The sequence below is a fragment of the Cupressus sempervirens genome, chromosome 2 (genome assembly GCF_028749045.1).
Source record: "Cupressus sempervirens isolate cs-2001-9-10 chromosome 2, ASM2874904v1, whole genome shotgun sequence".
Classification (NCBI taxonomy): domain Eukaryota; kingdom Viridiplantae; phylum Streptophyta; class Pinopsida; order Cupressales; family Cupressaceae; genus Cupressus; species Cupressus sempervirens.
Window position 1 is genome coordinate 586,012,759 of NC_143119.1, and position 288,358 is coordinate 586,301,116.

The following is a 288,358-nucleotide window of genomic DNA, read 5'->3' on the forward strand; positions in this document are numbered from 1 at the left end:
TTCTAAATATCGTTCAAATTCCTTATCTTCCAAGTCTTATCATGATTCTTCTAAATATCCTTCATATTCTTCATCTTCTAAGTCTTACGATAATTCTTCTAAATATCATTCACATACTTCATCTTCTAAATCTTACCATGACTCTTCTAGATATCATCCATCTAGGTCTTCACCTACCTCTTTTTCACGATATCATTCTTCTTCTACTTCTACCAAGAGTCTTATTCCTCTTATTAAGACATATGATAATGAACAACATGAAAAGTCTTGTGATATGCCTACCTATAATTCTTCTAGTGACCATGATTAATGATGGTGATGATTATTACATTCCAACAGTTCCTAAAAGTCCTCCTAGTCCTATGCTTGTGCTTAAAGGGGATGAGTCACGAAAATATATTGATGGTAATTCACATGAATCAAATCTTGAAAACAACATTGATAAATTTTGTGAACAATACCTAAATGGTAAATCTGCATTTTTTGACGAAGAGAAAGCATTTTTTTGTGCTGAAATACAACATCAATGGGATAAGAGTTCCTCTTCTAAGAACCCTTATGCTGAAAATAAAGATTACACTCTTGAGCAAGATCATGTTAATGTTGAACCTTTGTCTTCTAATGCTCCCCTTCCATCTTCTACTTCCTCCACTATCCATACATCTCTTAAAGATTCAGAATCTTTCAAATCTCCTACCAATCCTTCATCCAACAAAGATCCTAATGCTTTTCATGCAGTTCCCTATAGTTATCCTCAAGGGCTACCTCTTAAAGAAACTTAAGCTAACCTTCACCTGGCTGCAAATACTTTTGATAATGCTAAATCTAAAGATCCTAAGCCTTCATGTGCTATAATGCCTACTTCAGCTAGTCCTTCATCATCTATTCCAAAGTCTTCCATATAATTCCAACATGCTTCCTTCTCCTTAGCACTGGCTTCATGTCAAGAGGACTCTAAAAATGATAAAAAAAATAATATAAAAAAAGATCAAGATCAAGAACCTTCTATGTCATCCAATCCTTTTCACAATGTTTCTGATACATTTCATGGTTCTTTTGATCCCTTACACCCTTTCTCATTCATTCCACCATGTCTTAAATCTTCTCCTAAGCAAGATCAAGATATTGTTTGCACCACTGAGCTTATTGACAATAAAAATGGCCTTAGTACACTTTCTCCTTCCAAAGATGATACTTCCATTAAGGTTATTAAAAATGATGCTATTACTTCCAATGTTGAGCCTATTGAAAATCAAGAGAACAATTCTATGCTTATGTTATCCAAAGATCCTTGTCAAGATCAAAGTCTTCCATCTTCTTATTCTACCACTCCATGTTCCCTTCCACTTTCTACTCTTCCTAAGTCTTGTCAAGCTTTAAGTAATCCTATCAAAGAAGTTGCTCCTATCCAAGATGTTTATGTTCCTATTGAAAATCCTAATGCTCACTCTAAAGATGCTGATGTCCTTGATTGTCATATAGATGTTAATGAACTTATTGATTATCCTTTTGCATCTTCTGCATCCATCCTTGGACCTCACCCACCAATACTAAATCCTTCACATTTTTCTTCCATCTTGGGTCCTTATGTCCCTTCACTTTCCCCTTCCAATTCTCCTAGTTCTTCATCCATTTTGGGTCCTTATGTCCCTCCCTCTCCTATCTTTCCTCAAGATCAACATAGATGCATATCCTTGAATCCTTTTCATCCACCCACTCACCTAAACCAGTCATATCATCCTTCTTCTTCCACAAGTCCCAAGTCTTTTGGAAGTAACTTGAATGTTCAATACAAGAAAAAGAAGCAATTCAAGAATCCATATAAAAAAGAAGACCACCATGTCTCCTCTAATCGACATGGGGGCATTAAGTCAAAAGAGATATCTAAGAAACAAGTTACAAGACAAGTATGGTTTCCAAAATCCATCATTGAAGATATTATCTCTAAATCATCAAAAAGAAATGAAAAGAAGCCTAAGGCTATATGGATTCCAAAATCTCTCTTGAGAGAGTCTAATGTTGAACAACAATTAAATTTGACATTCAAGCTTCCAAAGAATTCCGCTTCATCTTCTTCCAAAAGCATTCTTCCATTCCATATTCTATCCACTCACCATATTCCTTCACATATTCCTTCATTCACATTTTCTCCATCCTTTCGCCACCCTTCAAGGTGTGTGTTGACGTTGATCTTGCCTTCATTTCTATCTTCCAATCTCACTTGCTTTGCATAAAGCCATATCCTCCATTTTTTTGTCTTCCATCTTCCTTTCCCTATCGGCATCTTTGAGCATATCATTTCAACTCCTTTGCATCTCATGGTTTAAAATTTCAAGGAGCATTATCTATAAAGCTTGACTTCTTCCAAAAAAAAAAAATTGAAAAAAAAAAGAAAAAAAGAAAAAATTTGAAAATGTGCCTTGGTGAAAACCTGGTAATCAGGCACCTTGGTAGCAAAAGTAAAGAGAAATAAATTCATCCTATGGTGAAAACCACTCCCTTGTGGTGCCTTGGATAAGTACCATGATGAAAACCTAACAATTAGGCATCATGCGTAGTTCTTCTACATCTTTCATTCATTATGTCTTCTCTCTTTGATCTTGACAATGTTAACCTATAGAAAATCATTTGGCTATCTTGTGAGATATCTTATGATGATCTTATTTTTCATTCCTTTCATGTTTAGCCTTCATATCTATTTTCTTCCATTCATTCTAGTCTTTCGCTACCCTTTTCCCATTTACCCCTTTGGTCTTGATCTAATAAAATAGAGTAAAATATGATGCTATAAAGTCTCTTGACATGTCTACTCCTTTGGATTGCATCTTTCCCACCTTTACATTATGCTTTCATGAATTATCATATGCTGGCCTTTCATTTCTTGTCCAAATGTGCTTTGCATGACAGCTTGGGTACTCTTGAGGATTCGGTCCTTGAAGATCACTTTCACTTGCTTCATACACTCCTTACTTATCCATCATATCCACTAGCTTGTTGTTCCATCATGTCCTCTATCTTGCTAAACATTGGGACTGCATGATGTGATCTTGCTTGAGAGTTTGATGCCCATTCTATCTAGGGGCATCTTTGTACATATTTATTGATCCTAAAAAAAAATCCAAAAAAATTGATATATTTAAAAAAATTCAAAAAAATGATATATTGTAAAAATTCTAAAAATTGAAAAATGTCCTGAAAAAATGATCATCTTAGTGACAACCTAGCAAAAGGCACTTTCATGTATCTTCAAAAAAATTATATATTCCAAAAAAAATATTAAAAAAAAAAAAAAAAAAAAAAAAAAAATCCAAGTGGTGAAAACCTGGAAACGGGCGCTACTTGAGGCCTTTGCACCCTTGTTTCTTAGCACATGTCCTCGACACTTAGCCTTTCTCCACCATGCCTTGTCCTTGTTACCTTGGTTTGGAATTGGTCTTTGTCTAGGGGGCATAACTATGTTAGCTTTGGTTTCTTAGATGTGTGAGTCTTTAGGACACCTCGCAAATGGTGTTTTTCAACACCCATTGACATTGAGTGTTTTTCAACACTTATTGGTTTGGTCTTACCCAGTATCATCATTTGATCTTACCTTCCTGCAAGCATTTGATCCTTGTCCTCAGAACTCAGTATCAGTTAACACACTTAAATTTTTAAACGCAACACTTAATGCTTGACTTATGTCATGATTTTTTTTCTTTGTGTACTAATTGTTATTGATTTTTGTTGAGTGTCTTTGTCTGATAAGTCTCTCCATGATGCATCGCTAGAAGACTTGGGGCATGAGACATGTTTTTTTTTAAAATATTTTTTTTTGCTTGTGGGTGTGGTCTTGAATTCTAGAGTGTCTTTTGTTGTCCCCTTGAAACACTTAGGAGATTTGAGACATCATCCTTGATTGTTTTTGCACAACCATTCTTATAGTCATCTTGGCATCTATGCCTTGATGCGAGCATAGTTTTTCTATATTAAATTGGGTAAGCTAACATCGAAGTCATCTTGACCTTTTTGTCTTTGATGCTTATGTTAGAATCTTTCCACATTTCAATCCAATATAAATCGCATTCATAGCTTCATAGTTGCATTTGTAACTAGTGATGATTGTGTGATTTTTTGATGTCTGTTAATAATGGCCCAATGATGAAAATAAGTTCTTTTACATTCTCTAATGAATGATGAACACAAAATCCTATGTTACAGTTGCTCTTTTGCAAGTACACCATTGCATTTCATGTAGCTTGCATTATTAGACTTCATGTTAGTTTGCATTTTTAGGCTACATTATGAGTTTGAGAGGGTTCTCCTTTCATCTTTATTGTGGACATTTTATCGACTGTGGTCACATTTTGATCTTCATTTCCTTATTTTCTTTCGTGATCTCAATCGAAATTTCTATCTTAAACAGTTGATTGATTTTTGGAGCATTTTCTTTTCTTATTTCTATTTCTTTCCATATCTTTCAAACTTCTATCTTCCATTTTCTTTTTTCCCACTTCTTTTCTTCTAAATCACCTTTGGGGCATAATATTTCATGCTTGATGATCTACCTTGGTTCTATGGTTCTTATATCTTTCATCTTACATCAAGAACCTTATCTTTTGTTCGATTTGATCAAATTTATCAATTTGTTGTTTCTCCTCTATCTCATTTCGATTTCGATCATGAGGGGGCAGTAATTATCAATTTCAATCCTTGATTCAGTTTTATCAATTTTATCCTCAACTTTTTCAAGTTAAAATTTATTTGTATTCTTTGTCCTGATGTGTTCCCGAGTCGACCACACATCTGGGTTGTTTTGTGATCCCAAATTGACCTCACACTTCAATTTCTTTCTTTGACTACATGTGTTCCCGAATCAATCACACATTAGTCAAAGAGGGGCAAATGTATGCACCCAAAAATGGTCGCCTAGACTATGGGCCCCCATTATTCAATTTATCAATTTATCAAATTTTCTGAATCAATGGTTTGTAATATTTTATTAAATCAATTCAAATCAATTTCCTTGATCAAATTCGATTTATTTCATTTCTAAGATTGATCAGTTTATTCCAAGTCTTATTTAATTAAAAGAAAATCTTCTCTTTTAATTAAATAAAATAAAATCCCCATTTAATTAAAAGAAAACCTCTCTTTTAATTAAACAGTTCATCCACATTTAATTAATTAAGAGAAAAACCTCTCTTTTAATTTAATTAAATATCTTCTATTTAATTAAAAAGAACTTGCTCCCTTTTAATTAAATAAAAATCCTACTTAAATATCTCTTTTGATGAAAAAAGGAAATAAAATAAATTATTTTTATTTAATTTCTCTACACTTAAAAATGTGATCTAAGTGGGATTTATCTTTCCACTTTCTCCTCAACCACTCCTCTTTTCTAATTGGTGGAATCTTGTCTCACATGGATCACCACTTTCTTCTCAACCACTCTTCTTTTCTCATTGGTGGAATTTTGTCTCACATGGATCAAGCTCTATTATCCCATATTGGTTGTGAGAAGCCTCTCACCTCCATAATTTCCTTTATAAGGGAGAGCCCTCTCCTCATGTTAGACACCCATGATTATGCTATCGTTATGCTGCAAGTTTGAAGACCAATTTTTGAAGGAGTTTGAATACAAACACTTTTTGTGGAGAACTTCTATTTTCTTGTCTTTTTCTCTCTTGCACCCATCATGGGCTTTTAGCTTAGATCTTGCATTTATAGATTAGATCTTGCATTCATAGATTAGATCTTATTTTCATGCATATTTGAAGATCATGGAGACTAGCATTCTTGCTTTTCCTCTTTGAATCTCTCATCTCATGGCGTACTTGCATGGGCACAAAAATAGGTCAAACTGAGGGCCTCCATTGCAAACCCTTGCACTCTATGAGTAGAGAGCTATGGATCGATTTGTGAGGGCTCATTCTTGAGTTTTCTTACATGTAATGATTCATAGAAGTGTGACAACATTTTAGCACACAAATACTAGTTAGTATTAAGTAACAACTTCCTTACAAAAGGACATCAATCATACCATTGAGATTGTGAAATAATTTCCCTAGTTTTATAACTTCTGGTGTATTAACAATACATAAGTACACAACAATCTGAAATAATAATAAAATTTCTACAATCAAACCACAAGAAATAGATATTATTCCAGAACTGAGTAGAACATCATTGTAATTACTTCCGAATGGACATATTTCCATCATGAGCTATGAATCCATAGACACGATATCAACAACTCATACATTATAAATTACTTAATTACAAGAGTTCATATGATCATCATTACCGATAGTTATTTGAATGATTGTTTGTACATAATGCACAATGACACACTCAGATGTTATGGAATGTTATAGCACAGTAAAATATTGCAAATAAAGCACATCTCATCTTTACTTATGACTACAGTTTTCTCAATTTTAATCTGAAGAAGAAAATGTCACTTTTTAATCCAAAAGATGTTTTCAAAACTTAACATAATTCCAATAAAATGTTCTCACAAGTAAAACTTACACATCACCAAGATTTCACAGCAATAAGATGGAAAATTCTATCAAACTCTAGGTGTCAATGTATTGAGTAAGTTCCAGCAACAAAACCTATTTTAGGTAAGTTGAATCATTTTAGTTTATAATTGATACACTCAAGCTTATTTAAGTCTCTAATTTTATATCAACTCATATAATAGGTTGGTCACACTTCTTTAAATAACAACACCCAAACAACAACTAAGTTCTCACACAGTAAAGGAAGAGGGACGATGTCCAAGATTTACTAACAAAACCCATTAGTCAAGTTAAATTCAAAGTATTCAATAAAATTTTATTTGATTTTGTCAACTCTATCTTGATCTAAACTCTTCACCCTTGCTAAGTCCAAGTTTTCCTACAATTCCATTAAGACTGTAGAAATCTATGCCAAAAACTATTGCCATTTATGAAACATAAAAGATGACAACAATCTGTTGAAACGTATTGCTAGCATTGAACCTAATAATGTAAACATTTTTTCACTCTGATGAAGTTTATTCAAGTTAATATTTTCTTTTTAGGTTTCAAGACTGTTAGAATAAATAATTGTACCCAATGTTTGCAAAGTTTTACAATGATTAGGGGGTTTAAATCATGTGTTATAAGGGTTTAAAAGACATGTTTCACTAGTTTCAAGTTTTGATGCTCTGTCGCATACTCACAGACTAACAACTTTTCAAAGTTATCATGTTAAACAAGGCGTGTAATGAAATCAAATCGACAAGAATATAACATTCCAAGCCTTACTTTTTCGCCCTCTAAATTTTGATTTGTAGACTGACTCAAACCCTAGATAGGCCTTTATCAAAGTTATTCTCTGTATATCATGTGAAAAGATTTGTTGCTCTCTATTGTGCCCCACAAAGGGTTGAAGGCATGAATATCTCTATCATTTTAAAGCCCTAGCTTGGTGAATGCTTTGAATATGTATCTCAATGACTTGCTAAAAAAGAAAACACAATTTGGGTGAGGGGGCAAGGTAGAGGAAGGATGAATGGGGCCTCTATAGGTCCCTTATGCAATCGAGACATAACTAGGCAATGCTTAAGTCAAGAAATTGGGTGGCACAATATTTCCTTTTATAGGTATGAAAGTGAAAATTTATTTGTGGTGTTTATTCATTTTCTTTTTTCTAGTGCTTGATTACTATGAAAATTTAATTCTTCAAGTAGTGAAGAGGATTTAGAAGTTGGTTTACAGGTTTTTTGAATTCCACCCTTGGTTACAAGGAGTGTGTTTTGTTTTTATTTCAATCAAAAAGTATTAATCTGTGTGTCACTGTCTATACCATATTTATATTTGTTGCACTGAACTATTGTTCCATTTCAAGGACGTGTTTCTAGATGTGTTATCTTTCTGACATACATATTTCTTGGATAAGTTCTTGTTGTGGCTAACCCTTTGTGAAAATGATTTTTGGTAGTTTTGGTATTAAGGTGAAAGAAGATAGTAGAAACCTAAACTTAGATTATTTGGACAAATTTTTCACATCAAAAAATCCTTGAAATATGACAGACTTTAACAAACTCAAAAATTACAGCATTGGTAGTTCATACAGAATATCAAGATTCGAACTAGGCTTGGACTAGATACACCCATTAGGAGTTTACTTTGTAGTCTTCAGCTTTAAAATAGACTTGAATAGGGAAAATGCATCATGGGTTCAGACCCAATCAAATAATTTTGATTGTCATTTTAAATCTAGCAAAAGCCATTCACCCAGAAATTGAGTAAAATTTGTCAATTTACAATCTTAGACGATGCAAATTTTGTTTCTTCTCTTTTGTGGCTCTGTGAGACACACTGGGATGTTATAATGGATGAGGGAGAGAGGAAGGGAGTCATGACACCTATATTTGAAGGAGAGATGTCATTGTAAGATAGCAGTTAGGATGTTGTAATGGAGGGAGGGAGATAGATTATTTTGTATCCAATAATATTGTAGGATTCAAATAAAACATTTCATGGAACTTTATTCTTCTCACTTTTACATAACTCTAATTTTTTTTTAAAAAGCAAAACAAAAAGCGATAGTATATCCTCTCTCTTCACAAGGGTAGTCCTCTTCCAAAGATGTTTGTTTTAAAGTATTTATTCTTTTGGCTTGGAAATATTGTTGTGCCAAATAAACCTAATTATTATTCAATAATAACAATATCTTCTCAGTTAGAGAGGGAGTTCGTTACTCATTTTGGGGACTTTGGTCCAGTTAGCTATAAAGAGGGCATAATGGAAGAATAATAATAATACGTTGGGGGAAATTTATAATTTATATATCTCTTTGGTGATTGTTTTAATAACCCAATCATGACTGCTTTGTTCTTCGACTAGGCATTAAGACTGGGAGCCAAGAATAGCCGTTTGCGTGCACAGTTAACCCAATCGGTCTGGAACTCGACTCCCCTCAACTATGGGGGGCGGTAATGATCAAAATAATGAGTTGCACCAGCTACTACTTTTGGTCATGGCCGATGCATCACCCTTGCATCATTTGCAGTCAGTGACAAATTCAAAGAAGGAAGGCGTCTAGTTTTGAGTATTTGGAATTTCGGCAGAAGTTTCAATGTGCTCAGTGCACAATGACTGGAAGGAAGGCGGGGAGGCAAACAAGAAGCCAGATGCGGCAGCAAGAAACACCCAGGTTCCTGTCATTGCTATGAATTTCAGTGTTGTTCTTTAATTTAATATGTTTTCTATTGATTGATCTATACAATTATGGTTCTAGTAGGGCAATAAGCCTGGTGAATTTTGAGATCTGATGTTAAGATCATGTTGACTATTAGGTCTTTAAACAAATTCCCATCTTGATCTATTTCTTTCTAGTAACGTGACAAGATTTTGAACATATTAACTGAATGACTCACCTTAAAGACTTCATGTTTCTTACACTATGAATGGGTGTAAGTTTTAATTATATGGGTGCTTAATTTCGCCACTGGAGCCTAGAAAATTGAAGTCCTTTGGAAATGTGTGGACTTGTGTACACAAACCATCTACAATCACTGTTATAATGAAATGTTGGGGATTGTCAGGTATTGAGAGTTTGGGGATTGTCAAGTTGAACTATTGTATGTCTAAAATATTCATTTGAAGGCTTTGAATGTTAATATTCTTGTCGATTTGATTTCATTACACGCCTTGTTTAACATGATAAACTTTGAAAAGCTGTTAGCTTGTGAGTATCTGACAGAGCATCAAAACCCAGAACTAGTGAAACATGTCTTTTAAACCCTTATAACACATGCTTTAAACCCCCTAATCATTGTAAAACTTTGCGAACATTGGGTAAAATTGTTTATTTTAACAATCTTGAAACATAAAAAGAAAATACTAACTTGAATCAAACTTCGTCAGAGTGAACAAATGTTTACATTATTGGGTTCAATGCTAGCAATACGTTTCAATAGCTTGTTGCCGTCTTTTCTATTTCATAAACGACAGTAGTTTTTGGCATAGATTTCTACAGTCTTTATGGCATTTCTCCTCTACTGAATAAAGTGGATATTGTTGTGCCACATAAGCCTAATTATTGTTCAATAATAATATCGCATCACCTAGATCCAATGAGTGCTAAGTGTTCCATTTATTCTCATGAGAGATGGATTCATGTTGAATCACTACTCATGAAACATGGGTCAATGAGTTTGACTCAAAATCACACAGTTAAATCCTGATAGCAATATCACAATTTGACTTATTGTGAAAATTATCTCCTACTTATCAATATCTTATCAGTTAGAAAGAGAGTTTGTTACACATTTTTTTTGGGAATTTTGAGTCAGTTAACTATTAAGAGGGCATTATGGAAGAATAATAAGAATACGATGGGGAAATTTATATGGAAAAAGATCTTTGTACAAAAACGGAAACTCCCCAGTTCAAACCACTAAGACCGGATGGATGTATTTATACTGGTTGGAGATTTCATGCTTATAATATGAGAGTTCAGGCATACTAGAAACTTATTTTTATGTTTATTTTTCATAATTCCTCTGTTCTGGTCAGAACTGGTTTGAAATAGATAGGACGAATTGTTTTGAGTTAAACTATCGTATGTCTAAAATATTCATTTGAAGGCTTGGAATGTTAATATTCTTGTTGATTTGAATTCATTACATACCTTGTTTGACACGATAACTTTGAAAAGTTGCTAGACTGTGAGTATTTGACAGAGCATCAAAACCCGAAACTAGTGAAACACGACTTCTAAACCCTTATAGCACATGCTTTAAACCCCCTAATCATTTTAAAACTCTGCAACATTGGGTAAAGTTGTTTATTCTAACAGCCTCAAAACCTTAAAAGAAAATATTAACTTGAATCAAACTTCATTAGAGTGAACAAATGTTTACATTATTAGGTTCAATGCTAGCAATATGTTTCAGTAGATTGCTGTCATCTTTTCTATTTCATAAATGGCAGTAGTTTTTGGCATAGAAATCTACAGTCTTTATGGCATTGTACGGAAACTTGGACTCAGCAAGGGGGAAGAGTTCAGATCAAGATAGAGCTGACAGACTCAAATAAAATTTTATTGAATAGTTTGAATTTAACTTGACCAATGGGTCTTGTTAGTAAATCTTGGACAACGTCCCTCTTCCTTTACTGTGTGAGAACTTAGTTGCTGTTTGGGTGTTGTCATAAAGAAGTGTGACCAACCTATTATATGGGTTGATATAAAATTTGAGATTAAATAAGCCTCAGTGTATCAAATATGAACTAAAATGCTACAACTTACCTAAGATAGGTTTTGCTGCTCGAACTTACTCAATACATTGACATCTAGAGTTTGGTAGAATTTTCCATCTTGGTGATGTGTAAAGTTTTACTTGTGAGAACATTTTATAGGAATTATGTTAATTTTTGAAAACATCTCTTGGATTGAAAAGTGACATTACTTCTTTATAGTATAATTGAGAAAAGTGTAGTCATAAGCAAAGATGAGATGTGCTTTATTATCAATATTTTACTGTGCTATAACATTCCATAGTGAGTGTGTCATTGTGCATTGTATACAAACAAGCATTTAAATAACTACTGGTAATGATGATCATATGCACTCTTGCAATTAGGAAATTTTTAAATGCATGAGTTGATGTTATCGTGTCTATAGTTTCATAGTTCATGATGGTAATATATACATTCGGAAGTAATTACAATGATATTCTTCTCGGTTCTGGGATAATATCTATTTCTTGTGATTTGATTGAAGAAATATTATTATTATTTCAGATTGTTGTGTAATTATGTATTGATAGTACACCAGAAGTTATAAAATTAGGGAAATTATTTCACAATCTCAATGGTATGATTTATGTTTCCTTTTTAAGGAAGTTGTTACTTAATACTAATCAGTATTGCTTAGGGATATCCATGTAAATATAGTACAATTTTCAGAGAGATCAAATGTGTTAAAATCTTGCTTGACTAGTAAAAGAATGAACACCATGCTTAATGGCATAGACTAAATGTAAGCATTAAGGGTTTGTGCTTCTTAACAATGTTGTTTTAATTGTATGCCTATATGTTGGTTGTACATAGTGGAAGTTTGAATGTGACAGAAAGAGATTTGTAGGTGTTTTTCGAGTAATGTTGATGATTTAGTGAATGGCTATAGACAATAATCTCATTAGGTCACATAGTTCCATTACTCCTCTAAGTTTTACTTGTTTAGACTATCTCATTGTCAGGCTAGGTATCTTTCATGTCAGGAAAGATTTTGGGGAATCTTAATAGCTTTTTGGTAGGGTGGTAAAGCACTCCTACAAAATTCTTACCCTTGTGTTCTTAGACAAGTTCTAGAGCTTCTATCAAAATGGTCGACATAATCAGTACATCATGGTATTCTAGTAACGAAATTATAGTTTTTTTATTTTTTGAGCATATATGTCTATGTATTATATTTGTTAAAGTTAATGATAGTTAATCAACTACTGTTGACTAGTCAATATTCTTAAACTTTGACTCTTGTTGATTTTTTTGCATTTTATGGAGATGGTTGATGTGGTATTGGTTTTGTAGGATAGACCTTACATATGGTATCAAAGCTTTTGGTTCCACACTTGGGCCTTGAGTTCACTATGCTAGACACACAAATGTAAGTTGACTAGTTTACTTTATGTTGTATGAGTTGATGACATGGGTTGCATGTTGTGTCTCTTAGTTAGGATTACTTTTGACATAGAAGGATATGATGCTCCTTATGCATGTCATGATTTTGAGTTGAAACTGCTTTTAAAGATTGTCAAAAATGGAAATTTTATGGAATGATTGGTAATTATCCTATCTCTTATGGTTATGATTATATTTTGATTTAAATTATGTGGTGGTATAATATGCATATTTCATTATTATACCTGAAGTATTTGTTTCTTGCAAGTGTGATGCAAGAAGAGTGTAAAATTTTGTTAACTGTGAGATAGTCAAATGATGGTTAACTTTTGCACTAGGTTGTGAGTGCCTACCAAATGAAGACGTGGCTTGTGATAGAAAAGAAAAATGCCTTTAATTGTGTAAATAGCATGTGATGCACATGTGGAGCAATAATTATGTTTATGCCATATTTATGCAGTTCCTTGAGTAACCTAGTATGATAAATAGGAAGAACATGGATTTCATTTGAAAAAGTATTGCATGTTTAATTATGCATTTAGAAATATTTGATTATCAAGATAAATTGCATGTGACACATGTGAAGTTTCGCTATGTTCTTAGTGGCCTTTGACACAAGGTGTCGTTGAACATCTACTCCCTCTTGGTGACTCGTGAGAATCATTGTGATTTATGTGAATTGGGTTTTTATTTGAATATATTTAGTTTTCATGAACTTTGATGTGATGAGGGGCTAGCTTGAAAATTTTCCTTGTGAAAACCCAGCCACTAATTTCTTATGTGACCTATTTGTCGTGACTCTTGTTCACTTTTATTTTATTGGTTTTGTACCTCCTTTTGGACATTGACTTGAGAATTATGAATCTTGTTTTCAAGATTTCTTTGATCTGGAGGTGGCTAGGGTGTGTTTGTATTTTTTTTAATGATGTTGGTCCTTTGATTTCAAAGCAATGTCATCTATGATGTTCATTGTGGAGCAATGATAGGATGTATAAGGGAGTAGATTGTGAAGAACATGCCATTCTTCCTTTTGTATTTTTTATTTATTTTGAAAAGCTTACCTTCAGGTGTGGATGCCAAATGTGGACAAATAGGGAAGGATAAAAGTGATGCTTTCATTTTCCACTCTACCTGCCAGTGCAATACTGGCACTAAAAAAATGCTTTGGCCAAAGCTATGTGCACATGTTTATTTGATATGCTTTCCTATGTTTCATCTCCCTGCCACATCCATGATTATGGCTACTTGGACATATGTGGGAAGTAGTGTGTTTCATGGCTGCACCAGATACCTCTTATCTTTGGTATTGTATGCACATTCCATAATTGGGGATTCTATGTGTTAGGTGGGATCCCAAGAAAGTACCTTTCATATTACTGGGTCATTTTCAGGTTGGGTAATTCTATGAGTTAGGTAGGATCCCAAGGAAATGCTTATTGGTAATAATTGGGCATTACAGGGTTGGGTATTCTAAGAGTTAGGTAGGATCCCAAGAAAGTGTAATGCTTGATGGTTGGGCATGAATTAACCTCAACCATATATTATGTGATGATTGAATGGCATAAAGGCCATACATCACAACTTGCGCTTATATGTTGGTTAAGAACACTATGGTGATGAGATGGGCTTGAGGGCCTAGGGTCATTGAATTGCTAAAAAATTGGATTTACTGATCCTTCCAGGTGTGGTGAGCATACCTATATGGTTTACTTAATGGTGCTAATCGTTTGGTAGATGGTATTGCACTTATATGATGTGCTTGTTGTTCCATGTCTGATGTGTAGGTCGACATTTTCTATGATGCACATTGAGGTATGATGCTTTAAATTATACTTCATATATTTATTAAATCATGCATTTTGATGGATGGATGATGTGTAGATCAACATCCTTGGATAATTTCATGTGCCATATTCTTAAATGAATAATTATTTTTTAACCCTTGATTATGGTAATGAAATAGTTGTTGATTGTACAAACTAAGGTTTTTCTTGATTATTTTCGTCTTCTTCTAATTGATGATGTGGAAATTGTTTAGTAAGACATGGTTCTTATGTACAATGAAATAAAGTTTGACATGTTGGTCAACTTCTTGAGTATATTCATTCATAGCATATTCATGTGATGATATGTTGTGTTCGACAATTTGGTCGATAATCAACTTATGAAATATTATTATCAATGTATCTATCATTTCAACATGTAAGTCGAAAACTAGAATGAAGTTGCATAATTAATTGGAAGATATTGTATCCACTTGTGCATTTAACTATGTGTAGTCAATTTTTGACTAACCTGACTTGACTTTTTGGCCTATGTGGCAAGTGTATGAAAATGTGGTCTTCTTATGAGAATGCAAAAGTGTATGTATATATCCCTCTTTAATCTACTTTTGATAATATTTTTGCATTATGATGTAAATACATTTGGATGTCAATTTTTGCAAGCATTTAAATGCATGGTGATGATTAAAAGCTAATGATTGCATTGGCAATGTTATATGTGCATGTCATTATATTTAATGATGAATCAAATGATGATGAATTAGATGTAATGGGATTACATTACTTGATTATGTTTCATGGATATTGGCCTATTGATGTCGATGATTACTCACTTAGCAAGCACCACATGTTAGATGGTACATATGGCACACATGGTATGTATGGTTGATTATTTATGTTACTCATTATCAAGATGTGATTAAAAATAAGTTAAGAAATCATTACATAATTTTGACTCCTAATATTTGAAATGATCTCCTTGAGATACTGGTATTATGAATGAGCTAAAGGTATTGTGAGTGTATATGTATAAGTATGGTAGGATGTGGATATGAAATACCTACCAGCAAGGCAAAATCTACATGTGATGCCAAGGTATGGTAAGTAAGCATAGGTATAGATGTGATATCATGTGATTTTAAGGGAATATGTTACTTAATTTTGAGACTTCTTGAAATGAGGAAGTATTTGATTTTATATTTCATTGGAAAATTGATTTGATTTATGATATATGATGGACTAACATTTGGTGTTGTTCCTGCAATGCAACATAGGGGACAACACATTATAAGAAAGGGGGAATGTTGTCGAAGAGAGGTAGCCTAACCTTGTAAAACTATAGAATGGTAATGGAATTCACACACATACATAGAAAATGTTGTCAACATTAGTATTTATACACGTACTTATAGAAAATTAGTGTTTGTCACTTTAAATATGCACTTATATTGTTTTTAAAAGATTATTTCCATGAGACCGTACATAGATTTTATCAGGATGCATTCAAATGAAATGTAGATTTCATATAAGGAAGAGAAAAGTTGACTTTATTATAGTAGCTGAAAATCAATATTTTTCTATAAAACTAAATGCAGATGCATGTATTATTGTGTAAATGGAAGGTAGATCTTGATCTTGTAGATACATTTCCTTGTATATATTATTGGGTATGATTTTGAATTCTTATATATATCTGCATCAGGACGATGCATTCTCTAAGTGGGCAAGGATGTCATAACCCATTTCTCCTCTACTGAATAAAGTGGATATTGTTGTGCCACATAAGCCTAATTATTATTCAATAATAATATTTTGTTAGTTAGAGAAGGAGTTCGTTACACATTTTTTGGGGATTTTGGGTCAATTAACTATTAAGAGGGCATTATGGAAGAATAATAAGAATACGATGGGGAAATTTATATGGAAAAAAAAAAAAAAAACTCTGTACAAAAATGGAAACTCCCCCCTTCAAGCCACTCAGAGCGGATGGACATATTTCTACTAGTTGGAGATTTCATGCTTATAATATGAGAGTTCAAGGGTATTGGGCTTACTACTAACCTCTAGTGTAGAGGAATACTTTTTTTTTTCCTTATTCCTTTTACAGTGTTTGGAAATTCTTATATTTCATTGTTGCTTGCATGCTTTCTAGGATCTCATAGGTTTGCTTCATTTCAATAAGGAGTCCATAGCTCTGAGGCCAATGGAGATAATTTGGAAGTTGTGTGATTCGATCCTGAGATGATAAAAAAAAATATAGTGTGTGTACCTTCTTCAAAGAGGACAAATAATGCCTCTTGTAGGCATGGCTTCCATGGGTTTTTAGGTAGTAGATGTTTGCGTGAACAAATGTTGCCTACCTCAAAAGTAGTTTGATTGAAGATAACCAACTCAATGGGAGCAATATGTTTCCTACAATGCTTTGAAACTTGAATTCCACCTTTGCCTTTTTCATGTGCACAATTATCAACACAACCTTGGGATTCAATCCTAAATGAATGGCCCATTGATTTATTGTCAATGTCAGATTTGATTCTAGTAGGGCTTGATGGATCTTTCTATCAATTTCAAAATATTGCATGGCCTAAAAGATGGAAGATAGGCATCCTCTCCAACCTTATTACATGCAAGTGAACATACATCTACCTCACTATCCATAATACTACCATTAGAGGTTGTTGAAGATCCATCATCAACGAAGTCTCTTTCTAGGGTAAATGGAATGTAGTCACAAGTGTGGTCATTTAATGGAGAGACAACATTGATGCCCCTATTAACAATGGCAATGTCTTTCCTTTTGACAACATTGCGCACTGTTCTAGAGGGACTCCTTTCACCAAGAAACACCCAGGTTCCCTTCATTTCTATGAATTTTAGTGTTTTTCTTTATTTTAATATGTTTTCTATTGATTGATACTAGAAACTTATTTTTATGTTTATTTTTCATACTTCCTCTATTTTGGTCAAAACTAGTTCCAAATAGATAGGAAGAATTGTTTTGAGTTGAACTGACATATGTTTAAAATATTCATTTGAAGGCTTGGAATGTTAATATTCTTGTCAATTTGAATTCATTACATGCCTTGTTTGACATGATAACTTTGAAAAGCTATTAGTTTGTGAGTATTTGACAGAGTATCAAACCTAGAACTAGTGAAACATGACATCTAAACCTTTATAGCACATGCTTTAAACCCCCTAATTGTTGTAAAACTCTACAAACATTGGGTAAAGCTGTTTATTCTAATAGTTTTGAAACTTAAAAAGAAAATATTAACTTGAATCAAACTTTGTAAAAGTGAAAAAAATGTTTCCATTATTGGGTTCAATGCTATCAATACATTTCAGCAGATTGTTGCCATCTTTTTTGTTTCATAAATGATAGTAGTTTTTGGCATAGAATTCTACAGTCTTTATGGCATTGTAGGAAAACTTGGACTCAGCAAGGGTGAAGAGTTGAGATGAAGATAGAGCTGACAGACTCAAATAAAATTTTATTGAATACTTTGAATTTAACTTGACCAATGGGTCTTGTTAGTAAATCTTGGACAACGTCCCTCTTCCTTTACTATGTGAGAATTTAGTTGTTATTTGGGTGTTGTCATAAAGAAGTGTGACCAACCTATTATATGGGTTGATATAAAATTTGAGACTAAATAAGCTTTAGTGTATCAGATATAAACTAAAATACTACAACTTACCTAAGATAGGTTTTGTTGCTGGAACTTAATACATTGACATCTAGAGTTTGATAGAATTTTCCATCTTGTTGTTTGGAATCTTGGTGATGTGTACATTTTTACTTGTGAGAACATTTTATAGAAATTATGTTAAGTTTTGAAAACATCTCTTGGATTAGAAAATGGCATTACTTCTTTAGATTATAATTGAGAAAAGTGTAGTCATAAATAAAGATGAGATGTGCTTTATTAGCAATATTTTACTGTACTATAACATTCCATAGTGAGTGTGTCATTGTACATTTGTCATGCCCAAAATACGAGGGCAAAAACACACGATTTTTTTTTTTTTAAAAGGTTAATCACACTACTAAGTTTGATATGTTTAATACAATAATGACAAAGGTACATTACTAGATGACAACAAGGTTCCCCTAACAGTACCCTGACATTTCCATTTAAGTTTATAATCTATGAGTAAGAATAATTCATTAAATCTGAACATTCATTATTATATTGATTTTGACATTTGTTTCATTATCACGTAGTTTTTGAAACAATATAATTAACATTATTCAAATAATGATTTAATGATAAAGATAAATCGATCTCCTTCAAAAAATTGAAAACCCAAAGGACTAACTAAATAATGTGGTCATCTAACATTAAAATAACTAAACTTTATTAAATCTAACATAAGCAAAACATCTCTTCGATCAAAACTATAATTAACTAATCAATATAGTTAACTAAAACATAAACTACAATTTTTTTAGCATTACTTTAAACCAAATTTATTATCTTTGTACTTACCGCATAAATAAATCACAAACAAATAATAACATAAAACAATAATATATTAAACTTAAGTTATCTAATTAATAAATGATACATTCAACTAAAAACTAATAATTAGCTCACTCTATTAACTTAATTTATTAAATTTTATAATTTAAGTAAAACACTTGATTATACTATTATAAAATATTTAAAATTAAACTAGCTAAACAACATATATCAAGAGAGGAGATGGAAGAAGTTGTATAAGGAGGACTATCTGCGAGAGATAGTTATTCTCATCGAGGAACTGGAAGAACTAATAAAGGAACTGAGACTCCCATTATTGCCACAGGAGGATATCATGGCTTGGGATTTAAATCCAAATGGGAACTTTACTGTCAAATCTGCTTATACCTTAATGTTCAATAAGGAACTATGCCCAACTATGTGGAGCAAGGTATGGATTAGTAACCTTATACCTAAGATTAATTTCTTTTGGTGGACGGTTCAACATGGAATTTTTTTAGCAATTGATAGTTTGAAAAAAAGGGGATTCTACATAACAAACCGTTGCTGCCTTTGTGAACAAAAGGAAGAAAGTATTTACCACCTTTTCATTGAATGTCAGTTTGTAGTTGACATCTAGACTAAGGTTTGGGAAAGATTGGGGGTGGCTTGGGTCATGAAAGATAACTCGAGACAATTTGTAGACAATTGGGATTGCCCATTCCATCATCCAAGACTAATCCTTTTATGGAAGATTATCCCACCATATGTATGCTAGCACATATGGAAAGAAAGGAATAACATGATATTCAGGGAGGAAAATAGGATGATTGAAGTGGTTTTTGGAGTGATGAACAAACTGTTGAAGGAAAATCTAAGTGTAGCTAAATACAAGATGCCAAAGGAGGAACCCAGAAGACTTGAAGGCATTGTGGCTAAGAATTGGGGTTGTCAAGAGGATTTCTTCCTATTTGATAACTTCGCTAGGAGGAGGAGACAACAGAAAATATGGAGACCACCCACCATCACACAGTATAAACTGAATTTTGACGGAGCTGCAAAAGGAAGACAGGGAGTAGCTGGAGGTGTGCTGAGAGACATGAATGGTGATGTGCTATTGGTTTATGCAGGCCAGGTGGGGATTGGTAGCAATATTGTGGCAAAAGCTACGGTGTTATTAGGGGGTCTTCAACTCTCTAGGGAAAGAAACATTTTAGAGTTAACTATAGAAGGGGACTCCAAACTAGAGATCGATTGGGTAAAGGGGGAGGCAAAATTGGGATGGAAGATTAGAAATATCATCTTGGATATTAAAAATATATTGGAGGAAATGAGAATGGTCCACCTGTAGCATACCTACTGGGAGGGTAATCAAGTGGAAGACATTGTGGCTGCCATGGGGTTTAACGTTAGGGCAATCACGTGCTGGGAAAATTTATTTGATATCAACGAAAATATAAGGATGTTGATATCCAAGGGAAAAGGCAGCAAAATTCAAAATGGTGATCACTAAATTTAAAAGTAAGGCCAAATTTGGTAAGATGGAGAACTTTGTCGCTAAATTAAACTTTAGCATTTTAGAAATAAGAGACAGACGTGGCCATACAAATGACAAGTGGAGTAATTATGAATTAAGGAAATTGTCTTTTCTTAATTATGGAAACTCATTGCAAGCTTTGAATCACTCTCCAAAAGGAAGTACAATAGATATTATGGATTGGGATATCAAAAATCGACAGGGAGAGAAAATTAGGTTTTTTAATACCCATGAATCTCATAATAAGATGTTATGGGATTCTGGAGCACATCATACATGAGTCTGTAATTTTGATCCCTATTTCCTCAAAGGATTTAAGCAAGAGAGTAGCCACAGAGAGTTTGAAAGTGATAAAGTTCTGATGCATATTTATGAGGAAGAGAAGCCAAATAGTGGAGGAATTGAAATGGGAGGTGATCTGAATCGATTGGAACCAATGAGATTAGAGAACTTCAAGGACAAGATGGCGACTTGGTATCTTCTAAAAGAAGGGGGTTTTTTTCCTTATATGATGTCCATGACTGGATACAATGAAAATTGTGCATTATAATTTGTGAAAAATTGGAATGATAGGAAGGTTACAATCAACAACATTACATTTCAAGTCACGGAGGAGGTAATTGCCATGGCAATAGAACTCATAGTGAAGGGAAAAAAATGGAAGAAAGTCACTAAAGTCTCGGATGAGGCTAGCATGAATAACTTCTTTGCAAAGAATGAGGAGTCGATTCGCTACAGAGGAGGGTTTAAAAGGGATAAGTTACCTGAGCCCTGGGATGATGTATGTCTGGTCCTAATGAAGTATCTCACACTGGAAGGAAGGTTTGGAGTGTGCTATTATTATCATTTTCCTTTGTTGAATCACTTTAGAAATAGGGATTTCATTTCCGTTTTGTTTTTCCTTCTACATTCTCTTGAGGATATGATTAATGATATTAGGGAAAAAAAGAGTAAAGGCTTAAACTTCACCATTATTCATCAGGGGTTAATTTTTCGTCTGTATCAGTTCCACTTAGCTTTGTGTCCCCCTAGAGAGGTTGTAGTGGAAAACCCACGCCATAGTTCGATTTCCCCCCCGAGCTCCAATACAGGGACGAAAATCTATACTCCTAGGCCATCTCCTAGCAAGGATACTAAGAAAAAGAAAAAACTTGACATAGCCCTAGAAAAAAAGGGAAACAAGAAAATTAAAGTTGATAAGGTGGTTGAGGTTGTTGGAGAGGATTCTGGTGAGGATATTGGGGGAAAATAAAGAAGAAGGTTTGGTAGGTTAGCTCAGTCCTAGGGTAGGGTTAAGCAGAAGTCCATCAGATACCCTATTGAGGAAGTTGAAGAAGATAGCTCAGGCAATAACAGTGACAGAAGGTAGGAGGAAAATATTTCCAACTCCAAAAAGGATGAAGATAATGAGGAGGGGGGAAAAAGTTTCAATTCTGAGAACATTTTGATGGATGATACTCAAACTCAAGTGTCGGACGACAAAGAAAGGAATATTGAGACAACCCATGTTTCAACCAGCTTCTCACTTAAACCTATTACTTTTTGTGATGAGATGAGCAAAAAGGATAATTCTCCAATTACCATTTCTTCCCCTGTTAAGGAAAATTCGAAGATCTCCTCTAACCCATGAGTGCTGTAGGATAAACCACAGGGACAGAAAATGAAGGAGGTTGCTGCAAAGAAGTTTGAGGAGCATAAAGAAGAGGCTAAGGCTGTGGAGGAGCATTACATGAACCTAGAGGAAAGGGTCAAAGCTTTGGAGGAGGGGTTTTTCACCTTCTCCAAGTTTGGACTTAAAGTTACTCGTGCTGCTGCTACTACCCTCCAATTGCTGGCACAGGAGAAGGAGGAAGCTGGCTTGGACATGGAGGACAACAAATTACTCTTCAAGTTTCTTGCTGATGACTGGGCCTAGATTTTACTTCATGCAAGGGGAAAAGGGAAAAAAGAAATCTAAGTCTTTTTTAGTTATGTTCAGTTATGGGGATCTAAGGATCCAAAGACTTTGTATACTTTTATGGCAGTTATGGTTTTGCTAGTAATCAGCTGTATTTAAGATTTTATTAGGCCTGGGTGCCTTTATGGACTATGTGGTTAGTAGCTAGGTTGTTTCCTTTCTAGTTCTAGCTTTCTGGTTTATGGTATAAGTCTCTGCCTGTTGGTACTCCTGTTCTATTTGTCTGTTTTTGTTATTGGTTGGTAATGTGCTAATTACTAGCCTTTTGACTATTAAGGACCGACCCCCTTGTTTTTGGTCACTTTTAATTTCAAAAAAATATATACCAAACTATACTAACTAAATGAAATAATAAATAACAAACTACCATCTAACATTAATTAGGAAAATTTTGAAATTTCTAACATGAAATAATAATAATTTAACTTAAACCACAAATATCTTACTAATATCTAAAAACATGAATAAGTTAAAATACTAATATAAATCTTAAACTAAAACTTAAAACTTTTTTTTAAAAAGTTTACTAACCATCCACAACCCTTCCCCACTACCCACCCCCATCCTAACCCAAGCGCTTTACAAAGCGCTTCCCAAGGACATACATGTTGCCCAAGAACTGTCTCGACATACCCTTGGCAGGTCTGTCCCCCCCTCTTGTGCATGGCAGAGCCTATCATAGTCTAGGCACTAAAGGAATAAGGGGAAAGTTTATTCAAACAGATTCTTCCAAAACCCATCAACCAAAATCCCATCCTAAATATATTTGATGCCATGCGCCCATTTTAGCAAGGGTAAAAAGGTGGGGTGATGTCAGCTATGACATTGATGGCAATATCTCATTCAATGCCTAAGTTAAGACAAGATACAAGTGGGGGCAACATAGATAAGACTTTAGGGCGAATGGGTAATAAAGCTAAAAAGTTTGTTCGGTGAAAACTTAGGATAGACTTAGGATAGATAAGATATTTCAATTTATACATTTATTTATTTATTTGAAAATCCTTTCCATATTAATTAAATTCAGCAAATCAATTTTCTAAGAGAATTTGATTAGAATATTCTCTGTTTTCAGCAAGGGATTAATTCATTTTTCCATACAAAATCTAGAGAGCATATTTGCTCTAGGAGATGGATTTTTTTTTTAAGTGTCATTTTGCCTAAGTGATGATTTTTCAAACAATGTGTTTTTCTAGCAACGGAGTAATATATATATATATATATATATATATATATATATATATATATATATATATATATATATATATATATATATATATATATATATATATATATATATATATATATATATATATATATATATATATATATATATATATATATATATATATATATATACACTATTGAATTTTGCTAAAACATAGTTAAGCCAAGAAATTGAATAATTTTTTTAAACAACATTGCAAGATTGATCTGTTTTCCTATTACTACGAAATTGAATCAACATTTCCATACATAACATAATATCGTTTATTTACTTATTTGTTAATTTGCCTTAACATATTTGCACTTGAAATTTGCAAAATTGAACATCATCATTCTATCTTATCTTGATATTCATTCCTATAACTGAAAAGAAAATATGAACACCTCATGAGAACAATATCACTCCAACACTATTTTATTGACAACCTGATTCAAAGGCTCCACCTGGAAAGAACTAGGAAGAAAACTTGACATTGTTGCCACTACAAAAAGAGTTTAAAATACATTTCTATACAGGATTTTAATCCCGAACATAATTGGTTTTCAATAATCAAATTAAATTTCCATCATGGCCTTTAACAAGGGATCCATTTCATTTTCTATAATACATCGCTGAGGTCATGGAGGGAACGAAAACTAACCAGGTGACAAAAAAACATAACAAGGAACAAAATCAAACATTCATTTCCATACTGGGTTTTCACAACAGGATTCAACATTAAATCAAAACTAGGGGGAAGGTGGATTTTTCCAATAGGAGATGTCAGACACAACACCAAAATAGGTGCCCAATCGAGGCTATAATTCAAGAACTTTTGTTCTTCCATACTTTTATGCCAAAATTCGTACATGGTTTGTGCTGATAGGTAGGGGCCCATAACACCCTACCCTCTCTCCCTCTTCTCATCCTAAGAAGAGACTCAACACTGTTGGAGTCCAACTAAAGACCTTTCCCCAAAAATGGCCACTTCTACCGAATCCGAGGGTGAGTAATGCCAAACACCCATGAAAGAAAACTTCAAAATTCAAAACAAACACAAAGGAAAAACTTTGAAGAAAATTGGTTCCAATCCCACCCAACATACTCAACACACATACAAACATACATAAGTAATAAAACTGAAACATGAAGCACTACATAAAACCAAAATGAGGTGAAGCATTCCTACCTTCAAGAAAACAGGTTATGGCAATGAACAAGTTTGAGAAGAGCTAGCTTTCCTCTCCTTCCCTTCAATTCTGAAAATCCCTCCAAAACTAGAGGTTGAGTGAACAACCCAAACCTCCTCAAAAATGCCTCTAAATAAGATCAAAACTCAACTACCTCTAAAATGCAATAACTCCCCCCCCCCCCCCACTTGCCTTAAGATCTAAAGGTTTCTAACTCAACTAAACCTAAGGCTAACCTCAAAGTGGGGTTAGGGTCATTCAACCCATGGTGAGATCATTCTATTTTCGCACTAAAGCAAAAATGGACTTTTTGAGTGACCATAAAATTCAACAAAAGGGGCTAGGGGGGTGGAAAATGCTCCCAACCCAACCCATACCCCTTGGGTGCTTAGATTTCATGATTTTAGGACATTAGGGATTGATTTGGGACCAAACAAAAGCTAGGAATTTTTAGGACTATCTAACAACTCCAAAATGCAGATTAAGTACTAATCTGGATTAGAGGTAACTAAACTCGATTAAAAACATATTAGCGAAAAGGGCACTAACTTAGCCGACTTAGGTCCATAGGTTACATAGTTAAACCAAACCAACATGTTGAGATGCATATTCAATTCATGAGTGTCAAGCGACACTATAAAAACACTGTTACGAAACATTAACATTTACTGAATATAGAACGATACATTCATACATCTCACGATATGAATAAAATATGAACAACGAAGTTTCCACAAATGGCACATAGGGTTTGGTTTCATTTCTCCATTAGGTTTTCTTGGCTAAAATACCCTACACACTCATTGGACACATCAGTAGCTCTAGAAAATCACATGCATATATGTATATAGCATATCAGGGAAAACTCATAAATTAAAACATTCATCTTTTAGGTAATTCAATTGTTTTATCATGTTCTACTCACATTCTCAATCATTACAATTTCATAATCAAAGTGTTAATCTTGCATTTACTTACTTCATCAACATACATGTTCATAAAGCATTAAATGGCAAACTCAAATATATGAAAGTAAACATCACACAACATGAAAAAAATATAATATGTTCAAAGTATTTGATAGTGTCTTGACATATCGAGTCACGAGTATCAAAATAATAATATATCATTATGCTATGATGGGTCGGGGCGAGGCCTCACAACATTGTATAAAAACACATATTCAAATAACTATTGGCAATGATGATCATATGAACTCTTTCAATTAAGAAATTTTTTAATGCATGGGTTGCTATTATTGTGTCTATGGATTCATAGTTTATGATGGTAATATGTCCATTCAGAAGTAATTACAATAATGTTCTGCTCAGTTTTGGGATAATATCTATTTCTTGTGGTTTGATTGTAGAAATTTTATTATTATTTCAGATTGTTGTGTACTTATGTATTGGTAGTACACTAGAAGTTATAAAAATAGGGAAATTATTTCACAATCTCAATGGTATGATTTATGTTTCCTTTGTAAGGAATTTGTTACTTAATACTAATTGGTATTGCTTATGGATATCCATGTAAATAGAGTACACTTTTCAAAGAGATCAAATCTGTTTAAAATATTGCTTGACTAGTCAAAGAATGAACACCATGCTTAATGGCATAAACTGAATGTAAGCATTAAGGGTGTGTGCTTCTTAACAATGTTGTTTTAATTGTATGCCTATATTTTGGTGTGTTGTATAGATAGGCCAAGAGCTTGCATTTCTACTACGACATAGTGCACTCAAGAAGTCATTTATAAAAGACTGGTGCCACAAATTATGCCGCTCAAATTTGAAAAGGGTGTGGCATAATTGATAGTGTTTCTCACATGTCAAGGGGTACACATACTATTTAGCTGCAAAGATAAGTCATTGGAAAATTAATCGTTGGTGCTTTAATTGGCAAACCTGTAAAATATGAATTAGGCACATCTTGTTTTACAAGCTTAGAATCCATTTACGAAAAAGACTAGAAAAGACTAGAACAAAGCATGAGCTTGGAATGTTTTAGAAAATGTACCTAAAAGAGTCATAATCATTAATAAAATACCTCATATAGCACACTTGATAATCTTCATAAGCCAAGAAAATTGAAAAAAAAATCAATTTTTAACTCAATTTGCTTCAATGCAAGAGCTTGGAATTGTTAAATTACCTACAAATTTGTAACAAAGACATGGCGGTGAACTAGAAAATTTTGATGAAAGACACATAAGGACCAATCCAGATGAAAGGAAATGATAGGTGTCACATTTAATGCAAAAGTACATGGGTGCAGAAGATTTTTTAATTTCTTTCTAATTTTTGCTTAAGAATTCAAATTTTCTCCCTTCCTTTATTAGTAGGAGCCAAATAAATAGGATTTTTTAAATTAAAAAAATATAACCAAATAGAAAACTATGAGAAAAATTATAGATATATATTAATTCTTGAATTCTGTTGGCTAAAACTAATTAATTTTGAGTGTTCAATGAAAGGTGGGGACTAAAAATTGGGTTATTTTTATCGAGGAAGATTAGGGCTTCCCACCTTGTGATCATGAAAACAACTCATTTCTTTTAGAAATCTTCTTGTAAATTTAATGTTTATTTCCTTTTTAGGTCTCTCAAAATTATCCTTTCACTTTTGCATTCCTTGTCAAATCAAGCATTAATCTTAAAGTATCTTGTTTCAAATTTTATTACCTTTTATTTTATTTTGTAATCTATAATTGCCCCATAAATTAATTTTTTTTTAAAGTATTGGAACTGAATATTCTCCTTCTCAAAATTTCTCTCTAGCATTACCTTGAATATGTTACAATTTTTTTGAGTTAGAATGAATTCGTCCCTTTGTATAGGATTGTTGAAGATGTCAATTTTTCATCCCCTATGTTTTTTTCCAATAGAAAGTCTTAAATAAATCAATCTTTGATCTTATTTTAAATCTCATAGTTGATCACAAATGAAAACTTCCTCAATTTTTCCAAACATGTTATTTGAGGAAATAGCATAAACCACAATGTTTGCCTATTATAGGTATTACAAGTGAAAGTAATTAACTTGTCCCATCTAACTGAATCGTACAAATGAGTAAATCAAGCTGAGCATATAATGTAAGAAAATCCTCCTCAAAATGATTACAACCTTTTTTGTCTTCTTTTCTGATTGATCTTCTCTCATCTATGAATGAAATGAGATTGTAATTTTTTTTGCAACAAAATATGCTAACCTATTCAATTCTAGTCATTGTGGTCTAGCCCACTACTTTTGTAAATTTTTGAGACTTGCTAAGAAATATAGCACTTTGCAATTCCAATGAGACTCCATATTCTACAATTTTGAATCATACAAACTATTATATCTAATTTCAAATTGAATTAAATGATCATTTTCTATGTCAAAGACTATTACACCTCCATATCCTTTGTTATTTCCTATTGCCTTGCTCCACACCACCATTTTGAGTCTTCATGGTTATGCATCTCTACAAGTTCAATGATGTGTCTGCCTTTTTCAATAGGCCTTACTTGGGTCTTTAACTCTAAGGATGACCTCTAAAGTTTCAAAAATAAATGTAAGAAACACTGGGTAGAATTGGTCACAAATTCTTTTGGCACACGAGAATCAATGTTCAATCTTTGTCCTTATTTTACCATATTGACCTTGTTGCTTTGCTCCCCACTAAAGAATCTGATGTCGCTTCTTTGGTATTTTCTTGTAACTTTGTTTTAGAATGAGGATAAAAAACAACAAAGGTGACTATGTTTGTACAACCATGCCCATTTTCCCTCTTTGTGCTCTAATCTTTGTCACTTCCTCCCTTCTCTCCTTTGTTGCTAGGTAGTTAAATATTCATCTAAGAAGAAAAAGAACCCCTCAATAATTACTTATTACTTAACACTTTTACTCTTCATGAACACTTGACATGATAAATTTTGATAAGTAGGAGATATTTTTCCACAATATGTCAAATTATGATATGGCTATTAGGATTTCAATGTGTAGATTTTGAGTCAAATGCGCTGACTCATGTTTCATGAGTAGTGAATCACTGCTCATGAAACATGATTCAATGAGTTTGACTCAAAAACAACATAGTTAAATCTTGATAGCAATACCATAATGAAAATTTTTGTGTGCCTACCTCTCTCCTTGCATAGCTTACCCACCCTCATTGCTTGGAAAATTTGGCATTCCCAAAGCAATGTCTCTTAGTAAGTTACTTACAAGATTAAGAGTACACTCATTTTTCCCATAACCTTTCAATTCCTTCAAAAAAAAAAATTTGTTTCTCTATCTTTGCATTCATTGAACTTACTACATTGAATTTAGTCAATGCAAAATTTTCCTTCTTCCCCACTATTAGCTACTATTAATAGGATCTAAGTTTTGAAGACTTTTGGGAACCTTTATTTTCTTTCACTCCATGATTTAAGTTTTCTTAGTGAAAATTTTTTCCCTCAACCTAAGATGCTTTATAATTTATCACATTTTTATTTGTTTCTATTGGTTCTTTCATCATTTTCCAAGTACTTCCATCTATTACCACACAATCTTTCCTACTAAAACATCTTGCAACAATACCACTAGTACTAAGTAGATTTTATGGTCTATTTCTTTCTTTCTAACTTCCAAGACCTCCAACTTCTTCTTTTCACTTTTAACAAACTTGACACATAAAAATTAGAGGATAAGGTGAGAGTTACACAAGTGGTGCTATAGAGTTTTGTTAAAACATGATAGCATCAGTCAGAATTCAAGGATAAACTTGCAAACTGTATGTGTGTGTGTGTGCACATGCGCCAGTTTATCATACACACACTTATACAATAAATTATCTTGCCATAAAATTCATTAGGATCATCCTTGCATTAACTAATCAATATAAGAATGAAAATCTGAGCAATTAGATTATCGTTATCTCTTGAATTTAATTGTACATCCCTGATCTATATTGATCATATGTGCATAAGAATGGAAGTGTGAAATAATCCACTATGATTAATCAGATTAGAGGATATGAATGAATTTTTTAGCATGTAATCATGCCAGATAACCATTAGGTGCATTTGCAAAAGGTACAATGGTTAATCCAAAAATTATCAAGTTTGTTTATTAATTGGAAAAAAATTTCGTGTCTCTTCAGAGAGACATTTTTGTAAATAGTCATATCCAGTCCTCCTTATGCATTTTGATGGCAATATATATATTGATTGATCACAAAGAAGAGATCATCGAAAATAAATAAATGAACTCTCTCTCTTAGTTACAAAGAAGAAGAAATTTTACTATATATATATATATATATATATAAACTCCAAGCTCTCACAATTTTCATCTTCAAGACAACACAAACACATAGTTTGATCATAAATTTAATTTTCATTTACATGGTATTAGAGACAATTTAAAGAAAATCCAAAAAATAAAACTTGAGGAATCAAATTATTAACCTGATATTGCATATACATTAAATTATTCAAAATGGCAACAATAATCAAATTTGAGGACTGCCTTGAAGAAGTGAACACCTACACATTTAACCTTACCAATAAGTAGGTTAAATGGTCTGTGTGAATTGTTCAAGCATTGTGGCTTCATCAACCAAGTGGCCAAACAAAGTCTCTACAACAATGAGGCTCCACTATGGATTTAGAAAAGTGACTTTTTGTTTCAAGCATCTTAATTTATATATGGTGGGTATTGATCTCTACTAGCACTTGATCTTTATAGTGCACACTAAAAAGTGTGACATACATCGAGTAGCCTGCAAAGTGCTACATGTATAAAGATTCAATCCATGATGGTGTCACAATCCACCTTGCTTTACCTAAAATGGAAAATATGTGTTGGTTGTCACATGGAATGTTAACCACATTATTTATTTATGTTTTAATTATAATTGATGAGTAAAATATAAATTAAACTAAATACAATGTGCGATTGTTACAAATGGAATTAGAATGTGATGAATACCAACAAAATTTTCTTTAATAAATAAAATAATAACGAACTCAACCAAAAATAAATGTGGGAACCAAAAAAGGCATGATCTCATCAAAATGATGTGAAAAAAAATATTTTAAACCTTGGAGAAACTGAATCTTGAGGAGGGGGTGGGAAAAAGAGAAGGAGATATGGGAGGCAACTGGAAGGAAGCGGGGAAAAGTTGAATTGGAATAATAAAGCTATTATACATCTAGGTTCTTTCTACATTTTGTAGCCTTGCATAACCAAGTGTATATATTTTTATGATTGTGAACTCTGTGAATTTGTAGAAGTAATCTAGGAAACTTGCCTTATGGATCTCAACTATGCCATTGCTTGTATATGGTAAAGAAATCTTGAAATTGTTCTATTCATTGAAATTAGCTCTTAAATAGATGATACAAAGACAGAATGTTTTAGTCTGAGATTTGGAAATCTACATGCTCACTTGGAAGTGCATGCAAACATCATCCTTACAACGAGTTTCATCACTTCTTTGTTGCTTGGCTATGTTAGTTTAGAGGAGGTTTTACCGTAACAAGTTAGCCCTTGTTTACAAATTTAAAGTCAATTATGTTGTCTTTATGAACCACACCTAAATGAATGGTAGATCCTCTATGCATCATGCCTCAAATAGATCGCTTGTAACCATTACACAAATTGGAAGTTGTGTTGTGAACTGCTAGGCACAGAAGCTCTATTTTTTAACTAAGGATTGAAACCTTAACCACCATGTATTCTACTATCATCCTACCATGTGGACTGAGTCCAGAACTGGGTTGCTCATGTTGTTGATCTTCTTTCTTGTCACAACCTTCCTTAGCCATAACTCATGTCACATCTTCACTCAAAGCTACATCTCTTCAGGGAATTTGTGTTCCATCATTTCAACCATGCAATGTATTCTATACTCTCTTGCTAAATTTGTTTGCTCAAACCGGAGCATTCTAGACCTTGATTGTTTTATCGGTCCTTTGCTTAAGTTCTATCTTAAACCAAACCATGTTGTAGGAGAAATGAACATAATGCACACAATTTATGAAATACTTTTCTTTAAGAGTGTATTGGTATTTTTATTTGATCATGTGTACCTTGTGTGCCACGTAAGTTGGGTAACATGTGAACACCAATGACATCATTTTAGTGCTAACTTTTTCCCATTTTCTTTATAGGTGTGCTATTAAATGACACTACATGCTGAAATTATTATTTGGGTAAATGAAGTTGCTCCCTTTTCATATGCATTTTTGTAGTAATTACCCACAAGTTTAATGAGAAGAATTGATGTAGGTGCTTGAGATAACAATTTGCTAGTCTTATTGGATCCTTGGCAAGTATCAACACTATAAACTGAGTAGAAATTTACTTCTAATTTAATACCATAAAAAAAGGTAGGAGATAAAAAGTTTACCTATATCTTGAACAAATCAGAACCTTGCTGCATTATTAGCCAAACAAAATAATCATTGTAAACTATTAAATTATTTTGAAGATCCTCTACTTTTTTGGTCCAAAATTAGCTTAGGCCAAAGGAGCTCCTTATCTCATTAAGAGTCTTGTTACATCTTGTGTTGTGAGTTCATTTTTGTTATGTACAAACTTCATTTTTTTATACTACTATACTTTAGGAAGTTGTGAAGTTGAGTGTGCTAGTCATGTATAATCTATGATTATGACTCATTACACTCCCAATTGTTTGTTTTTGAGAAATATCTACTTCCAATGATTCTCTTCTTACACTCTTTTACTATAAACTTGGTGATATTTTGATCTTACTATGTACAAATTTTAAATTTTAAATAGAATCAATAATTCAATTAGTATTGTGAATCATTTTACTAGACGCATATCTATAGTGTAATGTTTTATTGTGTCTACATGAAAAAAATTGTCAAGCATCATGTTTAATTTTTAATTGATTACTTTTATTTTTTAAATGGTTGATAATAACCAATCATTAATATCCCACTGTGGAAATCTATGCTTGAATAAGGTGTCATGTGCAAAAGTGTTATGTAGTTACACTCAGTATATTTTATCTATATAGAATTGTAATGGTAGTAACTATTGATTACATAAACCATTAGCTTATGTGATAATGGAATGCTGAATTACGAAGTTACTTCTTGCTTTAGAAATGTGTCTTTTGATTGGTTATCTCTGGATACAAAGGTTGAGATTTGTATGCATATTAGAAAAATATATAAGCATGGCAAAGATGAAACAATACAATTGTTCTTAGCAACCAAGTCATAATGTGAATGTCCATGTGTAAGTTTGGATGCAATAATACCTATTGTTTGAATACATTCATTTGTATCTAATAAATGTTCATGATTTTAGTAAGCATGTAATACATTGTATGAATATGTGTAGATAGTCCATAAAAATTCATGTTCAATTTTTGATATATGAAGAATGCAAATTTGGATCATGATGAGTGAAGCATCAAGTGAAAATCCTTGCATAAAATTTTCTATGTATGAAAGAACCTTAGATTTACAAGACATGTTATTGAAGATGTCAATATGTTATATTGATGATAGAATGTAAATTTATCATGTAGCATATACTCCATTACTCTCCTCCTATTTTTTCTTGTTTAGAGTTCCTTGATGTCGGGCTGGGTATCTTTCATGTCAAGAAAGATTTTGGGAAAACTTAATAGCTTCATAGTAGGGTGGTAAAACACTCTTGCAATATTCTTGCCCTTGTGTTCTTAGATAGGTTCTAGAGCTTCTATCCAAATGGTCAGCATAATTGGTACATCATGGTATTTTGGTAACGAAATTGTAGTTTCTTTTAGATTGGAGCATATATGTATATGTATCATTTTTGTTAAGTTAATTATAGTTAATCAACTATAGTTGACTAGTCAATATTCCTTAACTTTGACTCACATTGAATTTTCCATATTTTATGGAGATTTCTAAATTGCCATTGGTTTTGCAGGGGCAATCATTATAGATGGTCGTATGTAGTCAATGCTTCCAAAAATTGTTGGAACTATTTCAATGGATATTTTGTAAGTGAAATAGATTTGGTTCTTGCGGTCATTGACATGAGATCGTCATTCATTAGATATTTGTAAGGATTTGGCATGGATTTATCAGACAGTGCAATGTACCTAAAATATGAATCCAGAAGGAGGGTTGTGATAGTTGCATAAGAGATCAAAGAACATAGAGCTTTGAAGTTGTACCTTTGTGTATTATAGAGGATTTGTGTGAGAACTTGTCTATGATATTAGTCACCATCACAACATCCAAAAATACATATCTTTGGAGTTGATAAAAGATCATATTCTTGCAGGCACCAAGAATAAGCTTGAATATATATGAGTATTTTGCCACTAAGATCTATTGTATAGGGAGTCGTGATCTACAACGTGGAGCAACATGTGGGAGAGCTTGGCTCCTCTTCAATATCTAGAGACCACTATCTAATAAGGGACTAGTTAATCTCCAGACAAAATGCACCAGAGACAACAAAAAAAGTTAAACATGATTCTTTTCATATTCATGAAAAAAAAAGAAAAAATTTCTCAAAAAGTTTGTTGTTTTCAATCACAAAATATGAAGATCATGAAGATCAAATGCTGAAAATTTCAAAAGATTTCATTGTGTTTTCATTTTTTTTTGAAATTTAGTCAATGGTGCAATTTGTAGGGAGGATAGCTGCATCCAATTAATTAATTACTATCAACATACTCTCTTGATAAAAGATGAAGATTACTAAATATTTATATGGGAATCATATCTTATTAGTTTCTGCCCTCCTAGGACTAGGACATAATTGGTGATTTGTCTACTATTGCACAACCAATCAGGGTATTTCATTTTCTTTCTACAAAAGTTAATTTTCAAACTTTCTTATTTTTCCCAAAGAAAAGATGCTCAGTTGTTATCAGTGGGCTTCCCAATATGCACGTTGGCACATTCCTTCTAGCCAAGTTAAGGTTTTTCCAGGTTCCTATGCAAGAGAAGGAGATATAATTGAAGTGATGATGTTTGACATTTACAAATTTATGAAGATGGTCTATTCAAGGTTTCCATCTCTACAAATGACATCAATAGTTGGCGTGTTGCATGTTTTTTAAATCCCTATACATGCAAGCTAGCCACATAGTGTTATGTGGCTTACATTTATCTTGATTTTGGAAGACATGACATAATGAAAGGAAAGAAAGGGGACAAGCTAATCTCTAGAAAAATTGCACTAAAGACAAAATAAAGTCAATTTTTTTTCCAAAGTTACAAAAATGTAGCAATTTTTTTCTGAATTTTTTGTTGTTTTTGACTACAAACTATGCAGATCATGATGATCAAATGCTGAAATTTTTAGAAAAATCCATGGTGTTTTCTATTTTTTGAAAATTGGTCAACTATATAGTTTGTAAGGAGGATAGCCACGTCCAAAAGAAAGTGGTAAAAACTATTTGTTCATAGCTCTCTTTAGCAATTTAAGGAGATCATGAAAATCCTTGTTCTGCTCCTAAGCTTCTGGTATCCTTTTCTAGATTCTATATGAAGTAAGGATTTGAAGGCTTTTATGCCATGCACCATGTATTTATTTTCAAATAATGCACACATTCTACAGGGTGTGGGTAAGGAATGCTTATATATAATTTTGGCTTGTTTTGGCTTCTCAAAGATTTTTCTGTGGGAAGCAGGGGGCACTTCCATTAAATCTATCAACTAGAGTGCTTGGCAGAAATTGAAAGAAAACCTTGCATCTCTTTACCATCCCCTCAATCAATATATTGTGCATGTGGGCCTCAAATCTTTACCATAGGAAATAGTGGGAATGATAAGGGAATGGCTCATGTCTCATTGAACACAACTTATAGACCCATTGGAGACTAATGATTTCTCTGTTTCAATCTCTAAGAAAATAAGCAAGTGCCACACTATATACAGTATATTTTTTGAGACTTTATTTCTTTCAGTGGAAGTCTTTGTGACTCTAATTTTTAGATATTTAATCAAGGCATTTGGAGAATTCCAAGTTGTTTTACAATTTAATTCCTCTCATGTGTTATAGCCTCATGTGATGTTGCATAGACATTTTCTTTATATGTTATGTGGCTCTTATTTTTTATTAATTCTATACATAAACTTTTCTTTGGAGAGTTACTTCTTAAAACTTTTTAATTCTTATTTGATATGATTGAATATGGTTATTAATTGCTCTCTCAGAAAGTTAAAATCATAATAGAATTCATTTACATGTTTATGTGGGATTATTTAGAATTCAATGCAATTTTATTTTCTAAAGGTAATTATTTCATTAATCTTATATATATTTTGGTTTGCTATGGTGTTTTTTCCTAATTGAGTAGAGCTCCTATTTTTGTCAGTGTTATTTCCTCTTTCCAATTAATAAATTTGGTGGATTATCATATGATTTGTAGGTGGTATTCATAAAATAGTTTAGCCATAAAATAGTTTAGCCATCTTTTCTATGCTTTCAATATTTCACATACATGCAAGGTCATGTGGGAGATATTCTACATCTAGCTCATGGAATGTAGTGGCTAATTGCAAGGATCTTAGCCTGATTAACAATGCATAGAAAAGGTGGCATTTCCAAATCTAAGTTTGAGAGGATTCAAGATAATTGATGATGGAAGAAGATGATATTGATTCTATTGTAGATGAATTTCTTGATAATTTAAGAGATGTTGTGTATCTGAAAGTTGTAAAGAAATGTCGTGTACACTGGTGGGATGGCTAGAAAAGTAAGCAAGATTCACATGAAGGAGAAGAAGATTCATGTGAAGAAGAAGAGGACAGTATGTGTTGGTGTTTTCAAACACTACAGGTTTCAAATTACCCTAATGAGAACAAAATACATCTAGGGGTAGCTAACTCATGTCTTCAACATATCTTTTCAGACAGTAGGCCAACTATAAGGCTAGACCCTTCTTCTACTTTAGGCTTTGCAAAACCTAGGTGGGTGGATCTCATATTCAATTATATGGTACCAGTGCTAAAACATATTCCTGAATCTAACAAAGTAGATAAAAACCCTTAATCTCCTATACCTATGCAATAACAAAGATGTGTAGTAGCAAATTGAAAATCTATGAAATTCACAAGCTGAGCGAGGGCATCCTTTTTAGCTCTTCAACATGAAAGGAAAAATAGTTGATTAATGATGTTGATTTCAAAAAGACCTCAAATATGCAGTAGTAAGAACCAGTAATCCTGTAGCTGATCAATGCCTTATCTATTGGGCAATTCTGTAAATATCTGTAGACTCAAATGACAAGAATTCTAAGATTAAAGATCAAAACTAGGTGAAAACCAACCCTGATCCAAATACTAATTTGCAGGTCTAAGTATGTTGAATTCTGAGAAGACTGTATTGCTGAGATTATCTTAAACTGGAGTGTGAAGTTGATACAAGGAACCCAATAGGATATATATGATTTTAGTCCAGACTGTATATTTTCTATATGTCCTAAAACTACATATAATACCCATCTAAATATCCTTATTGAAGGGTATGTTCTTAAGAGACATGACCCTTGAAATGCATCCATTATTAAGAGTCTCTAATTCAGCGACTTTGGAATAGTAATAAGACTTAACTAATAATTACTTATAGGTCAAACTAACAAATCCCAACTTGATCACTGGCACCTCTATAGAGACTATAAATAATATGCAATGTCATTCTTTAGAGAATATTAGCAAGAAGAGCGAGGTACGATTCTGTACCCATAGACCTGTAGGTTATTCAGGCTACTTTCTTAACACTCCCTCTTAACCTGATACTCCTACAAAGAGATATTATATCGAGCAACATCAATACAGATATTAGACAACAATTAATACTCAATATCTGTCTATCTCTTCTTAATACATAGTATCATAAAATACATGATATTGAGTCATATTACTAAACCTGTAATATGAAAAATCATTGCTACTAGTGATAAGACACACATTGTGATTCATAGAAACTGGTATTTTTAAATCACAACTAGATCCTAAATTTAAGATCTACCAGAATATAGGATAAACCTTAAGAATTTCTAGAATTCTTTCTTTATCCAATTTGTGACCCATGAACATGTCAATGCCACAAGATGATCTAAAATTCACCTAGATCTTATAGTAAAATCTACTGTTAGAACATTATCTAAGAGATCATCACCTCTCATAATGTCTTTTACATAAGTACTCATTATTTCAAAGATCATCACCTCTAAATAATGATTACACATGGGGGAGCCCATAACAGTCAATAGCCTGACAAAAATAAAATTCATCATTTTATTAGTAATCAAATAATAAATTACAACTCAATCATACCAAGTCTCTTTTTGAAATGTTCTATCTTTACTCTAGATAGAGGTTTGGTGAGTATATCTGTTGTCTGATCTGTAGTACAAATGTATTCCAATTTAACAGAATTTCTGTCTACCATATCTCTTACATAATGGTAAGGAATTTCAATATGCTTGGATCTATCATGAAAAATTGGATTCACTAAGAGCTTGATAGAACTCTGATTATCACAATGAATGATCATTGGATTCATGGCTTGCCCAAATAATCCCACAAGAAACTTCTTCAGCCATACTGCTTCTCAAGAGGCCATTGCTGCTGTAATGTATTCAACTTCTATGGAGCCCTGAGCTACAGAAGACTGCTTTTGGCATATCCATGAAATCATTGTTGATCCTAAACAAAACCAACATCCTAAAGTGCTTCTCCTATCTTTAACACTTCCACCCCAATCTGAATAGGTGAATCCATGAAAATCTAAAGCCACTCTCTCATATTTGAGCCCATAGTTAAGAGTACCTTGAAGGTATCTCATAATGTGTTTAACAACAACTAAGTGAATTTCCTTAGGTTCACACATAAACTGACTTAAGGCATGAACCACATAGAAAATATTAGGTCTTGTATTTACTAGGTACATCAGAGATCCAATTATCTGCTTGTAGAGAGTAGAATCTATTGGAGGTGATTTTGTAGCTGCTTCTTTAAGTTTATGCAAATTGGTTTCCATTGTAGAAGACATCAACTTCCAGTTCCACATTTCAAATTTCTTCAAGATATCTAAAGTGTACTTCCTTTGATTCAGTATGATACTGTCAACATTCTTTCGCACTTCCAATCCTAGGAAGTAATGAAGAAGACCCAAGTCTTTCATCTTGAATTCTCTGATAAGTTCTTTCTTGCATTGATCGATAAGATGATCATCACCTATGATTAATAAATCATCAACATACAATATCAAGATTACCATACCATCTTTATCTCTTTTATAATAGAAGTTCGGATCAACTTCATTTTTGGAGAATCCTAAGCTAGTGAGATATTTATCAATCCTTTCATACCAGGCCCTAGGAGCCTGTTTAAGCCCATAAAGAGCTTTCTTGAGTCGGCAAACAAAGGCATTTGGATCATGTGTTTCAAATCCTTCTGGTTGCTCTATATAGACTTCTTCATAAATCTTCCCATTGAGAAATGTTGTCTTTACATCCATCTGATGTACCTTCCATCCCTTAGAGGTGGCAATTGCTAAGATAGCTCTAACGGTGGTATATCTAGCAACAAGAGCAAAGGTTTCTTCATAATCAATTCATTCTTTCTGAGAAAAGCCTCTGGCTACAAATTTGGCTTTACATTTCTCAATTCTTCCATCAGCGGCATGCTTTATTTTGAATAATCATTTTGAAGAAACAATGGATTTTCCTTTTGGCCTTGGAACTATTTCCCAAACATCATTTTTCATAATTGATTGATATTCTTCTATCATAGCTTCTTTCCAGGCGGGATGTTTAATAGCATCAGAAGGATTGGTTGGCTCTGTTTTGGATAAATCAATCATATATGTTGTATAACCAGAGAATCTTTTAAGTCTTTTACTTTCTCTGACTGATCCTGAAGCTGCATCAAAATCTTGAGCTACTTCAACTATTTTTATGGCCCAAAGAGGCCTTTTCTTTGAATTTTCTTCAAGGTTTACATCATCTTCGACCTCTTCTAAGTTCTCCTTCTGAGATTCAGACTCACTTATGCTTTCAGAATTTGATAAAGGAGAGGGTTCAAGAGAATTTATTGCCTTTTTAAATGCAAGATCTTCCTCAAAGACTACATCCTTGCTTAGTTCAATAGCTTTCTATCCAGGTATGAAGATTCTATATGCTTTAGAAGTTTCACTATACCCTACAAAGATACCCTTCCTCCCAGATGGTTCCAATTTGGTTCTCTTTTCTTTTGGCACATGAATGTATACATGACATCCAAAGATTCTAAGATGACTTATATTATGTTTTATTTTAGTAAATACTTCTTCAGGGGTCTTATCTTTAAGAAAGGAGTGAGGGCTATTTTGATGTATATAGCAGTACAAGAGGCTTCTGCCCAAAGATAGTATTCTAGATTTTGGTCAAAAATCATAGCCCTAGCAACTTATATAATTGTCCTATTTTTCCTTTCAACTACCCCATTTTGTTTAGCGTTATAAGGAATAGTATACTCCCTCTTGATCCCTGATTCTTTACAAAAAAATTTTAAAAAATCTGAGGTATATTCTCCTCCATTATCTATTCTAAGGGTTTTAATTTTATGTCCAAAAAAATTTTCAGTTAATGCTTTGAATTCATTAAATCTTTGTAAGATTTCTTTTGATTCTTTTCATTTTAAAAAATAAATCCATGTTTTTCTAGAGAAGTCATCTATGAACAAGACATAATATTAGAATCCTCCAAGGGAGGGAATAGACATGGGTCCACATAAATCTGAATTAATTAATTCTAGTACATTATTTGTTTTCCTAGAACTATCATGAAAAGGTCTTCTAGTATTTTTACCTAGGGCACACCCTTTGCAAATACTAGGGTGATCTTGTTTTAATTTTGGTAACCCGGTAACCATTTTTTTCATAGTAGATAGGGTTTTAAAGTTTAGGTGCCCTAATCTTCTATGCCATATTTCATTTGAATCTTCTGCTTTGTGAACAAGAGCTTGAATGGGTTCTATATTTAGTTCATACAAATATCCCTTTCTTTGACCAATTACTTTGGTTTTCTTGATGGAAGAATTCTTAGCCCAAGTTAGTACTTTTTCATCCATGAATGCAACATTGTGTCCATCATCTTCTAATGTTGTAATTGACATTAGGTTCCTTTTTATCCCTGGTACATATAGTACATCTTTCAAAAGGAGAGTATTTCCTATTTTTAGCTTCAAAGTGCAACTACCAATCCCTTTAACTGAATGTGCTGAGTTATCACCAATAGTAACTTCACCATTGACTTTCTCAGACAAGAAATCCAGAGTTTCTTTGTATCCCATTATATGCCTAGAGGATCCACTATCTATTACCCATTCCTTATTTGAGATTTCATTTGATAAGGAGGAATATAGAACACGATTCTCCATATCATAAGTTTCTTCTTCTCTAACAATATTTGTGTAGTTCGCTTGTTGTTTTGAGTTTTCTAGACAATTTGATATAAAGTGTCCAAAATTTTCACATTTGAAACATTTTATTTTTGATAGGTCTTTCTTGGACTTTCCGTTCATCTGATTTCCTTTATTTCTCTCGAAATGCTTTTTCTTGCCTTTATAAGAGTTAGCATTGAGAATGTGAAGTTCTTCAAATTCCATTTTAGGTTTTCCTCCTTTCTTTAGTTTTCTTGATTCTTCCTGAAGACAATCATTTTTAAGTTTGTTAAAATTTTGAAGCTTATCTCTAGCACTTATACCTTGTGCAAATGTTTCCCATGATTCTGGCAGTCCATCTAAGGCCATGACCCTTAATTCAGTGTCATTTATGATGGTTCCTATGCTTTCCAATTCATCTCTAATACCAGCAACTCTTAGAAAATAGGAGTTTATTGATTCCCCTTTCTTTATTTGGATGTGATTTAGTTGTCTCTTTAGTGCAAGGACCCTTGTTGCATTATTTACTTCAAATGCATTCATCATATCGTAGGCAATTAGGTGTTTTGTAAGCATAGGTACGATGTCATTCTTAACTCCATCCAAGATGATTTGAATGGATTTCCTGTTTCCATTGGACCATGTGGATTTGTGAGGTTCAACAGATGGTTGTTTGGATGCTCCATCAACAAACTATCTAACATTATTCTCTTTGAGAATCATCAAGATTCTAAATTTCCATGCTTCAAAATGTTCCTTTCCATCAAATCTATCCTCAAGCCTGATTGCATATGCCATTGGAGATGAAAAATAACTACTGAATATGAAAAGTTCTGATATGTAACAATCTGCAGAGCCCTAGATCTGATAACTAGTCTCTGATACCATGTAAATATTTGCAGATTCAGATGACAAGAATTCTGAGATTAAAGATCAAAACTAGGTGAAAATCAACCCTAGTTGAAATACTAATTTGCAGGTCTGAGTATGCTGAATTTTGAGAAGACTGTATTGCTGAGATTATCTTAAATTGGAGTGTGAAGTTGATACAAGGAACCCGATAGGATATATATGCTTTTAGTCCAGACTATATATTTTTTGTGTGTCCCAAAACTACATACAATACCCATCTAAATATCCTTATTGAAGGGTATGTTCTTAAGAGACATGACCCTTGAAATGCATCCATTATTAAGAGTCGCTAAGTCAATGACTTTGGAATAGTAATAAGACTTAACTAATAATTAGTTACAGGTCAAACTAAAAAATCTCAACCTGATCACTGGCACCTCTATAGAGACTATAAATAATATGCAATGTCATTCTTTAGAGAATATTAACAAGAAGAGTGAGGTACGATTCTATATCCATAGACGTATAGGTTATTCAGGTTACTTTCTTAACAAATTCCATGAATCAAATACATACATCTATGGTATTATTGACATATTTCATACACTAAGATATTAGATCTATCTGATCACTTTTTGAATTAGAGATCAGTGTTCATATATACCTCATTCTTATGAAGTATGCTTCTCAAAATAACCAACAATCCTATCAAACACATCAAGCATTTACTTGGCCCTTTGTTCCAACAACAAAACATATCTAACATACAACCTTAAAGAGATGCAAATGAGTCTCAATTCTTTATTCCTAGACCACATAAGACTACTAATTATAGAGATAGGAGATAAGAATTAGAATGAAACTAAAGAAATTCTTGCTCACTTGCATTCATTTCTTTGAAACTATACATTTAGATGCATGAAATTAAAACATAAAAAAACCTAATAGATATGAACTTTCTCTATTATCTTCATTATTCCTGCCATACAAAAGAAAATATGCTGAAGAATAATGGTGGAATCACAATTCTGGATCCAACAAAGTGGTCTCATACTGAAAATTGCCAACCACTTACAATGGATAAGAAAGAAGAAGATATAGAAGGAGAGAATTCTTGGATCTGATCTAAAGATGACATATGTCCACTTGAAATTCCATCCTTTTTAGTTGCAAAACCTCTTTCATCTTTCTACCCATTTGATCTAATTTAGCTTTCATCAATATTATATAACTAACTTGAAATATCTCTTGTTCAATGATGAAAAACATTCTATTTGCCAAAATATCTGAGCTGAATCATGAAATGCTGGTAAAAATCTAGGTTTAAAATGATTTGAGGGTGACCAAAATCAACCCCAACTACATTTTTACCAAGTTTTACCAAGCCTAAAACTGTGTTTTCAATTTTTACCAATTCCATTGAGAAGACCCAAATTTTACATTTCTACCTTTAACTTGAACCAGTGACTTCCTGTGCAAAAATGAACTCCAAATCAAAAATTTCATCTTCTCCTAGTTTCGATGATATATAATATGCCTATGTTTACTTATCGAGAAAGTTCAGATCTATTAGGTGTTCATGAACATCAATTAGATATATTTGATTGATGTTCATGAACTTTCTCTATGTTTGCCTATGACGATATATAATATGCCTATGTTTGCTATGAATCTCTGGTCCGCAACTTATTTTCCAAAAAAATTAAAATATCCTAAAGTTTACACTTTAGAAAATATCTTCTTTGAATTTTTAAAAATCTTTGCATGTACATCTTTTTAAAAAATGATTAAAAATATTTTTTGACATTTTGCATTTTTCCCCAGCCAATCATTTTGGGTCAAAGTTGGTTTGAATGGGCTGCCACATGGTAGCACCTGATTGGTCCAACCCCTACCTCTTCACTTTCCACTGAGTCCCACATGGCACCCTCTAAATGGTCCACCAGGCAATGCCACATGACAACTTCTCATTGGCTTCCTGACTGCCACTGGACTACCATGTCACCACAAACCAGGGCCTGCTGCCACGTGGCAGCTTGGCTCTTTATCACATTATCTATCTTCCTCGATTTCAATTCCATGCAATGCTTGTATGGAAAATACATGATGCCCTTGGGCTAACTCATTTTTGTAGTATGTTATATTGTTAAGGTCACATATTTTTTGTTTTTTATAGTGCTTATATATTATTTTTGTATGCTTAAGTTATGCATGATAATTTTATAAATGATCCAATTGTATATGATCTTTTACGTCTTTAGACAAAAAGAAAATTTGCATGTCCAGTTTGTGGTCCAAAGATGAAAACTCGTCATTCAATAAGTTTAGGAAAGAAGGTGTTCATTGAGTTCAGGCACTTTCTCCATGATAATCATAAGTATCGAGTTACTAAAAAGCATCTTTTTAATTGGAAATAAGAGACAACATCAAGGCCACAAAGAATGACACCTCATCTATGGAAGTTGGAATGCAATTGACTAAATTGTCGAGGTAATGTCCAGTTTGTGGTCCAAAGTTTGAAATTTATATTTTGATATTATCTTTTATTTAGTAATGATTTAATTGATGTTCATGAAGGTCATCAAGACATCAATGGTCAACTTCCTAGAGGAACAAAAAGTTATCCTATACAATTTAGTAGGTTACCGTACTACAAAGATCTCTCAATCATGCATTTGTTTAATGCTATGCATATTAGAAAGATGTAATAGAGACACTATGAAAAATATTAGATGGAAGGTGTGATAGAGAAAAAATTTCCAAAATTTTTAATGACATTCATGAATCCAATCATGCACTAAAAGATTTCATTGAATCAAATAACAACCACATAAATATGAGTTCCCTTCCTTGGTTATTAATAGAGCAAAAAAGTTATGAATTAAAAGATGTCATTAAAAAACATTTTTTCTCATATGATCTGTTGCAAATATAAGCAGTCATGTATCAAAGAAAGGTGATCTTGGGCCAGGGTTGAAAACACATGATTGACATACCTTCGTCAAGGTAAGTCAAGTTCTCTATTTACAATATTTTTGCAAAATTTCATGTACTACCTATTACATAATTTCATAATATATTGAAACGATTATTTTTTAATGATTGCAGTACGTCATACCTCTATCCCTTCCACATCAGTTTGACAACATTATTAAACAATATATATATGTTCTTGGAAAATACATGACGTTAGAAGTGTTATTTCTTAAATTTATTGTACTTATATTATATTTATGACTTGCTTTACCTTTTAAGTAATTTATTATATGTTTTTATATGAAATCATATTTAATTCTTGTATGTTGAACCTCTTTTAGGTGGTTATCATTTAAAGAAATTGATTAAAAATAAATAAAATATTGGAAGAGAAAAATTCCATAACTTATGTATGAAATGGAAAAGTGTCTACCTTCAACTTTTTCCAATCCTCAAGAACACTACCTTATACATGAAGTTGAGGAGATTAAATCATGTGGACCTATACAAACTAGGTCAATGTGGATGGCTGAGAGGCACTTGAAATTTATGAAGGGTTTGGTTTGAGAAAGAGCACATCCTGAGAGTTCTATTGTAGAGGGATATATGATATACCGGATCATGGTGTACATTAATGAATATCTTTTCAAAATTGCATTAAAGCTCTACGTAGATCACATTTGGGATCCCAACTCCATTAACAGATTTGAAGGGGAGTACTTGATGGGAAAAAGTAGATTGAGGAAAGTGAAAGCTAATATAAGATGTTATTGTAGTTAACTAATTCTTATCCATCATCAATATAAGTTGTTTCTAATTACTCTAGTTTTTTTCTTTATAGTTGTTCGTGAGTGGGATGCACTATATTTATATATTGCAAACAATCATTGATTGGATGATGATATGGATTCAACAGTCTAAAAAGAAGCTCATTGTAATGGAGATCCCTATGTTATGCCAATGGTTTTTGATCTACCATATGGCTTAAGAGATAGAAAGGTACATAGAAGATTACTAATCATGATCCATAAGTTTAATATCAACTCATAGATGAATGTAAATAATCTTGATATGTTTGAATAATTGTATATCAAACACCACAAAGCTATTTACTACCATGGTCATAAATTTCACATTAAAAAGTTAAATGGAATGAAGAAAACTTTTGATTTTGAAGTAAGTGCAATCTTTGAGGTCACCAATTTTTCATCTAGAAATGACATACATCCTTGACATTCTAAAAATTGATACCATGACATTTTGGATGATATACTTGAGTGCAACTTTAATTCATTCAAATTAGTTCTATTTGTCATCAAATGGTACAAGCTATGACTAAATCAAAATGATCCTGATAGGACTACTGTGAAACATGATAATAGATTTACAATGATTAATACAAGGTCATTTGAGTCAATTGAAGATGAGCCCTATGTTCTTTCAAGCCAATGTGAGAAAATGTTTACTTTGGTGTTCCACATAAATCAAGTTGGTCATTTTTTGTTAGACATGATCCAAGAGGAAGGGCAATAAAGTATAATTTGATGGAAGAAGAAGATACTAAAGAATTAGAAGATGGATTAAATGATGATCATGAACAAGTGTTATACAATGAAGAAGAAGAAGAAGAAGATTCTAGTGATGCTGATAATAATGGTGATGATGATAATGATGACAATCATCATCATGTTGATAAAGATGTTGATGATCAAGGTGATGATGGTCATGATAATGGTGATGATGATGATGATGATGGTGATGATGATGATATGGATCAAGATGATGATCAATGACATGATAAATGAAATTTCTGTCAATGTATGATCAATTTCAAGTATGATGGGTTCATGATTTATTTATATAATTTTGTTTAACTTGTATTTTTTTATAATTAATTTATTATGTGTTGAACTCTACTATCATGGAGTATATACAATGATATTTCATAGCTACCACAATAAAGTAGAGGTAAGGAATTAAAATATATATAATTGAATACATCATGTAATTTTTGTCTTCTATGTAATATCTACTATATAGAGAAAATTAAACGGACAATTATTCATTGATTATAATATGGGCGAATTTGAGCGAGGTGACCAAATTTCTCTTTCAAAACCATATGTGTAGATATAAACATTAAGTGCAACATTCCCAATATTTGTGTAGATATACACATTAATTAGACCACTTTTTTGGCTAACTTAAGATAAATGATTTACATATGCAAGCTATTTGATGCCTTTGACTAGGATCTTGCACAATCACATGGATCGATAGGTATAAGTCAATAAACCCTATAAATATAATTTTTTATTTGCATATCTTCTCTTTACCATCAACATCAACTTTTGTCCTAGTATGTATCTTATTTTATGGATTGCATGTATCACCAAATGGGTATTTGTCTTATTTGTCTTCCTCGGGTGAGGAAAATGCAGGAATAGAAGACAAAAGTGAGACATCTAGTAGGTCTAAAATACGGAGATCAGCTAGAGGTCAAAAGGTTAGAAGAAAATTCAATAAATGAATGCAATTTTTTCTTGTTGGGGGGGGGTCATGTTCTTATGATAATGAGAGTGAAGGTGATAGGAAGGTTCCCTTAAGGTACAAACATCTTTGGAAAGAATAGGTACCCAATGAACTACCTCGAGTTAACATTGATTTTTCTATTAACAAAAGGATATATTGCATAGCTCCATCTTCATTACATTGTTTGGCCCTATTTTCTATGGATGGCATAAAGTTTAGTTACAATAAAGTTGTTGAATTTATGGAGTATGTAAGACCTTGTTACAATTTGTACAATTGGATGCACTAGGTGCAAGAGGTCATTTTGGGTTAGGCCCCTTAGGATATGACCAAATTTTTGACAACCATGGGTCTAAAATAAGTGTTTAACCATTTTGGCTAGGGAGAAGAGGGATTCCAAGTTTTGAGAAGGTAGACCAATATTTTATGGGAGTTTATAAAAGAGGTAGCAGGTACCATTGGCCCTGACTACCCTGAGATTTATTTATTAGCTACCCTTGGGAAATGAGCTCTAGCCCAAGAACTAAGTGATTATGTTTTGGATGCATGTAAGAGATGGCATCAAATTTTTGAAGAAAAAGAAGTAGACATAATATAGGAAAATATGCATCTATTAGCTATTAGACAGAAGAATGCAGAGAAGCTGACAATAGTGGTTAGCCAAGAGTTTTTGTTTAATGGGCAAGTTGTTCACCTAGACTAATGACCTAGAGGCATTGCAAATAATAAAAGGCCAGAGATACAAAATGATGTAGAATGTTTATACCAAGAAATAACTAGATAAATATTAGTATTGGAATTTAAATGAATCATGCCAAGAATAGGGTAACGTTAGATCTATACAAAGATATCTAGGAGATGCAAGCATGACTAAAGCCCAATTTTTGGAAGTAGATAAATATTACAATGTGACTAGCTTGAACATTTTTTATTATGACTCCAAAATGCACCTATGCTTGATGGAAATAGTTTTACAATAGTTCTAACCATCTTTTGAAGTAGTGTCTACTGAGGATGATGTTCAATGAATGTTAATAGCTAATGAGACACTGAAAGAGATAGACTCAAAATTGGATGATTTTGTAGAAGTGTGACACTGGTTCACAATTTTCAAAGGGAATTAAGGGGGAAATACCAAGATTTAGATTTACAAGAGCCTCAAGAGATCACTTTAGTAATACAAAATTTCAAGGTGGCCCATCCAGACATCATTTTGATTGAAAATCAACAAGTCTTAGATGCTGAAAAGTAATAATTTTGACTTAGAAAAAGCCTACCAGTTTTGATCCTAAGGTCATTGAATGTACACAAGTACATAGGTGTAGATATGCACATTTTGAAGTTTTTGTGGAGGAACAAATTTTTTCATCAAAGGTGCACAAGTACATAGGTGTGACAATTTTGAATACTTGTAGTGGCATGGACCGTTAGCTGTCAGTTCTAATTTTTAGGCATTTTCATGCACTGAGAATTTAGTTTTACAATTTTGACAAATATTAACTAGTAGAGACACACAAATAAGGTTCAACCTTTTGTTTAGAATCTCCAAAAGCTTGAGTTCCATCTAGAGACTTCTTTCTTCTTTTCTCTTTCTTCTATGTTAGTTTTGAAATCATGTAAAGGTCCATGCACTATGTAATTAGATCATTCTTCATAAACTCTTCACACTTCACCTTTGATGTTCATCTCTTCACAACTTCTCCTTAAGATCGCCAATTAATAATGAACCAACCTTATAATTCATTCTTCATGCCTCGTTAAATAGGTGATTTTGATCTTTTGCCGCTTAAACATCACCACTGATCTTAGGGTTAGGTTAGATTCATTTCTCAAATATCATCCAACATGAGTATCAATGTATCTCTGAAATCCAAAATATAGCAAGGTATAAAATGCAAACATGAGAGGCACTATATAAAGAGATCCACACAGTTAGTTGTCATGCAATTTGATAGAAAGCTTCTTCACTCTAGAGCTTTCTTGCTCTACCAAGGATACTCCTAGCCTACTTGGGGTTTCTATCCAAAACCCCAAACTAGAGGACTTCTTCCTAATCCCCTTTCACTAAGAAACTCTCCAATCAATTCAAGTCTCCATCCTCTAACTCCAAGTCACCAACTGTGCAACTTTTGGCTCAATATGCCAAATCTTCCCCAAGTTCCACCATCGAGTCAAAACCAAGTTTGGACTACCCTTATGAGGTTCTTGACACATTTCCTATCGTTCTCCATCATCCTATTAAGTTTCACACACCCACAAGCCTATCTTGCACTATTTGCCCTTGTAGCCCTAAAAGCCCCTATTAGCCCTCCTATAAACAAGGAACCCTCCTTAAGTCACAAAAAATCTTAGCAAGGTTAATTGGTATCTTCATGAATTTGATTCCTAATGACACAAGCTTGAATATTTTTTAGGACTTAGGCCCCCATGGTGTATGTACTGTACGATTCCAGTTTGCCCCTATTTTGAGGGTTTTATGGGCAATGCCAACCAAACTCTTACCAAATGCTCAAAACATTGTATCAGACCTTCTCCTCTAGTCTAAGGATACCTAAAATTCCACTCTACCACTACCTATTCAATATTGGCATGTACCAAACCTTTGTTCTCATTAGAATTCAAATACAAGCCTTCCTTTCTTACCTAGGGATCACTTGTAAAAATAGATTCTTAACTGCCACAGACCCCAAAATCATTATTTACATAGTATACAATGTTATGATTAAGCTCAAACAGAAATAATAGTTAAATGGAAATATAATAAATATCAAAAAATAATATATTGCACATAAGAGAACACAAGACACCAAGATTTAATGTGGTTCACCCAATCCCTGAGCTATGTCCACCAACAACAAGTCCAATATTATTATTATCTAGTGATTACAATCTGCAATCCCTTATTTATCAATATCATGGCAAGAAGCTATATTATCACTTTTACATTATGAAATCCCTAATCCGAAGCCTTTTATACAAGATTTTTTTACCGTTTACACAATTAGGGATAGAATAAGTCATCCACTAGGAAAATAACAACTGATGCCTTTTCAATATAAGGTCATTTTTGGCTTCAGGGCCACTACCCCTAAAAACCCCTATGGGGGTGTTAACCTTTGACCCCACCCTATATTATGACAAGGAGTGCACCTAGGGCACTACCCCTTGACCCCATCTTAGGGGTCCTACCCCTAAACCCCCCGTAGAAATAATATGGGGAGAAAACTACACCGAATAAACCTCCAAGTCTAATTAGGCTCCACATCACAGAAATCTTCACTTAGAGACTAATCAAGATCCACAATAATAACCTCCCACTTGGAGATTGATCATAGCACTGATAAATATGTAGCTCCCACGGGAATATCAAACCACCCTAGACTATGTTGTACTTTTATTCTATTTAGTCTAGAAGACCAACCAAAGCTAAAGAGGAGTTCAACTTCTCCCTTGTTACTACCTTGGTAAACATATTTGTTGGATTATCATATATATGTATCTTCTCTAGCTTTAACTATCCATCATCCAAAACTAATCAAATGAAATGGTACCATTATTGTATGTGCTTAGTCTTTGAATGTAGAGCTGAATTATTTGCAAGATGAATGACACTAGCTCTTTATGAACAAATAGTTATCCCTCTGTGTATGTCCCAAATCTTCCATGAAGAAATGAATCCATATCATCTTCTTGGCTGCCTCTATAGTAGAAACATACTCTACCTCTATAGTGGATAAAGCATTAACCTTCTGTCACCTAGAAACTCAACTCACAGCAGCCCCACCAACAATAAATACATAATCTATAGTACTTTTCCTAGTATCAATATCCCCTACCAAATCTAAGTCAAAATATCCCTGTAAATTAGTAGTAGAACCCCCAAAATGTAAACACTTACTAGATGTTCCTCTCAAATATTTGAGAATCCATTTAACTACATTTCAATGCTCAATTCCTGGAGGACTGAACAATTCCCATTGTATGTGCAATATTTGGCCTAGTACATACGACAACATATATCAAGCTTCCAATAGATGAAGCATAAGGTATCGTAGAGATCTTATCCTCCTCTTCTTATGTCCTAGAACACATCTCCTTAGTCAACTTCAAATGAACAAGTAAAGGTGTGTGGAAAACTTTAGCATTCTCCATAGAGAAACATTGCAACACCTTTGCAATATAATGAGCGTGAGATAATATCAATTTCATGTTCTTCCTATGTCTTCAAATCTTCATACCAATGCTTTTTTTTGTTGCCCCCAAATCTTTTATAGAAAATGAATGTGCTAACTATTCCTTTAACCCCTTAATGTGATCCTTGTTAGACTTAAATACAAGCATATCATCAACATATAAACATAAAATAATGTAGCTATCATCATCCAACCTCTCAAAATAAATAGAATGATTTTAATGACACCTACTATATCCATTCTCATGCATAAACCTATCAAATTTTAGATACCATTGCTAAGGTACTTGCTTCAATCCATATAAACTTGTCTTCAATCTACACATTAAGTTCTCCTTACCTTTGACCTCAAATGCCTATGGTTGTGCCATAGATATCTCTTCATCCAAATCACCATGAAGGAAGGTTTTTTTAACATTAAGCTACTCCAAATGCAAAGGTTTAGTAGCCACAATACTTAACATAGTGCAAATAGAAGTCATAATAACAACATGAGAGAATATCACATCAAAATCAATGCTTTTTTTCTGTGCAAATCCTTTTACAACTAACCTGGCTTTAAATCTTTTCTTATCTCCATCCTCTTCTTTTAACCTATAAACCCATTTATTCTATAAAGCCCTTTTACCTATAGGAGACTTGCATAAATCTCATGTCTTATTTTTTAGCAAAGAGTCCATTTCTTCTTTCATTGCTGACTCCCATTGAATCTTTGTATCCACCTACATAGCTTCATCATAACATTCAAGTTCATCGTCATCAATAAGTAAAATAGAATACAAGGAAGGAGAAAATCTTTCTGTAGATCTACTTAGCCTTGTTGACCATCTAACATTCACTAGGGTGTGTGGTATTTTTTGTAGCGGTTGTCGCAAATCATGAGAAATTGTTGGAACATCAGCTTTTGGAGTATCATTCAATACTACATAATCATCTTCTTTTTTCTCATGTTGCTACAATAGATCTTTGTACAACACTTTCTCATTGAATATGACATCCCTGCTTCTTATAATTTTATGATTTTCAAAATCCCAAAGCTTATAACCAAATTCATTAATGTCATATCCAAAAAAATACATATTTTTTTAACTTAGCTTCCAACTTGGTTCTATTTTCAGAATCTATATGAGCAAATGCTTCACAACCAAAGGTTTTGAGAAAAGAATAAATCACCTTTTTACCAGTCCATGCTTCCTCTGGAATACTACAACCCAAAGGAGTAGAGGGACCTCTATTAATAAAATATACAATATTATTGATAGGCTCCACCCACGTGTTTAAGGGTAACCATGTATGCAACCTCACACTTCTTGCATGCTCAATTATAGTCTTGTTCATGCATTCAGCCACTCCATTTTTCTGTGGAGTCCTTGGAATAGTTTTTTGTCTATGAATATCATTAGCAGAGCAATAATATTCAAATTCATGACTACAATAATCTCACCATTATCATTTCCCAGACATTTTAATTTTATTCCAGTCTCATTTTCAACCAAGCATTTCCATTTCTCAAAAGTTTGAAATACATCAGATTTCTATCTAAGGAAATAAATCCATATTTTTCTTGTTGCATCATTAATAAATGTAACATAATACTAAGAGCCACCAAGGGAAGATACTTGAGCCAATCCCCATACATCTATATCCATAATCTCTAATCTCTCACTTTTTTTTTCTTCCTAGTCTTCACAAAACTCACTCTTTTTTTTTTTTCCATAACAAAACTTTCATATAAATCCATATTGACACATTTTAGACCTAGTAAAACTTTCTTTGAATGAAGTACTTTCATACCTTTCTCACTCGTGTGACCAAGTCTGTTGTGCCACAACGCTATATTAGAATCTAAAACAACTATATGTTCTCCCTTCTCAACTACAACAACTATTTTTGAACATTCATTTTTCTCTGAAACAATCAAAGTAGAAAGAACAATATGACTTGTATAAAGATATAAAGTGCCTACTTTCACACCTTTTTTAACTAAAAGGGAACCTTTTGAAACCTTCCAATTTTTATCATTAAAAGTAACTACACAACCCTCATCACCAAGTTGTCTTGCTAAAATTAAATTCGTACTCAATCTTGGAACATGTCTTACCTCATATAGTAGCCAATGATTTCCATTCTGCAACTTAATCTTAACTTTTCCTTTTCCAACAATCTGATAGGGTTGAATATCCCCCAAATAAACAAGCCCAAAATCCCCTTGGACATAATCAATGAAATAACCTCTATGAGTTGTACGTAGCATGAAATGAAACACCAAAATCTAAAACCCATGAATCATTAATACTTTCTAAAGATAGAAGCAAAGCATCCTCTTCAGATTTGTTATTTACCACATTTGCCTCCTTGTTCCCTTTTTGTTTATCTCCTTCACTATTCTTTCAAGTCCAAAAATCTTTCTTCTTATGCCCTAGTTTCCCACAGTACCAACAATCTCTTGGTCCTTTAGATTGAGACCTCTTCCCCTTTGACTTTCCTCTTGATTTTCCATGATTTCCAAAATTATTTCCTCTCTCAATCTTTCTGCCTCTACTTTGTGCATTCAAAGCACTTCCTAATGTAGATCCACCTAAGGTTTTTCTATGAGTTTCCTCACTCAAAATTACATGATTACATCATCATATTTTAGGGTATTAGATCCAGAAATATAATTTCTCATCTATTACCAAGCCATTCCAACTTTTAAGCAAAGAACACAAAATCAAGATAGCCCTAATTTATTCATCAAAATTAATACCTATAGAAGATAAATGACTAGTAATAGTATTAAACTCATTTAAATGGTCCACAATAGATCCACTTTCTATCACCTTCATATTAAATAAATGCTTCCTGATAAATACCTTATTTGAAGCATAGGACTTTTCATACAATTGTGCTAGGGTTTCCATCAACTCTTTTGTCATCTTTACTTTTGTAATGTTAAATGTCATTGATGGTGCCAAGCATAACCAAATGCTTCCAAGTGCCTTTCTATCTAAATTATCTCATTTATCATTTGTCGTAGTTCCCTAGTTTTTAGTTTTTCCTTTCAACAATTTCCATAAATCTTTCTGATAGAGGTAGTCCTCCATTTTCATCTTCCATAACTAAAATTTCTACCCATAAAACTTGTCAACCCTTAGCTTACCCTCATCTACCATCAATCCCATTCAACCATGAGACTCCCACTCAATCATGAGTCCTTCTTACAGAGGATCACCAAAAAAAATGACAACGGTTTGGCTCTGATACCACTTGTTAGGATTAACCTCAGATAAAAATAAAAACTACATGCAAATATAACCAATATCAAAAAATAATAGATTTCACATAAGAGAACACAAGACACCAAGATTTAGCGTGGTTCACCCAATCCTTGGGCCATGTCTACTAACAACAAGTCCAATATTATTATTATTTAGTGATTACAATCCATAATCTATTACATCTCAATACCACTGCAAGAAGCTACAATATCAACATTACATTATGAATTCCCTAACCCTAAGCCTTTTTATACAATATTTCTATGCTTACAAAATTAGGGCTAGAATAAATCGTCCAATAGGAAAAATAGAAGTTGCCCCTTAACCCTGTCTTGGGGGTGCTACCCCCTAAAAACCCCTAAGAAATAATATGGGGATAAAACTACACTAAATAAACCTCCAAGTATGATTAGGCTCCACATAAAAACATATAGGGGCTATTACTTGATTTCCAAAGGTCATTTTTTTTGCCATGGAAGTTCAAGCCATGGCCATTTTAGGACTAGTTATCCAAAACTGGACAACAGGAACACAAAATTAATTTTATAAAGCCTCTCAAATGAATGCTCGAAACCAAAATAGCTACACATAGAGTTAAAAAATGAATATAAGATACTATTCCATTCAAAATAGTAAATTATTCAATCAAGTCTCCTTGTTCATTCTTCAAAACCCCATTTTATGTTAAAACAAAACTTTCCTTCAAAGTGTGTTGTCCATACAAATGAGTGTCCAACCCTGAAAGTGAGTTGGAAGGTGTTCTTATAGTTTATCCTAACCAAATTGTTCATACATTCAAACCATAACTTCCCATGTTACCTCTTTTCTAAAACTTTGCAAAAAATTGCTAATGCAATTTTGGAAAAAATTGCACAAAGTTGTCAATGAGAAACTTTTTGACAACTTTTGCAATTTTGCAATTCAAGCCTCCAAACTTGACCAATTTTTTTTCAAACCTCATAAAATGAACCTAAAACCCAAAATGACCTCTTTTTAACACGTCTTGCCCCTTTTAAGACATTTTTTCATGTTTTGCCTTGTTGAGAAATTTTGACCATTTATTGCCTATTAGGACCTAATTGGTCTTCACACACAACTCCTACTTAACCATACCTCCTAAACCTATCTTGGGACTTTATATTGATTCCTATTCACTCAATGGTTGGTTTGAACATTTAAAAACAAAAACTTGAGTTAGGGTTTGACCTTACCCTAGGTGCTCCTGTACCATTCTCCTCCTACAAGAAGAAACTTAAGGTACTACTAGAGAGAGGAATTCCTTACTGATGCCATGCTTCTTGAAATAACTCTTAGCAATCCAAGTTTCCCTAGCTTTAGGTATATCCAACCACTTCACTAGATGTTCTTGATAAACCTTGTTCCTTGTACTCTTTTTCACCCTAGAATCCAATATCCTCTCCACCTGTGGTTGCTTCCTTTTAGGTACCTCCATGTCTGAGGTATCCTTTCTTAGATCTTCCTGATACTCTACTTCATCCACATTTGGACCCTTATGAGGTATTAGGTCTTTGACATTAAAGATGGGAGAGATAGCTTTGTCCTTGGGTAAACCATACTTCTCAAGTACCTTGCATGGCCTATAATGCCCTGCTCAGGAACCCAAAAGAAATAACCTAATATGTTTTAAAGTTTATTGAACTATTTTTTTTTAAAGTAACAATAATGTGGAAGCAATATATGCATACCCATCAAGAACATGTAATCAATTACAAATACAATTTCAATTCCTGAAGTGATCCTTCACATTGAGTCACATTTAAGAAATTTTTATTAATAAGTTTAAGTCTCAATCACAATGTCCATAATCAGAAAATGAATAAACACATACACAATCATATAATAAAATGCATAAGTACAACTAATAATATGAAAGCACATCTAATTAATAACATCCATGCACATCTCACAAGGTATGTGAAAATAGATACAATTAAGTACATCAATATACAATACAATATCATGTAGGATCTCAAAACACATGATACATAGATACATAAAATGAATTGAAGTCTTCAAGATAAGAGGAAGAATGATAATGGTACCATTGGATCAACGAGCATCCAATAATTAGCAATGTCAGGGGGACCCAAATGGTAAGAATATACTACCTCCTGACCATGTGGTCACTTAATTAGGCTCCCACTTCGACCGTGTAGGAGAGATAATTTATGATCCACACACAAATAATTAGATCATAAAACAATCCTAGGCAAGGAATCTTGATAGCTAAAACTACCTCAAGAGTAACACAAGCTACTCAGGAAGAAGAGATAATCAAAATCGAAAGGCAACTCATCCAATACCAACTCCACATACTACGTCAACATATAAATACTAAGACCAAAAATATAAAACCACCTCAAAATCAAGGTCAAGTGTCACAAGCACAATGACCAATAGATAACAACTTTCGTTAATAAAAGTAAACCACCAAACACTAACTTCAACAATAAAAAAACCACTAATGAATATCTAATCATGCATTAATAAAAGTCAATTGTCAACAATAAATGACATCCAATCGATGAGTAACAACTCATAATAAAAACACCATAAAAAAAAGTCCAACAAGTACAACACTAGAGGAAAATATTAAAAAATCATGTAGACTCAAGTTAGATTCTATGGAACATCATCACATGAGTCAACTCTAAGGTTACATCTCTCAAGACCTCAGTCCTCTAGTGACTCTATGAGGAACCAAAATACACTCTCATGATGATGAAGAAATTAGTCATTCCTCTCAAGGTATCATCTCCATCTCATCCTTAGTCTATACAAGCACTCAAGGCATCGCGAGGAAAAATCTACAACTTATCTTTTTAATGTATCTAAAGGAAAAGGGCTAAGAAAGATATTTTAATTACTATATTATCATTTGTTATACAACTTACAATGAGTTACTCTAGCAGCCACTTTGGGCCCCGGCCCCCATTGCAAGCCACTCCTGTAAACATTCACCTAGACTAAGTTTCCAAAAATCACAAACCATAATAGTGTCACATACCATAAAAAATAATATTGATCGAATTCGATTCCTTAATAGACAACCCAAAAATAATATTGATTCTCAAAACTCAAGTTCTCATAAATGCTCAATAATATAAAGCTCATAAAATATAAATCTCAATTCAAATCATAAAGTTCATCATGACATCTAGTCAAATAATCATAAACGAAATCTTAAAACACACCTCTAGTGCACATCATAATTTGGCCAACTAAACAACCCGCAAATAAAACTATCAAGAAAATAAACATCAGAAGACTATAAATAGAATATTAGAGAATACATAGTTTTCAACCACATGACTTAATTCTACCAATTTCTCTTGTTTAGTTTGGGTCCTAAGGATGTGTTTAGAAATAAAGTAAGAATATACATGTCAATATAAATTGTTATGCTAATATACTTATTTAAAACAATAAGTATTTAAATATCTAGTCTTTTTGTGCATATAAAATATCATGCAATATTATCATGTTATTAATTTAAATAATCTTAAGTCATAAATGATTTAATTAATAATATAAATGTATATTATTAGATTAAATACTAATATCAATTTCATTTCTAAAATATTAATTTGACTTCTATTTAAGTCCAATATTAATATTTAATTTTTTTAAAATTCATAATGCAACTAGAGATAAAATTATTAATTTAATTTAATTATTTATAATTTCTCTCATAAAGTCAAATAGTTATTAACTAAATGATTACATAGTGAACTCCACCACAACTTCCCTTAAAATATAATAAACTTATAAATATTTATTTATTAAGTTCCCTCTTGCATTAATAAATATAAAATCATTTACATGCAACTAAGAGTCTGGCTAGACTTAAAGAATCACTAATATTACTAACATTCACTCTAACTAAATGAATAATATTAATTTAATTTTTGAAATTAATTAATTATTATTATTTTTTAATTTTTTTTCTAAATAAATAATTTTGAAAATTAAATTAAATTTTTATAAAATAAAAATAAACATGCAATTAGTATTTTTGCATGTCTTTGATTTCTCAAATCATTCAACCATACTATACTTAGTTTTCTATTTTTAGCATATTTGTTTTCACATGCAATCCTACTATACTTAGCTTTCTATTTTTAAGCATATTTATTTTCACATGCATGTAACCATACTATACTTAGATTTTTACTTTTAGCATATTTATTTTCACATGCAACCTTACTATACTTAGTTGTCTATTTTTAGCATATTTGTTTTCACATGCATGTAACCATACTATACTTAGTTTTCTATTTTTAGCATTTTTTTTTCACATGTATGAAACCTTATTATACTTAGCTTTCTATTTTTAGCTCATTTATTTTCACATGCATGTAATCATAATATACTTAGTTTTCTATTTTTAGCATATTTATTTTCACATGCATGCATAAGTTCAGTTACAACATGCGTTCCTCTCAATTAATCTTTTTTTCTTTTTTCAATAAATTTTGCAATTAAATTATTTTAGCTATAATAATAATATTTATCTATATTTAGAAAATTCATGATAATCACATAGTTCTAATAACAAATTTAAAGTTGAAACCCTAACTATTATATTTATTATTTTCTTCCAATTTTCAATAATCAAAATTTTCGTTATATTTAGAAAGGGGTTTATAAGAATACAACCACAATAATTTTCTACAATTTTTTTATAATTTTTCTAAGTCAAGTTTTCTTGATTAATAAATTTTCTTTTTTCAAAATCTACAACATAATGCTTTATTCAACAATCAATACAGTAAATTAATAAGCAATATCCAAACACCCAGGAAGACACAAAGTAGATAGATCTTTAAATAAAATTCTACAATGGGTTTTCAAATCCTACCTCGAAACCATAGCTAAAATCTGAGACAAACTGTGAATGCATGCAAATCTAAACCCTTTAAAACTTTCAATAATTCTTTTGATTCAATTCTGAATTTTCCTCCCCAAAACTCATGTAATTTTAAAACGAGCTCTAGATCTTTGATAAATAATTATCTCCTAAATTGAGGCTCTAATTGTGCAATCACGAGAGGGAACTTACTGATCAATTATTGTTGATTACTTTATTACCTTTTTACCTTTTCATGCACAACTCTTTTAGATATTTATTTACAAAATATCTTAATTTAAATTCATTTTCTTTCTTTAGTTAATTTTCAAAGTGGCTTTAATAGTATATTTATTAATTTAATTGATAACATTATTTAGAATTTATTATTAAAATAAAAATCTTAAATAATTCTCATTAAATTAAATAAATAAAACTACGCCACAATTAGAACTATAACTTTATCTTTAAATTTCATTATTTTATATTTTATTTTCCTTTAGTTTATTAATTAGTACAAGCACTACTTAAAACATAATTTATCATTTAAATTAATGCTAATAAGAAAAGCTCATTGTTTGAATGCAACTCCAATTTAATTATTATTAAATAAATAATTATAATAAAGCAATATTTAATCTTTAATATTTTAATATTCTAATTCTTTTTTCATCCAACTTCTTAAATTAGACTTTTAAATTAAATATTTTTAAAGTACATATTTAATTAATTAATAATTAATTAAATATCATCATATTCTAATTTTTCTTTAACCAATTTTCTAAATTTAGTCTTCTAAATTAAGACTTGTAAACTAAAGCACATATTTAATTAGTTTTTAATCAATTAAATACTCTCATACTTTAATATTTTTTTAATCAAATAATATTTAATAATTTTCAATATTATATGATTAATTGAAATATTATAATTAAATCGTTTACCAGATAAATCACATAGCAAAATCCACATAAAAGTAACATTACCAAAATAGACCAAAGCTAAAAATCAAACAACACAGACAAAGATAAACTTAAAGGTTTTAAAAAAGGTGAAAAGTCAGTTACGAGTCCTCCTTGCAAGACAAGTATTTAGGCTATGGTTGGGATTGGACCTAAACATTATCTCCTCATTCTTACCATTGAGTTATTGTGATAGGGCATGCTTATCATAGCAATATAGGGAATTCAATGCATGCTACTTACATTTTGCATAAAAGACAAGCATGTACATGTATATAAATATATCTAAACTAAATAAGCATGATATGCAACGGTACATAGTGTAGATCCTAACTAGTAGGTGACTATGATTCCCTCCCTTAACCACATCAAACATGATAGACATAAAGATAAAATAGACACACACACCATACACATGCAAGTATGGCGTAAGTACAATAATAATTTTAAGTCAAACATCAAATGATCAAATAAAATTATGCATCATTATGAATATGAAGTAATCATCATTAAAGTATCATCTAACTTTGCTATGAAAGAAATCACATTTATTATCTATGAATCATTAAAGCATCATCAATGCATCAGTAACCATAATCATTAAACAACACATGAAATATAGTCAATTAAGTAATCATCACTGGTATATCTCTAGTCCAAGTTATGCAATAATATCCTTGGAATAGTCATAAAAGAGTTTGGTAAATATAATGGAAAAATAAACTATGGGTGGGCACTACATGGCCCAATCCTCTTCATCTACAACTTACTAGGGATGCCCTTTTGTAACCTAGCTTTGTTCAAGTATACCATCACCCATTCTCCCACTTTAAATTGTCATTCTCTTCTCCCCTCATCCTTCTTCTCCTTCAATTTCTGATTTTCCTTGATCAAGGTTTACTTAACTTGATCATGCACCTCCTTCATAGACTGAACAAAGTCATCAACATGTCCACTAATGTTGTCATGTGCTAGTAATTCTCTTAACTCCATTATGCCCCTTGGGTGAGTGCCATACACTACTTGAAAAGGACTTAAGCTTGTAGTCCTATTCTTACTATCATTATAGGAAAATTCTACCTAAGGGATGACTTGCTCCCAAGTTTTCCCATACTCCTTGGTAATAAACCTTAAGAGGTTTCCTAGAACTATGAGCTAGGTTTGTTCCCAAACTCTTCCATAGGGTCTTCCAAAAGTGCCCCATAAATTTGACATCTCTATCAACCACTATGTTCCTAGGTAAACCATGTATTTTGACCACCTCCTTGAAGAATAGGTTGGTTATATTAATTGCATCATGTGTGGCTTTGCATGGGATAAAATGTATCATCTTATTGAACCTATCTACCACCAAAAACACACTATCTAACCTTGTCCTAGTCCTTGGCAATCCCACTATGAAATCCATGTTGATGCATTCCCAAGGCCTATTAGGAATGGGTAGTGGTTGATAAAGTCCTACATTGGATGAAGTTCCTTTTGCCTTTTGACTTATTCCACACTGCTCTACATACCTTCTTACATCTCTTTGCATCTTGGGCCAATGGTAGAACCTTTACACTAGGTCTAATGTCTTGTTAAGGCTAAAGTTCCCACTCATGCTTCCATTGTGCTTCTCTTGTATGAGATTTTCCCTCATAGATCCCCTTGGGATGCACAACTGTTGACCCTTGAACAAAAACCCATTTTCCAATGTATATTCAAAAAAGTCACTATGGAAATGATTTTCAAAATTAGTACATACCTTGTAGGCCTCTTAGAAATCAATGTCCTCCTCATATAGGTCTTTGAATCCATCAAATCCTATGCTCTACAACTTGACCTCCTATACTGTCAGTAACCTCCTACTCAAAGCATTTGCCACCTTATTGTGTGTGCCCATTTTGTGTTTGATGGTGAAAGTGTAGGACTACAAGAACTCCATCCATTTTATGTGCCTCAAACTTAGTTTCTCTTGTGAATTGATAAAATTTAGGTCTTGGTTGTCTGTGAATACAAAAAAATTATTAGGCAATAGGTAATGCATCCACTTCTTGAGGGCTTGAATAAGTGCATAGAACTCCAAGTCATATGTTGAATATCTTGTCTTAGCTTCATTAAGCCTTTCCCTAAAAAATTATATTGGCCTGCCCTCTTGGCTCAAAACTACCCCAACTACTATATTAATAACATCACACTCCACCACAAATGGCTTCTCAAAACTAGGCAACACCAATATTGGTTGAGTTGCCACTTCCTTCTTCAACCTCTCAAAACTTTCATCTACTATCTTGGTCCATGTCAACTTTGGCTTCATACCTCCTTTGATGGTGTCATTCATGGGTGCAAAAATCTCACTAAACCTCCTAACCAACTTCCTATAGAACTGTGCTAGGCCTTGGAAACTTATGATGTTAGTAGCAGATCTAGGAGTAGGCCAAATCAAAATTTCCTCCACCTTGTCCTTGTCCATTTTTAGATTCCCTTGGGATACTATGAAACCCAAATACACTAACTCCTCCTTCATGAACTCACTCTTCTCAAGGTTTACTGTCAACTTTTCCTCTTGAAGCATCCTCAACACCATTTCTAGGTGCTTCATATGCTCCTCCTTTTTCTTACTGAAAATGAGCACGTCAACCAAATATGCAATAACAACTCCTCGTATGTAGTCTTTCAAGACCTCATTCATGACTCTCATGAAAGTAGTTGATGCATTGATAAGGCCAAATGGCATTTCCAACTACTCATAGAGATCCTTAGTAGTATTAAATGCTAACTTCCATTCATCATCCTCCTTTATCCTAATCTGATAATAGCCACTCTTTAGATCAATTTTGGAAAAGTACCTAGGCCCACCTAGACAGTCCATTAGATCTTCTATCCTAAGAATAGGAAATCTATATCTAATTGTGATCCTATTGATTTCCCTAGAATCAATGCACATTCTCCACTTACCTCCCTTTTTAGGTGTTAGGACAACTAGTACTACAAATAGACTGATGATCTTCCTAATCGACCCCTGATCAAGTAACTCTTGGACTTGTCTTGTAATTTCTTTGTTCTGCTTTGGAGTCATCTTGTATGCAACTTTGTATGGTAGGGATGCTCCTAGTATGGCGTTAATTTGATGACTTATGTCTCTCTTCGGAGGTAATGTCGGTAGTGCTCCATCAAAAATTATATCCTTGAACTAATCTAATAGGTTTTTCATCTCTATAGGTATATGTGCTTGTGTAGATGTCTTCTCCTCCTTGGCTTTACCATGATGGCATATCCTACTCCTTACCTTCCTTCAAGTCCTTGAGGAACTCTTTCCTTCTCATCAATAATGTCTTGGTAGTACCCTTCTCTACCTTATCCTCTTCCACTATGGATTATATCCTATAGGTGACTCCATCCTTGTTGAAAGAATACTTTTTTCTCTTCCCATGACACACTGCCTCCCTGTCATATTTCCAAGGCCTTCCTAACAACAGATGGAAAGCATCCATGGGAAGCACATCACATAGGATCTTATCTTGATACTTACAAATGGTGATGTTTTCCCATACTTTTTCATTTACTATTATATTATGCCATTTTTTTAACCAAGTCACCCTATAAGGACATACATGAGGAATATTTGTTAAACCAAGTTTTTGTACTGCCTCCTCTAACAATGCATTATTAGTAAACCCTAAGTCTATGATTACCTTGCATACCTTACCTAGTATCTTTCAAGTAGTTCTAATTTTCACTCTTCTCTACTTGGGTTCCTCATTTACTGGCTCCTTAAGCAAGACTCTCCTCAACATGAGGTTTGCACCCTACTTTATGTCAAGGTCCACTTCACCTATTTTGGGATTGGCTTCCTCTTAGAAATATGTGATCTTATTCTCCCTATAAGATGATGATGCCTTCTCTAGAAATTTTTAGGTAGGATACCCAAATTTCCATATTTGTAACACTTCATGTTGCTGAAGTGTGAGCCTCTGCTATTGTTCCCATATCTACCTTCGTCACCATTATTGGCTCCTCTACCCCTACTAGAGCCTCCCTTTTGACTAGTTTTACTGGCCCAATCCCTCCATTTCGAATATCCATAGCCTCTCTTATCATTGGTCCTTCCACTAGAATCCCCTCTTAATCCACCTCTAAAGTCTTTACCTTTTCCTCTTCCCTTGGAACTTGATACCCCTTTCTTTCTTAATTTATCTTCCACTTTCATAGCCATTTGAAAATAACTCTATAATATGGTAAGACTAAACAATCTCAAATCATCTTGAATAGACCACTTAAGGTCATTTAGATACCTTTTCACCTTGATGTCTCTTCATCTTGTACCCTTGATCTTAAAGCCAACTTTTGGAACTCCTCAGTGTAGGTAGCCACATCAAGATCTTTCTGCTTGAGATTCAGCCTTTACTTGTGGATCTAAATCTCACAATCTTCTAGAAAATATGTCTCCTTTATCTTTTCTATCATACCCTTCCAATTGGCTATTTATTTCTTTTCTTCACTCTCTCTTTCCTCTTGCACAAATTTCCACCAAGTCACTACTTATCCTTTCAACTTGGATTTTTCAAATCTCACCTTTTGAGCCTCTATTGTCCCTTCACATTCAGAGTATTTTTCAGTGCTCTCAATCCATTCTAGGACCACCTCTACATCCATCTTACCATGGAATAGTGAGACATTTTCAAGGCTCTTTCCTCCAAATTCCTTGAGGACTTTGAGGAATGGTTCTTGTTCACCAAGTGGAGGATTTGGTTTAGGTATTTCATCCTCTAAATTCACCTTCTCTTTAACCTTGCTAAAGTCTTCATCTTCTTTTTCTTGGGTTGCATCTTTTATATCTTTTAACTTATCTTTCATATCCTCTACAACTTCATCAAGAAGCCTGGTCTTCTCTTCCATTAGGTTCTTTTTCTCATCTACCTACTTTTCCAATTTTACATTGGTAACCATCCTTGAAGATCCACTTGACTCAATGGAATACAACATACCACCAAAAGCCACAATCTTATGGCTCTGATACCACTTTGATGGGGAGCTTCTTCATTCTAGAGCTTTCTTGCTCTACCAAGGATACTCCTACCCTACCTAGGGTTTCTATCCCAAAACCCAACCTAGAGGACTTCTTCCCAATCCCCTTTCACCAAGAAGCTCTCCAATAAATTCAAGTTTCCATCCTCTAACTCCAAGACACAAATTGTGCAACTTTTGGCTCACTATTGCAAATCTTCCACAAGTGCCACCAGTGGGTCAAAACCAATTTTTGATTACTCTTATGAGGTTCTTGACACATTTCCTACCATTATGCTTCATCCTATGAAGTTTCACACACCCACAAGCCTATGTTGCACTATTTTCCCTTGTAGCCCTAAGAGCCTGTATTAGCCCTCCTAGAAATAAGGAACCCTCCTTAACTCACAAATTTTTTTAACAAGGCCAGTTGGTGTCTTTAGAACTTTGATTCCTAGTGACCTAAGCGTGGAGATTTTTTATGTCTTAGGCCCTCATCGTGTTCAAATTGTACAATTCCAATTTGCCCCTATTTTGAGGATTTTATGGGCAATGTCAACCAAACTCTTACCAAATGCTCAAAACTTTGTGTTAGACCTTCTCCTCTAGTCTAAGGACACCTAACACTCCCATCTACCACTTCCCATTCAAGATTGGCATGTGTCAATCCTCTATTCTCATTACAGTTCAATTACAAGCCTTCATTGCACCTTGCCAAGCCTTCCTTGCTTGCCTAGGGATTTCTTGTAAAAATATCTTCTTGACTACCAAAAACCCCAAAATAACTATTTACATAGTATACAGCGGCTATTGCTTGATTTCAAAAATCCATGGTGTTTTGACTGGTTATCCAAAACTAGACAATAGGAACACAAATCTTAACTAATTTTATAAACCCTACCAAATGAATACTCAAAACAAAAAAAAAATACACACAGAGTTAACACATGAATCCAAGATACTACTCCATTCAAAACAATAAATTATTCAATCAAGTCTCCTTGCTCATTCTTCAAAACCTCATTTTCTCCCAAAACAAAACTTTCCTTCAAAGTGTATTGTACATACAAATGAGTGTCCAACCCCTAAAAGTGAGTTGGAAGGTGTTATTATAGTGTCTCCTAACCACCTTGTCCCTAGGTTTGAACCATAACTTCCCATGTTACCTCTTTTTCAAAACTTTGCAAAAATTGATAATGTAATTTTGCAAAAATTACAAAGTTGTCAATGAGCAACTTTTTGATAACTTTTGTAACTTTGCAATTCAAGCCTCCAAACTTGACCAATTTGTTTTCAAATATCATAAAATGAACCTAAAACACCTAAGGACCTCTTGTGCACACTTCTTGCCCCTTTTTAGGCATTTTTCCATGTTTTGCCTTATTGAGCAATTTTGAGTAATTTTTGCCTATGAGGACCTAATTGGTCTTCACACTCAACTCCAACTTAACCACACCTCCTAAATATATCTTGGGACTTTATATTGAGTCCTTATTCACTCAATTGTTGGTTAGACCATTTACAAACCAAAATTTGAGTTAGGGTTTGACCTTACCCTAGGTGCTCTTGCACCACAATAACAGATTAATGTTGAGCTTCCCTTGGTTTCGAGAATAGTTTAATATTCTCTACTAATCATGGCCAATCACATGAAGGTGGAGGCTCATTTGGTCCCAACCCATCCCCCCCTTCAAACATCTAAATTCTTTGTTAACATCTAAAATTCACCCGTTCTATTAATAAAATGTAACATTTATGAATTATCACATGATAACATTCATTAATACATAAGTTTCATTAGAATATTCACATTAACATTAAATCATAAAATTAATTATAACATTGACATGAACATTCAATAGAACATAAATAAAACATCTAGACATAAACATCAGTCATTATCAAATAAGTTACATAAGTTCACATGAATCTTTTTTCTTTGTCCTTCCCTCTATTGTTGTAGAGGTAGTCATCGATATTTCTTCACACCCCTAGACATGATCTCAATTTCCTTTGCAAAGGTGGGTCCTCTACAATAAAAAATCAAAGGATTAACTTTTAAAATTTTGAGACTTCAAAGATTTTAAAGAACATTGTAGCGTTCTTTACCTTGTCCAACCACATCATCTTGCCTGCTATCTTGAACCTCAACATGCTTATTAGGAATAACCATTGCATCCCTTGCAACTGTAATACAAGATGTTTTCTTAGTCCCAAAACTTATAGTTAAGTTTGTATTACTACATCAAATTCAATTTAAAATGTTTACTTGTATTAATAATTCATAAATACAAAATTGAATAGAAAATGCATACCTTCAGTACTACAATCCACATTCAAATCGATGCCTCCATGGTGCTCAACTAATATATCAGGATTGGCAGGCTACACTCCAATGTAAATAATTAGTGTATTTATCAACAATATATGCATATAAATACAAGAAAAATACTGAGAAGTGTTAATCATTCATTTTAATACATATAAATATATTCACTTTAAATTTTTTTAAAAATATATAATCATTCATTTTAATACATGTAAATATATTCACTTTAAAGTTTTAAACAAATATATAATCATTGTTTCCTTGCTTAAAATGAATATAATGACTTATGTTTTTGGAACATAATATCAAATATAGTAATTGCTAAAGTATTCAATTTGAAATCAAAATTAATTGACTTATTTAGCTCATCAATAGATCCAACAGAAGAACCTTGTGCACTCATTTCTTAGAGTCATTCAACCGCGATTGTATAGCTTTTTCTGTAGGCTAATTTCTTGTCCTCTTGAGAAGTTGTTTTTTTGACTTCATGGCCTACATTTTTGCTTGGTACCATGAATTTTTTTTGTAGTCATTTTCATAAAGTCCAATTTTTTTACAATTTATAAATACTTTCATTAATTTTTCATTTTCTTATACTTACAATTTATGTAATGAGTTTTGAATATCCACCTGAGCTAAGCTTCTGCTACATGTACTTCTATTTTCTTGCTTCTATTGCCTTTGATGTGCTAGGAAACCTATGTGAAGGTTTAAATATGTAGATTACATAAGTATTAAGATTAATTAGTACATAATTTCATTCTTAATATTATTCCATACCTTCTTTCCTCGGGTGGTACTATTTCTCCACCATGTATTGTTTTTTTCTCAGTGGCATCCTTTTTAAAATTCTCCCACTCAATAATAGGAATATAGGGGGTATTCATAACAAGGGTTGCTTTTTATTTGAGTTTGTAGTTGTACCTAATATACTTCAAAGCTTGATCCACTTTCTCAAGGAGCCGAAGTCTTTGAAAGACGTTGGTCCAAAAAGTGTTGTCATGACATCAATGAGTTTATCATTTAACTCTTTTGTTTGAAAATTCCACATTTTAAGAAAAAGAAAAAACTGTTGGATTCATAAATGAATTGAAGCTACCTTTTACTTTACTTGAAGAAATTGATCAAAGGAAACATGATCTAGAAATGAAATCAAAATATGATATCCTGTGTGTATGGTCAACCCAAATATACACACACATTCATCATTTTTTTCATAAAGTAGATTATTCCCTACAAAATAATAATGGGATAAGTAGTAATTGCAAGGGATTGCATGGGAGGTTAGTGCACTTGATTATGAGTATAAGATTATATAGTAAAAGAAAGGACCAATCTTTAAAGTACCTAGAATTTGGGCTACTCTTAGGGGAAGACCATTTTCATTGCTCATGAGAAACTAATCACAATTCTTCAGTGTTCTTGTACATCTAATACAGGTATACCCAAGAATCTCTTCATTGCCTCCTAGATAAAATGAATCCAATATTACAAAATTCCCCCTAAGAAATAATAGTTCAAGTGAAATAAATTTTGGAATACTTTAGAATAACTGAGGGGGGAGGGGGGGAGATGAATCAGTTATCCAAGGTCCAGATATATAAATAAAAACTTTACACAGCTTAGTGAACCCATAATACATTATTCATCATGCATGCATCCATAAGATTATGCAATCACTTAAAACTTTTAGGTTGCTATCAAATCAACTCGCAAAAATGTAAACATGAAACATAATAGATTCATCAACACACTCGACACAATGATTTACGTGGAAACCCAATTTGGAAAAAACCACCAGTAACATGCTACTCCTTTTTCACTCTTATGAAGTGATGCCATGTGAAAGGTCAACCCTTTTAAAAGTTACAATACACATTGTTAAATGTGACCCTGTTAAAGGATTTCAATCATCCTATTAGGAGTGAGCCTTGTTAGAGGACTTTAGACCATTCACTTGGAATGTCACCTGATTAAAGGATTTATAAATGACTATTAGGTCAACCTTAATCCAAAGGATTTATCCTAGACTGATACAATTGTTAGAGAGTAATAGGTCATTTGGTGAAGCAGAGCCCTTGACTCCTTGTCTTCCTTAGGTTCTTGCACCTAACTCTCTTTGCTTCATGACCAGTTATTCCTATAACTATGAAATTAATATATTTTGTTGCTCATTCTCCATTGTCCAAATTAGGGTTAGAATAGATTAGTTAGGATACAATAAATCTATCCCACATTCCATCTCTCTTCTAGAAACTTCTCCTAGAATCCTCTTTGAATTTTCCTAAAAATGATTTATCTTGAATTCTGTGCCACTAGCTCATTATCCTTATCTTCCACCTGGTTCACAAATCCCAAGAAAACAAAATTGTCAGCTCAAATTCATCAAATTAATGATCTTTTAAATAATGTTGCAGCTTGGTATTATCTTGCTTCTAATGCTCGACACATATTGCATTGCTCGATATCCATTGTAAAATTACTCAGCATGAACTAAAGTTTATTGGTGCTCAACATCAACTAAAATTTACTCAACATCCACTGTTCTACTTAGAATATACAAGAATGAAATTTTACTGGCTTCAACTAATTTTTTGCTCAGTTTGCATTGACTTTTCTCGGCACCTACTAGCCACTCGGTCAAGCTTGGTAGAAAACTTTGTGTAACTTGTTCTTCTAAACTTTCTTAGTGTAACCAACCTTTGTAACCTTAAGTATATTATCAATACATCATGTCATCAATGTCTTAACTAATTCTTATACTTCATTACATAATCATAACTCAACCTTTCCTCTAGGTGCTATTGTTACATTTTTTATCAAATCATCTTCATCAATCAACTAAGTGATAGTACTTAAATCATATAAGCAGTTATCTTACCAGCAAATAGCAGGTTTGAAATTAGTGAAAAAATAATGATTGAAGCATACTTTTATGTTCTCAACAATATCCCTCTTTGATTAGCTTCTTCAATCCATTCTCAACAATAAACACATGAAAAATGAGAGAGAAAAAGAGGAATCTACTTACCAATAGGCGATGCCATGGCATCTATGAAAATGCTACATATTGTTGAATTTGTAGTCAACATTACCTCTTCGGTTATGTTCCTTGTTGCAAGTGATGTAGTGAACATAGGATCAATGATAAGAGCTTAAAAATGAGATTGTTAGAGCACAATAAAACATGATTATTAAAGCTATTAAAAAAATATTGTTCGAGCAAAATATAAGTGTAGAATAGAACATGCGATGTACTTGAACCACCTGAAGTATCATCCTCTAGGGTATCCCCCTTGAACCTCTTCAACATCCTCTATAAAAATAACACATATGCATTTTATTTAATGACATAAATAAAAGAGTACACTATAAAAACCATTATTGAACTTTTTTTATAATTAAAAAGTACAACAATACTTACTGTGTATGTCTCAACTAGGTGCATCAACTCCTCGTCTCTCTATTATATTTTAGGATTCTGAGGTTGGGTTGATGCCAATTTATTTAACCTTCTTGCTAAATCATGGAGCACCTTTTGCACTACAGCCACATGATCAACGACTGACACAAAATCAATCATGAATTCATCCTACTCATCATGTGGCTCCTTGTGGACTACTTTTTCCTTTCCCTTTTTCTAATCAACACTCATTTGTGAGAATAATATTATTAGCACTATATTTAAAATCGATCCAAAATAGTAGTGAATAATAAAACATAATAAAAAATATGCATTAACATATTTCTTGTATCTAATTTGTACAAAAAAAAAGAGTTTTACCTATTGGGAAGAAGAATTCCTATGAGAACCATCATCGTAATGTGTATCCTAAGGCTATTGATCCATACTATAGCCATGTATTTCAAAAAAAATAAAAAATGAGACATTTTAAAACACGTGTGATATTATTCTAAGTTAGCAAAAAATATATAATAATTTAATGGCATGTTGGATTCATCGATTGGAGTTGATTTTAAATGTGCATAGTACGTACCACCTCACCAATGATAGTAGCTTTGTTTTTATCTATGAGATTCAAATTGTAATCAATAAGAAGCTCTTCACCTCCATGTATTGATTTTATTGAACATAAAAATACATGATTTCTCTCACGCGCCTCAAATATGCAATTGGGTTGCTTCTTAGTTGACGTAGGTTGTGTAATATTTATAAGACATGAAATATTCCCTAATGCTTTTGGCCTTCCATCAATGTATATAGCTACTATTTTACTTTTCTCACCAACTTTTTTTTGTATATAATTTGACACGAGTGCATACCTACACATACTTCTTTTATATCTAACAATATGCATCGAACTATTGTAATCATAGCAAGGTCTGACATAATCCATCAATTCAACAACCTTTTTGTAAGATACCTTTATGGCATCCATGTAAAATATGCCCAAACCATGTAATGAGGATGGTGTTATGCGATATATCCTCTCTCCAACACAAAACTCAATGTTTATTGGAGGAAGTTCATTGGGGACACATTATTTCTATAGATGTATGTACCTAAAGGGCACATTAGAGTTGTCTTCACTCTCATCATCATAAGAACATACCCCTTGAGCAAAGAAAAATTTAATGCACTTATTGAATTTCTTTCTGATATTTTGACCTCAAGCCGATCTCCTTGATTTAGACATACTAAATGTCTCACTTTCTTCTTCCATTCCTACATTTTTCTCACTTAAGGAAGACAAATCTGAAAAATACCTATTTGTTGGTACCTTCACTCCATGAAATAAGAGAGATAGGTGACAATAAGAGAGATATTTTACATATCGTGAAAAACATTAATCTCTATGGGGTATGCTGAATTATACCTAATGATCCATGAGACTATGTGAGATTCTCATGAAATGGCTTCAGGTTTTTGTATATGCAAATCAATTGTCTTATGTTAACTTAAAAAATTAATGATACATATACTCAAAATTACATTTAATATGAGCATCACATATGAATTATAAATAGTAAAAGGTACATGACAAATTAATCAATGATCTATCAAGAACTGAATATTGAATAGCATAGGCATTGATCACATAACTGTAGATTTCATTCTTGTCATTGATAGTCAAACCCCCTTCCAATGTTGGCTAATCAAACCCCTCCATCACTGATACTATTCTTCATCCATCTCATCATCAGGATCGTCATTGTTGTTGACATCATCATCACCACTATCATGGTCATCATTGTCATCATCATCATCATCATTGTCATCATCATCATCATCATCATCATTGTCATTATCACGATGATCAGTAGCAGCATCATTTGCATCAGGAGCATCATCGATTAAATCTTGATTGTGATCCACTTCTTCCTCTTCCTCTGTATCATCTTCTTCCATCACATTATATGTTATTGGCCTTCCTCTTGGATCATGTTTTAAAAAAATACCAACCCAATTTAGGAGGAACCTCTGAGTAAAATACCTACTCACATTGGCTTCAAAGAACATAGGGCTATCCCCATTTGGCTCAAACAACCTTGTATTAATCATTGGAAATCCATTCTCATGCTGAATAATAATTCTATCAAGATCATTTTGATTGAGATGTAGTTAGTATCATTTGATTACAAAGAGAACTAATTTGAAGGAATTAAATTCATAGTCAAGTATATCAACCAAAATTCCATAGTATTGATTTTGAGATTCTCGAGGATGTAAGTTATTTCTAGATGAAATATTGGTCACCTAGAAGATTGCACTTATCCCAGAATCACAAGTTCTCTTTTTGTCATCAAAATATTTGATACAAAATTCATAACCATTGCATAACATAGCCTTGTGGTGTTTCACCTACAATAATTTCAAATAGGTATAAATTATTGCATCACAAGTTCAAAAACATACAGTTGATTAACAAACTTATAAGAACTTGGAGATCTCATAAACCATATGTTAAATCTACTTCCTTTTGTGTAAAATTTCGATCTCTATTACAATGAGCTTGTATAACCCATGAAGACATATATTCCCATTTTAATATATGACCAGAATGTTGACATTGTTCAATCCATACCATCATCCAATGTTGATTGTTTGTAATAGATGTATTGCATACCACTCTTTAGCAACTATACAAAAGTAATAGATGACTTATAATAGATTTAGTTTGAAGATTAAGAATTAATCAACTACAATAGCATCTCATAATTAATTACTTTTCACTTTCCTAAATTTATTGTTCCCCACCAAGTACTCCCTTCAAATTTTTTAATGGATTTGAGATCTCAAATGCAATCTGTATGGGTCTTTGTTACAAGATTAGGAAGATATTGAGTAATATACACCATCATTTGGTATACAATACATCCCTAAACCATAGAACCCTATGGATGTGCTCTTTGTTGAACCAAACCCTTCAAAAAAATTATGTGACTCTCAACCATCTACATTAACCTAGGTTGTACAGGTCCACACAATTAAATCTCCTCAACTTGGTGTATGAGGTAGTGTTCTTGTGTATTGAAAAAAGTTGAAGGCAAACACTTTTGCATTTCACACATCTGTAGGAAATTTTTTTTCTTCCAATATTTTTATATCTTCTTTATGGATTTCTTTAGATGACAACCACCCACAAGCGATTCAATTCACAAAAAACATATAAATAGGAGACTTTACAATATATTACTTGTTTGATATATTGAAAAAATATCACTACTTATCTCATGTATTTTCCAAGATCATATATCACTTGTTTGATATTATTGTCAAAATTGTTTGGGAGTGATAGGGGTAGCACATATTGCAACAATTGTCAACTAATTATTTCATTCTTTTCTAATCTAATACAATGAAAATTGAATGCAGTTTCACAAATATATTGTAAATACAAAAGATTGTGACTTAACTTGATGAAGGTATACCAATCATGCATTTTTAGTCCTGGCCTAAATTCACTTTTATTTGATATGAGATTGCATATATTCACAAAAAATAATGTAGGAAATTAATTTTTTCATAAGACTTCTTTTATGGTATTACTCTTCTACTCTATTAATAATCAAGGAAGGGCACTTGCATTAATCCAGTTTCCATTGCTATTTGATTCAATGATATTTTGTATTGCATGATTGGAATCATAAATGACAATACAATTTTTGGCAATTTTTTCTTTGTCACGCCTTCCATCCAAATTTTTTATAGTGTTTTTGTTACATTATTTCCAATATGCATAGTATCAAACAAATGCACAATTTGTAGCTGCTCATAGTAGGGTAGCCTACTAAATTCTTTGGGATAACATTTTAGTCCCTTTGGAAGGTGGTCAGTGATGCCATGATGACCTTCACAATCATCAATTACATAATTAGCCAATAAAATACAATCACAATATATAATTTCCAACCATAAACCATTAGGTGGAGCAATACTACCTCAAATTCTATTATATTCCAACTACCATAGGTGAGGTGTCATTCTTTGTGGCTTTGATGTAGTTTCTTCTTTCTCATTGAAAAGATGTTTTTACACACTTTCATAATTATCATTTCTATGGAGGAAGTGTCTATTCTCATCAAACACCTACTTTCTTAAACTTTTGGAATGATAAGATTTCATCTTTGGACCACATATTAGACATGCAATTTTTACCTTTGTTTGAAGACCTACAAGATAATGATGCAATTGGAGTAAATATGTTCATTTTTGGAATTATTATTATCGTGTACAACTATATTTCAACATAACATACCACATAAATGTGTTAATCCTGGGGCATCATGAATTGTCCACACAAGCATTGCATGGAATTGAAATTATTTTTGTCCAATTGTTCTAGAGATATCAAATATAGTGAAACCATTCCATAACACCAACAACTCATTGATAAGAGGCACAGTATTTACATTCATATCTTTCACTTAGTACTTACTTAGTTGAATGAAAAACATAAAATAATTAATGTGGTTATTAAACTCCAAGACTTATAATTACATGTAGATAACAATAAAATAGTAAAATACCTAGAACAATCATTGCCAACATAATGTGCTCCCTCTTTATTGACATCCATGGAGGAAGGTTATTGTTGATAACAAAAATAGGCCACACCAAGTAAACAGATCTCATCTCTCTAAATGGATTGACATCATGAGTTGCTAGAGAAAGCTTGAGATTTCAAGGTTCTTCTTTAAAGTGTGGTCACTTTTCTTCTATGTCCATAAATATTGAACCATCCATAGGCATTCAAATAATGTCATCTTGACTTCTATTATGTGCATGGTAATCCATAAATTGTGTCAAGCTATTGCACCTAAATAATTGTTCAAAATATGGGGATGTAATGAAGAAACTTGGAAGGCACCTTTTTTGGGACTTGATCATCTTGGTATCTTCTTGTATGTCATTCGGGGCATTCTATTGTATTTATGTGTTCTTTATGATAAATGGAACGATCTTCAAGAAAATCATCTATTGCTTGATGCTTCCTTCTAATATGTTTCATAGTGGCACATAATTCTTGATACACACGAGAGAGAACATTCGATGGTAGTAACAAATAGTCACCTATCAATCTAAATAAAAAATATAATTTATTAGTATAAACAATCTTAATGGTACATATTTTACCTTTTATAGACTATAATGATGTATTTGACAAACCTTAGCATATGTGACATTGTTATTTGGATAAACCATTCATAACCTTCAAGTTCACTGACAACAATACAACATGGAGAAGATTTGATTGGGATCATTTGTAAAGGGCCATGTTTTCCTTCTAAAGTAGAGGTATATCATGGACAACCTCAATGGCATCCTCATCATAATCATTATCATCATCAACAACACTAGTACCAAATATGTCATGGATCAATGCATTTAAACTATCATCTTCAAATTTATTTTTTGACGCATGATTGTCATCTTCCATGGGATCATGATCTTCTCCTTCAATACTCACACCCCCATGTTCCTCCATATTCACACCTCCATGTTGCTTCAAGATGTGGTGATTCATATCACATACTACCTTGGGAAGATCAACCTATATAAAAATGATAGTAATAAAACCCTCATTCTATGGTTCGTATGTATATTAATTGTGAAAACAATATAGCAAACAACTTACAATGGATGATAATCAAACCCCCTTCAATGTGACCATTCTCCCTACAATGTCTCTTAGTTATTCTAATTTTGATTCTTTTCTTTAAGCCATTACAACTCTTGCAAGGACAATAATATTTGTCATTTCCTTCTCTTTGAAAGTTAGACAATAATCTAGTGATTGTCTCCCTATTTTGATCCAATTCTCTTGTATTATCTGACATGATCATTCTTCATAGGAATAACTTATTCTTGTACCCTTTTTGAGTTGGTTGTACTTAATGTTTATATCTGCACATAGTGTTTTGAAAGAAAAATTTGGTGTAATTAATGTTTATATCTGAAAAAATATTGGACATGTTGTACTTAATGTTTATATCTGCACATATGATTTTTAAATAAAAATTTAGTGTAGTTAATGTGTATATCTACAAAAATATTAGACATGTTATGCTTAATGTTTATATCTACACCTATGGTTTTGAAATAAAAAGTTGGTATAATTAATGTGTGTATCTACAAAAATATTGGACATGTTGTACTTAATGTTTATATCTAGACATATGGTTTTGAAAGAAAAAATTGGTGTAATTAATGTGTATATTTACAAAAATATTGGACATGTTGTACTTAATGTTTATATCTGCATATATGGTTTTGAAAAAAAAAATTGATGTTATTAACATGTATGTCTACAAAAATATTGGACATGTTGTACTTGCACATATGGTTTTGAAAGAAAAAATTGGTGTAATTAACATATATATCTACAAAAATATTGGACATCTTGTACTTAATGTTTATATCTACACATATGGTTTTGAAAGAATATTTGGTGTAACTAATGTGTATATCTGCAAAAATATTGGACATGTTGTACTTAATGTTTATATTTGCACATATGGTTTTGAAAGAAAATTTTGGTGTTAATGTGTATATCTACAAAAATATTGGTCATCTTGTACTTAATGTTTATATTTGCACATATGATTTTGAAGGAAAAATTTGGTGTAATTAATGTTTAAATCAGCCAAAATATTGGACATTTTGTACTTAATGTCTATATCTGCACATATGGTTTTGAAAGAAAAATTTGGTCACCTTTTTCAAATTCACCATTATTCTTTTCAAAATCCTACCTTTGCATTTCATCCCTATTCATCACATTTCTCACCCAATGATCAACCCATCTCATCCCTATAAATATGCTCCATTTATATCTCTATCAACACAACTCCCATTTCATATTGATTACTTATTTGGACTATCTTTCTCTCATTGATAAGTTTTGATAGTAGAAGAGAACTAATTATCTTAGTTGTTTATGAGAACCAATAGAAATTATTGTCTAGCTTAGGGACATAATGAGAAGATATGGGTGAAATGAAGGAAATGTCATAATTTGTGTTTCATTTATGCTTCTTCATTTTGATTTTATTCAAGGGAAGTTTGTCAATGCTAATAAAAATAAAAATGCATTTTATAAGAGTTTACAATTGTTCAACAAAATAAATGTTTTACAAGAAAATACACCTGAAGAGCTATTAGCTCAGAAGCAAGAACATGGTGTTGAAACAATACAAAAAGTGCTTGACATGAGAGGTCTGCAAGTGAGGGTGTTGACCAATCTTGAAAACTTGAATTTTGATATAAATGCCATCAAGGATCCAATACCATGTAAGAGTTACAACACAATGTGAAGTTGATTTTAGATATGGTAGAGGTAGATATTCAAAAGTTTGATCAAAATTTAAGGCATGAGAGAGAGTTTGTGGCAATATACTTTTAGAAAGAGATTACATGGTAGAAACAATAGCTAGACAACATAGATGATATTATGGGAGAATTGAATATAATCTGGGAAAGTGTTGCAGTAGGTACTATGACATCAGAATCACTTGCAAGTGTCTTTGAGAATTCATAGTCCAAGTATTGGGAGGACTACAAGTTGTGCAATTTGTCATGTATTGCATCTGCATTTGCTTTGCCATTGCTTAAAAGAGTGTTTCAAGGTTGGGAACCATTTGAACATCCTTTACATGGTTTAGAGGTAATGTTATTGTAGTAGAGACTTCTACAAGGGAATGAGCCTCGTGATTATGGAGTTTAAACAGAAGTAGAACTTGCTTCTTTAACTCCTTACACTCAACTCCTCGCCAAAGTTATTCTTCTAACAGTGAGAATAGCTTCTACAAATTCTTGGGAGCCTGCTGGTTAACAGTTTGTTCTCCTATTAGATTTTATAATCTTGAATCTTTGATACCCAATTCTTGGAGAGACAAAAGGATGTTTACAAAAAAATGGGTCAATATATGTGTTCTGTCACTACCCTCTGGATTGATTAGGTAAAAATCCCTATGATTTGCAATGATATGCAATGAATATGTTTTTATGAGATCAAAAGTCTCAATCTTATAAGCTCTTAATTTGAGATTAGTAAAGGATAACCAAATTGTTTGTAGGCACAAATTTTTTTAGAAAAATAGATTTGGATGACCTATCACACCTAATGGAATGACTGTAATAGATTATCTTGATATGTACGACTCTTACTTCTATTCTAAATGCAGTGTCAACCATCTAAATGCAAAGAGGAATGAAAGAAGAAATGTACATAAGGAAAAATAGAATTTCTTTGACTACCAGACTTGAATGAAATGGAATTCAATAAATTATCAATAGATTCATACACATTTATTCTTCAATTCCCAATGAACTATCTAACATGATATGAAATGAACAAGAGAGGAAGAAAAATCATATATGAAGGAAGTAAATGAAATCACCTCTATTGAAAATATCAAAATGAAATGGAATACATCTGATAATCACAGGATCACATATAATTGTCCTTTAACTCTTAATGCAGAACTAATTTATGCATGGGCAAAAAAACATGACAAGAAAATAGGATAAATGGAATTACAAACCCCTTCCCTATCAAGTTTTCTAACCTTTTTATTATAAAAAGAAGTTACATTTATAGTTCTCTATCATCCCTCCATTCTAGTAGAGCCATAGTCACATAACAGAAAAGAAAATAAGAATAAAATATAAAATTATCCAATCCACATCATGATATGAGCATGTGGTATTTGACAATTCTAAATCCATGGTATTCCTAAAAATTCCCAATGATTGTTTGTCTTCATGTAATTTTGTGAAATCTTGTAGAAAATCATTTATTCTTCATCTTGTGTTGTTTTGCACCAAACCCATGCATTTCATATTCCAACAATTACTATATTTTTAAATTCTTGCCATTGATCTTAAATCAACAATCATGATTGAAACATTATAACCTTCCTTCCTCTGTGGGTCCCTTTATATACACATGGCTTCCTATTGCTACGTTGCTATGACATGTCTTCTAACAACTTTGCATAGCAAGATAGTGACAAATGTAGATCCATCTCCAATCTAGTAGTATTCATTTAAAGCTTTTAACTCATTAATTTCCCTTTGCATCATGGGTCTATCCGTTCCACGTGTACAATCATCATTATGTTGCTATGAAATTTCTTCTAATAAATTTTCATAGTGACATAATGACAATCATAGATCTTGTAAGATCTAACATTCAATGAGATGCATCGTTAGATAACTTATAATTCCATCTTTAAATTGTATTTGTCAATCTGATCTTCATCTGACGGTCATGACTTATTTTCAAGGTGACTTGACTATTTAACTTGATGATGTTGACATTCAAATGTGTTTTTATTTATTGATTTGATTTCAACTTTGGTCTTTGCCATCTTTGACTTAGTTCTTTCACCATTTTTGCATTTTTGAGTACTCACTTTGCATTGAATTCAACCAATCTCACTTGTAGCTCATTCTCATGATCTGGATATTATTGTTAAGCCTAGTCTTTGATATTCTCTATCATCTTTTCCTCTGAATATACTTGTGATCTCTCCATTCTACCTGTATTATTTCTTTAAGGGAACACTTGATCATATAGTTAGGGTTTTATATGAATAAAATTGATTCTCTCTCTCTCTCTCTCTCTCTCTCTCTCTCTCTCTCTCTCTCTCACACACACACACACACACACACACACACACACACACACACACACACACACACACACACACACACACACACACACACACACACATATCTAGGGTATGCAAAAACTTACCCTCCAAATCCTAGTCACCAAGCTTGATTGAATCTATTACATTATTCTTGTATTCCCACCTATGCAACTTAGAGATAAAGAAGAGACAGGAAACCCTAATGGAAACCTAGACAAGACATAGACATGAAACACTGACACAACCCTAATCCTATAATATTGAAAAATATAGTGCACTAAAATCATTACAATAGTTGGCTTTGACTGGGGAAATAGGGATGTTAGTGCCTAGGCAAGAACCTAGCAATCTCTACTTTCTACAAAAAGTTTGGAAAAAACATACACATCAACAAACAACTTACTTCCTTTATTATAGAAAAAACCAAATAGAAAATATCAGTGCCTAGTCCATTGGGTTGTAGAGTCTTAAATAGCATAAGGAGATGTTGTGCATTTGGGTGGTGATGAAACATGGTAGCCAACACAAAAGAAAAAAAAAAAAATAGAAAATAGGAAAGCAAGGAAAGACAACTACACTAAACACACACCAAACCTAACATATTTATAGAGGTGAGATGAATCTCACCTTGAGAACCAGTAGCAAAAGATACTAAAGTGAATCTACTTATTGATTGATTGAAGTAGGATCCCCTCCTCCACAATTGATTTTGATCTCTAAGTAGGATCCCAACTTGTAGCAGTATCAACAACATGACAATTTTACATGTTTCTTTGATTACATGCACTAGATGGTTGCACATCCTTTTAGGTCTAAATAACCATGCCTGGTCATATACTTCATTATCTCCCTTTGCATGTTTCATGTCATTCTCTTCATGGTTTACTATTGTGCTCAACATACACCTCTTTTAAGAAAATTAACTCATTCTTGTAGTGGTTTGAAATTCCTTCATGAGACTAAGAATAGGAAGATATCACCTCTACCATGGAATCCACTAGTTGATGATTAGTCACCTCATTACTTTGAAAAACTAAATCAATTTCATCCCTTCTTTCTTTTAGTGTGCTAGCACTACCCTCATAACTTGAATGCACAATAAGAGAATCATAAGCTAATGAACTTTCTTCAAGTTTTAAATCCATAGTTGGGTCATCTTGAGAGGATTAATCCATTTGGAAGGGTGACAAGAAACCACATAAAATCTCCTCTTCCTCACTATAAAGGGAAAGTTGTGTCTACTAATGGAATTGATTCTTCTATAAGTTGACAGTTGATTTTAGGACTCTTTTCTTCAAGCACATCTTTAAGGATAAGAGTCTTACCAATGGGTTCATGAAGTTCTTCAGTATGCTGACACAACCATTCTTTAGTTGAACTTCATTGCTTCTTTCTTCAACTAGAATCAGATTTGTAGCTCTTTACAGATCACAAGTAGAATAATCTAGTGTAGGAAAATGATCATTAGAAGATTTTTTTAAGAGGGCTCTGATGGAGTATTATCACTTTGATCTATAACATTAGGAATAGCTTCTTGTCTACCAAAGACTGTAATAATATGAGAACTATAATTAGGTGACATTAATATGGGAGCTTCATAATTAGGTGTAGATGTTATCTTCAGTTTTAGCTCTTTTTTCTTGTCCCTTGTCTAATCCTTCAACTAGTGAAATAGACTGCAAAGGTGGTCCATATCTTCTTTGCTTTGGGGTCATCTCCTTTATTGAGGCTCTCTACAAAATTTAACAAGATCTTCTAAAAGACCTTGTTCTTGATTGTATGGACCACCTTTGATTTGGTTCTTTCATCATTTCTACATTTTTGACTACTCATTTTGCATCGAATTCAATTGATCTCACTTGTAGCTCATTCTCATGATCTTTATATTGTTGTTAATCCTCAGTCCTTGATATTCTCTATCATCTTTTGCTCTGAATATGCCTATGATCTCTCCATTCTACCTATATTATGCCTTTAATGGAACACCTAATCATATAGTTAGGGTTTCATATGAATAGAACTAATTCTCTCTCTCTCTCTCTCTCTCTCTCTCTCTCTCTCTCTCATCTAGGGTGTGCAAAAATGTACCCTCCCAAATCCTATTCACTTATCTTGATTGAATCTATTACATTATTCTTGTATTCCCACCTAGGAAACTCAAAGATAAAGATGAGAAAGGAAACCCTAATGGAAACCTAGACCAAACACAGACATGAAACACTAACACAATCCTAATCCTATAGTCTTGAAAAATATAGGGGAATGAAATCATGGAAATAGAGCCAAGGGATCCTCAACCTATGCTACAATTTCTAGAGACATGGGAGAAGTTACTATAGGCTTCAATACTTCATAACATTTTGGATCAAAATTGTTACTTTTGATCCTTGTAAGGAAACTCTACCAATATATAGATGGTTACATCCTTGGCTTCCATTATTGGGCCAATGTATGGAGCCTTTATATCCAACCATTCATTATAAGTTAGGGAATGCAAGTGATGCATCTGCATATGCAATTTTATCAACTTGAGAAATTATATTTGATCCTACTAGCTGGGAGCAACTGATTGTTCATTTTATTGTACGTAATCTGATGACAGTTCTATAGGAATTTGTAGTCAACCTAGCTAATTGGAATCTAGACCAATTTAACTAGGTTATGACTTCTTTCTTTCTAAAAATATCTAGTATGATTTGTTTTTTCTAAAATTTCTTGTGAACTATGCTCGTTTTTCCTAGTCTACATTATTTTTGTGCAGGATCTTGAGCTAAGTCACTTAGCTCGAGTTTAGTGATTTTTATTTTTTTATTATTTAGATTCTATAATATTTATGTAGTTGGATCAATTTTGTTGTTGTGCTAATATGTAATAAGCACCTCAAAAAAGATCTCTCTTATATATAAAGAGATACATGTTTAGAAGGAAAAGAAAAGAACATTTACATAGGTGCCTCTTCTCCCCTTGAATAAAATTGTAGAGAAAGGGCACAAACATCACAAGGGCATGACAAGGAGATGAAATCATAGAGAAAGGGAACAACAATGAAATGCATAGGTCACAAGGGCGCGATAATGAAATGCATTGATTAGAAGGGTAAAAAAATGTTTAGAGCTCTCCACCCTCTTTCACGCATAGCTCTCCACAATCAAAACAAATGGGGAATGATTTATGCCATGTTTTCTTTTCCTTTTTTTTATAATCATGTGGGCATCACAATTATGATGCCAATGTTGGTATTGTGATGATGTTAAGGACAATTACAAAACAAAACATGAAAATCACCCACAAATTATACTGCCATCACAATTTGACCCCAAATATTGTAGTGAGAGTTACCCTTGTCTACCCCATAAAAATTAGCCTTACACCGATCTTTCAAAGGAAAAGACCATCTACTCTCTACTCCCCTCTTTTCAGAAAGAATCCCAAAATGCATATTATCAATAATTAACTTGAAACTAAGACCATTGACACCTTTGGCATTAAGATTTTCCACAATGGAATTTTCAATATTGGAGTACACCACCTTAGGAGGGGAAGCCTTGTCCCTAAAAAATATATTGTTCCTCTCTTTCCAAATACCCCAAAGCACATGAGGGAGAGAAATTGACCACAAATTTTGGAAATCATTGGAAGATTTAAGAGGGGACCATTGAGAAAAAAATTGTGTTACCAACTAGAAAAATCCAAGAAAGACTGATCCTGCCTGGAAAAAGAGACCAAGTTTCTCTAGAAAAAGAACAATGAATGAAGAGGTGATCCACAGATTTTTCTTCCAAACAATAGAGGATACCAATATTGGGTAAGAAAAAACCATGTTTACACACATTGTTAATAGTAAGAATTCTATTTTGAAGAAGAGTCTAGAAAAAAGTTCTTTTTGGGTATAAGGGTTAGATTCCAAACCTTCGCCCAACAAGGAGGATCACCTTGGTCACTTGAAATCACCTGATAAACTGAATCCACAAATTTTTTTTTGGAAGTGATAGCTTTCCAAACTAGAGAGTCCTGCTTATTATTAAGAATAATAGAGGAGAGTAGAGTCATAAAAGGTCAAGGATTAGGAGAGATTTCACCAAGATTAACCCATCCACCCTCCACCCAATAATTTTTCATTATAGTCCCAATCTAGTCACACATTGATCCTTCCAAAATCTAAAAGTCTCATTGATCTCCAAGACTTTAGATGACAAACAATTATCATTCCAAAAAGGAATTGAGTCTCTATTTCCTAACTTCCATTTAACTTTCAATTGAGGCTAAGTTCCTAGCCTTAAGGAAACCATTCCATATAAAGGAACACTTAGGAATGTCTCTAGCCACCAAAAACTTCTAGAAAGAAGGGTTGTTGAAAATATATTTAGGGCCCATTTGCCTACATAATAGGAATAGAGGAACATGGATTTTTTATATTGGGTTTATTATTTTGGAATAGAAAATAGGCATACATATTCCTATTCTCTGTTTGGTTAGACAAAATTGAAATTGGATTTTGAATAGGAAGTTGTGAAAAAATCATCACCAATGACCTTGATCTAACCATACATGACAACTTCAAACATATTAACCAGTGAACCTATTAGTGGTTTGTGCAACAATAATGCTTTTGATCTAAGAGAGGTTTTGGAAAAGCAACTCGAGGTCTGTTGGATGTTGAGATTGGATTTGTAATTATAATAAATAACTCCTTGAGATTTGATTAGTGTAGAAGGTGAGAGTACAATTGTACTAAGGTACAAGATGATTAGATGTACTTTTCCATAGTACATTACTATTTTGGTACTCCAAATTGAGCACGAAGGGTTTCATTATGCAACCTGACTGAGGAATAAATCTCTTGTATTTGTCATCGGGAAAGAGAAGAGAGTCCCTAAGGTGCATCTAATTGAAAGTAAGGGCAAAGTGGTGGGAGAGTAATATGGTGGGTTAGATGGCACAATATATTATGCTACTTCCCAAGCCTTCAAAAAGGATCTTGTAGGTTGGAGCATGAGCTAAACGTAGTGGAGGCTCCTCTCCATTGTATGGCTTCCTCACATAGTAACCATCCATTTTGTGTGCTTTGACAGAGCAACTCACTCATGGCCCTTTATCAAATAATTTGAACTATGATCCTTCAATGAAGAAGATTTGAAATTTTATTAAATTTTCAAAAGGAAAATCATAATAGGAATGGGAATTTTCTATTCTACCTATTTAGATGGAATAATAAATGTTCATTTTGGGGCCGAAATGGGAATACATATTCCTATTCCCAAATCTAGTTTGGCACACCCAAACTAAGTATTTTAAATTTTGGGCATTTACAAGTCAATATTCCAGTCTAATTCCCACTACCAAATGAGCCCTTAGAGTTTAAGATCATGCTTTAGGCCTCGAATGTGTACAAAATGTGAAGTATGCAAGTGCACATTTGAAAATGTTATGTATTTTACACCCATATAATTTAAATGTCAAACATATTTTCCAAGATCAATGACTCTTATTTATTGTTCTTGTATGATTAAATCTAAGGAGTGCCATATGTTAAATGCTCACGCAAGGGATGGAGAATATTGTGTAATATGCACTAGCGAAACTTTTCTTGTCTCTCTGATGTAAAAATGTTGTATGTTCTCACACCCTTGAATTTTTTACTAGTGACTGAGATGTGGCCTAATGATAGAGTAGTTCCAAAATATTTCATATTTTCACATCTTTGTCCCTCTTAGTGTGAAAATAATAAAAAATATTTTCAATCAAACTTCATGTGTATTATTTTGCAATATGATATATTGTTACAATAGATCTATATTATTTTCCAATATTATTAATGTCAATATGCATTCTAAAATGGCAGAAAGGGTGGAGTGGAATGGTGTGATCATGTTAATGTTAAAATTTATCTTGTTAGGTTAAATTTGACAACCATTTACATGTCAAGATCATAATATTTAGTATAAATAATGTATATTTTTAAATTAATTTCATAAAAACTACATAAAATATTTGCTATTTTTTTTTAAAATAACTCAGCAAAGTTGGGTTATCAAAGGTGACTATTTCTAATGGGTGGCCCCATAAGTTGTGCTGAAATAAATTATGTTTGCCCAAGGCTAGAGCATTTGGATGGTTAGCTTTGAAGGGCAAGATCCTTAAAGATGATAGGAGATATAAGTTTGGGTTTGTGGGCCCACCGCATTGTGCTCTATGTCTAAATGTGACTAAAATGGAAAATAATCTCTTGGTACAATGTGATTTTGCTCAACAATATTGGATGCATCTATGTTGGTTTGCCCCCCTACCGAATTCTTTTCAAGGTTTGTTTCAAGGTTGGACGATAGATTGCAAAAAATCTATTTAATCAAATATTTGGGTTATTAGTCCAACATTAGTCACTTGTGAGGTGTGGAAGGAGAGAAATAGGTGTATCTTTCAAGACAGATTAGAAAGTGTGGATAGGGTCTAGGAAAGAATTCACCAAGGTATTGAAGAGTGTATGAATGCCAATGGAATGCTACAACACCCAAGGAGAATTTTTAATTACTGGGACATCAGGGTGCAAAAATTATGGCCTAGGATCAAAATAAAATGGGAGAATGATGGAGGATTGGAAGGTAAGCTAAAAATTGATAGGAAGGGGATTAGATGGAACCCACCAAAATGGGATTGGATTAAAATTAATTTTGATGGCTCTTGAAAAGGGAATAAAGGCTTATCAGGTGTAGGGGCAGTAGCCAGAAATGGACAAGGGGATATTATTGGTTTTGTGGCTAAACGACCAGTAGATGGCACCAATAATGCTGCTGAGATAGAGGTTGTACTTTTAGCAGCATTATTAGCCAAAAAATTAGGTGTTAATTATCTTCACCTTGAAGGGGATTCAAAAATTGTGGTAGATGGTATTGTTAAAGGTTCTATGCAAGCATGGTTTTACCAGAATCCAATACAGAAGGTTAGAGAGGATCTGGAAACTTTTAATAATTTTATGGTGAGTCACATGTATAGAGAGGGTAATGTGGAGGTGGACAAGCTAGCAAATTGGGCAACAACATTCCCTCAAATTAATACAATTGCATTTGATGACTTTCAAATGGTATGATTGGATGGATGATTTGGTGGTGGCGATTGGTAGTTATACTAGTGTCAGTCATTTATTGTTGGCTGGTGAAGTTTTAATGGATTTGATGGGGTTGTGCATGAAAAGATGTTAAGAAAAAAGTTGCGCACTTGTTTTTTTTGGCTTTTAGATTTTTGTTATTTGTCAGTTGTGATTTGGCAGCAGTGTAATATGGGACTTGGTTTCAAACAGACGCTTGAAGCATGCGAAGCAAGTGTTTTTATGAGAGATGATGTTTGTTGTTTCATTCATGAAATGCAATAAGGAGGTTGTTTGTCTTTGGTTCTATTTGCATGGAGAGGATGACTACAATGGAGGCCTCTTTCATTATGGATTCAAACAAGAAGCTAAAATCATTTAAAGGGCCTATAAGCAAGGAGAGTTTGAAGGGCTTACTTGAGATAAAAATTGAGGGGATGATTGAGGCAGTTTTGGGTGTTATTGGTGCCCAATTTTAGGAGCGAATAGTGAAACATCACTCTAATCTTGATGTCATTGTGATGGTAGTGGTGTGGGGGCTAGAGTTAAACAAAACCATGAAGGAAGTCAGATATGTTGCCAAATCGTTGTTTGAGGAGGATATGTTGGGAGGCCTGGATTCTATCCTCATGTGGTCTGTCACAAGCATTGGGGTCAATTTTTCTAAGTGTTTCGAAGACAAGGATGAAGAAAGATAGTATGGTTACATCCCCTTTCTACAATGGAAGGAAAAGGCAAATAAGCCTTCTCTTTATAAGGAAGCCAAGGATGCTTGGGAGAAGCTACAAGAGGAGATAAGCTAAACGAAAGGTGGGGAGGATCAGCTAGAAAATGAGTGGGTAAATTTTCCATGTCGATAGTGCAGTCCACAAGGTGGGAGAGCTATCTTCGAAAGTCAGGGATAGGCAGCTATGGACTGTTGGTATGCCATGGGTGTTTTTTGTTGGGTTGGTATGTTGTGGTTAAATTTTATTTATTTATTTATCAGGTGACAGTTATGTATGTAATTATTGTTGCTTTCAAATAGTGTAGAGGGCTCGACCTAAGAGTGGGATGGTTAGGGGCGATTTTGGTCATGGCTATTATAATGTGTCAAAATTTTGGTAGGCAACTATAGGATGGTTTTTAAGGTGGACAACTATTTTTTAATGGTGGTTTGATGCTCTCTAAAGTACTTGTTTGTAACTACTCTATTTATTTTATGATATATATATATATATATATATATATATATATATATATATATATATATATATATATATATGTATATATATATGTATATATATATATATGTATATATATATGTATATATATATATATATGTATATATATATGTATATATATATATATATGTATATATATATGTATATATATATGTATATATATATGTATATATATATGTATATATATATGTATATATATATGTATATATATATATATATGTATGTATATATATATGTATATATATATATATGTATGTATATATATATGTATATATATATATATGTATGTATATATATATATATATATGTATGTATATATATATATATATGTATATATATATATATATGTATATATATATATATATATACATATATATATATATATATATATATATATATATATATATATATATATATATATATATATATAACCTTACCGATTAAAAAAAAAACAACTCAACAACTTAACCATCATAACATGCCACTATTGGCGAATATTTTCTACAATTATAAACATTGTAGGTATAAATTTAAAAAATTTATAAATTAAAAAAAAAAAACTTAAATGAGTGTAAAATAAATAAATGAAATTACAAAGAAATATAAATATTTTTAGATGCAATAAAATGATTTTTAATCATTTCATAATAGATATCTATCAACATTTCTTTAAATAGATTTTTTAAATATATCTATACCAATAACTATAATTTTTTACTATTTTTATATTCAAATAATTTATTTTTTATTAGCTTTAAAGAAAATTAAAATTTATTTTATTAAATTTATTTGATCGCACACACCCTTGCATCTTAACATTAGTATTAAATATTTCTAATTTATTGTTTCTTTTGAGACTTTGAGATATTCAATATTATTTTGAGATCAATATTATAATTTTTTTTCCCTTACTACATCATTGTTTATTATTACTTTAAATTATGTGTTGAAGTTCATCCATAAAGGATGGTATAATTTAAAACTTTTAATACAAATTTACATTTATATAACTTTAAACAAAATTATTGAATAATAAAATTTAATAAATTTTCTTGAAAATGTATTACTTTCATTAAAAATGTTATCAATAATTTGATAATTACTTTTTTATATTTTTAATCAATAATATTATTCCTTAAGATGGCTAAAATATTTAAGCTACATTATTAAATAAAATAATTTAACAATGTTAATTTTAAATTATTTAAATAACAATTTTTTTATTTTTCTTATTTTAAAATAAATTAACTTGCAGGAATTTTAAAATGAGTATTTTTTCTTCTATTTATCTATAATAAAGATATTTTATTAATATTGAGAAATAAAGTACATAACATAACATCATAATCTTTCATCACCATATGGATAACTCCATCTTATATCTACTGTACATCCTACTAACTACACATCCTACTAGTACCAAAAAAAAACACTATTGATCCCTCGTTGTTCTTCCACAAGTCTCACAATAACCTTGCTATGACTTCATGTTTCATTAGACGTTTAAAAAATCACCAAAAAAGGCATTCTACAAACCTTTTCCCCATTCCTTCTTCAAAGTCCTCTTTGCTAATTCTACACCTTTTTTTTAAATCTCATTCTTCTCATTTTCCAATCAGACGCATCATCTATCATTCAACACACTCTATATTACAACCATAAAATCACACTAATGATTATAAGGTTAGGTATTATTCTTATTAAATAATTACTTTGTTGTCCAAATTGCTTTACTTCAAGTTTATAATTAACAACTCGTTATTTTAAAAAAATCTACTTAATAATTAACTATTTGATTATGTTGTCCAAAGGTCTAATAGTCATTGGATTTAATAGATATTTATTAATGAATTAATAAATTTTAGCAAGTACTGACTATACCAATGTACTACGCTCATGTTTTAAATTAAATAATAGTCAAAAATTTAATACTATCAATTCATCAACTTATGAACTATATTATTTATTATTAATTGTTATATTTTTCATTTTATTTTTTGACGTGAATATAGTCCAAAATCTCAATATAGTCAGCATGAAGCCTATCCTTTCCTATAATATCCCAACCAACTCCTTTCTTCGACACCCATTTTTCCAAAACATCAACCACTCCATTCCTTTCTCTAGGAATATGAAAAAAAGAGATCCAATCCACATGGTCACTTAGATACAAAATCTCTCTAGTAATAGAGGCTAACAACTAGTTAACATCATCCACACTCTAGTTGTTTATCATATCCACAACATTTTGAGAATCTGACTCACATATAATACTCCTTCATCTCAAAGAACATCCCCGCTCAACAACTAATTTAATGGCAAAAACCTCCATTAGATTATTAGAATACTCTTCTTTGTAGATAGAGAAAAGAAAGATAACTTCACCATCCTTACCTCTACCTATGCCCCCAATACCTGCCTACCCAGGGTTCCCATGGGAGGAGCCATCCGTATTAATTTTTAGGATGCCAATCGCAAGCAGCCTCCACATCTCAACTCTACAAACCTTTCTCTTGAGCAACTAATATCTTTTACTGCTTGTGAATCCTAGTCCTTTGTCCACTAGTCCCACATTCCTTACTATACTATAATCTCTAGGGTCACATATTCAGTCATATCGCACTTGGCACTTATAGTTTCCTAGAGTCTGTTCAAAATCATTTTCCATAATTTAGTGACTCCCAAAATTGAGTTACAAAAAATCCAATGATTTTTCTCCAACAAAAGATTCCATATAATGAAAGTAGGTCCAATAATCCATGCCACCTAAAGGAAAGTGACTTTCACAAGGGGTCTACTAAGGCTTTCCCAAAATTCAATAAGAGACTCGACATGGATGTAACCATGACACCATGCCTCCCACCACTTTTGCTAGATTTCTCTAGAGAGAGGACATAGGAAAAATAAGTGGCATACACTCTCCCCATTCTACATACAAAGGGAAAAAAGAGAAGGCCCATGAAACCCTCTATTTTGAAGATTATACTAGGTAAGACATTTATTTTGAGCAACCAACCATAAGGAAAAATTAAACTTAGGCCAAAAAAATCTATTCCAAACCTTCTTCCACAAGGAAACTTCTACTAATCCATGCCATTATTTATCCAACAAAGAATAACCTTGAGCAACATTGAACTTTCCTTTAGGACTTAGACCCTAGGCAAGGATATCCTTATCTTTAGAAGAAATGCAAAGCCTACCCAAGAGGAGGTTAGCAAATTCAGCCTAAATCACAATGGAACCACCTAAAGGCCACTCCTGTGGGTCCTTCCAATAGGCCACATCCATTGAGCCACACCTTTTCATAGTATTGAAGTGTTCCACCTTAGTCCACCCTACATCCTTAAAGATATAGCAGAGAGGCTGAAAATGGTGATAACTGGATAGAATGGGAGGATGGCCATCCCACGAATCCTACTAGAATAAAGCACACAATATCCCTCATTACATATCCTAAAAAGGCCCTCCTTGATAAGATGTGCTCCCTTTTTAAGAGTATCTCGAATAAAATAACCTTTCCCAACTAGAGAAAGTCTTGGGATATCCTAACAATTCACTCCCAAAAAAAACTTTTGTGAAAGAATCTTGGCCCAATCTCGATCCTAATTATTGCTCTATCTCCAATATAACTTAGTAGCTAGAGCATCGACAACAAGAACCATACACCTGAGACCTAGACCCCCAATAAAATTTGGTAAGAAAATTGTGTCCCAATTGACTAAGCTCCACTTTAAAGAGAGAAGGTTACCTGACCAAAGAAACTATCAAGACAAAGCATAAAATTCTTTCATAACACCAACAGGGGGAGTTTGCAAAAAACACCTATAAATGGGAAGAGCCCAAATCATTGTCTTGAGGGGAATAACTCTCCTAGTGGAAGAGAGCCACCTATGAGTCTAGTGGCTCACCCTACTACATAATTTATCCAAAAGGTCCTGCCAATAATCCTTCAGTTGAGCTCCTAGAGCTAAGGGGACTACAAGGTACATAAGAAGAAGAGAGATGATTTGAAACCTAAGAATCCTAGCAATCCTGTGCTAGATAGGTTGTGGAGTATTAAAGAAATAAATGGAGGACTTACCTTCATTTATTTTCTATCCAGAAGTTTTTAGAAAGGTGCCTAAAATATTTCTAAAGTTTCTTGCCTCATTGATTGTAGCCAAGCCCATTAGTCCAGTTTCATTCACAAATTGGAGGTGAGAGTACGTTGGGAAATTATTATTCCATTTCCACCCATGGATGAGCCCTTGTTTAGTCTAAAATTTAATAAATCTTTCCAAGTCCTCAACCATAATGATAAAGAGATATGGAGATAGAGGATCCCCTTGGCCGGTCAACTTAATACGTTAGAAACAAAGGATTGAACATCCTTTCACAATGACTCCATGATTGGACAAAATCATGTGTTTTCCTTGAAAAAACATACTGACTTCATTTTATTTTATCAACTTGGGAGCGTAAGCTTGAAAGGGTGGTTGCAAATTATATGCTTTGATTCCTCTTTAAGTCATTAAAACTAAAACAAAGGGAATGTTGAAGGATACTTAAGCTAGAAACTAAAACATCTTAATTTAGAGCTTAGAGAAATGATGTAAACAAAAAATATATCTATGCACCTATGCTATAGGAACAGTTTACTGATTTTGTTATCAATGGCTACAGAATCAAAAAAAATCTACCTTGCAAAGAAACAAACAAGGAAATGAAATCTATTTTAATAGAGTAGTTCACTCACCAAGTGGGCTCCCTTGGATGAGTGAATAAGAAAGATAATCAAGACAGAAGATGTAAACTTGAAATTTTTATTATATTCATTCATGATAAGATATTACATCTAATTAAAAACAAGATCACACGTTGTTGTTATGAAAATCAATCTTTTATATCTTTCTCCTTCCATAGACTTCTTTCAAAGCTACAACATGTGTTATTTAATGGGAAACTACATGAACTTCCTAACTCTATGATCACTCCATCAATGAGGATCAATTATAGATTCATAAAGTTTACAATAGAAATATCAATAATTGTAATTAAATCATCCAAGAATATAGCAAGTTGAGGGAGCTATATTCGTGCACTGCCATAATAGAAAATATTCAATATCTTGCTCATTGGTGGAGGATCAACAATCTAGTTGGCTTTGACTTGGCATTGAGGTGACGACTTTGAATATGTGTGATAAGTACTTGCAAAACATTGAATGCATACAACTTCCACACACACACACACACATATATTCATTTTATCATTAATGTTAGAAAAAGGTGTAATGTTCAAACTATCACTCTTTTCAAATCCTATGGCTACAGGAAGGAACCTACCCAAACATAGCATGGATGATGAAACATTTATCAACATGTAACTTTCCTTCATTATACCATACAAGCCCATAGATTCAAGCAAAAATAGCATATCTAAACTATCTATTCTTCAACTTTATGTCTTAAGATACATATAACATATTCATAAAAACATAAGTTCATTTGCCTAAAACCATAGAGTCATAAATATTTTTGCAACATAACTGTCTAAAAATAAGATAAAAAGGATCTCAAAATAATGGCCTTTTAGAGGCTCATCACCCCTTGCCGAAGTCCTCAAGAAGCAAAAAATAGCTCAATAGGTTCTCCATTTATAATAATAAAAAAGGAGGGAGAAGTCACACAGTTGAGAATCCAATCAACTCATTCCACATCAAAACCAAAATCTAGAAGCATTCTACTCAAAAAATCCCAACTTACTCGGTTATATATTTTTGCCAAATCCAACTCGATGAACATGGCCTTTTTCTTGGAGGTGGCCATAGAGTGAATAGCCTCTAATGCAATTAAAACCCCATCAAGGATATGTCTACCACTAAAAAGCCTCCCTGCTCCTTAGAGATCAAAGTAGCCAAAAAATGCTTGAGCCTTTCAACAATTAATTTGGTGATAATTATGTAAGTAACATTACACAAACTAAAAGGCCTGAATTGATCTAAACTATTGGCCCCATAAATCTTGGGTATGAGAGCCAAGAAGGTAGCATTCAAGGACTTGAGCATTTTTTGTTCTTATGGGATTCTTGGACCACTTCAAGAAGTTTAAATATAATAATGTCCAAGAATTCTTTGAAAAATTCAATGGGAAAACCACCAGGCTCAGGGCTTTTCATTTTTGCATACCAAATACCACTTTCTCTAGCTCACCTAATGAAATAGGCCATAAGAGGTTCCTATTAATTTTATTAGAAATAAGATGGGGAATGCAATCTAAAAGAGTCCTTGCCTCCAACATTGGAATTGGTTCCTCCCTAGAGAAAAGTTGAAAAAAGTATTCGATGGCCTCTAGAGAAACATCCTCTTTGGAAGAGAGTTGTTCTCTAGTAACAGAGGTGAGAGAGGAGATAGAATTACCAAACCTATGGGATTTAACCATGTTATGGAAGAAAGTAGTGTTCATGTCCCCCTATCAAAGCCAATCCACCTAAGACTTTTGCTTCCAAAAGATTTGCTCCCGAAGCTCTCATTCCTCTAACATCCTCAATGCTGAGGACTCAATAGTAATTAAATCCATAGTCATTCCTTGGTCCCTAATCTGATGAATGACACTTTCCAACCTAGACTGAACCATCATCTTTTGGTCCTATAGATTCCTAAAACACTATTTGTTCCACATTTTAAGCCTACATTTCACATGTTAAAGCCTCTTCTCGAAAGAGAACATGGAAGGACCATGAGAAGGCCTACCCTCATGCCACCATACTGTCATAAGATCCTATAAATAATGGTTGGGGAGTGATAGAAAGCTTAATATGCTAATGATAAGAGATTTTCCAATAAAAAACTTTCGATCTAGTAGACCATGTGACATCCATCCAATAGAAACAAAATAAGCACCTAACCAACCTTTAAGAAATAGCCTCAGTCCCTGTCCTCCTATTATTCTAGGTGAAAGTACCATTGTCGGGTTTAATATAAATGAGATTGAAGAAAATCATATTATCTCTAAGCATATTTGAAGAGGGGCCCAACTAAACTACCCCACTTCTCTTTTCATCTAAACTGTTAATGACATTAAAATCCCTAGCCATAATCCAAGGAAGGAAACTTTCTAAGGAATGAACAAAGATGATGTGGGACTACATAAGAGATTTACCCACCAAATCATTAGGAGCATAAATATTAGAAAATATATACCTTTCTCCAATCTCAAAGTGGGAAGCAATCAAAGAGATAGAGGACCTACCAAAAATCTACCACAAAGGTGTCACCTTCCTTTGATTCTAGAGACATGCAATTCCACTAGAGCTACCCTTATCATCCACTCCCTACCAGCTACCATGGGGCCACAACTTTGGCCCACAACTGTCCAAACCATCAACTGTAAACTTGGTTTCTTGAATGAAAACAATATCTGGAGAATGAGACTCTATCAATCTATGGATAGCCTTTTGTTTAGGGATGTTGTTAAACCCCCTCACATTCCAAGAGAGAATAATCATTTGGGAGGTTGAGAGAAGTGGGAATCAATGCACTTCACAAACCCTGACTCAACTAATGTCTCCCCCATCATCTTAACCTTCTCATGGTTAGTCTTCCTTCCACTCTTGGATGACTTCTCTAAGGATCCTTTTTTATAAGGCTTGTATTGTAGTCCTAAATTGGATGTAGCTTTGGCACCTTTTGTGTTATCTAGTATCCCCTTCTGGGCAAGGAGAGTAGAATTGGATTTATTTAAATTGCCCCTAGTTGTGCCCCATTGAGGACACAACAATCCTTCTCCTAAGGTGGCTCATGAAAAAGAATTTTTTGACCTTGTTTATCCTCTAGTAATTGGGCTATATTCCTTACCTCCTCCTCCTAGGTCTCTTGTTGAGATCCACCTCCCAAGGTCAGATCAACTGGTATGCCTTCCTCCTACACTAATTAATCTAGAATGTTAAACCTATTAAAACTGTCATCATTATGTATATCCAACTAAGTTCTCTTCTTCTCTTTTCCTTTATTGTGAGACTTATCTAGGGAAAATCCCTCCTTGTCTATAGATCTCTCACACATAGGGGCCTTACCCTTATCATCCTTAGGGTTTGATGCAATAGAAATTAATGGTTGAGAAAATTTATTTCAAAGGCACTTACGTTGTAAGTGCCCATACTCATGACATATCCTTCATCTAAAAGGTAGGGTTTCATAGTCTAATTATTGAACCCATGAGGTAGGAGCCAATATCTACCTCAAAACAAATCCATGCATAAGAGATCACCTTACAATCTTGAGTCTATGTAGTTGAACCTACAGGTTTCCCAAGAAATAGCTAAATTGAGTGGAGAATATCCTCTCTCATAAATTCCAGAGGTAGCCTTGGTAGATGAACCCACACTGGTACTCGAGAGGGGATCTCCTCAACAGAGTTAAATTATATATGCTAGGGTTTGATAAAGTGACCCAACTAGTTAAAGAAATATGGACCATGTTCAAACACCTTATTCCTATCTGTCACATTCGAAAAAATTACCAAAAAATAATTGTTGGTAGCAAGAGAATCTCCATGTCCCCCTCAGGATTCCAAATCCAATGCACCAATGATTCCAACATAGGAAGAGAGAGACAGAGACCCAAAAGCTTACAAATGAGAGCATGCTTTCTCCAATATTCTATATCATCTGAAATCTGCTTAGATTGAATAACCAATACTGGTCAATCATTTGATCTCTCTAGACACCCATTGACCTTTTTTATTCAAAAAATACCCTTTGAAGAAGAAGTATCAACCCTAGTTGAGAGATTATTAGCCTTGCCCTTGGCCCCTATTTGCATCAATAGAGAGGATTCAACCATCTCCATATTAATGGATAAAGTTTGAGAAGAGGGGATCTCTGGGTGCCCCATGAAAAAAACCCAAAGAAGCCCTATAACCAAAACTTGAAAGTAGTTTACCTTTGGTCAATAGCTATCCACCATGAACAAACAAGTGAAAAGACCAAACACCCTAGGCCCAAGCCCAGCCATCACCAATCCCTAAGCTTCCACCAGTGACCCTAAAATAGCCCCAACAATCACACCTTACTCCCTCTCCACTCACCAACAACCAACCACAACTAGAAGAAAATGACATCACTCAGTCCCACAAGCTTATACAAATAAAGAATGTCGAAGAAGTATGGGCTAGAGCATGCTCACCCTAGCCACCCTAGTTGCAACACTCAACTTCATCCTCTCATCCTGTAACATACTTCATCGCACATATGTATGTTATGGAGATGTCACTTTTTCATTTCTTATATGATGTTGCTATGTTGATTCATGATATGATGTTCATGACTATGTTAATGGGTTTTTGATATATAATGTATGATTTTGTTGAGATTAGATTGAAAAAGATCATTGTTGAAGGAGATTGTTCTGATTAGATTACAAGAAGGAGATTGTTGAAGAAGATTGCATGTTTTAATCATTGTTTTGTCACTAATGTCAAACCTACTATTTACTGGTATGAAAACTACTTTTATGATTTAAGTACTATCACTTAGTTGATTAGTGAAGAGGATTTGATCAAAAGATGTAACAATAACACCTAAAGGAAAGGTTGAGTTATAATTATGTAAAGAAGTATAAGAATCGGTTAAGACAGTGATAACATGATGTATTGATAATCTACTTAAGGTTACAAAGGTTGGTTACACTAAGAATGTTTAGAAGAATAGGTTACACAAAGGTTGTTTGCCAAGCTTGACTAAATGGAGAGTAGGTGCCGAGAAAATTCAATACAAGCTAAGCAAAAAATTAGTTGGAGCTAAGTAAAAGTTCATTATAGTGTATGCAAAGTAGAACAATGGATGCCGAGTAAAGCTTAGTTGATGTTGAGCACCAATAAACTTTAGTTCATGCCAAGAAAATTCATAGAGGATGCTGAGCAACACAGTGTATGCTGAGCATCAAAAGATAGATAATGTCGAGTTTCTACATTATTTAAAAGATTGTGAATTTGATGGATTTAAGCTAACAAGTGTGTTTTCTTGGAATTTTTGAACCAAGTGGAAGATAAGATTGATGAGTTGGTGGTATAGAATTCAAGGTAAACCATTTTTAGGAAAATTCAAAGAGGATTCTAGGAGAACTTTCTAGAAGAGATATGGAATGTGGGATAGATTCATTGTATCCTACCTAATCCATCCTAACCCTAATTTGGACAATGAAGAATGAGCAAAAAAAGATCTTAATTTCCTATTTATAAAAATGGTTGATCAGAAGCAAATAGATTAAGTGTAAGAACTTAAGGAAGACAAGGAGTTAAGTTTGTTTCATCAAGTGACCTTAAACGAAGAGACTGCATTGGCATGTTAAGCAAGAAAGATTAAGGATATGAATGCTTGAAGGGTGAACAAGCTACCAGAGCTGCAAAGTATGAAGGCCAAGCAAAATTGAGGACTGAAACAATGATCTGTAATATTTTGCAAATAAAGTTGTAAGTTGTTATCAAATCAAGCCTTACTATTACTCTCTAACAATTGTATTAGTCTAGGATAAATCCTTTGGATTAAGGTTGACCTAACAGTCATTTGTAAATCCTTTAACTGGGTGACATTCCAAGTGAATGATCTAAAGTCCTCTAACAAGGCTTACTCCTAACATGGTGATTGAAATCTTTTAACATGGTCACATTTAATAGTGTGTATTGTAACCTTTAACAAGCATGGCCTTTCACATGGCATCACTTCATAAGAGTGAAAAAGAGTAGCATGTTACTGGTGGTTTTTCCCAAATTGGTTTTCCACATTAATCATTTTGTCAAGTGTGTTGTTGAATTTGTTATGTTTCACATTTACATTTCTACAACTTGATTTGATAGTAACCTACAAGTTTTAAGTGATTGCATAATCTTACAGATACATGCATGATGAAGATAAATCCTTTATGGGTTCACTAAGTTGTGGAAAGTTTTGTTTACACATCTGGACCTTGGATAACTAATTCACCCCCCAGTTACTCTAAAGTATTTCAATAGATTTATGATGGGTATTGACTTGTTTGTTGTTGCGAGTGTCTGAGTGGATCCAAGAATTCAAGACAAGAGTGTGGTCAAGGCAGAGAGGGTTAGCCTCTCAAAAGGGGATGGTTAGATCATCCCAAGAAATCAAACACACACACACACACACACACACACACACACACACAACACCTAAGAACTCTAACAAATTGATTTCATGACGATAATGTTTTGTTCCTTACCTATACTCTTAATGATAAAATGGAATGATAAGATGTAAATCTTCTTGTGATAAATTAAATTCTTTCAAACCTTTCTTTTTATCTTGTGATCTAAAGTACAAAAGAAGGAATGGAAATACTTAGAAAATTTAATCTTATTTTATTATAAATATTGTATATGAACAACTATGTATTTTACATATGAGTTCTTTTAATTGTATTAAGTTCAAAAAGGAAGAAACTCTAGGATATAACGAAAAAAAATGAAGACCAAACCATGCATCAACCTCTTCCACCCTTAAAATTTGGGGAAGGGTAAAAAGTAAAGGGGGGAAAGAGGAAAAAATATTGGGTCAATCATATTTCAAGAACAAAATATAATGACCTAGTTGCGCATCTGGTAAGGAAGGGATGACAACTGCTATTTTGAGAAGACTCTCATAATTTGAACCAGGTTCCTCTCTTACGATTCATTTCTAATTTGTAAGCACAAAAGGAATGTGTTATGAGATTGTTTGCTTGTCCGTCGCTGCCAGATTAAGTTTCTTTGATTGCTGACATTTATTTTAAGTAGGGTAAAATAGCAAGAAACATTGCACATAGATGTTTATACGTAGGATCTGTAGTTGTGCTTGCTGTCACATTTATTTATATTTGGGAAAATTTAGATATATCGACTGCTTCTTTAAGTTCCTTTGTTTGTACATGGAAGTAAGGATTTGAAGGCTGAACAAATCTTGGTAAATGTGCGAAAACCCTAAATGTGAGTAGGTTTTAAAGAAATCTGAATCGATAAACCCACAAAACTGTAAAAGCATATCATTGCGCGTCACTATTGAGCAGTAGGTATTGTTCAAAGCCTTTCAGTGCTGTGATGTGGTTCATCTGAATATTTTCTCCTTGATTCTGTTGGAACGATGTAAGGGTTTGTTTGTTTATAAATTCTCCATTCCATGAGAAATGACCATGCCTTAACTGAAACACACCCAACCAAAACTTTACTTTGAATAAGTGTAAGACATGAACTGAACAACGTGAATTGATGGGGGTCTGACAGGGTATCATCCATGCATTTTGATAATAGGGAGAGATTACAGTATTAGCAAAACCATGTCTTAAATACTGAACCCACAAGATTGTCGACTGTGAAAAACATCATAACAATGATACAGTAACAAGGATGTTACCTTCCTCAATCTAACAAGAGATCTGGTTGGATAATGTGAAGTTTAAAAGAATGGTAAATTAAATCCATGGACTCGTAGGGATAAGATGAATCCATAGTTTTTAGAGGTAGTGGATGAAGCAAGTAGGAAATGCAATGGTTGATTTTAAATGTGCTGATAGGTGTCATAGTACAACTTAAATTGGATCTGGTTACATGAATGTATTGTTACTAGACTCGGAGACCAACACAAGGGCTAAATTTACTGATTTCATGTCTACTCTTCTAAACTTGGGTATGTGCCTATGTAGAATAGTAAGATCTGCACTATAATACTTCTCTGAACCATTACAAATCTTTTTGTTTGGAATTGGTTTAACAGTATGCTTGGTAGAACTTAGTGTAAGCGTATAATCTAATGCACTTCATTTATTGTTATGTTTGGTAAGAGTTTGTAATATGCTTGATTTAGAGTTATGTTGAGTCTATGTACTTAATGAGTAACTAGATTAGTTTTGCTAAAGGTGAAATCGTTGTATGAAATGTTATATCAGAGAGTAATTATTGTTGAGGAATCCTTATATTCCTTGTTATACTAGATATGTGCTTCCAATGGATCATTAAAAATGTTGGGATTTCATATACAATGTTTGACTGTATAAGTATAAATTGTTGAACCATGATATATGTTGAAACTTCATATTGATGGGTATACTGAACTAGTACATCGACCGTTCCATAATGTGTGTTGAGTATGGACAAACCCCTTTCTTAAATTGCCTGTCTATATTACTATCTTTGAAATGTTGTAGCATTTGGTTTGATGTCGGGATAAATGAGTTAATGTGTAGATGTTCTTTCTTGTGTGATAAAGGTCTAAACTCATAACAAAGTATGTTGTATATCACAGTAGGAATGCAATATTCATAAAACAATCAGACTTCCATGAACTCTTTCATGACATGGTCCTTGATTCTTATAAAAAACAACAGCGAACCTTTTTGCGCAAAAACCTTGGTGATCAATTTGATTATGAAAGATTGATGCCAATAGTTCAGAACTTGTAATCAGATTGCTTGTTCTGTTTAGATGTCACAACAAGCTGAAACTTTGATTTACTTTGGTATTGCCTAAATAGATTTATCTAAAAAGAAATAAGGTATGAAATTTTTCTTATGGAACATCCTCTGAGCTATAAGTACTTTTACTTGATATTGTGTCGTGTGTGTTGTGGTTTGTCTTCTTTATGGGATGGGTGTTTTGTGGCAAAAAGGGAGGGTTAAAGATGGATTCATGACATTTTGTTTCTCTACCCGCCAATACTGATGGACGGATAGTGAATGTTTAGTTTCTTCTTACTACATTTAATTATGTTGTTTATATTTGTAATGTGTATGTGTGGATATGCATACTTTCTTTTGCATATGAGTAGATATGCTTAGATATTAGATATGAGCATATGAGTAGATGTGTAGTATTATTTTCTTTTCCATGCCACATTCCATGATTAGACTATTAGGCACATGTGCATGCATTGGATCCATCTAAGACATCTTGTTCTAGGAAGCTAGGCTTCTTGTGCCAAGGTCAAGGCGTTTTTCATGTCAAGAAGAACTCTGGAGGAGTAAACACTTTATGGTTGATGTGGTAAAAGTGCCCGGGCCACACTCTCATCTCAGATGGTAGATGGTTTGATGGCTTTGGAGACCGGGTCACATAGAAGGATGAGCTTCTACTTAAGCTACTTTGATGGATTGTACAATCATCTTTAGATGATCATTATGATGTAATTATACAATGGATAATGTATCCAAATGATCTCATGTAATGGTTTAATGTATATTGTGATTGATGTATGATGTGTGGATCGACATCTAAGAAAGTGTAATTATGTACTTGTTTTGATTAATGAATTGTTAATCTTGATTATGATTATTACAAATAAAATTTGACCTTTCAACTAGGGTTTTAATTATATTCCTGTATGCTTATGTTGATTAGGACATGGTCCTTACAAGATGAACAATAGCAACGTTAATTTTTTAGTATTTTGATGTGGATAAGTATTCCACTATAGTGGTCAAGGTGAAGTGCAATGTTATTTTTATTTAAATAAATATAAATGTACATTTTTTTATGATAGATAATGGGCCGAAGCCTAGATTAATTATTATTTTGTTGTTATTAATTATTATTATGTGTACAAATTACTGTTTTGTTGTAGCCTCTTGCATTATAAATGTACAAAATTCAAATAAAATTTAGAATGGTAAAAAAATAAATTATTTTAATAATAAAAAATTGGAAAATATTTCTAAAAATATAATTCTTAGATTAATCTTTATTTTTTGAAAATGTCTTGAGAAGAATAACATAACTTAAATGATAAAAAATTAAATAATTTTTAATAATCTTAGCATAACATTTTTTGCCATAATTTTGAATTTGTCAAACAATAGTAAATTAGATTTTTTTAAAAAATGAAATGACTATTCAATAATGTACAAAATAAAAGCAAATTTTTTTTATAGATGATTATTCAAATATTTATTTTCAAGATACAATTTGTTAGAGATTTGTAAAAGATAGAAATTTATTAGAGATTTGTAAAATTGAAAAAAAAAAAAAAAAACTTGATAATTTAATTTATAAGGCTCACAAATTATTGTTTTGTTGTAGCCTCTTGCATAATAAATGTACAAAATTTAAATAAAATTTAGAATAGTGAAAAAATAAATTACTTTAATAATAAAAAATTTGAAAATGTTTTTAAAAATATAATTCTTAGATTAATCTTTATTTTTTGAAAAAGTCTTGAGAAGAATAACATAACTTAAATGATAAAAAATTAAATAATTTTTAATAATCTTAGCACGACATTTTTTACCATAATTTTGAATTTGTCAAACAATAGTAAATTAGATTTTTTTAAGTGGAATGACTATTCAATAATGTACAAAATAAAAACAAAAAAAACTATAGATGATTATTCAAATATTTATTTTCAAGATACAATTTGTTAGAGATTTGTAAAAGATAGACATTTATTAGAGATTTGTAAAATTGAAAAAAAAAACTTGATAATTTTATTTATAAGGTTCACAAATTACTGTTTTGTTGTAAACTCTTGCATTGTAAATGTACAAAATCTAAATAAAATTTAGAATGCTGATTTTTTATTTATTTTTAATAATAAAAATTGGAAAATATTTCTAAAAACAAAATTCTTAGAGTAATCTTTATTTTTTGAAAAAGTCTCGAGAAGAATAACATAACTTAAATGATAAAAAATTCAATAATTTTTAATAATCTTAGCACAACATTTTTTACCATAATTTTGAATTTGTCAAACAATAGTAAATTAGATTTTTTAAAAAGTGAAATGACTATTCAATAATATACAAAATAAAAACAAGAAAAATTATAGATGATTATTCAAATATTTATTTCCAAGATACAATTTGTTAGAAATTTTTAAAAGATAGAAATTTATTAGAGATTTGTAAAATTGAAAAAAAAAAACCTTGACAATTTGATTTATTTTTCAAGAGAAAAACTCTCGCAAATAGCCTAGTGGCTAAAACATTAATATATAGTTGTAAACACTCTAAAATTGACAAGTATAAATCAAAAAGTGATCAAATTAATTTAACTTAATTTAAATTAATGTAGGTTATGGATTTTTTTGTCAAATGTAGCATTAGATATTATAATGATTGTAGAGCTATAATACATTTTGATAGGTAATGGGCCGAACCCTAGATTAATTATTATTATTTATTGAAATTTATTATTATTATGTGTTAACTTGAGTGGATTTGAACCCAAGACCTCCCCGATGAGAAGCTCACAAGTTACCAATGTGTTATAGGCTTGTCTTAAACTTTTTTGATTTCTTATACTCAATAGGAAAAAAAACCACTTAATCCTAATTGTAACTCATTCAAGTGGTACAATTGCTAAATGAAATCAATTAAAACCAATAAAACCAAATTTCTAAATTCTTTCACATTCTTTTAATCGCAATCACCCATTAGCCTTTTAAATCATAATCACTTATTTTGTCATATTTCCCCCATTTAAAACCATTTAAAATGGAATTGACTCAACCTTTATTAATCTAATTCAACCTATTTCTATTCCCGCCTTTTTTTAAAATAAAAAAATAGTAAGCATTTCTAGAGTAAACCATCCATTATCTTTGTGCATCATTAGTCTAGTAAATTTGGTCTAGGTTTTCATAGTAATTTGAGTCATTTGAATAATTGGGTCATAATATCATATGTAGGATTGATTTCTTGCATAATTAAGCTAGATTAGAGATAATTGCATCATACATCTTTCTTTTCTTATTTTAGAATTATCACTAATAAATGTTAATATGAAAGCATTACTTTAGCTTTCTAGATATGGATCATAAAGATGCTTATTGTTTTCATTTCAATTCAATTTGATCCAATTTGATTCGTTTCTTTATAAATGAATCGTTATTTTAATGAACTAATCTTATTAAGGTATTTTGTAAGCACAATAATGTATTTAATTGCTCAATTAACATAATATAGACTTCTTTTTTTATGCATTTCTATTTTTTATTTTTTTAAAATAATATTTTATCTCATCTAAATAATTATTAGTTGATAGGCTTTTAATTTGGGTTTGCCCTTGTACTTTTTGACTTGGAAAAATTGTGAAACTACTTTAAAAGCCTCAAAACAACCTTTAAAAAATTGTAATACTATTTTGTGGCAGTTGAAAAATCTATTCACGTTTAAAATGATGTTCAATATTATATAGTTCTAAATTTTTTTGAAAAAGTCTTCTTTTAGTTATTTTCTATTCAACAAAATAATCATTACTAATTATCTTTTTTATTAATCAATTTATAAATTAAAATAAATAATAATATTTTATAAAATAAAACTAGAATGAATAAGTTAATTGTATAAACCCTAATAGTTATATTTTTTGGGTTATGTTTTCTTAGTAAATGATAGTACAACAAATTTATTTCTTCTTTAATTTAATTTTTCTTTTAATAATATAAGAAAAAAATTATTAGGCAAGAGCCTACAACACAACGGTAACTTGCGAGTCTCTCATGTGGGAGGTCTTGGGTTCAAATTTGCTTAACACATAAAATAAATAATTTCAACAAATAGCAATAATGAATCTAGGTTTTGACCATTTACTAATTTTTTTAAAAAAGAAAAAAATTATTAAACATCTATTTTTAATCAATAAAAAAACCATGTATTTAATTAATTAAAAAATCTACATAAAAATTATGAAAAATAATATTCATAAATCTCTATAATAATAAATAAAATAGATTTGTATTAATTAAAAATATATAATTAAAAATTTATGACAATAAAATCTTAAAAAATTGGATACATATTTTTTATTCATTAAAATAATCAATTAAATTAATTTTTAAATTAAATAAAAAATATCAAAATTGAGATAAACCATAATAAGATTATTAATTATGTAAATAATAAATAGAATAGATTTGGATTAAATATATAGATTTTTATCAATTAAAAAAATTATTTTAATTTTGATACTAAAATATTTTTTTAGTCTTTTTTTTAATCAGTAAATGACCAAAGCCTTGTATATATTATAAAAATAAAAAGGATTACAGGTTTTCCCATTTGGGCATTGGTAGGAAAGAACTTTTTAATCTATTTGCTAATAATCAAAATAATCGATATAAATTATTTTATTTATTAAATAAAATATCAAAATCAAATAAATAATAATAAGATATTTAAATCTCTAGAATAATAAATAAAATATATTTGTATTGATTGAAAAATAAAATTTTTGTTTTAATTTTAGCTATAAAATATATTAAAAAATTACATTTTAATAATTAAAATAAGCAGTATAAATTATATATTTTATTAAATAAAAATACCAAAATTAGAATAAATAAAAATAATATTCCTAAATCTCTAAAATAATTAAAAACTATGCATAAATCTTCTCATGTGTTGAACTTATGTCTACAAATATAGGGTCATAATATTTTAAAGAACCATAAATTTGAGTAGACTCACACACTGAAAGTTATTTGACGTATTCATATGAGTGAGGTTCAAATTGGGTTTTTTAATTGTCAGTATTTTGGTAGTTGTCTATTTTGTATAGTGTTAAGTGTTAATTATTCATTATAATATACTGACTATTATCTTTTTTTAGAGAAAATATAGAGGATGTATAGACATAAAGAGGCATGCCTATGTCATTCAATCTTTAGAGAAAATGTTTATTTTGTCATTTTTTTATTTCAATGATGTCCTCTATGTGTTAGGAAATATTTACGTATTTTTTATCTAGTGCTCTCCAATTTTTCTTTGATCAACTCTTGTTTTGTGCATTCATTTTGATAGTGTACCATTTTGAATTAAGTCCTTCAATGTTTTTGTTAGTGCAAAAGAGTATTTGACATTCCTTAACCAATACACTTAGACTAGGCAATCCCTATTTTCAGGGTATAATGTACATTTTTTACTTTATCCACTATCTTTTACTTCTATGTGATGGAAAATAATCAACTACCTTAGCCAATTATAGAAATTTCAAGCGATGACTCTGATAAGGATGTCCCAACACTGACTAAAATGTCAACATCTGCGAATTGGAGGGGAAATGAGCAAAATGATCTTATGGTTTTGTCAAATAGCCTTCTAGCAACTTGTGCTGAGATGTGTGATAATGTCTTACAAATAAGTGAGAATGAAAATGATGAACACATTGAAATTACCACTATAAGAGAACAATTTTGCTAATTCCACATGCAAAAATTGTAGGCATTTTATGATCTCTTGTGAGAGTAAGCCTACAAAAAGTACTACAACATGATCAATGCATCAAAACTTAAGTATGCATTCTGCAAGTTTTTCTAATGAATTGAAGGCCATAAAAGTATACATAAATGGTTTAGTGCTTTTCAATGAAGTTCGTAGTTTATTAGATGTTACAAATAAGTGAACTTTCATAGTATTCTATTTTCTTTTGATTTATCCCTTTCTCCTTTACTTCAAGATTCTTTTACTGTATTCCAAATATGAATTTAGCTTGTATAGGGTTCCAAGGTCACTCCAAATCTGGATAGCTAGCTTCTTCTTCTTCTTCTTTTGTTTGTGTGTGTGTATTCCAATATAGATTATGATGAGTCCACATAGCTAGCACACTTCTACTGATAATATACATGCATAGATTTATAAAACTTAGAATATTCACATTCATGAAAGAGAAATGAAGAAATAGATAATCAAGATGAAAATGAATGAATAATAGCTACTATAAAAAATGGGACTTTTCATTAGTGTCAACTTAAATGGTCTTGCAATCCTATGTTGACATGATTTTGATAATAACAACAATTGGAAAAGACCACAATGTCCTACTACCTTTGCATGAAACCACACCTGACTTTGTAAGCACAAATAAGACCTATGAACAACATACACAAGAAACCATAGATGTGCACATTCAGAACAATACTTGATCTTTACAATAAGAACATAAAATTACTATCATTAGAAATCATTTGCTTACTATCTCTTCCAACTAACTAGTATATATGGTCATACAAGGAACAATGGGAACTGAAAAATCCTATCTCATCAACTACATAAGAAACACACTGCAAAGAAAAGGACAACAAGAGTTAAACCTACTCCTTGTTCTTGCTCCAACAAGAATAGTTGCATTTAATATACAAGTCTCAACAATACATGCATCTCTAAGGATTCCAATCAAAGATAGGAAACCTCTCCAAGCACAATCACAATCAACATATTTTCTTTGGGAGCATTAGTATCATACTCATAGACAACTTTGCACAACTAGCGCCTATGATAGACAAACCTAAGTATGCATCTCATAAAAATACACAAAATATATGGCACAAATTTAATATAGATGTAATATTTCAAACAAAAAAAAAGGGTGGTGATCGAATGCAATTATAATTTTGAGAAGCCTTACAAAATATGTCCAATGTAGAACCAAAACAATCAAATTGGAAATTATAAATGACACAAACAAATAAGAACGTAAAAGAAATGAAGAAGAAGATTTTGACCCATCCATACACTTATTTGCAACAAATGAACTTATGAAAATACACAATAAAAAAATGTTGCAACAACTAAATGTACCTATTACACTAAGCCTTGCAACAAACACACAACATAAATCAAGTAATACTAATAATCACAAGAAACTACCCAATAATTATTATTAAGAAAATCAAACTGTGTAATGCTAAAAAAAAACATATGGATCCAAGTTGGCCTTGTAAATGGGTCACTTGGAGAAGTCAAAGATATTGTGTACTACTCAAGACCAAAACCACTAGAATTACTGGTGCAGGAGCACCCATATAAAGTATTTAGGTCAAGTTTTATGCACATGCCGACTCGAGAAATTTATTCTGATTTTGTCATTAGGATAAGATCTTTTCTTGGAATTTGTTTAGATCATTATGGGGTCATTCTTCCCCATTCTATATCAATCTAGAGTATTCTATAGATTGTTTTTCCTATTTTGTAATAATCTTGAATTTTTCGCAGACCATCTTAGCAAGTATAAATAAAGTTTTAGGTTTAGGTTTAGGTTTAGGGCAAGTCTTTGGAATATGAAATTACAGGAGAAGAAATCTGTAGGAGAGAAAATGTATTTACTATTCATTTGAAGAAGAAATTAAGAAGAAATTTCAATATATATTTCTTGCTAGTGCTAGTTCCTTTTTGATATTGCTTCCGTTGAATTTATCATTGCATCATTTTTGGTATCATAGCTTGGGGAAAGCTCCTAAGGCAATTAGATTTTATGTCTAGATCAGAGTTAGAAGCTGAAACATCAAACATGGTCACCAATGCTGGACTGGAAAAGAAGATGCAAGAACAAGAGAAAATCAAGAAGTGGTTATTTGATGAATTTGAGAAGATGAAGGGTCAGATGGAAAAGAAAGAAAAAGTTTCCTCAAAGCAAGAGGAAGAAGGGGAAGAAGAGGATACCCCTGAGCAAGAGGTGGTTAACTTACCTTTAGACCAAAGATACTTTATAGAAGCCCTTGAAAGAGTTGGTAAGAAGGATGCCAAAGGTGACCTACCCATCTTCTCAGGAAAGATGGATGCTAATGCAATTGTGGATTGGATAGAAGCCTTGAACAACCATTTTGAATGTGAAAATATAGCAAAGAAGGATAAGGTACAAATTGCCGAGTCAAAGTTGAAGGGACTAGCCCTCACTTGGTGGAATTTCATTCAAGGAGAAAGGGTCAAAGAAGGTAAGAACATGATAACTTCATGTGAAAGGATGTGTGTCAAGGTGAGAGAAACATACTTACCTGAGGATTATGAAATCCAACTTCATCAAAGGAGACAAATTTTAAGACAAAATGAGCTAAATGTCACTACCTATATTGAAGAATTCCAAAAACTAAGCCAGAGGGTAAAGCAGAGTGAATGTGAAAGTGTAAAAGGTGTTGGATATCTCAGTGGATTGAGGTTGAACATTCAAGAAGAACTTAATTTATTATGTCCAGATACAGTAAAAAAAATTTATCAACTAGCATTGAAGGTGGAAGCCAAATTGAAAAGAAGGCAAGAACAAAATAGCAGAGGAAGAGGAAGAAAACAAAGAGGAAGAGGAAATTTCCATGGAAAAGGACAAAATGAGGAAGATCATAAGGAGATAAAGCAAGAAACCATTCAAAGAGAAGGAAATTTTAGAGGTAACTTCAGAGGTAGAAGAGCCAATTCAAGAGGTGGATTCGGTGGTAGAAGGGCAAGTCCAATTGTTTGTTTCAATTGCAATAAAGAGGGACATTATGCATCTAGGTGTCCAGATAGAGTTAGTTCAAGTTCACAAGGTGAAAGAAGAACACATTTGGTACAAGATGATGAATACCATGAGAAGGAGATGGTTAACTCAGATAGTGTACCTAAAAGAGGAGAAATTTTAATGATGAGAAGAACACTTTTGAAAGTGCCTACTACCATGGAACCACCACAAAGGAAAACTATCTGTAGGACTACTTGCAAATCTAGAGGTAAGGTATGTAAAGTAATTATTGATTCAAGATCTACTAAGAATTTAGTTTCTCTTGAGGTGGTTGAGAAGTTAAAACTTAGGAGAATACCTCATCCTTTTCCTTATAAGGTTTCATGGCTAACAAAGGGTCAACAAACTCTCGTAAATGAGCAAGCATGGGTTGATTTTCATATTGGAAAGTACAAGGACAGAATTTTGTGTGATATAGTTGACATTGATGCATGCCACCTATTATTTGGTAGGCCCTGGTAGTATGATTTGCAGGCACAACATGATGGAAAAATCAATATATACACCATCAAGAAGGATGGAAAGGTGATTAGATTGATTGCATTTGTTGATCATGAGGAAGTGGAAGAAAATAAAGAGAGGGAAGCCAACATTATGATGGTTGATAAAAAGGAATTCTTATGGGACATGAACGATGAACCTAAGCCTTGTTTTCTTTTGATGCCTAACCCACAACCACAAGAACCCGTTGGAAATGATAGAAAGGAGGCTAAAACAAAGAAGGCAATTCCTAATGAAGTGAAAGAACTTTTGGATAAATATGAAGGTTTAATTTTAGAAGGTATGCCAAAATCTTTACCACCTATACGAGACATTAGTCATTGTATTGATTTCATTCTTGGAGCTACTTTACCCAATAAGGCTGCATACAAGATGACACCACAACAAAATGAAGAGATTGCTAGACAAGTAAAGGAGTTACTTGATTCTGGCTTGATTATGAAAATCTTAAGCCCATGTGCGATACCTACTATTTTGGCACCCAAGAAGGAAGGAACCTGGAGGTTGTGCATTGATTCTAGAGCCATTAATAAGATTACAATCAGATATAGGTTTCCAATGCCAAGAATTGAAGATTTTCTTGATTGTTTGGGAGGTGCCAAGTATTTCTCCAAGATTGACTTAAAAAGTGGGTACCATCAAATAAGGATAAGAGCTAGAGATGAGTGGAAGAAAACATTCAAAACCAATAATGGATTATATGAATGGAAGGTAATGCCATTTGGACTCTCTAATGCTCCTAGTACCTTCATGAGACTTATGAATGAAATACTCAAAGACTTCAATGGCAAGTTCATCATAGTATATTTAGATGACATATTAATTTTCAGCAAGACAAAGGAAGAAAACCTAGAGCACAATGACATGGTTTTGAAAAGACTTCATGAGGAGAAATTAGTAATAAATTTGGAAAAGTGTTTGTTTATGCAAGAGGAGCTAACATATCTAGGTTTTGTGATCTCCTAAGGTAGCTTGAAGATGGATAAAGAAAAGGTAAGTGCTATACTATCCTGCCCACCCCCAAGAACAATTGGAGATGTTAGAAGCTTTCATGGTCTTGCTATATTTTATAAGAAATTCATAAGAAATTTTAGTCATATATGTGCTCCTATGTTAGAAACTATTAAAGGAGGAAGGAAGTGTAAGTTTGCATGGAGTCAATCAAGAAATGAAGCTTTTGAATTACTTAAGAAAAAGGTTTGTGAGAAGCCAATTCTTTCTTTACTTGATTTTAACAAAGTTTTCCAAGTAGAATGTGATGCTAGCAAGGTTGCTATAGGAGCAGTTCTTAGTCAAGAAGGAAAACTAGTGGCTTTCTCAAGTGAAAAACTCAATGAAGCCAAGAAAAAATATTCTTCCTATGACCTAGAAATGTATGCATTGGTTCAAGCTCTCAAAAGGTGGAGACACTACTTGTTGCCAAAGGAGTTTGTTGTGTATACTGATAACCAAGCACTTAGTTTTCTGAATAGCCAAGACAAATTAAGTCATAGGCAAATGAAATGGATGGAGTATTTATAGGCATATACCTTCACCATCAAGCATAAGAAGGGCATATCAAACAACATTGTTGATGCTCTTAGTAGAAGGAATCTGACTGTCTCCCAGATACAGCTAGAAAGTGTGGGAATTGAAGCACCCAAGAACATGTATGTAGCAGATCCAAATTTTGGCGACATCTACAAGGTATGTATGGAGTTTTGTGAAAGGTACCATGCTGATTTTCCTAATTCTTTGATACAAGATAGACTTCTTTTCAAAGGAGGACAACTATGTGTACCCAAGTGCTCTATGAGAACAAACATTATCACAGAGAAGCATAATGGAACAATGGATGGACATTTTGGTTTGGATAAAACCTTAGAATTGGTTAGAAGGTACTACTATTAGCCTAAACTTTAGATTGATGTTAGAAACTTTGTGGAAACATGTATGATTTGTCAAAGTGCCAAAGGAAGGACTACAAATGCAAGGCTTTATCAACCTTTGCCAATACATCTAGACCCTAGGAAAAAATAACGATGGATTTTGTAATGGGGCTGCCATGAACACAAAAGGGGCATGATAGTGTATTTTTTGTAGTAGATAGGTTCAAAAAAATTGCTCACTTCTTACCATGTAAGTCAACCAATAATGCTTTTCATATAGCAGATCTCTTTTTCAAGGAAGTCATAAGGATTCACAGGCTACCTCTCAACATAGTTTCAAACAGGGATGTGAAGTTTGTAGGACACTTTTGGAGAAATTTATGGAGGAAACTTGGAACTAATTTATCATTCTCATCATCCTACCACCCTCAAACTGATGGCCAAATAGAGGTAGTTAATAGAACTTTGGGCAATTTGTTAAGAACACTCACAAGACAACATGCAGAAAAATGGGATGTAATCCTTCCCCAAGCTGAATTTGCATATAATGAATCCATCAATGGAAATATAGGAAAGTCACCATTTCAAGTGGTATATGGAATTCATCCTAGAGGGATTTTTGAGTTAAGAGATATGAGTTCACAACAACAAGTTAGTACCCAAGGAGAAGAATTTGCTACTACCATAAAATAAATTCATGATGAAGTCAAAGAACAACTCCAAAAAACCTCTGACAAGTATAAGAAGCATGCAGATCAGAAATGGAGACACTTAGAATTTGAAGTGGGACATTTAGTATGGGAAAATCTCAAGAAGGAGAGGCTACCAAAAGGTAAATCTACCAAACTTATGTTGAGAAAACTAGGTCCTTGTCAAATATTAAAAAAGTTTGGACCAAATGCTTATGAGATTCAATTGCCACCTAAGATTGGCATTTCTCCCATCTTCAACATAGCATACCTCACACCATTCAAAGCACCCACTGAAGAAATTGATACAAGATAGATTTTTGATACATAAGACATTCAATGTCTACCATTTAAGTAGACACCACAACTAGAAAGGATACTTGACACCAAAGTCATTATGTAGAGAAGAGGAAAGGAGTCCAAGCAGTATTTGGTAAAACTCAAAGGTTATTTGGATGTAGATGTTGTGTGGATGACCGAACAAGATATCAAGAAGCAAGGTACCACACTACAAGAGCTCATCTCAAGTGGGCTTGAGATCAAATTTCCTGGGGAGTATGGTGCAGGAGCACCCACATAAAGTATTTAAGTCAAGTTTTATGCACGTGCTGACTCGAGAAATTTATTCCAATTTTGTCATTAGGATAAGATCTTTTCTTGGAATTTGTTTAGATCATTGTGGGGTCATTCTTCCCCATTCTATATCAATCTAGAGTATTCTATCTGACTATTTTTCCTATTTTGTAATAATCTAGAATTTTCCATAGACCATCTTAGCAAGTATAAATAAAGTTTTAGGTTTAGGTTTAGGTTTAGGGAAAGTCTTTGGAATATGAAATTATGGGAGAAGAAATCTGTAGGAGAGAAAATGTATTTACTATTCATTTGAAGAATTAATTAAGAAGAAATTTTAATATATATTTCTTGTTGGTGTTGGTTCCTTTTTGATATTACTTTTGTTGAATTTATCTCTGCATCAATTACCATCATATACGATTGTAACATTCAAAAACTATAATGATCTACCATGGGAAGGAAAAACCCCAAAAAAATACCAATACAACCAATAACATGTGGAAAATATATGAAAATTCCTCTATCAATGGCATAGGCTATCACTATACATAAATCACAATGCTTCACACTTAAGAAGGAAACAATTGATATTGGTAAAGTTGAATGCAAAGTCCTCGCCTTTACTATAGTATCTCAAGAAAAAAAAAATACAAGGGCTTTAGATACAACCACCATTCTCTTTTGATTGCCATTCCAAAATGAAAAAGAATCCATACAATATTGTAAGGAAAAAAGAAGAGGCTCATATGCAATTTATCTCAAAATACGAGGAAAGGTAAGACCAACAACATTTATGTTGTTCACATTAATAAGATCATAATCAACACTTAATTAATGCATATTACTCACTACAATTTGAAAAATACTACATTTGACTATCTACAAATCTACTCTCAAACAAGAAGAAAAGGGGACGATAAAGTTTTACATGCCTCCTCCCCCTATAAAAAGGTTTGTTTCCTTTATATGTTATTCTTTGCTTAATGATCCTAAAAAAGGAAATCCTCATTTTTTAGTTTCAAATTTTCAATGTAGGAAATATTTTATAAAATTTACTAAGTATTTAGAAATAAATTCTTACCAACTTGTTACATTGATTTTCACTATAGGAAAAAATAGAAATGACTTACATTATAAAGGGAATAGATGAAAAATTTAAAGAACGTTGATTGCTCACCACGGTATGTCTTCTAGAATGGTCACTGTAACATCTCTAACAAATTGTAAAGGTGACTAGCTCATTACCAATATGGGTAAAGTCAAATAATAAGGAACCATTGTGTCATCTATCTAAGAAGAATCATATAATGACTTTAGATAAAACCATCACACTATTCTTAGGAATAATTCAAACTAGTAAATGGTTGAAACAACACATCTATAGAGATAAAATCTCACCTACAATAATCCTACAAAAAAGGGTAAGAAAATTATGTAATATTAGTTTAACAATACTCATACTAACAAGATTGTATTTTATTATGCTTTATTACCTAATATTGACTACTATAAATAAAATACTAAGTACAATCTCTTCCAGATCATGTAACTACACAGTCTCGTTTAACCAAATTACTCATTTCACCTTTATATAGAGTAATAAAGGGACAAATACAAGGTTTACTAGGCGTCTCAAAAAAATAAAAGTGTATTACCACATCATGTCAATGCCTCCTCAAAATTTATAAATGCATCATTTCAAAATTGTTAGAATAATTTTCAAAAGAAACATTTTCAAGGGGACCGAGAAAAGATGTATTACCACATCATGTCAATGCCTCCTCAAAATTTATAAATGCATTATTTCAAAATTGTTGTAATAATTTTCAAAAGAAACATTTTCGAGGGGACCAAGAAAACTAAGGCAATAACAAGCAATTCAAAAAGGCATTCTTGAAAATGACGAGACATCAAAAAAATGATCTCATGTTTACAATAGTCTACTTGTTCCAAATACAACACATTGAGGGAGACAAAGGTAGCATAAGAAAGGTTGCCCGTGCATGGAAAAATACTGATGAACTTTTATATTTTTTAATTCTTTTACCTGATAGTTACTACTGCTAATCAGCTACTAATTTAAATCTCCTACAGATCAAATAAAAAAGGGAAATACTAGAGATTTACTTTGTACCTTCAAAACAAGAGGTCTATATCCTTTACACTTAAATGTCTATTACAAATTTACAAAAAAATAAAGATTATAATAGAATTTATTTGTTTCAATGTGGGTACAGTTTGATACAACTTATACAATAATAAAATCACACAAATTAAAATAAGTTAACTCTCCCACAATTCAACATCAATTGACATGTTCGTAAAACCTCAAAAATCTCCTAAAATGAAAAGCATACAAGACACAATTTTCTTCTTGAACAAAAATTGGTATATTTCACAACCACATTAATGTCTATTTAAGATTTACATATGCATAATTTCTAATATTTTACATTCATTTTTAAAAATATGATAATTTGAATAAGACTTACAAAAGGAAAGCATTACCAAACATGAGAAAAAATATTGCTTCTCATTGGTGGAATAAATGGATATGAGTTGGAAAAGTTGACTCTATCGAAAACAAACCATCAAAGTTTTCGCAAATAAGGTTGCAAAACTAAACATTGACTACTTCAACATTTCCTACAATTATAGTACACCAATTCATTCAACATGCACAAATTCTTGTCGTATTGCAAACCAATTCATGGAGTAATCTTCATGCACTAGGGGAATGTACCCAAGGACACAAATCTCTTCCTTATACCTAAATCGGGCATTGGATTATCTTTACAATCTTCACAATTAGTCGTACTCTAATCTATGCATACTAAAGAAGTGCCCTTTCTCAAATTGTTTATGACATAGGATTTATGTTTGACATTATTGGCATGCTTGAGTAGACTTATCATGTATTACATAAAATTGAATGGGAATCATTCATTACATCTTTAGATAAATGCACAATAAATCCTTATATGAGTTAGTGTTTCATTGACCTACATAAACATTCTAAGTGAAAAATCAAAAGGTCATTACTTGACAAAAAAATGATTTCAAATCTGGAAATGACTTCAATATTTGCATTTCTACAAGACAACTAACTAAAAAGGGAAAGGTTGAGAAAATTAGGTAATGCAGGTAACTCTACTAGGGCAATGGATGTGTGACTAATAGTTGAGCAATGTCATGTGGAAACTAAGACAATATCATCCTCCAGCCTACGGATGCCTTTTTGGCAACAAGGCACTATCTGATTTAATATTAGTAAGGACCAAATTATGTACAGCTTACTATGATAATGGATTTCAAACCATGCTCTCTCCAAAGAGGAATGCTTAATTCACATGCACAAACTATAATGAATCCACAATTCAACTCCTATGATGGAATAACATATAAAATCTACCTCTTGATCTATGAATTTGTAGCTTGACAATGTCATTTACTAATATTACAAATTGGGCTTGTAAAATATTGTGCATTGTAGTTATCACCACACTCTTCTCATCTTTTGTACAACTATTTAGCTTTTCATTCTATGCCGTAATTCTTGAACTTTCTTGATTTTATATCAATAAAGGTGTGTCTTTCTTCCCATGCTTGCCTCAATGTTTCACACCTCATATTTCTCCATCCAAGCCTTTGGGCTACACAAATATGTACAAAAAAAGAGATTGTTGAATTTAAAGAGGTAGCCTTCATTGATACATTCTACAAATATTGGGTACAACAATCCATTGTGATACACTTGTTCACAAACTTCTTATTGCATAATGACAAATATTACGTCTATTCAATTAAAATATATGCAAACTATTACTTTGAGATTTAGGGTTATTACATAATCTAGTAGCTAACAGTAAATATATTTGGATTTATATTTGATTATAACATAAAATGTCATGTCCAAATATTATAATTTTAAAATTGCATTCCAATTACTATGAAAATGCATTGATATTATATTAATGTTTACTAATTAGATATGTAAACAAAACAAATATCACAAACCCAAATGACTTTTCCAAAATTTTAGTACCCATTATAATTGCAAAAAAAATGTCATTCTTATTATATAATAAATTTTTCTTCAAAGTTGCACAACATAAAATTACAACACCAATTCTATTCAAAGATAAAAAGTACTCCAACATAGACTTTGACTAATGAATCAATGGTTACATATTGATCACAGATGACAAATTTTTTAAATTTAATGTTAATTAATTTAATCATTAAAATATTTTCATATAGATCCAAACTTTTATTAAGTTAACAATTATCAAAATTGTCACATCCAAAGTTTCCTATCAATGGTTCCCTTGCACCTTCTATGGTGCAAGTACTAGTTTTAAGTACTCACAAAAATAAATATATAACTAGTCTTTCCAATTTTGAAACAAATGTTTGTACTATAAGTTCTTTAAAAACTAACTTATACTTTATATATATATATATATATATATATATATATATATATATATATATATATATATATATATATATATATATATATATATATGAACTTAAAGATAAGTTTGTATAATAGATTTTTAAAATAAATTATAATAAATTTAAAATATTTATTAAATAGTTTATTTTATTCAAATATTTCATCTTAAATTAGTTATTGAAAATGTACTTTCTAGTTTAATAATAAATCTTTCTATTACAAATCTTATAAAAAATAAAGCTTCTATTTTTGTTATATTTCTTCCTAAATTTTTTTTATATTCTTTACCTATTTATTTTTATATTTGTTAATTTATTGAATTTAATCGTACTTCTAATTTTTTTGGAAGAAAAATACATAGCTAAGGAACACATTGGGGCATGGGAAAATGATAACAAAGAGAGCTTAGAATGTCTAAAATTTTTGCTGCCTAAGGTAGAAGATGTCTCCATGGTAGAGGACCCCACCCTCCTCCTTTCATGTCAAAAGATTAATAGTCATTTTCCTTCTTTTAGTCTTTATCTCCTTGTTTATTATTAAACTTGAATCTTGTCCAACTTGGATGTTCAATGTCTACAGCCAGACAACAATTTCTCTATTATTTCTTGAATGTTATGTTATAATGGTTTTACAAGATGTATTTTGGATAATATTGTGTAATGGGTTTATAAATTGTTTTTGGGTTTATAATGTTATATATTTTGGATAGTATTATGAAATGATGATGGATGTGTTGACTATTGTTTCTCTTCTGATTTATGTTTTTTAGTTCTATAGAATTGCTCTTCAACATCTTGTTGATTTATCTTAATAGTCTTCATTACTAATTCATGACATAATCATATGTTGGTAAAGGTTCTAGCCCCTAACTATGATACATTAGATGGTTTTCTTCTTTAGTATTTTGTGGCTTTTAGCCACCCTAGGATGACAAAATTGGATTCCTTTGTGAAGTGGGAGATTATAATTCTTGGACAAATAGTTATATTTGTAACTTATAGGTTGAACTGAAAGACTATCACCCAACACTATCCTCTCAATGCCTCATGAGTTGGGATGTACATTTTTATGATGAATATATGGCCTTAGCCTCTTACTTACACAAAAAAAAAGTTTCTATTTTCATTTTCATTTTCTTGAAATCAAATATTTTCCCAAATTATTTAAATTTTTACCTTTACGCAATATAAGTTATGTGTTACCACCAAATACAAAAGCAAGAAGCAATATAAGAACAAGTGATTTAACATCCAAGACAAATGGATTTGCAAGGAATAAACAATAACACCTTGGAAACTGAAATTGCAAGTGAATTTAGAATTGAATCTATTAAACATGATTGGGTCAAATAATTACCAAATTGATAGGATTTCAATAAGATGAATATCAAAAAAAATGTGCTATGCTCCTGCTTTAATGAATTAGGGGAACTCTCACTCAAATGCTCAATGTTTTCGAAGACATAGTGAACATTTATGGAGAAAAAAATATGATCTCCCTTTTTATAAATTCCTACTTTAGATTTAGGTGGGAGAAGATATGAATGATGGATGGACTATGGTTCAATCTTGTAGGAAAGAGACAGAACGGATCCATGGCAGATCATAAACATTTTGTCCTCATAAAACTTGAGAGTCAATAGAGGAAACAATGGTCTTCAAATGCCTTTGGCCCTCTTTGGGAGAAAAAAAAGGAATTAGGAAAGAATGATTTCATAAAGCTGTGACAATCCAAAAATAGGGAGGATGCCCTCTCTCAAGGACCTATAGATAATCTCAGACACCAAAAGGAAGTATCACAACACAGTTGTAAGGTAATCCATTTATCAAGCCAACTGGTGGGATACGTTCAGATGAGATGTCAAGACCAAGGCCTTTTTGCTCCTTGGACAGGTCTAGGGATGGAGGCAGATCATGTGGAAAATTGCTAAAAGGCATTCTAAGTAAGCATGTTAACTTAAAAATAATGGAAAATGAATTTATTTATTTATCTTGTAATAAAATAGATCTTAAGAATGAACTTTTATATGGTAATACTTTAGTTTTTAAAGGTTATCCTATTAAATTTCTAGATTGGAGTCCCTTTTTTTACCCAAAAAAATGGGCTAAATTAGAGGTAGAAAAAGCTATCTTATTACCAAAATTTTCAATTCAATTTTTGTATGAGGAAATTCTTACAAAAATCAAATCTAGTTTTGGAACTTATTTAGGTTTGGTAGACTAAGATTTGGCTACATCCAGTCTAATTATTATAGTGAAAATAGATGTTAAAACTATCAAATTTAAAACCCTAGATATTAATGTTGATGATAAAATTATTTATGTTAAACCATGATTACCTGAAGGTCTCCTTGGTAGTTATCAAGATTTAGCTTCATCTCAACCCCATCTTAGAGGTAATCTAAGGAAGGCAGAAAATACTCAAACTGCAAGGAGTGATGAAGAGGAGAAACTATCGATCCACCAAGAGGAAGGGGAAGAAGATGGGGAAATTAGAGACTATCATCCCCACCTCAACTCAGCCATCATTTTTTCAAATCTAGATAAGGTAGTTGACCCTCTAGAGGCTCCACCCCAATTAATCATAAGCTAGAATATCGAGACTTCTATGGAAAGAAAAGAATTATTAAGTCAAGAAACTCACTCTCAGGAAGATCAAAGTGAAACCTCAGAAAGAAAGGAAGCAAAAGTTAACATCTTGATAGAAGCCCTGAATAATATGGTATTTGAAGATCTTATGAATTAGTTCATTGATGAGATTTTTGATGAGGAGGAACTCAAGTTGCACAAATCTATTTTGATCTCTAAAATCCAGGAAGTAGAGGACATGGTAAGAGAGACAATCCCCATTATTGTCAAAGAAGGGTTAGCAGAGTTGGTTGAGGATTTGAGAGGTCCTTTAGGATTAAGGGTAATCCTTCCAAGTGAGGGAGGTCTTGATTATGTGAAAGTTATAAGAAAATAAGGGTGGAACTCTTTGAACTACATCTAAAAGATTGGGGAACTAAGGGTCATATTATGTTAACCGACAATCTTAATACTGGGAAGGGGAAGTTCCTTCTCCAGGTGCCATGAATTTCTTAACTTGGAATATTAGGGGCCTCAATTTCCCTAACAAGTAGAAACTCCTAAAATGCTACATTACTAACATTAAAGCTGGTATAATTATTCTTCAGGAAATGAAACTTAATAGTGAAGAAATGAATAAGTTCATAAGATCATTAGGTTGGAGGGAGATAAAAGATTCCCCTATTAAAGGGAATTATGGAGGCCTTTTCATAATACGAGATCCTAGAAATGTATCGATTTCATCTATAGAGATTCATAAAAATTGGATGACTGGAACGATGAAAGTAATCAAATCTAAATTTGTATATAGCTTGTTTAATTTCTATGGTCCAATTCACAATGGAGATAAAGTTAGGTTATGGAAAGAGCTAGAAGAAAGACTAATGTTAGAACAAGAAGGTCTAACTATTCTAGGAGGAGATTTTAATGTTATTCTTTGATATTCAAAAAAGAGAGGCAAAAACACTATCTCATTAGTATCAAAAGAATTTTTTAATTGGGTAAATAGGTTAGGTCTTATGGAGTTGGCTAGATCAGACAACACCTTAACTTGGAACAATAGAAGGAAGGGGTTCATTATTATTGCAAAAATATTAGACAAGTTTTTATGTCATGTAGATCTGTCAACGATATCATTTTCATTTTAATATGAAGTTAAACCAATATCAAGATTAGATCACTATCTTGTGGAGCTTAAAATTATGGAAAATAAATGACTTAGCAATTGTCCTTTCAAATTTGAGAAAATGTGGCTAAAAAATAATAATTGTATTAATCTTATTAGGAGATGGTGGGAGGAAATATAAGTCTTAGGATCCAAAATGTTCCACATAGTTAGTAAATTGAAAGTAATCAAACACACAAGTTAAAAGAGTGGAACTCAAAATTATTGGAAATATCTTTGAGGATAAGATAACTCTAGAAGACAAACTGGAATCATTAAACAAGTAAGTTCTAGAAAATAGAATGGGAGAGGCTCAATTTCTTGAAGAAATAAAGCTTATGCATTAATCTGAAGAATTTTTTGCTAAAGAAGATTTTTTTGGAGATAAAAGTTAAGAGAAACATGGTTAGAAGTGTTGGAAACAATTTATTAATTGTGTATTGTCTTTGATGTTACACAAAATGTCATTCCCTATCAGTGTATGTCAAGCTCACTTGGGTGATGAAGATATTTTCCTATATCTATCAAGCATTCCAGAGTTTTCCTAGTTTAGAAGATAGTGTCTACCGAGTTCACTCAGTTGTCAAAGGAAAGTTTGTAGTAGTTGAGTGTTAACCCAGCTCACTCGGTTAATGAAGGAAATGTTGGATGAACCCAGTGTTAACTGAGCTCACTTGGTTACCATAGGAAATTTTGAATATGCAGCGTTAACCGAGTACACTTGATTAACATAGGAAAATTATTTTGAGTTAGTGTCTACTGAGCAGGGTTGGCTAACAAAGGATTTTCCTGTTTTGGTAAATTGAGTTCAATTGAACTATTTGTTGGTTCTAGCTGATTGAGGAGATGAATATTAATTATTCTAAGTTGTATTCAAGATGATTTGACAATGTGAAAGATATAAATATAAGGTCAAATTGAGGATTGAATGCATTGAACATAATAGAAGATTTGATGATGCTTAGAGGAAGCGAACTGAAAGGATAAGAAAAATATCCTTGGTGAGTTACAAAGATACATTCGATCAAGAAGGATCAAGTATACAAGCCAGAATTGAGATTGTAATCAACAATTTAGTTGCATAAAAAATTAGGTCATCTCATTGTTACTTTCTAACCATTTTAGTAGTGATCTAAATCTCTTAACTGAGTTGGCTTAACAACTATTTGTAAATCCTCTAACAAGGTGGCATTTCTATTTGAAGTGTCTAAAGACCTCTAACAAGGCCACTCCTAACAGGGTGATTAAATCCTCTAATAAGCTCACACCCAACAGTGTGTTTTGTAACCTTTAATAGGTTTGTCTCCTGACAGGGCTTACTTCAAAAGAGTGAAAATTAGTAACTAGTTGCAATTGGTAGTTTTTCCCAAATTGGGTTTCCATGTTAAATCTTGGTGTCAATTGTGTTCATTCTATTTCTCTTATATGTATGAAACTAAGTTAAGTAAGATTAATCACAAATAATATCTTTAAGATTTTCATGTTAAGAAGTTACCAAGTTATTTCAGTGTTTACCGAGCTATATCATTTGGTAGTGTAAACCAAGTGCATGTATGTTTGTCAAGTTACAATATAATATAATTTAATCAGATTTTTGATTTTTATTGACATCTAAGGGATCTGGGACTTATTTTAGTGGTAATTGATTTATCGCTCCCCTCTTAGTTACTCTTATATTTTCAATGATTGGTATCAAAGCTTCTTGGTGCTTGCAGAAAATGTTTCAAGGACTTGAGCTAAAGATCAAGATGTCTTATAGAAGGGAGATCCCAAAGTTGAATAGAGAAAACTTTGCAAGAACTTATGAAGTTACATCTAGAAACCATCAGTGATTCAAGTTTGAAATACTTAAACATTGTTTATAAGGCTCCTGCTGGTACAATGTCTGTAGAAGAAATTGTTGAAAAGAAAAATCATAATATCATGATGATTGACATAGCATCAGCTCTTAACTATGTTAAATTTGATGAAGTCAAAGGATGTGCTACTGCTCATGAAATGTGGACCAAACTGAAGGATATCTATGGAGGTGATGATAATGTAAAAAGAGCCAAAGCAAAAATCCTGAGAGGCTAGTTTGATAAGATGAAAATGAGAGAGGATGAAAATATTGCAAAATATGTTGATAGAATCAAAGCCAATGTCAGCGTTATCAAAGCCTTTGGAGGAATAATTGATGATGCAATAGTGGTAAGCAAGGTACTCAAAACCCTTCTTCCTATATATGCAATTAGAGTGTCTACTATTCAAGAGATGAGATGTGATCCAAATAAAAAAATAACTTTGGATGCTCTAGTTGGAAAGTTGACAATGTTTGAACTACATAACTATGATAATTATACTTCTAGTTCTAGCAATCTTGAGTCTGCATTTGAAGCCAAGGTATCACTCAAGAAAAAAACCAAGAAGTCTAAAAGCAAACAATTTGAAAGTGAAGAGGAAGATAGTTTTGACAGTGATCTCGAAGCCATTGAAGTAATATTCACAAGAAGATATCCCAAAGGCAAAGGAAAGTATAAAGGTAAAATTCATTTAATCTATTTCTCTTGTGAGGAAGTTGGACACATTGCTGCTAGGTGCCCAAACAAAGAAGACAAAGATGAAAAGAAGCACAACAAGTTCAAAGGAAAGAAGGATTTCAAAAACCACAAAGACTACAAGGACAAAGGTAAGAAATCTTTTTTCATAGCTAAAGATTCATATAGTAGTGAAGATGATGAAATGGTATATATTGCTATAAAAGATGAATCTATTGATGAAGGAGGTAAAATGTTGCTTATCTTTCATGTTAGCAAAAATGATACATGGATTATTGATAGTGGCTGCTCACATCATATGACTGGTGATAAATCAAAATTTGAACACATGAAACATTATGATGGTGGTAGTGTGAGATTTAGAAACAATGAACCTTGTTGCATAAAGGGAAAAGGTTGTATCTCACTAAACAATAAACTTAGATGTGACAATGTGTATTGGGTTGAAGGACTAAAGCATAATCTATTGAGTGTGGCACAACTAAATAACATTGGATTCAAGGTGGAATTCATGACTAGGAAGGCCAAACTATTGGATGGAAAAGGAAATCTGGTTGGGTCTAGCAAACAAACAAAAAATATTCTATTCTACCTAGATCTTAGTGAAAGTTCATGTTTTACTGCTCAAGTAGAGGAAAGATGGTTATGACATAAAAGGTTGTCATGTGAACTTTGGTAATCTAGTTAAGATAAGCAAAAATAGAAGAGTGAGAGGTATTCCTAGTATGAAGAAACTTGATATGGGTCTACGCAAAAATTGTCAAATTGGAAAGATGTGCAAGATTAGTTTCAAAAGCAAGAACTATCATTCAGAAGAAGTCTTGGAGTTGGTTCATATAGACCTATGTGGACCTATTAGAATAAAGAGTTACAAAGGAGATAAGTATTCTATTCTATTTGTTGATGATTATTATAGAATGATGAGTATAATGTATCTAAAAGAAAAATATGAAGCTTTTCAAAAGTTTAAATGGTATCTTGCAAGAGTAGAGAAAGAAACTAAAATGTTTAAGATTAGATAGAGGCAGTGAATTCATTTCCAATGAGCTCAATAAATTCTACAATAAAAAAAGAATTAAGAGAAAAGTATCAGCCCCTAGTACACCTCAACAAAATGGTATAGCTGAAAGAAAGAACATATCCATCATGGATTGTGCAAGAACCTTAATGATAGAAAAGAGTGTTGCAATCAAATACTACAAGGAAGCAATTAGTAATGTAGTGCATACCTTGAATAGAGTATAGTTGAAGAAAGACTCAAATCAAACTCCTTATGAAATATGGTAAAACTACAAACCCAATGTAAGTTACTTGAAAGTATTTGGTACCAAATGTTATATCTTGAAGGAGTCTAAGAAAGGTAAATTTGATGTCAAAGGTGATGAAGGAATATTTCTCGAATACTTCTATAGAAGTAAAGCATACAAGTCTTTGAATCTAACCACTCATAATATCATAGAAAGTGCACATGCAAGAATTTATGAATTTTCCAAAAAGAGTGAAGAGGAAAGCAATAGAGAACCTAAGGATTACAGAAGGTTTGTTTACTATGAACCTGATACATTGCCAAATCTATTTGGAAGTCACGAGGCCTCACCTCCCAAGTCCCCAAAATCTCTGAAAGCTACTAATTTGCAACCAATGCAACCTGAGTCATAATCTGAAGGAACCGAGTCACAATTAGAAGCTACTAAGCTAGTACCAGAGAAAACCAAGTTTGATAGACCCAAGTCACAAACAATGGAACGCGATCTTAATATAGAAGATCATGAAGATGTTAGTGGAACAAATTCAAAATCTAAAGTACCTGTGTTAGCAAGATATGTCAAAAATCACCATGCACTTGACTAGATCATTGGAAACAAGTCAAATGGAATAATGACAAGAAAAAAATTGAAAGGTACATGTTTTCTTGCCGAATTTGAACCTAGATCAGTTAAAGATGCTTTGGATAATGAAAGTTGGATTGAAGCTATGAATGAAGAAATGTAATAGATAGAGAAGAATAAGACTTGGACTCTTGTTCCAAGACCCAAGGATAAAAATGTGATTAGCACAAAGTGGGTATTCAGAAATAAGCTAAATGAAGATGGAAAAGTTTCAAGAAACAAAGCAAGGTTAGTATGTAAAGGTTATTCTCAAGAAGAAGGTATTGATTATGGTGAAACTTTTTTTCCTGCTTCAAGATTAGAAGATGTTAGAACTTTACTAGCATATGCACAACATAGAGGATTTAAATTTTATCAAATGGATGTAAATCTACATCCTTGAATGGAATTCTTGATGAGGAAGTCTACATAGAACAACCTAAAGGTTTTATAGATCCTAGCAAAAGATATATGGTCTACAAATTACACAAAGCATTGTATGGTCTCAAGCACACTCCCAAAGCTTGGTATGAAAGACTTCATAACTACTTGATAAAGATTGGTTTTCAAAGAACAAATGATAACAACAGTCTGTACATCAAAGAAGGACTAGACAAGAAGATTGTGTTGGCAGAAATATTTTTGGATGACACTTTATTTACAAGAAATGATGACTTATGTAAGGCATTTTTAGAAGAGATGAGTAAATAATTTGAGATGTCTATGTTTGGAGAGATAAAATTCTTTGTTGGATTGTAGATCCAACAGAAGAAAGATGGTATCTAAATTACTCAATCCAAATTAATCAAGGAAATACTAAGGAATTTTGAAATGGAAGATTCAAAACTTATTGGAACACCTCTGTCTACTAGATATAAGCTTTCTAAAAATGATGATTCCAAAGAGGTAGATCAAACCACATATAGATCAATAGTTGAAAACTTGCAATATGTAGTACACACAAGGCTTGATATTGCATTAGCAATTGGTATTGTGCCAAGATTCTCAGAAAATCACATGATGGCAATCAAAAGAATCATGAGGTATCTGAAAGGTACTGAAGAATATAGTTTATGGTATAAAAAATCAGGCAATTTGGATTTGAAAGCATTCACAAATTTTGATTGGGCAGGAAGTGTTGATGACAAAAAAAACACAAGTGGTGGAGCATTCTTTCTTAGTAAAAGACTAGTGCCTCAGACAAGCAAGAAGCATAATTGTATTTATTAGTCCATAGTAAAGGCAGAATATGTGGCAACAACAGTTAATTGTTCCAATGTTGTTTGGTTCAAAAAACTATTGATAGGTATGAAGATAGAGATCGAGGATCTAGTGGTTATCTTCTGTGATAACACTGGTGCAATTAATATATCAAAGAATCCTGTGGTGCATACCAAAACCAAGAACATTTCTATAAAATATCATTTTTTGAGAGAATTGGTACAAGATAAAGAGGTAAGATTCCAGAATATGTGAATACTAAAGAGAAAATTGTAGATATATTCAGTAAGCCATTACCTAAGGATGCATTTTTGTATCTAAGAGGTAAGTTAGGGGTCATTCCCCTATCTGAAGCTCACTAAATGAAGTTTAGTGATGCATCAACTGGAGCATGTTGAAGATCAGTTAGTTGATCTAGTATTGACAAAGGCATATTGTAGATGAATCAGTGCATGAGGTACATTTATATTCATTGAACATTGTCTTTGGCATGAGATGTCAAAGAGGGAGAAGTTTTTTGTCATATCTCACAAAAATTTTATAAAGTTTGTTGTCATATCTCACATAAATTTTATAAAGAGGGAGAGTATATATTTCCAAAGATATCATAGAGGAAGAACTTGGTTTGATATCAAAGAAGCAAAGTTTTCTATCAAAAGAAGATTTTGAAAATAGAATTTTGTTGACAAAGGGAGAAACTGAAGGTAGAGGGAGTTCACATTGATAGAGGGAGTTCTCATGGATGAGAATCAAAATGAAGCTAAGGATATGTTCCTTACTTTATTCTTTCTCTAATAATTTCATTGTGTTTTGACATGTTGTGTTGTCATCAATGCCAAAGGGGGAGATTGCTAGAAATAATTGATTAATTGTGTATTGTCTTTGATGTTACACAAAATGTCATTTCTTGTTAGTGTATACTGAGCTCACTCAGGAAATGAAGACAATTTCTTGTATCTACCGAGCATTCTAGAGTTTTCCTAGTTCAGAAGACCATGTCTACCGAGTTCACTCAGTCATCAAAGGAAAATTTGCAGAAGTTGAGTGCTAATTGAGCTCACCCGATTAATGAAGGAAATGTTAGATGGAACCAGTGTTAACCGAGCTCACTTGGTTACCATAGGAACTTTGTGAATATGCAGTGTTAACTAAGTACACTTGGTTAACACAAGTAAATTATTTTAAGTTAGTTTCTACTGAGCAGGGTTGGCTAATGAAGGATTTTCTTGTTTTGGCATATTGAGTTTAATTGAGCTATTTATTCATTCTAACTGATTGAGGAGATGAATATTAATTATTCTAAGTTGTATTCAAGCTCACTTGGTAATGTGCAAGGTATAAGTATAAGGTCAAGTTGAGGATTGAATGTGTGGAATATAATAGAAGATTTGATGATGCTTAGAGGAATCAAATTGGAAGGATAAGTAGAATATCCTTAGTGAGCTACAAAGACACATTTGATCAAGAAGGATTGAGTATACAAGCCAGAATTGAGATTTGTAATCAACAATTTAGTTGCATCAGAAAATTTGTCATCTCATTGTTACTTTCTAACCATTGTAGAAGTGATCTATATCTCTTAACTGAGTTGGTTTAACAACTATTTGTAAACCCTCTAACAAGGTGACATTTCTATTTGAAGTGTCTAAAGATCTCTAACAAGGCCACTCCTAATAGGGTGATTAAATCCTCTAACAGGGTCACACCTAACAGTGTGTTTTGTAACCTTTAACAAGGTTGGCTCCTAACAGGGCTCACTTCAAAAGAGTGAAAATCAATAACTAGTTGCAATTGGTGGTTTTTCCCAAATTGGGTTTCCACATTAAATCTTGGTGTCAATTGTATTCATGCTATTTCTCTTATGTATATGCAACTAAGTTAGGTAAGATTAATTGTAGTCAATATCTTAAAGATTTTCATGTTAAGTAGTTACCAAGTTATTTCAGTGTTTATCAAGTTACAACATTTGCTAGTGTAAACCGAGTGCATGTGTGTTTGCCGAGTTACAACAAAACACAGTTTAATCATATTTTTTATTTGTATTGACATCTAAGGGATTTAGGATTTATTTTAGTGGTAACTAATTTACCCCTCCCCTCTCAATTAATCCTCTTATATTTCCAACAAGAAGTTGGGGATAATAACATCAAATATTTTCATAATAGTTCTAAGTAGAGAAGATCTATTAACCAAATTACTTCCATTGAATGAATGGATGGAAATCCAAAGAACTTGGCTGAGGCTATCAACTTAGAAGTCATTTCTTACTTTGAAGCTATTTATCATAATGGTGTAATTTCTAGTTTGATAGCTCAAGGAGTATTCTCTATAACATCCTAAGATTAGTCTCCGTAAAATAAAACAAAATCTTCTTGCAAAATATCACCAAACTAGAGGTTGAAGAAGTCCTCAAAAAAATGAATATTGGACAAGTCTCTAGGTCCTGATGGTTTTCCAACCTTTTTCTTTTAGAAATGTTGGAACTTCATAGGAGAAAATGTAATGAAAGCCTTGGAAGGAGTCAAGAACTCTAGAAAACTTCTGAGAGAAGTCAATAATACTTTTATAGCCCTTATTCCAAAAAAGGATAAGGTAGAATCTTTCAATGATTTTAGACCTATAGCTTTATATAATACTCTCTACAAGCTCTTTACTAAAATTTTGGCCAGCAAACTTCAAAAGATGTTGTCTAGTCTTATAAGTGAGGAAAAAATAGGTTTTGTCCAAGGTAGATCAATATATGATAGAGTAATTCTAGCCTAGGAGGCTATTCATTCAATTAAAAATAATAAGTTACCCACTATGCTCATTGAATTGGATATTATGAAAGCATATGATAGGGTGGGTAGACACTTTTTATGAAAATGTATTGAAGCTTATGGTTTCTCTAAACAATGGATAGAGTTAATCTTTGAATGTATATCTACTCCAAAAAAAAATATTTTAATAAATAGCACCTTGGTAGGATTTTTTAGTATTTCTCATGGATTGAGGTAGGTAGATCTTATTTCTCCCTTTCTATTTATTCCAATGGATTATGCATTAGGGAGGTCAATTACACAAGCAAGAATGGAAGGAGTCATCAAAGGTATCTCATTAACCAATGGGGAGGAACCATCTATACATCAACATTTTGTAGATGATAGAATATTATTTGGAGAAGGATTGGCTAGAGAGACGTATGCCTAGAAGGATATTCTAGGTAACTATACCAAGGTGTCGGGTCAGGAGATTAATATAGATAAATCATAGATATTTTTGGTCAACACTTTCACCAATTTGAAAGCTCAAATTTGTGCCATTTTAAACTTTAACAAAGGTTTCTTTCTTTGTAGATACTTGGGTATCCCTCTCAATTTGCATCACAATGTTTCTAAACTATGGGATCACTTAGTAGAAAAATTAAAGTAAAAATGGTTGGATGGAAAGGTAAGTGGCTTTCCTCAACAGGTGGAAAGACTATGGTTTCTTGTGTTTTGTCAATGTAACCTATTTACCAAATTTCATGTTTGGATCTCCCAAATAGAAAATTATTTTAACTAGCCTAGGAGCAAGGTTACTATGGAGGATGGTTAGGTTCCCTAATCTCAAATGGGTTAGGATTCTTTCCCACAAATACCTTTCATCCCCTAATCTAGTCAATATCTTTAGAGAGGTCAACACTCCCAAAGGGTCAATATTTTGGAATTTCCTCTTGAAATGAAGAAATATTATTCAAAATAAGCTCTCATAGAATCAAGGGGATATAAATGAGGCTTTTTTTGGGAAGACTCTTGGGGTGGCTATAAGCCCCTTGTTCATTATCCTTCCCTTATGAAAGCCAAATCTTATTTGGTAGAGAGACGGGGAACAAAGGTGAAGGACTATGTGATTTGTGGAGAAGATGGATTGTATTGGAAGTGGAGAATATTGATCATGAAGATATTCCCTTAGAAGAGAAATTTCTTCTTTAGTCAATTCTAAGATCTAGAGTGATCTCCTTTAAAGGAGGGGATGATAAACTCATTTGGGATGGGAGCAAAAATGGAGAGTGTAGCTTAATAATGGGCTAGTTATATCTTGAATCTCTTCAAGGATTCTCTCCATCTCCTTTCCCTCTCCGTCTATGTTGGGATAAAGTATGCCTTCCACCAAGGCAAGATTTTTCTCATGGATTGTCCTTCATCAAAGGGCCCTTATATTAGAAAGGCTTTAAAAGTTTGGGATTCAGGGGCCTAGTAGATGCACACTATGTGAATCTGATGAGGAATATGCTAACCACCTCTTTCTTAATTGCCCTTATTCAAGCTCATGTTGGCATTGGCTATGTTCACAACTAGGAGATATGTTGGCTTTTCCAAATTCAATTAGGAGTATTTTTACTTCTTGGCCTTTGTTGAGAACATATAATATACATCATAACCTTTGAATTATATCTCCTTCCATAATTCTATATGGAAGGAGAGGAATCATAGAATGTTCTAGGATAAGTAGATGCATGTTGATCAATTAAAGCAAAAAAATTGACTCTCTATCATTGAATTAACTAACAATGGATTGGTTAATTATCTCTCCATATATGCTAAGATGACTTATTGGGATGAAATGATGAGGGGTAGATGGATTGGTCTAAAAATTCCTCCCTTTCTAGGTGATGGAGGGACTCTAGGTAAATTAAAGAGATTAGAATATATTTGGCAAGCTCCACAGGATGGTTGGTTCAAGCATAATTTTGATGGAGCCTCTAGAGGAAATTTGGGTCAAGCAGTTATAGGGTGTTGCATTCACAATTATCAAGGGATTGAAGTAGCTAAATTGTTCAAATACGTAGGTGAAGCTACTAGCAACTACACAAAGCTTCTTCCCTAGCGGAGGGCCTTTAGTTGTGTAAATCCTTAAATATTAAATATTTAGAAGCTAAGGGGGATTCCACCATCATAATTAATGCCCTTAGAAAAGGTTCCCTTCATAACTTGTGAATATATGAAAAAATAGCCATAGCTTTAGAACTTTGCAAATATATTGACAAAATTATTTTCAGTCATATCTATCAGGAAGGTTATAAGCAAGCGGATGAGTTAGCTAATGTGGGGATTGATGCCTTTCTAGCATCAAATGTTTAATTATTGCCTCATATTTCTTATTAAGTTATAGTTACAAGGCTTGAAAAAGTTGGTAAGCACAAGTTGTCTTTAAAGTAAGAAAAGAGAGAGATTATTAGTTTTTGCTCTCTTCCCCTAACTGAATCATGATTATATTTGTAAGCTCTAAATCTTTGAGAAGTTTTAAATCTAAGGTCATAAGGTATATTCCCCTTTAAGTAATTGGCAAAAGTCTCCCCTCTTTCAATCTTCATGCCTTTCTTACTCTTTGTCTAATCGGATTTTGAGATGTATCAGTTTGATTGGTATGTAGAAGTATTTTAAAAAGGTATTTTGTGATGTTATTAATCAACTCTAGGTGTGTTGATGATTATTCGATTTGATGTTTTTCTTTACTATTTAAATGTTCCTTTAAGATTTTATGGATTCTTTCTCCTCAACCTTTGGTTGATGGCCTTGTGTGGTTTCTTATTTATTTATTTATTTATTTTCCTTTTAATAATATCTTTATTTAAGATTTCTAACCCCTAACAAAGAAATAAAGACTTGTCTATTTTGGTTAGTGTTTCTGTCACATTTCAGGTAATTTAAGACATAAGAGTGGATATCTTTGGAGAAGATGGAAAATTATAACCATTAGATGTGGAATAAAGGATATATTTTTTAATTTTGGGCTAAACTGAGGGACCACACCCAATTTCATCCTTTTAGTACCTCACGAGTTGGGTTGTACTCTTTTTATATTTATTATATGGCCTCAACCTCTTTCTTATCAAATTTTAATTATTATAAAAAAAAAATTCTATTTGACAAAATACTAGATCGCTCAACCAAAGTAGAGTATTTTGATTGTAATTTTTATAAAGATTCTTAAGGGGCTTTATGTGAGAATTTTATTCTTGAAAATAACCTTTTCTTCTCAAAAAATTGTAGCCCTTTCTAATTTCTTTTCATTTTCATCTAAAATTCTAATTTATTTTTTCTCATATTGTTTTTAGAAATTTGCATATGATTTAAAAATAAAAAGTTAATCTATGTTTTCTCTTAGAAAAATTAAATTTGATTTTAATTTATTTTAATTGATTTAGTTTATAGTTATTAAAATTATTTTAGTTAAATTTTTTAATTGGTTTAATTTTTACCTTTTGAAATTAGTTTAATTTTTAGTTTTTATAAATTCATGTTATTAGTACTTGCCTAAGACAATACTATTGTATTGACTTGTGTTCTATTAGTTAATGATTTTCTACCAATCATAACAATTTACTTATTTTTCTAAAATAAACATCCCACCAAAGTTTAAATTTATAATTTTTTATTTTTCTATTTTTAAAAAAATCATTGATTCAAATGAATATGTCTTATAAGGCTGCTTTTTAAGGGATGTACAAAATCATTCCATAAGAAAGTTTTCTTTTTATTGAAAAGTTTTTAGTTTTGAAAGCTTAGTATGTTGAAAACAAACATAGAAACTTCTATTTTTATGGACATTGCCATAACAATTCTTTTCTCCAACATTATTGAATAGAATTTTCATTTAAAAGCCTATACTAACTATATGGAAATCATTTGACATATGTTATGAGAAATAAGTTAAAGTTAAATTGTGAGCCTACAATACAATGGTAAATTGTGAGCCTTCAATTGGGAGGTCTTGGGTTCAAATCTACTCAAGCTTAACTAATTTAAAAAAAAAAAATTAACCTTGGCTTCGACCTATTACTGATAAAAAAGAAGAAGTTAAAGTTTATATTATTTGGAATTTTTCAAAAGTAATATCAATTTCTCATATTAACATTTTTCTATATTCTTTTAACTCTATTTTAACTATGAAAAATAATAATTAACCTTAGCTTCGACCTATTACTGATAAAAAAGAAGTTAAAGCTTAGATTATTTGAAATTTTTCAAAAGTAATATCAATTTCTCATATTAACATTTTTTTATATTCTTTTAAATCTATTCAAGCTTAACTAATAATAAAAAATAGTTAACTATGAAAAATAATAATTAACCTTGACTTTGACCTATTATTGATAAAAGAGAAGAAGTTAAAGTTTAGATTATTTGAAATTTTTCAAAAGTAATATCAATTTTTCATATTAACATTTTTCTATATTCTTTTAACTCTATTTTATTTTTGATTTAATGGTTGTGCCAAGGAGCTCTTACATTACAAGCCATATTAAATGTCCTCAAGTTATTAGTCAATTTATTGTTCCCTTTACTTGAATTGTGATCTATTTTTATTTTTATTTTTTGGCATTTTTGTAATGTGATTTCTTACTTTTATGAAATTTTATTATTTGATCTTAATGTTGTTAAATATTTCAAAACTAATATCCAATGGATTCTACTTAATTGATAAACTTAGATGTGGCTATTTTGATGCAAAACATATTAATATATTAAAAATATTTTTTAATAAGATAATATAAATTGTCTCTTTGCTAAATCATTTTAAAAATATTTATCTTACTTTTTAAAAATAAAATATTGTAATAAATTTTCAGAGAGCACTATATCTCTCTAATTTGTTTTAGTAACTCTAAAGTATATGATAATTAAGCCAATAGGCTTATATGCCGGAGCTTTGCTCTCGGTTTTTGTAAATTTCTACTGGAAAATTTTCAGCCCTTGTCCATTTTTTTAAAAAAATTGATATGTTTGCTCATAATAAAACTTACCTTTTTTTTTCCACTTTCTAACCCTCTATTTCTAATTTTGTCTCTAATTTCCTTTTTTTTTTATGGAGGTCATCCAAAACAAGTTTTAGTTACTCGATACGAGCCCATGCATGCTTGAAACCTCTTCGGCTAAGAGCCAAGGACTAAGGAACATCCATTCTGCCAAATCCATTTGGGGCATGATCCCAACCTCATCCCTTATGATATCTTTAAACCTTGCACTCAGCAAGAATTGATCCCTAGTGGGCTCTTTGTGAGCCATTCAACTTTACCAGTAGACCAAGGGCCCGTTGAATCATATTTCTTTTTATCCCTACTCATTTAATTGGCTTTTATTTATTAAAAAAAATTATTTCCTTCAAAACATGATATTATATACTTAAATATTACAAATTGTGATCTAACTTTTCTTAACATGGAAATTAAAGAGACAAAAAGAATTTTGGAAACACATAAACCATTTCATTTGAATTGTGTTAAGATATTTCAAAAATATTTAAAAACATTTTAGTAGGGGAACATATATATTTATTCTCATTATTATTTTAATTAGTTTCCAAAGTGAACAATCTAAATGATTTAATTGAGGAGGTTAGCAAAATAGTTTTAACATATTCATAGTTTAAAATTTAATATAAATAAAATTTCTATCTAAATAAAATTTTACTTAATATGCATATATTATTTTTCTTCTATTATACAAAGATTTTATAACAAATTAAAGACATATTTATTTCAAAAAATATATTAGAACTTATTACCTAAAATTTAGTAGAACTCTCAATGTTTGAACTTAAGATTTTACAAGCTAAATTTTTTAATAGAAGATAAGGTTTGATAAATAACTTTTTTTTTCTTTTTAAGACTGCAGGAATCGGTGCAACATGGCCCCCCTATAAACTGCAGTGTGCCTGGTAAACTTTTTAACGTGACTGGTAGCGCTAGTGCGACACGCCCACCGGTACCACGAGGATGGGGGAGACTAGAACCCGTGACCAACCCCCTGCAATAGGGAAGATTTAGCCAACTGAGCTAGGGCCCCCGCCCCTAAAGAAATTATTTAAATAAATTAAAAAAACTTACTAATTATACTTTTTTTTTTCCTAATCTTATTTTTATTTCTAATATATTTACTAAAGCTTTAATTCCAATAAAACTATATTTAAGAAATACATACACTAATATACATTAGATGAATGTTTTTTCTTAGATGACATATCTATGTAAGTTATTTGAAGTTTGTCTTATTTTTTAAAATGTTAACAATTTTTATTTATTTGTTTGTTAATAATGATGCATCATATAATTTTATATTTAAGTTATATCAATCTATTTAATATTTAACAATTTAAAGGATGCTCTATTTAAGAACATGTATCACAATGTTATAACAATTTTATCATTCTGGTTTTTCATGCTATTTATCTGCTAGTTGTTGAACTTGGTTGGGTTTAAGGCTATTATGCCTTTGTTTATATATTTCCATAGCTTTCCTAGTTTTAATACAAGCAGTATATATGTTAGGTTCATTGATACTCTTTTAATTATGCTTCTAAACAATGTTTTTGTTTTTCTAAGTGGTAGGGGTAGTTTTGGTTGTTGGTTTACTCTAGTAGTTGACCAGTTTGACTGTTTAAGGGCCAACCCCCTATTTTTGGCTACTTATAATTCAAAAATAATTTTATCATTTGAACACCCACAAACAAATGATTCCTATCAACTTATTTTTGCATGTACAAAAACACGCAAATGCTAGTAGTATATTATTTGCCATAATATTTCACCTCATTTTTTTTACCATATGAAAATGAAATTATATGTTATATTATGTATAATTTAAAAATATTAATCCTTATACAATAACATCTTCTTTTTGTATTTAGACTATTTATATTAAAATTTTAAGTTATCATTACAATCATAATAAAGTTTTTAATTAAAAAATATTATATTTATAACTTCATACATTGAAATAAAACAAAGATTTTTATTATATTATAAATAATTATACTTATTTATTATAACTAACTCACTCCTATAATTTTATATTATTATCATTATTAAATATTATAACTATTAAAAAATTAATATATTTAGTACTTATATTAAATGTAATAAAATTAAAGTTCAAATTACATATAAAATTGAAATTATAATTAATTAAGGAAGTACTAAGTTACCATATGTCACTTGTTTATTATTAAATATTAATTTTGAGTTTTTATATAAAAAAATTAGTTGAGTAGAATATTTGAGAAGGATGTAATTTTTTGAATTGCTACTTTTTATGAAAAAATAAATATTATTTCTCCTATTAATTTTTTGTTGATTTATGTGAGAGTTTTGCTCTCTTAAATAAATTTTTCTATATATCTCTCTTTTTTAGGTATGATTATTTTCTACTTTTTTAGAAATTAACAAATAATTTTAAAATTAAAATATTAATTAAATCTAATTTATATCTTTGATTTATTTAAATCTAATATATTTTTAATATTTATGTATTTTTTAATTTTGATTTAATTTTTAAAATTGATTTAGTTTTAGTTTTTTTTTTTTTTAATTGATAGGTAATTAGTCGAAGCCTAGAGTAGATTCAAACCCAAGACCTCTTTGATGAGAGGCTCACAATTTACCATTGTATTGTAGGTTCTTGCCTAATTTTAATTTATTTTTTAAATTAGCCTAGTTTTTCACTATAAATATTAATTTTTAGTTTTTATAATTTATTTAATCAATAGAATATTGTGTGAGGATTACTCTTTTGTAACATTATTAGCACTTGCGCCATAGGAGGTGCAAGGGAATAACTAATAGACAATTTTGTACATGTTTTAACTTAACTACTTATATGCCTAACTATGTGAAGTTGAATTGATTATCCAGCTAATTCCTATTGCGTGCATCATTTTCCCTAATGAAAGAGCTTTCTTGACTCATGTAATCATGGCATGAAAAACAAAGTTGCCCAATAGATAAGTTACTATGCTACAAATTCTTGTCATGGAAGATGGACCCAATAACTCAAGAAACAAGAAAAGGAAAGGTATCTCAACCTACTTAACTAGTGAAAATTCTAAAGAAAACCATCATGCACTATCTCGCTTCCCAAATTTATAGGGAGCACCAAGTCCATTCTCCTTCATTGTGAAATTGAAGGATTCCTCTAAGAAAAAGCTTTGCTGTCTCCCTTACCATTTGTCATAGTTGTATTGAGGCAAGAGTGATTTTCCTTTTAAAGCTTCAACACTCTTTACTTCATTCATAGGAAACTTGATGATTGGAAGCAAGAAACTATTGGGTTAAAAACAAATCATTTAGAGTGCAACCCCAAACATCCTTTCATGTTTTGTAGTTTCTTCCTTGATGGTTTAATATTTTGAGAATTGTCGACTGTACCCTTCCCACATGTTGCTATCCAATATTGGGCATAGAACTCCCCTTCATCCCAAAGGAGGTATGAAAAATAATTTGATGATTGGCTGCTAGAATCTCTCCAAATCATTGTAAACCTACAAATGTAATAACAAGAGAAAATCAGAGTAACACTGCTTAAAGGCTCCCATTTGCTAAAAAATAATTCTCATCGAAGTTGACTCAAATAAACCAAGTGTCTATCACAATCTACTTTTGATAACATTCAACATATAAAGCCATTAAATCCTTATCAATAGCTTTGAAAATCAAGGAAAGTAAAGGGTAGTACACCCAAAAAAGTGAACCATCTGTGTAATAATTGCTTACTAAAACTGAATTTAAAACAATTGCAAGATTCTTGAGATGACTAATTTGAACCTAAAATCATAGCACATAGTAAACTAATAAATTATTACAATCTAAAACAAAGGTAGATATTACTAGGTGATAAGTTGTCTTTGACAAAATGTCTTAGGTCTATTCAAAGGGCCTTGACACAAAACTCACAAATCTTGAATATTAGTGCTTGCAATAGTTGTTCCATTTTAGCAGTAATCAGTATATTGAATGGACAATTGATACTTAACACTACAAAATAGAAAACTACCAAAATAATCACAATTTAAAATGCAATTTGAACTTCATTCATACAAATATGTCAAATACCTTTCAATATGTGAGTCTTTTCAAAATTGTGGTTATTTGAAATACTTAGACCCTATATTTATAGACACATGTTCAACACATGACAAGATTTATGCATAGCTTTTAGGAATTTTTAAAATAATAAAAAAATGGATAATTTTTTATTTTATTTATTGTTTTAAAGATTTAAGAGTCTTATATTATTTATTCTAATTTTTTAATTTAATAAAATAGATAATTTATACTAATTATTTTAATTATTAAATTATTATTTTAAAAAAATGTATTGTCAAAATTAAAATTAATTTTTTTCAATCAATAAAAAATCCTTTTATTTCATACAAAATTAAAATCTTACATGAACTACAAAAACTCACCAACATAGATTAACACTAAATATCATTCTATTTTGAAATTAAATAAACTTAGGTTATAGTGATAATAATAGCCTAGGGCTAACGAAACCTAATAGACTAAGATATCACTAGAAAGGTGGATAAGGAGCCCACCACAAAACCAAAACCTCCAAGGCTAGAAGGAGGAGACAACAAACCCTAAATTGTAACTATCCAGAATAAATATATGTTGAATATAGGAAAGGAGAAACATGAAGAGAAAATCTCCATCTAACATCCGATATCAATAAAATTTGTCATTCAAACAAAGCCAACATGAAGGGGGCACCGGTAAACATCAAACCCAATTTCCAGTAAACCATGATGATTTCAACAACGTCCTTCAGGTTCTCAGTTTGAAAGTTTGACGAGAATTCAAAAGCGCTTTTCTCCCTACTAGACTTTTCCATATTCAGAATACAGAAATCTAGATCTTCCAGATTCTCAAGCTCCAATCCCATTTTTATATAAGAGTTTAAAATGTAGAGATAATTCCTAAGCCAGACCTTGTTATGGCCTTCTAAGATCCCTCTCCACCTAAGAAGAAAATGCATACTAGCTTCTATTTTTGGCCAAACTTGAAAAAATAAAGCATTCTCTCGAATAACTAGAGAGGGGTGCCTAGGAACAATGGCTAGCTCAAAGCTTCTAGGGGGATGTACCATGTACATCTTTGGGAGAGGGATCCTACATTTCTCATCAATACTCATAACCACTTCTTCAAGACCTATACACCAAATTGGGTTGAAAAAATTGTAGCAAAGCCTGATCATAGCCCACTTCTATACTTTGGCTCTTGCAAGACAACCTATAAAAGAACCTATATTATCATTGTTGGTTCTCCAAGAGAAATCATAATTGAATATACCTTCCCCTAAGACATGACTCACAAAAATCCTAGTCATGTCATCCACAAGGTTTAGTAGTCAATTCCATCTTTTTGGTTTCACATTTCTTCTAAATGCCATGGTCTGCACCTCTGAGGCATGAAATAAACTGATATTGGTATCCATCCTAAATTGATAACTAAATTAGGCTGAAACAAAGTAGGGAATAAGAAGTGTCCAATGCCAATTAAACTATAAATAAAGAACTAACAATATCAAACAAAGGATCTAGAAGCACCTTGAAATCTAGATGTCATCTACTGATGCCACCTACATGCAACCGAATCATATTGGTATATGATGATGCCTAGTGTCATGAAATGATGGAAGAAATAGGAAAATTATTATAGGGTTTAAAATTAAATTATAAAACTCTACCTAGAGAGCTATTAGATATAGGGATAAAGAATTTTAAAGTGTCCAAAATTGTGTTCCCATATATATTGACTAAATTCCTTTCAATTTGAAAGTATTATTAGCTTAACTTTTATAATTTGAATTCAAATTTATTATTTTAATTTATATTTTTAAATCTATCAGCATTTTGAAAAAAAACTTTTCCAATTTTCCATCTTCCCCTTTGATTACTACAAGGAGTCAGTGCTTTCACTTTTATACATGATGGTATACATATATATCTATAGGCTTTTATGTCTTTATATGCTCATATATGTATGCATTTATATCAATAATTAGTATGATATATTATTTTAGCTAATATGACTGAAATTTATATTATCCCATTTTGTTTAATACTATTGTTTACTTTCTAATTAATTTACTTACAATTAAATATTAAGAAATTTTCACCATCAGCTCCTATATTTTCTAACTGATCTGCTACTTTATTACATTCTTGAAAAATATACATAATTTGAATATCTTCGATATGGTCTACAAGATTTAGAACTTCTTCCAATTTAGAATTTAGAATCCAATTAGGTGTCTCCCTTTTTCTGATAGAATTTAAGATAATTTGCGAATCTCCTTCAATAATAAGTTTTGAAATGCTTAGCTCCAGGAAAATTTGGAGACCTTCTTGAAGAGCTTCTAATTTAGCAAGGTTGTTAGTGGTTGATCCTATAAATTTATCTCTTTTAGTGATCCAATTGCTAGATTCATTATTAATGATGCATCCAATCCCAACAGTACCAGGATTGCCTCTCAATGCTCCATCAAAATTTAATTTGGTCTATCTTATCAGGGGTGGATTCCAGCTACATTTTCTCCTGGCTTCTTTATTTTTTTTTGATACATCAGCAGGGGATTAACTGGGTTTTTCCAACTTTTTTTCATAAGACCATCCCATTCTGAAAATGATCCTTCCTCTTTTGGAATCTTTCTAAGGTGAGCATTTAATGTTTCAACTATACAGGCTTTGATTTTATTAGTTATCTCACAAGCCATTATCTCTTGATTAAGGAATATTCTTCTATTCCTTTCTTTCCATACTTCTCAAACAAGGATAGAAGGGAAAATATTCTAGAGGTTACCATAGATACCGCTACTATTGTCTTTGGGCCAACCCTTAAGTAGATCGTTCAGAGTTTCAGGAAATGGTGCAATCCAATTCAACATATGTCAGAGTCATTCCCAACACTTTTGTATATATGAACACTTATATAAAATATGATTAGTGTCTTCATTGTCATTCTTACAATATAGCACACATCTAGAACGCCCCTCAATGCCCAACTTTCTAATTTTGTCAGTAGTTAGAATCCTATCCTGTGAGGTGGTACACAAAAAGAAACCTACCTTTGGTACATAGGAAGAATCCCAACAAAGTTTAAGGGGAGTATACACTTCTTTCCATCTTTGAGACTAAGTGATTTCTTTATAACCATTCTTCACATTATACCTTCTATCTTTTTATGCTACCCATATGAGCTTGTCATTTCTCACTAATTATTTTATTTTCCTCTTATTAATGATGTATTCATACACCTTTTTTACTATTGGTTCTAAGTAAATATTATCTAAATTTTTCCATTCCCAACTTATATTGCCATTAATATCTTTTTTGATTTTATAATTACTGACTTTACACCCCCAAAATTTGACTAATTATTCTTTAAGATCAACTAGAATATTCATATTTTCTAATGGGGGATGTCCATCCCAAGAGTCCTCCTAGAAGAGAGCTTTCTCCCCATTACCAACATCCCAAGTGAGATATTTACTAATCAAAGATCTACTTTTAACTATAAAATTCTAGCTCTTAGATCATTTAGGAAGGTTCCTCATTCTAAACAAGGAGTAAGGATCAGTTGCATTTAAGTATTTGTTATACATAATTTTTGCCCATTTTTTATTTCCTTCTATGAATAATCTCCATGTTGGTTTGGCCCCCAGTGCTTTATTTTTCCATCTTAAATTTTTGATACCAAGACCTCCTAATTCCTTTGGTTTACATAATTTTTCTCATTTAATAAGAGCTAGTTTTATTTGTTCTTCAGTGTCATTCTAGAAGAAGTTTCTAAGTTTTCCCTCAATTTTCTTATTCAGACTTTTAGAAAGAGGTAAGCAAGAAAGCGGGTAGGTTGGGAGGGCCAATAAGACTGCTTTGATCTTTATAACTTTGCCCATTTTTGTTAGCCATTTATCTTTCCAACCTCCTATCTTCTTATCCATTTTGTCAAGTATATTATGCCATCCCTTATTAGTTTTACTACCTTTTTCTAGCTCTATTCCCAAGTATTTACACAGAAATGTTCCTCTTTTATACCCCAGCATATTACAAATTTGGATTTCTCTTTCAAGTTTAGTATTAATGAAAAAAAAATTGATTTTTCAGCATTCACTCTTTGCCCTGATGCTTCCATATAATGTTGAATGATTGATTTGAAGTTTTGTGCCTCTTTTATTGTACGTTCTCCTGGTAGAGTGGTATCATTTGCATATTGTTGATGGGTTATATTAGGAACATTCTTAGTTACTGAAATACCATTAATTTTACCATCTGAGTGGGCTTTGGAAATTGCTCTACCAAATGTTTCTACCATGATGATGTATAGGAACAGAGATAAGGGATCTCCCTGTCTAATACCTCTTGATGTTTCAAAGAAACCTTCAAGTGTTCCATTAATAAGAACTAAAATTTTACTTGTTGAGATGCATTGGTATATAAGATTAATCCATTGGTGTGAGAATCCTAAGGCTTCTAGTGTTTTGCATAAGAACCTCCAATCAACCATGTCATATGCTTTTTGAATATCCAATTTCGTGAACATGCTTGCCATTTTATTCTTATTGGTTGTGTGTAATGTTTCTTTAATAATGAATATCCCATCTAGAATTGATCTTCCTGGTACAAAACTTATTTGTTCTTCTAATATTATCTTTTGTAAGATTGTTTTCATTCTATTTGCTAGAATTTTGGATAAGATTTTATAAATGGTGTTGTAGAGAGCTATAGGTCTAAAGTCCCTTGGGATTTTAGGATCATCTTTTTTGGGTATTAATGTGAGAAAGGTATTATTAATTTCTAAAAGTAAAGAGCCACCATTTCTCGAAGCTTCAATGGCTTTCCAAAGATCAGTTTCGATAATGTCCCAACATTTTTGGTAGAATAAGGCTTGGAATCCATTTGGACTTGGTGAACTATTAGGATTCATGCTAAATAACATAGATCTGACTTCTTCCAAGGATATGGTTGCATTTAATGCTTTATTTTCTTCTATAGAGACCACTTTTGGTATGTTTCCAAGCATTTTTGCTTGAGCTATCATTTTCAAACTATCAAAATTATTTAATAACTTGTTGAAATGATCTACAAATATCTTTGCTATATTTTCCAAATTTTTAGTGATAGAACCTAACACGTCTTTAATTTTTATAATTTTACTTTTAGCTCTATTATAAATAGTGCTATTATGGAAATATTTTGCATTATGTTCCAATTCTTCTAAACATCTTTCTCTAGATTTTTGCCGCCAGAAGATTTTTTATTTTGCAAGAATGTCTTCCTACTTTACTAGCAGTTCTTTTTCTAAGAGAAAGGTCTCATTATTCATACCTTTTTTAATTACTTTTGTGTTTATTTTTTTTATACTTTCTTTGATGTCTATTTTTTCTTTAAATATATTGTTGAAATGTTCTTTTTTCCACTTGAGTATATATTTTTTAATCATTTTCATTTTTAATACAAATATATACATTTTGGAGCCTTTAAAATTGCTTTGATTCCACCATTTTCTTATGAGGTCCATGAGATTTTTATCTAAAAACCACATTTTTTCACATTTAAAAGGATTTATGACAGGTTTAATAGGTTCACTAAATTCAATTCTAACAGGAAAGTGATCAAAACTTGTTGTAGGAAGTATTGTTGCTTGTAAATCTAAATCCAATTCAGTTAATTCACTTATGAACAAGAATCTATCTAGTTTCTCAGCTATAATGCAAAGTCTTTCCTTCTATTATTTCATGTGTAATAGGAATATCAATAAGGTTATTAATGCTTATCCATTTTTTAAAATCCATTGATGCTTGGGAACTTTGTTGGATGCCTCAAAAATTTTTATCTAAATTTATAATAGTATTAAAGTCTCCACCTATAAGAATGCATTCATTCCTATGGTTTTTTATAAACATACTTATTTCTTCCCATAACAATTTTTTATCTATGTTCTAGATCGGTCCATATATGTTTATTAAAATTAACTAAGAGTTAGTTTTAATGCTTTTAATTCTACTACTCATCCAAGAGTTATTAGATTGAATTAAATTTAGATTTACTTTCTTGGGATTCCAAATCATTCCTAATCCCCCTGAGGCTCCTCTCGATTCATGCAAGATAATGTTCCAATTACCTAATATATTTTCTAGCTTCATTCCTTCTTCCTTATTTAGTTTTATTTCTTGTATCATTATAATTTTAGATTCAAATTGTTTTAAATTATGTTTTAGTAATCTTTTCTCGCTAGGTGCATTTAAGCCCCTAGCATTCTAGGTAGTGATCTTCATGCTGTCTTGGGAAGGATCTTCCCCTTCCCTATGTTAAGTAATTAACTAATCTTTTGATGTTCTTTTGCCTGCCTATCTGCTTCTTTGAGTTCTTTATGTAAATTCCTTCCTCTTTTAACTTCCACTCTGCCATATTTAGGGGAATTTATCTCTTCTTGATTCATCCAAATACTGAGTTGTTTTATATTCTCATGTGCATTTAAAGCACTTTCAGATTACTTACCCTCTTTCTCACATTTTTCTTCATTTTCTAATTCTTTCATTATTAATTCTACCAATTTTATCTGATTATCTGAATGTATATCATCTGTTAAAGCTAGACTGCACCATATACTATCTAATTGCATACCATCTCCTTGTCCTGTTATTGTTTCAATTTTGATTGTTTGTAAATCTTTATTTATTTTATCTTCCTCCTCAGTGAGTAGCATATCTCTTCTCAAGTCTTCAAATGTGTAATTATCTTTGTCTATTTTTAATACTTGCTATATTAAATCCTCTTTGTGTAAGTCACTTCTGTTATCAATATTATCAAAGTTAAAAAACTTGGATCAATTCATCAGTTAGTCATTCTAGGTTCTCTTTCTCTGACTTATCTGAAATTATCATTTCCATCTCTTCATTCTTTGGTGCATCATTATCCAGGAATTCATGGAACTCTTGTATTATAGTTTCTTTTGTCTTACTTTGATCCTTTTCCTTTTATTGTACTCACTCATCTTATAAAAAGGTGATTCTTGATTTGTGGTTGGTGTTTGCTAGAATTTGGTGCATAGTTTTATTGCCTTGTTTTAGTGTTTGTGTTCTCTTTGAGCTTCTCTACATTCTTTTGATGTGGAGTTTCTACTATTTCTTTTAGACATTTAGCATTTTTTCAATCTAGAGATTCTTTAGAGAAAATAAGTTTGTTTTCTATTTCTTCAAGAGTCTTATTGTTTTTCTCCATGATCTTTTCTTTCTAGAATCTCATTTCCTTTCCTAAAATTTTACTTATAGGCCTAATAATCTTAGTTTTTTGTGTTTTCCTTTTTTTCTTTCTTAATCTTTTGTTGTTATTGACTTTCCTTAACTTTTTTCTTTTAGAAATATTATCTTTTGATGTTTCTTCTTTCCTCCTATTATTTTCTTTATGGTTTTGATCTTCATACAGAAGATCTAAAGTCATCTGGGGAGTAGTGCCTTTACACTCTTCTAGATCTAACAGTTGGAGACTTTCTTTATTGTTTTCTGGAGTTAAAACCTTTTCCTTTTCTAAGGTTTGATCATATTTTCCTTTTGGCTCTTGTAGTGTTTCCATTTCTTTCTTCTAATATTCCTTGGGAATTGATATGAAACTACTTCCCCTCCCTTTAGTTGCCATTGTTGATATTGTTTTTTCTAATCTAATTTCATCGTCCTCCCTTTCTGTATCTCTTTTCCTTATTATATCCTTACTTGGCTCCAAACAAGCTATCTCATTTATGATTTTCCCCTATTTTTCTTTTTTATTTCTAATGTTCATCATAGGAAAGGTGTCTTTAAAAATTGATATAGATTGAAAAGTTTTAAATTATATCTTTCTCTCGTTATCTAATCTAATTATTTCTGATATTTTACCTTCAAATCTACGAAATTTCAAGTTGTATATAGAGTTATTTGTAATTAACTAAATTATGTTGTGTTCCATAATTTTATTCTCATCATTAACCAAAAATTTAACAGAGTTACAATATTTATAAGAAGCATCTATTCCTATTAAATTACCAATTGAATATCCAATTTTCCTAAGATTCTCTAAAGGCATTAGTTTAGGAGTTAAGGATTGAATGGACACCTAGGTTGGAATGGATAAATCTAATTTTTCTCCCTTGCAATCTGGAGCCCATTCAATAAATTTAACAGCATATCCTTTATAAAAGCAAATAGAGAGAAAGAGGAAATCTTTTTTCACATATTCATTACTACAATGTATATATATCAATCTATCAGAATGGTGAGGTATACTTACCTAATTTTTGAAGAATTCCTTTAACCAACTAATGAGATTGATTATATCTTGTTTTATCCATTCCAAAATGCAAATATACCCATGTTTTGGCATTCCTGCCAATGTTCTTTGTTGACCTGATTGCTAATAATTAGGACATGTTATTCAATTTTTTCATTGTAGGTTCACGAAGTCATGATGGTTTGAATGGGAAACTGACATGAGGAGTTGGAGGACCCATTCCTACGATGTGGTGGGATATATGCAGATTTAAGATTGTATTCAAGTTTAGAATATTCTACCTTTCGAAGATTAGCTCCATGGATCCTACCATTAGGCTCAGAGAGATATCCTTTCTACTGGGAATACAAAGATAATCTATTTTGTCCTGCATATTTGGTATGACTAAAAAAGGAAATTTGTTTGTCTAGGCTTGCCATTGAAAAAATGATATTAGGGAAAAAGTCCTTCCAATTCAATTTGTTGCCTGATTTGGAAAAATCTTCTCCTATACTGATTTGAGGAGGTAATAAGGTTTAACTTTTCCTTATAATGATTGGTTGATAGAAGGAGTATATTGGCCTAATTTTTTACCAATTTGGTTCCTCCTTTTTTGTTCTTATTGGTTTTATCCACTGGGAGAAACCCTAATTTTTCCTTAAATTTCACTACTAGCTTTTGATTCGATGTGCTTGCATTTTCATCACTAAATTGTTGGTTGTATTTTTTCTACCATTGAATCTTGTACTTGAAATTATCATACCCTATAAGGCACACAAATGGATTCCACATTTCTATTGCAAACTGCAGATTTACAGAGGGAGAAGCATTGACATGTGGAGGGTCAATGCTATAAATTCCAATCTTATCTGCTTCTTTGTTAGATATACATGGTGATATTTTTGGCTACTACTCTAGCTATCGATTAGGTTCCTGAATCATTTTCTTTGGTCTAATCACCATATGTGTTGATGACCTAATGTGTCTTGCTTGCTTGTTATTTTTATTTGCAAATTTTGCATAATTCGTGAACTCTGCTCTGCCTTCCATTTTTCATTTTGAGAATAAACCAATTTTACTCTTTTTCTTAATATAAGTATTTTTTAAATAAAAAATATTTGTATAATAGATTATTATTTATACAATATTTTTATTAGTACTTGACTTAGGCATAGTACTATTGTAATCACTATTTCTTAACTAGTGATTAACAATTCACATTTCTACTAATAAACAACAATTATTTTTAACATTATTATGCAATTAGCATTTTTCACAAGTTGAATATAATTTTTTAAGTTTTATAAATAAGAAAATAAATTTAGAGTGATCTTATTGACTAAAATAATTGGGGTCTTATATATAGATTTTTAGAGAGCACTATGTCTCTCTCATTTTTTTTAGCAAGTCTAAAGTACATGATAATTAAGCCGATACGCTTATATGTGGAAGCTTTGCTCTCAGTTTTTACAATTTTTTGTCAAAAAATTGTCAGCCCTTGTCTATTTTTTTTATTTTTTTAAATCGATATGTTTGCTCATAATAAAACTTACCTTTTTTTCCCACTTTCTAACTCTCTATTTCTAATTTTGTCTCTCTTTTTTTTTTTGATGGAGGTCATCCACAAACAAGTTTTAGGTACCTGATATGGGCCCACGCATGCCTAAAACCTCTTCATCTTAGAGCCATGGACTAAGGAGCATCCACACTAACAAATCCATCTAAGGCACGATCCCAACCTCATCCCTTATGATGTCTTTGAGCCTTGCACTCAACAAGACTTGATCCCTAGTGGGCTCTTTGTGAGCCATTTAACTTCACCAGTAGACCAAGAGCCCATTGACTCTAATTTATTTTTCTCCCTATTCATTTAATTGGCTTTTATTTATAAAAAAAAATTGTTTTGATTAAATAAAAATAGATTTTAAAGGACCTAAAATCTTTACAAAATAACAAAAGTCTAGAGATAAACAAGAGATGTAAACATCAAAGAAAAGCAACATAGGACAACATGAGATAGACCTCCAAAAAGAATAGCCATGAGGTTACCCAAGACAAAGTTGGAAAAGATAGCAAAAGAACAGTAAAAGAACAACAACCAACCAGCTAAGAAGTCTTTATCAAGTCAATAGCCTGATCTGCCAGAATATGCATATTTTTAGCAATGACCTTCACCTCGTCCTTTTTACTCACATCCTCAATCCTCTTAGAATGAGCTTGGGTGTGTTTTCTTGGTACCTGAATCTCTACCACCGAAGGGGAGTCCTACCCTTTGTTATTCTCAATCTGCATCAAGAGGTTACCCACATTATTAGCCATCCGTTTAAACAACTTTTCCAAATTTCCTAGCTTAGCATCCATTTTAGAAACCTTCCCCTGAATACCACTAATCTCTTTATCCATCACCCTTTGTTTGGCCTCGAGTAGTGGTATCTTATGCATGAGGTTTTTAACTTCTTCTACATTCCCAATAACCTCCAAGAATGTCTATATGTTGGCCCAATGTACGCTCACCTCTGGCAGTTTTGTTGACTTGATCCATTTCCTTACCTAGCAATTGCATTTGTTGCTTAAGGAAGAAAATCTCCTTCAAGATTGTACCAGGGTTACTAAAAAGACCCTTGGATGACCTGAGCACACCATCAATATTATCACCCAAATATAGAAGGTGCCCCTATTCCCCAACATCCTCATTATCTGAGTCCCCATTCTTCCTAGTCTGTAACCTCTCCTCCTACTACCTTAAATATTTTCTTTTCCTTTCTAGTCAATGAGCCAGAGGATCATCGTCAAAAGAGGGAGAGGCTTGGTCATATTGAAATCCCTTAATGCCCTTTCCTTTATCTCCACTCCTCTTATTATAGTGAACTCTCACTAATTCCTCCATGAAATCAATTTCTCGATCAAAATCACCTTCCACAATAATATTTTTCTTCTTTTTAGAACTACAACCATAGCCCTTTTTCAAACTCCCCATATCCCCTTTAGCTTCATCTTGGGTATCTAAATCATAACCCTTTTTCAGGAGACTCCCTTCTGTATCTTGGTTTGCACCTTTCAAACTACCCCTGGGTTTCACAATCTTCTTGGATTTTAACACATTCATTATCAGGACCATAAGACCCTCATGGAAAACATGCTCACCATTCAAGTCTTTCTGAATAGCCTGAGTGGAAATACTAAGAGACTGCATTAAATAAAATGGGAAATTGATCCTAACATCATGCCTAAAGTGATTTACCAACATGAAATGTTACCCATATAGCTTCGTGAATCTCCCATCTAAAGTTAGATATTCCATTATCACAAAAAGAAAAAATTTCCATGGTCAAGAAATAGAGGCCAAGTTGTAATACAAATTACCTATATTTTACCAAGTGACTTTTCTCCTGCTCTATCTCCACAAAATCATCAATGGCCCTATCGGAGAGCTTCCTCTCCCAATAAAAATTAATCCCATCCATGTCCAGCCTCGTGGCCTGTGTAATTACTTCTTTGGTAACATCCATTCACTGGTTACTAACCATAACAGAGTCATCCTTCACAGATTTGATAAATTGGTGCATAATAGCCAAATTGTTACCTCTAAACCTTTCCATGTACCCAATGAAATTTTTGCACCTTAAAATATCCCATACCTCTATCTTGTTCCTCCACTCTTAGCAACTTGTCGGCTCCACTCTTTTCCTTTTTCCTCCCATATCCACTTCACCAAATTTTCTAGTTTCCTTCCTCTAAAATCCCCAAATCACTCTATAACAAAAGGCCACACCACAAATGAAAAGAGAAATGGCAAAAACTACCCAGAATCCATGCAAAATGCTCGAATTTCTAAAAATCATAACCCACCACACTTTGAAAGAGTTCACCTCATAATTACAAATCACTAACACCATCATAGTTAAAATATTTTTTCTTAGATCTCCATTTATCATACTCGATAAATTGGTGGCCATCTGGAGGTAAGGACTCACAAAAATCCCAAATGATTTTATGATCGCTGAAGCAAGCCACATTCACAGCCCAATCAATAGTATGGTTAGCTTCTCTAAAATTATGAGTTATAATGCATGTTTGAAAAGAATTTATAATGTGAATAGCCTTGAAGATAATATTGTTAATTGTCCATGATGGTTTGGTAATTTTATTTAAACAATTAATAATGTTGAGGGAGTCACCTTCCACCCATATCTTCCTCAAATTCATACACTTGGCATAGAGAAGACCATAAAGAGTAGTAGAGGCTTCAACAACATGATTGGTTCGATCCCCAATTAGAATAGCCATACATCCCACATAGTCACCATTAGAGTTTCTAATAACAAATCCACATCCTGCTTTGCCTAGGTTCCCTTTCGAGGCCCCATCCAAGTTTATCTTGAACCAATTCATCAAAGGACAATTCCATCTAGCATTACCCCTTAGATTAGAATCCTTAATATCCATTCCCAAACTCCTTAGATTCCAGCTATTAAGCACCCATTCTTCCCACTCATTACAAGGTTTCTGTCCAAAACTATTAATTTTAATATTTTCAATCATAAGGACCTTAATTTTATAGAACACCTAACCAAGACTGGATTCCACTCCTCTAAAGATCCTATCATTGCACTCCTTCTAAATACCCCAACATAGATAAGGAGGAATGAAGTCCCACAATTTGACAATCAAAGCATTCCTGGAAGGAGTTGTCCAACTAGTAAAGAACAATTGAATCATTGCATGAAAAACCTAATCCACTTTCAATAAGCTAAAAACTTTATCCCAAAGCTTCTTGGTAAAGGGACAATGTAGCACGATATGATCCATCGATTCCCCATCATTCTTGCAGAGAACACATTGATTTACAATGATGAAACCTCTCTTCTTAAGATTATCAAGAGTCAAAATTTTATTCTATAGAAGAATCCAAAAGAATATATTAACTTTCGGTGTCATGCCTTTCACCCAAGCGTTAGCCCAGCAGGGTTCATCATGATCATCGAAAGAATTAGCATAGGAAGAGGCAATAGAGTACATACCATTGGGGTCAGTTTTCCATATCAAAACATCCTCTTCATGGTTTAAAAAGAACACATTAAAACACTTACCAAGTTCAACCAAGTTATGGTCCACACTATTAAGATCCATCCACATATCATCCTTCCAATAATCACCCACAAAAGTACCAAACTAATTCTTGCATTGCTCCATATTCCTATTCCACCTTGGATCATCATGAAGTGGGTGGTCCAAGATCCAAATGTCTTCCCAAAAAAGAGCTTTTCTACCATTTCCCACCACCCATTTAACCCCTTTCCTTAAAATATATTTGAATTTATGAGCATTCTTCCAGATCATAGATCCCCCTTGTTCTAAGTCACTATTAAGGAAATGATAAAAATCAAAGTGGTCCCTATTATATTTATCAACCCAAATATTCTTCTATTCCCCCTCTTTCTTATGTCATCTCCATAATAACTTAGCTAACAAGAATTCATTCATTGTGGTAATCCTTTGCAAGCCAAGCCCTCCCTTCCCCCGGGGCATACAAACATTTTCCCAAGCAACCAGAGGGAGTCTTTTTTTGATCTCCATTCCATTCCACAAGAAAGTCTTCTAAATTTTCTCAATAGCAAGAGAAAACTTTCTCAAAATTTTAAAAACACTAAAAGCATAAAGCAGAACACTTTATAGCGTAAGGTCTTGATCAGGTCTTTTGCTTGTTTTCTTTTTCTGCTTGTGGGTTACCTAGTGTCGTTTCCACGCCGCTTCCTCTGGGATTCATGTGTGATATTGGGGAAATCCTTGTGTGTTTGTTTTGAGTCAGTTTGTCAGTCCTCTGGACGATTGGTGAAAAGGCCTTGATGTTCTTGGTAACCTTGGCAATTAACCAACAGTCCTATAGCAAATCTAGTGCTCAACTACATGGTGGTACTTCTCTTTGAAGTATCCCCCCGCTCAAAAAGCTTCAATGGATTCCCTTCATCTCCATTATCCCCCATCCACATCCTACATCTGTCACTCCTACCCCAGCTTATGCATCAATATCTCTTTGAATCACTCCTCACGCTTAGCTTTAGGGATCCACAATCCTAGTCTTAGGGATCCACCAATCAAATCAATCCACCAAGCCTCATCCTTCGAGATCCACAATCCTAGTCCTAGGGATCTCCAAAACCCATCTTCCACTAGTCTAACTCTTTGAAATCCTATTGCATCAGCTTTATCATTCTATCATCCATCTCCCTACCATGGATTCCTTTTATAGCGCTCTGCTCCTCCCCCCCCCCCCCCTAATCCTGGAAAGTCTTAAGCTTGCTTTACTTTTGTGCCCTTGATTTCCCTTCATCATTCTCTCATAGTGAGAGTTTTAGCTAATTCAGCCCCTTCTCTTTTCCAATCTGTGTCTTAGCTCATTTCAAATTCTTGTACTTTTCAAGAAGTTGTCGAGCCTCATTTCTCTCCCCGCCACCTTCTTGAGGGGGCATCATCTAAGTCTAGTCTCTCCTCTTCTTATCCGAGACTGGGGCAACCTTGTTGCTAAAACATCTTTTTTGTGTCATCTTCATTCGAACTTCTTTGAAATAGTGTTGTCTCAACACTATGTCAAAGAGGGGCAAAATGTAGACACCTAAATTTGATTACACTGCTTTGGTAATCTAATTTAGCCATCTCTAAAGGCATTATTAATTAAATTTCTATTTAATTAATCCTTTGTCATCCCCTAGTTGATTAATTTAATTAATCATCTATAGTCCTAATTGATAAATCAAATAATCTATTATTTATCAATTAAATCCTTTTCTCCTATCTAATTCCAAAAATCCCCATTTATTGAATAAATCTATTTGATAAATGAAATCCTCAAATTCAAAAACCCCTAACCTATCTCTAATCCTCCATTTAGCCTAATCCACCCCATCCACCCATACTAACCAATCTTAGCCACTAACTCACCCACCCTCATTAATGTCATCCACTTGCACATCTCTAACATCCCTAATCTAATCCTAAACCCAAGCCTAATCAACCCTCTAATGTTGTCACATTCCTTAAACAAGTTTAAGACTTTCCTAATCCAAACCAAAGTCTCCCCTCAAAAAACCCAACCACTAAGTCATGAGTGCTCTTACAAAACATAAAGACTCTTACAAGCCCACTCATGACTCTTACACCCATCTTCCACACTCTTCCCTCTTCCACACTCATTCCTCTTACATCCCTCTTACATACTCAACCCCACTCATCATGCCTTTAACCAACCCTTTACCCTACCCTCTCACACTCATCCTCCTTGTGACAAGTGTGACCTTTCCATTGGTGCTAAACAAGCACAATCCATGTGCTCTCCTTTGAGTGCATCCTAGCCCTCCTTAAGCCTTCATCCATCCTTTCATCTAAGCCCTCCATCCCTCTACCCCTTAGCCTATAAATTGAATCCCATCCCAAGCCATTTCATCAACAATCTTTGAGCTAAAGTTACCATGCTATTTTGAGAACCAAAGCCATCAACCATACCCTTATAATGCCAAATTGAGAGCTCACAAAGCTACCAATTTGCCATTACCCATCTCCATTGAAGCAACTTTTGAGCATCTTGAGCATACATCCACAACAAAAGGACACATCTACAGAATCAAGAAAGCATGGAGTGCTTTTTCTTGTGAGGTTTGCACTTCTTGTTTTCTTTCTTTGTCTAAGCATATATGTGAATTTAGTTTTTGGTTTGTGAATGTTTACTTTATTTGTTAATGTTCTTTGCATACTAATTCTTGTTCTACATTTTGGCACACCCGGTGGGACCCCACTATGGGTCATTTAATCATCTATTTTCATCTATATGTCATTTTTTCTAACCATCTAATGTGTGTTGTTGTTTGAGTGTGTTGTGAGAGTATTTTGCTTATTTTTGCAGGTTAAAGAACACACTTAGGAAGAAGAAATACCATCTAAAAAAAAAAAAAAAAAAATCAAAATTTGACTTTTAGTGGTTCCGTAGGATTTAGACCATTTTAAGCATTTTTACGCGTAGAAAAAATAGCAAAAAAAGTTTTAAAAAAAATTTCCATAGTTAAGCTCTCATTTTTGAAGATTTTGGCTAACTAACTAAATTGCTTTTTTTTTTTGTCTCATTGCAGGTTGGAGCACATATGGAACCACTAACCATGTTTCTTGCAGGTTTTCATGTTGCTAAAAAAATGAACTTGAATGGTTAAACACATTTTCCATTGAATGAATGTTGCTCAAAACACACTCTTGAATGCCATGGATTAAAATAAACTTTCCTTGGAATGCATGCTTAAAACAACAAATCCAATCTTGAATGCCAAGGATCAATTAACCATTGCAATATCAAACACTTCATTTGGAGCTTCTAAAATTGAACAAAACAAATCTCTTTTCCACATGCAATCTAGGTAAAGTTTGATTTTTGGACATTTAAGAAACTTTGTTAAGTTAAAATACAAATTTACAAAAATCAATTTGAGTAGTTCCTTGGACTCACCTCTTTTCTAATCACCCATCAAATATTAACCATTGGTTGCAATCTCAGCACCATTTATGGGGATGGGTCTACTTGAAAAAGGTGTTAAATGTTCCACAATCTAACTCACTCACTTGGTCTTTGAACGTTTGCTTTAACTTTATCAAAATTCTTAAATGGCCAAAACTCTAGATTAAATCGATCACACTTCAAGTTTGGGCACTAAAATTGAACAACAACTGACGTGGAGAGCCTCTGGGCACACGCTTGAAATCGAATCTCACACACTTTTGTTTTGGGCTTAAAACAAACTCACACTCAATCTTGAATGCCTTAATGAAAATTAATCGATACTTGACGTGGAGGGCCTCCGGGCGCGCGAGTTTTCTTTTTCTGACCCTAACTCTTCTTATTGTTTGCATTCTTCGATCAATTTACTTTTGTTGGCGCTTCAAGTTGGAATTGAACATTGTCTCTTAAACATGAGTGCTTGCAAAGTCTAGATTAGCACACATAAGAGTCAGTTGGTAAAAGAACAAGCATTTTTTTTAGCCCAAGGTCATCCGAGTCTTCTCTCCCCTTTTTGTCTTTTGAGGCCATCTTGGGTGCATAAGATTAGGATCCAAAACCTTATTTCTTTTTAGGAGGCCTGCTTGGGGATTTCATCACCCCTTGGACGACCTCAACTCCAGCGTTCTGACGGAGTATAAGAATCGGGAGGTGAATCGAAAGACACCTCTCTTGGGATCAAGATTTTGTCATTCGGGCTAAGCCTCAAGGAGCTTTATACCCTTGAGAAGTGAAAGAGGAGAAGTGGGTTACCGCTCCTCTCGGCTGTGTGACATCCTTTTGGTCTCATCTATGGATTTGGGCCTCATGTACCTTGCGTATATCAAGGACTCCCTAGCTAAACCAAACTGTCAGCCTTACAGAAAACCATCTAGGATATTAATGTGTTTGGAGTGACTGATCGAAACATTTGTAGAACATACACACTCCTCGGCGCAAGTATCACATTCTGAGAACCACAAATTTCTATCTGGGTGTTCCTATCTATTGCTTGTTTTTATTTATTGAATGAATGTTTTCCAAACTTGGTCAATCCTAGCTTAGGGCACACTTAGCGTAGTCACTGCCTATTTTGGAAGTTGAACAAGTTGAAGCAAAACAAATGAGATTTTTCCCAAAGCCAAGAAAATTCAAGAATTTATGTCGGAACAACCCAAACCCAAAAAAAAGTTTCACAAGGTCAAACTCAAGCCATCTCTAGCATACCAAGAACTTTCAACCAAGAGAAAAGAAATAACACCAAGCCCATGAATTTCCAAACTCCATAAAGTAGAGGACAAAGCTACCAACGAAGCACTTCAAGAGGCTTGGTTAGAGCGCACCATCAAATTTAGCCAACATCCAGGAGTTAATCCTGCTTATGCCTTACCAACTAGGCATGATTTGTATGATTAGACACCCTTGTTTCTCCACATCTTCTTGGATAAGCTTCACTCTAGAGTCATCTTTGTAGAAAAGCCAGCCATCTTAGGTTATCCCCTTAAGCATTATTAGCTCATCCATCTCATTTAGAATCATACCATCTAGCTAGTAATCGAAAATCTGCACATCTAAGCTTTCAAAATTGTTGTCACCTTGCTAAAAGTTTGCCATTCCTAAAATCTTCCAAATCCACCAATCTCACCAAGGTTATCCCTTTGACAGAGCTTTGTCTAGGGTAATCTAGCTTTGTCACTTGTTATCCCTCATCACCTTGAGCTAAAGGTTGGGATTCACAAGTGGTCAATCTCGTGTTCTTCCTAAAGGATCATCAGTCTATCCTTAAGTTGACACAATCACCACCAAGCTTGCACATAGGAAAGCAGACCTTTTGTGCTTTGACAACATATCTTTGAAGTTAGAATCTCCAACCCAATCCTCCTTAGGTTTTGTCATATAGCTTTGCCTCAACCTAGGAAATCATTTGCATAGAAAAGCCTTCCCCCTTTTGCATCCATCAGCATTATTGCATCTCATCCCTAGGAGCATTTTTCATGCCACCCGTCACTCGCTTAGCCAAGAAGAAAGAAACAATGGAGCCCTATCATTTGGATCGAACAGCCTCACCCCCCTTGAGCACTCAGCCATCCTTTAGCCCAGAGCCAGCTATGCCATCACCTACTGACATTGAAGCTTTCATGAACCAACCAGGAAATGCAGTATTGGTAAACGCCATTATAGACAAAAACAAAGAGACAATCATGGCTAATTTTTGAAGGGACAATGTAGGAACCTTTGACTTTGGAAGACCCCCTCCATTATCAGATCCATCTCACCCATTGTTTGGGCAGTTGCCACCACCCATAGGCTCTTATGATCCAAATTATCCTCAATATATTCCAAAAGAAGAGCCTCCAGCCAATCCATATGACCCAACAGACCCAAACATACCATCATCCACCCAAGTTGAAATCTCCATGCCGCAAGCCAACCCAGCCACCACCACTCCATCCTTGGTTCATACCTCTCCGCTCCAAACCCCCTTTACCCAAAACATCTCACCGTTCACCCCCTTCACTATTGTTGCTGCTCCCCAACCCAGCCTTCCAAATCCACCCATCTCCCAAATCAGTACCAGCATCTTTGGCCAACCTCAGCAATATACAACAGGGATGCCACCCATGGGGCCAAGTAATCAACCTTTCATCGCCCCCAGCTTGTTCACCACAGCCCAAAGAACAATCCCATCATTTCCATTAGGTCTTGGGAGCTCAATACCACCAGCCACAAATCCACAAGCTACTACCTTCACTCCACAAAGCTATCAAATCCCACAAGCTACTGCCAATCTTCTACCAAGCTCCCAAGTGACCCCAGCTCCCGCCACCACTCTACCAAGCTTCCAAATCCAGCCACAAAGCTATCAAACCCCATCAATTCCATTCCCAAGCTTTCAATTCCCACCACCTCCACCACCAACAAATCCATTACCTCCAATTACCAACTACTTTTCAATGCCACTTCTAGGAGGTAATCCACCACCCCAGCCAACCACCAATTATTTGCAGATACCATCCCAAATGGGGGCACAACCCACATATATTGGTCAAACCCCACAAGACCTCTGATCCTTTTCCCAAGCCTCACAACCATCTTATACCTTACCTCCACAAAGCAATCCATTTATCCCACAGCCAGCTTATGTTCCTCAATCCCAACCTCAAATCCCATATCAACAACAAGCCTCGCAGCACATGCAGCAATATGCGCCACCTCCCCCTCAACAACCCGTCATCCACCATGCAGCTGCCCAAACAATGTACAATCTCTATCAGCAAATCCCTCACAGCCATCCATATTCAGTGGCCCCATCCAGCACATACCTACCTCAAGGCACTCTTACATTGGGGGCACCCCTACCATCACCTATCAATTCAGAGTGGGAGCAAATGAAGACAACTCTGAAAGCCATCCAAGAAGGGAATGATCCAAAGACATGTAAGTTTGAGAATGTGTGTCCTTACCCATTTGACAGAGCCATTACCATGACACCATTTCCCAAACACTTTGAGGTACCTAAATTTGACAAATTCAGAGGAAAAGGAGACCCTGTCACACATATCAAATAATTTTACATGCATTGCCAGGACGTGGCATACAATGATGTCTTCCTCTTGCGCCTTTTTCCCAAAAGCTTGGCTGGACCAGCTCTTGAATGGTTTTATAGAATCCCCTATGGCACAATTAAAAACTTTGGTGAATTATCTGAGGCATTTGTAGCCCAATATGCCCATCTCGTTGAAACGGAGCTATCAATAGTTGATATTGTCCACACCAAGCAAAAAGGTGGAGAAAGCCTTGCCGAATACCTGCAAAGATGGAAAACCCTTACCACCCGCATATCCTGCACCTTGCCAGAATGCCATGTGGTGAAAATGTTTATTGATAATGCACATCCCAGCTTGGCCCACCACATGACCATGAACTGTTTACAGACCTATAAGGATATCAAAGAGAAAGGAATGATCCTTGAGCAAGGACTCATCAAAGATGGTGTGGTAAAGATTTACAAAGAGGCCAACCAAAATCAATCACATTCCAATGACAAGTCTAGGTATTGGAACAAAAACAAGCATGTTGCAACAGATGGGGTTACTGACACCAGACATGTGAATATCGTTGGTCCTTCTCAAAACCAGTCTAACCCACGATATCAAACAAACAACCAACAAGCTATCAATTACCAACAACGAAATAACCAAAGCTATCAAAACCACAATACAAGACCCAACTTTCAAGGGTCTAACAATCAAGCTAATGCCATCAATGTAGCTACAGGGCAAAAGCCCAGATTCCAACCTGCACCTAGAAATTATACACCCCTTGGTGAGCCATTGGATGTTATTTTTGAGAAATTGGCTAAGGAAAACCTCATCAAATTTCCACCTACCCAGCAAATTGATCCAAGCCAATCCAAAGCTGCATGGTACAAGGACAATGAGTATTGCAAGTTCCATAGGGTAAACGGTCACACCACCCTCTGATGCATGAAACTGAAAGACTATGTGGAGGACCTCATTGATCGGAAGGAAATCACTGTTGGTGCCCAAACCTCTCCCAATGCAGGCTTACAGATTTATCAAAATGCTTTTCCTCCACACAACAACCAAAATACTGAAAAAGCACCTATCCAAAACAACACCAACAACCGTCGGCCAAGCCAATAGCATGGGAAGAACAATGACCACACTTCATCCTATATAGACTATGGTAGCCGTATAGGTTGTATATCTGAGAAAGAGCCTTCTGTCAATGTTATCAATATCCGAGGACCAAACAATGAGTGTGCAGTCACCACTCGAAGAGCGTGATTTAACATCACAGGCCCACCAATTTTATCAGCACCATCAGCTCCATCAAAAAGATGGTACAATATCTTGGAACACCTTGGGAACATGCCAACCCAAATATCCATTTTAGACCTTCTCCGCACTAGTCTTGTGTACAAAGACATCCTTGACAGTGCTCTCATAGAATCGCATGTCCCTTCTGATATCAATGCTACTAATTTTCGTAATCTTGTTCGACACCCTTCATCCTCATGTGCCCCATCTTTCAAACCCATCGACATACCCGCGGTTGAGCCAGATCACACCCTTTCGCTTCGCATAGCCATCATGGTATCCAATTTTTCCGTGAAAAGAGTAATGATAGATAATGGATCAGCCTTGAACATTTGCACCCTAAAATTTATAAAACAAGCTGGGTATACTGAGGCAGATATGATCAGTGAGGTTATCACCATCAAAGCTTATGACAACTTGGAAAGGACCACAGAAGGGACTATTTTGCTACCAATCAAGGTTGGGCCAGTCATTCAAGAGACAATTTGCCATGTTGTTTATCTAAACCTACCATTTAACATCCTCCTTGGTCGCCCATGGATTCATGCTATGAAGGCCATTCCATCCACCTACCATCAGTGCATCAAATTTCTGCATCAGGGCACTGAGGTAACCATCCACGCCGATCCAGAACCCTTTGCTTACTGCAATGTGGTTGAAGCTTCATATACAAACCATTGCCCTGGAATAGACATCGGCACGGCCATTGCCAGCTCATTCCACAAAAATGACGCAAAAACCATCCTCGCCTCCACCCTATCTACTGTAAAGATCAACAACAAATGGTTTGGCCCAACCACCTTTGTATCCTCAAAAATGCCTCTTCATGAGGAGCTCACTCCAGATATCAACAATTGGTTACATAAGGATGGCCCTCCAAGAAATCAAGCACACCTTGATCACTTCAGCCAGAAGTATCCCCAACAACATAAGCTCATCACTGAAAAATGGAACTATCAAGGAGGTGGACTAGGACCAGAAGAAAGGGGCATGCAATGTCCCATTGAAGCACATAATTGGGAAATGAAGTCAGGTCTTGGCTTTGGCATACCCACAACTGGGGGCACCAACGAGAATGGTCACGCTTTTTCGAACATTCACCGCGACCTTGTCGAAATCGAAGACATTCTCGAGGAAGTTGAAAAGAGAGCCTATGACGATATCCCAGACCAAATCTTCCTAGGAGACTCTGTTCTCTGAGAACTATCCATCCATCTCATTGACCTACCACTTGCTCATCCACAACTCATAGATTGGGACCAACCAAGTGTCATACATATTGATGAGTTCGCATCAGAGGAAGTGCTTCTAAGATTCATGGGAGCTAAAACTCCTCATAAGAAGACAAAGCCAGATTCTGCCTACATCTACAAGCTAGATCCCAAGGGGTATTTTGGAGAAAATCCCCAACCTAGTTTTGATACACCCAAAACTGGAACTAAGGTAAATCTGGGACTAGCTAAGGCAGCGAAGAGAACCCCTCAGCAAGAAAATCCAGAGCCACAAGCAGAACATGAGGATTTAGTATTGCCTCCTCAAGATAATCGACCAGAGGTGTCTTCTATTCTAATAGAGGATACTAGAGAAGTCAACATTGGTTCTTCAAAGATCCCTAGAATTGTTCACATTGCTGCATCCCTATCACAAGACCAAGCTGACCTCCTCTTTGATGTTTTATGAGAGAACATTGGCCGATTTGCATGGTCATATCAGGACATGCCAGGACTTGATCCAAAGCTTGTAGTTCATCATCTTGTAGTCGATCCAAAGATCAAGCCCATCAGACAAAAGCTTAGAAAAATGCACCCCAAGATGGCATTACTAGTCAAAGCTGAACTAGAAAGAATGTTAGCTGCTAAGGTTATCCAACCTATCAACTACTCAGAATGGATCTCCAACATGGTCCCTGTCACTAAGCCTTCCGGTGACATCAGAATCTGCACTGATTTTAGAGATCTTAACAAAGCTTGTCCAAAGGATGATTTTCCCTTGCCCAACATAGATATGATTGTAGATCTTACAGCTGGACATGAAATTTTGTCCCTTATGGATGGATTTTCTGGGTATAATCAGATCAAGATTGCAAAAGAGGACCATCATAAGACAACATTCACTACCCCTTGGGGAACCTTTTGCTACACCATGATGCATTTTGGCCTAAAGAATGCTGGGGCTACCTATCAAAGAGCTATGACAGCCATTTTCCATCATCTTATGCATAGCATTTTGGAAGATTATGTGGATGATATCCTAATCAAATCTCACACCTTCATGGATCATCTTGCTGACCTGGAAAAAGTCTTTGATAGGTTGGCCCAATATCATCTCATGCTAAATCCCAAGAAGTGTGTCTTTGGGGTCACATCGGGCAAGCTTCTAGGCTTCATAGTTTCTAAGTGGGGTATAGAGATCGACCCCAAAAAGGTCAAGGCTATCTTAGACATGCCTCCTCCCCAGACACTGTGACAGCTTCACTCTCTTTAGGGAAAACTTCAATCTATCCGACGCTTCATCTCCCAACTTGCAGATAAGTGTACACCATTCTCACACTTGCTAAAGAAGAATGAGAACTTTAAGTGGGATCTTTTATGTCAGTGCAGCTTCGATCAGCTCAAGCAGTATCTCACCAATCCCCCTATCTTGGTTCCACCAGTTCCTGGTCATCCCTTGATCTTGTATATATCAGCAACACCTACTACTCTAGGGGCACTTCTAGCACAACATGATGATTATAGTAGAGAGAGAGCCATCTACTATATTAGTCGAACCCTAGTTGGTTATGAACTCAATTACACTCCTATGGAAAAAGCTTGTTTGGCAGTTGTTTTCTCAACTCAAAAGCTTCGCCACTACATGCTAAGTCATACCATCCAACTAGTCTCTAAGATTGATCCTCTCAAGTATATGCTCTCTAGAACAACACTCACAGGTCGGCTAGCAAAATGGGTTATGCTACTAAGTGAGTTTGACATCCAGTATGTGGACAGAAAGGCAATCAAAGGGCAAGCTATAGCAGATCACCTAGTTGATGCACCTCTAGTAGATGCATATCCTTTGCTCACAAAATTCCCAGACAAGCATATCTACCTAATTGAAGAATAGCCCCCATGGAAGCTTTATTTTGATGGCTCATACACCTCTCATGGATCAGGGGCAGGAATATTATTAGTTACACCTCAAGGAGATTACATTCCAAAAGCCCTCAAGCTACAATTTCCTAGCACCAACAATATAGCAGAATATGAAGCTCTTGTAGCAGGATTAAAGATAGCTATAGAATGGAATATCACTGAGTTACAAGTCTTTGGTGATTCCCAGCTCATCATCAAACAAGTCTTAAATGAATATCAAACCAAAGATGAAAAGCTATTACCCTACAAAGAGCTAGTTGATCAGCTGACCCAACATTTTACAAAGCTTCAGTTTACACAAGTGCCTCGAATGCAGAACAAGGCAGCAGATGCCATGGCCACTATCAGCTCACTCTTGGAAATTCCCCAAGAAGCTACGCAGTATGAGTTTTTAGTTGAGCAACTCCTCACACCTACCTATGCGAATGAGGATTCAAACCGTGTTTGTATCTTGGTTGGTCCCCAATCCCCTTGGTACCATGAAATTCACGCTTACCTTAACGATGGTATCATATCCCCTCACCTCACACGTACCCAATGCCAGAACCTCATCCGAAAATCATCCCGCTATGTTATCATAGCCAATACCCTATATCGTCGGGGTTATCACGATACTCTCTCTCGATGTTTAGATGAAAATGAGGCCGTGATGGCATTAAAAGAAGTACATTCTAGACTTTGTGGTGCCCACACGAGTGGTATTGTCCTAGCACGACAAATCCTTAGAGCAGGCTACTATTGGCCTACCATTGAAGAAGACTCTTGTGACTTTGTTAGAAAGTGTCTCCCATGTCAGCAGCATGCAAATCTTGTGCACGCTCCAGCACAAGATCTACAGCCTATTGCACCACCTAGGCCTTTCGCTTGTTGGGGCCTTGATCTAGTTGGAACTATCACCCCTCTCTCATCTGATGGACATAAATGGATAATAACAGCTACAGACTATTTCACTAAGTGGGTGGAAGCAGTCCCCCTAGTCTCAGCTACAGGAGTTCAAGTCTCCAAGTTCATCTTGTACCACATTGTTTGCCGCTTCGGCATCCCATCCACCATCTTCACTGACCACGGAGGTAACTTTGAAAATCTCAACATGGAAGAATTATGCACTTCCCTTCGCATCCATCACCGCTTTTCTAGCCCATATTTCCCACAAGGTAATGGCCAGGTAGAGGCGACTAATAAAACCCTCAAAATCCTAAAGAAAGTTGTCAATGATTCCGGCCGTGATTGGCACCTTCAAATAAATCCGGCTCTATGGGCCTATCGAACTTCCTTCCGTACATCCACAGGCACAACTCCATACTCCCTAGTCTATGGTGTCGAAGCGATATTACCTATAGAAGTTGAACTTCCCTCACTACGCATATCTTTGTGAGGGCAAATCTCAGATGAAGAATACAGAGTAGCTTGACTCACCCAGCTAGATCTCTTAGACGAGAAGAGACAACAAGCCTATGACCATCTCACAGTCTACCAAACTCATCTCAAAAGGAATTTCAACAAGAAGGTGCTCCCATGACACTTTCAGCCAGGTGATATGGTCCTCAAAGAAAATATGAAAGTCCAAGCAGATCGAGAAAAGAAAGGCAAGTTTGAACCTACATGGCTTGGTCCCTATGTGGTTACTGCCTCCTTTGGCTCCGGAGCCTATCAATTATCTACACCAGAAGGAGAACTCTTGATGGATCCCACTAACATCATTCATCTCAAGAAGTTCTATGCTTGAAGATCTTTGGTATACCTAGCTTTTGAAAAATACAAAAAAATAGTAAAGAGAAATAAGCGTCCAATGGTGAAAACTTGGCAATTCAAGCGCCTTGGATAGGTACCTTGGTGAAAACCTGGTAATTCAGGCGCCTTGTGTGCTAAAGACTAATCCATTATCTATCACTATCCTATCCCTCATCCATCCACCCACCATCCCATAAAACACCTGCTTGTTCCCTTGGTGTTCCAATCAAATATCCAAAATCTGACGGAGCTTGTCAATACCTCCTGTACAACTTGTAAATCTTGTACCAAAGCTTGCATTATACCTTGTAAATCTTGTACCATACCTTGTATATACTCGAATCTTGTCCAAAGCTTGTACCATATTCTAGCTTGTAAATAATCTTGTATCCTAGCATGTATCCTATCACATGCACACACAGAATCCCATTTTCCTTAAGCTTTTCACAAACCATCTACCTATCCACCTATCAACTATTATAGACATCCCATCCTTCACAAACATTTCCATCTCACAAAAAACCAAAACATGAAAAAACTTGTACATTTATAACATATCTTGGTCTGTCAGCTTGTACATCATCTTTAGCTTAGTATCATTGTATCTATCCGGCTTTCGTGTTAGTTCATCCTTGGTCAACATCTTGCACACATCGCACACCTTGGTTAGATATTCCAATGCATCGTTTAGCTAGATCTCCTGTCACCAAATTGTTATCCTTCTTAGTTCAGCTTGCCAGACGCATCACTCATCTAGATCCATCAGCTTAGGTGCTCTCTAATAAATTCTTGCAGGATATAGCTTTCCTCATGTCTGATCTTGGTCCGTTAGTACCTCGTCGTACCCATCTCATTGGCAAACAATTCTCTTTTGGATTTTCACTTTCTTTTGATTCGGGATCTTCCCTTTTGGGTCTTGAAATATCTTTTCCAAGCAATCTCTTTGTTCCCTCCTCAAGGTTGCCATGATCTTCCATATCATGGTATGCTATGAATGGGGCAATTAGAGCATAAGGTCTTGATCAGGTCTTTTGCTTGTTTTCTTTTTCTGCTTGTGGGTTACCTAGTGTCATTTCCACGCTGCTTCCTCTGGGATTCATGTGTGATACTGGGGCAATCCTTGTGTTTTTGTTTTGAGTCAGTTTGTCAGTCCTCTGGACGATTGGTGAAAAGGCCTTGATGTTCTTGGTAACCTTGGCAATTAACCAACAGTCCTATAGCAAATCTAGTGCTCAACTACATGGTGGTACTTCTCTTTGAAGTATCCCCCTGCTCAAAAAGCTTCAATGGATTCCCTTCATCTCCATTATCCCCCATCCACATCCTACATCTGTCACTCCTACCCCAGCTTATGCATCAATATCTCATTGAATCACTCCTCACACTTAGCTTTAGGGATACACAATCCTAGTCTTAGGGATCCACCAATCAAATCAATCCACCAAGCCTCATCCTTCGAGATCCACAATCCTAGTCCTAGGAATCTCCAAAACCCATCTTCCGCCAGTCTGACTCTTTGAAATCCTATTGCATTAGATTTATCATTCTATCATCCATCTCCCTACCATGGATTCCTTTTATAGCGCTCCGCTCCCCCCCCCCCCAATCCTGGAAAGTCTTAAGCTTGCTTTACTGTTGTGCCCTTGATTTCCCTTCATCATTCTCTCATAGTGAGAGTTTCAGCTAATTCAGCCCCTTCTCTTTTCCAATCTGTGTCTTAGCTCATTTCAAATTCTTGTACTTTTCAAGAAGTTGTCGAGCCTCATTTCTCTCCCCGCCACTTTCTTGAGGGGGCATCATCTAAGTCTAGTCTCTCCTCTTCTTATCCGAGACTAGGGCAACCTTGTTGCTAAAACATCTTTTTCGTGTCATCTTCATTCAAACTTCTTTGAAATAGTGTTGTCTCAACACTATGTCAAAGAGGGGCAAAATGTAGACACCTAAATTTGATTACACTACTTTGGTAATCTAATTTAGCCATCTCTAAAGGCATTATTAATTAAATTTCTATTTAATTAATCTTTTGTCATCCCCTAGTTGATTAATTTAATTAATAATCTATAGTCCTAATTAATAAATCAAATAATCTATTATTTATCAATTAAATCCTTTTCTCCTATCTAATTCCAAAAATCCCCATTTATTGAATAAATCTATTTGATAAATGAAATCCTCAAATTCAAAAACCCCTAACCTATCTCTAATCCTCCATTTAGCCTAATCCACCCCATCCACCCATACTAACCAAGCTTAGCCACTAACTCACCCACCCTCATTAATGTCATCCACTTGCACATCTCTAACATCCCTAATCTAATCCTAAACCCAAGCCTAATCCACCCTCTAATGTTGTCACATTCCTTAAACAAGTTTAAGACTTTCCTAATCCAAACCAAAGTCTCCCCTCAAAAAACCCAACCACTAAGTCATGAGTGCTCTTACAAAACATAAAGACTCTTACAAGCCCACTCATGACTCTTACACCCATCTTCCACACTCTTCCCTCTTCCACACTCATTCCTCCTACATCCCTCTTACATACTCAACCCCACTCATCATGCCTTTAACCAACCCTTTACTCTACCCTCTCACACTCATCCTCCTTGTGACAAGTGTGACCTTCCCATTGGTACTAAACAAGCACAATCCATGTGCTCTCCTTTGAGTGCATCCTAGCCCTCCTTAAGCCTTCATCCATCCTTGCATCTAAGCCCTCCATCCCTCTACCCCTTAGCCTATAAATTGAATCCCATCCCAAGCCATTTCATCAACAATCTTTGAGCTAAAGTTACCATGCTATTTTGAGAACCAAAGCCATCAACCATACCCTTATAATGCCAAATTGAGAGCTCACAAAGCTACCAATTTTCCATTACCCATCTCCATTGAAGCAAATTTTGAGCATCTTGAGCATACATCCACAGCAAAAGGACACATCTACAATATCAAGAAAGCATGGAGTGCTTTTTCTTGTGAGGTTTGCACTTCTTGTTTTCTTTCTTTGTCTAAGCATATATGTGAATTTAGTTTTTGGTTTGTGAATTTTTACTTTATTTGTTAATGTTCTTTGCATACTAATTCTTGTTCTATAGAATGCACTCCAGAAACATATTTTGCTTATCCAAATCCAAATTGGGGTCACCTTAAAGCAGTCTGCTTAAAAAATCTACAGCCTCCCTTTTGGTAATCTCTTCATTATCAGTCAAACCTTCATCTGTATTAAGTCTAGAAATTATAGTAGTCATCCTATGCTTTAAATTAGTCAAATGAAAGAACTTACTATTTTGGTCACCTTCCTTCAAAAAAACCTTTCTAGAACGTTGTCTCCAGAACATCTCCTCCTTGGTAATAAAGTCATAAAGTTCAACTAGTTTGCTACTTTCCTCCTCCCTTGAGACCACCTCATATACATCAGTCTAAATCCTATCTTACATATCTTTAAGTTCCTCTAGAATCTTTTTTTTGTTCTCAAAGATGTTGCCAAAGGTATGTTTATTCCATTTCTTAATATTCTTCTTAACATTTTTCAATTTAGCTACCACTCTAAACATTGTTGTACCTTACACTTTGATACACCACCACTTCTTAATGAGAGTCTCCAAGTCTAGATGAAGAGTCCATATTTTCTCAAATCTGAAGGGGAAATTCTTATGAAAGTTGAGCTTATCAGCAACTAGGAAAATAGGGTAATGATCGGGTCCCACACAAACTTGAGCATTAAGTGCACATTTATAATTCAAGAACCAGTCATTACTAATAGGAGCACAATCCAACCTGACCTGAATAAGATCCTTCTTAGTTCCTCTATTAGTCCAGGTGTACTCAATCCCATGCAAGTCAAGATCATGAAGAAGATGATGATTAATAAAGTTCATTAAATCTAATCTATTATCCAGATTCATCTAGCTGCCTCCCCATTTTTTAAATTCTTTTAAAGGGGTATTGAAGTCCCCCATCACCATCCAATTCTCCTAAGCAAAAAGCTTTCTCTGATTAGAAATTTCTTCCCACAAGGCCTTCCTTCCCCATTTGGAGTTGGGGGCATAAACATTAGTAAGGACCCAGCTAAAATCATCTTTTGAATTAAAGAATCTAACATTCATCATATTTCTATTTTGAGAGATAAGCTCCCCTTGAATCCATCTATTATTCCAAAAAACAACCATCCCACTTGACGCTCCTTCAAAATCATTTCCAATAATCCTTCCTCCCTTGAAAATAGGAAGAAATTCCACCTTATCCTTCTGCATCTTGGTTTCTTGAATAACAAAAATGTCCTACCTATTGTCCCTAATGATATTTTTCAAAATGTCATGTTTATGAGGATTATTTAACCCTCAAATATTCCAAGAGATTATCTTCATAATTTATGATTTTTTTTTAATTCAAGGATAGTTCTTTGTCTACCATCAACAATGCCTCTATTTGCCTCAGTTGTTCTTTTCTGCAAATTGAATGGTCTTCCAACCGATGAGGGGGAAGACCAAACATCACCATTCTTGAGGGTAGTTCCAATAGGCATAGAAGAAGAACATCCATGTCTACCCTTAAAAGTTTTAGACTCCCCTTTTTTTGAATCTGCTTTGGGCCCTTTCTTATTGTTTTTGGATGGAGCAGTCACCTCATCTTTTTTACCACATTTCTTCCTACCTTTAGACTATTTACCAACAAAATCCAATTGGCATCAGAATTGTCCTCTTCCCACACTGCTTCCTCATCATGCGAAATAGTTAGAAGGTCCTCAGCTTCACCTCTAACAAATTTTGTATCCATCATAGTCTCTTGAGCCCTATGCTCTGTAGACACAACTATATCCTTTTGGGTCCCCTCTTTGACAACATCCCTCCCATCCTTTTTCATAATCACCTTATCTTTTGGGTTCCTCTTCAAACTATCACTATTAGGGATCTCTAAAATAAACTAGGCAAAGGCATCCAAGCCACTCTCCATCTCCATAGGTGAATCCAAACTAGGATGGGGAGCCCCCACATCATAGTTTGAGCTTTCTAACTACTCTTGAAGAGGAGCACCATCACCAAAAGGTCTTAGGGGAACCTCCACACTCCTAGTCTCACTCCCAACTACACCACCATCTAAACACTTAGACTGTTTCTTTGGGGTGGTAGACTCACCTAAATCCACCCCCTCACCCTTAGAGAGTTCCTTTCTCACCCACATTTTCTTGACCTGCTTAGCCTTTCCTTTTAAAGAAGGACATCTCTTGGCCTAGTGACCAGCTTTTTTGCAATGAAAGCAAGCAAAAGGAATAGACTTGAACTCAATCCGTTGGTCATAGATACCAAGTTTAGATTTTAAAGAGATAGATTTAGGCAAATCCACACCTCTTGAAACTCCAACACAAAATCTGACAAAGTTTAATCTCCTCTTAAAATAGTCAGAGGATCTAAAGAGAGGAGTTCCCCAAAAGTATTAGCAATGCCCTTAAACACATCTTCCACCCAGAATGCCAGAGGGAGACTAGGTAGTCTAACCCAAACTGGGGCTTGAATAGCAATTTCATCCAAAGAGTAAAGGTTGGGGGTCCATTTTTTTAACAACAGGGTATGCTTTCCCATAACCCAAGGACTGCTATAGAGGATATCCTGCTTATCCTCCTCACAAGGAAAATAAAAGGAGAGACACCCTTTGGCCATCACTAAAATGTCAACTTGTCCTTTCAAAATCCATTTTTTACAAACAAAGGCTCGCACATCTTCAATATTGGGTCTAGCCCCAATGAACCTCCCAACTAGAGTCAAGTCCATATAGGAAATGTTTTTGTCAATAATCTAATCAGGGATTTTGATTGAGTACATACCTTTATCCCTCGAAGATATATCTCTAATCAGTGGGAAAGCAAACTCGCCAGTAGGGCGTGCACCAAATAAGCAAGACCATTTTTTAATCTGCTTGGGCCCCCTTCCCGAGTCCTCCAAAAGCGTACCATCATCAGCATCCCCAGATTCAATAGGGGAATCTCCAGCTAACGCAAATCATTTACTCGGTATAGAGGAATTCAAATTCAAATTCTTGCTTGAACAATTCTCCCCACTCCCACTCCTTCAAAACATGATATTATATACTTAAATATTACAAATTGTGATCCAACTTTTTTTAACATAAAAATTAAAGAGACAAATAGAATATTGGAAACACATAAACCATTTCATGTGAATTGTGTTAAGATATTTCGAAAATATAAAAAACATTTTAGTAGTGGAACATATATATTTATTTTCATTATAATTTTAGAATTAAAATATTAATTAAATCTAATTTATCTCTTTGATTTATTTAAATCTAATATATTTTTAATATCTATGTATTTTTAATTTTGGTTTAGTTTTAAAATTTGATTTAGGTTTTAGTTTTAAAAAAATTTGATAGGTTATTGGTCAAAGCCTAGGGTAGATTCAAACCCAAGACCTCCTCGATGAGAGGCTCACAATTTACCATTGTACTATAAGTTCTTGCCTAATTTTAATTTATTTTTTAACTTAGCCTACTTTTTCACTATAAATATTGATTTTTAGTTTTTATAATTTATTTAAGTGAGGATGTAATTTTTTGGGTTGTTACTCTTTTGTAATATTATTAGCACTTGCACCATAGGAGGTGCAAGGGAATAACCGATAGACAATTTTCTACATGTTTTAACTTAACTCCCTCTATATTTAACTATGTAAAGTTGAATTGATTATACAGGTAATTTTTACTACGTACATCATTTTCCCCAATCAAAGAGCTTTCTTGGTTCGTGTAGTCATGGCATGAAAATAAAGTTGCCCAATAGATAAGTTACTATGCTACAAATTCTTGTCATGGAAGATGGACCCAATAACTCAAGAAACAAGAAAAGGAAAGGTATCTCAACCTACTCAACTGGTAAAAATTCTAAAGAAAACCACCATGCACTATCTTGCTTCTCAAATTTATAGGGAGCACCAAGTCCATTCTCCTCCATTGTGAAATTGAAGGATTCCTCTAAGAAAAAGCCTTCCTATCTCCCTTACCATTTGTCATGGTTGTATTGAGGCAAGAGTGATTTTCCTTTTAAAGCTTCAACACTCTTTACTTCATTCATAGGAAACTTGATGATTGAGAGTGAGAAACTATTGGGTTAAAAACAAATCATTTAGAGTATAACCCCCAGCATCCTTTCATGTTTTGTAGTTTCTTGCTTGATGGTTTAATATTTTGAGGTTTGTCGAGTGTACCCTTCCCACATGTTGCTATCCAATCTTGGGCATAGAACTCCCCTTCATCCCAAAGGAGGTATGAAAATAATTTGATGATCGGTTGCTAGAATCTCTCCAAATAATTGTAAACCTGCAGATGCAATAATAAGAGAAAATTAGAGTAACACTGCTTAAAGGCTCTCATTTGCTAGAAAATAATTCTCATCGAAGCTGACTCAAATAAACCAAGTGTCTATCACAATCTACTTTTGATAACATTCTACATACAAAGCCATTAAATCCTTATCAACAGGTTTGAAAATCAAAGAAAGTAAAGGTTAGTACACCCAAAAAAGTGAACCATCCGTGTAATAATTACTTACTAAAACTGAATTCAAAATAATTGCAAGATTCTTGAAATGACTAATTTGAACCTAAAATCATACCATACAGTAAATTAATAAATTATTACAATCTAAAACATAGTTAGATATTACTAGGTGACAAGTTGTCTTTGACAAAATATCTTGGGTCTATTCAAAGGACCTTGACACAAAACTCACAAATTTTGAATATCAGTACTTGCAATAGTTGTTTCATTTTAGCAATAATTAGTATATTGAATGGACAATTGATACTTAACACTACAAGATAGAAAACTACCAAAATACACAATTTAAAATTCAATTTGAACTGCATTGTTACAAATATGTCAAATACCTTTCAATATGTGAGTCTTTTCAAAATTGTGGTTTTTTGAAATACTCAGACACTTATATTTATAAGCGCATATTCAACACATGACAAGATTTATGCATAGTTTTTAGGAATTTTTAAAATAATAAAAAAATGGATAATTTTTTATTTTATTTATTGTTTTAAATATTTAAGAGACTTATACTATTTATTTTAATTTTTTTATTTAATAAAATAGATAATTTATACTAATTATTTTAATTATTAAATTATTATTTTTTAAAAATTTATTGTCAAAATTTAATTTTTTTTTTTTTCAATTAATAAATTTTATTTTTTCATACAAATCTATTTTATTTAGTATTCTACATATTTAAATATTCTATTATTGTTTATTTTAATTTTGATATTTTATTTAATTAAAAAATACTTTATTTTGATTATTTTATTTATTAAGAAATTGAGGAAAAAAAGATACTAAAAAAAAATTATTTAATTTTTAATATTAAAAAATCTTAAATTTAAGTTTGTTTAATTATTATTTTTATTGGTAAGAGGCCCAAGCCAAGATTAATTATTATCTGTTGTTATTAATTATTATTATTTATTAATTTGTGAGTGGATTCAAACCCAAGACCTCTTTGATAAGAGACCCACAATTTACTGTTGTGTTGTAGGCTCTTGCCTTAAGTTTGTTTAAATTAATTAAATAGATGATAATTTTTTTTATGAAAATAAAATATTGAGAAACTAGTTATTTAATTGTTCATATATAAAGTAATCTTAAAATTAGTATAGAATTTTTTTCTAGTATTATTATAATTTATTTTTTTTAAATGTGAAGATATTATCATTGCATTTAGTTTTTTTTCTTTTTTATTTATTCAAAGATATTATTTTAACTAGAATAAGATTTTTTTTGTAATTATAATATTTTGCAAATTTCATACTTTATTTGATTAATTCATATATTTTTTATCCAAAAAAACATAAGTTTTATATTTTAAATAATTAATATTTCTATTGCATATGAGGAAATAAAAATAGTTTTACAAGGATCAAAATGTCACTTGGTATGAAAGAAACCAACAACCCAAACTATACTACCCAACCATAGATAAGGATAAAAAAATTAACATTTAGGCTATCACAAGGAGTTCAAGTATCTAGTAAAAAGTTACAAACGTAAAACATAATTATTGAAACTTCATTTTGGAGATCATTCCTTCTTCTCTTCATCACTAGAGGTTGAGGTAATGAACCGCACAAGGTAGGGCATGAAGGTCGTACATGGAGCTTCTCTCTCCAATGAATGCCTTTTCCAAGTACCCTACTCTATGATCTTTTAGATTAGCTGCAATAGAGGAACATTAAACTCATCTAGGAGGTTGCTTCTTTCCTTTTTCTTCATGGTGGTAAATTCATAATGAAGGTCTTTCTTAGTCAAAAACCCTTTACCTTCTTACATGAACTATCAGAACTGGTCCTCTTTAAGGTTGAATGTAGCAATTACCTACACAACAATGTCAATAAATACAAGTCTCCTTATACCCTAAAAAATGTTATTATTGCTAAGTTTCCAAGGATATTAGAGTACAAATGAAGAAAGGATAGTCCAAAACACATTAAGACTTTTGCTGCTAAATTTTTTTTTTCCATAAATAATGTTATCAAGAAAGAAATTGGCATCCAAAACAAATCCAAATAAACTCCAAATATCCTAGGCAAAGGAGCAATGGAAGAAGACATGGACCACAAATTTAGGTTGCAAGCAAATAGAATAGATATTGGTGTCCGCTCTTGGCTTTTTGGAAGGCAATTTATGCAACAACATCCTCCAAAGAAAGCAAATAATTTTTGGTTCAACAAGTTGAGTCCAAAGATGGATAAGGATTTTCTGCTAGTCAACATGGGTAAGGGAAAGGTTCCAACAAGTAATTAGGTGGTCATGGATGAAAATATTGGAATAAAGGATGGAGTAAATATATTTTGTCTTGACCAAGTACAAGAGGGAAGAGTCAAGTCATCTCATCTAAAAAAGAACAAGAATCTATGGAGCAACAATTTAGTTTGACTCTTGAAGCTTCAAGATCACTCTTAATCATACAAAAGGTTCTCCTTTGGGATTCTTGTAATGAATATCTAGTTTTCCAACTCCTACAATTCCAATAGACTCCCATTATTAAGAATATCAATGAAATTCTTTATACTAGCTTTATCCCATTCCTTAGTTGAGCATCCTTGCACAAGGAGTAGAGGCTTGAGTTTGTTTTTTAGGTTTCACCAAATGGAACTACTACCATACTAGATGTTCCTAGTTTATAATATTTTAATAGTACCAAGAAGAGGTCTCACCTTTACCCAACTCTTCTAGAGTGATTTGAACACATTGGAGCCCCCTACCACTATTTTGCATTCTAAAGTGAGGTCCAATGCATCCAACTTACTCCAAAATTTAGCTCCACACAGGTGTCCTCTAATTAGATTATGCATGGTAAGGATTTTCCAAGGTTCATCCCCTTGTGTTTCTTAATCAATCCATTTCATTGCTAAGGTTTTCCCTATGTCCTCAAGTCAGTCAATCCAAGCCCACCCAATTCCTTTCTTTTTGTTCACCAATACAACCTAAAAACATGAGATTTACATGTTCCCTCCCCATCAGACCAAAGGAATTCCCAAAAGATCTTTTGCAAAAATTCAAATTGACTAACATTGAAGAGCCAAGATGATAAGAATACTATTGAGTAAGAAGCGAGGATTTTCTAGAAAACTTGAATTCTTCCAGCCATAAATAAATAGAATGTATTCCATTTATTGAGTTTATTACTTATTTTCTCTTTGAACCAATTCCACATGCCATTAATATTAGGGTTAATGGAAAAAAAAATATTTAGATATTTCACAACATGATTTGGTCCACCCCAGCTAATACCATATTTGCTACACCAAGAAGGAGGATTTGAGTTCCACCTCAATAGTGTAGATTTAGAGATAGATATTTTGCTTCCTAAGGTTATACAAAAAAAGTCTACTTTAGTCATCAGGTGATCCATATTGGACTCTTCAAGGTGAAATACAATGGAAATGTCATCAGCAAACTAGTTATTAGAAATCTTGTCCCCATTTGTTAGAGAGGGACCTAAAGCCTTAGGAGACAGAGAGTTATCTCTAAGTAAATAGTGTAAGGATTTTGTAGCTATCACAAATAGTGCTAAAGCTTTGAGGAATTCTTGCTTGATAGATCTTGAGAGTTCAAAGCAATATGTTCTAACATCATTAACCTCTATACCAACATTGGCCTCCTTCAAAATAATGCCAAACATGTGTATAAAATATTCTAGAAATCCAAGGGCTCTCACCATCATAAAAATAAAACCCCATTCCACTCTGTCATATGCCTTTTTATAATCTATCAACAACATCCCAATATCTTGTCCCAAATACTTGGCCCAGTCCATGGTTTCCCAATACGTTAGAAGATTCTCCAGGATATCTACCTTCGACAAATCTTTTGTGTCTGACTAATAATCTTAGGGACAATAAGAACTATCCTAGAAGCAAAAATCTTAGCAAGGATTTTGTATGACACATTTAGGAGTGTAATCAATTTTTCACCTCCCTTATGAATTAGCTTAATGAGACCTACATTGATGTCTTTCCCCATAGATCCTTTTTCCAAAGAAAATAGGTATAGTTCTTGCAGGATGGGGCTAATCCATTCTATATTTATCTTGAAGAATTCTAGTGGAAGTCCATCTAGTCCTAGAGCTTTCTCTTTGCTCAAAGTTTAGATGGTTTCTTGGATCTCAACAAGAGAGATTGGGACTTCCAATAGGGATGTGTCTTGTTTTGACAATTTCTTAGGGATAATGGATTGAATCTTATTCCTTTATTTTACCATATCATCACCAACATCTTTTGATGAGAACAAGAGTTTATAGTATTGACTAAAGGTACTAAGAATATTCTCTAGATCTACATAAGAAGAACCATCCTCAAAAACACAATCAATTTTGTCTTTGGCTTCTTTGAATTTGAATACTTTAAAAAGAACTTAGAATCTCTATCTCCCATCCTTAGTTAGTTAACTCTAGATCTTATTCTAGCAGCCTAAATATTTTTGGTTTGAAGTTTCCTTAGGTCATTCTTAGCTTTGAATACAATCTCAATAGATTGAGGGATGGATGGTTGACTTTGAAGAGAGGCCTCAATTGATTGAAGAGAGTTGACCAAGGAGAGTTCCAAGGCTCTACTATCCTTGGATTTTTTTTTGCCAACAATTTTGAAAACTTTCTACCCAGTGTTAACAATTTAATTCTATCTCATGGTAGGATTTTCATGCTTGTAGATGGTTGAGTTGTACCACTGTACAATCTTGATTGCTACAAGGACATCTTGGTCTTCTAGCAATGAGGAAATGAGTGCAAAGGCCTTAGGGGCTTTGAAATTGGATTGGGGGCATCCAAGTTTGAAGATTTCAACTAAAACAGGGTGACGATAATATAAAGAAAATATGGTAGAACCTGGACAAGATTATTGTGAGGAGGTTTGGTGCAATTGAAGAAGTTTTTGTCAACTTAGATTATGTCAAGTATGGAGTAAATTCTCTTGTCTTATTTTTGAAAGTTAGACTAGGTGTACCAGATACCAATGGAATGATGCCTCAACTCTACAAGGGGGTCTATGAGATTGATTTTTCTCAACAATCTAGAATAGAAGAACTATTCATTTCATTTCTACTCAAATTTTAGGCCACCTGACTTGTCTTGAGGTCTCTCCACCAAATTAAAATAACCAGCTAAAATCAATGGGATTTTGTGTAGATAATTCAACCATTTTCATAATTTGATTCTATCTAAATGTTCATTAGGGGCATAAATTGAGCAGATGCCAAACTCAAAATTATCAATCTTAAGAGAGACACATGAGGCTCTATTGCAGCGTGAGTTCCCCTAATTTCTTATTTTCTTCCTCCATTTAGGGCCTATTAGTATGGAAGTACCCCCTTCCCCTTTGGATTCTTGGTTGAGAAAGCAACAAAATCTTTCCATATTATTTTAGAACAATTTAAAGGGAAAAGCCTACTACCTTGACTTCTTGAAGTAGGATGATATCAATATTTTCTGCCCACTTTAGGAATCTCTTGACAATATACTCTTGGTCAGAGGATTCTAAACCTCTGAAATTCCAAGATGCTAGTTTCAATTATTCCATAGGAGTGATTATTTTTCAACAGCCATTAAGGTCTGAAACCCCTTGAAACATTCTGACATTTTGGTTCTAGCCATCTTGAAGACCTTAGTATTTCCACTCAAATAGGGGGGTGGGGGCTCCCCCTTTTCCTCCTAATGACTTCTCCATTTTCCAAGATGTGAGGATCATTTTTCCTTAGTTTTCTCTTATCTTTATTTTTTTTGCATAGAAAACATATGTGTCATCTTCCTCATTATCCTCTATTTTGGGGCATTTCCCCAATCCAACCTCTAGAGTGACAATAGGCTACAAACCCTCTGATACTAAATTATCCCCTTGAGGAGGCTAAGTGGATCATGTCGCACCACCATCGAGTTTAGAGATAGATTCCATGTTCTTACCAAGAACCAGGGTTTTAGAGGTGGGTGGGATAACAATGAGGGAATTATCACAAAGCCTTTCCTCTTCACTTAAGCAATGCATCTTGTTGATAATAGGAACTTCACAAACCAAACTCTCTAGATTATCTCGGCCAAAATCAACACTAGGGCTAATTGGAAGAGGAGAGACAAATTCTTCTCTACTCTAGGTTGGAATGGAGAAAAACTTCATGACATGGGAGGATGAGCCCTTGATAACATTTTTTGCCCTATCCTGTAGAGAGCACAAGGCTAACTTTTAAGCATTCAATGGTCGAGAGATGGCAAAAGAAGGCTTTGGGTTAAGCCCAAAGTCTAAAGTTTGGACTTTAGGTAAAGTTGCAAGATCCTCTAAGGAGGTCTATGTTTCTAGTAATTTGGGGCTACTAAAGGTTTAACAAACTATTCTTTCAATGCATCCAGAGAGGCTCTAAGCTTATCAAAATCTTTCAACCATTGAGACAGTATTATTTGGGGCCTAGGTGATAATAAATCTAAACTTAGGTGGCAATCTAGGGGGAGTCGAAGAAGGATGATTTGAGGATTTTTTCCAGCAAGAAGAGGTCAAGTCTTCCTTTTATGTCCTTCCCTTCTAAATAGATAACAAGAATTAAATCCTCTCATATAGGCAATAGGACACCATATGGGTGAAATTTCATCATCAAGGAAAAAAATTTCAGGGGCATTGATGTCAAGGAAGATGGAAATTAGGATTCTAATATTATCATTAGGGATTAGGGTATTAGAATGATCAATCTTAAGAACCTTACCAAAAGGCTTGAGTAATTGCAGAATGAAATTCCAAATATAGGGAGAAGATTGCTAATAGTTATCCATCTTGGGCTGGAAAGGGACAAAATTTTTTCATCATTAACTAAGCTAAGAGACTATAGAAATGCCCTAAATTTTGCATTACCTACTTTCCAAAATTATTTGTCTACTACAACCTTTTGGGATTCAGGGTTGTAAAATATCACAATAAAGAATCCTCTATGGAACATCCGACAAAAAGAGAAGCAGTGCCCTAACTTATGACCCCAAACTCTTTGAAACCAATCATTTAGAAAATTGTTTGAAGGAAAATTGCAAGGGTCAATTACAAAAAAGAATATAGCAATATTTTTTAGTATATTATTCTCTTTATCTAACTCCACTTTCATTTGGTTGTTAGGTTTAATAACGAGGCAAGGTAAAGAAGTATCTTTACCTCCATCTTCATTTCTAATAGGTTGAAGGGTTGAGTTTGAGTTGTCTCTAAATGAATTTGGCATCGACCGAGACATGTTAGATTTCTTGAAGCACTTTCTTGAACAAGATAGCTCCTCCTCCATCAGCGTGGTTGCCTACACCTTCTTTCTATTCTCCATGATGAGCGACAATGTGACTGTGAGAAGTAGTGTGGTTGAGAGAGAGGATCTAATTGATGCTTGATTTTACAAAAGACTTGGCATTATGGTGATTAAATACAACCATAATTAATTATTTGAGTCAGTTTTCTTTCTTGGCCCCTGGAGAAGTCAAGGCCATTAAATGAAAATATGAGGGGAGTTAATGAGGGCTCTATTAACACTGGGTTACAAAGCCCTCTCCATCCCTTATATAATTAATTTTATCTATTTTGCTATTATTTTATACAATATTATTATTTATTTTAATTTTCAAAATGATTAATAAAAAAAAAGTTAAAAATAACAACATACCTTTTCTATTAATGAAATTTAATGGAGGTTTTTAATTAATTAAATACACAATTTTTTTTTATGACAAAACATCTAGAAAGGATGGAAAGGTAGGTGCACTGGGCCAAGCAAGCACCACCACCAACAACACATCATGTTGTTTCAAATCCAAATCTAGATCGAGATGCATGTAGAGGCCCCTACTATTTATTATTCATAGATTGATTCGATAGCAGTAACAACCCTATTATCAGATCCCACTATTCTAAGGGCCCTACAATTATATGGGGCCCCTACAATAATCTAAAGGGAGGTAACGTGATAGCCAACTTAAGCAAGCACCTTTTGTTTAATAGTAAGTAGCTTACCTACCATTGGCCAATCTTCTACCTGCCACCCACCCTTTTGCATCATCACCAATTACAATTTTACCCCATGAACAATAGCTTACCCTATTTATCCATTCTAAGTAGGGGCAACACCAGTAGTTTCACCCATTGCCCATAGAATAGTAGGGCCCCATATTGTAAAAATATTTATTTAATTTTTAATATAAAATTTGTAATCTTAACTTTAGTAGACTAAGTTTGTTTAAATTAATTAAATAGATTATAATTATTTTTTATAATAAAAATTTAGAGAAAGTATTTATTTAATTCTAATTATAAATAGTAATCTTAAATTTACTATTTAAAATTTCGATGATATAATTAAAATTTGTTTTCTTTAAATTTAATCATTGCAAATTTTTTTTATGCACTCAAGAATATTATTATTATTTATTAGTAATGGGTCAAAGCCTTGAGTATTACTTATTTATTTATTGTTATTTTTTGAAATTAATTATTATTATGAATTAAGCTTGAGTTGACTCGAACCCATGACCTCTCATATGAGAGGCTCACAATCTACCATTGTTTTGTAGGCCCTTGCCTATTGCTTATGAATATTATTATTTTTAGTTAATAACAAAGAAATTTGGTAATAATTATTATAATTAATTAATATTTTTTTTGTTTTTATTGCTAAAAGAATAATTAAATTAAAGAATAAATAAAGTTGTTATACTATAATTTATCAAATAAACATACATATCATTTTTTACCAAAAAACATAATTTTTATGAAATAAAGGAGAAGAAATTATCCAATCTTACCTAGGACAAAGTCATATGTTATTATACATATAAAAGAGGCATACCCTAGTACTACAAGTATTTCTTTCTTTCCACTTAAGCTCTTTCATATTTTGGGCTTTAACAGAGCTTTCTCTTCTTTACATCTTATTCCTTGCTTTCTCTCTCTTTGATTCCCACCTCATTTCAGGATGTTTTTGGAAATAGGCATTGTGTCTTAAGCATTTCCTCTAGGGTTCCTGCAACTTAGTAATTCTTCATTCTAAAAAATTTGTTAGTCCAAAAAAAACATTTCCAATCTAATCATTCCTTATCATTTGTCCTATTGTTCAGATTCATCTACTTCCATTTTTTAATGTAGTAGAAATGACAATTAAAAGTAATCTTGAGTGTTGTATTTATGTATGTTCTTTTTAATTTTTATTTTGTTTAAATTTGAAATTTTTTTTAATTTTTTTTTGGGAAAGGTTAATAGAAGAAAAGTCTTTGATTTAAGGGAATATGTTTAAAATTTCTACTTTTGAACTAGGTTTTAGAGTTTAAGATATTATTTTATTTACTTGTCATCTTTTAAGTTAGAGGATAATCAATAATAAAGATAACTAGTAGTTGCACATTTTTGTACATGCAACACTAAGCCAATAGGAGTTTTATTTCTAAGAAAGTGTTTGTTTTACATATAAATTATAAAAAGAAGATCACAAAACTAGTTACACGTATTCTTACAAACTAAAAAAATTGTAAAAGTTTATCACAAAAATTATAACCATACAAATATTCAATGAATTTGGAAGGATTTATCTTGTAATGTTTGTTTGATTAAGTTGAATTCAATTATTGTACTTCAATTGAAATCTTTTATTACTATAAGATGTAAAGAGATATAAGAGACATAAAAGAAATTTTTTGTTAAGGACTCATCCTACACTTAGGTCTAGAGCTGTGAATTTATCAATTTTGGTTAGAAGCAAAACAAATCTTAGGAAGACTCATTATCATCTTGAAGTTGGCTTTGAATAGAATACGAATGTATGAAATAAGAAATAACATTTGATCAAAAGAAAAAAAATTATAAATTGGTAATGTCAAATAACATTAGATATAACATAAAGAAAGGAACTACATGTTCAATCCACATAACTATTAAGAAGATGCTTTAAAATATCTAAGTTTCCATAGGCAAAAGTAATAAATATAATCAAAAGGAAAATTTTATAAATTGGTAGTGCCAAACACCATTAGATATAACTTAAAGAAAGGAACTACATGTTCAATTCACATAACTACAAAGAAGATGCTAAAATATCTCTAAGTCTCCATAGGCCAAAGAATAAAAAGGGATAAAAATGGTTTAAAATTATTAAGGTAACTTGTTAAAGTAACAATGTGAAAAAACAAAAGGCAAAATTTTTTCACTATTTTTATCTAACTCTCATCCTCAAATTGATAAAATAATCATTAAATGATTGTTTAATTACTCTAATTATCTAACTGTACATAAATAATTATATCTAACGTAACCTAATCTATTTAAATAATATTCTATTATGTTAAAAAATAAAATTTTAACATATGTTAATGTCATCATTAGTATAATTATCAATTTTGTAAAAGTATTACAATATAATCATAACTACATAATAATCAATTGTAATTAAGTAGAAAACAAATAATATTAACAAAATTATTTGAATGATTCATAATATTTTTAGTTTTTTTCTAACTTATTATATCTATTTTCATTTCTAATATGTCAAATAATCAACACTAAATTATCAAATAATATTAACTATTGTAGATGTTTCAATATGCTAAATGCTAACATTCCTAACACTTCCTCTTTAGCAATGAGGTTTTGAAACAATTTTTTATACAAGTCTAAATACCACTCAACTGTGGCTTAACAATTATGGTGTCTAGCAAAATTTGACTTGAAGAACGATAACAATAATTTTCATGGTGTCCAAAAAAATCTAGCCCAAAGAACCATGATGGTTATCAATGTTTCTGGCAAATTATATCCCAAAGAACAATGATAACACTTTCCTTCAACACTTTTGGTGTCAGAATGTTGGTCAACTATTGATAAGATCATCACCTTACAATAGTGACCTTAAACACATATGAAAGACCGTCACCTTTCATTTTACAAGTTTGCAAACAATCTAATTTTCAATATCCATGAATATATAAAAAATTACAAATATAATTACAAATTTTTCATACCAAGTTTACCTTTAAAGTACTCTGTTTTCATCCTTGCAAGAGGCTTGGTAAAAATATCAACATTTTGATCATTTGTGTTGATGTAGATCAACTTAATGACATTCTTGTCAACCATGTCTATGATATAATAGTATGGATTTTCGTTGTGCTTAGATCAATTGTGAAACACCAGATTAGTGAAAAGCTTGATACAACTCTAGTTATCATAATGAATTATAGTGGGATCTAATCTATGTACAAATAATCCAAATAATTACTTTCTCAATGATACTGCTTCACGTGCTCCCATGGAGGTTGCCATGTATTCAACTTCAGTGGAGCTCAAAGCAACTATAGGATGTTTTTGTTGGAATATTCAAATGGGAAGAGTACTTCCAAGAGGGCGGGGGGGTGAATCAGAAGTACCTAACTTTATGCTTTTAAACCCTCGTTAACACATAACTGAAAGTAAAGTACATGCATGTAAACATATAAGCAAACATGAAATGAAAGCATGCATCAACACATGACACAAGAAATTTGGTAACCCAGAAACCCTCCAGAAATAAGAAGGTAAAACTAGGGTGGGGATGACACCCACAAAATTACTGCAGCAATATGTTCAACCACTTCTGATGGTTTGCCCTATTAAAGGCTTTACACTGTGTCAATAGTGACCTAGTTAGAGGATTTACAAACACTGACATGAAGTGTCACCCTGTCAAAGGATTTAAAATAGGTTGTTAAACCCACCTAATACATAGGATTTTCATCACCTTCTCCAAAGGTTTTCCCACCTAGCTGTTAAGCTAACCTATCAATATAGGATTTCATCATCTAATACAATGGTAAGAAAGTATTAGAACATTTGACCTGACAATGTGCAATCTCTTAATTGTTGGATTCAGGCACTTGATCTGCTCTCCTCTAATCTTGATCCTCTGAGATATGATATCTAAACTTGTCTCTTGTCCCATGTGTTGTTCTAATCAACTAGAGAAGAAAATGTTGCTCTATTTCTCTAAGTCCTTCCTTCTTCACACTAAAATTTTGTTATAATCTCCCCATACATTATTCTCATCCACAAATGCAATGGGTTTTTGGCCTCCTTTTAAAGAATGTGAAGACTTAGGGTTAGGTATGGATCTACAATCCATATTGAATCTCAAATTCCCACTCATTCCTTGCATTTTTCTAATTGGTTGCATGTTGATCACATAGGGAATGTCAATGATTATCCTTTTTCCTTTTCAAAATCTCTCTATGTCAACTCCAAAAATGGTTTACATCTGAGTTTGTTAGAGTACAAACTCATATGTTGATTTTGTGTTACTCGACACACTATATTACTGATGCTTGGCACATACTATCCTAAATTGCTTGGCACATGTTACATTTTTGGATTTCTCAGCACCTATTACACTCTATGTTGCTCGGCACCTGAATATTTCTAAATTACTCAGCACATACTATGCTCTGTCTTGCCCCGCACCTGAATACTGCTCAACACCTATTAAGATTCTGACTCGACATCTATTATAACTCACTCGACATACATAGTGTACTCGGCATATATGGTGGAATTGGTTAAGTGTGTTGACACTCAAATGTCAAGACCATTCTAAGACCAACAATCTCCCCCTTTGACATAAGTGTCAAAAACACTTAATTATGCATTAATGAACTAATATGATTGAGTACAATATTTATTCTTGCTCAACATACATGCAAAATTTCAAAATTTGTTCAAAATTTTGTGAGCAACAATATACCTTATGACTCCCCCTGAGTTGATTATGCCTAGTCTATTCTTGAAACTAAAATTCTGTGTTGATGTGCCTGATTCTCTATTTCCTTTGTCATGTTCCTATTCTTTGTGCCTCTATACTATATCTAATCTATATGAGTTCCCTATTTCAGATTTATTTTCCACATGCGTGTCAAAAATTTTGCATCTCCCCCTCACTTTGTCTTATTTCTTGTTTTCCCCTTTTTGGTTATCTATAGACTTTCCACTTTATTCTCAAAATGAATGAAAGAATGCAATCAAAATTGTCAAAAATTTGGTATTCTCCATAATCTTCATATATCTCCACCTAATGTATATATCTCCCCCTTTTTGACACTAATTTCAAAGGGTTCTAAGGAGTAATCCCATTATAAGCCAAAAAATTATTGTTTACCTCCATTATTATTTTCAGAGTTGTATCCCAATTGTCCAAAGCAATGTCTAATGACTTGTGTTGGATGGTAGTCTCTGTAGCAAGGTGTACAAGTCCATCAAGAGTAGAAATATTTGGATCTTTCTTTAAAACTGTCTCAACATAAACTTGTTCCTTATGGAGGACTTCTAAATGAGGGGTTATGGAGGACTGGATCTGCATTAATTTTTCCTTAATATTTTCTTTCTCTACTATTAGTACAGCTAACTCCCTTTGTGTGTGAAGCGATTATGAAAAATGCTTCTCACTCTAAGCTAGATCTCTAGGTAATTGCATGCTAGAGATTTTCAAATTTCTTTCCAAGCTCATTATTCATTGATTAGTTTCTTGTGTGAAATATGAAAAATCAGACAACTTCATATACAATGAAAAAAAAATTTCAAGAACAATTTTGGCCTTATCTATTGTCTTGGCCAACTCTACCTATTCAAGAGAAATTCCATTTAATATCTTTTCATTAACCTTTCCTTCAAACTTCCTTTCTGACCATTCCATGAGTTTAACATTGGTGTCTTGGTCTTCATTTGTCACCTAGTCAACTATGTCTGATAGTTGCTCAATTATTGGCCTTCCTTCATCTATTGACTGCAAGCTAAAGGCATCCATGAAGATTTCCTTTATCTCATTCAATGCTTTCCTATACTTGTATTCTCTTCTCAACACTTCTTGTCTCTTTCTCCTATCCAGTGCACCTTGTATTTCATTTATCTTTTCTATGGTGAGGGTGTTGGATTCATAGGAAGGAATGATGATCTCTTCATCAAGTTTAGGATCTCCACAGTGAAGTATCCTGGCTACCTTTCTAGAGCTCGAGCTTGGTGTTTGAACTTGCATTGATATCATTTCAGTGCTCAATTTTTGAAGAGTTTGAGTGGGAGTACCAAATTTTGGTAATTCAACCAAATTCTATATTGTAGCTTGCTCCTCATCTCTTGTTTCCTCCTTCTTTTCTTTTGATTTCTCTTTATTACTGATAATTACTAAGGGTGAACCTATTGACTATTCTTGTTTTCTTGTGTCTTCCCCTATTGCTGCACTCGACATCTGAAATGCATCACTTACTGCTTTTGGTGGAGATGGTGGTGGAAGTAGTAGGATTTTAGTAGTAGTGTATGTAAAAGGTTGTTCCTCTAGCTTCACCTTTTCTCTTTGAGGTGCTGCTACTACTCTTTTTAGTTCATCTACACTCACTAATATAGGACTTGTACACAACTATGCTTGTAGAGTAGATTGATGAAGGATCTTTGAGAGATCCTCTATAGTTAAAGGATTGATGTTTTCACATGAAGTGTCAATAACATCCTTTATTTTTATGATCTCTGTAGGTGTGATAGTGACATGAGGAGGGCTAGGAGGTGGCATTTGTGTGTCTTGTACACTTTGTTCTTCTTGTTCATCGAATGCCTTTTCCTCTCTTTTAGTTGTATTTTCTTCTTCCTCCTTATTTACTTGCTCTTCTACTCTTCCTTCCTCACCTTTCTTCTCCTCTTTCTTTCCTATTTCTTTTACTTATCTTCTCTTTGATCTGGCTTCTACCTTATATTCCTCATCGAATACATCATCAATTGACTTGTATATTGATTTCCACAATTTTGTGGATTTATTTACAACATCCTCTATCTTATTTTGGAGGATGCAAAATGCTCTATTTTTAGGAGAAAAATTTCTATTATGTCTTTTATTTTCCTTAGCTATTTGACCTTTAGTCAGGTCTAGTAGTACTCTAGCTAGGGTTGATTCTCTTATTTCCTTTTCCATTTCCAAACAGAATTGCCACTTGTCTACAACTATCTTGTATAGCTCCTTGGGCATTATACTATCTAACTCTAGAGGTGTGTGTTTGTACTCGACCATCATTCCATACACTGATTCCTCTATTTTAATTTTCTCTTCTTTATTGAACTTATTAAAGTCTATAGTCTTTAAACCATTCAAGTTTCCTTTTCTAATATTTACACATAACTTGTCAATGGCAGACTTTGTGGGATGACTTACCACTTTAAACTGGCTGTTGTCATCTGACTATGTTCTATCTTCATCTAAGTCAAGTTGGGCAACATATCTCCTTCTCTTCCTTGATTCTTCACCAGTCTTCTTTGTGGATTTCTTCTTCTCTTTGGCTTCATCTTTTGCTTTTTGAGTTGCTGCCCTAGTGGTAGCCCTTGTAGCGGGCTTCTTTGCTTTGACTACAAAGGGCTTTGTCCCCTTCTTTGCCTTGGGTTGGGATGCGGGTTAATTTTTAGCTTTCCTTTTGGTGGCTTTCTCTTTAGTGGGTGCTTCCTCGGCTTCTTCTTCCTCAACACCTTCTTCTTTGTCCTCTTCCTCTGCTACAGTGCCTTCTACTTCTATATCAACTCCAAATGTTTTCTTGAGCTTTCTTATCATTTTTTCATTCTTCTTCATTGCAGAGGCTATCTTCAAATATGTTACCACCCTAGATTTGAAAATATCATAAGTACCAAAATGAGGAGCATTCTTGTCAATCTCTTTTGCAAGTAAAGCAGTGATTGTAGCTGAAGCTTGGTCTACATCAAGCTTATATCCAAGTGGCCTAAGCCATCTTACTCTTGGTATCACTACTTGTATATAGGTGTAATCTATGTCAACCAAGAAACAAATATCATTTACATGCTGCTCAACTAGTGATACTAGTATCCTCATCCTTTGTTTCATGGACTTCTTAAAGTCCTCAAAGTAGCTTGTCATCTAAGCATCAAAATTGTCTCCCATTTGCTCAATAAACTCATTGACTTTTATAAAAAATAGTCTTGTTAGGATCCCATTTTATCTTTCCAATTGAAGGAAATTCTTTCATGACATAGAAAAATATGCAAACTAAAACTGATCCAAATTTGCATTGAGCTCCTTTAGATTTCCTTATGGCTCCCAAATTTTCATTAATTTGTTGTAGCATGAGCTCTACTAGATCATAAGTGTAGTCCTTCTTCACAAGTTTAAATGCAACATCTACTGCTATACATGGCACACTTTTTAATCTACTTGATTGATAAAACTTATGAGATATGGCTCTGACAGCGAAATCAAGTAGGAGTTCAATGATGGTATCGATGGTCATTCCCCTATTGTTCCATTTGGCACCAGCATTTTTCTCTATGGCCTCATTTTTGTCGCTTCTTAGAGTCTTAGGCTGATCTAGGGTTGGGAATCCAGTGACCCTATGAACAATTTTCTTTGTGATCTTTACTTTCTCTGTTTCTAACCAAAAAGATCCATCATGAATTCGGCTCAACACTATATGAATCCATTTAGTTTTAAACACAATAGGGAAAACTAGGGCTTTAGTTAAACCCTTCTTCTCAATAATTTGAAAATCATCCTTCAATATACCCCTGTTACATAGCTTATCAAAAGCATTAAAAATTTCAAGGTCACCTATGGCTCCAATCTTATAGTTATAGCATTTCTTGACATCTTGGACCATTACTACTTTGTCTGGAATGATTGACAAAACACCAGCTGGGTCATTTTTATATGCAACTTTGGGTATTGGCCTAAATTTGGGTTGTTTAACTTCATTACTAACAAGTTGAAACTCATGATCATCCTTTCCCCTTGTGGTTTTAGACCTAGATGCCATCTTAACCAAAGTAGGGTTTAATATTTAAATGAACTTTCAAATACTGCGTAGCTCGGCACTTGATGAAATACCTTTGAATCGAAGAATTTGAGTTGAATTGTTGTTGGGATCTATGCAAGTCATTGCTAAATCGCTATTTGATTGCCTTTTCACTCTTCTCATTTTCACTCTATATTTGAATGGCTTGGAAATGAGTGATTTTCAACATTATTAGGTTCAAAACCTAGCATTTATTGCATAGTGCTTATAGCTGTACACTTGACACTTGAAGGATTTAGTATAACTCGACTTCCATTGTAATTCACGTACTCGGCTTGCATATCTCACTCGGCATCAACTAGACTTAACAACTTGGCATATACTAGAGTTTCACTCGGTATCCAAGGGTAGCTCGACATATTCTACAAAAGTTTTCAATTTCTAACTTGACATCTTTTCTCATGCAGATTTATTCTTGGCAATACTTATTTGTTCTTTTGGAACTAATGTATGATTCATCTTTGTATATATCAACCCCATGTTCCTATCTTATGCTTAATTGTTTGAAGTGTGATCACTTGACCTCTTGGGTGAAGTGATCTCTTCATTGGATGTACTTGATCCATCTTTTCTTTGCCATGTCTTTTTCATTTCTACCGTGATGTATTCCACTTCAACTTTTTCCTTTCCCTTATTGACTTTTGACTTGGGTGGCTTGGCCTTTGTTGGACAATTCCTACTGACATGCCCTGTCTTCAAGCAACTGAAACATGTGGTTTGGCTTAATCACCTACTATAATTTCTCTTGAAATGTGTTCTTATGAAATTATGAGGAACATGACCATATTCTTGACAATAGTGCCAACTATACCTGGTATTGTAATCCCAATTGTGGTTGTGTGCATAGTTGTTTCTCCTTACAGGCTGATTAGGTGTCCACATAGGCTTTGATTTGTACTCAAAATCTCTATGTCCATACTTTTTGCAATTGTAGCAGTGACCATCAAATCCTTGTGTCCTCATGGTCTTGCCTCTGCAGTCTTGTGTTGAGTGTCCTTGCATGCTACACTTGTGACAATAACCTTTGTTTTTGGATGTGTCCTACTGATTGGTCTTTTTACTCCTGCAAACATTAGCAATGTGCCCCCTTTTATGATATAAATGACAAGTAGGTTTAGTGTTCTTACCTTTGTTGATTCTTTCTTTTGCAGTCTTGGATGATTCTCCTTGTTCAATGCTGGTGTAGCCAAGTCCTAAAGTGTCGTTACTGGCCCTTGGTGATTTTAGTAATTATTCAAAGTATTTGATAGCCTCATTGGGTTTGATGTAGCTTTCTGCTATCTCCTTTTCTCTCTTCAATTCCTTTTGTAATTTTTCATTTTGCATCTTCAAGGTGGAGATCTCAATGTCCTTCATGTTTAGCTCATGATGAGCATTCATCATTTGGCTTAAGGTGTCTAGCTATATGTTTGAGATCTTTTCAAACTCAATTGTCTTCTCCTCCAATCTATTGGTGATATTTTTTTTGTCATCTTCTATCATGGCCTTGTCTTCAATATCTCTTTTTTTTTGTTCAGTTACTTCACAAAGCATTATGGCTTGTGATTCTTGTTCAAGATTGAGTAATCTGATTTCTTTAGCTTGTGCTCTATTTTTCTTTGTTAGTTCTGCTATTGCTACATCAAACTCCTTGGAATATCCATTGGCAAACACTTGTGTGGTGTCAATCTCCTTTTAGTGTATGTCATTTTTATCTATGGCTATCTCCTTTCTTCTTTTCAAGGATTTTCTCAGTTCCTCTCTAGCTTCCTCTACCTTGTGTAGAGCGAGATGCACATCAATCACTTGATTGCAATAATCTTCCCAAGTTTGAAGACTTCCATCTTCTAACCTTTTTCTCCAAGTTGTTAGGATTCTCCTTGTCAGAACTAGTGCTCTGATACCAATTGTTGGAATATTCAAATCAGAAGAGTAGTTCTTAGAGGGGGGTGAATCAAAAGTACCTGACTTTATTCTTTTAAACCCTCATTAACACATAACTAAAATTAAATTACATGCATGTAAACATATAAGAAAACATGAAATGAAAGCATACATCAACACATGCCACAAGAAATTTGGTAACCCAGAAACCCTCGACGAATAAGAAGGTAAAACTAGGGTGGGGATGACACCCACAAAATTACTGTAGCAATATGTTCAACCACTTCTAATGGTCTGCCCTATTAAAGGCTTTACACTGTGTCAATATTGACCTAGTTAGAGGATTTACAAACACTTACATGAAGTGTCATCCTATTAAAGGATTTACAATAGTTTGTTAAACCTACCTAAATACATAGGATTTTCATCACCTTCTCCAAAGGTTTTCCCACCTAGTTGTTAAGCTAACCTATCAATATAAGATTTCAGCATCTAATACAATGGTAAGAAAGTATTAGAACATTTGACCTAACAGTGTATAATCTCTTAATTGTTGGATTCAGGAACTTGATCTGCTCTCCTCTGATCTTAATGCTCTAAGATCTAATATCTAACGTTGTCTCTTATTCCTTGTGTCTTTCTGATAAACTGGATATGAAAATGTTGTTCTATTTCTCTAAGTCCTTTCTTCTTCACACTAAAATTTTGCTATAATCTCCCCATACATTGTTCTCATCCACACATGCAATGGGTTTTTGACCTTCTTTTAAAGAATGTAAAGACTTAGGGTTAGGTATGTATCTATGATCCATATTGAATCTCAAATTCCTATTCATTTCTTGCATTTTTCTGATTGGTTGCATGCTTTCTCCATTTTTCTGATTGGTTGCATGTTGATCACATAGGGAATGTAAATGACTCATCCTTATCCTTTTTCCTTTTCAAAATCTCTCTATATTAGCTCAAAAAATGGTTTACATCTAAGTTTGTGAGAGTACAAACTCATATGTTAATTTTGTGTTACTCGACACATACTATATTACTAATGCTCAGTACATACTATCTTGAATTGCTTAGCACATGCTACATTTATGGATTGCTCAGCACCTATTACACGCTATGTTGCTCGGCACCTGAATATTTCTAAATTACTCAGCACATACTATGCTCTATCCTACTTGACACCTGAATATTGCTCAACACCTATTAAGATTTTGACTCGACAGCTACTATAATTCACTCGGCATACATAGTGTACTCGGCATATATGGTGGAATTGGTTAAGTGTGTTCACACTTGAATGTCAAGACCATTCTAAGACCAACAATTTTTTACTAAACCATGATATCGTCGTTGACCCAAGACTAAAACAACTATTACAATAAAGATAATCATGTATTATTAGTTAATGGTAAGCTATTGTAAATATCTAGTTAGCTTTATCTTTTTTAGCTTTCTTTGTTAGAATGGAATATTTTAATTCTTTACGATTATTTCCTAAGAAAACATCATATTATTCTTTTGTATATATTGACCTTTCGGTCTCTGTTAATAACAAGCTAGTATTTTACCAATTACTTCATAATATGGTATCAGAGCTAATACTTCAATTTATTTATTTTTTTAATTATAATTTCTTTTTGAAATTTTTTGTTAAATTTTTTCAAATAATTTTAGAGTTTTCTTGTTTCAAAAAACTTGGCTAGGGTTTCTATTCGAATTTTAGAGAATCATCGAATTTGTCTAAAGATTGCATGAGCTCTAGTTCATGAATGAAAGCAAGCTTGCATCCCGTGTGATATGTCATTTTTCAGAGTAATTGGCCCTCCAACAATCATGATTTTAACAAAACCATGTTTTTTACTGCTCCCATTTTTGTTGGCTAAGGAACTTGACACTACTAAAAACCACGATTTTCTCTGCTATCTCACCTTTATTTTGTAGACATCTTTTTTGTGCATCACATTTTTTGAAAAAAAGAATATGCCATTTTTTTTGCAAACAAGTTTTTGCATTTGATTCTTCAAAATTTTGACTGTTGCACCATTTCTTTGGTGTCCATTTAACACTCTCAAGTCATGTTTATCCATCTTTGAAGAAAACTTAGCATTTTTATTAGCAAACCTCCTTATTTTTGCAATTTTTGACCATTCTTGGTAGTCGACTAGGGTTTTACTCAAAAAATTAAATTTTGAGCTGATATTTTTTTTTATTTTAGGTTCTTGGTGGGTTTTTTGAGAGCTCAATTGGGTTATCATCAAATTTCTCTAGGTGCCTCATTTTTGTGCCTCAATTTTTGAGCCAATGGATCTAGACAATGACACCATATCCCTTTTGGATTTTTTAAGCTCTCTTCTAGGTCACTCTGATTTTTCTAGGTCTTCCATTTTTCCTCTAAGAATGTGCCTTCATAGATTTTCTTGTCTTTTCATTGAAAAACATGCCATGGCATCTCTAAAAAAGATGATGCTCGAGCACAACTCCAAATTCAATGATCAAAATTATGGCACTTCGAAGCAACAAATCATCATGATTTTTGAGTATCAGAACATTGATCAACTTGTACTGGGTGTTATGAAGCAGCTGATTGCTCTAGGTCCTAATCAGGATACATGGGATTTGAATAATCAGGAGGTAATTATGCTTCTCAAATTATCTATGGCTGATTATCATCTTTCTTAGATTCTATCTGACAAGATAGCTGTCAAGATATGGACACATCTCAAAGGTCTTCATGAGACTTCTGACAAAAGCAAAGCTTTCTTTTTGAAAAATACTCTATTTTGTATTGTCATGGATGAGTGCACCTTGCTCTAGGCACACTTGAATCAAATTCAAGAAATCCATGATCAATTACTTGTCATCAGTCACAAGATGGAGGAAGAGGATATTGTGGTTATCACTCTTCGGACTTTACCAAAGTCCTATGAACATTTTATTGAGATTCTCAACATCATGTCTTTTGGTGTTGATTTGAAGTTCACTGATCTCTGCACACTGTTAGTTCAGCAAGATCGATGGAAACAAAATTTTGATAGAAAATTCACCTCCACCTAAAGCAATCCTTTGTTATGAAACCCTTTCAGAAGGATAAAGACAAGTTTCAACAACCATCTCAGCAGAAGTCTTTTGCTCCAACATTAGAAGGTCCTTGAAAGAAGCACATTCAATGCAACTACTACCACAAGTTTGAAAACATGAAGGTTAAATGTCAAAAATGCTTAGCTACATAGTCTAAGCAATATGGTTTGCAACCCAAAGTGAACAGTGTAGAGCACACTGAGTAGGTGGAATCTGCCTTTTACACCTTCATGGCTAAAAGACCCACAAATCATGTGAAGCCATCTATTTGGTACATTGATTTAAGTGCCTCTTATCATTGCACTCACTATAGAGATAGGTTTACTAACTACCAGCCTTATTCAAACTTAGATATTTTTGGTTGTGGGGAAGAGTACACAGTTGTTGGCAAAGGAAACATTTAGATTTAGTCTACTAGGAGGAATCTCATATTCCTCAATGTGTACTAGATTCCAAGGATGGAATTAAATCTACTCTCAATTAGTTAGTTACTATGACATTCTCCATACTTGGATGTCATCTTCAGTTCACATCAATGCACCATCACTAATTGGGTGACTTAGTCTACTATTGCAGTGGGTCTCGAGGATCATTTTCTTTTTAGACATAGTGATTCTAGTGATTCTTGGGACTTAGCTATGGTTTCTCGGTAGTCTTATTTTAGCACACTTTGGCATCAATGATATGGGCACTTAAATGTGCATTATCTCTCACAGCTTGCTCGAGATGAGCTTGTTCTTGGATTGCAAAAGATTCAGACTCAATATCTTAGAGTTTGTGATGCATGCCAAGCTAGGAAGCAACATCGCACACCTTTCACTAGTGGCGATTCATGGCGAGCTTCTCAAGTACTTTAAATTTTTCATGCCAATATTTGCAGTCCTATGGCGGCTACTTCTATTCTTGGGTCTAGGTATTTTCAATTTTTTGTTGATGATTTAAGTAGGAAAATTTGGGTATATCTCCTTAAAAAGAAATTAAATGCATTTCTTGTATTTCAAAAGTTTAAACCTTTAGTTGAAAAAGAGTTTGGGAAATCTATTAGTACTCTTAGATCAGACAATGGGGGGGATTTTGTTCTAATGTTCTCTCTAGCTTCATGGATACACATGGCATCAAATGAAAGTTAACCACACCCTACACATCACAAAAAAATAATGTAGTTTAATGTCAGAATAGGACAATCATCGAGATGGCATGATCCATACTCAAACACAAAAATATTTTGAAGAAGTTTTTGGCAAAAGTAGTCATCACTATAGTATATCTGTTGAACCAGTCACCCACAGTGGTGATCAAAGGTAAAACTCTGAAAGAGGTTTGGTCAAGTTCCAAGCCTAAAATTAGTCAACTAAAGGTTTTTGGCTCCCTTGCTTTTGTTTGGATCCCTGGTGTGTCACACACCAAGTTGGATGCCAAGAGCCAAAAAATCAGGCTTGCTAGATACAAAAAATTTCACAAAATCTACCACCTGATCAATGTTGATACATCTCATCTCATCTATAGTCATGATGTAGTCTTTGATGAGCAGTGAGGACCTTTAATGCCTATTTCTTCTATTCCTGATCTAGAAAACCAGCATATGAAGGCTCATGATTTGGGAGTTTGGTGTCCACCTAATAGGAGGGCTCTAGTAGATCCTATAGCTCCACTTATACTAGTAGATCCTAGGGCTCTAGTAGATCTTTACAGACACCTCTAGCTTCTCCTTCACGATCACCTTGCTTTGTAGATTCTTCACCTGAGTTTGATCTAGATTCTTCTGATGGGGAACTTGATCATCATAGATCTCTCCATAATAATGTTGGTCATTCTCCTATCTAGCCTAAGTGGTGGGCTAAGACACTTGCTAATCTTCGTGATGATGATCTCATTGATGAGAGAAATACTTGGAAAAAGAGCACAACTACAAAGTCTGTTAACTTTGTTCTCATGGCTAACATTCACAATGTATTTGAACCTCAAACATATTTTGAGGCTAAAGGAATTCTAGTGTGGGAACATGCCATGAATTTTGAACACCACAGCTTGCTAAATTAAAACACTTGGCTCTTTTCTGATCTTCCACCAAGGGAGAAACATATTGGCTGCAAATGGGTTTGCAAAATCAAATGCAAATTGGATGGTACTTTGGATAAGTACAAAGGTCATTTAGTTGCAAAGGTCTTTCCTCAGTGTCAAGGAATTTATTATGAGGAGACCTTTGTGCCTACTACAAATATGAGCACCATTAGATTAGTCCTAGCCATGACAACACAATTTTTTTGCAAGGTCCATCAGATGGATGTCAAGAGTGCTTTACTAAATGGTGATCTCCATGAGAGGTCTACATGATGCAACCTCCTGGTTTCAAGGTTGCTAGTAAAGACCATCAGGTTCTTACATTGGTAAAATCTCTCTATGGATTGAAGCAGGCCCATTTGGCATACATAAAAATTGATAAGTACCTCAATGATCAAGGCTTCGAGAGGAGTTCTTCAGACTCAAAACTATACATCAGGACTACTAACAATGACATCATCCTTCTAGTTATTTATGTAGATGATTTGATCATCATTGGTAGTTTGACATCTTTAATTTAGGAAATCAAATATAAGTTATGCTAGTCTTTTTATGTGACTAACCTTGGGCTCATGCATTATTGCCTAGGTGTTGAGGTTTGGCAACAATCTTCTGGTATATTCATCTCTTAGTCCAAATATGTCAGGACCTTGTTAGACAAATTTTGTATGCAGGATTGTAAGCCTACATCTACATCTATGGAGAAAGGTCTCAATTTATTTTCAAAGTATGATTCTCCTTCTATTGATGAAGATGGGACTCAAAATTGCATTCCTAAACTTTGAGTACTATTCCAAAATTTTGAGTCATTTTGAGCCCTATAAGCGTATTTTCTTGCTTGTGTGCTTGACTGTCCTTTTGAGGCCTAAGAGGTGTTTTTATTTTTCAAACACCTTACATTAGTATATCCATACATCCTATGATGATAAATTTCCATTCCAAGTCATTTTGTGAAGTTTTATTTCAAGCAATGTTCATTTCTACATTTTTGCTCAAGTGTCAAACAACAACTAGAAGCCTAGTTTGCATCTAAATATCTCTCACCTAGTTCTTTAGGAGTGTGTAGTATGCATATCTAAGAACCTATATTTCAATTTTCAAGCCATTTTGATATATTTTGACTAGGTTTTCAATCCCTCGAAGTTGGTTACTTATCTTTGTTATGCTGATGCAAATTGCCCTGAATTCTGGGAGGCCTTCTTTGACCAAATATATCTTTCACCTAGTTGATCATACTGAGAAAACTATTTTTTCATTATATTCTAGAAGTCACACACTTTATATGTTTCATATTTGAGCCTATGACAAATACATTTGATTAGTATTCAAACGTGATTTCAAATGCAATTTGTGAAGTTTTAGTGGTGTCCGAAAATGCAAATTGATCAGTACCCTTGTTTCAGATTTTATAACCGTGAATCCATGATAGATGAGGTCAAATGGTTTGTACCACTATATTCTACTCTAAAAATGCTTTAATTGTGTTAGTTTTCAAGTCTTGATGAATCTGTCTGCACACTTTCCCAAGTCCACTCTATTTGATAAAATCACTTTTCTGCTGATATTCATTGTTCTATAATTTTGAGTACCTCATTTTGCATGCTTTTCCAAATGCATCCAGTTATTTTTCATGATCCCAAATCACATATCTATATTTTCCTCATGGAAATAAACTAATCCCCCAATTTTTGTACCCTCGAATATCAGTTTTCCCTACTTTCAAAGCCAAATCCAAATGAACTTTCTTGTTTTCTGACATGTTCATTTGCAGGCAATTTTGACTAAGCAACTTTCACGATCAATATCTTTTGAACTTGGTTTCATCATGACATAAAATATCACAAGGTGCAATAAGGTAGAACAAAGTATCAACATGTCAATTTTCAAAGCCTGGTTATTAATTTCTATCAGCTTTTAAGGCCAGTTAGCAGACCTCTTGACAGAAAAATCTCAATTTGTAGAAAGTGGTAAAATGAGTTCTAAATGATGATTCAGGGCTCAAATTTGATTCTAGATAGTACCAAAGTCTCAATGGATCAATTCCAAAAATTATGTGTTTCTATTCAAATTTTTATTTAGCCAAACCCACTTTGGGGCTCGACTAATTCCATCAAATGGATAAGGCATACTAGGGTTTGGAGATTTTTTAGGTAACAGGCTATAATGATTGTAATCATTATAAATCCTCAATATGAGTACTTCATCTTTAAGGCTCAAATAGATATGTGCTTCCAAAATATGGCTAGAAATGAAGAAATAATTCTAACATATCAAAGAGGATCTTGAGGTTTATATGTTTTAAAGTGTGTTTTATCTTTGTTCCTTTTTATGGTATAAATGTTTGAAGCCCTTCGTGTCACAGGGTACATTGTGATTGAGGATGTAAATCAACATTGTGAAAACCTTGTGATAGGTGACTCCATGAATTTAGTAGTTCTCCATACAATTGATGAGCTTTTTGATAAAATTTTTTACAAGCTTTTCCTTTTAGTATACATAGAAAAAGGCTTCATTTTTACTTGGAAAGAAACTAATTCAAATATACTTATCATGTGTGTGTCTCAATGGGCTTATCCCAAGTGACATGTTCTTGCAATAATGATGGTAGAAATCAAGTTGTCAAAGCTCGTTAATAGATATTTTATTTTTCAAAATTAGTAATTGAATCTATGCAAGATATGGATAGGGTGAATCAAATATTGATGATGTTTACTATACTATCAAGGATTCTGTTATCAAAAAAAATGTAAAAGAATGGTAAGAGAAAAGCTTAGAGTTACAATACTAATTGATCTATGCAGTATATGGATAGGATGAATCACATGTATTGATGCGTGTTTACAAGTGTACTTCATCGATTCTATTATTAGAGAAACTATAAAAGAGTGGTATGAGGAAACATTAGACTTATGATCGTACAATCATGGCTTCCTGAAAAAAAAAAAGAAAAAAAAAAAACTCAATCATTTGTCAAAAAAATTCCTTTCATTTCCCCTTGAAGCCTCAGAGGGACATATTGTTGGTATACTTTGAAAAAATCCTTTCTTTTGTTGCTTGCACAACCATCTTTGAGCAACAGAGCCTTCTTCCAACAGTTACCTACACTGCTCGAATCGAAGTACATGACCACTATACAAAAATAATCTTTAAGGCATTCCCACTTACATGTCATTTTGTTAAGTGGGTTTATATTTTGATAATCATTTCCCAACCACTCAAAATGTTGAATAGCATTTTTTTTGTTGATCTGCACCTATTGAGAAAATGTCAAGATTCTATGCATTTTGGGTGCATCCTTTGGAAATATTTTTAGCACTGAGAAAGTGGAATCCAGTAGGACAAGTGTAATTGGAGGCATCTCTGTCTAATTTGCAAATTTTTTTGATGCCACACTCTTTGTATCATTCACATATATTTCCTATTGTTTCTGTAACTATCAATAGTAAAGTGAAAAATATCGTAAAAAGGGGTGTAGGAGTAGCAACCACAGTTGTATGATGAGTGGTAATGGCCTTGTATTTCCCTTTCTAGACTTTTTTAGGACATCACATTGGGGGAAAAACCATAGTGGCATCTTGGAATAGGGATTAATTATATGCACTTGCACTGAAGTATGTATACTTATAGTTTTTATTTATTTTTAAAATTTAATGTCTTTTCTTAAAATGGTGCAATTAATAGTTTAAAAAATTATTGCTTCCATTCTTTGCGTAGTCTAAGTATTAACTAGTTTGAAAGTTATAAATCAAGATGTTTTATATTCTCAATTTTAGTAATTAAATAATAGAAATATATCAACTCTTCTCTGATATATAATAAATCATTGTTGAAATATTTTAAAGTTTAGATAATTATTTTTGTATATATATAGAAATTAATTTAAATAATTTATAAATTATTTTTATGTCAATTAATCTTTGAAAAATATGATATGTAGATTGTATGTTTATGATATATAGATTCTAGATCAAAATAAAAATGATGCAAACCTATTATCTACCTTGCCCCAGAAACCTGAAATCATCCAAAAAGAATTTTTTAGGAAAAATTGTGTGCTAGATAAAAATTAGCCTTTAAAACTTTTTGCATGCATATAGTTCAAAGATTAAAGGGCATAATACCTAGAAAATATCCTTAAAAACTTATATAGTTTAGAAAGTTGAATTAATTTTTATAGCTCAACTTGTTGCATTTGTATTAATTTATTATAAGAGATATTGGATGTCAGTTGAAATATTTTATATTACAATGTTAAAAAATTTGACTAGGAGTAAGACTGGTATTCATTTAAAAAGAAAACCATGGGTCAAAATAGAAAATGTAGATGAGTACAAACTAAATGTTACTTCCATGTGCGGCGTCAAAACCCAAGTCATATTAGTTTACCCATTTTTTTGTTTATTTAAAAGCTTATTAAAACACTTCTTTAGCTCTCAATGTATCTTCTATTTATTTTAATAAATTTATGTAATTTTTTTATTATGAATAGTCCTTTTCTATTAATAAACAATATACTAAGATTACAATTCACAAAAAAGGGTTGAGGGATACAAGATCACCCCGCAAGAGTTCACATGGCCAAAGCTGGAAACATTAACTATTCATCAAAAAACATACAAAGCAACCCTCGAGAAGATAAAGCAGTGCCTACCGAGCGAGGTGGCTAATCTTGATCATGAAATCCTCAATCATCCTTGGGATTGGGAGGTGGGCTAGGAATAGTCCAATCATCAACAGCCTTGTCAGTATCCTTCATGTTAAGTCGGGAAGGTGAAATAACTAGTTATAGACAAAAAGGCCATTTCCCATAAACCACTCGTCGAGCACCAGGAGGAGGAGTCGGGGACCATCAAATGCCACCACAGGGTAGGGAAACCAAGTGGCATCTCCATTCATCATCACCACCATTGGCAAAGTGGTGGCAGGAAACCTGTGAATGTGGAGTGTACGAGTGACGGCATGAAGAGTTGTGCCTCTGGCGGTGGCCTCTCGACATCAAGGTATTAACTAAAAAATCTAGAGGCACCTTGCAACAGTACAAGGGGAAGTGATTAAGAAGCTTGTGAAGGTGGGCCACCTCCAAGGCCACCTTATTTTCGTGCACTTGAATCTACATCATTTCATTATTACAAATGCATGCCTTAGTGTACATAGCAATGTTGATGGTGGATACACTCAATCAGAGATGGCATCTTCTCTTTCTCAATGGAGAAAGCACTTTGAAACTATTTGGAGTGCTATTATAGAACCCAAAATTGCCCATTTTTCTTGGTGCTTGGCTTTTCAAGGTCTTCCCCTTAGGCCTCAGCTCAAGCATATTGGGTTTCGGATCATATTTTCTAGTTTTGTAGGTGTACTCAATTATTGGTACTAAATTCATAATTTTTTAAGTTGTTTCAGCCTGAACCCTTTTCTTGGCACATGGTTATTTTGGGTGATTCCCCTAGGATCCCTAGAAATTTATGTAATTAGATATGTAGAATTTTATAAGAGTTGATATTTTGTATAATAAAAATTTGAATATGAGCACAACCATAGGCCAACAAAAATCAATAGTAACAACCAACGTCCCTTTTTGTGATTATAAACCTTGTTTTTCAATTTTATCTATAATCAAGAAACTAAGAGAAAAAAAATTCCATCCTATTACAAAGGTAAAGGTGTGTGTGCATACTAGTCTAGTCACTTAGAGTCCCAATGGGGGGCATAGAAGAAAACAGGCAAATATATTACAAAAATTTCTAGAGGACGCATTTTTTTAGGAGTACCCTATCTGGGCCTCTTTCCAAAACACTAGAATTCATTTTAGTGGAAAATTTTTTGCATTGACCAATGTCATTTTGGCAAAAAAAAATTGCATATGTGGTATGGTGCATCACCCCAAGTTTGCATATGTGGTATGGTGCATCACCCCAAGTTTACCAAAAATAAGTCAAACCCCCGAGCCTATCCCCACATGATTTACACCATCGGATCTCCTTTTGAAGTGAAATAGCCAATCATAAATATTTTTTGCACATGGAAAATTAAACACATTCGCCTATGATTTCTAAAGAGAAACTTTTTGGATGGCCTCGATTCACCCTTAGTTTTAAAAAATGTTTCAGGAGAGGGATGACATTCATCCCCCAAATATGCAGACGTGTGTCGCACACTAATTCAATTTCACCAACTATATTATGCATGTCCATATAATGGATGATCCATATTCACCTTAGATGAACCCTATCTATTTGTTCTCTATAATTTTAGTATGTTCTTATTTAGTAGATACAAGTTAGACTATTAGTGGTCAGTGATCAACTGGGACCAATGACTAGTACCACTGAGTCATGCAGTGACTAGGGAGACCTAGGACATCTATATTTTATAGTGTAGGTCATACAACCAATGAATACTATTTGGATAAATATATGTAATAAACTATAGTCGACTATCACTTTTTGAAAAACTTAAATTTTATGGCTACCTATATTTCTTGGGAGATGTCGAACATGAACAAGGGTAAGAGTCCTACCTATGGTGGAAGTCAAGAAAGGCTAGCCAAATGTACTTGTAGAACCTTGTCATCATATTTTAGTGGCAAAAATTAGGAAGCTACAACATCACAAGTACATTTATAAGATTCCCAACCATTGCCACTGCCATTTCCATTGGCACATATTGAAGAAGTTGGTAAAGCTAATATATTTGATCATGATGAACTTGAAGAAGATATTCAAGTATATACCTAGGGTAGCTAGAATAATATAATAGACTTGGATGATAATTCCAAAGATGGTGATGGTGCACAACCAAGAAAGGGAAAAAGGAAATACAATACAAAAAATGATGCAAAATACAAAACATATCAGAATTGGGATCTATTGATCAAGAATTTTCAAATAGAATGGGCCTCAAAGTATCCATTCATTGAATGTATATGCAATCCAAAAGAAGGTGAGCCTCTAGTAAAATGTAGATGTATGATATGCACAAGGATAAATAAAAAGGAAAGGAGGTTGCAGCTAAAAATTGATACCATAGAAAAGCATATGGGTAAAGTTTATGAGAAGAAAATCATATATGGAGTGGAAAAATCAGTGACAAGATGGAAAACCAAGGAGGAATGTCAAAAAGTTAAGAATGCAAAAATCTTAGAATTTCAAAAGAAAATATAGACAAAGCCTACTGAAGTAAAAAGCTCCATTGAATCTCTTATTGGAAAAGCAATGGAAGTTCAAGAAATGGGTAAAATTCCTTAGTTAAGTGTTTTCTTCTATATTTTGAGCAAAGGGTGTGACATGACAAACTACCCATCATTGAGTGGTTTATTACACTTTGTGAAAGTTAGTTATTATCCAAGCAGTTAGTGGTCAGTAGACAGCGGATGGGAATGGGCAAGTTGTCTTGCTGAGTTGAAAAGGAAAATATCAAAGAAAAAATTAAAGACTCAAATTTCTTTGCATTATCTTTAGATGAGGTGACAACAATAAACAATATTTCATGGGTATGCATGCATGTCTATACTATACAAATTTTTTTCCACCAATCCAATCTACTAACTATTGTTAAAATGAAGGATAATTCAACAATGGAAAACATATTTGAACTAGTAAAAAGTTCTCTAATTGAATATGGAGGTATAGATGAAATGATGATTTCCCAAAAGTTGGTGTGTGTTGGAGTAGATGGAGCTTCAGTAATGCATGGCCACAAGAATGGTCTTGTCACAAAGTTAAAAGATTTTCTTGCACCTTATGTTGTTGGCAGTCACTACATGGCCCACAAAATGAATTTAGCTTTTGGAATTGTCAGCAACTCTTCAAAAATATACAGAGTTTCTTTGGATAATGATACCAGATGGATGTCTTTGGATGAACCAACTCATCAATTTTTTTATGAATATCCATTGTTGCTTGGTATAATGAAGTCAACTTGTGATGATCTAGGTGGTCAATGAGAATATGGTGATCTACTTGAAAGGTTAAGTAATGTAGAGACACTCTTAACATTAGCAAACATTCTCCCCATGCTAGAAGAAATGAGAAATATAATGAAGAATATCCATCAAATATCTATGTATATCACAAAATATAATATGCTATGTAAAAATACATCTGTGACCCTTGATAATCTCTATAGAAGGCACTACTATGGAAGGCTTGTATCCACGAGAAAAGGAAAGAAACCCATGCAACCAAAATTAACTATTACAAAGGAAGTATTTGAATAGATTGTTGAGTTTGTAATGAATTATGTGAAGGATATTTCTTATAATCTTTCCTCAAAAATTAGAGAAAGATTTCCTCGATAAAAATTACTTGAATCAATGTGTATTTCCCCATTATTGGATTTTAAGAAGTCCAAAAGATTTTAGAGATTAGTTATTGGTTTTGATAGATCAATCTTGCAAAAGCAAACAAATAAATGAGGTAACTACAAATGGAGTTTTAGATGAATCTTGTTTGAGAGAGCAATCCCATTTTTTTTTTGATACAATGAAGGAACAATATGATCTTATGAGGAATCCTAGAGAAGAAGGATTAGCAACCAAACGTTGGAGAAATATAGCTCAGAGAAAAGTGTTGCGAGATTCAATATCAGAATTTTTCAAGCTTTTTGAATTATTTTTGACAATGATATTAGGCTCTATGGAGGATGAGAGATTTTTTAGTGCTATGAGGTTCCTAAAGTGAAAGGTAAGAAATAAACTATACAATAATTTGGAAAATTATTTGAGGCTATATATATCTAGATATGAAGTCAATACTTTTCCTTTCGAAAGGGTACTGAAATTATGGATGAATAAATGCCAAAGAAGAGGTTTGGGAAACATTTCAAATAATGAGATCACTAGCTCAAGTAGTGGTACTAGTATTGGTAGCATTGATGTTGAAGCTGAGGATCACTATCAAGCAAGTGAAGGTATGCAGACTAGAGAAAACATGGAGCATGATGGGCTGTTTGAACTTGATGGCAAGGAATACAAAGATTCAAATGATGAGATATGGGGAAAGTTTAATAGTTATGTTATGATGTGTCAATTATAAATTTATTATTTATTAGTAATTATTGTAGTCTACATTCTGTATTCTAGATAGTATTCTCTGAATCTAATCACGATTCATCTATCATGCATAATAAGTTATATGATTTTGTAAATGTATAATGTCAAAAAAAATCTACATTTTATGTCAGATGATGCCATGAATCAAGATTCATTCAAATTTTACTTTTACTATTGTTTTTATTTGCACTATTGTGCTCATATGATATGTTGTTATGGTACAATCCTCGATGATTTTTATGAAAATATAGCAATTCAAATGATAAATTTAATATTAATTCTCGTTACTTTTTTTACAAATGATAATTGATCAAATTCAATGAATTGAATTTGCAAAAGTTAAATTTGAATACCCAATTTCATAATCATGAGTTAAAAGTACTAAATTAACAACCATTACATTTAGCAAATGACCCTAAATTCCCTTCTATATAAATATAGAAATAAGGGAGCAACAACAACTTTGGGTCATTTTGCCTCATGGGAAGAGTCTTAAAGTAGCATCAAATTTAGTATCAAAAACATTTTTTCCTTTGCATTTGATAGACCTATTAAGAAAAATAGCATTTGGATTCTGCTACGTTTATCCTATTCAAGAAACAGAGTTCAAAATTTAATATCATATCAAACAATTACAAATAGAAATAAAGTAAAAACTACAAAGATGATTAAAAATTTTCCAAGTTTCACATACTCTGATGCCTAATGGATGTCTTATGATATGATTGAAGATTCAAAAAAAATTTAGGATGTTGAATTCTACTGTGTTTAGAATTTGAACATTTGTTATATTATCGTAGATAACCTTTAACTTCGTTAGACTTCAATATTTAGAAGATTTACTTGAAAGCAATGCTACATCTAATAGGGTATTCAGATTCACTAATAGTTTGATGTAATTCAAAATGCCTTTAGGATTTGGATCCTGAGGAAACTTGACTACTTCAGACATCATTTTTGTCCCCAACTCTTTTGGTAAGTTTCCCTTCCAATGAATGTTGTTGATGAATTACTAGAGAAAGAATTAGGAAAACCAAGACTTATCATCTATTTTTCTCTATCATCCATCTTAGTGAGCTTTCTCCCAATTTAGTTCAAATATTACTATCCTTCCCTTGTACTCTACCATTTTTTAATGATAGTTGATGACTTTAATGATGCACTAATGTGGTCATGAACTCCTTGGTTGGCCAAATACTTGTCACTATGTGTGTTTATTATGTGTATAATCTATATTGCAGTCTTCTCGAGCTTAAAAAGGTCTTTATTATTCTCAATTTGTTCTTTGATACTCCCACAAATAGCCCAAAAACTTTGATGCAATTCAAACCAATCACGCAACCTATCAGTGTTTACCATAATTTCCCCCCACAATTTTTCTTTAATTAGCTTGACTAAATTTTTTTTTTTTTCATTTGATTCAAACAAATTGTTCTCATAGGTTTTGATTGTTTTATTTTCCTTTTTTACCTCTTGCACCATTTGTAACAACTAATTTTCACATTGTTTCTTTATTTCCTCAGCTTCATCTTCCCACTATTTTTTTCACTCTCACTATCTAATTCCTTATTTATGTTAGTGATTGTATGTCCACTAGATTCCAACTTTTTGAAAATATCTACTATAGATACTCTTTCATCCTCAAGTTATTTATTTGATTCTTGCAATTTGTTGCTAAGTTATTTGAAGTTTACATATGCATCCATATTAACATGATTCAAAGTATCATTGAGTTTCTCATTGCTCTATTCCAATTGATCCTTCAACATCATGAGTTATGCTTCTCTCTCTAGATTTACATCACATATATTTTTATTTCTTTCTTCTAGTTGTTCCTTCAGAATTTTCATTTTTGCCTCCATATTTTTTGGCTAAGGTTGTGCACTTGCTTCTTGAGAGGAAGCACTCGTAATCCCTTTCTCTATTTCTTTGCACCTACTATATGTTTCTTTCTCCTTTTCCTTTTCATTTTCCAGGTATACTTTTAAACTTTCAATTACCTTTTCCAACCCTTTTTTCTCTCTCTCCATCTTGAACAATGAATTGTAGACCACAAAGTTGGTCTTTTTTCCACACTAACTTTGTTCACATTTTTTACTCTGGAGAGATCCATAGATAGTGTGCTAACATGAAACTGTATTGGATTTATCTCTCTTTGGTGGATTATTATCTACCTATGGGGGAGAAACAATCATAAACTCCATCATTTATTTATTTGTGTTATATGTTGGAAATATCCTACTTGATGCAGGTCCTTAAGAACAAGCTACCTCAAGCACATCCTTCTTAAATGCTTTATTATTTTTTCTATTCATTTTTGTGGTTTCTTGAAAATTTGTTACAAAATTATTGAATTCAAAATTTGGGTTTGTTGATACAATACAATGTTTGAAAGGAGAAAGAGTACTTGCAACATTTTACTTGTCTCCACCAATGCTCTAGGTTGTAATAATTAGATTTTGAGGATTACCAATGACATCACCCCTTCTTAATCCTAGCCCACTGCCACTATCGATTGGATTTTTTGGACTATTCTAAAGATTTTATCCTAAAGGAGTTGTCACTAGCATTTTATCAACATGAGTATCTGAAACCTTTTTCTTTTTTTCACAATGACCTTCAACTACAATATTCTGCTAAATTTTCAATCGCATCATACTTTTTGAAGATGAAACAACATGGGAGGTTAGATTTGCATCATGTATGAATAATGGCATAGGTTCACCTTTTTTTGAAGAACATGATTGGTCATTTGACTCATCTCCAATGATCGGTTTATGACCATGTTTTAGTGGCTTTGATTTGGGAGTGGATACCAATTTCCTTGACTTGTTATGCCCAGACCACCATCACTTGGATAACCCATTTTTTCTATCATATTTTCCCCTATGCCATAATTTTCCCTTGTCTACTAATTAAGTATAGTATATTGTCTAGTTGAATGTACTACAACTAGTAGTAGTTGGAGCAGTGGATTTAGTAGAATGAGTGGTAGTGCCTATGGAAGTCGATGAAGGATCTTTACAAACCTCATACTCATTTTCTTCATCATCTACAACGCAATGTACTATTGATGTATTTGGATGCTCATTATCCCATAATTTGTTAAATTTTTTATCCTCAGGAAAGTCTTCAAAATTCGTAGAGGTCTTAGGTTTGCAAGGATTCTTCCTCATTTCCCATAACACATTAATTTTTTATCAACACCAATGTGCAACTACACAATATCTATTTATGGTATCTAGAAGATATTTTTTACTTGGATGATCTATTATCTGGTAAAAATTATAGGATGTTACGGTCTACACTTTTTCTTTCTATCTATGCAATTCTTTAATTTGTGCTAACTATTCCTATATTGAAATATTATTTTCATTGGAGCATTTCTCTATCTCTATTTCAACCTCTTCCCATGAGTCCATGGTTTCAAATCTTTCAATCAATAGCATACTCTCATGTTGACATCTACTTGTAGAGTTTCCATTACGTATAAGCTTTGTACCAATTATGTTTAGTGGATCATACTGCCAATGCTTGGCAACATCAAATTTAAAAATTGCAAGAAATTCGTGTACCACATTGAATGCTCTTCTCTCAAATGTGAAGCCTCCACATCCGACAGGCAAGGAAGGAAAAATAGTTTTCTTTTGCTAACCATTAAAGAGTACATATGTCATACATATTCCAATGCAAATACCCTATTTGTCACATTTATTAGAAGTTTATAGGGTTCTACAGTTGAACCATAAAATATTAATACAATGTACTCTTTCATAAAGTACCTGTCATCTAATTGAATTTGACTTCCCAGTTGAATTAATTGTTTACAAGACACAGGCAATCTAGGCATTGAAGTACCTATAATTTTATGATAAAGTGGTGCCAAAAATAAGTCTACAAATTGGTTGTAGTTTCCTTGGGGATCACCCATCCTAATCACAAATGTCCATTCAAGTATTGGTTTATCAAAATGTTGAAGCTTGTTTATTTTAAAAATTTGATGATGCTTTGATGATAGCAGATAGTACAAGTAGGTCATATATCTTAATGTCATCTATGACAGTGGGTCTGACCCTCTTTTAATCATTAACATTCGGTTGTGCATGTGATGTACAATATGCCCAATATAATTATATCTTACTAGCTATTTTAGACAATGAATATTGAAAATCATTTCCAAAAATTTGGCACCCATTTTCTTGATACTTTCCAAACTAAAACACATTGATAACAGAAATATAATATCCTGAACCCATTGCAAAAAAATATTGAATTCATGAGGAGGTTTATGATCACAAGGTAGATTGAATCTGACTGCTAATCCTTTGATATAACAATGTTCTTTATCTAGTCCTAAGTTTTCATGTGTTTCTGCCTGTGTTTCCAAGTTAATGTGGGTTGGGTTTTATTCTTCATACCCTAGGTCCAATAGTCTACCAAATTCACTTTGTGTGATTGACAAAATTACCTCTTGTGCATTTTTATTGAAAATTGTCTTTCTATTTTCATCATAGTTTTCAGCATAAACCATTACAAATTCTGGACATACTTGAGGGAACCCCAAGCGGGAAACTACCCTAGTCCATGTTGCAAATTTATTTACAATGTACCCTATCATGTTGTTCAATTTGATATATTTTGACTCATTTTGTGGATCATTCCACTTATCTTCAATTGCATATTTGATTTCCTTAATACTCCTTCCATAGATAACAGGATCCCAAATATCATGGAATTTGTCAATAAAACCTAGCACTTTAACTAGTTTGTGCATGTCAAAATATAGTTTCCTAATCCCTTGTATTTTCTTTTGGGTTGAAAATCCACTGCCAGTGTCAATGCCACTCCTCTTGTATATTTTTGTCATTGTTAAAAAATTTACAAAACTATACGTAGATACAAATGACAATTTACAAATATGATTAACATTTAAACCCTAAATTGTATTTCTAATATTGAACTTTGCAAGTTACCTAGCTGCTAGAAAGTAAACAATTTAGGCTTACAATGCACGATAAATTGAAAAATAACCCTGAATTCTACAATCGATGTTAGTTGCTTAACTATTATTAAAAAATCTTTTTAGGATGTTACCCAAAAAGTTGAAACTCTAATTGATAACTATTTTCTCTGACATTGTCTAGGAAGACTGTGTTCACATTGCAACTTGCAAATTGTGATTCATAACCCCTTTTTGATGCTCCAATGCTTTTACTGAATCTTGGATTAGTAGTTTGTGTAGAGATCCAAGATTGAATAATGAAAACTAAACCTTACGGTCTACATAAAAGAAAATTTTACAAATTGTAAAATTGACATTGTCAAGAATGTGTTTGATATTAATTTTTTGTACATTGTATAATAGACAGCTAGTATTATAATTATTTGTGAAACCATAAATATAAGACATTATAGTATAATTTTGGATTAACTTTAGTAATTATTGCTAATTTTTGAAGAGTCGATGACTTCACTTCTTTCTCAAGACTTCTTTTCTAGGGAATTTTTTTAAAATTAAGTGTAGCCGAAATTGGCCCAAAATAGATCTTGAGTCATCCATTTTTTATGCTCCAATGGTGGTAGCCGTCAAACTTTAGATATCATGTCATCGAGTCACATGTGTCACTATGATATTTACCACGAGTCCACTATCCACATCAAAATGAATAGTGAATAGTCATAGGTATTACATGTATGTCACATGTCTTCTCTCTGGGGTGATTTGGGAAAATGAGTTGAGTGTTGCCCAAATTAGCCTGAAATACATCTCAAGTCATAGATCCTTGGTCATCCAAAGATAGTTGAGGCATCCCCTTTATTATATTAATACTTGTATCATCATATTAAATTATAATTATAATATTAATTATAATTGTATTAACACTTGTGAAAGATTAAAAAAATCCAATTAAAAATAAATTGAATAAATATAATTTATGTTTTATTTTAAGAAAATTTTTGACTTATTTGTGTTATGTTTTTTAAAATTATTTTGTGATTGAATAAGAAGATATTCATAAAAAATTAAATAGAAATAAGAATCTATGTATTTGTGCATTGAATTTTGAACTGAACCATTTAAATTAACAAAATAGTTATCTTATTTTATACTTTTGATGATGATTAAAAATAAGGACCTAATATAGTATAGTTAAATTATTCTAATTTATATAGCATACTTATAGTTTTAATTAAAATTTAAAATTCATTACAATACTGTTGGAATATTCAAAATGGGAAGAGTACTTCTGAGAGGGGGGTGAATCAGAAGTATCACACTTTTAACTTTTTAAAATCCTTTAAAGCAAATAACTGAAAATAAACTACATGCATGTAAACATATTAAATAAACATAAAGTGAACACATACAATAACACACATAACACCAAATTTGGTAACCCAAAAACCCTCCAAGAATAAGAAGGTAAAACTAGGGTGAGGATGATACCCACAAAAATCATTGCAGCAATAATTGTTTGACCACTTCTAATGGTATGCCCTGTGAAAGGCCTCCCCTGTTAAAGGCTTTACACTATATCAATAGTGACTTGGTTAGAGGATTTACAAACACTTTACATGAAGTATCACCCTATTAAAGGATTTACAATAGGCTGTTAAACCCACCTAATACAATAGGATTTTCAATCACCTTCTCCAAAGGTTCTCCCACCTAGTTGTTAAGCTAACCTATCAATATAGGATTTCCAACATCTAATACAATGGCAAGAAAGTATTAGTACAATAAACCTGACAGTATGCAATCTTTAATTATTGGATTCATTTACTTGATCTACTCTCTCTGATGTGACCCTTGCTTGATCTGATCTCTGTTCTTATCCGTTGTCATGTTTTGATCAACTGGATATGTAATTGTTGCTATGTTCCTCTAAGTCTTCCACACTTCACATTGAATTTCACTATAGTTTTCCCATACACTATTCTCTTCCACATGCACAATGGGATTTCCATCCTCCTTTTAAAGATTGTGAAGACTTAGGGTTAGGTATGGATCTACCATCCATATTGAATCTTAACTTCCAGTTCATTCCTTGCATTTTTCTCATTGGTTGCATGCCTTCTTAAGTTCCTACTCATTTCTTACGTTTTGATTGGTTGCATGTTGATTACATAGGAAACATAAAAGATTTGTCCTTATCCTTTTTCTCCTTTGAAATCCTTCTATGTCGGCTCCAAAAATGGTTTACATTTGAGTTTGCAAGGGCACAAACTCATAATTTGATTGTGTTACTCCACACATATTGGACTACTAGTGCTTGACACATATTTATTCTTGGATTGCTCGGCACCTATTATATTTTGTCTTTCTTGGCACATGTATAGTTCTGGCTCACTCAACATATGAAGCACTTTGACTTGCTTGGCATGAACTATGACTTAGCACCTATATATCACTTGGCACTTATATAATGCTTGACACATAAAGGAATTCTAACTCGGCACATACTATGGCTCGACATACATAGTGTACTCAACTTCAATGTAGAAAGTGGTTAAGTTCATTAACACTCGAATGTCAAAACTATTCTAAGACCAACAATCTCCCCCTTTGACATGAGTGTCAAAAACACTTAACTAATCATTGCCATCTATCCTTATGAGTACCCTATCCAATCTATTTTACATATGTACAAAGTTTCAAAAAAAATTCAAAATACCTTATTACTCCCCCTAAGTTGATTGTGCCTTATCATTCTTTGTAACTAAAAACTATGTTCTGATGTGCCTAATACTCTTTGTCTTTTTGTCCTATTCCTGCATTTTGTACCTGTGTTCTATATCTAATCTTCCATATGACTGTCAAATTTTTTTATCTCCCCCTCACCACTTTGTCTTATTACTAATCTCCCCCTTTTGGCTATCTACAAACTTTCCTTTTTATTCTCAAAATGAATGAAGGAATGTAATCAAAATTTATAAAATTCTCACCCTTAGTTATATCTTCATCAATATATTATATCTCCCTTATATCTCCCCTAAAACATATATCTCCCCCTTTTTGATACTAATGTCAAAGGGTTCTAAGGAGTAATACCATACTTAGCCAAAAAATTACTATTTACCTCCTTTATTATTTTTAGAGCTGCATCCCAATTCTCCAAAGCAATGTCAAGTGACTTGTGATGGATGGCAGTCTTTGCAGCAAGGTGTAGAAGTCCATCAAGTGTAGAAAGATTAGGATCTTTCCTTAGAACTGTTTCAGCATATACTTGCTCCTTGTGGAGGAATTCCAAATGTGGGGTGATAGAGGATTGAATTTGCATCAATTTAGCCTTTATATTGGCTTCCTCTACTATGAGTACAGCTAACTCCCTTTGAGTGTGAAGCAATTGTGCAAAATGCTTATCACTTTGAGTTGAATCCTTTGGCAGTTGCATGCTAGAACAATGAGAAAATGTTCTCAAGTAAAGCTTTGACCTTGTTTATTTTCTTGGCCAACTCAACCTATTCAAGTGTTATACCACTTGATATCTTTTCATTTACCTTCCCTTGAAATTTTCTTTCTGACCATTCCATGAGTTTAGCATTAGTATCTTGATCTTCATCAGTCACCTGATCAACTATACTTGATAGTTGCTCCACTATGGGCTTTGATTCATCTGGTAACTACAAGCTGAAGGCATCCATAAAGATGTCCTTAATTTCATTCAATGCTTGCTTGTGTTTATACTCTTTACTGAGTATTTCCTGCCTCTTCGTTCTATCTAATGCATCTTTCATTTTATTGATTTGTGCCATTGTGATGGTCTTGGAGTCATAGGAAGGTATTACAATATCTTCATCTAATTCAGGGTCTCCATAGTCAAGTACCCTAGCCACTCTGGTTGAGCTCGAGCCTGGAGTTGAAATTTGCAAAGGAATGGCTTCAATGCTCGGCTTCTGAAGGGTCTTTGTAGGAGTACCAATCTTTTGTAGTTCTACCAATGTTTGAATGACTACTTGCTCCTTTTCTTTTGAGGTATCCTCCTTCTCATCTGACTTTCCTTCCTCTACACTCGGCTTCTATATGGTGTCACCTATTGTTATAGGTGGTGGAAGCATCAAAATTCTAGTCCTAGTAGCTATGTAGGTGAAAGGTGGTTCCTTTGGTTTCACCTTTTCTCTTTGTGGTTTTGCTACTACCTTTTTTAGTTCATCTACACTCACCAATATAGGGATTGTGCATAACTATGCCTTTAGAGTGGATTGGTGAAGGATCTTGGAGAGATCTTTTGCAGTTAGAGAATTGATGTTTTGAGCTGAATTATTAGGAACATCCTTAATGATTAATGTGTCTGCAGGTGTGATGGTTGTATGAGGTGGACTAGGAGGTGGCATTTGTGTCTCTTGCACACTTTGTTCCTCTTCTTGCTACTGTTCACTTGTTGCCATATCTTCTTTTTGTGTTTCTTCCTCCTCACCTTTTTCTTTATCCTTCTCATATTTCTTCTCTTCCTCCTCTTTCTTCTTTCCTTCATCTACTCTAGTTGTTACTTCCTCTTGCTTCTCTTTCTCTCCTTTGTTCTTTTCTATTTTCTTTCCCTCCATCTTTTCCTTGGCACTAGTCTCTGCCTTATTTGTTTCTTCTTCCTTATCATCAATTATCTTATAAATTGTTTTCCACAATTGTGTGGATTTATTCACTACATCCTCAATCTTATTTTGTAGGATGTTGAAGGCTCTATACTTAGGTGCAAATTTTCCACCATGTTTCCTATTAGCCTTTGTTAGTTTCCTTTTTTTCATGTCATGCTTCACTTGAGCCAAGGTAGATTCTCTGGTCTCCTTCTCCATTTTTAGAGAATAATGCCATTTATTCTCAACTATCTCATAGAATTCCTTGGGCATAGTATTGTTAGGTTCTAGAGGTGTGTTTTTAAATTTTTCCATCATGGCATATGCAAATTTTTCTACTTTATTTTTCTCTTCTCTATTGAGCTTATTAAAATCAAGAGTCTTTAAATCATTTAAATTTGCATTCCTAATATTTTCACAAAGTTTATCAATTTCAGACTTGGGAGGATGACATACCACTCGGAATTGGTTATGGTCCTCTAACCTTGTTCTCTCTTCATCATCAGTATCTAGCTATGCAACATACTTCCTTCTCTTCTTTGGTTCTTCAGTAGGTTGTTCACTGGCCTTATTCTTATCTTTTGATTGTTCCTTGGTCTTTTGTGTGGATGCCCTTTTAGAAGCCCTTGTTACTAGAGCTAGCTTAGTTTGAGTGGGCTTTGCTTCCTTTTTGGCCTTTGGCTGAGCTGCAGGTTGAGTTTTAGCCTTTCTTTTCTTTTTCTTAGCTTGAGTAGATGCTTCCTTGGCTTCTTCTCCTTGGCACCGTCCTCCTTGTCTTCTCCTAAACCTTGGGTCAACTCTATTGGGCCTTGCCCTTGCTCTTATTCTTCTTCACTTTCTCCTTCTACTTCTACTTCTTCTTCTTCTTCCTCGTCACCTACTTCTTCTTCAATGCTTGCTCCAAATTTCTTCTTTATCTTATTTACTAATTTATCTTTCTTCTTGATAACAGTGGCTATCTTTAATTTAGTTTCAAATTTTGATTTGACAACATCATATGTGCCAAAGTGAGGAGCTACCTTATCAATTTCTTCTACAAGCAATACTGTGATTGCTGCTAAGGCTTCATCTATATCAAGTTCATAACCAAATGGCTTAGCCATCTTACTCTTGGTATTGCTACCTAAATTTAGGTATAATCAATGTCAACCAAGAAGCATATGCCATTTATGTGCTTTTCAACTAGGGAAATTGGTATTTTGACCCTTTGCTTCATGGATTTCTTAAAATCTTCAAAGTAACTTGTCATTTGTGCCTCAAAATCATCACCCATCTAATCAATGAACTCATTGATTTGTGTAATTGTAGTTTTGTTAGGGTTCCAATTCACCTTTCCAATAGAAGGAAATTCCTCCATAACATAAAAGAATATACACATAAGAACTGAACCAAATTTGCATTGAGCACCTTTTGATCTCTTTATTGCTCCTAGGTTTTCATTAATTTGTTGTAACATAAGTTCAAATAGATCATATATGTGATCTTTCTTTACCAATTTGTAGGCTACATCAACAACTATGCATGGAACACTGTTCAATCTGTTGGATTGATAAAATTTGTGGGATATTGTTCTCACAACAAAATCTAGAAGAGGATCAATTATTGTGTCAATAGTCATACCCCTCTTATTCCATTTGGCTCCAATATTCCTTTCAATGATCTCTTTAGAATCATTGTGCAGGGTCTTAGGCTGATCTAGGGTTGGGAAACCAGTAACCCTGTGGATTATCTTTTTGGTAATCTTTTTTGGTCCTATTTCCAACCATAAACATCCATTATGGATTCTACTCAAGACAATCTATATCCATTCAGTTTTGAAACCTATAGAGTAAACTAGGGCATTGGTCAAACCCTTCTTCTCAACTATTTGGAATTCATCCTTTAGAATCTAGTTCTCACATAGTTTTTCATAGGCTTGGAATATTTCTAGATCACCTACTGCACCTATCTTTTAGTGATAACATTTTCTCAAATCTTGCACCATGACAACCTTAGGTGGAATGATAGACAATGCACCAGATGGGTCATTTCTGTAGATGACTTCAGGTATTGGCCTAAACTCAGGTTTTTTTACCTCATTACTAACTAACTGGACCTCATGACTCTCTTTTCCTTTGGGGATTCTTGAACTAGAAGCCATTTTACAAAACTAGGGTTTAAATGTTTTAAAAACTTTAACTCTATGTAGCTCAGCACTTGATAAATATCTTAGATCACTTAAATGTATGCTAAATCACTGTTCCAATCGATGCAAATGGCTTCAAAGTTTCTATATGATCACTCCTGCTCTTTTCTCATCTTTTCTCTACATTTGAATGGCGTAAAAATGAACAAAATTTGACCTTATACTTGTTGAAACCTAGCATTAAATGCTTCATGCATGTAGATGTAAACTCGACACTTGAAGATTTCAACATGACTCGACTCCTACTGTATTTCATTTACTCAACTTCCACTAGTTCTCCTCTTCACTCATCTTCAACTATCAACTCGGTCGCTATTAGAAACTTAACATCCATTGGAGCTTTACTTGGCATCTGAGGATAGTTCGGCAGTATTTACAAAAACTTCAAATTTTATCTTGGCATCTTTGCTCATGCAGATTTCTTCCTTGTAGTACTTCTTTCTCTTAGAACTAATGTATGATATAACTTTGTGTATCAGTATCATACACCTTTCTTTTACTTAGTTGGATGAAGTGTGATCACTTAACCTCTTGGGTGAAGTGATCGCTCCATCTGATGTGATGCACTCATCTTTCTTCTTCCAAGTCTTGTTCATTTTCCCTCTTATTTGTTCGACATCAACCTTCTCTTTTCCTTTGTTGACTTCTATCTTGGGTGCTTTTGACTTTGTTGGGCAATTCTTGTTGATATGACTAGTCTTCAAGCAACTGAAACATGTGGTTTGACTTAACCATCTGTTATAATTCCCTCTAAAATGTGTCCTTATGCAATTTTCAGGAATGTGTCCATACTCCTAAAAATAGTGACGACTATACCTACTATTGTAATCCCAACTATGGTGATGGTCATGGTTGATTCCTTTTGTAGGTCGATTGGATGTCCACATGGGCTCTGATCTGCATTCAGTTGTAGCAGTGACCTTCAAATCTTGGTGTCCTCATGGTCTTGGTTATGCATTCATGTGTTTGATGTCCTTTTTTTTTGTACTTGTGACAAAAGCTTGCATTTGTAGGTTTATCGTGCTCATGACTATTCTTATTTCTGCATAAATTAGAGGTATGTCCCTTTTTACCATAGAAATGACAAGTAGGATTAGTGTTCTTACCTTTGTTGCTCCTTTCTTCTATAGTCTTGGATGATTCTCCTTGCTCAATCCTGGTGTAACCAAGTCCTAAAGTATCATTACTAGCCCTTGGAGATTTCAGTAGTTGCTCAAAGTACTTGATAGCTTCATTGGTTTTGTTGAAGCTTTTTGCTATCTCCTTCTCTCTTTTTAATTCATTCTGCAATTGCTCATTTTGCATTTTCGGGGTTGAAATCTCAATATCCTTCATGTTTAGCTCATGATGAGCATTCATCATCTGGCTTAAGGTGTCTAATTGCATGTTTGAGATCCTTTCAAACTCAATTGTCTTCTCCTCTAGTCTATTGTTAAGATTTCTCTTGTCATCCTCTATCATGACCTTGTCTTTAATGGCTTTCTTCTTTTGTTTAGTTACTTCACAAAGAATTATGGCTTGTGATTCTTGTTCAAGCTTGAGTAATCTAATTTCTTTATCTTGTGCTCTATTTTTCTCCATCAATTCTGCTATTGTTGCATAAAATTCCTTAGAATCTCCATTGGAAAACACTTGTGTGGTATCAATTTCCTTGTAGTGTATGTCATTCTTAGCTATGGCTATATCCTTCCTTCTTTTCAAGGACTTTATCAACTCTTCTCTGGCTTCTTCCAATTTGTGTAGAGCGAGGTGCACATCAATCACCTGATTGTCTATGATCTTCCCAAGTTTGAAGACTTCCATCTTCAGACCTTTTCTCTAAGTTGTTAGGCTTCTCCTTGTGAGAACCAATGCTCTGATACTAATTGTTGGAATGTTAAAAATGGGAAGAGTACTTCTGAGAGTTGGGGGGATGAATCAGAAGTATCACACTTTTAACTTTTTAAAATCCTTTAAAGAAAATAATTGAAAGTAAACTGCATGCATGTAAGCATATTAAATGAACATAAAGTGACATTCAATAACAAACATAACACCAAATTTGGTAACCCAAAAACCATCCAAGAATAAGAAGGTAAAACTGGGGTGGGGATGATACCCACAAAAATCACTACAGCAATAATTATTTGACCACTTATGATGGTCTACTCTATAAAAGGCCTGCCCTATTAAAGGCTTTATACTGCATCAATAGTGACCTAGTTAGAGGATTTACAAACACTTTACATGAAGTATCACCTTGTTAAAGGATTTACAATAGGTTGTTAAACCCACCTAATACAATAGGATTTTCAATCACCTTCTCCAAAGGTTCTCCCACCTAGCTGTTAAGCTAACCTATCAATACAGGATTTCCAACATCTAATACAATGGCAAGAAAGTATTAGGACAATAAACCTAACAATATGCAATCTTTAATTGTTGGATTCAGGTACTTGATCTACTCTCTCTGATGTGACCCTTGGATCTGATCTCTATTCTTATCCCTTGTCCTATTCTGATCAATTGGATATGTGATTGTTGCTCTGTTCCTCTATGTCTTCCACACTTCACACTGAATTTCGCTATAGTTTTCCCATCCACTATTCTCTTCCACATGCACAATGGGGTTTTTATCCTCCTTTTAAAGATTGTGAAGACTTAGGGTTAGGTATGGATCTACAATCCATATTGAATCTTAAGTTGCCACTCATTCCTTGCATTTTTCTCATTGGTTGCATGCCTTCTCCATTTTTCTGATTGGTTGCATACTGATTACATAGGAAACATAAAAGATTCATCCTTATCCTTTTTGTCCTTTTAAATTCTTCTATATCAGCTCCAAAAATGGTTTACATCTAAGTTTGTGAGGGCACAAACTCATATGTTGATTCTGTGTTACTCAGCACACACTAGACTACTGGTGCTCAACACATGTTTGTTCATAGATTGCTCAGCACCTATTACATTTTGTCTTGCTTGACACATGTATAGTTCTGGCTCACTCAGCATATGAAGCACTTTGACTTGCTCGGCATCAACTGTGACTCGGCACCTATATATCACTCGACACTAATATAATGCTCAGCACCTAAAGGAATTTTGACTTGGCACATATTGTGGCTAAGCATACATAGTGTACTCGACTCCAATGTAGAAAGTGGTTAAGTGTATTGACACTCAAATGTCAAAAGAATTCTAAGACCAACAAATATGACTAATTGAGGATTTATAGCAAAAAAAAATTATATAGCATATTTATTAGCTATTAGAGACTAGATTTGACATGTGTCTTTTATCTGGGTGCATTTATAAAAATTCTTGAGTGATCCCCTGATTTGTCTAAAAATCATCTATGGTCATTGATCTAAGTTGATAAAATGGTGCTACTATGAGCATAGTGATTTCACACTTGATACATGTTTTCCACTTGTCTTCTTTCTAGGGCATTTGGAAAAGCTAGTTGGTTGATGCTGAATTCGGCCCAAAAAACATTTGGAACCATTGATCTTTGTTCATCAAATAGTAATCATGACATCACCTTTATAATATTACTAACATAGTTCTTAAATATATTAGAATATTAGAATAAAATAGTTTTTAATGATAATTTAAATTTGATTGTAAAATAAACCCATCTAATGGAGAATTAAATTTGAATGTAAAAGTAACTATTGATTCTATTCCACATATTCTATTATTTTGTACTGCTAAAACCAAACACTAAAGTAAGTGATTTATTAATTAAATTAATAGTTAAGTGTTAAACCTCAATATGTTAATTTTAATTCAATGTTAAATGTTCTATTTTGTTTCTTAAAAATTTATTCAAAAATTTTGAAAATGCCAAAACATTGCATAAGTAAGCATAACAATAAAATACTATTTTATATGGAACTCAATAATTTTCCTTGATATTTCCTTAAAATTACAATATGGGGAAGATGTATGTGTTGAAAACAGATTGTTTGAAGTATGGAACCTATCATGAAACATTATTATTTTTTTAATGATGTCAAACTTGGTAATTGCTGTTAAGACAACTACTTTTTGGTCTGAATGCTATCATTTATTTGATTAATGAAGATGATTTGAAAAGATAAGATAACAAGAGCACCTAGAGAAAGGTTGAGTTATATGGTATATAAAAGGAGCACTAAGACCAAGTAAGACATCGATGATATGATACATTTTTTATCTAATTAAGGCTAAAGTGAATGGTTACTTAAGCTAAGCAAAGAAGAAGTGTTTTCATAAAAAGTGTTTGCTAAGCCTTGTCGAGCATATAGTCTAAGGCGAGAAGAATTTAATATGTGTTGAGCATCAAAAAGTTAGTAAGTGTTGAGTGTTAGTAAAATTTAGTAAATGTCAACCATCAGGGGAAATACACTAGTGGCCAAGTAAGGAAGATGAAGTTGATGCCGAGCAACCCAGTGTTGGTTAGGCATCAAAAAATTGTTATTGCCAAGTGAATAGTGTGGATGCCGAGTGAGAGTAAAATGTGTTAAATCAAATATTTGACAAATATAAGCTAACAAAGTTGATTTCTTGAATTATGTGAAGTGTTTGGAAGATAAGCTTGATGAGGTGGAGGAAAAGAATTCAAGGTAAATTATTTTGAGGTGAATTCAAAGAGGATTGGAGAGGAAGTTTCTAGAAGGGAATAAAATGGAAAAGTGGGTAGATTCATATAATCTTACCTAACCCTAAAATGAAGTATTGTGGTTAAGCAAAAAAATATCTAAATTCTCTATTTATAGAGGTAGCAAGCCAGAAGAAAAGGTTGTCATGTGCAAGAACCTAAGGAAGATAAGATGTCTAAGGTGTTGCTTCATAAGGTGGCCGGAGGGATGAATCTACAAATGGCATGTTGAGCAAGAAGGCTTAAGGATTTGAACTCTTGAAGGGTGAACAAGCTATCAAAGACAAAGAGGCTAAATGGCAAGTAGAACAGATCTATAATCTGCAAGTGAGTTGTATTTTGTTATCAGATCAAGTCCTGTTGTTACTTTATAACCATTGTATTAGTCTAGATAAATCCTTTGGACTAAAGTTGACCTAATAGTCATTTATAAATCCTTTAACTAAGTGAAATTCTAATGGAATGGTCTAAAGTCCTCTAACAAGGCTCACTCCTAACAAGGTGATTGAAATCCTTTAACCAGGTCACATTTAGCAGTGTGTATTGTAACCTTTAACAAGATTGGCCTTTCATAGGGCATCACTTCAGAAGAGAGAAAATTGGTAGCATGTTACTAGTGGTTTTTCCCAAATTGGGTTTCCACATAAAATCCTTGTGTCAAAATGTGTGAAAGAGTTTGTGGTGTTTTATGTTTACATTTATGCAAAGTTGTTTTGACCTACGACAACAATATGCAAATGTTTAAGGTATTGGATGATCTAATGGATGCATGCATAATATGGGTATGAATTTGTTAAGTGCTAAAAAGTTTTATTTGTATATTTGGACCTTGGATAACTAATTCACCTACCCTCTTAGTTATTCTAAAAATTCCAATAGTATGTACAATGATTTTAATTTGATTAAAAAAAATAGAGAGTGAAAGCAGACTATGGGGGAAAACCCTAGTACTACTATACTAATCATTTTTAAAAGCATGAGACTCAACTAAGGCTGTGAATTCTTGTAGCCATGGGTTGTCATGTGCCACTTCATCCAAATTATACCATTTTTGGAGAAAATCCAAGCCAAGTCATGCCCTTTTCTTATGGTGCTTCTATTGGAATTTACAAGTGGAAAGATTTACTTTTGAGAGGGGGGGTGAATCAGAAGTAGCTAACTTTAACCTTTTTAAAACCTTTTAGCTAAAAACATTCACATGCATCTAATTCATATAATAAACATGAAAGTAAAAACATGCATGAAAATAGACAACACAAGATTTTGGTAACCCAGAAACCCTCCAAAATGAGAAGGTAAAACTGGGGTGGGGATGACACCCACAAAGTATTACTGGAGCAATATGTAACTGTTTAAGGTTATAAAGTTTGACCACTTCTAATGGTCTACCCGGTGAAAGGCCTATCCTGTTAAAGACTTTACACCCTGTTAAAAGCGACCTAGTTAAAGGATTTACAAACATTCACTTGGAATGTTACCCTATTAAAGGTTTTAGTACCTTGTCTAAAGACTTACAACATGGCTGTTAAACCAACCTATCATCATAGTATTTTCATTCCTAATACAATGGCTAGAGAGTATTAGAAAGTCTTGACCAGATGACTTGCAATCTTCAATTGCTGATTCTAGATCCTTGTTCTCCTCTGTCTATTATGATCCTTGCTTGATCTGATATGTCTCTCCCTGAAACTCTGATACTCTATTCTTAATCAAGTGAATTCTGCAATGCTACTCTTGCTTCTAAGTCTTTTAAACATCCTTCTGAAATTTGGTATAATTCACCCATACACTGCTCATATACGCACACAAAATGGGGTTTTGTCCTCCTTTTAAAGGTTTCAAAGACTTAGGGTTAGGTATGAATCTATTATCAATATTCACTCTTCATTTTCCACTCAATTCTTTTACTTTTGTAATTGGTTGCATGCCTTCTCCATTTTTCTAATTGGTTCCATGCTGATTACATAGGTAATGCAAAAGATTCAATCTTATCTTCAAGATCCTTCAAGATTCATCCTGAGTTGGCTCAAAAATGGTTTACATCTGAGTTTGTGAAGGCACAAACTCATATGTTGATTATGTGTTACTTGGAACTTACTAGTTGCTGATGCTCTACACATATAGGAATTTTGTCTCACTCGGCTCCGATAGTAATTCTATTTTTCTTGACATCTATACTTTGCTCAGCACCTATAGTGACTTGGCATCACTTATCACTTAGCACTTGAACTTTGCTCAGCACTTGAAGTTCACTCAGCACCTATTGAATCTCTATCTCAACACACACTATAGTTCAGCTTTTGTATTATACTCAGCATCAACTTAAGAATTGGTTAAGTGTGTTGATACTCAATTGTCAAAACTAATCTGAGACCAACAATCTCCCTATTTGACATGAGTGGCAAAAATACTTAACTAAAAATTATGAATCTGATCTCCATGAGTATACTACACATTTTGTTTGGCATATGTACAATTTCAAAAACTTGTTCAAAATTTTGTAGAAGACTATACCTCAAAAATTTGTAACTCCCCCTATGCTAATGTTCCATTTCTATAACCAAAATTCCATTCTTGTAACCAAAGACTCTTGTGCTGAATTTGTCTCATCCAGATGTGTCTAATACTCTTTTCCTTGTTTGTACTTTGTATTTATTTGTTTGTACTCTCCCTTTATTTTTACTCACCCTTTCACATCTTCTTGCAAGTTTTGCATCCTGTTGGCTTTATTCCCTTATTTATTCTTCAAAATTGTGCTATATGAATGTCTCCCCCTTTGGATATTCTTTATTTCCTCCTTCAAAGAATGTAGTATCTCCCCCATTCTTATTATATGCAATAATGAATTTCTCCCCCTTTTTGACACTTATGTCAAAGGGTCCTAAGAATGAATAGAATATTTAGCCAAAAATGTTTTATTTACCTCCATTATCATCTTCAAAGAACCATCCCAGTTGTCCAATGTTATTTCCAGTGCTATAGGTTGGATGGTTATCTCTGCTACAAGATGTACTAGGCCTTCTAAGGTAGAAAGATTAGGATCTTTCTTTAAAACATTTTCTGCATAGGCCACTTCCTTATGTAGTACTTCTAGGTTTAGGGTAATAGCAGATTGAATCTATATCAATATGGCATTGACATTGGCCTCTTCTACTATCAATATAGCTAACTCCTTCTAGGTGTGAAGCGTTGTTGCAAAATGCTTCTCACTTTGAGTTGGATCTTTATGTAGTTGTGTGCTAGATATCTTAAGATTGCATTCCAAGCTCAGTATCCTCTGGCTAGTTTCTTGTGTGAGTATGATGAGTCACACAATTTGGAGTACAATGAGAATATGTTCTCAAGTATTTTTTTAACCTTCTCAATTTTCTTGGCCAATTCAACTTGTGACAGTGTTATCTCATAGGATATCTTCTCATTTACTTTCATTTGAAATTCCTTTTCAGACTATTCTAATAATTTAACATTTGTATCAAGGTCTTCATTTTGTACCTGGTCCACTATGTTCGGAAATTGCTCCATGATGGACTTTGTTTCATCAGGTATAGGCAAGCTAAATGCATCAAGGAATATATCTTTGATTTCTACCAATGCTTGCTTTTGTCTATACTTATTTTTGAGTATCTCCTATTTATTCTTTCTCTCAAGTGCCTCTTGAACTTCATTTATCTATGCTAGGTTCATTTTTTTGTAGTCATAACTTGGTATAACTATTTCCTCATCAAGTGCAGGGTATACATAGTCAAGTACCCTTGCTACCTTGGTTGATCTCGAGCCTAGTGCTGAAATTTGCAGTGGTACTGCATCAGTGCTGGGCTGCTTGGTAGGAGTCCCTGAGGTAGGCAAGTTTACCAGTGTTTGCATTGCCTCCTGCTCTCTTTCCTTGGAGCTTTTCTCCTCTTCCTTCTCTTCTCTATTTCCTTGATCAATGATAATTATTTGAGGAGGTGCACCTTGGCTTTGTGATGTAGGAACCTCTTGTCATGTCTTCTCCTTTGTTGGCTCCTTGATAGTTGATGTTGGTATTACTATATGATCAACCTTAGCAGTTATGTCTTGTGTTTCTTGCTCTTTTGGTTGATCTGCTATAGCTATGGGAGGTTGTGAAAATGGTTCTTGTGTGTTCACCTTCTCCCTAGTAATCTTTTCTATAGCTTTTTGCAATTCTTCCACATCACCAAAACAAGATTTGTGCACAATTGTGATTGCAATGTAGTTTGGTGAAGGATCTTTTGAGATCCTATGTAGTCAATGGATTGATGTTCTTACCTAAGGTGTCAAGAACATCCTCTATAGGTGTTGTATGTGGAGGACTTGGTGGTGGAAATTAGGTGTCTTGGACACTCTGCTCTAGCTGTTGCTCCTTAGTTGTTGCCTCTTCACCTTACTGTTTCCTCTTCTTTTTCATTCTCTCCTTCCTCCTCTTTTTCATTCTCCTCTTCTTCCTCATCATTTCTTCCCTCAAAGGGATCTTCCTACCCTTCCTTGATAGTATTAAATCCATAAATCAATTTCCACATTTGTGTGGACTTTTGCACACCATCTTCAATTTGATTTTGCAAAATATGGAAGGCTCTGTATTTAAGTGCAAATTTGCTCCCATGTTTCTTACTAGCCTTACTTATTTGACCTTTAGTTAGGTCAGGCATCACATGAGCCAATGTTGACTCCCTTATTTCCTTCTCCATTTTAAGATAGTAATGCCATTTAATTTCTACAATGGAGCTTAGCTCCTTGGGCATAGAATTGTCAAGTTCAAGTGATGCAGTCTTGAACTTGGCCATCATAGTGTAGATGGACTCTTCCACTATGTTTTGTTCTTCTTTTGACAATTTATTAAAATCAATGGTCTTTAAACCAATTAAATCTACATTGTCCCTAATTTTATCACAAATATTTTCAAAAGTAGACTTGGTAGAGTGTCTTACCAATCTAAATTGATCGTTGTCAAATTCTATTTTTTCTTCATCTGACTCTAGAGGTGCAACATATTTTCTTCTTTTCTTTTGTTTTGTAGGCGCTCCTTGCTCTATGGCTTTTTCCTTCCCTTTTTCCTTTTCCACTTGTGTTGTTTCCCTGGTATCTACCCTTGTAGTTGGCTTGGTCGGGCTTGACTTTGTTGCTTTCTTCTTCCCCTTGGGTTGTGCAACTAGTTGTTTCTGTGCCTTTCTCTTCTTAGGCTCTAGCTTTGCTACTTCCTGCTTGGTACCTTCCTCTTCTTCTACATCCTCACCCATGCCTTGGGTCAAAGCAAGTGTTTCATGTCCTTTTTCTTCTTCATCATCTTCTGCTTCTTTATCTTCTTCTTCTTCTTCTGCAGTACCCTCACCAAATTTGGCCTTTAACTTCTTTACAAGTTTATCCTTCTTCTTTAGTGTGGAGGTAGTTTTTAACTCGATATCCACCTTTGACCTTACCACATCATAGGTTCCAAAATGTGGTGCACTCTTGTCCACTTCCTCAGCTAGTAATGTAGTTATAGCTATTGATGTCTCATCTATGTTTATTTCATAGCCAAGAGGCCTTAACCATCTAACTCTTGGTGTAGCTACTTGTATGTATGTATAATCAATATCTACAAGAAAACATACATCATTTACATGTTGTTCAACCAATGAAACTGGCATTCTTAGCCTTTGCTTCATGATCTTCTTGAAATCTTCAAAATAACTAGTCATTAGAGTCTCAAAATTAGCTCCCATTTGTTCAATGTATTCATTAACTTGAGCTATTATAGACCTATTTGTCTTCTAGTCAACTTTACCAATAGAAGGAAACTCATTCTATACATAGAAGAATATGCAAATCAAAATAGCACCAAACTTGCATTGTGCTCCCTTGGTTCTCCTTATTGTTGCTAAATTCTCATTGATTTGTTGCAATTGCAGTTCTGCAAGATCATAAGTATGATCCTTTTTCACTAGTTTGTAACCCACATCTACTGCAATGCAAGGCACATTGTTAAGTCTGTTGGATTGGTAGAACTTATGTGCAATAACTCTAACAAAAAAGAGAGGGTCTTGAATAGTGTCTATTGTCATCCCTCTACACCAGTGTTCTTTTCAATTGCTTCCTTAGAATCACTTCTAAGGGTCTTTAGCTGATCTAGGGTTGGGTACCCTATCACTCTATGTAAAATTCTATTTATTATTTTTACTGGACCATCTTCCAACCATAAACTTCAATCATGAATCTTGCTAAGAACTATCCTAATCCATTCAATTTTGAAAAATGTGGGGAAATCTAGGGCACATGTCAAACCCTTCTTCTCAATGATTTGGTACTCCTCTTTCAAAACTCTATTTTCACACAATCTCTCATAGGCTTCCCTCATCTCCATATCACCTATGGCTCCAATTTTACTGTTGTAACATCTACTAACATATTAAACCATAACTACCTTAGGGGATATGATAGATAAGGCTCCAGCTAGGTCATTTTTATATGCCACTTCAGGGATTGGCTGAAAATTTGGTTGTTTCACTTTGTTGGACACTAGTTGAACCTCAAACGGCTCTTTCACCTAAGTTTTCCTAGAGCTAGAAGCCATTGTGTGATCTAGGGTTTGAACACAAAGAAACTTAAAACTGCATAGCTCAGCACAAATGTAAATACATCTAATTCAATGAAATCATGTTGAATCACTTGTTGAAATCTGCTTAAACACTGGATTCTCTACTTTGAAGTTGTTATGCACTCTTCTTCATCTTTTCTCTTCGTTTGTGATGAAGAAAAATGATTGAAAATGCAATAATATACCCTATTTTCATTGCATTTAATGCTTAGTGCATTTATAGTCATCCATTTAGCTTCTTAAGCATTCCTGCATTACTTGGCTTCCATTGCCTTTTCATCACTCGACATCCACAAAAGTATCCTTCACTCGGCTTTCACTACCAACTTGGTTGTAACTAGTCATTCAGCTTCTACTAATTTTGGAAATCAACTCGACATGCACTAGGATTTTACTCAGCATCTAAGGGCAACTCGGCATTACTTATGAAATCTTGAAATTTTATCTTTGCATCTTTATTCATGTTGATCTCTTCTTTTCACTACTTGCTTGTTTAGGAACTGATGTATGATAACACTTTGTAGATCAATCCCTCATGCCTTATTGTACTCAATTTGATGAAGCATGACCACTTGACCTTTTAGGTGAAGTGATCCCTTCATTTGGTTGTGCTACTCCCATCTTTCTTCTTCCATGTCTTATGCATTTCTCCTTTGATGTGTTCAATACTCACCTTTTCTTTTCCTGTGTTGAACTCTAAGTTGCATACCTTTGACCTTTTTGGGCAATTCCTCCTAATATGACTAGTCTCCAAACAACTAAAACATGTGGTTTGACTTAACCATCTATTGTAGTTTCCTCTAAAATGTGTTCTTATGAAATTTTCAAGAATGTGTCCATATTCCTAACAGTAATGACAGCTATACCTGGTGTTGTAGTCCCTATTGTAGTGATGTCCATGGTTATTTCCTCTTGCTAACTAATTAGGTGTCCACATAGACTTTGATCTACACTCAAAAGCTCTATGTCCATACTTCTTACAATTGTAGCAGTGACCTTCAAATCTTGGTGTTCTGAAAGTCCTAGTCTTGTAGTCGTGTGCTTGATGTCCTTGCTTGTTGCACTTATGATAGTGACTCGTATTCTTAGGTTTTTCATGTTGATGAGCATTCTTGCTCCTACATATATTAGAGGTATATCCCTTTTTACCATAGAAATGACAAGTAGGTTTAGTGTTCTTACATTTGTTACTTCTTTCTTCTGTAGTCTTGGATGACTCTCCTTGTTTAGTGTTGGTGTATCCTAGTCCTGAAGTATCATTGCTAGCCCTTGGTGATTTCAATAGCTACTCAAAGTACTTGATGGCCTCATTAGGTTTGTTGAAGCTCTCTAAAAATTTATTCTCTCTTTTTAGTTCATTTTGCAGTTGTTCATTTTGCATCTTCTATGTAGAGATCACAAATGTCCTTGATATTTAGTTCATGGTGTGCATTCATTATCTGGCTTAGGGTGTGTGGCTACATGTTTGAAATTGTTGCAAGCTCAATTGACTTTTCTTCCAATCTGTTGGCAAGGTTTCTCTTGTCTTCTTCTAGCATAGCCTTATCTTCAATGGCTCTTTTCTTCTATTCAGTCACCTCAAAAAGCATCATCGCTTGTGATTCTTCTTCAAGCTTGAGTGTTATGATTTCTTCTACTTGGGTTCTATTCTTCTCCATTAGGTCTACTATTGTTGCATCAAACTCTTTGGAATCTCCATTTGAAAATAATTTCTAGGTGTCAATCTCCTTGTATTGTGTATCACTCTCAGCTATGACAATCTCTCTTCCTCTCTTTAAGGATTTTCTCAATTCCTCCCTAGCTTCTTCCAAAGTGTCTAGAGAAAGTTGTATATCAATTACTTGATTGTCTATGATCTTCCCAAGTTCGTAGACTTCCATTTCCAAATCTTTTCTCCAAGCTATAAGGCTCCTCCTTGTGAGAACTTGGCTTTGATACCAATTGTTGGAATTTAGAAGTGAAAAGATTTACTTCTAAGAGGGGGGTGAATCAGAAGTAACTAACTTTAACCTTTTCAAAACCTTTTAGCTAAAAACATTCACATGCATCTAATTCATCTAATAAACATGAAAGTAAAAACATGCATGAAAATAGACAACACAAGATTTTGGTAACCCAAAAACCCTCCAAAATGAGAAGATAAAACTGGGGTGAGGATGACGCCCACAAAGTATCACTGGAGCAATATGTAACTATTTAAGGTTACAAAGTTTGACCACTTCCAATGGTTTTCCCTATGAAAGGCCTACCTATTAAAGACTTTACAACCTGTTAAAAGAAACCTAGTTAAAGAATTTACAAACATTCACTTGGAATGTTAACCTGTTAAAGGTTTTAGTACCCTGTCTAAAGGCTTACAACATGGTTGTTAAACCAACCTATCATCATAGTATTTTCATTCCTAATACAATGGCTAGAGAGTATTAGAAAGTCTTGACCTGATGACTTGCAATCTTCAATTGTTGATTCCAGATTCTTGTCTCTCCTTGAAACTCGGATACTTTGTTCTTGATCTACTAAATTCTACAATGTTGCTCTTCCTTCTAAGTCTTTTAAACACCCTTCTAAACTTTTCTATAATTCACCCATACACTTCTCATAAGCGCACACATAATGGGGTTTTGTCCTCCTTTTAAAGGCTTTGAAGACTTAGGGTTAGGTATGAATCTACAATCAATATTCAGTATTCATTTTCCACTCAATTCTTTCACTTTTCTAATTGGTTGCATGCCTTCTCCATTTTTCTAATTGGTTGCATGTTGATTACATAGGTAATGCAAACGATTCAATCTTATCTTCAAGATCCTTCGAGATTCATCCTGAGTTAGCTCAAAAATGGTTTACATCGAAGTTTGTAACGGCACAAACTCATATGTTGATTATGTGTTACTCGGCACTTACTAGTTGTTCATGCTTGGCACATATAGAAATTTTGTCTCACTCGGCTCCTATAGTAATTCTATTTTTCTCAACATCTATAATTTTCTCGACACCTATAGTGACTTAGCGTCACTTATCACTTGGCACTTGAACTTCACTCAGCACCTGAAGTTCACTTGGAACCTATTGAATCTCTAGCTCGGCACACACTGTAGCTCAGCTTCTGTATTATACTTGACATCAACTTAAAAATTGGTTAAGTGTGTTGACACTCAATTGTCAAAACCAATATGAGACAAATAGCTTCAACTACACAATAGTTAGGCCCAACAAAAATGGTTGTAGGGCCACATTCTAGCTAGGTTCTAGAAGCTTGTGGATTTCTCCCACCTAAGGGATCTCCACCTGTAATTATGCATGAGCAACAATGTTAATGTCATCACTTAGGTATTTTTCTTTAAAAGTCTTCCTCAAGAGAAACAAAATGTCAACCCTTTCTACTCTGAGGTCAAGTAGAGACACTAGAAAATGAGACATAACGTCCATGTTGACATGGTACATATTATCATTCTCCAAGAAATCATGTCCCAAAATCATTTTCACAACATGAATAATGAAATGCACAGTTGGAACAACTCATTGCAAATTGACAAGAGGTTTTCATCAGGGACATCACCTAAAAAATCCTTTTTTTCCTCTTCTAATTTGCATGTTAGGTGAATTGGAGTGTCCATCTTTACTACAAATCAATGACTACTAGTCTATCACACCAAGTACACCAAACTAGAATTTAACAAGCACTAAAACTATATATTACCAGACTATTGACTACCAAAAAAAAATGAGCAATGATGAAAGAAGAAGCTCAATTTCCTATAAATAAGATGAGTGGTTGAGTGATGGTCCCTACACATTTGTCTGTCTACCTTCAAGTTCAATTGTTTTAAATTATTAAATCTTTGTAAATCTTCAACATAAATGCAAGTTTGTGCTGAAAAAGATGTAATGTGTGTGAAGCCAATGGAAGAGTGAATACCACTAACAATGGCAAGACATCTATTTATTGTCCACTAAAAGTGGTACAGGGTGGTAGGAAACATGTCACCATTTAGAAGGCTTGTACAAGATTGAGGATTCATTTGAAATGTTTGGCCCAAAATAAACCTTCAACCATTGATATATTATCATCAGATGATAGTCTCTAGATGGATGTTACTGGTTACACATGTATGTTGGAGATATGACATGTTATTAGAAACATTTCCCAAAAATCCATTACTTCATACATCAATTTCTACTTGCATGCAACATGTGTAGTATGTATTGTGTACTACAACTAACCAATAAGTACTTATTAGAAAATCAAATTATGATTCACACAAATGTTGAAAGTAATAATTAAATGTGTCATATTATTACAATAAAATAACTAGAGTCCAAAAGAAAACACCAAGTCACAGAAATGTCAAATATCAATAAAAAGGGGTTTACTTTGCATTATATTCTTTGTATCTGCTTTACATTTCATCTTCATATATATATATACCAAAAATGGTTGTGGTGTCCCTCAAAAAGGGAAGCAACAAGCCTCAAACTGTTACATTTCAAATTCATACACTTTTGATAATATTTTTTACAAACTAAACCAGTGATTCTTTGTGTAACACTTCTTTTATCCTTCAAAACATCCCAAAAGCATTGAAGTTCCAGTATTGTTGTTCCACTGCATTTGCAATTTGTTATTCAAACTATGTTTCTGATAATGGAAACCATTGAGAAAGATGTTTGCAATTTAAAGAACATTTTTTCAACCAATTTCTACTCTACCATAAATGCAATAGGATATTCCACATAGGTGTCATCCTACAAAAACCTCACTTTCTTATCACGCTTTGATTTAATACTGAGCATAATCTTTTGAAAATCTAACAACCGATTTGAAAAATATACGATTAATTTCTAGTTGTTGATTCATTGAGTAATCACGTCATTTTCTAGCACATTCACCAATGCATTATATATGTTGTTTCAATAGATGGGAAAAATTGGTTAATCAAATTTTTTTTCAATAAACAGAAAAAATTGCCTATATATATATATATATATATATATAATTATCTTTCCATCAAACGGGAAAAATTACCTAATACAATATATATATTTTTCCAATAAATAGGAAACATAACCTTATACAATATATGTTATATCTATCAAAAGGGACAAAATCGCATTGATTTTATGAAATTTTGTAATGGTCGGAGAAAAAATGCATCTAACATTAAACTTTTCCTGACAAAAAAAATTGTCAGTAGAAATTAATTTCCCCTCCAAAACTAATGTTGGATTCACCATGAATTTATATATTTTTTGGGGAGGGGATTTCTTAAAGTTATCCTTGCAAGACACAATCCATTTATTCATCCCTTTATTCCAAGGGTACAAGAAAAGAAATGGTTTGTCCCAAGTTTAGAATGCATATTGTCAAGAAAAAGGGTCCAAATTGCAATCAATTACTAAAAAATTAAGATTTTTAACGTAACAAAAGATCCTTTTTAGGGCACCTCCCTGATGAAATAAATTGTAACAATTTCTTGTGTCCACAACTTTGTAAAGGCCAACTCTTCATGCTAACAAAAAACATATGAACACAAGTAGAGTCAGTAAAGGAGCTCTTAGTGAAAAAAAATATATTGTTGACAATATTGGATCTATCTTTGTTCCAATCTATGTTGTAGTCAAGATTGATAATTACTGTGGGCCATTGTGGAATGCAAATGACCCCAAGATTGTACCAATAGTTCTTGTGTCATAGGCAATGGAAGATAAATACCACTCACAATGGAGTGGGCTATAACAATTCATAAATCACAAGGTTTAACATTATAGAAAGTAACATTCGATATTGGTTCAAAAAAAACTCTCCTTTAAGAGATACTCTAAGTTTATGTGAAGAGTACATCTTGTAATTATTGAATCTAAACTATGTATTATAATTTTCCACTTAATGGCATAGTTTATGTACCTGTCTCATGTGCTTGGTTACTATAGTGAAATGTAATTTTATTAAGCTACCTACCTTTTGATAGCTTATTCTTGGTATAATGATTGAATTGAAAACTAATATTTGTATGTATGGATTGTACATCCATCATAGCATCCTGTAGTGCCTGCCCCTAGTTTACATTTTCGAGCTACATTTATGATATGATTGCCAAACTCTTTTAGGCCAATTTATGTTTGATGATTAGTATTATTATTTTAGAGAATATCAGATGATGTTTACACTCCGTTTATTATATGATGAGATTACTTGGTACTCTATATTTCATGCATGTATGATGATTATTCAATGGTTTTAGTAATCGATGATGATTAGTTAGATGGGTTATTATTCCATGTGCTTCTTATGGATACTTACCCCATACTGCATGTGTATGGTGTGCATGTTGTTTTATTTATGTATGGTGTTTCTGATATGGTTAAGGAAGGGAGTCGTAGTCACCTGCTAGTCGGGATCTACACGATGCACCACTTCCTACCATTGTCTATTTAGCTTAGAATATTGTGTTTGTACATGCGTGGATTTTATGCAGGTTGCAGGTACCGGGTATCGACTTCCCTGAATTGTTAGGATGAGCATACCCTATCGCACTGTCTCAATGGTAAGAGAGGGGATATAAACTCTTAAGTCCAAATCCTAAACCCTTTAGCCAATTGTCCTAATTGATAATTAGGACAAGTATCTGAGCTAAGTACCCTCCGAATGCATCAAATGATGTAATTTCATGATTATAACCCTTTTGTTTGATTTGGTATGTATTTTTCTATGATGGGTTTTCGTATGTTGCTTTATGAGTCCTTGGTGTATTTTTTTCTATTAATTAAGTCTAATTAAAAAGACTAATTAATGATTTAATCTAATAAAGAATTATTATGATATCTTTATATTTAATTAATTAATTAATTAAATAAAAGAATTAAAGTTGGAGATTAAAGTTCAAAGATATATTTAGAACAGGATAATATTTATTTAATTTAATAATAATATATTTGGAGTTCATTTTTAAATAAATGCTAAATATTATTGTTATTTAAATTAATTAAATATGTTATCAATTAAGTTCTAAAATAAATTAAAAAGTTGAAAGATATTAATTTATTAAGAATTCTAGATCGCATGATCTAAACATGAGTTAAATATAAGAATTAAATTAAAAGATTAAACTATAAAAATTAATAATGTTATTTTAATTTCTTAAAAGTGCACATAAGATTAAAGTAATAAATTAATTAAGAATAGAAGTCAAGTGAAATTTTAAATAAAGTTATTTAATAATTCAACTTAATGTGCATGAAAGTTGAATGCAAAAGAATAAGAAAAGATAATAAAAGTTAATTTGGAGTTAACTGAGTTGTGCAAAGAGTCTTCTCGGGTAAACGCACAATTAGTGCCCCGATTTGAGGAGAAATTGCTTATCACAACTTTGGGGGTTCATTTTTGAAAAAAAGGGGAATTTGGACAGGAATTTTTGGGAGACAATTTTTGGAAGCGAATTTCAGAAAGCTGATACCATGAAAGTTTTCCAGAGGAAGGTTATTGAGAAGAGCGAATTCTCATACAGTTCCTGGAGATTTCATAATAGCATCAGGATCAGGTAGGGTCTTGTGTTTTTGATTATCCATTAAATACGTGATTATCCTTTCCTGTCTTCTTCGTGTCTGGGGTTTGTAGATCTGAATTCTCTGTGATGAAAGTTTTAACTGTTCAATATTGTGAATTTATTAATTGTCCGTCAATAATTTTTGTATCCATGAAGACTGGATGAATTATTAGAGCCCTTGTTTTTTCTTGATTTAGAAATTAAAATTTGATTTGGTAAGGGTTTGAGTGTAAAATTGAAACTTCTAAATTCTTTTTTTTTTTTTTTTTAAATATATATATATATTTTGCTTGGAGGATATTGTCTTAATGAAAATTAAATATAACTAAATATAAAATAAACATTATTTATTTTATATATATATAATTATTGTTTTAATAAAATTAAAGAAATCTATATTAAAATAAAATTAATTTATTTAGTACTTTTATTAAAATTGAAATTTGAGATTTGTTTTAAATAATATAAAAAAAAATTAATTAAAAAAAATTGATTTAAAAAAAATATATATATATATATATTATATATTTTGGGTGGGGCGGGGCCACCACTTCCCACGCCCCACACCGTTCCCCACACTGCCGCAGCAGTACGAAGTACTGTTGCCTGCGGCAGCAGTAACACCTGCGGCCGCAGGTGGACAGCAAGCCGGCGGGCCTTTAAAAATGTCGTAAGTTTTAATACGATTTCTTTTTTTTTTTTAATAATTAGTTTATTATATATTATTGTTAGTTAATTTAAATTTTATAAAAACTTTAAATTATATTGAAATTATATTGTTTATTAATAATTTTATAAATAAATAAATTATTAAATAAACATCATATGATTCTTTATGTATCATTAATTAAACTTATTTAGGTTTGACTTAATTAAGATTAATTAAATTAAAAATTTGTTTAATCAAATTTAATATTATAACACCAATTTTAATGGAAGCGTAGATTATTATAATCAACAAGGATTATTAATAATTTAATTATTACCTTAGATTGTTTTAGGATTTTTGACTTAAAATCAATTAAGGTTAATTAGGTGTTCCATTTGGAGTTAGGAACAAGATAAGGTTCTATCTGTTTAAAACATACGTTCAACTGGAAATGGAAATCTCATATTAACTCAATAGTATATTATCAATCAAATTGAACTATAAAACTTTCTACTTGAATATAAACACTGAAAACTGAAATCTTATTGTTAAACTCATCTGTATGTCTTCAAATCAACACCAATTGAGAGACTATGATGTTTTCTATATATTGTCTATGCTTTTAGTGTTATGGGGTTGGTTTAGCTTTGACCAGTTTAGGATGTTACCAGAGGCTTAGGGTTTGTGAATGTGAGGCTAGGATGATTTGTTCTCGATCTTTTCAAACCAACCAAGGTAATGTGATAGTATGCTCTATGATGGATGTATTTACTGTTTGTTATTGATTTCCAGTTTCTTTGTGTAAAGCTGAGGTGTATGTATTTGAGAATACCTAACTTAACCATTTTTGAGTCTCGATCAGTTATATTTGATAACCATTTCTGAGTCTCGATCAGTTATACTTGTATTAATTTCTGGTTGCTCATTAGAGAACCATTGGATTTTGTGACTTATCATTGATGCCTTCAGTTGCTGATAGAGAACTGTCGTGATTACATGATTACTATTTGATGTTATCTGTTGCTCATGAAGAACTGATATAATTTTGTGGATTATCTTTTTATGATGTTTTTTAGTTGCTCGTATAGGACTGAGATGGTTTTATTATGATTCTTTGATTTACGATTTCATGAGCTAGGGTAGGTTATCTATGTGTAGAGTCGGGAAGTGGCTTGCAATGGGGGTCGGAGCCCTAAGAGGCTGCCTTGAGAAACCCATTGTAAGTTGTTTTTAATAAGTGAAAACATTTACACTAAATGAGAGAAAATGAACCTAACAAGATAATTGTGTGTTCTCTCCCATGCCATGAGTGCTAGTACAGACTAGGATGGGGTAGAGAGAATGCTTGGTTACGACCTTGCATTCCATAGTATGCCTCGTCAGTACAAGAGGATACTAGTGGCCGCAGGATCAGTAGGGACCCGGGATTCCTAAGGGATTGCTCGGGTAACTTCTACATGACTTTTGCGATGACACTTTCCCACTTGCATATTAGGTTTCCTACATGTCTTGTAGTACTTCTGGGATTTAGATGTCGATCTTTTTAGGAACCCTTGAGTTAGCATACTTATAGGATTTCCTAGACTTAGAGAGTATTTATGATTATAGGTTTGTTATCCTATTTGGGACTTGAGACTATCTCCTCAGCGCGGTGGGAGTGGACCATTTAGGTTCCACGTGGTCGGGTGGTAGTTCTTTTACTCTTACCATTGAGATCCGTTCTGTGGTCACCGTGGCTGGAGATTTCGTGATTGGCATTTACCTTCACTATGATCTTGGATTATTATGATGGATGGTTAGATTTTATGATAGATGTTTTATCATTATGGATATATGGATGTATCATGTATGGTGAATAGTTTCATATATTTTTACTGTACTTTGTATCATGGATTTGAGGATGTTGTATCTTGATCTTTACTTATGTATATTCTTTTAAGCCTTTCATACCCTGTGACATGTACAGTGGATGATTGAGCATTCTGAATTATTTTGCCAAGGAGCATTCGGAACAAATGTATATTATGGACATTGGAGTTTTTGATTATTCTTTCATATGTATGTGATAGTTGATAGACTTAGAATTAATTAAATTTAAACGTGACTCAACGTCTTGGGATCTTTAAGAAATGTAACTTACAATGTATGTTTGTCGATGATTTCATGTTATTGCTTCCGCTACTATGTGTTTGATGTGTATGTCATACTTTCTTACTAAAAAAAAAAAAAATGTTTAGCAAACTTAGTGAAACTTTAGGTTAATTCTTTTGGATCCCTTGGCAGGGCGTTACACATCCAAAACTATCCATTAGACCCATTTAATTAATCAACAAGGGACGTAAACTTGAAATGATGCCTACAAGGTATATGCTTTAAACCTCTTTAACTGTCATTTTCTATCCTATGAAAGTAAGAACAAGAACTCTTAATCTATATATGAATGTAAGAAACCTTAGCTAAATGCCAAAAATGAAATACAAATAGAACTCTATAATGTTTTCCTTTGTTGCAGGAACAACTATTGGTTCTATTACCAATGGTTGCACGAACAACAAAGATCTTACTTAATCTTATCGCAATAGAAATTAATTCTACCAACTAGGTTCACTTACCAAGTGGACCCCCTTGGATAAGTGAACAACTAAAGTTATAAACTTAAAATATTAACACACAACATTAACAACTATACTGATATCAACTCATAGAATAGTAGAAACTAGAAATGATAGTTTATATCTGAAAAAGAAGCACTATTGCAATTACAAACTCTATTGGACTAACTTCAAAGCCTTATTCAATAGCTTATTTAAAGCAACTACATAAAACTAACTTCCAAAGATATAGCTTCAACATCGAGAACTTAGCAATGCAATTATTACATCTTGGTACACATCTTCAAGGGAACGAGTCTTAAACACATTACATACTTACTTCTAGATTTGCACAGTAGTTGGAAGTTAGGTTGACCTAATCTTCAACAACTCATAAATATTAGATAACCCTATAACTATACTACTAATGTCTCTGTATGCACTCCTTCCTTTGAATTTTTCCTACAGCAGATTAGTACACATACAATAATTCACAACACAAACTTACTTCATTAATCCATGATAGACATTGAATATGTATATCAATCTTCATAGTTATAAGAACCTATCCACTAAAAGTAAGAAAGGAAGAAGGTATGCACAACCCAAGATCATACATAAATAATACCATTCTTTTATAGAAGTTCTAACCATAGTAGTATATTTTAGGGAATCATATAGTGTCATGAAACTTATAGAAAATTAAGGTAGTTATAGGTTTATACAGAACATTATAGTAAAAAGCCTTTCAACTTAAACATGAAATATCACATTAAAAACCATAAAAACCCATGGACTCATGAAATTCCTTCAGCCCATAATTCCCCCCAACTTAGAAGTTGGGTGGTCTTCCAAACAAAATGTAGCTCCCGACCCTAGCCTTTAACCTAAAAGCTTCTGCAATATTGGATCTAGTTCCTCTATTTTGCCAACTCTAATAATAACCCTTTGAATCCTTAAGCCTTTGCTAGGATGATACCTCAGCATCCATGTTGTGTGTATTAACATCCTTATTGATTTCTAATAGTGGATGCATTAATAGAGAGACTAAAACTTAAGTGGAATCTAGAAACTACCTCTAGTCGGTCCCAGCACAACATACCATGGTGCACATTTGCTTTCCATAACAAAATTATGAGGAGAGTGTGGCTCCTTAACTTTCAAGTCATAGGGAAGTCTTATCCATCATTGAATGATTGATCTTTCTTCTTCCTGTAACTCATCAGCTTGCATTTCACTGATTTGTGAATAAGCAGCTATCTTTAGAGGTTTTATGTGTTTCTCCCCTTTCTCAAAATTTGTAACTTTCAAAAGTCATAATAATATGTCCATGGATCCTTCATGAACCTTAGGCCTCAAGTATAATGTTCTTTATTCTTCTTCTTCTCTATATGGTTTAGCCTAATTTTCTCTTATAATTTCATTCTGAACCCAGGGCATTAATACTCTCAATTGGATATACCCCACATACAACAAAATATTACATTCCATGTCATTAGGAATAACTAAATTGTGCATATACAGTTCGTACAACAAATTCTTAATGGTTGTAGGAGATTTCTGGAATGCATGATAGAATTTATGAGGAGTATTGAGGGAAGAATTAAGACCTTGCACAATCCAAGTCATTTCATAGTTCAACATTTTCTCCTTTAGGAATAGAGTGTAAACTTGAGTCGATGGCCTGCATTGGAGAATTTTAGGAACCAAATTAGTCAACTATGTGACTTTTTCATCTAAAACCATAATCTTATCTTCATGATCCAACAATTCTCTCCATTGATTATTAATAATTTAGTGCATCCCCTTCTTTTCCTCTAACCACATAATTTTTTCTATTAAAAATTGTTGGTATAAACTCATTCCTATTGCTTATGGTATAGAAAGGTTAGGTGGGGTCATAGGTCCTTGATTGTTAACATCAACCCACTCAGAATCATTATCACCATTAATTCCTTCAACATGAGTTTTAGCAATAGATTTTCTCTTCTATACTACAATGTCTCTTTCAAGGTTTTAAAAGGTAGTTTTTGTGAAGAAGATCCTTCTTCCATTTGTTTTGTAGCTTGAACTAAACTTTCCAACCCTTCACTAGCCATTTCCCTAAGAACTTGCTCAAAAATATTTATATTGGCTGCAGGAAAAATTTAATCTAGGTCTTGAGGATCATTAAATTCAGGTTTTTCTTCATCTCTAGACATAGAAACATCATGATTCTTTGATTCACATACAACTTAAGAATTCTTTCTTTTCTTTCAAACCAAAAAATTGCCATGCCCTAAATCACTATCATTGCTATCATCTCTTACGTAAATAACATCTTCTTGGTTTTGGCTAGGATTCTGAAGTGAACAACTTGACTCTTTTGTTGGAATTCTTTAGAATAAATAAGAGGGGAGGTGAATTAGTTATCCAAGGTCCAGATGTACAAATAAAACTTTTCATAGCTTAGTGAACCCATAAAACATTTACCATTATGCATGCATCCATAAGATTATGCAAACTTTAAACTTGTAGGTTACTGTCAAATCAACTTGCAGAAATGTAAAGCATGAAACATAATAGATTCAGCAACACACATAACACAATGATTTATGTGGAAACCCAATTTGGGAAAAACTACCAATAACATGCTACCTCTTTTTCACTCTTCTGAAGTGATGCCCTATGAAAGGCCAACCCTATTAAAGGTTACAATACACACAATTAAATGTGACCCTGTTAAAAGATTTCAATCACCCAGTTAGAAGTGAGCCTTGTTAGAGGATTTTTGATCACTCACTTGGAGTGTCACCTTGTTAAAGGATTTAGAAATTATTGTTAGGTCAACCTTAATCCAAAATATTTTACCTAAACTAATTGCAATTATTAGAGAGTAACAATAAGGCTGGATCTTATACAAACTTACAACTATACTTGCAAATTTTAGATCTCAGTGTCAATCCTCCATTTTACTTGGTTTTCACTCATTTCAGCTCTATTAGCTTGTTCACCCTTCAAGCATATGTCTCCTTAATCCTTCTTGCTTAACATGCCATTGCAGACTCTTCTCTAGGTCACTTGATGAAGCAAACCCTTATGTCTCTTTCCCCCTTAGGTTCTCACATATGAAAACCTTTGCTTCATGACCATCCATTCCTATAAATAGGAAATTAAGATCTTTTTTCGCTCATTCTCCATCATCCATTTTAGGGTTAGGACAGATTAGGTAGGATATAATGTATCTACCCCATATTTCATATCTCTTTTAGAAAGTTCTCATTTGATCCTCTTTAGATTCACCTAAAAATGATTTACATAAAATTATGTGCCACCAGCTCATCATTTGTATCTTCCTCCTGGTTCACAAAATCAAATAAGACAAACTTGTCAGCTTAGATTCATCAAATTTGTGATCTTTAATATAGTGCAACAGCTTAGCACTATCTTATTTCTAATGCTCGGCACATACTAGGTTACTCAACATCCTCTATGAAATCACTCAGCATGAACTAAAGTTTACTAGTGCTCGGCATCAACTAAAATTTACTTGGCATCAACTATCTTGCTCGGCATCCACTAGAACTTGCATTTACTCGACTCAAACTAATTTTCTACTCAGCTTGCACTAACTTTTCTCGGCATCTACTATCCACTCAATCAAGCTTAGAAAACAAATTTTGTATCACATGTTCTTCTAATCTTTCTTAGTTTAGCCAACATTTGTAACCTTAAGTAGATTATCAATGCATCATGTTAATACTATCTTAACTAATTCTTGTATTCATTACATAAGCATAACTCAACCTTTCCTCTAGTTGCTATTGTTACATCTTTTGATCAAATCCTCTTCATCAATCAACTAAGTGATAGTACTTGAATCTTATAAGAAATTGTCTTACCAGCAAATAGTAAGTTTAGCAGGTTTTAAATTAGTGATAAAACAATGATTGAAACACATAATCTTATTCAATAATCTCTTTCAATCTTTTTTCAACAATCTCCCTCTTTGGCATTGATGGCAAACCAAACTAATCAACCCAAAGACAATCAAATGAGGAACATCTTATTCAACCAAATTGACTAGGTTAAAATAATAAGACAATACCAAAAAGAAAACTTGTATCAAAATTGCTCCTTCTATCAGAAACTTCCATCTTCTAATTAGGTTACAAAAATAAACTCTTTCTTATAACTCCCTCTGAGTTCCTTCATGTATCTCCCTCTTACTAGGTAGATTAGGATTTCTTCCTCTGTCTTGTATTTTTTTCTATATCTATATTAGCATCATCAACAATTTATGGATATCTCCATTTCTGGATATTTTCTTCCTCTGATCTATGAATCTCTCCCTCATTTTAAATCTTTGATCAGTTCAATCTCTCCCTCTTTGACAACAATCTTCTTGATCCTTTCTTGATCAGTTTAGTACTTTAGTACATTTTCTCCCTCTTGACAATAATGCCAAAGATATAGCATCTTTACATGTAGATATAAACTTGTTCAATTTCTCTAGTTTCTCCAATTTGTCACCTTACTTTTGACTAATTTGGAAATTTCAGCTCTTTGTTTACTTTAGGTAGTTCCTAAAGTAAGATCCTCTGCAACAATTTGTAACATATGACAATCAGCTTGTTTGATGTAGGGCACTCCCTTTGTTACTTAGATAGCCTTAGATAGGGGTATCAACCCTAGTTTACCTCTTAGATACTCATGATCATCCTTAGGTAATGTTTTTGTGAAGATATTAGCAATTTGTTTCTTTGTGTTAACATATTCCATCTTCACCTCTTTATCTTGGACTAATTCTCTCACATAATGATACTTGATTACAATGTGCTTAGTCTTTGTGTGCATCATTGGATTCTTTGATATGTTTATAGCACTTGTATTATCACAATAAAGTGTCACTAGTTATGTGATCTCTTCCTTCATTCCTTTAAGTAGTTGTTTGATCCATACAATGTTTGTACAATTTACAGCAGTAGCAACATATTCAGCTTTAGCACTAGATTGTGAGGTACACTTTTATTTCTGACTAGTCCATGTAACTATTCTCTTGCCTAAGAAAAATACTCCTCCACTGGTGCTCTTTCTGTCATCAATGTTTCAAGCCCAATCAGCATTAGTGTAGGCTCTCAATTCAAATTTTTCATTCTTCTTGTTGTATAGACCAAACTCATGTGTTCCTTTTAGATATCTCATTATTCTCTTCATATCCATTAAGTGATTCTCCCTAGTATTAGTAGAGAATCTTGCAACTATCCCTACAAATAATGTAATGCCAGGCCAGCTATGTACTACATATTGCAACTTACCAATCATAGACTTGTATAATGTTTGATTCACCTCAACAGAATCATCATTCTTTGACAACTTGTGTGTTGTCACCATAGGTGTACTTAGTGGTTTGAAATCCTTCAATCCAAAAGTCTTCAACATCTCTTTCACATACTTTGACTGAGTAATGTATATACAATATTTCATCTGATATACTTGCAAACCCACAAAAAAATTAATCTCTCCAATCAAAGACATCTCAAATTCTTGCTTCCTCTAATTTGCAAAATCCTTACATAAAGCATCTTGACCTCCAATTATGATATCATCAACAAAAATTTTAGATATCAAAATACCATTTCCTTTATCTGTCTTCATGTACAGATTGTTGTTATCATCAGTCTTTTCAAATCCAATCTTCACAAAATAGCTATGAAGTCTCTCATACCATGGTCTTGGTGCTTGTTTCAGACCATATAGAGCTTTGTGTAATTTACATACCATGTTCTTATTGTTAACATCAACAAATCCTTCTGGCTATTCTATGTAGACTTCTTCTTCTAATATGCCATTCAGAAATGCAGACTTAACATCCATTTGATAAACCTTAAAACCTTTATTTGTAGAATAAGCAAGCAGAGTTCTTACTCCTTCCATTCTTGCAATAGGGGAAAATGTCTCACCATAGTCAATTCCTTCTTCTTGTGCATATCTCTTGCAAACTAATCTTTCTTTTTTTCTTGTGATTTCACCATTTTCATCTAGCTTGTTTCTAAATACCCACTTGGTGCCAATCACATTTTTGTATTCTGCTCTAGGAACTAGACTCCATGTTTTGTTCTTTTGAATTTTTTCAATCTCTTCTTCCATGGCTTTACTCCAATCAACATCTTCCAATGCATCTCTTACTGATTTGGGCTCCTTCATGCTCAGCAAACATGTATCAATTCTTAATCTATTTCTTGTCATTGGCCTAGCATATTTATCTCCAATGATTTGTTCAACAGGAAGATGTCTTTGACATATTTTGCCAATCTTGGCTCTGCTCTTCTTTCTTCATTCTATCTTTCAGCTTCAAAATCACTATGTGCATCTCTATTAGTTATCTCATCATTTCTTTTATGTACACCAAATTTAGAGTCAGAATGTGCATTCACTTCATTCTATAACTTGGCATATGAATGTAGCTTGATTCCTGAATGTAACTTGGCATTCACAGGATGTGACTCAACAATCACTGAAACTTGCTCTTGATTTATGGCTTGATTTGCAGCATTTTCTTCAGCATACATACCTTCATAAAAATATACAAATGATTTGTATTATTTTGGTTCCTTCATAGGTTCAGCCTCATGTGCTTCTGTATATTTATCAAAGTTCACATTTGCACTTTCCACAACTTTGGTAGTTTTAGTATTCAAACACTTATATGCTTTACTTCTTGTGGAGTATCCTAAGAACATACCTTCCTCACTTTTTGCATCTAGTTTTCCATTCTTGAAATCCTTAAGAATGTAACATTTGCTCCCAAATACCTTAAAATATTTTACATTGGGTGAGTGTCCATACCATAGTTCAAAAGATGTTGTTTGGGTACCTTTCTTGACTTGTACATAGCTCAAGGTATATACAGTTGTACTTACAACTTCTCTTTAGTATTTTAAAGCAACATTCTTCTCCATCATGAGTGTCCTAGCATAGTCCATTACAAACCTATTCCTCCTTTCAGCAATTCCATTTTGTGGAGGTGTTCTAGGTGTAGATGTCTGTCTTTTGATTCCTCTATCATTACAAAACATCTCAAACTCATGTGATGTGAATTCTCCTCCTCTATCTAATCTCAAGCATTTAAGACTTTTACCTATTTCTTTCTAAACTCTTGCTAAGTACCACTTAAACATTTGGAAAGCATCAGATATCTATTTTAGAAACATAGTTATCATCATTCTAGAATAATCATCAACAAGCAGTATAATGTACTTATCTCCTTTTTAGCTTTGCACATCTATTGGTCCACACAAGTTAGTATGAACAATATGTAGTATTGCCTTAGAGGTATAAGTTTTTCTCTTAAAACTTGACTTTGTCATTTTTGCCTAGCTAACATTGTTTGCACATTGTATTGTCAAGTTTCTTCAACTTAGGAAAACCTCTAACTTTCTTCATTTTACTGATATTAACCAAGTTATCAAAGTTAACATTACATAACCTCTTGTCCCATAGCCATACATCATCAAATTTATCAACTAGACAAGTAGCATCCTCTATATCAAGGTAGAATAGATTACCTCTAGTCTGATTACCCTTACCAATCATTTTACCATTAGTATCATATATCTTAGTAGTCTTATTCTCAAACTCAACCTTACATCCAGTGTTATTTATTTGTGACACAGTTAAAATATTATAATTAAGTCCTTCAACATAGTACGCATTGTCACATGAAATCTTAACTATGAGTTTGCTAGAATCTTTTCCTTTTATCAAACATGGTGCATCATTACCAAACCTTACACTATTTCCTTCATAACGATTTAGGGTAATGCACTTACTTTTGTCTCCAGTCATGTAATGTGAACACCCGCTATCAATAATCCATCTATCATTCTTGTTCACACATGTCACTCATCAGATTCATCCTTCATTGCAACATACACCACTTCATCATCATGATCATCAGATTCATCTTTAGTGTCCTCTTTAGCAATGTAGCATGACTTATTTCCTTTGTCTTTGTAGTCCTTATTGTCATCATCTCTTCTGCTCTTGTATTTGTCACCACCTTTATGGTTCTTCTTTTGTGGACATCTAGCAGCAATATGATCAACCTCATCACAATTAAAACAAATGATAGGTAACTTACCTTTGAACTTCCTTTACCTCTGTGAAATCTTCTTGCTAGAAATGCCTCATGATGATCAACATCTTCCTCATCAGTATCACTATCACTAGACACATATTTTCCCTTTGTCCTCTTCTTCCACTTGCTAGGCTCTTCAGAATCCTTCAACAATAGCTTAGCTTTGAAAGAAGATTCAAGACTCTTAGGTTTGTAATTATCAAAGTTAGATAGCTCAAAAGCAGTAAGCCTACCTACCAGACCTTCAAGGGTTAAATTGTTCCCTAGTATACATCTTAGTTCTTGAATAGTAGAAACACTAATAGCATAGATAGGCAGTAGTGTCCTCAAGACTTTACTTAACATAGTATCATCATCTATATGGCCAGTAGCTCCTTTTATTGCATTGACAACTTATTTTATCCTAGCAACATATTGAGCAATATTCTCACCTACTTCCATTTTCATATCATCAAACTTACTTCTAGAACTTTTAGATTTGGCTCTTTGAACATTCTTGTCTCCTCCATAGATGGTGGTTAAGGCATCCCACATTTTCTTTGTAGTATCACAACCTTTGATATTATCAAATTTAGCATAGCTTAGGGCAGAGGCAATCTCCAACATTGCCTGGTTCTATTCTTTCTTCTTCTTCAAATCATCAGCAGTTAGGGCTCCAGCAGGATCAACATGTTCAGTAGTAATGGTAGTTTGTGCATGATCTCCAATTCCTCCAAAGTGTAGCTTCATCAAACTTTTCCATGCAATAAAGTTATCTCTATTAAGCTTAGGCACTTCTCTTTTAGACATCTTAATCTTTGTGCTTATAGTACCTTCAAACTAGTTCTCTTAAGCAGATGGCTCTGATACCAGTTGTTGGAATTCTTTAGAATAAATGAGAGGGGAGGTGAATCAGTTATCGAAGGTCCAAATGTATAAATAAAACTTTTCACAGCTTAGTGAACCCCTAAAATATTTACCATTATGCATGCATCCATAAGATTATGCAATACTTAAAACTTGTAGGTTATTGTCAAATTAACTTGCAGAAATGTAAAGCATGAAACATAATAGATTTAGAAACACACATAACACAATGATTTATGTGGAAACCCAATTTGGGAAAAACTGCCAGTAACATGCTACCTCTTTTTCACTCTTCTAAAGTGATTCCCTATGAAAGGCCAACCCTATTAAAGGTTACAATACACATTGTTAAATGTGACCCTGTTAAAGGATTTCAATCACCCTATTAGAAGTGAGCCTTGTTAGAGGACTTTTGATCACTCACTTGGAGTACCACTCGGTCAAAGGATTTACAAATGACTATTAGGTCAACCTTAATCCAAAGGATTTTACCTAAACTAATTACAATTCCTATAGAGTAACACTAAGGCTTGATCTGATACAAACTTACAACTATACTTGTAGATTTTAGATCTCAGTGTCAATCCTCCATTCTACTTGGCTTTCACTCATTGCAGCTCTGTTAGCTTGTTCACCCTTCAAGCATATGTCTCCTTAGGCCTTCTTTCTTAACATGCCATTGCAGACTCTTCTCTAGGTCACTTGATGAAGTAAACCCTTATGTCTCCTTCTCCCTTAGGTTCTTGCATATGACAACCTTTGCTTCATGACCAGCCATTCCTATAAATAGGAAATTAAGATCTTTTGCCACTCATTCTCCATTGTCCATTTTAGGGTTAGGACAGATTAGGTAGGATACAATGTATCTACCCCATATTTCATATCTCTTTTAGAAAGTTCTCATTTGATCCTCTTTAGATTTGCCTAAAAATGATTTACATAGAATTATTTTCCACTAGCTCATCATCCTTATCTTCCTCCTGGTTCACAAAATCCAATAAAGCAAAATTGTCAACTCAGATTCATTGAATTTATGATCTTTAATATAATGTAGCAGCTCAACACTATCTTATTTCTGATGCTCAACACATACAAGGTTACTTGGCACGATCTATGAAATCACTCGGCATGAACTAAAGTTTACTAGTGCTCAATATCAACTAAAATTTACTCAGCATCAACTTTCTTGCTTAGAATCCACTAGAATTTGCATTTACTCAGCTCCAACTAATTTTTTGCTTGGCTTGCACTGACTTTTCTCAACACCTACTATCCACTCGGTCAAGCTTAGCAGACAAATTTTGTATCACATGTTCTTTTAATCTTTCTTAGTGTAGCTAACATTTGTAACATTAAGTAGATTATCAATGCATCATGTTACCACTATCTTAACTTATTCTTGTACTTCATTACATAAGCATAACTCAACCTTTCCTCTAGGTGCTATTGTTACATCTTTTGATCAAATCCTCTTCATCAATAAACTATGTGATAGTACTTGAATCTTATAAGAAATTGTCTTACCAGCAAATAGTAAGTTTAGCAAGTTTGACATCAGTGACAAAACAATGATTGAAACACATAGTCTTATTCAACAATCTCTCAACAATGATCTCTTTCAATCTGTTTTCAACATATTTTATTAATTCTTTTGATTGTGCACATTCAAGAATTCCTTCATCATTTTAAGGGTATTGTCTTGAGAAATGTTATCTATAGGGGTGTCTGTGGTAATAGAATTCCTAAAAATCCTCTCACTCCTCCTCATAGGTGTTTCAATAGGGCTTTTAGGCACATTCTTTCATTTCTTTGAAAACACTTCTTCAACATGAACTATGGGAGTCTTCTTCTGAACTCTATTTTTGTTAATAGAAGGTGAGGGAGGTAATATATTATCATAATCATCCCTTGACTCATGTGTGTGACTTGGGTTAGGTTCTTCTTGTTCTTGAACTAGATCACATTCAACCCTATGTACAAAATGTTTGAATTTACAAGTGGGAAGATGTACTTCTGAGAGGGAGGGTGAATCAAAACTAACAATATTTTACCCTCTAAAACTTTTAGCTAAAATTAATCACATGCATCTAACATCTCTAATAAACATGAAAGTAAAGACATGCATGAAAATAGATAACAAAAGATTTGATCACCCTGAAACCCTCCAAAATGAGAAGGTAAAACTGGGGTGGGGATGACACCCACAACTTATCACTACGGCAATATGTAACTGGTTAAGGTTACAAAGTTTGACCACAATCAATGGTCTGCCTTGTGAAAGGCATGCCCTGTTAAAGGCTTTGCACCCTATTCAAAGTGACCTATCTAAAGGATATTCAAACACTCACTTGGAATGTCACCCTATTAAAGGATTTACAACCTTGTTAAGGATTTACAATATGGTTTCTAAACCAACCTATCATCATAGGATTTTCATTCTTCTAATATAATGGTTAGAAAGTATAGTAGAATGTGTTGACATAATATCTTACAATCTTCAATTGCTGATTTCAAATTGTTGTTCTATCCAAACTGATCTCATCCTTCTTGATCTGATATGACTCTATTCAAAATGTTGATATTTTGTTCTGATAACTTGATTCTACAATATTGCTCTTCTTCTAAGTCTTCACACCCATTTAAACTTCCTTTAAAACTTCGCAAGCATTCTCTTATGCATTCCCTTTTTTTCAACACTAAATTATGGGGTTTTGACCTCCTTATAAAGGTTTTGATACTTAGGGTTAGGTATGAATCTATGATCAAGATTCATCCATTTTTATTGCTCAAATCTTTCTAATTTTCTGATTGATGTCATGCTCTTTCCATTTTTTTGATTGGTTGCATGTTGATTGCATAGGGAATATAATAGATTAGATCTTATCTTTTAGATCCTTTGAGATTCATCTTGAGTCAACTCAAAAATGGTTTACATCTGAGTTTGTGAAGGCTCAAACTCATATGTTGATTTTGTGTTACTCGGCACTTACTGATTGTTGATGCTCAGCTAGGATTCTATCTTGCTCGGCTCTTATAGTAAATTTGTCTTGATTAGAACCTATACTCTACTCGACACATTTACTGGCTCAGCATCTATTTTCACTTGGCACTTGAAACTTGCTTGACACTTGAATAACTCAACACCTATTGAATTTTTGGCTCGGCGCATATTGTAGCTCGACATCTATATTATACTCGACATCAACTTAGAATTTTCTTAAGTGTGTTGACACTCAATTGTCAAAACTAATCTAAAAGCAACAGTCTCCCCCTTTCACATGAGTTTCAAAAACACTCAACTAAGCATTATGAATATGATCTCTATGAGTACAATATTCATCTTGTTTGGCATATGTACAAAACTTTAAAAAGTTGTTCAAAATGTTGTAGAAGACTATATACCTCAAAAACTTGTAATTCCCCTTAAGTTAATGTGCCATTTCTGTATCCAAAACTCCTTGTGCTAGATTTCTCTCATGCTGATTATTCTGATACTTTTTATCTATGCCTTGTCATTACTTCCCTTGTCTACCCTCTTTCTATCTACTTTATTTTTTTCTCCCCCTTTCACACATCTTCCCTTGCAGTTTTTAAATCCTTTTGTCTTTATCACCTTATCTCCTCAAAACTCAAAATTTTATTATCTCCCCCAATTTATTATATCTCCCCCTTTTGGGTATCTACCCCTTTGGGTCTCTTAAATTATTATCTCCCTCAACATGTATTATCTCCATAATGTATTATCTCCCCCTTTTTGACACTTATGTCAAAGGGTTCTAGGAATGAATTGAATACTTAACCAAAAAAGATTTATTTACCTCCATAATGATCTTCAAACCAACATCCCAATTGTCTAATGCAATTTATAGTGCTTTAAGCTGGATGGTTGTCTCTGCTGCAAGGTGTACTAGGCCTTCCAATGTAGAAAGATTAGGATCTTTCTTCAAGACATTCTATGCATAGGTTATTTCTTTGTGCAAAACTTCCATCTGAGGGGTTATGGTAGACTAGATTTGTATTAGCTTGGCCTTGGTGTTTGCCTCATCTACTGTGAGTATCGCTAGTTCTTTTTGTGTGTGAAGCATTGTAGCAAAATGCTTATCACTTTGAGCTAGATCCTTGGGTAGCTGCATGCTAGATACTTTAAGGTTCCTCTCCAAGCTCAATATCCTCTATCTAGTTTCTTGTGTGAAGTATGAAGAATCACACAATTTAGAGTACAGTGAGAATATATTCTCAAGTACTACTTTTACCTTTTCAACCTTTTTAGCCAGCTTCACCTAAGAAAGTTCTATCTCGCCAAATATTTTCTTATTTACCTTCATCTAGAATTTCTTTTTAGACCATTCAAGAAATTTGGAATTGGTGTCTAGGTATTCATTTTGTACCTGGTCCACTATGTTGGATAATTGCTCCATTATGGGCTTTGTCTCATCAGGTACTTGCAAGTTGAATGCATCAAGAAAGATTTCTTTGATTTCAATTAAAGCTTGCCTTTGTCTATACTCATTCTTGAGTATCTCTTGTTTCTTCTTCTTTTCTAGTGCCTCTTGCACTTCATTAATCTGATCAATACTCATAGTTTTATAGTCATATCTTGGAATGACTATCTCCTCATCAAGTGCATGGTCTCCATAATGAAGTACCCTTGCTATCTTGGTACAATTTGAGCCTGGTGCTAATATTTGTAGAGGTACTACATTAGTGCTTGGCTACTATGTTGTTCTAGTGGGAGTCCCTATAGTAGGCAAAATTATTAATGTTTCAATTGCCTTTTGTTCCTTTTCCTTAGGGCTCTCTTCCTTGTCCTATTTAGTTTTTCCTTGATCAATTATAGTGATTTGAGGAGGTGCACCTTGTCCTTGTGTTTTGATGACAGAGATATCCTTATGTCTTATTTTCTCCTTTGCCTGCCCCTCAGCAGTTGAAGTCACTGTGACTGTGGAATCAACCCTAGCTGATGCATCTTGTGTTGCTTGATTTTGTGGTTGTCCACTTGTAGCTATTGGAGTTTGTGAAGGTGGTTCTTGTAGATTCACCTTCTCCTTTGTTACCACAACTACTACCTTTTGTAGTTCCTCTACACTCACCAAGACTAGATTGGTACATAGTTGTGATTGCAAAGTAGTCTAGTGAAGGATCTTTTTAAGATCCTCTACAGTCAATGGGTTGATGTTCTAACCAAAGGTGTCAAGAACATCCTTCACAATTATTGTCTCTGTAGATGTGGGTGTTACATGTGGAGGACTAGGTGGTGGTATCTATGTGTCTTGAACACTCTATTCCTGTTGCTGCTCCTTAGCTATTGCCATATCACCCTTTTGTGTTTCCTTCTCCACTATAACTTCTTCCTTTTATTTTTCTCCTTCTTCTTTCTTGTCATTTTCTTCTTCATTATCTTCATCATTCCTTCCCTCAAAGGGATCTTCTTGTCCTTCCTTAACTGTTTGGAGGCCATAAATTACTTTTGACATGAGAGTGAACTTCTTCACAACATCTTCAATTTTATTTTGCAAAATGTTGATGGCTCTATATTTGGGTGCAAATTTTGTCCCATGCTTCTTACTTGCCTTACTTATTTGATCTTTTGTGATTTCAGGCATCACATGAGCCAATTTTGAGTCTCTTATTTCTTTTTCCATGTTTAGGTAATAATGCCATTTATTTTCTACAATGGAATATAACTCCTTAGGCATAGTATTATCAAGTTTAAGTGGAGTGTTCTTGAACTTTTCCATCATAGTGTATACTGATTCTTCCACTATGTTTTGTTCTTCTCTACTTAACTTATTAAGGTCAATACTTTTCAATCTAGACAAGTCTACACTATCTCTTATATTGTCACATATATTCTCTAGATCAGACTTAGTGGTGTGACTTACCACTTTAAATTGTCATCTAACTCTGTCCTCTCTTCATCTAATTCTAGAGGTGCCACATATTTTGTCCTCTTTTTCTCTGCTAGTCCTCCCTGTTTTGTGGCTTTCTTCTTTTCTTGTTCTTTGGCCACCTTTGTTGTAGCCCTTGTATCTACTCTAGTGGTAGGTTTTGTTGGGCTTGGCTTAGCTTTCTTTTTGCCTTTAGGCTGAGTAGCAGGTTGTTTTTGTGCTTTCCTCTTCTTAGGCTCTGCCTTAGGTGCTTCCTCTTCTTCCTCGGCACCTTCTTCTTCTTTAGAATCTTCACCCATGCCTTGGGTTAGTGCTAGTGGTCCTTGCCCATGTTCCTCTTCTTCTTCTTCTTCTTCTTCTTCTTCTTCTTCTACCTCTGCTAAGCCTTCACCAAATTTTTCCTTAAGCTTCTTCACTAATTTGTCCTTTTTCTTTAGTGTTGAAGTAGTCTTTAATTCCATATCCAATTTGGACCTAACAACATCATATGTACCAAAGTGTTGGGCTCTTTTGTCTACTTCCACAAGTAGAGTTGTTATTTCTACAGATGCTTCATCAATATTTATCTCATACCCAAGTGATCTAAGCCATCTTACCTTTGGTATGGCTGCTTGAATGTAGGTGTAATCAATATCAACAAGAAAAAAAATATAATTAATATGTTTCTCCACAAGTGAGACTGGAATCCTAAGTCTTTGTTTCATTGATTTCTTGAAATTTTCGAAGTAGCTAGTCATGAGTGTCTCAAAATTTGCCCCCATTTGTTCAATGTATTCATTCACCTACGCTGCTATGGACCTATTTGTCTTCTAGCTAACCTTTCCAAAAGAAGGAAATTCATTTTGTACATAAAAGAATATACATATCAAAATTGCTCCAAACTTACATTGAGCTCCCTTTCTTCTTCTTATAGCTCCCAAATTTTCATTGATCTATTGTAATTGTAGTTCTACTAAATCATAAGTATGATCCTTTTTAAGAAGTTTATAACCAACATCCATTGTAATATAGGAAACATTGTTGAGTCTGCTAGATTGGTATAATTTATGGGAAATGACTCTAATAGCAAAATCAACAAGAGGATCCTTAATAGTATCAATGATCATGCCTCTCTTATTCCACTTGGCTCCAGTATTCTTCTCAATAGCTTCTTTGGAGTCACTCCTTAGGGTTTTAGGCTGATCTAGGGTTGGATACCCTATTACCCTATGAATAATCCTTTTTGATATTTTAACTAGCCCATGTTCTAACCACAAGCTACCATCATGTATCCTACTAAGTACAATTCTAATCCATTCAGTCTTAAAAATAGTAGGGAAATCTAGGGCATGGGTTAAGCCCTTCTTCTCAAAGATTTGAAACTTCGTTTTCAAATAATTTATTGTATACCTCCCTGATTTCCATATCTCAAATAACACCTATTTTGCAGTATAGCATCTCCTAACATCTGGAACCATTACAACCTTAGAAGGAATTACGAATAGAGCTCCAGTAGGGTCATTCTTATAGGGAACTTCAGGAATGGGTCAAAAATTAGGCTACTTAACTTCATTTGATACAAGTTGGACTTCAAACAGCTCTTTATCCTAAGGCTTTCTAGAGTTAGAGGTCATTTCTTCAAACTAGGATTTAAACACGAAGAAATTTTGAAACTTCGTAGCTTGGCACAAGTATAAATACCTTAAATTGTTGAAACCGTTCTGAATCTTTGTTGAAATATACTCAAATGCTTCAAACTCCATTTAGAAATTGTTTTATGCTCTTCTCATCTTTTGGTCTTTGCTCACGATGGTGAAAAATGATTCAAATGTGATCATATACCCTTGTTTCATAGCATTTAATGCTTAGTGCATTTAAAGCTATCCACTTGACTCCTTAAGCAATTCTGCTTAAATCGGCTTCCATTGTCTTTCCGACACTCGACATACACTGGAGTTTCACTTACTCAACTTCAACTAGAATTTCCCTTTGCTTGGCATTTACTACTAACTTGGTTGTAACTAACCACTCAGCTTCTACTAATTTTGGCAGACAACTTGGCATATACTATGTTTTTACTCAGCTTCTGAAGGCAACTCAGGAACACTTATAAAAACTTGAAATTTTAACTTTGCATCTCTACTCATGCCAATCTCTCCTTTTTAGTACTTACTTGTCTTGCAACTGATGTATAATAAAGCTTTGTATATTAGTTCCACATACCTTCTTTTTCTTAGTTAGATGAAGTGTGACCACTTGACCTTTTGGGTGAGGTGATCCCTTCATTGGATGTGTTGCCTCCATCTTTCTTCTTCCATGTTTTATTCATTTCTCCTCTGATGTGTTCAACATCTACCTTCCCTTTTCCTTTGTTGAACTCTGAGTTGGGTGCCTTTGAACTTGTTGGGCAATTCTTACTGATGTGACTAGTCTTCAAACAATTGAAGCATGTAGTTTGGCTCAACCATTTGTTGTAGTTTCCACTGAAATGTGTTCTTATGCAATTTTCAAGGATGTGTACATACTCTTGATAGTAGTGACAACTTTGCCTAGTTTTGTAGTCCCAATTGTAGTGATGTCCATGACTTTTGGTCTTTGTTGGTTGATTTTGTGTCCACATAGGCTTTGATCTACACTCAAAGGCTCTATGTCCATACTTCTTGCAATTGTAGCAGTGACCTTCAAATCTTGGTGTTCTAATGGTTCTAGTCTTGCAGTCATTTTCTTGATGTCCTTGCTTGTTGCACTTGTGATAGTGACCCATGTTCTTAGGTTTTTCATGTTGATTAGAATTCTTGCTCCTGCACACATTAGAGTTATGTCCCTTTTTACCACAAAAATGACAAGTGGGTTTAGTATTCTTACCTTTTTCACTTCTTTCTTTTGCAGTCTTGGATGACTCTTCTTTTTTAGTACTGGTGTATCCTAATCTTGAAGTGTTATTACTGGATTTTGGTGATTTCAGAAGTTATTCAAAGTACTTGATGGCTTCATTAGGTTTGTTGAAGCTTTCTGCAATTTCATTTTCTCTTCTTAAGTCATTTTTCAATTATTCATTTTGCATCTTCAGGGTGGAGATCTCAATGTCCTTGACATTCAGCTCATGATGTGCATTCATGATCTAGCTTAGGGCATCTAGCTACATGTTGGAAATTCTTGCAAGCTCAATTGACTTTTCCTCCAATCTATTGGCAAGGTTTCTCTTGTCATCTTCTATCATAGCCTTATCTTCAATAACTCTTTTCTTCTGTCCAATCACTTCAGAAAGCAACATGGCTTGAGATTCTTGTTCAATCTTGTGTGTTTTGATCTCTTATGTTTGAGCTCTATTCTTCTCCATCAGATTTTCTATTGTTGCATCAAACTCCTTGGAATCTCCATTTGCAAACACATTTGAGGTGTTAATCTCCTTGTATTGTGTATCATTCTCAGCTATGGTAATCTCTCTTCTTCTCTTTAGGGATTTCCTCAGTTCTTCCCTAGCTTTTTCCAAAGAATGCAAAATGAGATGTATCTCAATCTCCTGGTTCTCTATGATCTTCCCAAGTTTGTAGACTTCTATTTCTAGATCTTTTTCTCCAAGTTGTAAGGCTTCTCCTTGTGAGAACTCAGCTCTGATACCAATTGTTATAATTTACAAATGGAAAGATTTACTTCTAAGAGGGGGGGTGAATCAGAAGTAATAATATTTTACCCTCTAAAACTTTTAACTGAAATTAGTCACATGCATATAACATCTCTAATAAACATGAAAGTAAAGACATGCATGAAAATAGATAACAAAAGATTTGATCACCCAAAAACCCTCCAAAATGAGAAGGTAAAACTGGGGTGGGGATGACACCCACAACTTATCACTGCAACAATATGTAATTGGTTAAGGTTACAAAATTTGACCACCATCAATGGTCTGCCCTGTGAAAGGCCTATCCTATTAAAGGTTGTACACCTTGTTAAAAGTGATCTGTCTAAATAATTTACAAACACTCACTTGGAATGCCACACTGTTAAAGATTTGTAACCCTATTAAGGATTTACAATATGGCTACTAAACCAACCTATCATCATAGGATTTTCATTCTTCTAATACAATGGTTAGAAAGTATAGTAGAATGTGTTGACTTGATAACTTACAATCTTCAATTGTTGATTCCATATCCTTGTTCTATCCAAACTAATTTGATCCTTCTTGATTTGATATGACTCTGTTCAAAATGCTGATATTATATTCTGATAACCTAATCTTGCAATACTGCTCTTCTTCTAAGTCTTCACACCCCTTTAAACTTCCTTCAAAACTTTGCAAGCATTCTCTCATGCATTCCCTTTTTTTCAACACTAAATTATGGGGATTTGACCTCCTTATAAAAGTTTCAAGACCTAGGGTTAGGTATGAATCTATGATTGAGAGTCATCTATTTTTCCTGCTCAAATCTTTCCAATTTTCTAATTGGTTGCATGCCCTTTCCATTTTTCTGATTGGTTGTATGTTGATTGCATAGGGAATATAATAGATTCAATCTTATCTTTTAGATCCTTTGAGATTCATCTTGAGTTAGCTCAAAAATGGTTTACATCTGAGTATGTGAAGGCACAAACTCATATGCTAATTTTGTGTTACTCAACACTTACTGATTGCTGATGCTTGGCACATATAGGATTTTATCTTGCTCGGCTCCTATAGTAACTCTATCTTTCTCAGCACCTATACTTTACTCAACACATATACTAGCTCAACATCTATTGTCACTCGGCACTTGAAACTTGCTCGATACTTGAATAACTTGACACTTATTGAATTTCTCACTCAGCACATACTGTAGCTCAGCATCTATATTATACTCAGTATCAACTTAGAATTTTTTTAAGTGTGTTGACACTCAATTGTCAAAACCAATATGAGACCAACACAAAAGACCTAGTTTGCATACTATCCTTGAATTGAACTGAAGTTAGGTTTTCTTGAACATATTTCTCTTTTCCTTTTTCCTTTTTAGGGATGGATGGTGATTTTTCTACTATCTTCTTCTTTTTTCACCTAGGTGAGGGCTCATTAGACACATTACACTTAATAATTTTTACATTGTTGATTGTCGTAGCAACTCTTCTTCCTACTCCTGAACCCCTAGGTCTACTAAGCATAGGAAAGAATTCATCCATAACAAAAAATTATCCCATGAGGTGGTAGAAACTTGTCTTAAATCAATTTCTATTATTAATTTAATCAAATAATGATGGGAAACTGAGTTAGGCTTACCTTCTTTAACATATACAGTTCATTTTTTTTCAGTAAATTGAATAAGAAATGTGGAAGGTTGACAGGTCTATTGCCATGCCTTAAGAAACTAAGGAGTTTAAAATGAACAACATGAAATCCCTAATGCCTTCCTTCACATGTAATATATTTCATAATATAGAGGGCACATCGATCATAGGGTTCTTGTATAGAAATCCTTCTTGCTCCTTGCTTCCTATCCACTTCCAACTGTTTATCTGTATATAAGGTGAATTGGGCCCTCACCATCCGTGGTTCCATATCTTCTTCAAAAATTTCCCCTTCCAATAGCAACCTTGAGACTTCCAAAATTATCTCTTGACCATATTCAACCTTGAGCCCTTTCACCATAGCTACTCCATTACTAAATGAGTTCATAAACTAAAAAACAACTTCAGCATCCCAATCAGTGAGCTTCTAACAATATTGGAGCCAACCACAAGCTTCAAACGACTAATGGAAAACATTACCATGAAGAATAATGTCATGAACTATGGGTTAATGTTGTATCAATCCACCCCTATGATTATACCAGTAAAATGCCCAAAATGCAAACTTCCACACACTTTAGAAAATAAATGCAGGATAAAGAGACAACTTCAAGATTTGCAAAGTATATGCATTCCAGAGACAACAAAGAAAAAAAGGCTATAAATCTTTTAGAAAATAACATGTCATATAATAATGTCATGTCATCATTAATTTTTTACCTTTTCACTCAAACTCCCATAAATGCATGTTATGTGCGTACTTTCCAAATAAAAGGCAAGTGTCACATCAACTTGATAAATGAAGAGGGAATGATATGGCATATCTTCACATAATTTCCCAAAATGAAATATACATATTCAGATAATTATGAGATTTATATGCAAATATATGCAAAATAAAAACATACACACAAATTCCCTCCCCCCACCCCAACTTAAAAGAGAGCATGGGTCCCACCATGAAATGTGAGCAAAGAATGTAACAACATAGAAATGTAAATTCATGAATTTGAAGAAATAAATAAGAATGGAAAAATAAAATGCATGGTACAAACCTGTGTGATTTGTGTGAAAAATGGTATCGTATCATACTCACATGGCGAAGTAGAAAAGTGAGATGGATGGGTGAGAGAGAAAGAAGATGAGATGAAATTATATGGAGAAAGTGAAGATTTATTATGAACTTTGATCTGAGTAAAAGTAATGATGAAATTTGAGTGGAAGACTCAGGTTCAAGCACTACAAGAGAATCTACAAAAGTAAATTGCTATAGGAAGTCCTCTTAAGACCAGGTCTTACTGTAAATTTTGAGCTGGTGATCATTAACCATAAGTTTGAATCAAACTAGACTAATTGTAGCTAGTTGTACCACATCATTATCATAGATTGATTCAACTTCATAGGCTCCTAACCATACACATAAATCCCCCCCCCCCCCCCCCCCCCGAACTTAAAAGAGAGCATGGGTCCCACCATGAAATGTGAACAAAGAATGTAACAACATATAAATGTAAATTCATGAATTTAAAGAAATAAATAAGAATGGAAAAATAAAATGCATGGTACAAACCTATGTGATTTGTGTGAAAAATGGTATCGCGTCATACTCACATGGAGAAGTAGAAAAGTGAGATGAATAGGTGAGAGAGAAAAAAGATGAGATGAAATAATATGGAGAAAGTGAAGATTTATTATGAACTTTGATTAGAGTAAAAGTAATGATGAAATTTGAGTGGAAGACTCAAGTTCAAGCACTGCAAGAGAATCTGCAAAAGTAAATTGCTATAGGAAGTCTTCTTAAGACCAGGTCTTATTGTAAATTTTTAGCCGATGACCATTAACCATAAGTTTGAATCAAACTAGATAGATTGTAGCTAGTTGTACCACACCATTATCATAGATTGATTCAACTTCATAGGCTCCTAACCATCTAGTTTGAAATTTGCCTTGATTGTGTTGGTATCTTGAATCATAGAGGAGTGCCCAGTCACCCACACTAAATTGTTTCTCTTTAATACATTTATCATGTCATTTATAGTAATTCATTTGAATCAATTTGGTATTGTGCAATACAGATTCCAAAACTCATCAAGTTCGTTCAGCTATAAGATGCATTCTTCTTGAGCATAATGTAGGGCCCATTTACCGTTGCACCAAAAGCCATGACTATTAGTGAACATGGAACACCACATAATTAACCACCTGTGGATAGGGGAGTGCGTCGCATCACCCAAAAATCTCCCCCTCGACGCGCATACCAGGTTCTTATGCCGGTCGGGAAGGCACCGAGGAGATTTGAACCCATGACCAGGCCAAAACCAAGCTCTGATACCAATTGTTGGGCCCATTTACTGTTGCACCAAAAGCCATGACTATTAGTGAACATGGAACACCACATAATTAACCACCTGTGGGTAGGGGAGCGCGTCGCATCACCCAACACATAATGGATGTCTATATTGAATTCCAAGGCAGTGTGGAGTGTTTTATGTTCAAACTCAATGGGAATCATTATTGTTTTACCATAGACTAGTTCAAAAGGAGTAAATCTTGTGGTCATCTTCCACGTTGTTCTATATGCCCACAATGCTTCTAGGAGCTTGGTTGTCCAATCTTTCTTGTGTATTTGAACAATTTTTTTCAAAATGGCTTCCAATTCTCTATTGGTTATCTCATCCTATCCCTTATCTTGTGGATGGTAAGGAGAGAACTTACCATGTCGAATGGTGTATTGGGTTATGAGGGAAGCAATGAGATTGGATGTAAATTGGGATCCTTTATTAGTCACCAATTCTCTAGGAACTCTAAATCTTGTAAAAATGACTTCATATAAGAATTATGTAACATTACTATCCCTTGCTTGTTTCATAGGTTTTGCCTCTGCCCATTTGGTGACACAATTAGTGCAAACCAAAATATATGACTTACCTTTTGAGAGATGATCAATTGGTCCAACAAAATATGTCCCCCATTTTTAAAATGGTGTAACAACTAATTGTGGTTGCAAGGGAATTTCATCAAAAAAAAATTGTCATCCCATACATTGGCATATATCATTCTTTGCATATTTTGGTGCATCCTTATATAGAGTTGGCCAGTACCCAGTTGTTAGGATCTTGAATGTTGTTATTTTAGCTACAAAATGTTCTCCACATGGTTCATCATGGCACATGCATAGGATACCATAAGTTTCATCCTCCCTGAGGCATCTATGCATAACTTGATCAAGTCCAATGTAAAACATACAACCAACTATCCAAGAAAAATTGAAACCTTTTTCAGCTAGGATCTATTTATCCTTAGGAGAGAAATGAATTGGAGTTAATTCTATTGTAAGATAATTGGAAATGCCAGCAGACCATGGATTATGTGCTATTTGGGAGAACAACTATTCATCTGGAAAATTGTCATCAATAATTGTAGGATCATCAGGGACCTGTAACCTTGAAAGGAAATAAGCTACAATATTATCTTTTCTTGGCCTGTCTATGACCTTGATATCAAATTCCTACAATAGCAATAACCAACATGCTAGTCATCCTAAAATAGTTGTCTTAATAATGAGATACTTGATGGTAGCATGGTCAGTGTGCAAAAAAAATTCATATCCAGTGATATAATGCCTAAACTTGTTGAGAGAATAGTACGCACCTAGCAATTCCTTTTTTGTGATAGTATAGTTGAGTTCATCTCCTTGTAGATGTTTACTAATATAATAAATAGCATGTTCAACAATCCCTTCTTTTTGGCCTAAGTCAACTCCTATAGCACAATTTGAAGCATCAATATGAATATGGAATGGAATTTTCCAATTAGGACCTTTGAGTATAGGTGCTTTAGTTAATGCATCCTTAAGGTGTTGAAAGGATTTGTCATATTCTGAATTCCAAAAGAAGTCAAAATATTTCTTTAATAAATCATATAGTGGAGCTTCTATTTGATTGAAGTCTTTGATGAATCTCTAGTAGTAACCAACATGACCTAGGAAGCTTTTGACATCCTTTTTCTTTGCCAGTGTAGAAAGAGTACTAATTACTTCTATCTTTTGGAGATCAACTTGAATTCCATTTCAAGAAATATAATGACCTAATACAATGCCTTCCTCCATCATCATATAACACTTCTCACTGTTCAATGAAAGGTTGTGTTCTTGACATATTTTCAATATTCTATCCAAATTGGATTTAGCTTCATCAAAAGTAGAGCCATAAATAGTGAAATCATCTATGTAGATTTCCATATAATCAACAAATATATCATAGAAAATACTTATTATTGCTTGTTGAAAAGTAGCAGGTGCATTGCACAATCCAAAGGGTAATACAAAATAGGAAAATATTCCTTAGGGACAAGTAAAAGCTATTTTGTCGTGATCTTCTAGTGCTATTTTGTATCTAATTATACCCACTAAATCCATCCAATGAAGAAAAATACTTTTCCCCGACCAAGTTATCAAGAACTTGATCAATGAAAGGTAATGGAAAATGATCATTTTTAGTTGTATTAAGTTCTCTGTAATCCACACATACTCACAATTTACCCACTTTCCTAGGGAGAATCACCAAAGGTGAGACCCACTGACTATCAAAAATAGGGTAGATGAATCCATTTTTAGAAGTTTCTGTAATTTAGTTTTTATAATATCACGTAATGCAAGATTGACTCTTCGTTGAGTCTATCTAATAGGCTTACATTCTAATGTAATATAAATTATATGAGTGCAAAGTTTTGGGTCTAACCCTTTCATGTATATGTAATCCCATGTGAATAATTTTTTATTATCCTATAGCAGCTCAATTGTACTTTTAAAATTGTCAGAAGTAAGATTCTTACGGATATTTAGCTCCTTTCCTAGACTAACTTCAACTCTAGTGACTTTATAAACCATATATAACTCATTGAAGTTGGAAGACTTAATTTCATGAGGTAATGATGTATATAGGTAACTAGTAGCTCCACAAAAGTTGAGTGTGTCCTTAGGAGGAAGAATTGTTTGTAATGAACAATTCTGGTCACTACACAAAGTGATGTCTTCACCATATTCATTGAATAAGATTGCTGCAAGAATATCATCATAATTTTGAGGAATCATAAAGGGGTTTATTTCAATCATCATGAGCTGATTTAAATAGTTTATCTTAGGTTTATCATCTCCTAAATTAGGCCAGGAAACTTGGTCATCTTGTAAGAGTGGTTTAGCAGGAGAGTACAAAGCCAATTTCTTAATAGTGGATCCATTGGAGATGGTCATTTTTCTTGATTGATAAGCAATACAAGCATCTATTTTAGTTAACCAAGGTCATCCTAGGATAATATGATAACCTCCCAAAGTTGCTTTAGGTGATAAAATGACAAAATCCACTGGATACTCCCAATAATCCAAAGTAACTATGACATCTTCTATCATTCCATCAGGTTTAATTATGGAACTATCAGCAAGATGAAGTATGGTAGGGGTTTCTTGAATACCAATGTTATTAAGGTGAAGAATAAATTCCCTAATCATAACATTAATCTATGCACCTAAGTGTATTAAATAATTTTGCACCTATATTCCATTGATATGTAATGTGACAACTAAACTCCCTGGATCAAAATATTTTACAACTATTGATTTGTTCAACACAAGGTCAGATAGTTGTCCCATGGCATGGATAGTTTGGGGATCCTTTCACTTTCTACTAGGTTATTTTATATAGGCTTCTTTAATAGCTTTGGTATATGCTAGGATTTCCTTGAGGGCATCTAGCAATGGTATTTTGACTGCCATTTGCTTTAATTGAGTGAGAAATTCTCCTACAATAGGGTTTTCAAGGCGAGTTGATGCTTGAAAAAGTCTTTGTGGAAATGGTGGTGAATGGGCTATAGGAGGTTGTGATGGCATATGGAGGGATTCCTCATTCAAGGCTTCCTCAAAAGTGACCTATTTATTACTAGCCTTTTAAGATTTGGAAGAGTGGTTCCAGACTGAAGGTGTATATCACTAATTGAATAGGTTTGTTGTCGAGTATCACTCGAAGAATATACTTGTTTTTTAGTAGTCATATTATTTAGATTTGGTGAGGCTAAATAGGTAACTAAGTTTATTTGGGTGGATGACTATTGGCTACAGGAGTAGGTGGAATTCGATCTTTCTTTTGAGGTTTTTGCAAGGTATTATATTGTTGATTAGGTCACCACTGAGATGACTATTTCCAGTTATTCTATGGGGGTCATCACTGATTGAGCTATTGCTTCCAATTTTGATAAGGTTGTTGCCAATTTTGTTTTTGTGGAGGGGCTTTCCAATTGGGTTGCTTCCATTGGTTAGGTGGAGGTTGTTGCCAGGATTGGTTATTCCATTTAACTTGAGACTAGGGAGGCAAAGAAGGATTCCAATGGTTTTGTGTGAAAAAATAGGACTCTACCATTGATTATTAAAATTTCCAAAATTTTGGAGAGGGTCTTGAGGAATAACTTGTCTTTGAGCCCATGATCTCCTTTGAGTGACGTACAATATCTCTCTATTATCATTAATTGCTTTTAACTCCGCTAACATTTGCTACAATTGAGTCTCTAGATTACCAACCATCTTACACTTGCAATTCCTTTTCTTCCTCCGATAGTGAGAGAAAAACTCAGCTAACATTGCATCAATTTCTTCATGTTTCCTTCTAGCTTGAATTATATCCATCTGGGTTGCAACATTATTGATGATGTCTTTCTTGAAATTAGATAATGAATTTGAAAGATCCATTTTTTAAACACTAGCTACACTAGTCTTTAAGGAATTAGAACAAATTTCTCTTCCTTTTTTTACATTGGCCCTTAAATAATTCTTGCAATATCTCTTTATATCCTTCCATGTACTTTGTGTGATTTCTTCTCCAGCCATATGATCTAGGGCTTGTACACAACTCTCCTCTACACCCCTTAAGTAAAGGTTCTTCTGAGATGACTCATTTAGTTGATGTTCAATATTCCTTTGTAAATTATAAAGGAATCTTGAAATATAATCTTTAAGAGTTTTATCTTTCTTTTTGTTGCATCTTGAAGATATCATCTCCTCCCATACTCCCTCTATAATAATCTTTATATTTGACAAGAAACAAGTTCTTCGTTTCATCCCATTCTACTATAGCATTATCACCTAAACCCATGAACCATCTTAGATCAACTCTTTCAAAGTAAATGGAAATAAATTTAGCCAATGAGCATTAGTTGTGTAATCATACCATCTACAAAGAATATCAAATTCAAAGAGAAAGGTTTCCAGATCTTCAATAATTAAGCAATAGAACTTGGGAAGGGTGAAAGCAAGAATATTTTAAAGATTATTGTTATCCTAGAGGTTAGGTATGGGAAATGGAAATGTAGGTTGAGCCATTCTAGGTGGTGGTGGTGGATGTCCTTGCTAATAAATGATAGTGGCTAAAGGATTATCCTGATATATAGGGGAAACAAAAAGATTATTCGAACCTAGCGATTCATCAGAGGATAATGAAGGGAGGTTTACATAATTGGTTGCAAAAGGATTTTCAAATAATGGTTCTTTTGTAGCAGCTAGATTTTCTTCAAAGGGGTTCTTCTTCTTTAGGGCGTTGGTCTTCTTGCTCAGGATATACAATTTATTCTATTTGAAATGGGTCATTTTTAGGAAGAAATCTCTAGAGATGGTCTCTTCACCTATACATGCAGATAAAGTAATACTAAGTTAAACTTGGAATAAACTTTGAACAACTAATTTTTCATACAAACTCCTAAAATTGACCCTCATAAAAGGTTTAAGTTGACAGCTTCCTCGGCAATGACACCAGAAATGCTTGGTAAAATAATTGAATTTGAAACTAAGCTTTGTGTGTATGGATTATACATTCATCATAGCATCCAAAACTACCCATTAGACCCATTTAATTAATCGACTAGTGACATAAACTTGAAATGATGCCTGCAAGATATATGCTTTAAACCTCTTTAACTATCATTTTCTATCCTATGAAATTAAGAATAGGAACACTTAATCGATATCCGAATGTAAGAAACTTTAGCTAAATGACTTAAATGAAATATGAGCAGAACTCTACATTGTTGGCCTTTGTTGCAGGAACAACTATTGGTTCTATTACCAAAGGTTGTAGGAACAACATAAATCTTACTTAATCCTATCACAATAAAAACTAATTCTACCAACTAGGTTCACTTACCAAGTGGTCCCCTTGGATTAGTGAACAACTATAGTTATAAACTTCAAATATTTATGCACAACAATAAAGACTTGTAGTAATATCAACTCATAGAATAGTATAAACTGGAAATGATAGTTTATATATGAAAAAGAAATGTTATTGCAATTAAAAACTCTATTGAACTAATTTTGGAACCTTATTCAACAACTTATTTAAAGCAACTACAAAAAACTAACTTCCTAAGATCTAGCTTCAACATCGAGAACTTACCAATGCAATTATTACATCATGGTACACATCTTCAATGGCATGAGTCTTAAACACATAACATAATTACTTCTGGATTTGTGCAATAGTTGGAAGTTAGGTTGACCTAATCTTCAAGAACTCATAAATATTAGGTAACGATATAATTGTACTATTAATGACTCTATATGCACTCCTTCCTTTGATTTTTTCCTACAATAGATTAGTACACATGCAATAATTCACAAGAAAAATTTACTTCATTAATCCAATATAGATATTCAATACGTATATCAATCCTTTCTCACAATGCATAGTTGTAGGAACTATTGAGACAAAATTTTGCACCCTTGCCTAAAGTTTTGACCTAAAGGAAACCTCATGTAATATGGAAACAATCTTGAAAGTGTGGGACTTTGTAATTAGAGATTGAGTCTTCAAAGAAGGTCAGATTCCTTACTATCAAGGTGCATCTAACTATTCTTGAGAGGAAAAGGGAGAAGGAATGCATGAAAGCAAACTACCTATTCTAATCTAGAGGGGGCAATACACCAAATAGTATTTGTTCAATCTTATCCTTGCCCAAGGGAGCATAGTTCATTAATATAACCCTTAGATATATAGATTATATCTTAACTTTGACTCAAAAATCATACACAAATTAGGAATCAATGAAATGGCATAAGAAGGGACTTCACTCTATATCATTCAAAGATAAATAGACACAACATATAACCAAAGAATGAAAGCAATACATCAATAGAAGGCAATAAGATGTTGCACGATATGTTAATGGAAGAAGGAGATATGATTGGGAATTATATTCATTCATAGGCAAAAGGTAAATTATAGTATCAGATCACAAAACACAACTGCTATATAATCAAAGAAAAGATCGACCCTTGGAGGGTTTACAAAACTTGCTTTTATAGTTGAAGAATAACTAAGAAACTTCTACCTTAAGCCAACTACCATTGAATTCCCAAAGAATAATCACTGATGATCCAAAAAATATTTGATCAAGTGCATGCCCATATGCATAAAATCATGTCTTTCATACTAATTCTGAACCCAAAGACATAGAAACGGTGCTCATAACTACATAGCTAGCTAGAAAGCTAACTCAGAGTAGCAATGGAGTGTCATTTGTATCAAACGGGCATGGAGATAATCAAAAGGTAGTTGCAGACAATTAAGGAATTGGTTCACCATTAAAGGGTTGCTTTTGATAGTGTCCTTGATGCACCAGATTAGATATGTCATCAATTCAACCATCAACCCTACCACGTGGCCCAATAATACCAAAGCATTTTACCAACTTGAAAAACATTCAACCTCTTGTTGACCTGTACACCTCCCTGTATTTCATGGCTTTGCAACTTATTTTCACTTTATTCCCCTATCCAATATAACCTTGCACTCAATGTGTAATTATCTCTTCACATCATCATCTCTAAAACTAAACATGGCATCAAATGCTTGCAACCCCACGATTGATGTTATCTTTATTGCATGTGTTGCCTTTTGCATAGTCGCGACTTAAACATGAACTAAAACCTAGACACCTATGACCTTATGAAGAGAGATAATCACACCATCACAACCTTGACCCATGGTAGACCTTAACCCTCTATGAACCTGTGAACAAAGAAGAAATGCAGCTTCACAGTCTAAACTGTGGTTAGTTCTTGACTATGTGTGACCTTGTGAAAGCATTGGATTTGATTGGGCTGTTGAATTTTGCATGGTCACAACTTAAACTTTGAAGCTCATTGATGGATTTAAATAGATCCAACAATTCTTCTTTTATTCAATTAACAACTCCTTCAAAACTGGCATTTGTGATGATGCAATCAAGAGGACTAGAATTGACCTGGCCCACCATGACATGTATCCACTTGTTGCATGCTCATGACCTTAACTCCAATCTTAGCTTTTAACCCTATGAACATGCACATAGGAGGCCTTCGCCACTTTTCTACTCTAACCCTAGTTCACCCTTGACTACATGTGAAGATGTGAACAAGACCATTTCACAACATTGCCACCTTGACTCATGGTTAAGCCTGACCACTTGTGACTGTCCAAAAAAGGGAAGATCATTGCATTGCTACCCTAACCTCAGATTAGGCTTAACCACCTATGATGTTGTGTTGACTAGTCAGTTACACCTTCATGACTTGAAACTAAGTACTTTCTATTTGAGCTATGAATCTACTTCATCTCTGATCCTGACGGTTTCACATGATCATGGCATAACTGATAGTTACTTGTTAACTACCTTTGACCGAGAAAAAAGGGATAATCGCACCATCGTAGCCTAAATCTTCATATGATGAAAAAGTCTTTAAAGACTTGGGGATAAAAGGGAAAATTCAAAGCCTCTTGTCACATCTTAATTGGCCTACATGGAAAAATGAAAATCTCAACAAAAATAGACCATGGTTGTCACCCTAGATAAACTAATTTTTGGAAGGGGCCTAGAAATGGTGAACATTTATGGTGACTCGGAGGGGATGCTTGCCTTCTAAGAATGTGATTAGAGGTCTTTGAGCAATCCATTGGGCTGGAGTCACAAAAAATATGAACCTTGTATGTTGTCTGAAACCATAAAACTATGCCTCCTCTTGCAATTGCATACTTTAAAAAACTGTTATCTCCTTCAGAGAAGCCTTGTGCTCGTGCACTTATTAAAAATAGGAAACTACTCTAATATGTATAGAAAACCTTAATCATCTTTAGAAGAAAGGAATAAGGTGAATTCCATTGACTGGAATTGGCAGAGCATCACCATCAGGCCTAGATAGTTGAAAAGTGTTGGCCTCTTTACAATTGGTGATAACATAAGGACCACTCCATATAGCATCAAATTTGGAGTGCCTACCAAGTTTAGCTTTTTCTACATCCCGCTTGAGGACAAGGTCTCCTTGAAAATACTACTTGTAGACTTCTTGTCAAAACTTCTTTTGACCTATTTTTGATGAGCCTCAAGTGTAAGCATAGTGTGTTGTTTCTTTTCTTCTAATTTGATCAATTCTGCTAACCTGATTGTCATGGGATCATTCTCTTCTAGCTCCAATTGATGAGCCTACTCAAGAGAGGGGAACTCTAGTAAAATAGGAAGCCTAGCTTCCCTTCCATATACTAGCATAAAAGTTGAGTTCCTAATTGCTCTCTTGCGTATAATTCTGTCAGCCCAAAGTGCAGTCTTTAGCCTAGCATGCCAACTGCTTTGGTTATCTTTGATTGTCCTCTTTATAATTCTGATGAGGTTCTTGTTGGAAGATTTAGCAAATCCATTACCTTGGGGATAATTATTTTAGAAATTTCTTAAATATATCCCATGTTTTAGATCCCAAGAGCATATTTGAGCTCCAACAAAAGACTTAGCATTATCTGATATGATAGTAGATGGAACACCAAATTTGGTCACAATTCCATCAAGGAATTCAACCACTGAAGCTTTTGTTGCATCTGTCAAAGCCACTACCTCAATCCATCTTGTAAAATAATCTTTGACTACCAAAATCCATTTGTGACTAGCACTAGAGGGTGAGTTTATTGGACCAATAAAATCCAAACCCCATTGAGCAAAGGGTTGGTCAACCTGAATGGGATGGAGAGGAAGGGCGGCCAATCTTTGCTTTCCTGAGAAGAATGCACATTTCTCACATTTCCTCACCTACTCATGGTAGTCATTAAATAGGGTTAGCTAATAATAGCCATCTCTCATTATCTTCATTGTAGTGATTCTAGCCGAGAAATGACAACCAATAGGGCCATCATGGAACTCTTTCAACAAAATATTGACCCGATTAGTCTATATACATCTCAATAGGATTCCATCATAATCCTTTCTAAACAATATTCCATCCACCAAGACATAAGGGATAGCCTGTAATCTAAATTTTCTTTTCTTGGCTCTATCTAGGCCTTGGGGATATCTTCCTTCTATCAAGAAGGTAGTTATGCCATGCAACCAATCATTCTGATCTTCATTTTCCATTGGTTTCTTATCTTGAATTAAGAGGGAAGCCTCTTCATGTGCCTTAAAAGATGAAGCCATCTATTCATATAGTCCTTTGCCTCTAACAATCTTAGTGATCTTAATATCAACATCATATTCCATGACTTTAGTGATCCATCCAACTCTCTTTTCATTGTTGTCCTTGTTCAACAAGAACTCTTTCACACTTGCATGTGGGACCAAAATTTGGACCATGTTATGAGATAGATGATGTCTAAACTTTTTTAGGGCCCTTACAACAACAAGGACTTGTCTCTCTACATATTTGTATCTACCCTCATAATCCTTAAGCCCTTCACTAAAGAAATTAGTGGGCTATATAAAATTCTCATCATTCAACTGTATGAGGATAGATAAAATGCTTGACTCTCCTCCAAGAGAGTAGAGGATGAAATATCTGTCAAAATTGGGGTTGACAAGAGTGGGGGCTGATGCAATTGATTTCTTGATCTCTTCAAAACTAGCCTTCCCTTCTTTATTCCAAGTGAACATTAGGTTCTTCTTCAACATAGATGTGACAGGTTTCACCATGGAAGTGAGATCGAGGATGAACCTTCTTACGAAGCTGATCCTACCAAGAAAGCTCTACAATCCTTTCTTATGGTTGGGAAGTGGGATAGAGAAAATTTCTTCTACTCTCTTTGGATCTATTTTTAGCCCATTCCTTAACACAATGTGTCCCAAGAGTTTTCCTTGATCAGTGGCAAACATAGATTTCTTAGGATTCAAGGATACACCATACTCTCTACATCTGATGAATACCTGTCTCAAATGATCAAAATGATTTGTCTCATGCTTTGAGAAGATAGTTATATCATCAAGATAAATGAGCACAAAAATTTCTAGCACTCCTTTGAAGGCCATCTCCATTTCCTTTTGAAATGTAGCACCTTCATTGGTTAATTTGAATGACATTTTACAATAAGCATAGGTGGCTCATTTAGTAGTGAAGGTTGTCTTATATCTACCTAACTCTTGGACTAAGACTTGATTGTAGCTTGAAAAACCATCTAAGAAAGAAAATATTTCTAAACCATTAACCTTGGATAGAATTAGTTCCATAGAAGGGGGAGGATGGTGATCTTTAAGAGAAGCCTTGTTAAGGTCCCTAGAATCTACACATAGTCTAATTTCTCCACTCTTCTTCCTAACAGGGACAAGATTAGCTACCCATGAGGAGTGTTTGATAGGGAAAATGTTATAAGCCTCTAGGAGCTTTGACAGTTCTTTTCTCATTAATGGTTCAATCTTAGGGTTAACTGGCCTCTATTTTTGTCTAACAGGCTTGGCATCATGGTTTAAATATATGGTATGTGGAAAAAACCTTGGATGAAAACTCTTCAAGTCATCATATATCCAAGTAATAAAATCATTGAATTCTTGACATAATCTAATGAAAACTTCTTGTTCAATCTTAGTGCATACCTTTCTCAAATTGAGAGTATTTCCATCAACAATGGTGACAGGTGTGTAATTATCCCTCCTTGCAGTTAGATTTGAACCTTTGTCCCTTGCTTGATCATTAAAGTTAAATATGCCTTCCAAGGTGACTAGACCTTTAGGCAATTTGTTTAAGTTTAGATTCATAATCTAATCCCCACATTGACTTTATAGCTTGAACCAGTTTCTAGTAGAGAACTCTTCTTCATTATGCAAGAAATTGACAATTTGCACATTAGAATCAAACACTTGCCAATTTTGTGCAATTATTTGGGACAACAAGCCTTACAACAATTCTGATTTGTTGCTTCTTTTCATCAACAACATGCTCTAGTAGATCGTGATGAGAGCCAATTGTTGCAAGCCTATCAGCATGTTTATTTTTATTTCTTGGGACATTCTAAATGTTGAATTCTTGAAAACCTTCAAGTAGATCCCACACTCTATGCTTTTATGACTTGAGAAGGTTGTTCTTTGTGACATTTAGATTTCGGATTTGATTTACAACCAATTCACTATCCCCAATACCTTTAAGAGTTTGATGCCTCTCCTTCGTGCAAGTTGGACACCTTGGATTAGAGCTCCATACTCTGTCACATTATTAGTTTAGCTAAATTGGAGTCTATAAGAGAAATATTATTTCTTCAACTCAGGGGAGATGAGCATGACACTAGCTCCTGGGCCATTTTTGTTCCTTGAGTTATCAAAGAATGTATTCCACAATCTATCTATATCTTCTTTTTTTTTCATAAGATTGGTAGTAGACACATTCTTCTCAAATATGCAATAGGTTCCAATATAGTCTCCTTAGCTCATTATAATGGGTAAAATTGATAAGCAATGGCCCATTCATCCAAGAGATAATCGGGCAATTCTACCAAAAAAATAGTAAGCTCATGTGATATGTCTTTATCATCTACCTCCTAAATTGTACAATTCATATTTATTGGACTAGGAGTATAGGTCTCTATATGATTGAGGGCTACAGGTTATACCCTCATAGAATATTTTGTCCCATATCTTGTTCTAAAAAGCTTGTAGGACTAGTCAGATGTAATACAGCCACCTATTTGTGTAGAGAAATCCCTAAAAGATAGATGGAAAAATGTGGCTTGACCTCAGCTACTACTATGTCTTGTGTGACAATACAACTAGGACACGCATGTAATTCCATCTCCACATTTCTTAAGATTTCTACTATTTTGATAGAGCTGCCATCTAACTAGAGCACATCCCTAATCATTGGCTCATATTTAATACCAACAAGGTTAGCTATACATCTAGGCATTATAGAACTACTAGCCCCAAATCAATCATGCAATTATGGACTAGCTTGTTCCCTATGATCAAAGAAACATAAAAAGGAGGAGGTTTGTTCTTGTTTCTCCTTCTTTTAGTGGTTACATTAGTCTTATTGCACCCTCTTCTCTAGTTGATTGATTCGCCATCTTTATATTCTTCAACCCTTACTATAGTAACTCCAATTGTGATGGCATAATGGCAACAACACCCCACATAGGAACACTAACATTGGTCCTCTTCATTTAATCTATAATGTTGAGAAGAGCACTAACCATTTTTACTAGAGCTTTGGGAGCTATAGGGATTGATGGCTGACTTTCAATAGTCTGAGATCCAGTAGACCTCTTGTTGCTCATATCCTTCTTCTATCAAAGAGAAACATTTGGTTGTGAACTTGTAACTACAGAAGAGGATGCAACACTTAAAGTTGAAGCTTGATTTGGAGGAGTAGGTGTAGTGTCTTTAACAAATCTTCTTTTACTTTTGGTATTGTGAGCTATGACATCTTGATTGTTATGACAATTCTCTTCTGACTGATGGTTCATAAGAGAATAATCACCCTATTTTTGTACATGAGAAGCATCAGTAGATTGACAAGAACTACATTGTTGTTTTGCTGCCTAGTCTTGTATAGTTAATGCTTGGGATGATTCTACCTTATAGCACATATAATACTCATAAGAATAATTGTAATAGGGACAAAAATCGTGCTCGTGAGCAAGGTTGTTCTGAGGAACTAATGCCTTACTTGGATTTGTGCTTGTATTTGTAGGGGGTCTACTACCTATAGGTCTATTTTGGTTAGGTGGACCTTGGCCATAATTTGGCTACCTATATGTGGGGTTTTGGTAATGAGGTTGAAATGGCTTGCTATTTTCAGCGTGTTGTCTCTTAAAAGTCACCAACTCATTGCTCATCTTTTGCACCACTAAGAAGTTGTCCTCCATCCTCTTTTTCTAATCTTGCAACTTTTTGTCTATATTCTACATCATCATTTTCATCATGGCCTCAATCTTATCTAACCCATTAGAAGATGTGAAAGCTATTGGGGCTATAGCAAGAGGCTGACTTGTGGAAGTGGTAGGAATAGGGGCTGCCATGGGTTAATGATTAGGTATGTCAAGAAAGAAAAGCATAGGGGGTCTTGGGGATAACTTCCCTCCTTGAATCATGATTTTTTTTCTCTTATGAAAATTTCATATGCAGTAGGCAAGATGTCCCCACCCATAGTTTGCACTCTAGTAGCAATATAACTATTAAAAGCTCTAAGGTAATGCAAGAAGGCATTACCAGGAGTAGGCTTTACTGCAGCAACTATTCTATCCCATGTCTTTTGAAATCTATAACTGAAGTTTGTCATATACTCATGGGGTGCCATTTTAATGGTAGTTAGTTGTTCTAAGAGTGGTAGATGATTACTCTTATCTTGAAGTGTTTACAAGGCCTTTCTCCTAGCTCATCCCAGTTATTAATAGATTTATGGATCAGTCCTCTATACCATTGTAAGGCTTTTCCTTTTAAAGTTGAAGTTACAAGTCTAATAGCAATATCATTTTCTATAATACCATGTATATTATAGATATTTGAGACTTCTTAGATATGTTCTATAGGAGAAATGGAGGTCTCGCCAGTAAAATTAGGTAAACTTTTAAGTGCAACAACTGGAATATCATGTCTATGAGCTAGAATAAGAGGACTCCCACCATGAATGGTGGAAAAAGTATGGGCTCTATGCTATTCCATGTGGAATAATGATTTATTTAAATGGGAAAATGGTACCCTAGGTTGTGACCTATCAACAGGAGGAGTAGAGAGAGATCTAATAAGTGTATGTGTTATTATTGAACTCCTAACTGGTGATAGAGATAGTTTATTTCTCTTTCCTCTAGGATTTGAAAATGAAAGCTCAATATATTGAAAGGTGCCTCTATAAGATACCCTTGTGTGAGCTTTGGGCATAAATCACAACAATTATGGTCTAAAACCAAGATGTAGAAGTAGAGTAGAGTCACCAAGTGTTTGAATGAGAGCCTCTTGAAGGCCTAGAATGCTAAGAGTGGCACTATTTCCTCATCATGAATTTGAAGTTCTTCTCTTTAATAATAGTGAACTAGTAGAATTGGAATTCTTCAATATGAGTCCCATTGGGTGTGCAAAAAATCTATTGACATGAAAGTTTGCACCCTTGCCTAAAATGTTGACCTAGAGGCAACCTTGTGTAACATGGAAACAATCTCAAAAGTGTGGGACATTGTAATTAGAGATTAAGTCTCCAAAGAAGGTTGACTTCCTTACTATTAGGGTGCATCTAACTATTCTTGAGAGGAAAAGTGAGAAAGAATGTATGAAAGCAAACTACCTATTTTAATCTAGATGGGGCGATACACCAAATAATATTTGTTCAATCTTATCCTTGCCCAAGTGAGCACAATTCATCAATATAATCCTTAGATATGTAGATTTTATCTTAACTTTGACTCAACAATCATACACAGATCAGGAATCAATGAAATGGTATAAGGAAGGGACCTCACTCTATATCATTCAGAGATAAATAGACATAATATATAACCAAAGAATGAAAGAAATACATTAATAGAAGGCAAGAAGATGTTGCATGAAATGTTAATGGAAGGAGATAAAATTGGGAATTGTATTCATTCATAGGCAAAATGGAAATTACAATAGCAAAGAATAGAATACAACTGCTATACAAAACTTTCTTTTATAGTTCAAGCATAACTGAGAAACTTTTGCCTTAAGCCAAAGCTCAACCACTGCCATTATATTCCCAGAGACCAATCACTAATGATCCAAAGAAGATTTGATTGATTACATGCCCATATGCAGAAAATCATGTTTTCATACTAATTCTAACCCCGAAGAGATAGAAATGATAGTCGTAATTGTATAGCTAGCTAAAAAGCTAACTCAAAGCAATGATGGAGTGTCCTTTGTATCAAAAAAGCATGGAGATCATCAAAAGGTAGTTGCAAAAAACTAAGGAATTGGTTCACCATTAAATATTTTCTTTTGATAGTTTCCTTGATGTTCAAGATTAGATATGTCATCAATTCAATCGTCAACCCTATCGTGTGGTCCAATAATACTAAAGTGTTTTGCCACCTTGCCAAACATTCAACCTCTTGTTGACCCACACACCTCCCTGTATTTCATAGCTTCACAGATTATTTTCACTTTATTCCACTAACCATTGCAACCTTACACTCAATGTGTAATTAGCTCTTCCCATCATCACCATTGAAACTGAGCATGACATCAAATGCTTGCAACCTCGTGATTGATGTTATCTTCACTACATGTGTTGCCTTTCACACAGTCATGACTTAAACATGAATTGCATCCTAGACACCTATGACCTTGCAAAGAAGGATAATCACACCATCGCAACCTTGACCCATGGTAAACCGTAACCCTCAATGAACCTATGAACAAAGAAGAAACGTAGCTTTGTAGCCTAAAATTTGATTAGTTCTTGACTGTGAGCAACCCTGAAAAAGCATTTGAATTTGAATGGGTTGTTGACTTTTGCATGGTCACAACTTAAACCTTTGAAGCTCATTGATGGAGTTAAATTGATCCAAGTATTCTACTTTTATTCAATTAAAAACTACTTCAAAACTAATGCTTGTGATGATGCAATCAAGAGGACTGGAATTAACCTTGCCCACCATGACACATATCCACTTGTCACATGCTTGTGACCTTAAGTATGATCTTAGCTTTTAACCCTGCGAACATGCACATAGGAGGCCTTCACCACTTCACTACTCTAACCATAGTTTGCCCTTGATTGCATGCAAAGATGCAAACAAGACCATTTTGCAACATCACGACCTTGACTCATGATTAAGCCTAACCACTTACAATCGTACAAAAAAAGGGAAGATCCCTGCATCCCTGCCCTGACCTCAGATTAGGCTTAACCACTTGCGATGTTGTATTGACTGGTTAGTCACACCTTCATGACTTGAAACTAAATACTTTCCATTTGAGATGAGAAGTCATGTCATCTCTGATCCTAACTATTTCACATGATCATGACATAATTAGCATTTACTCCTTAACTAACTTCGACTGAGCGAAAAGGGATAATCGCACTGTTGCAGCTTGAATCTTCATACGATGCAAAAGTCTTAAAAGACATTGGGCTAAAAGGGAAAATTCAAAGCCTCTTGTTGCATCCTCATTGGCCTGCATGGAAAAATGAGAAATTAAATGAATGTGAACCATGGCTGTCACCCTCGATAACTAAATTTTTGGAAGGGGGGCAAAAATGGTGAATAGGAACCTACCCACTAAAAGTAACAAAGGAAAAAGGTATGCACATCCCAAGATTGTACATATATAATCACAGTCTTCTATATAAGTCCTAACCATAACAGTATATTCAGGAAATCATATAGTGTCATTAAACTTATAGAAAATCAAGACCATTATAGGTTTATATGGAACATTATAGTAAAAATTATTTCAACTTAAACATGAAATATTACATAAAAAATCATAAAAACCCATGGACTCATAACATTCCTTCAGCACATTAGCTTATTCTTTGTAAAATTTGTTCTCTTTATTACAAAAAAAAAGAAAGAAAGTACAAGATCATCTCCCTTTGTATATATCTCTTTTTCCCATTTTCACTCTCTTCACTTCTTTATATCTTTCTATTTTTCTCTTAGCCTCTCTTTGAAATTCCAACTTGTTTTATTGTAAAAGTATACTCCTAGATATTGACTCTTTCTATTTTGATGAATATCACATCAAGATTTGATCTTGTTAAATTTTTTATCTTAAAAAGTAGAGAAATTTTTACAACAACTAACACACTTAAATCCAAATACTATTTTTTTCAATTAATTTTATATTTTTACTATAATAAAATTACTCTCTACACCAAAATAATAAAATTTCAAAACAAAAACAATTAAAATCCCTTTCCTCCCTACAACACCAAGATAAATATATTAATAAATGAAAAAATAAAATCTAAATATAAATTAGCACATAGGGAAAACTACATCCATGTAAGAAATGCATCCACATTAATCATTACCTTTTGCCCCAATTATGGTCCAAAAAAATACTTGTACCTACGTACAAATCTGCCAAAACAAATCACCATGAATACTAATAGTTGTTCTTCACTTTTTTTAATTTTTAATTTTTCTCACTTGTTGATTGGTCTATTTCTGTAAAGGCAGTACTTAATTTATTTTTTCAAAATAGGTCCTTGTCATATTACCTATTGTGTTATATATTATCTATTGTGGTGATTGCATAACCACTACTTAAACTAAACTTAAGGCCACCACATATTGACTAACCCATCAGATAACTAGTTTAAGGCGTCTTGCCACCATTACAGTTAAATCCACTTCTTCTTATGCACTTTCCTCTGTCTGATCTCAACACTGTTGATATATCTTTTCCCATGCTTGAATGTGGCCGAACTGAATTTTCTACCAATAATTACTTCAGAATGAATTGAGGATACAAATAAAAATAGAACTCTTTTTTATAGTACTTAATTTCAAATAATGCATTTATTATATTTGAGTTGAGATTCAACTAGTTATTTACCAACTTTATGATTCATTGACATCATCAATATGATAACCTATCTAATTTAGATAAAATATATTATTGCTAGCCATCGACTCATTTTTCACATTGTTGCATCCATATACACTAAACATGATAATAATAATATATAAGAAAAAATTGGAGGAAGAAGTTATTGAAAGATAAATCATTATGATTGTAAGTTATAGAAAATCTATATTTCTTGATCAATGAGACTTTTTGTAGGCCACTCATTATCTATTTATACTGGTAGAATTCCACTCTATCAAACTTATTTCTTACACCCATTCGCTTATCTTCATTAAGTTGTGTATGGAGTTTGTCAATAAAGTTATTTATGAATATGGCCTAGCTTGGTATTATTGAGTCATTCACCTTCTTCCTCTTCTCTATAATTTACCTTCACTTTTACAAGCTTCTTTTACACTACATTGGCCATGGAGGATGAAAAAACTTGGGAGATTTTTCTATCATGCACTTAGAAATGCTACAAAATTCATGGCAAGTACCATGAGAAAGAGGGAATCGATGGACTTGTTGCTTTCCTCAAAATTATGGTTAGAGAATTTTCAAAGAAATTGGTAAGTTTTTTTGTCTTACAACTTATTTTATAAAGTACTTTAGAATTTCATATACTCTATAATTAAAAAAGAAAACATGTATTTATTTTATGCGGTGAATTCCTCCTACTTTTTTTTCACAAATTTTAAATCAGAAAGATTATCACCTAGTGTTACAACGCTAGGGAGGGAAGGAGTGTAAGGTAGATATAAATAAGACAAATGAGAGAGAAGAACTTGGAAATGGGTGTAAAGAATTTTCCAAATATCACAACCTGCAATCAAGGATTTTGTTTTGTTTAAGTACATCAGGAAGTAATAGTTGGAGGTTCACATTTTTTGGGAGATCTGGATGCTTGAAAAATATCAATGCTCTTCCTTGTAAAAATCCAAACATTGATTCAAATAAAAAAATATCATCTAAAAATGTTCCTAGCTTAAATCAGCTAGGCAATGAATTGTTGATTGTTTTGGCTTTCGATGAGGGTGAAGTAGTGGCAAAGAATGAAAGAAAAAGGAAATACCCATTCTTTGGTATTGCCTCTGATGAGGAAAATGATGTTGAGGGTGAAGTAGTGGGTATATATGAAAAAAGAAAGGAAACATCATTCCTTGCTATGGTTTGTAATGAAAAAGATGATATTGAGGGTGAAGCATTGCTAGGGAAATCCTCATTGCTTGGTAAGAAATAAGTTTTCTACAAATATATAAAGTTGTTACATTTGTAGGTTTGCATTTGAATCTATCTAAGAATAAAGTGTTATTTTTTGTAGATTATTTCCCCTTTGAGAAGCAAATAAAAATAGAGTCTACAAATCCTTTTGAATCAGATAAACCATTTTGTAGTATGGTTATGAAATTTTTGAATGTGAATGAACCATATATGTTGGTGAGATTGAATTCTCTGCACTATTTTGTGGTGTACATTTTCAATTTTAAATTAGTAGAGTATAGGATTTAAAGAGGCATGTAAAAAAGGTAATATCTTATATCATTCTTGGTAGTATAATTTTTTCTACAAGTTTGTGAGGTTCTAATATGAAGCTTATGTAGAGATCTACATTTGTGTGATTGGCAAAGAAGAATCTATTAGACTCTAATGGGATCTAGAATAATTTTTTTAGTATATAAACTTGGTTGTTGGGTTAAGAAACCTAATTTTTTTAATGGTTTGGGAATATAGGGATCACATAAATCATGGGGAAATTTGATTCAACTACCAAATCAAAAGAGTGAAGTGGTTCTTGTGGTGGGTGATGCAAAAAAGTGGAAAGTACAATGTATTATTAATAGTAATAACACGCCTATCTTTTGTGGAGGTTCAAGAAATTTCCTATGTGATAATAATTTAAAGGCGGGAGACACCTATATTTTTTAGCAGGTGGGTGCCCATCCAAACAAATATATGTTCAAAGTTCATATCTTTCTTCACCCACATAAAACTCCAACAAGAGAAAACTTTTCTCAGCCATGAGAAATAGAGTTGTACAAGAAAGCTTATTTCTGGAAGCTAAGATTTTATGAGAAATTATGTTTGGTATGAAGTTATTTTGGTACATTTGATTGATTATGATGAATATTAAAGAATACTATGAAAACATGAACACTAAAATAAACACTTTTTTGTTTTTAATTCAGTCATTGGTATCTATTAATCTTTATATAAAACTATGTACTTTTAGGAATATGAGAATTTGTGCTATTGTTTAGTCAGTTGTAAAATATCAAAAATCAGTAGTAGAATTAGTTGGCTCGATTTGTAATATGAAAAATAGCCACAATTTCATGGTTAGACAAGTACAATTTATATATGTATGGAAAAAGGGATGTGAATCCTTCTTTGAATTAATAATTTTTACATTTGATATTGGTTGAAATTTTTTAAAATGTCATATGATATATCTGTACAGTATCCAGAGGGATTGCTAGCATTATGCATGCTTTGACAATGTAGACAATTTTGAGAAGTATAATAAATAAACCAGTAAATAATAATCATAAATTTTGTTATAACTATTTGGTAGGAGTTAAAATGCTTTGATGATATAGACATTTTTTAGAAGTATATTAGATAAGTCTGATAATCATAAACCTATTACAACTATTTGCTAGGAGTTATAGAAGTTAAAATTAAATGTGGTGTAGACATTAGAAAATAAATTTTCATGAATTTCTCATTATGTTCAAAAATTTACCAAAAAAGGCTGAAAGCTTCTGAGGTTTCCATTTGTAGAGATACTTTGTAGGCATGTGGGTACTTTACTAACATAGCTTATAAGGTATGGATAAGATGGAAGTTGAATATTTTCTATAAACTTGAAGTTTCAATGGTTGGTGAAGGTATCTTTATCATTATTTACATGCATACCGATGTATAACCTCATTAATGAGCGTTATATTGATTTTTGTTAGCTTTTCCATATTATTAGACTTGTTTAATAATATGGAATCTGCTTAGTACAGTATGTCAGTTCCATAGACTATTATGGTCTCATGGACGTCATTAAAATCACATTCATTCAATGCAGTTCTAGGTAGGCAGTTAGGGAGGGTAGTTAGCAAAATAGTGCTCTTAAAGTCTCCACTTCGTATTGAAAATTTAAATTTATGTGATCACTCAAGATTTATATAAAGGTATCTCTTGTCCCAATGAAGGTTATTTTATCATCATCAATATCTATGTGCAAGCATAACCTCTACACTTATATTCTTGTAGAAGCGTAACTTACTATACCTACTGCTATTGTAAGTTCTTCTTATGCAAGTATATTATCTTGTAGTCTCATGCATATTATCTTAACACCATGAACTCAAAATATTAGCCTCTTCAATTAATAAGAGCTTTATCAATAGGAGCCATAACGATTCTCTTTTATTCTTAATTGGAGTATATTAAGATTATGTAGAGATCCAAATGCATACCAAAGATAAAGCATCTATGGAGTGTAAGTCCATGTATGAAAATTAGAGGTTGTTGTTTATACATTACCAAGTACTTGTACTATTTTTTTCATTTAATGAGGCATGTTGCTACATAGGGTATGTCAGCATTTTGGGGGATCATGTTACCAAAGGGTTTGGAGATGTATTCTATGTTCTGTACATGTCAAATAGGTAAAGGTTATCCTATATAATTTCTAAGGGCATGTCTCTCTAGCAACTTATTTTTATCTTAGTAAAAATTATATTGCTAATAAACATTAGAGTGTTAGCATATATGTTAGCTAATTGTATTAATGTGCTAGTAACTTGTAAACACTTACTCTAGTAAGATTTGAACTCTAGTAAACTTGAAAGAAATGTCCTTTTTAAGGAGTTGACAGCCTGTTTTATATCATATATAAAAATAAAAATGATAAATTTTAAGATAAAAGGTGTTAAAATTCCTATAGATAAAGGGTGAGGATTGTCTCTAGATGGGTGTTTGTGCCTCCTCTTATGCCTAGTAGAGCATTTGTGCCTCCTATGATGGGAAATGATAATCTATGGAAAAAAATTTGTGAAAAGATAATCATCATCAATGGTGGAATGATTTTTTTAGTAATTATCCATTAGTTTTGGATGAATTTCCTCCTTTAACATGTTTAGGTTTATTCTACTTTTTCTTATTGTCTAATATTTGGAACTTATATGTTTCTTTCTCTATCTCTATGGAATGAGTAAGAATTTCCTAAACAACATCACTAAGCAGCAGATATATTTAGTTTTCCATTATCTCTCTTGCAATGTGTTTGTGGTATCCTCAAATAAGAGCAAATTAGCTATCTAGTCGACATAATGGTTGAATATTTTAAATTATTAGTTCTTCAAAATTTATAAAGTAGTCAATTTATAATTTTAAATTAATATTAAATAATAAATTTATACCCAATCTATCGGCTAGGTAGATGCTTTTAAATAAGAGACCACAACTTGCTAATCCTACATGCCCAAGGTGTGACTTAGATCACAATAGGAAGTTTGATCTTCCAAATGTTGAACTACAAGTTGCACTGATTGGTGAGAATTGATTCAAATATATATCTTTCAAGTAAGTTTATAGTGACTGGAAAGGGGAGACATCCTTATATTTCACCATTGGATTCAAAGGACATCAAGATGGGTTTATACTATCAATAAATTATATATAGTTTCTATCAAGACATGCAAAATTATTTAAGATCAACAACAAATCTTCCATGTATACTTTAAGCAATGTGTGAGACAAGTCTACCATATACAATCATGCAAGGCAGAATTATATGTGGCAAAATTTCCTAATTTATACAGCCATGCCAACAAAGGCTGCAGGATGTCGCTCATCACATATTACAGTTGAAATAATATGAATCACAACACTAATTAATTAGTTGTCAATCCAAAAGTTTGTGAGTGGAAATTTTTTTGAGAATATGTGAGGTCTAGTATCTCTATAAAAATAGAAGTCACCACCGCTCCTTGCAATGATGGAAGCTCACTACAAATTATTTTTCATACAAAGTATTCTTCAAGTGTAGAAGATCATCTATTGGATGAAGCTTTATATGAGGCCACTAAGTTAATTTTTAAAATGATCTCTACAGTTGGGAAAAGTATTGTGGCCTCCATTTTTCAAAAGTGAAGTAGTACATATTGGAGGCAAACGTTAATGGTCATAGTGCATGATTTATTTAAGATCTGGTATAGAGGTGAAGTAGGCCAAATTCACTTGCCTTTGAAGTCTTGCAGTCATGAGACCAAGTTGATATCCAAAGAAATTTCTCCTAATAGAAGGAAATAATACCTAACATGTATCATGGAGAAAATATTAAGGTTGTCTTTTTTGCCTTACAATGAAGTAGATTGTGAAGAAGTTGGATGTTTCTTTTTCTACTATGGATTGACGTTATCTACTATGTGTATGGTTCCCCAAATTAAATATGGGTGACTTAAGATAAAATAATAAAATGTTATGAAATTTCTATTGAGAAGCCTTCTTTCTTGTAGAGTTTGAACAAAAATATATTTCCCTTGAAGAATGTATTTTAAAGGTGGAATAAAATATACTGAACCATAGCAGATCGTATAGACATCACAACTCAATTTGAGCTCCTTCCAATACAAAGAAATGGAGGAATGTTGTGAGAAACCTCTAAGATTTATTGGGAAAACATTAGACATATCCTTTGCAACACAGTGGATCATAATAATGTGAGTTGTAAATTATATGTTTTCTAGTTAATGCAATATTTGTGGTCTTTATTCACTAGATGTGGTAGCATCACTACCTTTATGGTGGCTATGAGGATGGAACTCCTAGGT